General features: G+C 32.9%; 2 protein-coding genes across 5 annotated transcripts; one reads left to right on the forward strand and one right to left on the reverse strand.

The window, feature by feature from the left end:
* Positions 1-22555: 22555 nt before the first annotated feature.
* Positions 22556-89369, reverse strand: LOC118198527 (uncharacterized). 3 transcript variants are annotated; one of them, XM_035370223.2, is made up of 11 exons: positions 89140-89369; positions 68414-68526; positions 65536-65657; positions 63052-63233; positions 60260-60419; positions 53209-53323; positions 46404-46513; positions 46057-46307; positions 43973-44244; positions 33730-34253; positions 22556-26214 (listed from the first exon to the last, which is right to left on the reverse strand). In XM_035370223.2, exons 1-11 carry the CDS (start codon positions 89217-89219, stop codon positions 24370-24372), a joined length of 3774 nt encoding a protein of 1257 aa, XP_035226114.2. In that variant the 5' UTR covers positions 89220-89369; the 3' UTR covers positions 22556-24369. The 3 variants fall into 3 exon arrangements, with proteins under 3 accessions (XP_035226114.2, XP_035226113.2, XP_035226112.2); XM_035370222.2 differs by having other exon boundaries at positions 33730-34250; positions 63052-63236; XM_035370221.2 differs by having other exon boundaries at positions 63052-63236.
* Positions 89370-89572: 203 nt separating this feature from the next.
* On the forward strand, positions 89573-224452 carry Spt5 (Transcription elongation factor subunit Spt5). 2 transcript variants are annotated; one of them, XM_085827664.1, is made up of 28 exons: positions 89639-89659; positions 95556-95584; positions 127684-127747; positions 135518-135691; positions 138349-138572; positions 139578-139718; positions 142921-143020; positions 144879-145013; positions 152537-152653; positions 152805-152897; positions 153001-153065; positions 153153-153258; positions 153352-153433; positions 162388-162542; positions 170681-170836; positions 170928-171025; positions 181814-181883; positions 181967-182092; positions 191248-191385; positions 195038-195230; positions 198997-199102; positions 199231-199352; positions 205615-205723; positions 207535-207728; positions 213303-213428; positions 216117-216229; positions 222253-222348; positions 224120-224452. In XM_085827664.1, exons 3-28 carry the CDS (start codon positions 127694-127696, stop codon positions 224255-224257), a joined length of 3231 nt encoding a protein of 1076 aa, XP_085683790.1. In that variant the 5' UTR covers positions 89639-89659; positions 95556-95584; positions 127684-127693; the 3' UTR covers positions 224258-224452. The 2 variants fall into 2 exon arrangements, with proteins under 2 accessions (XP_085683789.1, XP_085683790.1); XM_085827663.1 differs by lacking the exon at positions 95556-95584 and having other exon boundaries at positions 89573-89659.
* Positions 224453-288358: the final 63906 nt, after the last annotated feature.

The following is a 288358-nucleotide window of genomic DNA, read 5'->3' on the forward strand; positions in this document are numbered from 1 at the left end:
TGTTCCCCTTTCCAACTCCTCACCATAATGCAAATCAGATAGTTTTTAAACTGAGATTCTGGCACTGAAAGATAGTGTTTTTGCCCTCCACTTGGATGTTGCATTAGTTTTTGCCAGCTCTGATAATTTGCAATTATTCATCTTTGCGTAATCGTTGCTAACATTTGAAATTGTTATGACGATATAGTTACTGAGCCAGCTTAGATTAAAACTGAATTGTGTAGTTTTTGACTACTAGTCCCCATTTTTAGTTTGAATTTGACTGTTCCTGTTTAATTGCATCACCACAAGCTGTAGTTGATTTTGTCAACATAGGAACGTGCCTGTATGTTCTAAGTTCTTTTTAAATAAAAGGTTTATTTAAACCTGTATGTGACTTTGTAGTTACTTTCAGACATAGCAGTAATTTGCTTCATGTCTGTAAGAGGTTTTGACTATTTAACTTTTACCAGATCAAGTAAAGGTACGTTCACTGTTAAGAGACTGCAAATTAGGAGATAAAGTACACAGAAACTAGTGGGAACATTGGTTTGTGTATTGAACATATTTTTAATTGCTAGGAAAGATGTTTAAAGAGAAAAAAATTAATATAAATTAAGCCAAAATGTCTTCAAATTTAAAAGATGCACAAATATTTTGTAATGTGTTGTTGCTACAAAACATAATGTGGCATTACCCTAATACCTTATAAGACTTAATGTTATGACATTCATTTAAAACTGACAATTTAAAATTACATGAATTTTAAATTGTGAAATGTTATTGTGATTTTAATAGTGCTTTTTCAACAAATGTTTTTAAAAAATAATTAAAATTTAATACAGTACAAAGTCTGTAATCCAGACTCATCAGGACTTCAGCGATTCCGGATTAGGGGTTTTTCCGGATTATTAATCATCTATTTAAATCTGGTGAGATGGCATGCAGAAATTATACAATTAACATTTTAAACTGTGAAATGTTATTAGATTGTGATTTTAATAGTGCTTTTTCAACAAATGTTTTTAAAAAATAATTAAAATTTAATACAGTACAAAGTCTGTAATCCAGACTCATCAGGATTTCAGCAATTCCGGATTAGAGGTTTTTCCGGATTATTAATCATCTATTTAAATCTGGTAAGATGGCATGCAGAAATTATACAATTAAAAATATGAAACCGTAATTTATGAAATAAAGAGCAATTATGATCTAAAGGGTATCAAATTTTACAAAAAGAAAAGCTTAATATTTATTTGTTTACTTCATTAAACATTTCTTTCAATGCGCGCATGCGTAAAGTTTGTGGTTTTGAGGTCCGGATTATAGATCGTTCCGGATAATGGACATCCAGATTACGGACTTTGTACTGTAGTGGTCATATAAATCTATAACGATTAAGGGTATTTAACTACCTAATTTAATTATTTGTAACTAATCGCTCACCTTTAAAAGTTATCTCTGCACATTAAAGCTAGTTATTGCCTTTCATTAATCCTTAACTGTGGTCAAAAGATAAGCACAGAAATGTAAAACTTACTCTTTGCACCTAGTGAGACTTAAAATAATACAAAAGAACTTATCACCTCTGGTGCATTATTGGCTTATTGGAATCTTAAAATACATTAACTAGGTTACAATGCCAGGAACTCTACATGAAGCTATAACACTAACTGCGTCAGACAGATGAAGCACAACTATCTTTCAAAACTTGTCAACCTCAAAACAACATCAGGCTTTCAGGTTTGCTCTGATTAACATATGTCTCTCTAGGCAAACAGCAGTACTGGCAACAGCTAGTCTTCTGTTGGGAATCATGCTGATTATGATTTTATTTCTCATTTTAACCTATGCCATTTGACATAAAATCTACCTGCTATTTACTAAACCTCTAGACTAAGTATGCGGCAAAATGAGACATAAAAGAAAAAATCAACATAAAGCTAACTGTTAGGTAAAACGTAAATAAAATGTCCCTAATTTTCTTTCAAACTATTACTTATTTCAAACTATGTCTATCTTATATGTGTAAAATATTTAATGCTACCTGAAAAATTTTATAAAGTGGATTTTATTCTCAAATTTGTTTTATAGTTATGTTTTTTAAATTATGCCATAAGAATGCATCCTACATACGGATCTATTTTTCCCTTAGAGGGTTATTACAAAAAAGGAGTTCAGACTTAAGTTGATTGAATTTTAATTGAATTTATTCAGCTGCCATTTGCTGATAGGTCCTTAATTTTTTTTCATGAATGGTCCTTAAAAGTACTTAATTTCCATGCGCAGAAATGTGTACGAACACTGTTTAAATTTGCATCATTGATTGACATACTCCATCACTTCCTGGAGCATGTTTTTAACAAACGCGAATAGTAATTTCTTTACCCATACTTCCAATTTTCATTAGCTTGATCGACACAAGTGATTCTAAACCTTTTTAAGGCAGCCGTATCAGTGGCATGTTTGTGCTTGATGTTTCAGAGGTAGTGTACGAACTGCACGAAATTTGATCGAAGGTCCCCCCCCCTCCCCGCTCTTATCTAATCCATGAACTGTGTGACATCTTCCTGTCCCCTCTTTCTAAGAACTTGAATTCCCAAGAAGATAGGATACAAAAAGTCAGTTATTGCCATTAATGGGACATTTTACTAAGACTGCAAGCCTCTATTTTCGTTTATCAATATTGTAAAAATTGAGCATACAAAACAAATACTAATTTAAAATCTGGCATGTGCTAAAGTAAAAATTAATTTCTTTTACACTCATTTTAAAGTTTTATGATGCTTAAAAGAATAATGAACCAGATCTTTTTTATTCTCTGTAAGAATTAAAAACTTTCCAAGTTGTAGATTTTAGGTCCTGATATTATAGATATATATCAGTTTTGAATAATAAAATTGATAGATTAATGACATACATAATCAATCTATCAAATATCGGATTTGTCCCGCAACTTAAATTTAAGTTTTTCCTTGTCTAGATAAATATTAAAAAATCTTCTTAAGAATGGTTTTAACTTTCAAATTTACTATTTTAGGTAAGCAGTTCTAATTTAATTAAAAAAATTCTCTTTATTATATCTAAAAATTGGATTTCTTAAGTGGTTCTAAATTCACACTAATATTATTGCCATACATGCTGTATTAAGCTTTCCATTTTTTGTCATGGAAGTTATTTTAAGGTTATTTAACTTTCTTACAAATTCCATACTTTAATACTAGAAACGTTTAAATATTTATTCTGTTCTCCATTTACTCTACCTGATGTACTTTGGCATACATTTAATTAATAAATTGATAATTATGAGCATCTGCAGAATTTTCATAATTAACAAAAAAAATCGAACTCCCTTATATTAATATCTTAGGATTTTCAGATCCCCTTTAATCCATTCCTTTTTCACATATTGTAGCACTGTATTCAAGTTTTCATGTATATAGAATTTATATATTTTGTGTTGTATTTATGCCAATTTATATTTAAATGATAATTTTTACAAATTTTTGCATCATAACTCTAGTTAACAGAAGAGATTTTTAACACCTTGGTAAAGCTTAAACTTCAGCATGCAGCTTATTTTCTAACCTAGTTTCAGGCTGAATTATTTGTAAAATTAATTATTTGAAATTATTTGTTAACAAAGATGGTCGCTAAATCATGCTAATAATATTTCTAACTGTTGTAATTTATAATGCAACAAGTTCATGTAATTTATAATATAATTCATTTATAATTTTTTCAGCAGTATTGAAATTAATAACATACTGATAATGTTATATATTTAGATTGCAATGATTTAGATTGCCATTGCCTTCTTCACTGATGCTTTCATGCTACATACGTAATATTTCATAATGGCATACAGATAAGTTTAACTCATTCACCAAACATGTAAATCTCTAATTCAGCCCACTTTGGTTCTTATCTGTGCTGTATCTTCTATTTTCCTTAATATATTGTTCGGCCTAATTTCAAAAGGTCTTATGATCAAGCGGAAACGTCACTAAACATCAGTAGTTCGACTCGAGTTTCTTATCCCAGAGATCTTTCTTTTTTTGTACTTATTTACTGTGTAAAAATGTATCGTGAAAATTTTAGTTCAGGAAATAAAAATACTTTTTTAATTTATTCTTTAAAAATATTGCAAAAATTTTCACCTTGGTATACCTTTTTACAAATCCCTCTAATGAGAAAAAATAAGGAAAGAAATTAACTCATTTTAGTGATTGATTCCTCGATGCAAATTATATGTAACTTTTTCCAAAAGCATAGAGTTTATATGGATATCAATAAATTAAGGATTATTTCTCCATCTAGTTTTCTTAGCATGTTTATTCCAGAATTTTCTTTTCACACTGTAGTGCTTAATGAGTTTTCTATAATCATTCAATTTCTCTAGCCATGGCAACTTTGCATACCTTCTGACAAGTAGCTATATTTTTAACCACTGAATTTTTAATTCCTGTTGACTATCAGTACATTATTCGCTTGTTTCACAAGTGCAAATAGTTATTTTATACGCAAATCTACGTAAAATAGCAATAAAACTTCAGTTATGCGGAGCTCCTGATCGATTGCTTGTTTTAGATTGAATGAAATTAAGCTTAATGTTACTGTTAATTAGCTTGTTATTAATTTAATTATACATTTCTAATTAATTATATGTTCAGAAATTTCCAAGTATATTACACAAACTTTTGCATTCCAATTTTTAGTTTTTGGTTAAAAAAATAAACTTTAATTTATTGAGAGGCCTGATTGATTATATTAATTTGCAGTACTGTTTATCTAATTCTTTTCTTCTAGATAAATTTTAGAAAAAACTTCTTAGCATAATAATTTAAATTTACTTACAATTTATATGTCAGTGTTTCAAATGCATAATAATGTTGTTATAATAGATTTCATGCTAAGCTTTTTTTTTTAATTTAACCATTAATTTCTGCAAGCATTTACATGATTACTTTAATTAACAAAAAATATTTCTAGCACACTTTGATATGGAATAATATTTGCACGCCAGTGAATTTTATTAAATTTTCCATCTTGACTATTATTGATGTAATTTATAAAAAATATAATTGGTATGCTTTATAATTATTTAATTTATGATACTATTATAATAAATGAAAGATGTTTGTAATGCTAATATGTATGTTTGCCAATACGTTTTATTTTCTTTGTTAGCTCTCGCATTTATTACTGTTATTCAAGTAATTAGCCTGCTTGCTAGATAATTTTTTCTTGTTCTAGTGATATGTAATTCTGTTTCTTTATTTTCCTCTTTTCTACAATTGGCTTTGAAAAGTTAAATTGTAACCTTGTAGGCAACAAGCGGAAGACATTTTGATTCACGCAGTTGGACTATAGCAGGACCCCGGGGGGGGGGGGATTTTCATTCGCGCAGTTGGAGTACACCCGTTTCAGAGCCAGTTTTTGAACATTTGGTTCAATATTTTTAGAGAGATGAAGGCGCAAGTCCCCTCTTTCCACGATTTGGAGTCGACTTCTCTTTCTTGTTATGAGATCAGTCACAGCACTGAATTCCCGATCGACAAGGTAGGAGGAAGGGAAGGCAATTCACCCCCTTACCTGTTTTGCCCGTATGCCGTACGGGCGTGGTTTTCATGCGTGTAATGCTTTCTTTGTCGCTTTCACTATTTTGGTCATATTTTTCCAATTTTTAATGTCAAATTAGTCGTATAGATGGCGGTAGTTGTCCACAAAATGTTAGTTTCCGAAGTGTATTCTGTTTGGTCTAAATGCGCGGGTTTTTCATAAGTTTTGCATTACACCACGAGTTTTTGTCTTTGAGAGTTTAGCTTTCAGTATATATTTTACACATTATTTGATAACTTCATTTATATACAAGTAGTGTAAACTATCTTTATCATAAAATAATGGATTATTCAGAATGTATGGAGTTAATTTCTTGTGATTCGGGAGCAGGATCTGAAATATCTGCAAATGAGTATGGAAGTAGTGGAAGTTTTCTAGATGACTGCGACTCTAGTGAGTCTGAGAGTAGTACAGATGGTCTCAGCCAAGCAAGGCAATTTTTTTTAATTAATCCTAATAATCCACCTGATCCACCTCCTAGATTTGCTTTAATTGGAAATCCAAAACTGAACTTCAGTGTTCATATAGCTAACGGTAAACTTCAGTTTTGTGAAGCTTTCATAGATGATTATTTGCTAAATGGTGTAATTAGTAGATATTCTAGAAGAAAAAAAAAAGGGGAACCGACATCGAAAGGTCAAATACAGGTACTTTTTTCTTTGATTATTCTTCAAGGTATAAAAAAGCCAGTAGTTTAGCAGTATTGGAGCAAGAGGCATTCTACATCTACACCGTTTTTTCCGAAAGTAATGTCATAATATCGTCGTTTCCAGTTAACTCATTGTCATTTTACACTTTTCACGTAATGAAAAATTTGACATATATTCTCATGAGTGCCCAAAATTAGTTTCTGGCCCGTGCTGAAGCATTTGAAAACTAAGTTCCAAGAAGTCGTTAACCCTGAACGAGATGTTACCATAGACGAAACTCTTATGTTATACATAGGAAGACTAAGTTGGAAACAATATATCCCCCTAAAACGATCGTGGTTTGGAATAAAAACGTACATGCTTTGTGAATCAAAGACTGAATATGTATGGTCTATGTTAATTTACACAGTAAAAGAAACTGTATTTGATGACAGTTACAAATATTTGAGCAAATCGTTGCAGGTTGTAATGACACTAATGCAACCACTTTTACATAAAGGATACTGTCTGGCAACAGATAACTTTTATTCATCGCCTGAAATAGCAAATGTCCTGATTAGTTGCTGCACAGATATTATGGAATATTAAAACTTCAGAGAAAGGAAGTTCCTAAAGCACTGTTAAATGAAAAATTTCAAAAATGTGAAATAGTCGCTTACCAGAGAGGAAAAGTGTGCATTATGAAATGGATGGACAAAAAAGCCATGTCTCTTATATGTACAGTGCATAATCCAGAAATGGTTCAAGTACTCACGTACAAGAATGATATAAAACGAAAGCTGAGGGTAGTTATGGAGTACAACACAATGGGTGGAGTAGATCGAATGGAATAGAACGTAAATACTTATCCTGTGATAAAAAAAGGGGAGAAGAAATACTATAAAAATATTTTTTCATCTTCTAGACATCAGTTTATTTGACGCTTATGTGTTGTACAAGTAGCATGGCAGTAAAGATACAAATTTATAGTTTTGATTAGATATTATCAACCGACTAATTGAAAGATATGCAGCAATAGAATAAAGAAAAGGTCGACCTGGAAATTTACCAACTCCACTAAGACTGACAGAGAGACATTTTTTAGGCCCTGCAAGACAGTGCTATGTGTGTTCACTGAAAAAAAAAAAAAAAAAAAGAAAAGAGGCTAGGTATTTTTGTCCCGACTGGGACGTTGGACTATGTCTCTCGCCCTGTTTCAAGATGTATCACACTAAATCAGATCTTTGAAAAACAGGGTAAGTAAATGTAGTTGTAGTATTTGTAATCGAAAATAATTATATAGTAATTGCAATCGGAAATAATTGCGTAGTAATTGTATTTTTTTATATGCACAACTGTAAATTTAACTTCTCTGTGAAGCAACCATGAGAGAGAGAGAACAAGCTGCTTCAAGGAAAAACATTATTATTTTGTTCTGTAAAAAAGTTGTTATCAATGCTTAAAATAATTAGAAATATTACTTTTAATAACATTTTCCGGCTTACAAATGTAAAATTAACAAAAATAAGCAATAAAAAAAATGTGACATTTTTTGGATCGAATTCGTGAAAAATAAAACTGTTAAGGAGTTAAACATTTTTTATGGTAGTTTGCAATGTTGGGTAGAGGCGACTGATGTTACTTTGAAGCCAAAATTCTGTGAGACAATAACCATTCTGGAAGCTGGCTTCTGTATCAACTCAGAATGTGTCATTAGTTGAACGATCAATTAGTTTCTCCTGAATTTGAACCTCTGCTTTCTCAATATTCATAAATATGTTCATTCATTGAGGGACTTCCAGGGAGTATGTACCCTGAAAACGCTCATAAAAGTCCTTGTCCAAAGATTGAAGGTGTTGACGTTAAACCTGTATTTCATCGAACGGGATTTCAATGCTCTTAATACAGATCCGACAAGATCGGAAACTGGCTGAATCCGTTGCGACGAAAATTTTGCTTCTACGAAGTGAGTTTTTTTAGGAATGCAGAGTAACAGATTTTGTTGTGATCAAATTGAGCTCTTCTCCTTAAAGCTTCAAATTACTTTCATTTAATTTTGCGAATAACTCGGTCATGTAAACAACATTAATCTTAAATTCAAGCAATCTGTCTTTCAGAGCTACATCCTTCTCTTCGAGGAACTCAAAAACGGAGTCGAAAAGATTCCAGAATATACTGAAGCAGGCGCCTTTGGAAAACCAGCGAACCTCGGTGTGTAAAAGCAAGCAATTGAATTCATCATTGTCTTTACACAGCTGCCTGAATAACAGATTGTTGAGAGCATTACTGCAAATTTTGTTCGCAACAGAGATGACATATTGTAGCGACTAATGCAGATAGTCGCTTAGGTTTTCTGCAACAAAGTGCTGCCTAAATCTGCAACTAATCGCGCAGTGAACAGCTATAATAATGGGGGGACCGGAAAGTAATGCCATTTCTGCACATGTCGACAACAACATGCTAAGGGCAGAAGTGGAAGCAATTATATGTCAAACACTTATAACCAACCTTGGTCGACCACCCAAGAACATTTAAAGCAGAATGGAAAAATAAGCAAAGCAGGTTTTGTGCCTCCATAATCTGTCCGAAAAGAACAAAGCCAACCTATCCATCACATGCAACGTATTGCTTCAACGGCACCATACAGAACCGTTTTTTGATCGTTTGATTAGTGGAGACAAAAAATAAGTCCTATATGATAATCCAAAACTCAAAACGTAGTTTTAATAGGGTTTACATTCCGAAAAGGCGCTTCTGGGTGTTTGATGGAGTATTCGCGGAATTGTTCATTTTGAATTGCTGAAACCTGGAAAAGCTGTTAATGTAGATCTTTATTGTGAACAGTTGGATCTAGTGAACCAAACTTAATCGAAAAATATCAATTGCCAACAGAAAAGGCGTCATTCTGCAACACGACAATGCAAGACCGCACTGTGCAAGACGAACGGTGGAAAAAATTAATGAATCGAGGTGGAAAGTACTGCCATACTCACCCACTATACTCGGCCGATATCGCAGCATTGGATTTCCATTTATTCGGATCCCTACAACATTTTCCTAGTGGCAAAAAATTTGAAAATTTGCATGATGGGCAAAATGTCCTCTCGAGATATTTTACTCAAAAACCAATTGATTTTGATCGGTCCGGGATTGAAAATCTGCACACTAATCACATGGTAAATTGTTGTTGAAAACGAGTGATTATATTATTGATTAAAAATAAAAACTTGTTAAAATTGTATTCGTTTGAATTTAATGTAAGAAAGTGACATTACTTTCCGGTCCCCCTATTACTTGGTACCTGTTCCTTCAACCGTTGATCGTGAGCTACCAGTAGCTCATGGTTACATTTTCTCTAGATCGTTAACGCTTCGGTTGGTTAACCTTGATTCCTACATTGAGCTGACGCTGACAACAAAAACTACTTATATCACCTGCACAACTGCCAATGTTTAACCTCATCTGATAGTTGATTCTATACGCATGAATGAGGTTGTTTACGTTATGTTTTTCGGGTGTATATTAGATATTTGCTAACTTTGATAGTCTGATTTACGCATTGGTACTAAGCTATGTTTGTTCTAACGATGGCGTGTTCTAGCAAAATGCAGAAAACTTATAACTTTCATTCCTAATGGGAAACCGATTACTTCTTTACCCAGGTAAGGGACAAAAGTGTGTGTTTATTATTCTGTGCAAGTTATCAGTTGAGAAGAAAAGGAGCATTGAACATCACTTCAAAACCGTTCACGCAGGGACTGATAAGGATTTTCCCCCTGAATTCTGCTCTAAGGAAAGAAAAGGTAAGGCAGCTAAATCCTAAACTTGATGCTCAACATTCAGCTTTTTTAAAATCATTTAACGAGAATAAAGCAGCAACTGAGGCATCATTTCGGGTTCAAATATTGTTGCACAGAATAGGAAATCATACGAAGACTGAAATAATCAAAACTGCAGTTTTAGAAGCTGCAAATGCATTATTTGATAGTTTAAAAAATAACTGAGATAATGCAATCAGCACAGCTTTCTGCAAATTACAGTAATGAAAAGAGTTGAGGTTCTGAGTTCTGACGTTACCTCACAACTTAAAACTGACTTTCATTGCTGCAGCTATTTCTTCCTGCAACTTTAGAAATCGATTGATTAAGTCGATACAGCTCAGTTGGCCGTTTTTGCAAGAATAGTTTTTGATAATTTCGAAATAGGAGTTACTAAAGATTATATTGGTAACAAGAAGCACTACAGGACAGGACATATTTTTAGCAATTTAAAGAGCTTACCAACTCTGAAAAAATTCATATAACTAAAGTTGTAGGCTTAGCAAACTGATGGAGCTCTTGCGATGGTAGGCAGAGAGAAGGGATTCATGAACTTGTGTCGTAAAGTCAACAGCTTTCCGAAATTTCAGTCTTACCATTGTGTAATACAAAGGAGTCACTGAGTGGAAAGTTTTTAAGCATGAGCAATATAATGAAAACAGTTATAAAAGTAGTGAACAAAATTAGAGGACATGCAATTCAGAGACGTTTGTTCAGAGTGCCGGCTGATGAACTAGATTTCCAGTATGCTGATCTACTACTTCATATGGAAGTTCATTTGTTGAGTAGACACAAATTTTATAACGTCTAAGAGTTTTATAACGTCTTCACGAGTTGTTTCCTATCTTAGTGGAATTTTTGAAAGAACAAGAGGAATCGTTCAGTGAACTAAAAGATCCGGTTTGATTGCAGGTTTCGCTTTTCTCGTAGACATTACCGAAAAGTTAAATGTCTTTAACTTGTAGTTTCAAGGTAAGAATAAAGCTATTTTTGGAACAATTTTAGATGTTCCTTTATTCTGAAAAAAGCTGGAACTGTGGAGAAAAATATCCAAGGTGAATACAAACACTTTGCCTGTTTGAAACAAACACGTGAAAAGCAAGGGTCTTCAACGCCTCCTTACGATACGTTGAAATTATTTCAGATTTGAAAGTGAATTCAACAAACGCTTCGAAGATTTCAAAAGAATTTCCATTTTTGCACAGAATGTCAAATCACTTTTATAGAGATTGATGCTAAAGAGTGCTCTACTTGTGTCATGGAACATTTTGATTTCCAAGAAGACTATACTGCAGTGGAGTTTGAACTGATTGATTTTCAAACTAATTTATCTGTAAAATCTCTTTCTTTAAGCTATGAAAATATTTGGTCTCTTATTTCTAAAGAAAAATACCCAATTTCGGTCAAGGTTTGTCTCAAAGCGAAGGCAATTTTCAGCTCTACATATCTGTATGGGATTTCTTTTTCCATTGTGAAATTTATTAAAAATAAGTGCAGAAAATGATGACTTACTGAAGAACACTTGGACAACTGTATTCGAATGGCAGCCACTACCTACTCTCCCGACATTAGAAAACTTATTGAGGGAAAAAGAAAAAAAAAAAAAAAAAGAGTTCCATCCTTCTCATTAAAGTTAATAGTTCTGATAAAAAATGTGTTATTACATTTGTTATTAATTACTAACTACACTTGAATTTCTTTCTTAGGTACAATTCAATTTCATTTTTTTGTTTTATAGAGTTTAATTAAATTCATTTCACATTTACTAGAAATGTAACTTATACTTTATAGGCAATAAACAAATGTAAGATTTTTTAAAAACTGTTGGTAATCTTTTGATTGGCAGCTCACAGTAAAATTTAAAAGCGGTACAGTACCTCAGAAGCGTCACATAATTGGCAACTACTGATCTAAACAATCACAAATGTTCATCCATTGTTTAGTGAATAATAGGTAAAGATTAAAAAAGTAGGCAAATGTGACTTCTTCCGCTAAAAGTGAAGTTAGAGAATAAGGCAGTCCAAAAAGTAAGAAAATTAATAAAATACCACTTTTAGCTTTTCTCAGTTTTTGATTCAAAGAAACATTTTGAGGAGGTGCATATTGCCCTTTGCATCCCCTCTGGTTACACCACTGAATTTAATGTAGATGCTAACAAAGGACTTGTCAGATTTGTGATAGAAATTAAATGGTCCGAGGAGCACGCGGTTTTTTAGCCCTTCAAATGCAACTTTCTTGACGTCAATGGTAGCTTCATTTTTTAATTAGTTGATTTGTTGTATATCTGAATTTTAAAGCGGAAATTATGCAACAACATGCTTTTTCGTCAATTCGTAATTTAATTTAAATTTATATATGCGTAATAATTTAACGCATTTCAAACTATCCATGATGTATTAATTGCCAAAGTAACATGTCCATAGTCAATGGCTATCAGCAGAATATGAAATATAAATACAAAGATCATTTATAAATTAATGAACTATAATTTTTTTTTAGGTCTGTTATATGCATTTTCTATTTGCAGTCCCATATAATTCTATTGTTTCTTAATAGTTGTTATCCAATTTATGCGAAAATTTGCTATTTCTTGTAAGATACTGTAATTTCTGAATTGCTTAGGTTTATTTTTCCTTTCTGAAGAATCCTCTTTCAGAGAGGATGTTCAAGAATTTGAATTCTAATGGATTCATATATGAACTGCAAAGGAGGCGCGGTAACATGTTCCATCTCGTACTTGCTCAGCAGATATTTCACATCTTCCCATAAACGTTCAAAAGGAACTGCCCATTACGAAGCAAGTCTGTGCATTTTTCTGCACAACTATCATAATAACTCGCAATAATATGCTGCAGTCCCAATTTTTCCACATGGAGTATCTTTCGTGATGATTAGTTGGTTAGCCTAAGTTGAAGTCATCATTCATATTACTTGCAATTGTATATGTTAATATTTTGAGATTTTGTGGAGGACTGACAGCGATTTCAATTCTGACTTGAAGTCTAATCCCAATTTCATAAATACCATTTACGCAGGACAAATATTTGACTTTTATCATCTAACTTTCCTTTCAGTAATGTTGCATATGACGCAATGAAGAACGCAGTGGACAATTATTACATATATTTTTTTTAAAAAGCTCCTGTTAAAATACGGTATATTAATGTTATCAGGTTCAATGTTCCGTCTTACTTTCTTCGGGAACATGCAAGGACCTGACTCGGAACAGAGAGCTTACTAAAGCTATGTTCAATAACTGTGGGAAGTAGACAGGATACACAAGAAGGGTATACAAAACCCTTTATTTTTCTCTATTTACAATAACTTCAGTTCTTCCCGGGTACTGAAAACTCTATCTACGTTTCCGAAAGCACAAGTTTAGTATGGCATTAAGCCATTGCAAGAATGTCATTCGGATGCCACGGACATTTAATTGTCTTACTCTTTTTTAATGAACGCTTCAGTCGGGTGTCATAATCTTTCCAAAAGTTTAAGTTAAAACGCTTATTTCCTAGGCTAGGATCGACGTTTGCCGGTTGCTTTCGAAATTTCATTTTTCTCAGGTCACTTATTCGACTTGCTTCCGTATTCTTGTTCTTGCCTTGGCTGTAGCCTTGGCGCATAGAATTGGCTCTGTTCCTCATACTGTCGTCTTCTGTCGTTTTCTGCCTCTCTTCTACTTTCTAATTGGATTGCGAGCTCGAATAATTTATCCAATGTAGTAGGATTTCTTAACTCTGTTACCGTGAAAGACCGAAATTGGAGAATGTCGACTTTCACCGGAGAATGTCAACATTCACCAAATACGTCGGTGAAATTTCGAATATTTCTTTACATTCTTGTACATTCGGACCCTCACCGGTGTATGTCGACAATCACAGATATTCTCTGGTGTAGGTCGAAAAGAGAGGAGTATATGTACACGCTGCCATTCCAAAAGGAAGTGTTCCACAAATAAATGTAGTTGTAAAAGCAAGGACCTCTTGTGCAGTTCAAAGTGTCATAATAGTTTAAGTTGTTGCAATAAATAAGATTTGAATCACATAATTTGGTAAGTTTATAACTTCTATTATTTTCCATTCTCATTTTGAATGTACTGTGTGTTTTAAGTTCTTATGTTCTTATTCTGAGTCTCAAGTGTGTTTTTTCGTGAATGAATTACGGAGAAGGAAATATGATATTCTTATATGTTCAACATTCACCATTAGTACATGGTGAATGTCGACATTCACCGGTGTAAGTCAGAAATAAGAGTATTTGGTAAATATTTCGGACATACACCAAGCGACTATGTGAACGTTGACATTCACCGGTGAAAGTCGACATTCTCCAGATTTCGGTGTTTCACCGTAACATATATACACTGGTTCCAAAAAGTCAGATGGAAATCGAATTAAAATGTTTTAAATCTTTTTTAACTATGAAAAAAAATATAAAGATGATTGTACAGAACAATGTTACAAAATGCATTTGCAATAAAAAAGAAAAAAAAAAAAAACTTACATTACTGACAGGAGAAGGTACTTACTTTAGTTTTAATGAGATATTTAACATTGCTTTACTTGATTAAAGCTTCAATATCCGGTTAAATCTGTGTTGGTGCAATTCGTAGTTTCCTTCAAATGTTTGTCTGTCAGCCGTGTTCTCGGTTTTGATTCTAGGATTTTCATTTTACAAAAAAGCTATTCACATATGTAGGTACTGCCAAAGATAGAAGGCATGAAGAGTGCATGTTTACGAATTCCTGGATACTTGTCTTCGGTCATATACTTCGAATAAAAATCAATTAATGTAAGATTTTCAAGAAACTTTCCCTGCATAATCGCGCTGTAAATCTATAAATTCTAATTGAAGTTGATTTGAAACAATAATGCATAAGATAAATTACATAAGAAAAAATGGAATTTTGGAAAAATTAGTCATTTTCAGAAAATGTTATCTCAAATATCATACATGTCAATAAAATGTTTTAAATATCAAGAATAAGAGAAATTTAAATATCAAGGATAAGAGAAATGTCAAGAATAAGAGAAGTTTTTTTACAACAAAAAGCTGACAAGGCAATTTTTCTTGAAATCAAAATTTCTTAAAATTCTTCATATTCAAATGTGGGGCCACCAGAATACTTTCAGCGGGCCACGGGTGGCCATCCTTAATAATAAAAGCATTCTTAATAATAAAATATCATAGCTCAAGAGAAACTAAAAGCAAAATTCAAATTGTACCCTACTTATTTTGCAGTTACTCCAAATCCTGTCGCCAGCGCCACTTAATTTGTTGTAACTTCCTGAAGAGAAGGAACACAGGAGATTCTGATAGTCATAAACTAAATATTTTATTTACTAACTTAGAAGCCTTACACAAGTTACTCACAAAAACATTTTTCTCTATATTATAACAGGTCGCGATGTTATAGATACATACAAAATAAAAACCCAATTCTAAAACCGATGACAAAGAATATCGAAATGCAACAGTTGCTGTGTTCATCTGTTCTATGTTTAAATATTTGTATTGTCTTACAATCCATGGATTCTTTATTGTGTCTATGGCTCTCTGAACAACAGATATCCGCCGCATCTGCTCTCATAAAAGCGGCGAGATTGTGGGCTTGAGCTTTGGAATCCGTTCCATTTGCCTTTGCCACTACTGACAACTGACTCTTGTACACTTACCAGGAGGCTTTTCCATCAAATGTGGACAGCTTTAGAGAGGGTCAGGACGACATATGTTCCAATTTAAAGGCGTTAAGATTGAGACCAGCTGTCATTATGAATTTCTTTAGCGACAGCAGCAGAAACTCTGTCATCGATTTGTTGCTAGACAGCAGAACTTTTCCTTGAATTATTCCTACTTTGTCTTCAACCGTGTTTGTTCTGCCTTCCATAACATCGAATTTGTTATGGCATTAATTTTCCTTTTCATTTGACCTGCTTCAATATTTTCTTCTCTTCTTTGAATGCCAACAGTGTCACCATCTATCACTCTTATCACTGACATTCAACCCCACTCCTGACATAAAAAAATGTTGCGTGCATAGGGGTTCGTAACAGATTGAATGCACACAGAATTGATAAAAGCTTGATCAAATTTATTTTACCAAAAGGAACACGGAGATATCTCAATACTCCGAACTCATGCTGAACTAAACAACTGAGAAACTGATACTCTCTCTGACCGTCGAGAAATCTCTAGTACATTCTGCTTCTCGAAATTACTGGAAGGCTTAGGAGGGCCGGATACAGTTATGGTTACGTGATGGGATCAATTACATTTATTCAATCACAATACCAAGTGCAGTTATACAAGGAACGGATTAAAATGTCGCCAACTCTCGCGACAAAAATTAATCGCCAAAACCATTGCCAGCTTGGCGATATCTCGCTAATCTAACGAGATAGCCATTTAATCAATGTTAATAGACTTGCCCCTGTATTCTTACTTTGTCGGCACAGCATCGTCTCTTTCCAAGCACATTATACAAAAAATGCTACAATTTCACTAAAAATTATTTAAATATATACAAAAATTCGTAACAGCATGACAAAATCAGCTATGCATTCAATGTTGGTAGTTTAAATTATTGATACTCATAAATCCAGTAACATTAACCCAAAATCTTTGTTTATTGTCCAGACTCCAATAAATTTTGTAACTGGTTACAAAAAAGGACACTATTAATATTTTTACTACATCATCACCTGAGGTTTGCGGCTACTTGTATGAAACAGCCTCCTTTCCGTAAACATAATTGCAATTACAATATTAAATTTTTATGCTTTATCTCATTAATAGAGAGAACTTTGATGAAGGACTGGCATCTATTTACGCATGAAATGTAATAGCCAAATTTTATTGACAAATATACGAAATGTCCAGGCGCGGTAAGATTGCTTCATTGCAAAGCAGTTTTAGGGTTGTCATAAAAGGCCAAGGGAATGTAGGGTTGCCACATTTGGCGAAAAAAATGGCAATATGCCATGGACGGATGCTGTACTCTAGTGCTTTGCCGTGAAGCTGTCTCCACAGTGATAGCCTGACAATCTGGAGGCTGTGTCGCTGATCGTGTCAGCGTGTTTATAGTAGATCTTCGACGACTGTAAAAGTGTTTTGGAGCTGTCCTGATTGATTAATATTGGTAAATAAAGTGTGTTTCTATACTTCATCAAGTGTCGTCGTTATTCACTCCAAATCTACAAACCCCTTACGAACGTGAAGGAAAAGTAAAACGCAACAAATGGTGTCAGAAGTGGGATTTGCGAGTGAATGCCAGTGACTCGCCTGCAGAGGAAAGCAATGACATAGGAAACGAAGACTTTGATAGAGTTCCTAGCCGAGATAAAAGCCGGATATGAAGAGATGAAGGCTGAAATGAAAGCCGGATATAATGAGATAAAAGCTGGATATAAAGAGATGACAGCTGAGATCAAAGCCGGACTGAAAGAGATGAAAGCCGGACTGAAAGAGAAGAAAACCCGACGAGAAGAAATAAGTATCGGCCAAGAAAAGGTGCGAGAGCAACTCCGACATGTAAAAGGGGAGCTTAGAGAAGAAACTAGAGCCATAAAAAACGATGTAGAAATAAAGGAAGTAGCTAATGAACTGCCTGAGAAAGATCAAGAAACGATGGATGAAACATCTAACGAGATTAAAGGAAAACAATGAAAACATGAAGAAATAAAAGATGGGAAAGAAGCTTTTGATTCACAAGTGCCTGAAGTGGAAGAAAGTGAAAATGCGACTGTTAAGTTCGTCAAAAATGATAGTGAGGTTACGAAGTCGCAGTTAGAAAGTATTGAACCATCTGAAAGTTCATGTGATGCAGAGATGAAGGAAGCTGATGTGCAGCTTAAGCAGTGTGTTCTAGTATTGCAAGAAAATTCACCCACCTCACAAACTGGGTGTATGTCTCATAGTGCAGGTTTTGCAGACAAGAACTTGGTTTTGATTCTAAACCAGGATACTTGCGTTTGTAAGGTATCAGGCTCCGTTCATGACTCTGATGCAGAATTTGAAGCTGGTTCCTAGGAAACGGAGGAAAATGTGCATGTACCAGCTGCTGAAAATACCGATGTGAACTGTACACATGATGCGAACAAACTTCAGAGTGATGAACAAACTGTTTCAGATCTTTCTGTGGATGGAAAGTTTCAAAGAACTGACTCTTCAGACTGTGATATGCAGAACAGAAATACATCTGAGTACTGCAGTGGAAAAGTATTTGACCTAGATATAACTTAATGAAAAGACCGAGACTCAAATTCATTCTTAACTTTAATTTGTATAATTTAAAATTGTTATGTGTTTAATTTGTGTATATAACTTGTACATAGTGTAAATATTTGTTACTTTAGTTATGTTATTTGTTTGCTTTTTTATGTTTTGTGTGTATCGAATTGGGTTTCTGACCAAGGGTTGTACTGCTTAGGACGTGCAGTCCTTGTGAGGGGGCAGTGTTACGAAATGTCCAGGCACGGTAAGATTGCTTCCCTGCAAAGCAGTTTAGGGTTGCCCCATTTGGCGACAAAATTGGCGATATACCATTGACGGATGGAGAACCTTCTGGAACGAATTCTTAGCAGTTTAGCCCAGAATGTTCTCGAACACCAGTCAAAAGCTATATAAACCCTGCTGGTACGTGGAGAGTTAGTATGGATTTGGTGTCTCGTCTAGCGAGTCAATTGAGTTGACAGCCGGGCAGCGAGTGCACCAAAAGAGTATCGTAGTGTATCGCGGTTAGTGCGTCGTCGAGAGAGCTTGTTGAGCTCCGGGAACGGCGAAGAATCGGGAGCGGAGCTCTGTGTGTCGTCGAGTGCATCGCAAGTTGTAGCATGGAAAGTCTCGAGAGTACATAGTGCCAAGAATGACCAAGCAGAGTCGAGAGCTGTACTCTAGCGCTTTGCCGTGAACCTGTGTCCACCGTGATAGCCTGATAACCGGGAGACTGTGTCGTTGATCGTGTCAGCGTGTTTATCTTAGATCTTCGACGACTGTAAAAGTGTTTTGGAGCTGTCCTGATTAATATTAGTAAATAAAGTGTGTTTCGATACTTCATCAAGTGTCGTTGTTATTCACTCCAAATCTACAAACCCCATACGAACGTGAAGGAAGAGAAAAACGCAACAACTGGTGTCAGAAAAAACGTAACAATATTATAAATTCCCTTCAATAATGAGAATGCTTGTTACTATCTAATTTGACAAATCAGGTCAGGTCTTGACTTCTCTCAAGTTGTTGTACATATAGTGTTCTACAACTTGATCGTTGCATAACTCTATAGGTACAACAATGATACAAGTTAAAGCAGTGGCGTAGCTAGGGTGGGGCAAGAGGGGACATCTGTCCCTGGGCGCAGCATCTAAGGGGGCGCCAAATTGATGCTACGAAATTTTCTAATGAAATATTTTCCATTCTTGGCACACAGAAAGGGGCGCAAATTCCTGAGTTGTCCCCGGGCGCTGGAAACCCTAGCTACGCCCCTGAGTTAAAGTAAAGCATTAGGTGTAATAAAATAATGGACATGAAATTAATCATATTCCAAATGGAAATTACAATAACTATGCTACATGTATATATGACAGTGTGAGAATCCAAATCTTGTTTTGTAATAATCAATACTTTTGTATGCAGAACTATTACTGGTAATCAAATATACATTTTATTCATTGGGTTAGCAAGAAAGTAATTTCGGTTTTTCGTGTGAAATAGAAGTCAATTTTTTCTACACAAAAAATTAACTTTAATCAGTCAAATATCTTCCATTGTGTTCAATGACCATTTGCCATCTTTCTGGTAACTTCATGATCCCGCACTCATAGAAAATAGTTCCATTCCTCATATGGTAAAGAAGTTTATCACCAAAAAAAAAAAAACTCAACCAGGTGCCAGTCGAGGTCATCATTATTGCTGAAATGTTTGCCATTTAAGATGTTTTGTAAATTTCGAAATAAATGACAATCCAATGGTGCAAAGTTGGGGTATGATCTCTCTTCCCAACCAAGTTCCACTAATGTCATAATGCAATGCTGAAAACATGCAAGACATCGCATTGTCATGTCGGAACATGATTTGTCAATTCTAACCTTTTCTCTTTGATTGCTTCCTCCAGTTTCATAAGTTGTTGGCAATAAACATCTCAGTTGATTGTTGGGTTGCATAGAAGCAGCTTAAAATACACAAAACCCTTGTAATCCCACCAAATTGACAGCATGAACTCTTCATAATATAGTTTAGCTTTCGATACGAATTTTACCGATTCACCATGCTTGGACCACAGTCATTTTCGATTGATGTTATAATAGATGAAACCATTTTCCATCATTGTGATAAATTGTACAAAAAAGTTTCGACTGCATTACATTTGAAATGGGTATTCAAAATACTGATTCGTTGTCTTACGTGAATTTTTTTTTCAATTTATGCAGAATCTAAATATCGAGCTTCTTAATGAGCTCAAGACATCCTATGTGACCTTTAACCTTTCTGTGATGTCTTGTACAATTATATGACCTATTTGATTAAATCATGGCTTTAATTTTATCATCATCTTCAGCTGGATGGCCAGAAAGTTGATCACTTTCATGTGAAAAGTTACGAAACAGAATTTTTTAAACCAATTCTGGCACATACAGGGTGATCAGCGAATAAGCCCTGATTTCAAAATTAAATACCTCTACAACAAAAATCGATAGAATTATGCGGTAAACTGTAGATTTATTAGTAAAACTGTAAAAATCGTGTACAAAAGTTTAGAAAATTTAGTTTCGAAAATCGTTAACAGATGGCGCTCTGCACTGAAAACTCTTTCCCTGAAAGGAGAGCCTTTGCAATCAAAATACAATTTTTTCAAAATGTTCACCATTCGAAACAATGAGGTGGCGTAAACGAATAATGAAATTTGACATCACGTCTTGCAATGTCTCGATGGAAAATGGAATCACATGCAACACCAATCAACGATTTAAGCTCATCTAGAGTAGCAGGATTATTTCGATAGACAGCGTCTTTCAAGGGTCCGATAATGCCTCTAGTGCATACCGCAGCCCATGCCATAACTTTAGGCGAATGCAGTGCTTTTTTTCACACAAATGAGGAGGATTTTCGGTACCCAAAATCTCTAGTTTTGTTTATTAACGATTCCATTCAAATGAAAATGTGCCTCATCTGTGAACCAGATGCAACTCACATCAAATCTGTCATTGTCAATCAGTGTTAGAATCTGATTCGCAAAGTCAACCCTTTGTTGAACAGCTTTCATGAGTATGGCCTGATGAAACAGCTGTAGGCTATTTTTAAATATTTTTTGTGTGCTCGTGTACTTCAAACCTGTCTCTGATACAATCCGTCGGATGCTTTTCCTACGATTTTGCTGAACAAATCCAGAAACTTTGGCAGCATTTTCAGGAGTGACTATAGTTTGCTTAGGAACAACATTTCCCTTTCGATCATCAGCCACGCTGCCAGTCCATTCGAATTTCGTGAAGAGCATGCGAATGGTTTTTGCATCACATCCAATTGGAAGATTGAATCGATTTTGAAAACTGTAACATGTTGCCGTAGGACTATATTCTAATCGGTGAAATTCCAGAACCAAAATACACGTTGTTCAATGGAATACATTATTTCACTTTCTACGTTAGCCTCTTTTCACTAGCCAAGTTTTGCTAATAAACGTACAGTTTATCGCATAATTCTATCAATCTTTGTTGTAGAGATATTTAATTTTGAAATCAGGGCTTATTTGCTGATCACTCTGTATATCCTATTAAACAACCACCACCATAAACTCCACATCTCTTTGTGAGCCTTAGTTGCATTCTTGCCTTTAGGAAAACAAAAAAGTAAAATTTGTCAAAAATCTTAACTGTAATCTAACAGTTATAAACAAACATAACGAAACTTGTTTCTATAGCAACCTAGAAGTGCGAGTTGCCAAATCTAATATATATATGATTTCCAGAATAATAACAAAACACGCATAATGCTATCTATTTGTTCGAACCAAAATTACTTTCTTTCCAACACAATATTAATTTTTATCTGAGGACATTTTGAAGGTTACTGTTGATTCAAATTTGTCTAGTCAATTTTTAAACATATATTTATATTAGTTTAATTTAGTTTTTTTATAAATAATTTACCTATTAATATAACAATATACAGTGCTTTATTTTACACTTAAAATCTCGAGGTGCCAGTAGGATAATGAAGAGTTTTCATTATACAACTGTAATCTGCCGACAGATGGCATTAGAAGAAAGCCACCATTAGAAGGGGCTGATTGACAAGCGTCAGTTAGAAAACAGCATGAGCGAATGCAATGCCAGTGTGTTTCATGATTTCCTTGCTGATGTACAGATGTATATAATTCCTTTAATAAACAAAATAATTCAACGAGCTATTCTGATGAGTCAAGCCACATAGAACATATCTAACATAACCGTAATGACAGGCTATAATCATATTTTATACCTAATTATAATATCAGAACTCAGTAATTCAAACACATTTTTGAAAACAAATAAAAAGTTACTTTTATTGACAAGTCAGTATGAAACCTATTCGGAAGTTACACATATACAAGAATATACACTTATCTTTGAGCATGTATAATCCAATTTCACAGTCACTTTAACTTCGAAAGAGAAGTTAAACTTATACAAATATAAACAATGCAAAATAAATAATGATACAAACAATCTTATTTGAATCCTCTGCAACACAAAAGAGTTGTAAAAGTTTTAGTTTTATGTAATAAGTAATTTTATGGAAATATAAAATATGGTTTATACTATATATATACATATAAATAATACTCCATAATATTTTCTTTATTTACATATATTGTTTATACGCAATACTATTGGACTTGTTATTGAATAAATAATTACTCTCATGCTTAAGTTTTTTTATCATTAATATTTTAATAAAGAAGCTAATCTGAAAGTCAAACAGTTTAATGTGGCCACTATGAGCAGTCAATACCCCAAATTAAAATTTAGCCAAACCCAATTCTTTACAAATTTTCACAATCCTGTTAAAAATTTTTTTTATCAGTTGTTATGTATTTGTATTATTAAACAAATATCTTGTTGATTAGATAATTATAATACAATAATCAGTACAAAAATAAACGTATAAAAGAATCTTTCATGGCATTGATTAGACAGATTATAAGTATCATAATATAGTCTGACTTCTAGACTTTTAAAAATACATTACTCTTTCATTACAGTAAACCCGAGTGTTAACTTTTAGAGAATTAATATTAATCTGATAAATATTATCTGAATATATTAGCAAATTAGCAATTGAAACATGTACATACATATATTTATATAAATACATATATAAAAAGAGAAAGATAAAACATAGATCAACATAATTTCACTAGTGTATATTAAAAAAATAAGTTATGAAGCACATAATAAGGATATTTTAAGAATTAGAAATCTGATATTTTTTCAAAATATCTATCTGAAACAAAATTTATGGAAATGATATATATATTTTAAATATTTTCTGAGTTCTGGAGATTAAAATGGACACTTTTATTTCACTTTAAAATAAAAATAATTCCTCATTTATTAAGGCTAAATATGAAAGAGAAACAATTCAAAACTCTATTTATTCTTTACCGCTATGTACTTTTTTAGTAATGTTTCTACTGCTCTTTTCCAATTACAGCAATTATACATTTACAGTTCATTTTAATGTTTAAATGATTTTCTTATTCCCTCTACCAGTGGGGAAAAAAAAAAAAAAAAAAAAAAAAAAAAAAGAGAGAGAGAGAGAGAGAGAAAGAAGGGGAAAAAAAAAAAAAGTACATCTTAATTATGCTTGACATATGCATACAACTAAATTTAAAATTTAGTTTAGAGTGACCAGATTTAATAACTTAAAAGCATAGAAGAAAGGGAAAAGTTAACATACATATACAGAAGCTACAGTAAGATACAGAATTGAATGTTGAGTATTGATACAGAAGCTATTAACAAATTGTAAGTGGTCAAGATCAAACATTGTTCACTGCCTATAAGAAAATTAATAAAAAATAAATAATGATTTATTCCCTACATTCATAGTATAGTCTTATATAAAAATCATTAAAATTCAGAAAACATTCTTCAACATGTATTTTCGATTTTTGGGAACAAAGTTTGGTGTATCACAAAAAGTTGTAGCTTTAAGCTGTAAATCTCCAAAAACATAAAGAAAGTTCTTAGACAGGCAACAATATAAAATATTTTGTTTTACCCATTATCAACCTATGTACATCTTTATACATGGTCATCGGTAACAGATTTGCATGGAATATATAATTAACAAAATGGTGATGCTGTAGGATCAATTGTTTTAAACATGTCTTTTAAGTTTACATCGATATTATCACCTTCGATGTTTGAATTATCACTCAAGAGATAGTCCGAAATTATTGTGTTCTCTGAAACTTCAGGAGCAGATGAGGATGTAAGTGATTCTGTATCTGTAATTGGTTTAACTGTCCTTTGATTAGGTCGCTGATTATAACTGTTATAATTCAAACTTTTATTAGAGTTTGTATCATCACAAGAATTGAGAGGGGAAGCATAGTCCATGCTACTTTTTCGATTACGATGTACAGTTTTCTTTTTCTCTTCACTTTTCTCAGGAAGTTTACACTTTTTTGGTATATTCTTTACTGTCTTCTGCTTGTCATCAGTTTCAGCTGCATTAACAGTTTCTTTACCCTCATTTTTTGTAAGGGATAAATCACCTGAGCTCTTTAATTCATTGATAGAATTTTTATCTGGAGGCCTTTCATTTTCTACTTTTCTACGCTCAACAATTACCTTGCTGTTAGAATCTGTAAAAGCTGCTCGAGGTCTTCGAGGGTCTAAAGGATGATGTAATTTTGCCATTCGAGGATCCGCTATAGCTTTTGGAAGATGACTTGCTGGTGTAGGTTTTCCTCTTTTAACGATAAGAGGAGAAACTAATGGTGGAACACTTTTGTCTCTATCTGACATCATTTTCTCAGATTTTACTGTTTCTTCTTTCTTAGATAATATGGATATAGTTTCAATTGGACTCTCGCTTATTTCTAGTCGAGGTGGATCAGGACTGTCTTCTGAGTCAGAATCAATCTCTTTTTTGATAACAACATCATACAAATTCTTTTCAAGAACAGGAGGTGTCCAGTTCTTTTCTAAAACAGGAGGAAGCCATTTCTTCTCAAAAACAGGATCTAATAGAGCATTTTCTAGTACAGGAGCAGTTTTGAATTCCTGTAATGGACTACTAGTTTCAACTATTGTAAGATGCGGGGGAGTGTCAGATCCAGAATTACTATGAGAATCCCGTCGGCGGATACGGGGATCTATTAACTTTCGCATATTAGGTGGTTGTGGTTTACAGTCTTGAGCATCTTCATTTGATGATTTTAGAGAGCTAGTTTCAAAAATATTTATATTCAAGGAATCTGGTTTCTCATACTTTAACAATGACTTAGGAATAGGAGGAACATCTTTTGGCTCAGATTTTATTGGATCCAATTCTTTAGTATTTTTTAAAGAGCTCTCATTACTTTGCGTAAGATTTAAATGCTTTCGAAGGCGGGGATCATCAAGTAGTTTGGGATTTGATTGACTAGCATGAATATATGGAGTATAATTAGGTGGTGTAGTATAGATGCCATGTAGTCTATAAGGTATGTTTTCTTTTGGAAGTTCACTTGTTACACTAGTTGTTTTAGAAAGAAGAGATTTCATATCCTGCACTGGTGTTGTATTGAGCAATAAATTATTCGTTTCTGAGGCAGTAGTCTTGGGAACATTAGCTGCATTATTGGAAGTATTGGAATTTGCTAATGTACGGGGATCACGATTTTTTAGACGAGGATCTTTAGGCACCACAGGCTCTTTTTTCACAGCTGGCACTGGTAGAGGTTGAGGATCTGGAAGCAGAGTGCGTCGTTTAGATTCAGAAGATACAGTGGACAAGGCTGGAATCAGTGGCTGAGATGATGGAACAGCTCCCATTAGGATATTTTGCCAAAAATTATCTTGAGGTGGTTTAGTATCAACTGCAGCTTTATTTCTTTCCAGAGTGTTTTTCTGTATTTTATTCAGCATCTCCATTAAATTAACAGTTGGCTTAGATTCTGTTTCTTTGGCTACAGGTGGTGGCTAAAAAAAGAAAAGAAAGTATATGATTTTATGAATTTCATTATAAAGCATATTTCAAATTATCTTACTGATAAGGGAAAAATTCTTAAATAATACTTACGATTGCAATAAAATGCACAAATGAAAATTCTTTGAAAATAGATAATTAAAAAAAATTCTAATAACTAATGCAGTGCAGCAATTTACAGAAAATATTCAAAAGAAAAATAATCTCCATTTGTACATGTGTCAAAATGTATACAAAAATTTAATTGTCTTTAATTACTTGTCAAACATATAAATCTCTTTCTTTCCATATTAGAAATAAAAAGTGCAAAACAATATATAATTTTTATATGGTGATAAAATTCATACTAAACTAAAGATTTTTTATATTAAAACAAAATTGTCTTACAATAAATATTCAATCCTGAGCTTTTACTTTTTTACATAAAATATTTAAAACATCTCATTTATTTAAATATAACACTAAAGAAATACTTTTTCAAAGTAAAACTAATACATTAAAAAAAAAAAAAAAAGGGAAAAGGAAACAGTAGTTTCAACATATATGCTTTAATTAATTAATTTTTTTTTGATATAAGAATTTCTAGATATAAATAAAACAAGTTTATAGTGAGATGTTATATAAAGAAGAGAGACTTCTCCATGTATTTGTTTTAGCAATTAGCAAATTTATTGCAATAGACAAATTTAAATTTATTTATTTTCATTCAACAAAATTGTTTCACCCGTCTTAAGGAAGCACTACAATCTTTAACTCTATTAAAAAGCAGATGCTATAATTTATTTTTGCAGCAGCAGCAATATTAACAATAGTTTACAAATGTAACAATATTTCATGTTCATAGAGCTTCAGACTAAGATCAGTCCTGTCAAGCAAAAATAGGTTGAATTTCCTGCTGAAAAAACATTTATTTGCTTTAACTTCTTAAAATCTATCAAGCACTGAAATTCCAATCAATTATACATTGATCACAATATGATAAAATATCAAATCACAGTTTCATATCATTATATCTCTAGTTTATATTTTGTCTCCGAAGTGATGATTATCTCTTTTATTTTCTAGTATAAAATATCAACAATAAATATTTAAAAAAAAAGCACAGTCCTCTTTTATATAACAGAATGTTTTGTCAGTATAACACTGATGGGAGTGACAATTATGTGTGAATTTGAATGCTAAGCCAATACATTAAATAACAGAAGTGACATTAGCTTCTGTAGTGCATACTAAAATAAAACACTGTTCTGTTATCAGGACTGGATTCACATATCGCCAAAAGATGACGACAATCTGGCGAAAAACCTGAAGCATAAAAATAATTGCCAAAATATTTATGATATGGTAAAGTTGAAGATAAATCCAAAGGAAACAATAATTCAAGAGAAATTGATGAGGAGGTATAATACGTTTTAATTTTTGCTGGCTGGTGATGGAATTCAAATCTGTTCAACTTACCAGAAATACTTCTTAAAATAATTTTTGTTCAATGAATTGATTTTTAAAACTGAATAGTTCATATTTGTTCAAAAAGTTATTGCAAAATTTTGGACAGATCAATGGGACTGAAGTGGAATAAAACACAAAAACTGCACGATACATAGCAATTAACACAATTCTTTTATTATGTGTTTTAGTTTACTTTTATTACTATTATCATCATTATGATTATTTAAATACTTTTAAATGCATAAAATATATGTATGAAAAATCATCAAAAGACCCAACAAGTAAATTTAAAAATAACTATTGGTTTTTATATTTAAAAAAGGTCATTAGCATAGCACTGACCTTTTTTAAATATAAAAACTTGTTGTTAAATTAATTGTTAAATTGATTCCCATTAATGCTTTTAATTTTTGGAGTACCACAGTTCTTTAGACCCATTTACAAAATACAGTCAAAAGTCGTTAATTCGGACACCCATAATCCGGACCTCAAAGCTACAAACTTTCTGCGCATGCGTCGCGTTCACGCATGCGCACAGGCGTTTACAAGAGCGTGTAAGACCATTACGGCTGCAAATATGTTTGTGCGCATGCGCGTTTAATGTGTAACGGAGTTATACGCTAAGCTAAAGTTATCTAATTCAGTTAATGTTGCAGATTGCGTTGTTCCTTAATCTTCGAAATGGATCCGGCTTATTATTTTTTGAAGACTGTTAGAGCAATTTTATAAAAGTAAGCTTGAACTTTCGATTATGTCAAATAGAATTTCCGATATATATTTACTACAAAGCGAAAGTATGTTTTGAAATCCGAAATCTGTTTATCAATTTCACGCTGCTCTGCGGCAGAGGGGGGGGGCAGAAACGTCATTATTAGATTATGATAGATTAAAAAGATTATGTTAAATAGAATTTCCGATATACATTTACTAATATGTAATTTGTATCTACAAAGCGAAAGTATGTTTTGAAATCCGAAATCTGTTTATCAATTTCAGGCCGCCGATTGGAAGTTGATCTGTCAGCACTATCCTTATCTTCAGGGCAGACGTTTTTATTTTATTTGGTTTATAATTCCATACTAAGTGTAGTATTTCATGTCTTTGATATGATTTAAATCAAGTTCCTCGTCATTATAATTCGCTTCCGATAGTGAAGAAAGTGACTCAGAGGTTATTGAAAACGAAAACATTTCGATTGACAAATTAGTCGGTATTCTCAACACAGCAATTATAGGACTTGAACAGTGGAACTTTGTAACTAAACAAGAAATTATGTCTGTTTAATAGAATTAAAGAGAAAGTATTATCACATGAAACGAAGCAACTTACATTGAAAGAAATGTTTAATAAAGTAAACAAATAAATATTAAGCTTTTTCTTTTTGTAAATTTTGATACCCTTTAGATCATAATTGTTCTTTATTTCATAAATTACGGTTTCATATTTTTAATTTTGTAATTTCTGCATGCCATCTTACCAGATTTAAACTGATGATCTATAATCCGGAATCGCCGAAGTCCCGACAAGTCCGGATTAACGACTTTTGACTGTAATATTTATCTAATTTATTTAATTATTTACTATATTCCTTCTTTTGGATTTTCTTTCAGTACCTTATTAATTACTAGATCATCTTCCCTTAAATACTACTTCTTTCTACCTCATTTGAATACATGCATGCTAGCTTATTAACATTTTGGCAAGAGCGTGGGTTGAAAATGAGAAACAAAGGAAAGTTCCTTTAAAACAAAAATCAACTGTTAGATAAATTAAATGAATCTCCACAATTTAAATAAAAATTTTAACAACTGATTCACACTGATGATTTTTTTCTGCAAAGTCTGGATTATAACTCTCTTTTTTTAACATGAACTAATAATTCTAATTACTCATATCGCTTACTGTATTCACTTAATAAAATTTTGCTTAACATGCATTAGTTGATGGATTAATGGATTAATTAGTTGTGTTAAATGAGATTTCCACGCCTAAAAATTAAATGCTCAAAATAAACAGTGAAAATTTGAAATAAAAGTCAATAAAATGACTACAGAATTTTTTTTTCCAAATTCCATATGCGCAAATGATTTGTGCATACGCAGGTGTTCATTTCCTACTAACATTTAACATGTTTTTTTACAGAATATTCTACACTTAGGAAACAGCAATATGTATTCACAGCAAAAGCAGATTTAACTCCACAGAACAGCTAACAATTTTTTACAGCATACATTCAGAAACATTATCTAGCATAGGAATTACATATTTCAAGAATTATTTATTATCATCATTATCTAGAAATATAAAATGTAAGTAAAGCAAAATTGTAAATACACACACGGGTGAAATGTGCTTTAACCCACACCCTTGTTATTACTTTAATACAACATATGTAGGTGAGTCTGGCAGAAGCCTTTGTGCGATTTTAAAAATCGCACCAAAAGTGTGGGTTAAAGACCATTTTCACCTACTTACACTGTAAGAATTATGTTAATTTTATTAACAGTTAAATTTTGAGTTAAACTTCCTTTCCTGTCGCTTCTTAATTTTAACTTACCACTTCCGGCCAGAACGTAGTTTTAGAATCATGTTTGGATGCAAAATGAGGAAGAGTGGGATTTAACTGCGAAGTTCTACTCTCTTAGTCAGAGAGATACCAGATATTCTGGTTAGCATGCGTCCGCCTTTTTAGGCTACTCTCTCTTAAGCTATTATTACACTCGGCCGTACTTTAGGCCTTTGATAGCTTCACAGTCAATTAGCAATAAGAGGCCAACTCTGCTAGAAGTTTAATAGCTTTGGCTATACCTCTTTAGTTAAGATTAGTTTAGTTTAATTCTTAGTTTCTTAAGTTAAGCCTAAATGTCGGCTTTATTGTACAAGTCCAAGACAGAGTTCTGTTAAATTTTAGTTGGAACAATAAAGGGTTATTACACCCTTCTTATTTGTTGTTTTCTACACCACGAACTCAAGCGATTATTCAACTTAGAAGTACACAGTACAGAATCTTTACAACACTAATCAGCCAAAACATTATAACTATCTCTATTATGAGAATGCATTTACCAGAATAATGTAGAAAGCAGAAGACAAAGTGGGAATATTGTTTAATGGCTGTTAGGAATATTGAAACATCATTTTACCAATTACGTGTGTGTGTGTGTAACGGAGAAGAAAGCTGATTTAAATGACTGATAAAAGCCAGATAATGCTCACTGATGGAAATCATCATGCATTTACAAGCTGCAATTAGCAACTATGAAAAATGGTGAAACCGTTTAGTCTATATTTTAGGATACCCCTTGGATTATTCCCAAGTTGTTGTTTCATTTATGGTAACTTGAGTAGTCTAATGTTATAGAAACCCTATTAGGACATGACTGGTTGTAATGCGTCACTGTGGTGATTTTAATTTCTCAGAGCTTTTTTCTGCATTAGATGTCACGTAGGAAGTACGTTGCTTATTTTGTGCTGTACACTGTAAAATGGCTGCCTGTGATGTGGTTAATCTGAAGTTTCTGTATGATTTTGAATGAAAGGGGGGAACATTAATTGACTGGGGTGTAAATGAAGATTTACTCTGTAATCATTATAAGTGTCCTGCTTGTATGAAAGAAATGCATATGGTCAAACGTAAAGATCGTTCAGATGGCTCTGAATGGGTTTGTCACATGAAAGGTTCAAATGCTCACTATATATAAAGCATTCTATTAGAAAGGGATCGTGTTTTCAGAAGAGTCATTTGAGTATTATTGAGATTTTGATTTTTAAGTGGATAATCGTTGTATGAAACTAATACTAAAATAATTAAGGCTGAATTTACCTTTGATTCTTATTTTTGTAGATTTATGTGGCGATGGCAGTATACAGATTTTAGTTCAGTTAAATGTAGGCATTTTTTTGGATGCTGTTAATGAATTCTGTGTGCCATGAAGGAACAGAAATTTTTAAATAAGTTGATATTTCCTTTTTGTACTGCACAGCTTAGATAACATGTATTTCAATTTTTATGTTATTTCCTTGTTTGGTTTAAAATGCTGTTTACTGACACTATACTTTTTTTTTTGTTAAAGTAGATTTAAGGGTGTTTCTTGGATTATCACTAAGTTGCTGCTTTAGTTATCACCAAGTTGTTGTTCCATTTACGGTAACCTGAGTAGTTGAATGCTGACATAATTGGTTGTGTGATTGCAGCGAATTTGAATGATGGAGAAAGGTTTGGAAAGGCTGGTTTGTGCATCAGATTTTGGATAACAAGTAAGTTGTTATTTTGTGGTTTACACGGTAAAATGGCTGAATGAGGTAAGATTAATTTGAAGTTTCTGTACGATTTGGAATGAAAGAGAAAAAAGCATTAATTGACTGGTGTGTAAATGAAAGTTTACTTAGTAGCTATTTATTATAAGTGTCCTGTTTGTAGGAAGGAAATGGGTATGGTCGAACGGTGGAGGATATTTTTGACTCTTATTTTGTGAATTTATGTGGCGACACCCAGTATACAGATTCTAGTTCAGATAATTTTAGAAAGTTCTTGGATGCTGTTAAGGAATTTTGTTTGACTGAAGATTTGGAAATTTGTAAAAAAGGTAAGTGGATATTTATTTCCTTTGTTTAGTGAATGAATTTCCTTTTTTATGTTATTTCATTGTTTGATTTAAAATGTAGTTTATTGCGATTACATATTTTTTGTTGGGTGCTATTAAATGAATATAGATCAATGTATACATGGACAAAGTCAAGGGAGTATGCAATGCCTAGTTTGTGCAATTCTCTGATGTTTTTTGAAGTGAAAATAGGTCGATGTGCACATGGACACCAAATTTGTGCAATTCTTTGATTTGTTATTTTAGATTTGTGTAGCAGTGATTTTTAGCACAAAAAGTGCCACTACAAAAAGCCAAAATAAAAGTCAAAGAATTGCGCAAACTCGGAGTACTACCAATTATCACCAAGGGGCACCCATAAATATATTTTTATCTTTTGTTTTAATTATGTTTTATTGCATTATGTTTTGAAGCCATTTTACTGGGGAGGGCATTGGACATAAACATCAATGGTGGCAGGAAATCACTAATTTTTGCCAAGAGGTACCTATAACTATATTTTTACTGTGAAACCATCTTTCTTCCATTTAGTACTAGTAGTAGATGTCACAGTGCTCGCAGAGCAGCGTGAAATTGATAAACAGATTTCGGAATGGTTAGAGAAACAAAGGATATGCCTTTATCCATTTTTTGCAGCAATTCAACTTTTTCTTTGATGGACATCAAAACATGCTTTCACTTTGTAGATCCTTTAGCAGCTCCAGAATCGGAAACTCTTTTTGACATAATCGAAAGTTCAAGCTTACTTTTTATAAAATTGCTCTAACAGTCTGCAAAAAATAATAAGCCGGATCCAATTAGAAGATTAAGGAACAATGCAATCTGCAACATTAACTGAAATAGATAATTAGATAATTTTAGCCTAGCTTATACAATCCATTATACATTAAACGCGCATGCATAAAGGTATTATGCGCATGCGTTTACGCATGTGCAGAAAGTTTGTAGCTTTGAGGTCCGGATTATAGATCATTCGGGATTAAAGACTTTGTACTGTATATGATAATCATAGCTCCCCAGTTACACAATTTCATGGCTTCTGTCTTCAGAAATGAACTTTTCTGGCAGATAAGTTACAGTTACTCTTCAATAAGTTACAGTAATTTGAGAAACACGTTGACGAATTCCATTTGATGTTCTGTTCCTCTTATTCACTGATCAGTAATCCTATTGAGCACATCTGAGATGTCATGGAGCACCAGCTTATAGCTTGTTAATCACCCTTTATAATCTATAGAATTGAGTAATTTGCTGGCAAATCCAGTAAAATATTCCTTCAGATGTTTACTGAAGATTTGGGAGCAACACAGAATTAAGAAGGTGGTCATAATGTTCTGTTGATGAAAGTAATAAGCAGAGATAAAAAATAAAAAGTAAAATTAAAATAAAAAAATAATTAAAAACAAATTTTTTTAGTTCCTATTTTCTTAAAATAATAATTAAAAAAAGACTTACAGTTTGGCGAAGTTTTTTCAGCACATCTGTTAAAGGCTGATCTGCATCATCATCATCATCTTCACTACTATACCATTTGGAATCAGTTTTGTCTGTTTCAGGCTTTTCTTCCTCCACTTCTGAATCTTCCTTCTTTATTTGAGATTCAGCAATATCAGCAGTAGAAGGACTACTAGAAATGTCAATATTTTCTGTGATCACAGCATTTTTCTTTTGATGCTGTTGGATACGCATGAAGAGTTCTCGTTGCTTCCTAGGTAAATGGCTTGGTATTACTATTGGAGGTGCAGGAGGATCGCTGGAAGAATTCGAAGTTGCTACAGCCGAGATCCCATCATCTCCAGTTTTAGAACTTTCTTGATTTGAAGTATCATTACTCTCATTATCTTTATTCTCGACAGCAGAAGGTACAATTGGACCAGGAGATAAAACAGGAGGACAATCAGTGGAAGACTCCATTTCGCTAAACTGTGTTGTCTCATCAAACTTTACATCACTTGTGAAATCCAGCTCTTGTTGATCTGCTTTGAAAAGAAACACAAAGCTAATTAAAACTAAAAACTATGATTTCAGATTTCTTATCTAAATGAAGCACTTCAAATTAACAACTCAAAGAATAATTTAGCATTTAAAATTTTAAAAAAGAACATGCAAAAAATCTTGAAAATATTTTGTTTTTCTTCTTAGAAATATCTATTGTCAACTTACAAAACTAAACCTTTGCTGCTGAATAAAACTTAAATTCACCTAAAAAAATATCTATTGAAAAAGCTTTAATGTTGGTTTTTTCATTTCAAAAGGAAAATATTAAAATATTACATTAGTGTTAGAAAAAAATTAAAAACCAAAAATAGGAGGATTTTTTCTTCCACTTTTATTTTATCTAATGGACAATAGTCCATTAAATAGTCCATTAGAAGAAATAAATGTTAAGAAATTTTGCCAGTGATACATTTTATTATGTGAGAAACATATTGTCTTTATCACACTTGTATAAAATAGTGCTTGTTGCAAAATGTTATACAGAAAACTATATAAAATAATTTTTATCATAAAATCATTCACCTGTCAGCATAAGAAAACAGTTCACTTTTGTAAAAAATATAGAAAAATCTTAGGCATTATTGATCCACTGAAGATAAATAAAAAAAAATCTTATGTATAATGAATTGCCAAGAACATTCTAAATTTTCTGATTTCTATTTGCAATAAATAAGACTATTCAGTTAACTGAAAACAAAATCAGCTTTACAGTATTAAAACAACCTAAAATTCTATACCATCAAAGTCAGTAACAAAAATAATAATAAAAATTTTTTTTTTGTTGTTGAAAACAAAACATAAATTGTGATTCAGACTGAAAATTTAGAAAAAAAAAAAAGTACTTCAATATCCAAGGTAGAAATTCCCATGTCTTATTTGTGAATCATGTATATAGATATATCTAGGGTGTTTCATAGATCATGGCATACTAAAAAATGAATTTCTTTATAGGAATGTACGGTCTAAAGTGACAGGTTAAAGCAGGAACGCAAAAAAATATAGTGAGAGAAAAATGTGTTTATGTACAAAATCAACGCAAAGTGCTTCTTTGTAGCAATACAGTATTCATAATAAATGTTCAAAATTGCGACCACCAGCAGTAATACATGCTTGGTAACGTCGCAGAAGGGATTGACGAACATTTTGAAAACCGACAGGTATTTCGTGCATGCTTGCAGTCGCAATGGATAGTTGTGCAACGAGGTCCTCCAGTGAGTCAACGGGAGTCTTGTAAATGATGCTTTTCAGATGGCCCCATTAAAAAAAAATCCAAGCTGGATAAATCTGGCGAATGAGGTGGCCATTGAACGGGTCCACCACAGCCAATCCGTCGGCCCAGAAAGCCAAGTAACCCCACCTGGTTATGGGCTGGTGCACCATCATGCTGGAACCACATGTGATCATGAACCACAGCCAGAACATCCTGCAACAATTCCCGTAGCACCTCTTGCAGAAAAATATGATAACATATGCCATTTGTGCGTGCAGGTAAGAGGTATGGGCCTATGAGGTAGTCGTTAACAACACCCGCCCACACATTCACGGAGAAGTGGCTTTGGAATGCATGTGGACGTGTGCCGTGTGGATTATGAGTTGACCACACGTGCACGTTGTGGCTATTGAAGATGCCGTCCTGTGACAAAGTTGCCTCGTTCGTGAAAAGCACATCCAATGGGAAATCTGCCTGCGCCGCACACTGCTGCAGGAACCAATGACAGAAATGAACTCGAAGAGGGTAATCTGTCTCTTGCAAGGCTTGGACTCTCTGCAAATGGTATGGGTGCAAATCATTTTCATGCAATACTCTCCAAACGGTGGAATGACTCAGCTGCAGACGATGTGCAATAGCTTTTGTACTTGTCTGAGGTGATTCATGCACAATGTTGAAGATGGATTCTTCAATACGAGGTTGTCATGCACTTCTTCCACTCCTAATGTCAGAGGTGGCTTCAAAATGACCTGTTTTCGCACAGAGACCGATGCAACCTCTCGAACATTGTGTGCTTCGGCATACGCCTGTTTGGAAACCGTTCCTGGTACAACCGCAGTGCGCTGCTCTGCCAATCCCATTAGCAGCGAGATGCATGTCAGCTTTTTCCTTGTGCGTAAACTCGCCCATCACTCTCGACAGCAGAGTTTCGAATCATCCTCTGATGCATCGGATCATGGTTTGTCTGGCTCACTACCACCCTCTACCACTGCAATGCCAGCCAATCACAGCTGTAGTTCCTAATACTGTTAGTATTCCCTTTTTTGAACATTTATTGTGAGTACTGTATTGCTGCAAAGAAGCACTTTACGTCGATTTTGTACATAAACACATTTTCCTCTTGTGTCATTTTTCTGCGTTCCTCTTAACCCGTCACTTTAGACCCTACATTCCTATATAAAAAATGCATGTTTTAGTACGCTTCCCCACATACATATTACCACAGTAAATATTACTGGGCAAAGCCTGAAGCAGCCGATAATTATACGCAGCAGGTGCTGGTAACCTGTTTCTACATCCTTTTTATGAATTGATATCAATTTTACCAAACATATGAACATCATAATTTATAATTTAATGCAAATATTGTATGAAATATTCATTCCAGTTTGTTAAATAAGGATAATCGATTCATTCTCATTATCTGCACTCTTCTCAAAAAGTATTCACAAAGCAAAAGTATACACTAAGTATAAAAAAAAAAAGTATATGCTATGTCACCAAAATACAGTACAGTCATAAGTCGTTAATTCGGACACCCATAATCCGGACCTCAAAGCTAAAAACTTTGTGCACATGCGCCGCATTGGCACATGCGCACAAGCGTTTTACGCGTGCGCGTAAGACCTTGACGACTGCACATATGTGTGTGCGCAAGTGCAGAATACGTTTCCGCCTGCGCGTTTAATGTATAACGGACGGTGTAAGCTAAAATTATCTAATTATCTATTTCAGTTAATGTTAATGATTGCGTTGTTCCTTAATCTTCAAATTGGATCCCGCTTATTATTTTTTGCAGACTGTAAGAGCAATTTTATAAAAGTAAACTTGAACTTTCGATTATGTCAAATAGAATTTCCGATGCTGGAACTTCCAAAGGATCTACAAAACGAAAGTATGTTTCGATGTCCATCAAACAAAAAGTGGAACTGCTGCAAAAAATGGATAAAGGCATACTGGTCTCAAAGTTATGCAAGGAATATAACATTGGAAAGTCAACTGTATATGACATAAGCAAAAAGGAAAAGGAACTTTTTGATTTTTTTGTGGATTCCGACACCCCACTTGCAATGAGTAACAGAAAAGGGTTCGTTATGCTAAAAGTGACGATCATGACAGAGTGATGATTGAATGGGTCAGACAGTGTCGCAGCGAGGGCGTGCCATTGATGGGTCCAATGGTAATGGCTCAAGCCAAAATATTTCATGAAGAAATGAACTTAAACGGAGAGTGCACATATTCGACAGGTTGGTTAACAAAATTTAAATATCGCCATGGTATAAGACAATTAAAAATTTCTGGTGAAAAATCTTCAGCTGATACTGAAGCTGCTGAACAATTTGCAGATGAATTCATTGAGTTCATTACTAGTGAACAATTATCTGCAGAACAAATTTACAATGCTGATGAAACTGGCCTTTTCTGGCAATATGTACCATGAAATACCTTGGCAACCTTTACAGAAAAGGCTGCAACTGGTGTCAAAGATTCCAAAGCGAGACTAACAATTTTAGCGTGCGCAAATGCTGCAGGAGCGCACAAGTGCAAACTTTTCGTAATCGGAAAACATGCACGACCTCAACCATTTAAAGGAGTAACGATTTCCCCCGTTATATATCGCGCAAATAAAAGAGCATGGATGACAGAAGTGTTGATGAATGATTGGTTTGAAAATCATTTTATACCCGAGGCTCGGAGACATTTGAATTCGGTTGGTTTACCTGATGACTCAAAAATAGTTCTGATTGTTGATAACTGTTCGGCGCATACTTCATTTAAAAGTTTTAGTGAAAAATATTGTATCCGTGTTATTCTTCCTTTCAAATTGTACGTCTATCATTCAGCCTATGGATATGGGAATAGCGCACGTGCTGAAATGCAAATATAAAGCAGCATTTTAAAAATCGATGTTAAATTTCTTGAACAGTGGCAAGACTATTCAAGAATTTTTGAAATTTTTTAGCATAAAATCTGCCATGTGGAGCATCGCAAGATCGTGGGAGGATGTGTCTCCAAGTACGTTAAAAAATGCTTGGCATTATTTATGGCCATCTACCATATTTCATGGTGAGGAGGATGAAGATGATAGCCGTGAATTTGAAGGTTTTCGGACATCGCAAACTAAAGGTGAAATTTTTCAGTTATTGGATTTTGTAAAGAAATGTGGAGAAGCGGTAATAAATGAAGATGATATAAGAGAAGTTTTTCACTGCGACGACAATGCCCCAATCATCAATCCATTAACGGACAGCGAAATCTGTAGTATGGTTCTAGATCCAGAAAATATCGCTTCCGATAGTGAAGAAAGTGACACAGACGTTATCGAAAACGAAACAATTTCGATTGACAAATTAGTCAATATTCTGGACACCGCAATTATAGGACTTGAACAGCGGAACTTTGTAACTGAACAAGAAATTATGTTTGTTTATAGAATTAAAAAGAAAGTATTATCACATAAAACGAAACAACTTAAACTGATAGAATTGTTTTACAGTTTCATATTTTTACTTTTAGAATTTCTGCATGCCATCTTACGAGATTTAAACTGATGATCTATAATCCGGAAAAATCGATAATCAGGAATCGCCGAAGTCCTGACGAGTCCGGATTAACGACTTTTGACTGTATTTTCTTGTGTCTTTCTAGAACCCTATCACTCTAGCTTTTAAGCACCACGTTCTTAAAATGTTTAAATAATCATGTAATTTTCATTTTCCTAAATGTGTTTTCAATATGAGCTTTCTGAAATTTTAAAATGGATTCATTCATGTAGTGATCATTTTCACCTTATTAATGAAAACAAACTCTCTACATGTGAAAGTCACGCCGTACGTTTCCCCTCTAGCTGTTAAAATTTATGCCAGCTTAATACAAGAACCGACACTTAAGAGCAAATGAAACATGAACCGATATTTAGGAGTCAGCTGCAAATTCAATTTCTCTAATTATTGATGGATGATTTGAAGCCTAAGGAGTAGATAGGACAATAAAAATGTCAAGTTACTGAGAAGTAGAAATGAAGATATCAGATATTGTAATGTTAATACGTATTGTTACTGGAATGTACATTTCCCTTAAATAAATAACATTATGATAGTTACTGGTAGTTTAGCCACAAATATTTTAAATTTGTGATGCTCTTATTTGTAGCTGCATCCTTTGGAAATAAAATTATTCACATAATTCTCCCCTCTCAATCTTCAGACAATGAAGTTAATAAAAAAGTGGAGGAGAATAATATGCAAGGAAATATGGTAGTAATATGACAGCCCAAATATGCATAGAGCAAATGTGCTTGCACATTTTCACCATCCAAATTTGATGATCATTTTCCCAATTCGTGTTTGTTTTTGCATTCAATTACCTTCTCTTTTTTTTTTTTTTTTTTTTTTCTTATGAATCATAATAGGACTGCATAAAGTGCTACATTTCTTCAAAAAAATGACAATTTACCCAAGGGGAAGGAGACTTCAGAATTAAAAAATCTTGCATTCCATGAAGTTGTACTTCTTATATAGTAGACTTTTATGCGAATAATAATGAGAAAAATTGGGAGCAAATGCAAGTAGAAAAGTAGTTTGAAGATAGCTGTATCATGTTTATGACAGTTATTCACTTCATTTGTTGTTGGACAAAAGAATCATCAGCGAAGTATAATAAGAAACTAGAATTAAGTGTGCTATATCAAATTTGTGCAATTTACTATTTTTTTTTTTTTTTTTAAAGTGAAAACAAGATTGTTGTGTATATGGGGAGAATAACAATAAAAATATATATACATATATATGAGGGTTTTTGAAAAAAGAAAATCCTTCATTTAGGATGTTTCTTGCTTTTTTAATTTTTAATTTTATTTTATTTATTGATTGCTTGGTACTTACATATTCATGCAAACACCTTAGCCCAATTTGGCAACTTTTTACATATGAAAAGGTAGAAATAATTTATCGGGTACAAATTAGCGGTTTTTGCAACTTGGGAAAAAATATATATATATATATATATATATATTGCAAGTTTGCAAATACTATTAACTTATGAAAAGGAAACATACTTACTTTAATACATAACATACTTTAATAATTTAAAATGCAAGTTTTAAAAATAAAACATTCTCCCCAAGTACAAAGCAATCTGCTTATATTTGGAAAAAAAATTATTTCAAAGAATTTCAAACTCTCTAGTAACATGAGCTATCTTCTTGCTTCCTTAAGAAATTTTGAATCAAAATTTTATATTCCTCAAAAAATTTTACTGCAGCTTCATTAGCAAACTGCACAAGCACATATTTTAAAATTAAGTTTAAGGCACAAAATATCATGATTTGTTTATAAAAGACATTGGAATACAACAAAAAGAATGCATGCAAAAATAATGGCGATGCTTGACTGAATTATCGTTATGAGCTTGGTTACCAGAGTTTGGCACATTCTGATAATTTGTCGAGCGGTAACACGGTAAGTAACAATTCCTGTTTAATGGAATTCTTAGTGCACACCACTTTTAAAATGGATTGGTGAAAAATAATTCTCAATGAGTTCACTTTTTTGGTGGTAGTGCAGTTATACAAAAAGTACCAACTTATTCACATATTTGATAAAATATACAGATAAGAATTTTTTGCGAAATTCCAAATATTAGCAAATTATTACATATTGAGGCTTTTACAACTGAATGCGGTTTAATTTAGAAATGACCAGTCATTTCGTAAAGCAATTTATTTTAGTCATACAAAAGCATGGGTGTTCAGATTTATCTTCTTATGCACAAAAATGCTAATTTTCCAAAATTGTTAAATACAATTAAATATACTTCTTTAGGGTTGTGCTAATGAATAAATAATGATTTATCAAAACTTTTTAAGAACTTTATTTAAAATTTAATCAATAAATATTAAAAATAAATTTGTGGATAAGTATAATAAGAATAAAACAAATTTACATTTCTTATAAAACTTCTCACTATTACATCATTTTATATGTTAATTCCCTAAAATACTTCTTGAACTACACAAATATTACACGTTGTCAGTATGGCGGCAGTGCTTGCAGCAAATTGAAGATCTCAAATAATAAAAATATTACTTAAAATTTTTGCTTAGTTTTGAAGCTTATTTAAAATAATGTGCATAAAGTGTTTTCAAAGTTATTCATAATAAAATCTTTTATAACTATTTAAGAGTTAAAAGATAATCACTAAACTCATGGTCACTTGCTACTCTTGTAAAGTAAATACACATTTGATTTGGATCAATTACATGTTCTTACATGAATTATAAAAAAAAGCAGTAGCAGACAATTTTTTTCTAATTTTTCCACTTATTAACCCTTTCAGGACAGGCGTCTCATATATGCATTCCCTAAGAACGTCTCCTAAAGCCGGGCGCCCCATCCACGCTTCAGTAAAGATCGCATTCAGAGGACGGGTGATGCGTATACGCATTTTAAGGTTGAACGTTTTTCTGAAGGCCACTAGACGGCATCCTGTGTCCATTACTTTTGAAATGAACACAGTTTTAGGTTCCTGACCTTGAGTTTGATATATTCTGCTTGACTTTTGTATTTTACTCATCAGCTGTTCCAGGTTGGGGGGGGGCGGAGGGAAAACGGAAACAGAGGTGGGCTCTTTAAATCGCTGCGTGCTAATGAAAACATTCTCGTATCTGATTTATATCCAATTCCTTTTTTTATTCTATTTTTTTCCTCTACTATGTACGGTTTTTTAGGGTTACTGTGCGGAGTTTTTTTTACGTTTTGCATTGCCTTCAGATATATTTCCGTTCCTTCGTTTTTTATTTAGGAAAGCCTCACCTCCAGTCTATTATGGTGGGAAGGCGCTATTTATCAGAGGAAGAATACCTTAGTATGGTTAGTGAACCATTTACTAACGCAAATGAGAATACCGATTCATTTTCTAAAGAGTTAAAAAGTGATACTTTTTCTAAGACTTACAAAGTGATACTTTTCTGTGCTTCCAGATTTACCACATTTGTTTTCATTTTAAATTTTGTTACTTCTTACTGTAAATAGTCTTTATTGTGTTCTTTTTATTAATTTTAAACTTTATTGATGGATTTTTATCAATTAAAACTTTGGAATAATTTGAATAGAGCTTCTGAAAATTATTTTAGAAGATAAGCAATTTTTTAAGTATATTTTCATGTAAAATAAAGAAAAAAATGTTTTAAGGGCTAATTTTAACATATATAAGAGCTCAAGTAATAATCTAAAATGATACCAAAAATTACGATGCTAGAAGCGAAACTTTTGTTTTTCTGACCTTTGTTATAAAATTAGGCTTAGCGATGCAAAACCTCCGTCCTGTATGGCAACTGCCTTCGATTCTCTTCCGTCCTGCACGAGCATCTTAAACAAAGGTGTGCCATTGCGAAAAGGTTAAGGTAAAATATTTAATTTTACTTCAGTGTTCCTTAATAAATTATTATTATATACTTTATTTTAATAGCTGAGAAAAACTGCTAGCATAAGAAAGGACGATTTTGTATAAAAAATAATAGAAACTCATGTTATTTTTTTAAAATGAGTTAAAAATTCCTTTGAATTTTTCCTTGTGTAAATAAATATCCTGAACATATCCATGCAAGACTACATCATATATGTGATAAGAAAGAATACATTTTAAAGAAAGTAATTTAATTTCAAAATTTTATTTGTATTTGAAACTGAAAATGAATTTCATAACAGTTTATTAAATTGATCACAGATTAATGTGATTACTAATCACTTGCAAAGTATTTGATGATGAAGTGAAATCCTTATCTACTTTAAAATAAATGAGACAAAAAATACTATCATTGTTTCCAAATATTTGATATTGAATTCCCATAGAGATTTTTGAATATCTAAAAGATGTAGATTATAATATTATTGTGATTTCATTATGATCAATATTCTTTTACCAAAGAAAGAATTCATTCTAACTTAACTTTTCTATAGTTAAAATATTTTCTGATGCGCTTTAAAATGGTTTTCCTATTAATAGAAAAAGAACAGGCGAATGATATTCTTGAGTATGGGGGGGGGGCAATTTCAGAAAGCTGTCTATTGAATTTTACAAATATGATGAAAGAATTCAGATAACTTAAAAATTGAAGGAGGATAAATTATACAACAATAAAACATAATTTTGGGAGAAGGGCCAATTGAATGAGAATATCTACATGGTTTGGAAGAATAAGTTATAAAAGCTAACTATATATATGTATAAAAAAAATTATAAATTAAACAATAAATGTGCATGGGAAGATGATGTTATTTATTTTGATGCATAACAAAACATTTAGCAGATTAAAAAGTGTCAATTGTAACCATATATCATATAATACAGAAATTTACATGCTTAGCTTAAATTTACATACCATTAGGTATTAGAGTCAAGACTTTTGTTAATATATGTGTATATGCAAAATATATCTCAAACATAGTAAGTTTATCAAGAAATTGCCATAGCAGATTATTCTTTTTGTACCTGGTACGTGAACAAGATTGTGGACATTTTTCCAGCTGAAGTCATTTGATGTATCTTGCTTAGCTGAAGAAACATCCATTTCTTCAGTATATTCTTCATCATACTGGTAAATCTTTGGAGATCCTTCAATAAACATTCCAGAATTGTTAGATTTAGGAAAGGCACTAGATTGAGGAAAACCTGATGGATGAGCTAATGGAGTGGAAGCTTCAGGTGCAGTTCTGCGCTTTTGTGGAGGAGTGCTTGGCAATGTTTCCTGGTAAAAATTTGGCCTAAAAATAAATAATACATGCATTTACTTGTATTTTTTAATAAATTAAGAATCCAGAATTAAACAAGTATGAGCACAGAGAACATAATACATAATATATATATATATATATATATATATTATATGTATATGTATGTGTGTGTGTAAAATTTCACTTTATCAAAAAACAATATATTAGTTTAAGAAATGAAAAATTATTTTATGAATTTAAGCTTACATTTAAAATGTATTAAAAATAAGTAGGTATCATGAACAGCATAAAGAATTTAAGAAAAAATACATGAATGCAGCTATTAATAATAAGAAAAACAGAAAAATATATTTCAAAACTTAAAATTCAAATGTCATTAGAAAAAGCTAACACAGCCATTTTTCAGCACACTGTTAAATAGCAGACGGTATTTCTTCAAATCACTTAAAGCAACACAAATATCCTTATATGATATGAGATTACCACAATTTTGGGGGGGGGGAGTGAGAATGAGGGGGAAAAGTAATATATGTCTTAAAAATTTGGGTACTTTTCTGTTATCAGGACTTGATTCAGACCTGTGTGCATGTATATATATCTGTGTATACATACATACTTTTCTGAATCCAATCCCCCCTCGATTACAGAAAAGTAGTAACTTCTGCTTATGAACTGCAATACCAGCTTAGCTTGTCACAACAATTCACATGCTAACTTTCTGAATGAGTTTAATAATCAATGCTGGATACCAACTTTGGTCATGGGATTTGCATTTTGTAGTTTAATAGCAATTGATTTTGTATCATGAAATCTGTTTATTAGTTGACAAATAATGTCCTTCACTGTTACAGAATAACTGGATACTTTTACAATCAAATCCCTGAACAAAAATGGAAATAGAGTACAGGCTAAATAACTCTTTGTTCTTGCCTGAGTATTATCTTAAGAGTGATCTTCAGTTATTTTCTATAATGCTGTGTTACCATCACAATTTTCATGTCAATATAATGCAAGAAATGAAAGCATTTCAAATAGAAAATATATATCAGAATACCAACTTTATATATGTATTAATCTGAAAGAACTCACATAATGATAAAACTGTTTCTTATTTTCAGATAACGAGAAAATTGTTGCAAACTCTTTTATATAATGACATAAGAAAATGTAAATATTATACTCCTTCTTAATTCAAACTTGCACAGTGCTCACAAATCCAGTAAGTCCCTATTCATTGCAGAAAAAAAGTAGAAGATATTTAATAAACAAAAGACATTTTTTCTTGGAGAAATTTTATCTCCTACAAGTTAAGCACAAGAAGTGAAATATTTGTTGAAATCAGCATTTTGCCATACATTAGCTTCCAGTATTAGTTAATGACATTCAGATTAGTAATAGATTAGTAATTCCAGTATTAGTAATTAGTATTTCTATAGTAAAACACCTCTAGAATATCAAGTCTCTTTCTAGCTTTTAAAAAAATACCTTAAAAATGCAGGGTCTTTATCCAAGATGGATTTATACTTGAGTTAATATGTCATATATATGCAAAGTATGAATAATAAAAATACCAATAATCCTTTGTCATCATCATCAGAATATGCTGAAAAAGACATCTATTTATGCATAGCAATTAAAAAACAACAATTCAAAAATTAAATGAAGGATACTTTGCTGTAATATAGTCTTATTGTGAATTTGCTTCTCTAAAATAATAGAATTTCCGTGTTTATAGATTAAACTTTCCAGAAAACATACCAATTTAGGTATGTATATATGTAAAAAAAAAAAAAAAAAAAAAAAAAAAAAAAATCATGTTAAATACATGCAGTATGCTCATACTTTGGACATTGTGGTGGTGATGAACTCTCTCTGTTTGGGCTAATACGTATTTCAAATCCGGGATGATTTTGCTGCTGTAATAGCTTCATTTCTTCCTGCCAACGCTTTGTTTCCTCAGCTTCTCTGATATGCCTGGGAGGAGAACCTAATAAGCAAGGGCGCTTTGGAGCAGAGCCCTTTGGTTCTGGGCTAGAGCTGACACGTCGTTTCCTACCTTCATGATCATCATCACCATGATGCAGCTTTAAGTACTGCCAGGAGAAAACAAATATAAAAAGATGACATTAAAAGTTATTGAATTTAACATAAATTCCAAAAATAGTATGAAGGGGAAAAATTATACTTACATCAGCCAAGATTCTCTTCATTTCATCAGTTAAGGGTGCATGGGAAAATCTGCAGTCTTCCTTTGCATAGCATTCTGATCCAGTATGATAAAATTTACAAGGAAATTCACATACATCTCAGTTAAGGCAAATACATTTAGGGAAAGGAAGAAACCACTATAAGTTTATATATTACTATATTTCCTTAAAAGTACACAATACACATGACACACATATTAAAAGGAGAAAAAATTAAATGACATTCAAATTAGTTCGGTTAAATATTATACTGTACACCACCTAAACGAGATAGTGTTTAGTGATGCTGATTTACCCAGGTCTGGGTAAATTCTGGAAAAGGCATGGGTGGTTTTAAATGTATAATGTTTAGCAGCATGGAGACACTCAAAATATACACACAGCTGAACGTCCTCTCCAGTGGTTCAGTGGTAAGTGGACCCATCTCCTGAAGTTGTTCTGTCAAATATATGATGCTCAAGGCTCATACCAGTAACGACACAATCTTGGATTCATTCCCATGGTGAAATTCGTGGGCTTCTTCTGATTAGATCAGACAAGTGAGATTGTTTACAACAAAAACATACCTACCTCATGTTTAAGAACGGAATTTTAATAGCATAAAGAGAATAAAGTGAATGAAATGTAATATACTGCAAGATGAAATATTTTTCTATGATTTTAGAAAATGTAATTGTATTTTATTTAGAAATTTTAATTTAGCCAAAAGCATAGACTTATAAACAAAAGTTACATTTTACTTTGGCAAACAATAATTCTTACACATAAATATTAATCTATACCAAGATATTTAGATATTAATTTCCCCCAAAAAATGATAGTAATTTACATAAGAGGATATTAAATTACCAAGTTTAAATTTCAAAATCTAATCTTATTTCGGTGTTTAATATAAAAAATAGATGTATTACATTTCTTAGATTAAAAAGGAATTAATTTAGACAAGCTTTCCTTATTTGATTAAAACAGCCTTTAATTTAATGATGATGGCAATTCTGCCATACACTAAAGGAACAACTTCATGCTATAAATGAAAACAACAGATTTAGTAATGTATGAAAAAGTCATATTCTGAATGTTCAAAAGAATGAATTATGGTTCGTGAAACAATAAAAGAGAAAAAATATATAATAATGTTATTTGCACTCTTAAACAAGTTAAACATTAAAATTTCATTTTCTGAAAAAGTTTCATCAACCCATAATTACAAATAACAGATGATTTGCTGAACCTATGTGACAACTTGCAGTAAATTATTCAATTTCTACTAAAATTGATCATTTAACACTTATAAAACAAATCCACACTTTCTTAATTGCAAAGCAATGTAAAATGGAATTTAGAATTTAATAAACATAGAAACGTAATAAAATTCAGTACAATAATAAAATAAACTTTAATAAAAATGGGTAGGTCCTCTACAATGCAAATCAGTTTAACAAATTAATGATGGCTGTGAGATGCTCAAATATAATTACACATAAAAGCCTCCATTGCCTGTAGAAGGTAACTGGCCTTGGCCTTTAGTATTGTAAAATTATCAAAGTTTGCATTTATAACTTATGGCCATGAAAAATTTCACGTTAGTTTGATATAGAACATATACAAAAATAAATATTTAAGATTTATAACTTGTATATTCAAGTTAGGTCTTTTAAATTTTGTAAATAAAACTCTACACTGCATTACAATAATAATACAGACCATATAATTTTGTGAATATAAAATTAAAAAATAAATAAACTTCATAATTATATCTGTTTAGAGAAAGCTTTTAAAACTTTTCAAATATAAAAATTTTGAATATGTCTATTAATTACATTACAAAATTTAAAATACCATAATAAAATTAATTTTATATTTGAAACATCAATTGAAATAATATTGCTAAAATTATGCTTTCTATTATTATCAACATTACAAATATACTTATTTTGCACAAACTGGAAGACCCCACAGCTTTCTCTTAATACAAACATTTCCATCTTACGGGCAAATCCCCATTAACGAATTAGTGTATACTCTCACTAATGGTTAAGGGTTGCCCAGGCAGTTACTTATAAAGGCCTCCATTACTTGTGTAAAGTCAACTGACCTTTTTGAACTGTGCCAACTATAACATCACATTTATAAACTACATGAATTACTCATATTTTTATAACTTATTACACTATTTTATATCAAAACATTCAATATTTTCTATAGTAATAAACAAAAACACTATTTGTTCATCATAGTCTATACTAATTTTTTTCAAAATTATTTCATTCATATAAAAATGCTTATCAACAATTCAAAATTTTCAACATAAGTTAAAAAATAAAATTATTTATCTTAATTATCCTTTCCTGAAAATAGTTTAAATATCTTAAAATTCATTATGTAATTTGAATACAATAATTATGGAAGGTTAAAATCTTTCAAACGATAAAAATATAATTAATTCTATACTAATGTTTTCAAAATTATTTCATTCATGTAAAAATTCTTATCAACATAAATTCAAGATCAATGATGAGCATACCTGCGTTTTTTTTGAAACCGAAACACAAATTCAAAAATATAATGTTCTTCTCTGAAAATAGTTTTGATTTATTAATGTATTTAATTTAATTCAATCTTTGATATATATTATATTAATAGCAATGATTTAAATTTCTGAAGCTGCAAAAACAGTTCTTGTAATACTCTTACTGAAAAGCATAACCATTTAATATATACTGAATAATATAAAATCATAATAAAAAATTATTATCAAATGTTTATCATGTCTCCTGCCATTAACCTTTTTGAAAAATGGAAAATAAATTGAAATTGCTATATTCAACAATTTTTAATTTTTCCACAGTACACTATTTTTATTCAATATAACTAATACTTGTCATTGACAAAAATGGGGGGGATGGCACTTCTTTTGTTAGTTTCCACCACATTCATAATGAGAAAAAGGGATTTTCACTACAGAGACTTATAATATAATGATGACTGATTATTCTCCTCAACAAACAATACCTTTATATATATATATATATATATATATATATATATATATATATATAATTAAGAAGCAAGGTAGTTAGTACAATACCGTTAAGACCAATTTGGTCTAAATAATTTTTTTGTGCAATATGCTGCAAAATTAAAGATATGAGAAATTGTAGAAAGCTCGCCAAAAAGTTACCAGGAGCTGCGGCTCCAAGAAAAGTTCAACACATTTTTTTAAAAACCAATGTCATTGACGTTCAGCTAGAAATTTCCCTTGAAAAGCCAGGTTGGACTTCGGGTTAATCTAATTTACCATTTCCTGCTTTATATTTTTATATTTTTATGTTTGTTTTATGTTTTAACTTGTTCTATCGATTGGTTTTCCTATGTTTTAACTTTACACTTGTCACATCGACAGGTATTTACTGTATTTTTTGCCGTTACTAGTTTCCAAAGATTAGTATTTTACTGTGTTTAATTTAACATGTAGCATAATTTTTCACCCTTCAATGACATTGTTTTTTTTAAAAAAATGTGTTGAACTTTTCTTGGAGCTCCTGGTAACTTTTTGGTGAGCTTTCTACAATTTCTCATATATATATATATATGTATATGTGATGTATCAGCTTTTGTCCAGAATAAATAGATCGTTGAAGAAATATAGATGTAGTCATAGCTTAAATTATCAGACAATAAGTTTAAAAAACAGGATACATTTATTATTGGTCAGGAGAAATAGCAGTTACAAAATCAGATATCCGGAGTAAATAAAAAGAATTACTAATAACTTTTTGTATGAAGTTTACTGTATCGTTGCATTAAAGAAAAGCCCCTGATATTCTTTTGCGAGTCCTTTTATTATAGCCTCTGGAAAGGCGGAGCTTCCAAGAAATGACGTCAGCCAATCCAGTTCGCTTTAAATATTTCCAGAACATTCTAAAACTGTACGTGTAGAAAAGGAGGGAAAAACAACTCGACTATGGGCCGTGGATTTAATTCCACATACTTTCAAATAAGAGACCATCGCCATTAAAAATGAAAAGAACATACAGTTAGAATTTTAAGTGTATTCTTGACTATGGAATTTTATTATTACATAGATATATATTAAAAGAAAATCAACTTATAGGAAAATTTATAGCTACCAATTACAAAATAAAATATATAGGGAATTTTTTATAAGAAAACCTATAGCTACTAATTACAAAATAAAAAAATGCAATAAAAAGTTTGCATTTCTGCAAAACAGAAAATTTTTTACTCTTAAAAAGGCATATTATCATTGCATGTTATAAGATGTGGTAACCCAAGATGGAGATAGCAGAATATGCGTTAGAGAGGTTTCAATTAAGAATAAGTTTTGGTTTGGTTTATTTAATTATGGCAAAGCACACTAGGGATATCTGCCTAAGGGGAGGGATACCTTTGTGGAGGACTTCCAAAGGGAAACTGACTCATATACACGTTACACATGGGAAAAACCACGAAAACGCCCATGCAGCCAGCCCTTTCGCGGATTCGAACCTTGGACCGAACTACCAGTGTTCAATGACTTTACCACTCGGCCGCTGGTGAGCTCTCAATTAAGAATAAGAAAAGTTTCAATTAGAATTTTTCCTCTGATAGTGAGTTTTACAAAAACATTTTTACTAAGCACACTAAAGTCAAATTTAAAATCAGGCAAAAAATTACCTTATGCTGGTTATAGTGAACAGATTTGAGAAAGACATGCATGGAATCTTCTGTAAATGCAGTTATTTTTCAGGTTACATCATTTGAATGGGAGAAGCATGGAATTAACATAAAGTTAAAAGACTCGAATAAATGTGGAAGGTTTCAAGGAAGCAGGATTTATCAAACGAAATTTTTTTTCAAAAAATAATTTTAACAGAACTACTGATAATAATGATTAGGCATGGAATATTTATTTATTTCCCCCCTTAATGAAAATCATGTTCTATAACATAAATTATAATACTGTGTTAATTTGGCCAGTATGAATTAAACCATACAAAGAGGGAGTACTACATATTTTCCACAATCAAAACTTGTAAGTAAGTAAAATTCAAGTAACAATCAAGTAGAATTGTTAAGAACTGAAGAAAGAATCTTATCATCGAAGAGAAAACAAATGAGCCGTAGATAACACTGAACTCTAATATGTGATGAAGTTGAAACTGTAGGTAATGATGAAGCTTTTTAAAAAAGTTTTATTTTTATTTTCATAAAGAACAACTCTACTGTTGTCATCTCACTTTCTTTTTCCAAAAGTTTTTTCGTTATCTTCATAAAGGACAATCTTCTAGTAAGAACTACCAACAATATCTCATTTGCTTTTCCAGTAAAACATTGTTTCTTCTGTTCAAATGTTTAACATTTAAGTTACTTTCTCACCCATTAATAATTTTCCTTCTTTAGTTATTAAAATTGTATTTCTGGTTTTAATTTTGGGGAAATTTATAACATTCCTTTTCACTATGATTTATCACAGCTAAATTAAGATAACGTTAATGTTTTCAATTAAAAAAGTCAATCATATATTAGAAAATTAAAAACAAGTCTTCCACAACTAACTATTGTTCATCTCTTAATCATTTTTAAAATTTATCCCCTAAAATGATCAAAAAGACTTCATTTAGTCCCTAAAATTGGTTTGCATCCTTCACTCAATTATACTAGTATACAGTTGGGTGAAGGTAGTTTAACAATATCAGAGTAGGAAGAGTTTAACAATATCAATTCCAACCCAAACCCTTTTTACAAGCCTTATCTCATAATTCCAAATCTTGATTTCTGTTTTGGTCAATTAAACACATTATATTATGATCCAAGCTTTTCTCCCTTTTTTTGTTATTTATTTATTTTACTTGCTTATTTAATGACTTATTTCCCAATCAAGAAATCTAAACATTAACTCCTTGGAAATGAATTCTATACCTAGCCAATATCTCAGTAAGCCAAAGAAAAGCACAAACAACAAATTCTACAAAACAACTGTATAATTTTTTTGGGGGCTGATTCTCTCTTTCTCTGTGTGTGTGGTGGGGGGGAAGAGTAAAAACATTACATTCAGAACACTATGTTCAAATAAATCTGACTCGAATAAAACATTTCTTTTGAAGTTTGCTGGTGATTAAAAACAGAACAGAGACTTCTTGAATAATTCATATACTACACCTCATTAATAATTTGAAAGCAAAGCACCTCTTTAAAAAATTATACAGTGTATAAGAATTTTCATTACAAATCTTTAAATTTATCAAAAGCAATGCAAAAGTTTTCCATTAATCAAAATTAAAACATATGTTAAACATCAAACCAGAGAAGCATTCTAATTAAAATATATTATTATTCATATTAATTACATTATGTATTATCTAAATCAGAAAATTCAATAAATTTACATATTCTGGAAATTAAACTTTAAATCTTTATTATTTAAAATTTTTACAAACAAAAAGTTTACCAGGCTTCAAAAAGTAAATATGATTACTGCACATCTATTAAAAACTTACTATTATTATTTTGTTTAAATCCAGAATTCAAGCAGTAAGATATTTAACATAATGATTATTATGACAATTTTTCAATCACTGAGGAATAAAAAGAAGTTAAACAATTTTTTTTTTCATTAGAGGCAAATGTTAGTATTTGTTTTTACATAAGAGATGCTTGCTTCACAACTGTGAACAAAAGCTTATTTTCCAGAACTATGGAAACACCTTCTGTACATTCAATGCATAATTTCATTTATTTTAAGGAAAATTGATTAAAAACAATTTATTCATACAAAAAAGGATATTATGCATGTATAAGCACTCTTTGCCTTTATTACAATGTCCATTCAGGTAAAATTTGCAGAGTTCTTTTTTCTTGTAAGATGCAGGAGATGCATGAGAAAATAAACAATCAGCTCCCTAAATTAGACAAATTAATTAAGCACACTATTACAGATGAAAAGCTTTTGTATGTAAGCAAATCTTTTGAAGAATTTAATGAAAATCACCTGAATAAAGTCTACGTTCTGAATCAATAGTAGACATACACACATCAAATTTAAAAAATGACAAAACATATATATTCCAAAACCAAGGCTAAGAAGTGAGCTTAGAAAGCTGTATGCAAGAATTGCGATTATATTTTCTGAATTTCTTACTTTTTTAAATTTTGGAAACTCCTGAACTAATAGTTAATTTATTTCTCAAGATTCTCTTTCAAAACTTCTTAAGGATTTTGAGAATTTGAGAATGGGAAAAATATCATGTATAATGAAAGCAGAAAATAATGGAATATTTAATTTAATATTTTAATTATATTGAAAAATTGATAGGAACTGTTTGACAATCACTAAGAGTTTTCAGAAAAACAATTTTCTATATATACAAGCAATCTACTGATTTAGCTTCTAAGCAGATGCTATGAATTTCAATGAAAAATTCAAGAAATGGAGATGTTCATCTTGTTTAGTGCTGATGTTAGTTTTATGGGTGTTGGGGGGGGGAGAGGCATTTTACACCATTTCAAAATTTAACATTATTTTCCCTGAAGCCTCTGAAGTATCAAACACAAAGATCTTGTGATTACAGTAAAACACAATGTGATATGTGTTTGTATGTATAAACACAACTAAACTTTAGCAAGCCAATAAAATGAAGACTTTTTTTAAAAATAATTAAAAATTCAAATTGCAGGTTTTTTTTTTTTTTTTTAAACTGCATTGTTACCATATAGTACAGTCAAAAGTCGTTAATCCGGACTCGTCGGGACTTCGGCGATTCCGAATTATAGATTATCAGTTTAAATCTGGTAAGATGGCAAGGCAGAAATTCTAAAATTAAAAATATGAAACCGTAATTTATGAAATAAAGAACAATTATGATCTAATGGGTATCAAAATTTACCAAAAAAAAAAAAAAGCTTAATATTTATTTGTTTATACTTTATTAAACATTTCTTTCAATGTAAGTTGTTTAAGTTGCTTCGTTTTATGTGATAATACTCTCTCTCTTTAATTCTATAAACAGATATAATTTCTTGTTCAGTTGCAAAGTTCCGCTGTTCAAGTCCTGTAATGGTTGTGTCGAGAATACCGACTAATTTGCCAATCGAAATTTTTTCATTTTCAATAACCTCTGTGTCACTTTCTTCACTATCGGAAGCAAATTATAATGACGAGAAATTAGATTTAAATTATATCAAAGACGGAATACATCAAGATGAAATGCTACATTTAGTAAGGAATTATAAGCTAAATAAAATTAAACATTTGCCCTGAAGATAAGGATAGTGCTGACAGATCAACTTGCAATTCATTGCCTGCCGTGGCGTTTCCCCACCCCCCGCCGCAGAACAGCGTGAAATTGATAAACAGATTTCGGAATGGTTAGAGAAACAAAGGATATGCCTTTATCCATTTTTTGCAGCAATTCCACTTTTTGTGTGATGGACATCGAAACATACTTTTGCTTTGTAGATCCTTTGGGAGCTCCAGCATCGGAAATTCTATTTGACATAATCGAAAGTACAAGCTTACTTTTATTAAATTGCTCTAACAGTCTGCAAAAAATAATAAGCCGGATCCACTTCGAAGATTAAGGAACAATGCAATCTGCAACATTAACTGAATTAGATAATTTTAGCTTAGCTTATACCGTCCGTCATACATTAGACAAGCATGCGTAAACGTATTTTGCGCATACGCACACGCATATTCGCAGCCGTAAAGGTCTTGTGCGCATGCGTCAACGCGACGCATGTGCAGAACGTTTGTAGCTTTGAGGGCCGGATTATAGGTGTCTGAATTAACGACTTTTGACTGTATTCAATATACATATTAACGAAGCAAGCCAAAAATTATTCCGTGAATTCATAATGAAAATTATTTTGGTACTTAAATTTCATTACATAAATACCCATCTACTGATACCAGAATGAAATCATATAACTCTAATGCAAAATTAAAAGGCATAAAAATTTTCTTTAAATCGTGTAGAGGTACTACATGTTCAAACAACAATACAAATATTATGTGGAAGTATTTATGTATACAATATTTACGATCTGATTTCTTTGAATACAGGATATAAATAACAAAATTATGTAGGATGCATCAAGCATCATCATCATACAAGTTCATGCAAACTTCAAGAACTCATAGTAAGAGAAGTAATGCTTGGAAAAAATTTCCATTTGCACAAATATGATCAAAAAGGTATTGGATTTTTTTTTTTTTTTTTTGTTGTATATGGGGGAGGGGAATTCTAAAAGCAACTGAAAGAACTAAAAATAACTGAAAGAAGGCACTCACACATCATACTCAAACGTTTTATGCAAATCAGGCAAACACAAACCAACAATGAAACAGATCACAATTTTATGACACTGCATTTATTTTAAAGTAAAAGATGTTCAACATAACCATCAGCACAAGGTTAATTAGGGAAGTGAGGCAGACACATCACTATGAGTTATAAGGTATTTCTCCCACTTCCCTAGCATGGTGTAACAGTAGCATGCTTGGCCGGTATTCCAGAGGTCTGTGGTCCGATTCCCGGCAAAGGCATTTGCTATTTTTCCGTTTTTCTGCTTCCAATTAACCTAATGACTTTACAAGTGGTGCTCGAACTAAAAAAGGGTTGTGGATGATGATTCTCCGCATCCAGGATTTTGGCGACTAGGTTCCCTAAAACTCTAGTTGCCCTTTACAAAGGGAAGTATATAAAGTATTTCTCCCACTTCCCTAGCGTGCCTTCGTGGTGTAACGGTAGCATGCTGGGACGGTATTCCAGAGGTCTGTGGTTCGATTCCCGGCGAAGGCGTTTGCTATTTTTCATCTTTTCTGCTTCCAATTAACCTAATGACCCTACAGCGTATTACAGTTGAGTGTAGCACATCGGCATTGATGCCACTGAAACTTGTGTCAAACATATTCTTTCAGTTCTACTAATGTGGCTGAGGAGCCCCACTTATAACTTTGACCTTATGACTAGTGTAAGTGGAAGTTTCAAACTTCAGCAAAGTTTCCAACAAGCAAGTCTTGACTTCCCATGAAACATGGGGCAGGGCACCCATCCTACATGAAGGTAGCAGATGTTCTTCCTGCAATCCAGGCACAACATGGTCATGTAAAAATTAACATACCATTCTTCAGTGACTGTAAAAGTTTTGCATTTGGACAGAGAAAGAGGCTCTTCAAAAATGAAAGGGCCCATAATGAAAGATGTAATGAAACCATACCAAACAATCACATGAGGACAAAGCAGTGGCTTGGTCAGGTAACCACGAGAGTGATATTGTCCAGATAATGATGCTTTGCGCATTGACATCACTGTATAGTGAAAAGTGGGCTTCATCCATCCATATGACATTCAGCAACCATTGCAGGTCACATTCTCTTTGCGCCAGTGTCCATGCAGCAAAGTTTTGTCTTTAACCTGTATCTACAGGTAATAACTAGTGAAGTGCCTGTATTTTATATGGATACAGATTAATGATTCCATGCAGAATATGTCAAATCGAAGATTCCTGTTACTCTTCCAGATTCATGAGCACTGCTACTCGGCTGCCAATTCTTTCATAACATTACCACATGGACACAGTCCGTGCTCAAGGATGGTCTGCCACTTTACAGAAGATCCTCCCAACATCCTGTTTTCACAAAACATCATATTAAATTCAGTATCCCATTCAATGAAATAGGGCTTTTTTGTACCTTCAGTCTTTTGTCCATGCAAAACTTTGACAATGCAATACTCATGGATTTACCACCCTTGTAGAAAAGTTTAACCACTAGTAATGATCTAGTAATGATAGCATGTTGCCGGCATCAAATGAGGAACCCATTTTCAGCCAGGTGTTTAATGTTAGCCTGATATGCATAAAACATTCAGTATGATGTGCGAGTGCATTCTTTTGGCTACTTTTGGAATAATTTTCTTTTTTATACGTGGATAAAAATCTGGTGTTTCTCTGATCATCTGGCAACAAAAATATTTTTCCAAGCAGTACTTCTTTTATTATGAATTCCTGAAGTTTGCCCCAATTTATAATGCAACCAGTATACATCCAATAACCCATAAAATATAATCTATATCCAATAAAAATGCAGATTTCTTTCTAAGATAAATTACAACTTTCTTCTGTATTTTTAGTAATTTTTAACATCACAAAACCATGAAAACAGTTGCTTGTCAGCATGATTAAACAAGCCCAGAAAAAGAAATACAAATTATATTTTACAAGGAAGCTTGAAAGCATCTCTATAACTGACTGATTTGCTTAGCAAGAAACAAAAGAAACAGGACAAAAAAATGTCTTTAAAACAATTGACTTACTGAATATTTTGATTCAAAGAAATTCTACATTTGGGGGGGGGTGGAAATAAATGTTATCAGAAGTTCAAATAAGTCTCCACCCCCCTTTTTTTAATCAGAAACTGGGCATTTACATTGGGGGGGGAAGGTTCTTTATGTTTTATTCAAAGTGCTGCCCCTTGCTAATCACTAACTACTTTTTCCCATCTTTCTGGCAGCATACAGATATGCTGTCCATGAAATGATTTAATTTTTGGTATCTTTATATGATATAAAGTGTTGCTCAGACATGCCATGTGTCATCAATCAAAACAAGTAGTAATCAGGAAAAGCAATGTAACTTCCCATTTGAGTGTTTCGAAGTAGGTTTTAACTAGTGCAGCGACATATGGATGAGAGTTATCATGCAGAAGGATAATTTTATCTGGAGCAGTAATGGGAGCACATTTCCTTGAATGCTTGGCTCTATCTCATCAATTGCATTCGGTTAAGAGTCCCAGTAATGATTTCATTCGGTTTGAACAATTCATAATACATGACACTCAGTTGATCCCACCATATACACGAGATTTTTCCCATGAATATTCGGCTTGGCTATCAATGTTGAAGCATAGCCAGGTGGTCCTCATGATTTCTTCTCCTTTGGGTTATTGTAGTGGATCCATTTTTCCTGACCAAGTGACTATACGATACAAAAAAACACTTTTGTTTATGCCTGGGCAAGCAGGATTTCACATGTAAAAAATCAGCATTTGAAGTTTCTCGGCTTATATGGAACCCAATTTCCTTGCTTTTGAATCATTCCTAATGATTTTAAATAATGTAAAATTGCTTGTTGAGTCACTCCTAATGTGAGTGCAAGTTCTACTTGCATCTGGCACGAATCTTCATCCAACAATGCTTTCAGTTCTGCGTCTTCATACACTTTCCTCCTCCTGCTACATTCTTAGTCTTTGATGTCAAATTCCTCATTGTTAAACTTTTGAAACCACTCATGACAACTTCTCTCACTTAAGGCAGCCTGAACATCTGCTTCTACGAACAATAAATGTGCCTCAGTTGTAAATTTCTTCAAATTAAAGAAGTAAATCAAAAGTTCTTGCTAATGACGCTCATTTGGCTCAAAATGATTTTTTCTCACCCCCCCCCAAAAAAAAGATGCTGATACAAAATCACTAATATTTCAAGATTATGTTGTTAGGAGATGTCCAACCTTACCACATGTTTTACATTAGATAATTTTAGCCATAATTTGTAGAGCTATTAGGATGTTTTGGAAGCAGAAGACGTGAAAATGAGCAATACCCTTGTTGAGAATTGAACCATGGAACTCTTGAATATGCGTCGAGCATGCTGACCACTACACTACGAAGGCATGCTAAGAAGGCAGGAGAAATACCTTATATATTCCCCCTTTTAAAAGGCTACGGAGATTAGGGAGCCCAATCGACAAATCCTGATGGTGAAGAATCATCATTCATCACCTTTTAGTTTGGGTGCCAGTGTAGAGTTATTAGGATATTTTTAAAGCGTAAAACGTGAAAAATGAGCAATGCCCTTGCTGGGAATGGAACCATGGACCTCTCGAATGTGCTAACCATTACACTACGAAGATGGGAGAAATACATTATAAACTTACTGGTGGCACCATGTTTCGTGAAACAGCGGAGACTTATTTGTACTCCCAATAAATTTCTTTGGTGGAAAAATATTCAGTTCAGTTTAATTAGAATTCTAAATTATCAAAGTTTACTGCAATTTACAAATTAGCAGACTGGTCAAATTTAATTTCATCCTCCAACAATCAAGACCTTATTATAATATTCTTCACACTTCTCTCCAATATCAAGCAATACATTCAGTTATACCTTGCAATACAATTCCTGATCATTTACTTTTAAATTCCATCAATTTACAGATCATGATCGAGAATTTTGTAATTTTATAGTTTATCTCTAAATCATTCAATATCATTCTGTTATTTTACTTTAAAAGAGTGATGTAAAATAAAGAAACAGAATAATATTGAAGTGATTGTAGCTCATGTTGCACAATTTGGTAGAGGAAAAGTTTTCCAATACAGGAAATCATAATTTATAGATGAGCAAGGGGACATTATTATTGAATCAGGATTTGTGAAATATATAAACAAAAAAATCTTAACAAAAACTCAAAATTTTCTTTTTATGACAGAATTCTTGAGCTGATTTACAACAGAAAATATAACCATACAAAAATAAAAATGTAAAATTAGCTGCAGTTTTTTTTATCAGAACATCTTATCAAAAAAGTGTTTTATACACAATGTAGTCAGCAATGCTGACTACGTGTTAAATGGTAAAACTTAGTTTCTCTGTCTCTGGCAGTTATAACAATTAACTAGTTTGGTGGGCAAATATATAAAAAAACTCACAAACTATAAAAGGATTAAAACTGAACTTTGAAAAAATAACATTAGTATGCACATAGGATTAAGGATGTAAGATAATTTTTTATTTATATCATTTAAAGCAACTGAGTTTTTAATTTCGATATCATTACCTTAGCACATTTTCCTTCCTTGAAAAATTTACATATTCTACCCTTGACACTCTCTTTTTTATATTTCATGACGCGCATGCCTTTTATATCCTTCCGCTTAATAGTTTTGCGACTTGTTTTTTTAGATTTCTTTGATGACCTTTTTTTCCTTTTTTCATCTCTATATACAAATAAAAATAAAAGTCATGTTTGAAGAAAGAACCACATACATCAACAAAATTAGCAATTTTCACAAAGCATCATCTTCATTTATGATAAGCATTAAATGTAATTCAGTTTCCTCTCAATATGAGACAGCCAAATGGAAATTAAAACTTGTTTCTTACAAATAAAATATTTCATAGCTTAAAAAGGCAAATTTATTTACAACAAAACTATAACATTAACATTTACTATAAAAAAGTTCAAAGGGAATACAAATTCATTTCTTATAATCAAAATTGTATTAAAACTAATTACCAAAAATTTAAGTGAGTAAACTGTAGGGAAGTACAATGACCAACAACACTGATTAATTTTATCTTTTGTTTAGCTGGCACAGCTCTGTATTTTGTTGGTATGTTATGCACACATATAAAATCTTTTTAGAAAATTTCTGTCTCAAGATAAATCAGAAGGGAGGGAAAAGAAAGCAATAAACATAAAATTCTAATGAATTAAACACATCTTATACAGGCTTTTTGAGCGAACACACATATGTATATTTTGCACTAACATATTTGATTGCAGAAGGATTGAAAATGCATACTTTCAAAATAATGTAAATTGCTTTTTAAGAAGTTTTGAATACATGCTAAGCAAAATAGCACAGAATTCCAGAAACTTCCTTTTTATATTAGAATAATGGAATCTGTATCTTGTTCTTTTCTGAATTCTTGTATTTAAGAAAAAAGCCAGTTCACTAAATGCTTTTAAATGAACCTAAATATTTGTCATGTCATAAATGATAAGGAGCATTCTTACAAACTTAAACTGATTACACATTTTATTATTCCTCAAAATAGTGATTCTACATTTTAATACTCCTCAATATACAACCTCAACCACTTTTTTCCTCTTTTGATTCAAAATTCTTACAGTGACAGTTGATGACATATCATTAATTTTGAAAGTCATTTAATAAACAGGCTATGTTAAACATCTATTTTCAGAAACAAATCAATAATATTTCTTAATATTATCTCTATAATGAATTATACACTTAGTTTAACAGTTTGCAATCTTTTTTCATTCTATTAGAGAAATACTTTTCGTCAAAGATAACAATGCACATAATGTTACACTTATTTGAAGATAATTTCAAATAATAATAAGAAGGAGGATAGGAATTCAGAAGGAGAATAAGTTTAAGTTTAGAGAATTAGAGGATCGGTAATATATTCAAAATGTAATTCAAGCAATTTTTGTTTTGGGATAGTCAGTTTACATTATGGTACATTGCCTTGGTTATGGAGCACATTTTTGCGCAATCTTCTTCTAAATGGTCTAACATGCTTATCTTACCAGTATCCCTTTTTTTTTTTAAGAAATCAAGCATGATACTTGCTTAATAAAAATGCATTATATGAGAAAATATTCATCATAAATTCTAAAAGCCTACAACATTTATATTAATATTGTATTTTGTCTAAAATTTAAATAGATTTAGTTAAGTGAAAAGGCATTTTATCTTCTATTTCTCCTTGGTTGAAATTCCTATAATTTTTCTATAGCAACATATCTCCATGGTAGTATAGGATGAAAAATTTTATGTTACAAATTATTAATAATTACATATAGCAATTTTCTTGGCCGACTTTGTGTTACAAAAATATCTGAGATAGCTCGCCTGTCCACACTGAAAAATTTTTTTGGTAGTACAGGAACTCACTCAACCAATCACTGTGAAGGAAGAATTCCGTTACACTGTCTACAATTGTGTAAACAAAACTTACGATGTTATCAAATAATCAAAATAATAGATGAAGATTTCCCTTTAATTGTTGCTTTAGCAACATCTGCAATTTTGATCTTTGCTGTTGGTGCAGAAGAAGAAAAAAGAGAAAAAAGAAAACGGGTTTGGACCAGACATTGGGTCAAAGGAAAAATTCATATGGTTAATAACCAAATAAAATCATCAGTTAATAACCAAAGAAAATTATGCAATATTGTATTAAATTGAGCTATAATTTGTTTGCATCTATTAACACAAAACTGGGTTTTTCTGCAAATTTTTACTTTCAACACGATAATATACCTACATAAAATAATTTTCACCATAAATAGAAAATATCTGAATATATAAAGTAACAGGGAAAATAAAACTTATCAAAATAAGGAAATTCCTTAATTTTTTATTTTTAAAATTTACATTACTCACGTCCCATAATACAACATTTTCTCTACAAATATCTATCAGTTGAAAAATTTGAGTTTCGCTCTAACGAAATAGCAGTACGTTTATTATTTATTCCAAAATGAGGAGAAAAGCATGTGATCGCTCAAAGCAATCTTATTGGCTAGAGACACTGATTTTATCATATGCTAGTGAGCAGGGAACACTGGGATCTGAAATCATGGAGAGAACATGACTGATTTTTGGCACATGCGCAGATTCTTAAAATTTCTGCTCTACAAGAAAGTTGGCTGGGAAAATCACTACATGTAAACCAGGCCTTATATGCAAATGCCAATACTTTCGGCCAAGGGAATAAAAGGCTTAACATTTAGAATGAGCAATCAGATACTTAATTCAATATTAAAAACAGTATGAAAAATTTTCAATTAAGAGTGTCAAGACACTTAATACATACTTCTTTTTATGATCAGGGGAACTAGGAGGAGTTCCTCTGTATGCTGCAAGTTCCATGCGATAATCAATTGGTTTTTCTTCAAATTTTGGCTTGTATTTTGAAGGAGAAGGATACCAACCATCTTCCTGATCTGAATTATCTAGAATCTGATCATGATCCATATATTTTGCAGCTAGTTTATTCTGCTGAAAATAAAAATTTAGGTATAGAAAGAATGAAAGAAAAAATCTACATGAAAAAATTCTTTTATTCAGTTACACTGTATTTAGTACCATTGGGAGGGAGCACTTTATATGTACATTTATTAATAAATAAAAATAGGTATTTTTCTGTTATCAGGACCAGATTCAGAAATGCATACATGGATGTATGTACATATATGTGCATACATATGCATACACATACATACATACTTGCCTATATGCATGCATATAATGAATGCATACATCCATACATACACACATATATGCAGACATGTCTGAATTTGGTTCCGATAACAGAAGAGTACCTAAAAATATTATATAAATTCTCTTGTTAAATTTATCACTGACTTAATGATACTAAAATTGCCTGACACTTAAGGTTTTTATAGCGAGGCATTGGTAAAATTCTTGATAACCTTTTTTTTTTAATAAACAATAGTAAACAGAAAAGATCATTAAACTAAACAAATCATACTCAACAGAAAACTTAAAACATTTTAATCATCATTATTTTTTAATAAAATTAAGAAAATATAATTTTATGGAAATAAATATGCATCTTCCCTATTAAAACTTTCATACAAGCAATGCAATTGCAATAAATTATTACTTTATATATCCATCTATAAAATTAATAAAAAATGAAATGAGAACTGTTAATGTTCAAAATGAAGAAACATAATGTGCCAAAATCTAAGAGAATAAGAGCTTAAATTGCTTCACAGAACATTTGCTAATACAAAATTTTTGCAGTCACCTAATGAAAGTGAAAAATTTTGTTTAAAAGCAGCTTATGTCACCGAGATTTATAATATACTTTGTCAAAATTATCGTTTGGATTTAACTGTTAAACAGCAGCTTTGTATGGAGGATAGGCTTTATCATAGATCTTTCCAAAATAAAATTTATGTTTATTGTGAGCCTTCAAGAGTTAATAGTTTTAAGGCTGTAGGTAGTATCAATTCCTAAATTTCCTTAATTAACCCTTCGACGGTTGCGAGATTAGGCAATTCTTTCTTCCCAAATATGTACGATATCTGTCAGTCATAAATTTGTAATGCGAGCAGTTTTCATTTGTGCCCATTGCCGTGTGTAGCTGGAATGCGAGCTGAGCTCATTGATGACCATCAAAAGGTTAATTAAGATTTAAAGATTGCAATAAAAGACCAGGCAGAAGCAATCCCTTTTCTAAATAATCAGTTTTCACCTCTAAAGAATTTTGCAGAAGTAAATTAAACAGTGCTTTAAGAAGTTAAAATTTTTGTTTACCTTTCCAATGAAATTTCTATGCTTCCCTTTGCAAATTTTATTTTGAATAATTTTAACTTTTCACTCCTGACAAATACACTACTGTGGTATATTTAGTCATTACACTGTTTATTAAACTACACAAAGCAATAATTTAATTTTCCCACATGTTATATATACTTTTTCAATTTTAGTCAGTCTATTTTTGAGAAATACAAGTTGTACCAAAAGGCACTAGACTTTTAAAAATTCATAAAAATGAGTGACTTGTTGTAAAAGGATGTGGTTTGCACCGAAATTCATGTTTTAAATATGTTTTTTTTTGGAGGCAGCAGGTACCCCCTCCCTCCCCCCAAAAAAGACCATCAGCACGTCATAGGTTTCTGTACTGGTTTATGTTCACAAAGACACTTCTGTGAAATTTCAAGGAAACTGGGGAATATGCCTATCAAGGAACAAAGATATACTAACACTGCCCAAACCCTGTGCAAACCCCGTGGCAGCACAGAATGAGAATCTAACAGTACAATTAGTGAGAGACATTGGCAATGCTTGGAATTAAGTGATATCCATAAAAGGGTAGAATTCACCATATGGGATTGGGAAAAAAACTGCCGACGATATCCCGTGGATTCTTTGGAAAGATATATGGAAATAGCAGTTGGTAAAATGTCATCTGAAGAGTAGGATGTTAAGTGCAAAGCTGTCTATTTGTTGCAAAATTTTATACAATTTTTACTAAAATTACTTACTGTTTATTATTGCAGAAAAAATTGAATTCATGGTATGAATTTTGGAGCAAACCATATCCTCATGCAACAAATAATTCATTTTTTTATGAAATTAAAAAAAAAAAAAAGTTTAGGGACTCTTGACACACTCTGTATTTTAAATTAGTTGTACAAAACTTACACTAGCATCTATACAGAGAGAGATTACATACTTACAAGATATATTTATTTCTAATAGATACCTTATTTTTTACAAATAAGACTGAATTAGAATAAAACTTAGATTTAGAAAAAATATTTACCAGTTTTCGAGGAGAAACTGGCTTAGAAGGTTTAGGTAGAGAAGTATCCAAATTTTTGGACTGACTAATTAGCTGCTCTATACTTTGTAGACAACTCTTATCCAGTGCTTCTTTTAACGAGCCTAAAAAGTATTATACATAATCTTAATTCAAATTTGTATTTTAAAACATTGTAAATATATACATAAATGATTTAGCAATTACTGTTAATTTTCTCAGGAATTAAAAATGTAATGATACTTAACATGTAATCAATAGTTTAAATACATGTAAAATAAAAAGAGAGAGAGAGTACATCAATTACTAATTACAGAAACTGATGTAAGTATATTACATGCAAACTAAATTTAGCTACAATTACACTGTAAAGAATTCAGTTTTTTAAATATATAATAATGAATGAATAATAATTCTTCAGATGAAACATGAAATCAGACATTCCAGTAATATTTCTGAAAGCTGCCATTTATAAAAACGCACATTTGTTTTTGATTAAAAGACAAAAATCAAATTTTTCTCTGTGTGATTAGGCATTAAATGAACAAAATTGTTAATACCCATAAAACATATTATAAATTTTTTACTTTATCTAGCATTCTTCCATTAATGTAATTTTTACTTTTTTAGAAATAAAAATTTTATTAAATGAAATTTATTACTGAAATAATGCCCGAGTTTTCAAAATTCTCGTTCTGTTTAGAAATTATGAGATCAAAATAAAAAATTTCATTGCCCTTAGAAATGAATGACATATTCATTTGTATTCAGTGGCATATTTAGAAAAATTAGAATTTTAAGATATTAGTAAAAAGTAACACCATAATTTAGAATGATTTACAAAAACAAAGAATTAAAAATACATAGACATTTCCACTGCTAGTTCTCATCTCATTTTAAATGAATGCATTTTTACTAAGCACATAAATTAATGAGTTATATAAAATAGATTGAATTGCCAGATGTTTATATAAAGCATGCATCAGTGACAATGATATGGAAAACAATGTTTTACTCTTCTATGTTTATATTCACAATAATACGTACATAATTATAAGGATTTATGTATTAAAGCAACCCACCTTGGGTCAACTTGATGATTTTTTCACAGATGAAAAAAAAAAGGATGGCATAAACAATCATTCAATTCGATTGCAAACATTTACTTATTATTCACATAAATATACTATGAAATATACGTTTCACATTGTAATTAGATATTTATCCTAAAAATCAATAAATTAATCTACTTACAAGCTAGTTTATATTTCTTTTGTTCTGATGGAAATGTAATTGTCATTGCTTTAATAACAGACTCAAAGCAATTGTTTCCTTTAGTGATTTCATGGCAAATTACTGTATTCCTGCAGAACATTGCCATAGTTTCTTCAATTTGTAGGAAATTCCACAAAAAATTGCATTTCAACTCGTCTGCATTTCAAAATCGAGTTTAAGATAAAAGATATCACAATTTGTCTATAAAAACTATTGAACTTGGAATACAACAAAAAGAATGCACACAAAGATGGTGATAGTTCTTGACTGAAGAAATGGAATGAGGATGATTGCCTAAAGAATTGTTATGTATATGATTACCAGAATTTGGCTCATTCTGAAAATTTATTGACTTGGCGTCTGAAAACTTATTGATAAGGTGACTGCACTAATACACAAATAAAAATTATAATATTATTTAAATTTAAGAAAATGGTTTACCTGTAAAATTCTGAAACTACAGACGGTAAAAAATTAATTTTATTAATTTTACTGAAATTTTATTAATAAACAAATTATGCTCAATGTTGTTTATATAAGAGTTTTGCGAACCCCTGTGTTAAGCTATATTACATATAACGGCTCACATGGTAAACAACGCATTTTTATTACCCCTCTGGTATTTTTCCTTTACCTCCTTTTTTTTCCTATTTATACATATATTTGTGGTCAGAATGCTTATTGCTTTTTAGCATCATCTCTCCTGTCCTCAAGTGCTCTTACATGGTACACTTTTTGGCTTAAGGAATACATGACCTTAGGCCTATGGAGTTTAATAAAAATTCGGAGCCACGCATTAAAAAACTTTAAAATTATTTTTTAAATGCTGAAATTAGGCAAAAAAGCAGTTTCAAATTGTATATTTTGAATAAAATGACTAGTTTCAAAGATGATCAGATGTAGCTCTCCCTTCTTCAGGAGCAAAAAACATTCTTGTCAATTCAAAGTTTTTTTTTAAATATTTAAAATTTCATATTTGCATCTTCTCTTCCAGTTTGATACTTTGTGATGGTTAACACATGTTTCAATGCAATAACTTAATATTCAGTGTACTAAATCTAGTCCCCCAGATAACAGAAAAGAACTATTTTGTGTCATAAATTATATAGTAGAAAAGTACCCTTTTTTATTGCAAATTATTTTGTAACAATAGCAAATTATAAATAAAATTCTTTTCCCACTATTTTCTTTCTTGCAAAAATTCATATATCAAAACAATTTGTTGCCTTAATGAACTAATCATAAATTTGAAGAAATACCAAATGGCTCTTCAATGCTCTTAACAAGTTAAATTTGTAAGCAGAGTTACTTCATTTGGTAAATTCCATTTAAACCTAATATTATTCTCCCCCAAATATCTTACACATCAAGTTATGTCAATTGGGTTATACCCATGTTCAAGTTATTTTTTGAAGACAACTTGAACATGGGTATAACCCACTTTCTGAATTCAACAAATTTAGCATCTAAAATACACTATTTTCTGACCAACCAGTGACATAAATTAAGTAAAATGAAATAATACTACTTAACCTATAATACAAACTATTATTATACAAAAATAATTGTTCATACGAGTAAGAATATTAATTGTACAAAATCTTACTGTTAGTAAAATCTTTCTTTTCTTCCTCTTCTTCTGCACCTGAATCCAGAATTTCTCCTTCTTCCAAATCCACATCTTCATCAGTACTTTGAGATGATTCATTGTCATCAGTGCTAAAAAAAAGGATTAGATCTTCATTGCCTTATTCTATACAATAAAATTTTTGCAAGACTGCTACTATATAATTTTAAACTCAAAAGCATGGGTTCTCAAATTTTTCAAATTTTGTACCACATAAATATGGAAAAAAAAATATGTACCACCATAAAAGCATTTCGCCATTAAAAATCAATACATCCTAAATGGAGTGTATATAATCAAAGAATAAAAAACATTAAACTTATATTATTTAATTATACAATAATTACAAATGAAACTTTAAATTTATATTATTTAATTATATTTACAAATGAAATTTCTATATTACAATAAAATATAAATAAGTATACTACTAGTATACTGGAGTGCTGCTACGATTCTTGGAAATCGTAACATCCAGAAATCGTTCGAATACAGATTAAAACAAAATGTTAAAAGGGGTGCAATTTTACATTCCTTTATTTACTTTTGTAAAACCTGTACCACTAAAAATACTGTAAAATACCAAAATATAGTGATAGTATAATGCACATGTACCACAGTTTAAGAAGCGGTGCTCAAAAGTGTATCAATTCAGATTCTTAAAATTTTTTTTGCAGCAGAAAATACAATACAATGAAGAAAGAATAGTTTCCCTTTAAAGGCACCAATAGTATTTCTGTAAATTAAATTCATTTTTTTATATACCTACAGTTTATTTAATAGAAACACAAAAGCATTCTTGCAATTGCATGCATTTGCTGAAATATTTCCTTAGCAAGTATGACAATATATGAAATTTTTGCCTTTAATTTTGAAGTACAACTACATAGTAAAAGCTCGAGTATGCAGCATTCAGCTCATTGGAGAACTTGAGTAACTCAGGTATGCAATAAGCAGCAGACAAATATGAATTTTAAGATTAAATTACCTTCAGTTTTCAAATCTACAGTAAAATCATTTATGATAATAAAATTTTAATAGCCATTTAAAATAACAAAAGTTTGATAAAAAATCAAATTTTATGAAGAACTAACTTTATTTTCTAAAACAGGCCATAGCAAAGGAATGGATAAGTTCAAATATTGATCAAAAAGAAAGATCAATGCAAAATGCAAGATAAAGCTACAATTTCTTATTCATCAAAAGTAGTGACTAAAACCAGAATCTCTTGAGTAATAAACAGAACCGCTTTATCCACAGCGACCCAAAAATTGAAATAAAAAACAATTTCCTCTATATCAGATAGAAACTCAAGAAAAGGGCCAAGTTTTTACAAATACTTTAAAACTATTGATGATACAAAACATGAAGAATAGGTAATTCATGAAAATTTCATATCAACCCATAGATGGTTTTCTATTTTAAGCAATGGATTGAAGTTTACAAGTTCATACTGTTGGTGAATTTGCCAACACAGATAAAGAGACTACTTATGTCATTTGTAAGTGTGTAAATTTATACAGGTAATTTCAAGGAAATAACAAATTTATCTTTCCTTTCAGTTCAGTATGATGCCACAGGTTTATCAATTATCACAATGTAATTTCTAAAGTAAAAAATTACTAAAACAGTATGAAACATTACTAAAATGGTAGCAAAAGTAAATAAAACAATAAATAATGAAAATTAAACAAACTTTAAAAATAAGCAATAAATAAACAAATGAAATGAAAGATAAATTATCTTGCATAAGATAAAAAAAAATGTAAATCAAAATTCTGACTCAAATTCGTAATATACCTTAATTTTTTGTTTTAATTTGGGTATTTCCCCTATCTGTTCTAAAAATTGCAATTGCTTGCAATAAATCTCTCTCAAATGCCTTATTTCAAAATTAACAGCTGCCATTATATGATTTTTACATAATGCTGGTGATGCAAATGGTTTTGCAAACTCAAACTCAACCAGCCAAATAAAATTTTAAAGATTTATTTATTGGTCAGCCAAAAGGTATTAAAATTGATACTATTTCTTTTCAAACTTAAATTTCTTCTTGAATACGTCACACTTCCTCCTTTCTTGTCCCCAGCTTCTCTTGACAATGAAACACTGATGAAGTAAAGCCCTATTGATCGATGAGCATCTACAATTTATTGTGAAGATAATTCAAGCTTACAGACTTTATTAGAATAGAAACACAATCAGTGTCAAGTTATAGTGAGAGATCAATTAAACATTTGGAATTATTTAAAATGAATGTCCGACAGAGAATTTAATATTTAAATTACAAAGTATAACCAACATAAATGTCTTGCAGTATCAAACTTTAGATTTCACACAGGAAAAGAAAGTATATATATATATAAATTACATTTCCCCCCCTTTGGGATATTACTATTATTGTTTACATATTTTTTGACAAACATTTAGTATGTAAAATTTTAAATTTAATTAAAGTATTTTTCATTTTGTTAATAAAAAAACTTAAAAAAAATACCTTTTACAGTAAAATGTCTTTAAAAAAAAGAAACTAAGTTTATTCTGTCTCAAAAATGAATCAATATACTACATAGAAAATAACCACATATTATAACAAAACAGATTATTATCTGTTAATGATTTTCAAAAATTAATAAAGAATTATAAACTATAAATGACAGTTTTGACTTTTATACCTAAGTATACATTTTATTTCAATACAAATGGCATGAACTTGCAAACGTCTCATTATTTAGTAACAAAAATTCAGGTCGAACAGGGTAGAATATTTTTTTAACTGAAGGTGATTAAAATTAGAATATTTTTTATTCTGAATGAAAATTTGTATATTTCTTGTTCTAACAGTTTTTGACAAGGTTATGAAAGTGTTTAGTAAGTACCCAAGCAGCACATGGTCATGTATATTTTAATACTAAAAGTTTTAATATCATACAAATTACATTGTACAAGTGTGCTAAGGGTTAAATACTTTACAGCTGAATATTAAACACACAACAAGTACAGCAACCTTTTTAAGCATGCTGATACCAGAGAGGAAACTTTTGTGCTTTCTTATCCTCCAATGTGGACAGCTCTTATCCAATCACAGATCGAGATACCTCTTGACTCTACCATGCTTCTGAATGAGTATTTTACTTTTTCCAGTTTGCATTTGCTCTTGCTTACATGTACTAATCATCTTTCTGCTTTTTCCATTGTCTATTGTTACGATGTCACTACTTCCAATCCATTGCATCAACTACCCAATCATCAGGTTATTACGGATTATATTACATAATGTATGTGTATATATATATATGTGTGTGTGTGTGTAAAATAAAAACATATAAACTTCTAATTTTAATTTGCCCCATATATTCTTCATTTTGAACTGGGTGCTTTCTTTTTATGTCCTAAAAATAGTAATTTTTTATAACATATCAATCTAAACTGGGTCATTTCAAAATTAATCTTATGTAATCTTAAGATATTATGTAACTGGAAATGCAGTTATCTTTTATCCAATTCCTGAATACGATTTCTATTCAGAAGCAAAACTTTCAATACTCTCCCACGATTCTGCTGAATGGGCAGTCATTCTGCTTTGCATGTTAATGTTGTCAGGACGCTGTCACTTACTTCTCTCTACCATGCTGAATAAGAAGTCATTCTTCTGCTTTGCAAGCTATGTGTCAGGATGTTGTTGCTTATCTTCCTCTATCTTTCACTGTATGTCTTAAGATGTAAATTTCAAAGAATGTTATGAAGATTGGGTACAGATTGCACTCATGATGATATGTAAATCTGAACATGCATATCAAGAACTTTAATAAAATTATGTGAATATATGGCTACATCTGGCTGCAGTGATATCCTTCTATCTATGCAGTAAAGCCTTTGAAAGTTATTACAATGAAATAAATCTCTCCAAACTCTTATTTCTACCTAATCTATTACACACACACACATATATATATATATATGTATGTGTGTAATAAGATGACTTAAAGAAAGCTGCAACGGATTGGCGATGGTTCTCTGCCTAAAATCTTTCGCATAAAGCCTGAATCATTTTCTATATAGTGCTTTCACCCAACACATTAGTGCACTGCTCATTGCTTTTGTGAGTTGTTCAATGACATGTCAATCATTCTTTTGAAGCGACTAAAAGTAGTTCTGTTATTTTAATGCACCTTCTTTTTCCTTTATTTACTGTCATGTTTAGATATTGATGCCTGAAATTGCAATCCTGTCCCAAGAGGAAACTGCACACAGCAGTGAAAGCGTCCAAAAAAAAGTTGTTGCTTTACTTAAGTAGGTTTATTGCTAGCATTCTACTTGTAATGAAGGAAGAAAAACTATTCCAAGAGAAATTCGTATACACCGGCATTTTGCTTGAGGAAAATAGATTTGGTCCTTTCTCAATGTGAAAGAATTATAACTTGGAAAAACCTTACTCAATTAGAAAGATGACACTAAAAAGAGAAACTTGTAGACAGACATGACCAAAATCAAACAATTTTTATTATTGGACACTAATTATTTAAATATATTCTTCTTCACATATCATAGGTGTAATATGCACCCCACAATTTTATATAGTGTATAACATTTTAGAACAACAGACAATAGCTAGCAGAGGTGAAGTGGCACATTAGTGATCGAAGTAGCATCTTCACCGCAAGAGAGCTGAAACAAAAGTGCGCAGTTTTCCAATATGGAGCTTGCCAAGAAAAGGTTTTACGTTAGAAAGGTTTCAGTCTTCAAAATTTTGAGTTCAAGTTTCAAATTAGCTACGTCATCAACGTTATGCAAGCCATGTGACAGATTCATCTAAAAATGACACAGTCTAGAAAAGTTATTAGTGCTACTGAATACAGAGAGGAAATACTCAAGTTAGAAATAAGGAATTAAGAAGCTATTGGTAAATTATATTGTAAAACTGATTTACAAATTTTTTATCTTGCATACATACCATTTAAGTATTTTCCCCAGAAATGGGGATAGGAGAAGGAAACAAAGGTATGAGACAACTTAGTCTGTTACAGGGGTTGAAAACCAGTTCATAAATAAATGGGATACTTCAAAGGAAAAATAGGTATTTTTTTCCCTTGAACAGGACACTGTGTTACATAAACTAGTTGGAACACAAAATGTCATGAAAATGAAAGGCACTCTTGTTAAAAGATAAAATTTAAATCTTAAAAGAATTTGATGAGAATAATGGTAAAGCAAAGAAATTGGATATTCCTACGACAAGACCTCAGTAATTGTTTATGGTAGATAAAAGATGAAGAAAAAGCAGAAATTTGTGAAAGTCCACTTCAAAGAAATTATGTGTTCAAGATGCAAGTTTTCTGAGGTTGGAAACATTTTGCTAATATTTTTCATTCAGCATCATGCATCCAATTTTCCAATGAACAGTTCCATGTTAATTGACAAGTCTAAAGAAATAGTCCTTTGACTGAATATGAAGAAAGCTTGCATTTCAAATGGAAGGCTGTATAAATTTAAATTGTGGCATGGAATCTCATGTCATATAATTAATGGAGATTCAAAAAGCATTCCTGTAAAATTTATCCACCAAAATAGATTTATATGAATCAAAAGATATTTTTAATTTTGATGAAACTGTTCTTTTCTTTAAATTTATGCCTGCAAGAACCCTAGCTTTCAAAGGTCACCAGTGTCACGGAGCTAAGAAAATAAAGAATGTCTTACTGTTTTACCTAGTATGGCTGATGGTATAGAAAAATTGACTCCTTTAGTTATAGGAAAGATACAGAAACCAAGATGCTTCAAACATGTTAAAACTCTGGCAGAAAGCATGGATGATACAGATATTTGTACAGAATGACTCAGGGAAATAGATAAAACTATGAATAAACAAAGCTGCAAAATTTTACTTTTCATTCATGTGTACATCAATGAGCATCATCAGTGTACACCAATGTGCATCAGTGTACAAGAATCTTAAAGGACAGATTTCTTGCAAAATGTGAATGTTGTTTTCTTCCTAGCAAGTTGCGCTAGTGTGGTACAACCTTTAGGTCTGGGTGTTGTGTCATTAAGAATTTGATAATGTTCTATAGGGAAAAATTGATTAAAATAGCCCTTTAAAATATAACTACAGGAAATACACAGAAAATTTTAAATATTCTTGAGGCTATGAATATGGTTTTACTTGCCTTGACTCAAGTAAAATGACAAATAATTACTATTGCTTCATTAAAGGGGGATTTTCAGAGTCAAACTGAGTGTTAATGCTGAAAAAGATGATGAAACTGTGATTGGATGAAGAAGATTGGAAACTACTGGAACCTGGAATCAGACATTGCAGATGAGGAATACAGAACTGTAATGCCAATGTAGAGACACCAGACTTATGCACAGTTAAGAATTGATTGAAAACATTTTACCAGATGAATATTTAAGTAGTAGGGCATTAAGAAATAATCTCACCTTCTTTTCAAAATGCTATCCACTGCATTTATACCTTCAGAAAATTCTTTGGGTGTAATAATACAGGCGAGAAAACATTTCAAGAACTGAATTCGATTCGCAGCGCTTTAAGATTCAGAATCAAAAGACACGTCAGACAATTGATTAGACTCAAAGTTTAAAAAAATGTTAAAATTTGCTTTAAAATGTTCTTGGGGGGGGGGGAAATTACTTATTCAAGATGGCAATCCAAATAAATAATAATCAAAAATGTTCTTGGAGGAAAAAAATTACTTATTCAAGATGGCAATCCAAATAAATAATAATCATTCTTTTGAATGACATCTTTTTAAAATTTTACATAACTGTAATGCCAATGTTGCATTCTTATGATTTTAAAAATATTAAATTTGTATTAATACGAGGGTTGGAACTTTAATAGTGGCAACTATTTATTTACAAGGAATACAAAAGTGATTCATGTCACCATGTTTTACAGTCCTTCAATATAGTCGCCAGCATTGTGTACAACCCGTTTCCAATGATGTGGAAGTCGCAGAACACCTGTAGCAGCACCAGTTTTGTTGATAGTTTGAATGGATTGGTCTACTGCCGCAAGAATCTCAGGAACAGTTTGGAAGCGAGTCCCACGAAGTGGTTCCTTCATCTTAGGAATTAAGTCATAGTCACAAGGGCTTAGATATGGGGAGTATGGTGCATTGTAAAGCACTTCCCAGCCCCATCGCTTGAACAAATCAGTCACAGCTTGCGCTGCATGCGGCCGAGCATTGTCATGCAAAATGAGAGGAGCGTTCTGCAGAAAGTGTCGCCGTTTTTTTCTCAAAGCTGGTCAGAGATTGTGCTCCAAAAATGAGCAGTAATACTGCGCCGTGATGGTCTGCTGTGGGGGAACAGTATGCGTTAGGATGACACCATCACAGACGTACACGAGAATCACCACAACTTTCATATTGCTGGGGTTCTGACGAAATTTTGAACGTCGTGGTGACCACATTTGTTTTATTGGCGTTTCAGTTCTAGCTGGTACGATCGGGCCCAAGTCCCAAGTCTCTAAAAAAGCATCTCCTTTGCGCTCATAGCACTCCAGGTGGGTTCGGGCAGTATCGTATCGTAGCCTATTCTGTGTTTCCGTCAATTGAAGTGGAACCCATCGTGAAGCAATTTTTCTCATGGACAGGCATTCCTTCAGAATGTGCAGCACAGTCGTATGTGCTAATCGTGTTTGTCCGGCCAGCTGACGAATCGTTTGCCAGCGATCACTGTCCATTAGTGCAGCAACAGCTTGCACGTCTGCATCGCTGACACTCGGACGACCTGGCCGCAGCACATCTGCCACGTTTTGGCGTTTTTCATTGAACGCTTTCACCCATCTTGCTACGGTTCTGTAAGGCAATGCAGATTCCCCGCAAGCCTCTTGAAGTCCTTGATGACACTGTTGTGCTGTACGACCTCTGGCACATTCAATTTTTATCCAACATCGTTGTTCTTGTTTTGAAAACATCCTGACAACACTTACTTTAGACCGCGAGCTAATACAAGGATCCGTTCTTCGTGTCACTCGTAGGCAGGACGAGTCTTTTTGCTGAGAGGTAAGGTAGGTATGTAGTTTACGTGTTGTATACGCGATATTCTTTGGTTTTCTTGCGTAGCGTTTTGTCAGCTGTGTTGCCACTATTAAAGTTCCAACCCTCGTATTATTTCAAAATATTAATTTTAAATTTGCTTGAATAGAAGTAATATTTTAAACAAATTGAATGTATGATGGTAAAATTTTGTTTCAAACTACTGCTTCCTTTTTTTTTTTTTTTTATATCATATGTGTAAGTTTTTCATTTTCTAGTTGCTTATAATCTGCTGAGTTTTGGATGGTGGTGTCTGGGTGCTAACTGAAGTTTGGATTGCAATTAACCATATAGATTTGAGGCTGTGTGCAATTCAACTATCCTTCTGGCTTCAGAATGACATGTTTCTAGTTCCTTTCCAATTCTCATTTTGGGCACAAGCAAGACTACGCTCTATGTAACACCCATTTCAGGCACTGCCATGTAACTGTGTAGGATTTTATACACAGTTTCATGGCAGTGCAGTATTCACTATTGTGGTCAATCCCGAACATCATGCACATTTCAGGTTATCACAGAAAAAGATCTTAGAATGACCAAATCACTGGCACTGAAAGCATTGCATTAAGTTTAAAACAGTCTAATACAATCAAGAAGTCCAGCCTTAATATTCTTAGGAAAATCAGGCAAGTTGAAAGTCAGGATTTCATGTTTCATGCCAATGAACTGACCTACCTTACATATCTTGATCCACAGACATTTTGACTGGCTAACTCAGAGATGAACTCATTTTCAGAAACAAACAGAAAGTCAACTTCCGAGATTATGCCACAACAAAAGTTCAGCGTTTTATGTGCTGAAACAGTTACATTAGGTCCAAGTTTAGGTATTTGAAGTAAAGAAGCAGATTATGTGGTCGAAATCATATCAACAAGCAAATCTCCACAACAGAGATGCTTTATATTTTTTGGCTCACCAATGCATGCCTGAATATGCTTGTTTATCAGAAAATTAGACAGCTTTTGCAGTTCATCAGAAGAGCTAGATATAACAAAGAAGCATGGGCAATTACTATATTCACTGGCATTTGCAGTGATGTGTATTCTCTTTACATTCAGCATTTGGGTTTTTGACAACACTTATTTCTGTGTTTTTAATCATTAATATTCGTAAAAAAATAAAATCTGGGTCCAACTGACCAACCCACCATGAAGTCCAACAAGGAGACACAGAGAATCCTGTGTTACCGCAGCCAGACATATGCGCAAACTGAAGCCCCACTGCTGGCTTTTGTGAAAGCTTATACCCAAGCTGCTGATACCTTGGTTGGGAGACCAGCCGGACTAACATTTAAGAGGAAAACAAAGTGCCTCCCATTTAGCTGAAGCAGAGGACAAAGCAGCACGTTGGAGACAGCACCATGCCCTTCAACTATCAGGACTCTCCTATCCAAAGACATGTCTCCATGCACGGCAAACACATGCATGGTTTTCTTGCCATTTAAAGCTTTAAAACAAAGATTGTTATAGCATGTCATAATGAGCAAAAGGAAAACCACAAAGGAGAGAGGCAGAATAAAATAATAGATAATAGGAGGAGAAAAAGAAAGGTGGATAAATCACTGGGGGTCCAGGATCATGAAACCTATTTCACCAAGATGATCCTTTGAAGGACTAAGTACCTCGGGATTGTCATGCCCGTACTCATGGAAAGTGAGCAAATAAGCTAATAAGCATAAGAGAAGAAACTGCTTGACCACTGAGCATCTCCAATCCATGACAAAGACATTTTCTACCAGTTTTTTCCCAAGGCCACACATTTTTTCAGAATTGAAACTCCGTCAAGTTATAGTAAGAAGTTTATGATTACCTGCCATACAAACATATGTATTTTTTCTGCATTTGTAGTAGAAAAATTTAATAAATACAAAATAATATTTTCTATTTATTAAATTTATCAGTCAATTATTTTTAATTAATTATTTCAACATATTAGAATTGTTTGAAATGTCAGTCTAAATATAAAATAATTATCAATATTTAAGACACAATAACACGCCGAATAAATACTAATTCAAAGTCAAACAACTAATTCAAGTCAAACAACAAAATCAGCGTTAATTTACAAAATTTTCACAGGACTAGTTTCGATGGTTTTACCGAACCATCATCTTCAGCTGCAAAACCGCAAATGAACAAGATAGGAAATAATGTTTCGATAAGATAAGAAAGCCTGGACAAGAATAAGCAAGTGGCGCCATCTGTTGGCGAAACCAGAACTAAAACATAATTTCTCTAAAAGCCGAAGGCAAATTTGGATTGGAATTAGGATCGTTAACTAGAACAGAAAGATTTTTATGAATGTGAAATGCCTCTAGAAAATCCAGTTCTCCAATGGAAGATGTTTTTTGAATAATTTTGGCAGCAGAAAAATTGAAAGTGTCATTTTCGGACCAACAATGTTGAGCAACAGAAGACTTCTGTGTTTCCTTTTTTCTAACATATGCCTCATGTTCTTGGACGCGAAATTTTTTTTTTTTTTTTAAGGCTCTCTTAGTTTGGCCAATGTAAATTAAACCGCACTGGCAAGGAATCCTATAAATACCCCAGGAATTCAGATCCGGAATGGGGTCCTTGAGTATAGAAGTTGGAATTTTATTGATGGGAGAGTAAAAAACCCGAAAGTTAAATTTCTGCAAAATATGTGCAACTTTATAGCTAATTGATGGAAAGAAGGGAATGACAACAGAATTTTTATAATCTCCTAAAATAAGAGTGTGGCTTTTAGTGTGTTGAGATGAGAATTTTTTAACTGCTTGATTAATAATGTTGGGTGAAAAGCCCCTGTCAATAGCTATTGCTTTTAAATAATTTAGTTCTTCATCAAGGGCTAGTTTGGAGGAGCAAACTTGAAGAGCACGGAAAACATAGGAATAAAATGAAGCTAACTTTTGTTTAGTCGGATGACATGATTTAAAGTGTGGTGGAAGGCAAACACCGATGAAGGTTTACGGTAAACTGTAGTACTGAAGTTGGATGTGTTACGTGTGACCAGAATGTCGAGAAACGGAAGAGAATTGCAAGTCTCAAGTTCAAAAGTGAACTGAATAGCAGGATCAATAGAATTCATTGTTGAAAGAACTCTATTTAAATCATCTTTATTACCTTCAAACAGGGTAAAAGTATCGTCTACGTAGCGGAACCATACCGGGAAGTTTCAAACAATTTTGATTCATAATAATGCATGTAGATATCAGCCAGGATGGGACTGAGGGGGCTTCCCATGGCTAATCCCTCAGTTTGCTTGTAATATTTATTTTGGAAAACAAAATGTGTTTGTTTCAAACAGAGTTGAGTGAGAGAAATTAGCTCATCAATTTCGATGCAAGAGAAATGAAATTCGCGAAGTCTGGTTTCTAGACATCTTAATGCACCCTCCACTGGGACATTGGTGAATAATGATTTTACACCAAAAGAAACCATGAGTAAATTACAAGGAGAAATGTTTTTAACCTTTTTTACAAACTCTATTGAATTTTTTATGGTGTAAATGTTATTGTCTAATAGAGTGGAAAATCTAGAAACTAAATATTTAGCTAATGGATACGAGGCAGTACCTAAATTTGATACAATAGGGCGGAAAGGAATACCACTTTTATGAATTTTGGGAAGAGCATATAATCTGGCACAATTCGCAACAGATGGGATAAGCGAATGTTTTAAGTTGCTTGAAATGATTTGCGAAGATTTGATCGCAGTTTTTATTTTGGATAAGTCCGAAGGTGAAGGATCTTTAGGGATCGGATTATATGGTCCTACGTAGACGATACTTTTACCCTGTTTGAAGGTAATAAAGATGATTTAAATAGAGTTCTTTCAACAATGAATTCTATTGATCCTGCTATTCAGTTCACTTTTGAACTTGAGACTTGCAATTCTCTTCCGTTTCTCGACATTCTGGTCACACGTAACACATCCAACTTCAGTACTACAGTTTACCGTAAACCTTCATCGGTTTGCCTTCCACCACACTTTAAATCATGTCATCCGACTAAACAAAAGTTAGCTTCATTTTATTCCTATGTTTTCCGTGCTCTTCAAGTTTGCTCCTCCAAACTAGCCCTTGATGAAGAACTAAATTATTTAAAAGCAATAGCTATTGACAGGGGCTTTTCACCCAACATTATTAATCAAGCAGTTAAAAAATTCTCATCTCAACACACTAAAAGCCACACTCTTATTTTAGGAGATTATAAAAATTCTGTTGTCATTCCCTTCTTTCCATCAATTAGCTATAAAGTTGCACATATTTTGCAGAAATTTAACTTTCGGGTTTTTTACTCTCCCATCAATAAAATTCCAACTTCTATACTCAAGGACCCCATTCCGGATCTGAATTCCTGGGGTATTTATAGGATTCCTTGCCAGTGCGGTTTAATTTACATTGGCCAAACTAAGAGAGCCTTAAAAAAAAAAAAAAAAAAAAAAATTTCGCGTCCAAGAACATGAGGCATATGTTAGAAAAAAGGAAACACAGAAGTCTTCTGTTGCTCAACATTGTTGGTCCGAAAATCACACTTTCAATTTTTCTGCTGCCAAAATTATTCAAAAAACATCTTCCATTGGAGAACTGGATTTTCTAGAGGCATTTCACATTCATAAAAATCTTTCTGTTCTAGTTAACGATCCTAATTCCAATCCAAATTTGCCTTCGGCTTTTAGAGAAATTATGTTTTAGTTCTGGTTTTGCCAACAGATGGCGCCACTTGCTTATTCTTGTCCAGGCTTTCTTATCTTATCGAAACATTATTTCCTATCTTGTTCATTTGCGGTTTTGCAGCTGAAGATGATGGTTCGGTAAAACCATCGAAACTAGTCCTGTGAAAATTTTGTAAATTAATGCTGATTTTTGTTGTTTGACTTCTGAATTAGTAATTATCAATATGTTTGCTTTACAAACATATTGATATTGATGATCAATATGTTTGATTTACAAACTGTTGATTCTTGATTTTGCAAAAACCAACAGAAATTTCTTGCAAGCTGCAAACTTTAGATTTCAAACAAAAAATAAATATAAATTTGAATTTTATTACTGTCTATGCATCCTTTCATACAAATTTATTATGTGAAATAAAACGTTCTTCTCTCCCAATTTGTTAAAAATATTTAATTTCATAAAAAAAAAAAAAAAAAGACCTCTCAGCTATTTTTATACTATTTGACAAGCAGCACGCAGTTTGAGGGCACAGGCCTATATTATCTTTAAATATGCATAAATAGGAAAAGCTTGTTCGGTTCTCTAATCCGACTCCGCGGCAGAATTCGAAAGCTAAAGAAATGACAATTTGAAACGCCAAATAACATTTGTAAAGCAAAGTTACTATGAGAAAAGTAGTAACAGCCAAGGAAGGTAGCAGCGTATTTTGGCATTGTCAAATCAAAAAAGGTTTCAATATCTATAAGGAACATTCACAATTAAAGCACGCGTAAACGAAAACCATGTAAAAAGCAGATTCTCACTACGCATGCGTGGGAATGTTGGCAAAATGCCAACCCGCTATACCTTGGCTATTAATATCTCTACCAAGTAGTTCTGCAATCTTGAACGGAAATGTCTACCAAAGCTGCTTGAAGAGAAGAGTGCGTACATACAGCTTTGTCTACGTCGTTACCGAAAAAATTCGAATTAAACACAATTCGCATTTGCGCGCCTGTTCCATCAGTTTGCATAATAATTCATTATTTCTTCTATCGAGTTTACACAATGAAAGCATTTGCGCGCCTGTTCCATCAGTTTGCATAATAATTCATTATTTCTTCTATCGAGTTTACACAATGAAAGTTATCAAACTAAATCAGAGGTATTTTTTTAATCTGACATACATTTGTGAGGTTATTGCAATATACAAAATAAAGAAATCTTAGCGCTTATACATTTAAAATAATACACAACTTGAAATATATCATAGTTATTTAAAAGGTCAAATCTGTTTTACTCTTCGATATTTAATTAACTTTCGTTTGTTTATTTCAAGAGGAGGAGTTTTTATTAAATACTTTTCACAGTGATTTTGGAAAATCAGAGTTGAATTTAAAGAGTGAGGATAATTATTAATACGGAAATAATTTTTTGACAAATTCTACGCTATTAGCTATAATTTATACATAATCTCATTCTATTTATTTTAATACATTAATAAAAACTTTACTGCAGAAAGTAAATTTATTCATTTAAATCGGCTTCCGAAAAAAAAAATTAATAAATATTCAGTGCTTTTAATCTAGTGTAGTAAATAGAAAGGATTTTCTCCTCACACTGCAAATTTCCAAAATCCTTCATTAAAATTAGGAATTTACTATTGTGTTTTCAACACTTCATCACATAGCACCATTAGGTACTTCTTTAAAATAGTGGACCTAAATTCAAAATATTTTTTTCGTATATACCGCAATGTCAAGCTGACAACCTTCATTTTTACAATGTGAATTACAACTTTGCTTTTCATAGCAATTAGAATAGGATTAATAAAGATCATTCCAGACTATTTGTAAATAGAAGAAACTGAAACTTCTTCCGCTCATCAAATCAGCTGTCCACGCGAATACAAGATCCACATTGCAATTGACTACTGGGGTCATAACTTTTAATATCTTGCAATATTTAGAAATTTTAATACTTCTTAAAAAAATTAAAAGCAAAAATGGGCATCGCCCTAAAAACTATCAATGTACACATTAAAAAAAAGGGGGGAGGGGAAAGGAAATCTGCTAGAAAAGCTTAAATAGAATATACGAAATTACTTTGGAGAAAATAGTCAAATTGTATGCATCTGAGAGTACAGCCTCTTGTGCTTATTCATGTTAGCCAGCGCCTGCTATTAGATTCAAATTCCAAGCGTTTTAAGAAAATGAAATTATAAATATTCTTTCATTGATATTCAGGGGAGGGAGGGATCATACAAGCCTCTCTCCTTGACACCAATAATAGCAAATAAAAATGAAAACAGCCCGTTGGAAACAGCTTTTTATTTTGCAGCTGGTTAAAGGCAAAGCAAATATGACAGCTTTAAGATGGTCTTTTTCATGGTCAACTTTTTACGGAAAATTCGCTCTACTAACCTAACACATGGTTACAATATGAAAATATAAAGCAGCCAACCCATTCGGTAGGAAAAACGAAGATTGAAGTATCAAAGCTCAGAGGTGTTATTCCCTCGGCCACTAAATATGGCAAAAAATGAAACAAAAACTTTTATCTCATCAACCACTTCAGTAACCTTGTAAAAAAAAAAAAAAAAAAACACCAGAATTTTCGAATTCTGTCTCATTTTAAGGCTGAATTTTGGTTTGTTGTCATTTCCAGGTTTTAACACCACAGAAATTTAAGAACACGATTAAATTTCCCATTTCAGTAAATTAAAATAATAATCTGAAATCACGTGTGATGCCAGAATGAAAAAAATAAATAAAGCAATATAAAGGTTGAATTCCAAAAAATTATATGTCATGCTAGCAATGTGAAGATGCACGGATCTTATTTTCCGATTTAATAGTATATTTTTAACAAAGGTCACATTTTCGATTATGTCGTCACCATTTCAGAATAGCTATTCAAAGAAAGCTTTTTCTGATAACACTGAGGATGGGAAAAAAAAAAAAAAAAAAAGCAAGGCCCAAGTATTTCGCGAACACCCTTAAATTAAAATGAACCTTGTCCAAAACCATCCCGAACTGTCTCAACGGCATTAAAGGTAACTTGCAATTCCAACGGTTCTTGAGGAAGTGACGGGAAAAGATGTGCTAGTTAGATGAGTTGTATAAATATTAAATAAGCAATAAAAATGTTTATTACAGTCTTATTTATTTGTGACTGTAATTTATTTTTTGGTTGGATGACTCAATTTTCCCCATCTCTAATTTTTTATGGATATTTTCCTTAATGTATATTAATTTTTCACAGAAACAGAAATTATATCAAAGTTCTGATGAAATCATTTTCGGGCAAAGAACATTAAAACGATATTCGAATAAATATGATAGTACATTAGAACAATCTTGGCAAACGCCGCTTTAAAAAGTATCAATCCACATTTGCACGAATGGAACAGAAATAGTATTTCCTTAAGCAGTAACCTTTAATGCAAAAAGATTAATTTACAGCGGGTGTCGATTACAACAGATCAATACACGCACGGGGAAAGAAAAAAATTACAGAAAGCGCATGAATTTTACGAAAATTTATTAGTTATTTAGTATAAGAAATCTAATACCAAACTAGTAAAGTGCTTGATAGACTAATTACGACACTGTTGGCAAGACTTATTTGTTTAAAGGCAATAGATCTCGCTAATAGTCAGGAAGTCTTAGAAGGATTTTACGTAAAACTAAGCCTCAGTTATACATGGGAAAAAAACAGAATGATAGGGGTTTGAAAGAGTAATTAAATTACTCTAAAATTATCTCACACAAACAAACTTCAGCAGGAAGACTTCATATTTTACACACATCCCCCCAACATACACACACACACACACACACACACACAAAAAAAAAAAAAAAAACATAAATTAAAATAGTAGAGGCACGGCGTTTTATTGATTTTTTTTTTTTTTTTTTTTTTTTATCTACCATGCAAAAGCACGCGAGGGTTTCTAAGGAGAGTGACGCCTTCTTAAGAAAAGTGCTTTCCTTTCCTTTTCCCACTATTGTCGTGTGTAGCTTGCAGATAGCAAGTTGTATACCGGCTGTCATGAATTAATAAGTACATTGCAGGAATAGCAAATGCGAAAAGTGCCTTAAGTTCATACTTCTTATATTAATAAATTATGTATGACTTTAGATATGCTGGTCACTTCAAAAGATTGATTAATAACGCTTTTGATTTAAACTGAAATTAATACAACAATTAAATATAGATAATTGATTTTAAACAAAAGGCGAGTTTCTGTTTGCTTTACGACCTGAAAACAAATCGAAAAAAAAAAAAAAATATTAATAATAATAATAAATTGGACATAAATGTATCTATATAAAATAAAGGAATCCATCACGTAGAATATTTCATATTTATTTACAGATAATTTAAATTTTAAAGTCTTGCTGATAATCTTTTATTCCTTTAAAACAATCTGCGGCTTCAAGGGAAAGGAAAACAGAATTCCTACCTTCTAATGCGACATTTTTATATATACATTTACCCCATTAAAGAAAATAATTCCTTTCCCCTTCTCGTCGCTTTCAACCATAACACTGTCTATTGGACTGTGATCTGGATTACAGCTGCGTTGCATCAAGCAACGAGAGAGCCTTTCTTTCAGTTCTAACGTACTATTTTCATAGTTCTTTCAGGAAATAAAAATATATTTCGCAGCGGAAGCTGCACTATTTGCAGTGGCGCTTTCTTTTTAGCTCGACATGCACTATTTTTCAGCTCACCATGTGCATGCGTTTTAAATTTATTGCATTATTTTTATAAATCTTTCCCACTACTTGTAAGGTATTATTTTCAAAATACATTTATAAAATCTGTATAGCTTCCCACATGATATACGCGGAATGGTCTAGAACTTAATATTCACTTTCACAATAAAAAGTTTAGAGATTAAATTAAAAAAATGTTTACATGAAAAATAGCTAAAAATTTTTGTTGAAGAAATATATTTTACCAAAAATTTAATCTCTGATAATAAAACGGTTTTTAAATAATAAAGGATAGCGACATCTTGTGTGAACTAAATGAATATGGGATGAAATTCTGCGATTAAATTTCCGCATAACTTGCTTGAAAAGTGTGAACGTAACAAATACTTTCATTAGAGTGAGGACTACCTATTTGGATGCCATAATGATGATTTCTTAACATGAACTAGCTCCTATTCTTGTCACACGAAAACACCTATGCATTCAATCCCGTTATCTGGATACGAACCGAATCGAACCATCCGTGTTCAGTGGTCTTACCCACTGGCGGACCGATGCCAAATTTGATACAGAAGCCAGTTGATTCGTATGCACACACACACACACAAAAAAAAAAAAAAAAAAAAAAAAAAAAAAAAAAAAACCATTAAATGATTCAATAAATACTGAAGAGGCAAAATAATTTACTAAAAAAAAAAAAAAAAAAAAAAAACTATGTGGGGTAACTTCGAGGGCTATTTTCTAAAAGCAAATCAGTTATATTTCTATCACAGGAGAGATAATTAATGAAAGCCATGTCGGGGATTGAAACGAAATGCGAATACCATTGTTAGTGATTTAACCTTTCGGTTGCTGGGGTAAAAACTGCAGTGAAAAACATCACTAAAATCAATTTGATATTTTAAAAATGGGCATTTAATTTCGGTGAAAATTGAATAACAATTTTTATGGTCGAAATGCTAACATTCGCCATAAATTATGCTAATCATTTTATACAGCCAATCATGCAGATGAAAACTGAAAATTTATTCAGGAGGGGCACGCACTATGAATTTTCTCTCTCATCTTCAGCTCTAAAGAAAAACTCAGTTATTTTACTGTAAATTAAATTAACAAAATCGACGGGGGCACTTTTTTTCGTTTCTTGAAGTAAAAATTATTAAAACATTTTCAATTTGAAAATTTATTTTGGCAGGCGATATAACTAAGAAATAATGATAGTGATAAAAAAATATTGTAACAGAAACAAGATGGAACATGTAGTTTTAAGCAATTATCTGAAATTATTTCTACATAATTAATAATAATTACGAATTTAAATTATAAAATGAAATATTTATCCACAGCATCTAAATCCCATCTGCCAGAATGTCGGTATAGGCAGTTATAAACTACAGAATTCTCAATTCAGAGTTAAACTCAAAAATACTTCATACCGTTGATTTTATCAGGAAAGCTGTTAACTTCAGTTGCCCTTCAGGATTTACTAGTTTTTTTTTTTTTTTTTTTTACGATATTACCCATCGTAGAAAAATTACGGCTATTTTAAAACTGAAATAAAGCTTCTGATAATCTAATTATTTACGTGAAAATTCGCGAAGTATCAGTAAGAAGTTATGTGAATAAATGCAAATTTTACGAATATTATTCAGGCAAAACAGATTTTTTAAGCATTGAAACTAAAAAACAAAACTCGCCTTTCGGGGAGGGGGAGGAGACTGATTTTTTAAATCAAGAAATATTATACAATAAGCTATTAAGTATGAATATTCGCAATATTAAACAAAATTTAATGATTATATATAGTAATGACACGATTACAACTTGAATATGTATTCAACTGAGTAAAATATGCATTTGTTTATCCATTTTCCACACTAGGTGGGAAAAAAAAAAAAAAAAAAAAAAAGGTGCGCCACCGATTAAATTTGATGAATTAACTTTCCACAAAAATTTTTTGCCAAGTCTGCGTCCTCACTAGCAGCAACATCTTCCAATGTACGAACACCTTTACTCAGAATTAAATACTACAATAAATTATTTAACGTTTTTATCTGAAGAATAACAGTTTGAATTGACATGTGGCGACAGTTTTTCTTACTAGAGAACAAAATGTTCGGGGCAGAGGATGAATGCACAGATGAGTATTATATCGAAATACTTTTTGCAAATGATCGTAATGATTGCCAAATTTGAAGTTATTAGCGAACATTTTCATTCAATTATTTTAGTATCGAAACTATAAAAATAGGAACAAATGGAAACGTACGGGCAAAACTAGTAAATTTATGTTATCCAAAATAATAATAATCACTAAGGGAAGAAGACCGCAAATGAACTCTTAGCATCATGTTCTCAGGTTACGCACACAGACCATATGGTAACGTAACCAAGGCCAAAGTGTTGCGCAACAGCCAACATTACAAAAACAACACTTTTTGAAATACAACTAATAACAATTCAAATTACTAATTACTTATGAATAAAAATTCAAAAAACATATAGATGGTTTGTTAATTTTTGTACAAGAAAACATGAAAAAAACTGCTCTGGAAGATAGCCAGAAACGTTCATAATATACTATAAATGTTTGATGAGGCATACACGCCTAAAAACATGGTTAAAACATAATGACTTCCGTCGCTAAAATTATACTAAGGGCAATTGTTTTACAAAACATCATCATTTACAACTACTTCAGTACATTAAAATAAGAACATAAAATTTAAATTGCTTGAATAATATACCGAAAAAATTCGATAAAATATAATTACATGTACAATATTTGGAGTTATGACCGCGATAAATGCAAAACATTTTTACTGTACTGTTACTTTCGTAACTACCAACGTACTTACTCCGACGACTTTCATGAAGTACTTTGTCGCCATGATCGATTCCTCTTTCACCAAAAATGGCTGACGATAATCATTCACAGTCAGCCATATTTAGATAAATATAATCGTTAATTCATCAATAAATAACTACTTATTTATATCCCCTTAAACAACGGGTAATTTCAACTTTCAAATTAATTAACAAATAAACTTATCCTGATTTTCGGAATACACATGCAAAAGTTATATTTTATAATGATACTTAGAAAAGACTTATTTAAAATACTACCAATTTCACGAACCATTTACATAAGCATTAGCAGCTTAGTCTCCTTCTTTTTTTTCTGTTTAATGTAAATTAAACCTCAACCCGCCCGATAAAAAAGAAATTACCAAGGTGATAGTTTAAATAAAGCTTGTTGGGATTTTGTTTGATACTCGACCTTTTTGTATCTCCGTCAATCTTTGTGTCTTTGTTTGCATCCCCTACCAAAGGTGGGGAAACCTCGCTCTGTAACGCCATTCCCCTGGGTCTAATGTAGTGGATTTAGATAACTAGAAGTTATGGCTAAATATAAAATTTTAAACCATGCCACATAGATCCAATTTCTTCGTACACAATTACACAAACTATAGAATGCGTCTTTCTCCAGCAATGGCGGTCCATAGAATACGCTTATGACGTCACCTTCGCTGACCTGGCGTATCTGCAATCGTAATCTTAGTCTTCTGATTGGTTCAAAAATTATGAGAAAAATATTATTTCTTTTAATCAATGAATTCTTATACAAATGTATATTTAAAACTTTTAAAAATATTTTCTAAACTATAATATTAACAAATTTTTTTTTATTTACGCTTGTAAATTTTTATAATAATTAGGACAGGCACGGGTAAAAAACATGGCGGCTGAATGTGCAGTAATTCAGTAGTGAAACGTTGTAACTGCAGCTGAAGCCGAAGGTAAGTTGATAAGAAATGTTTGAAATTTTGATTATTTACATTTGCTTATTTGTTCGTTATTAATTCCCTGCTTTTCGCAGACCAACAACACTGTGCAGTAAATATATATTGATAATTTATTATTGTAATTAATTTATTTATAAATTCAAAATTGTTTTATTCTAGTACTGACAGCGTAATGAATTCTGATTAGACTTCATTCAGAGTATTATTTTTTAAAAAACTTTATTGTATTTTAAAATTTAGATTGACTGAAATGAAAAGTTCTTTAAATATATCGTATTATTTTTGTATGTTTATTGAAAGCTGAAGAAAGAAATAAAATACGTTTTACAATTTATTTACCCCCTGAGAGCCAGTTTCCGGTGAAAGTCCTCGACAAAGGCATCCCTCCCTCGAGGCTTTGCCATAATCAAATAAACCGAACCATCTCCACTGATCGATTTGGAGCAGTAGCCAAAAAACTTTCATTTCGGTCTGAGGGTCTGAATGGAGTAATCACCAGAGTAGTCTGTTATGGGACACAATCTCTTTCCAAACTGATTGTAAAAATTATAATTGTTCACAGTTCTGAATGATTCAGGTCTAAAATATTAAATTTCAATTTAGTTGATTACTGTGTTAGTTTACAGCATGGTGTTAGTTCAAATGCTTGGGAGATATGCGTGCAGGTTCGTTATAAAACACATGGTACTCTTCCATTATTGGGACCAGGTATGTTTATGTTTACATACGAATGTAACGTGTATGCAGATACACATTTTCATTATAAGGGCACAGCCCTGATCCTCCTAGCCGGCATAAGCTGGATATGCACATGCATGCATATATTTCTGAATCTGGTCCTGATAACAGAAGAGTACCAAACACACTTGATTCTTTGTACAATTCACCAAAAACCAATTATGGCCAAAGAACATGCCTGTTATTTTTTCTTCAAGTGAAAAGTGTTTCATTCTGCTTCAATAATTTTGTCACCTCTGCCGAATTGAAACGTAGATCGAGCATTTAAATCTGTGGCAGAAACCTCATGCTTTTAACTGCTCCCGTCTACAGTTGTATACTAGTTCATCTTCAATTAGAATTCACAAAATTCCATAGATGTCATCTCTTGACATCTAAATTAGATGATCATTGTGTCTGTAAGAAAGGGTAATCTTTGGAATCACTTTTGCATTCTTAATCTTTTCATTACATGATTCTTTCCAGAATTGCCATTTTGTTGTTGAATTATTGATAAAATACAATTTCATCTTGGGATTCTTCAAGCATAATTTTTTATCGTGATTGATGCTTTTTCTTTGAAAAGTTTCTGTTGTGGACTTTTTATCCTTCCCCAATTAAGAAATTGTTAGATTTTTAGCATTATTAAAAAATTAAACCATTATATTAGTGGCGACTTAAAAATCTTGAACTGTCTAAATTTTTTTAATCTAACTTCATGTGCATTTAGAGAAATCTGAGTATGCACACAGTAAGCAATTAAATGAGTGCTTTTGCATATATATTTTCCTTGCAGTTTCACATGATCCCATTAATGGAATAGTACCGAATTTTCTTTAGGTTCTATCTCTTTGTCATGCTTAAAAGCATATTTTTGCTGTAAACTTTTCCAAAAGTTCCAAAGTTGTCTTATTTGCATGCTGAAATATTTAGACAGCAGCTGGAAAAAAGGAAAGGGGTGTTCATTTGTTAATGCAGCCAACTTAACACAATTTACAGGTGAAAATGTTGGGCGTAAATTGGTGGTTTCCTGTCTTTCCTAAAAACGATTCCCAAACTATCCATACTTATTGTAAGTTACCAAACATTATCAACATATTGAAACATAATTTAGCAATATAAAATACAAAGGTTGATCTTTACATTATGGTAACTTGGCGAAAATTTGGCGACCAACTCTCCTACAGCAACCCTCTATTTTTTTTTCCCCGCCGCCATTTTGTCTTCACGAAGTAAAGACATGTTTCTTTTCTTTTTATCTACTGAACATTTCTTCCAACAATCTACTAGCCGAATTACACTTATGCTAGAAATTTTATCAAACAAAACTGCTTAATCATGACAAATATTCACTGCAAAATTGGGAAAAAGTGCAATACCATACTCCTTACGCGTTTTTCAAAATAGCACATACACATAAACCATGTACACGCCGACTTATTTTTACTTAAAAAAACATCCCAGAATTGCACAAAAATGGCATTGCGCACACTCTTCACTATATCCATGTATACTCCTTTTTTCTCATAAATTAGAAAAATTTCACGAAAATACATGACACTTTTCTCAATCTTTAAACCCGGTAAAAAGAACATATATGAAATTACCTGATCGCGAAAAAGTATTTACCTTTTCCAAATATGAACATTTCCACATATAAAATAAATAAAATATCCAAAAACTTTTACCTCCAAATCATCTATTACATTATACACGTCACCAACGAATTCATACCGCAAGCATTACAAATACTCAGTATCAAATATTTAAATTATTTCCATGCACATTTACTTCAACTTAAATGTATACCAAATTCCTACAAACATAAAATTCACAAAATAACTATCATTTAATTAAAATATCACTAAACCATGTACACGCCGACTTATTTTTACTTAAAAAAACATCCCAGAATTGCACAAAAATGGCATTGCGCACACTCTTCACTATATCCATGTATACTCCTTTTTTCTCATAAATTAGAAAAATTTCACGAAAATACATGACAATTTTCTCAATCTTTAAACCCGGTAAAAAGAACATATATGAAATTACCTGATCGCGAAAAAGTATTTACCCTTTCCAAATATGAACATTTCCACATATAAAATAAATAAAATATCCAAAAACTTTTACCTCCAAATCATCTATTACATTATACACGTCACCAACGAATTCATACCGCAACCATTACAAATACTTAGTGTCAGATTTTTAAATTATTTCCATGCACGTTTACTTCAACTAAAACGTATACCAAATTCCTACAAATATAAAATTCACAAAATAACTATCATTTAATTAAAATATAATTAAATTCAAAAACACTACTTAAAATATAAATGAGCACATACATTAAATTAATAAAAATTACCTTCCAATCCTAATTACTTTAAACTAAATCATTGCTAATAACAATTTTCCCAATAATACCAAATTCCTTTACTTCCACCTTACATTTAGAACAATGCATAAAAATAATATCCTCAAATAATTAAAAATACTAACTTACCTAATCTTCTTCAGAATCTTGCTTACATGGTGGATACACTTTTATTATGGATTCAATAAAATTATTGAACGATTTTTTTTCCGAATTTTTCCTCCACACTTCCTCCGCTAAATAAAAAGCAAAATTCTCCTTATCACAATGCCTCGGAATGGCGCTTTTTATACCACTCCACGTGCCCTCTATTGTGTTGGTATGTGCACCTGTTTCCGGATCTTTAAAATAATATTTGTGGTTCACAGCAAGATGCTTAAAACCTTCATCTTCCAAACATTCATATGATTTCCAGCAATCTGAAATAATTATAGTACCCGGTAGAATATATTCCTTTATAAAATTCAATAAACAATCTTTACTTCTATCTCGCACAACCTTAAAAAAACATTTATTACTACCCCTTTCAATCCCACCAAACAACCATTTTCCTTCCACTCTCCTACCTCTCTGATACTTCCGCTTCCGAAACTTACTCTCATCAATTTCCACAATAACATTCATACCACCAAGCATACCCATATCATTTTTGCAAAATTCCACGCACACTTCCCTACAAAAAGAATTCCAATCAGCTGCAGTCCTACTGCTAATTTCTAAATCCGAAATCCAATAGTCAACTGGCAATCTATTCACCCAATAATAAGAAATCAGTAAAATCTCACCCATACTCAAACGACTTTCAGCAAACCACGTACCCTTCCTTACACTCCGTTTCACAAAATGTCCATTTTCACCAGATTTCTTGCACCGCCATTCAAACTTATCAGTAATATCCTTCCTTTCACACAATCTCATTTCATTCCCACATTTTGGACATTCATACTTATCCGCAATTAAACCTACACTCATGCACCATTCAACCAATTCTTTTGAATTATCACACAAGCGTATTAAAAATTTCGAATTCACTTTAGACAGCGCCATACAATCCCAAAATTATTCAACCCTACTTCACACAACACACAATGAAGCTTAATACAAAATAATATACAGCCACAGATATTTGTCCAAATTCCCCCTTTTTCCAATTAAAGAACCATAATTCGTCCATTAATATCACATGACATATCCCATGATCTCTCATTTTCCTCACACAAAATAATGCGTAATCGGAACTGAGTACTGCTCACATTATTACCAAAGTCCCAGGTAGTAACCTTTATCGCCTCCAAAATGTCGCCAAACTACCAGTTACCATATTGTGAAGATCAACCAATACAAATTTTAATTATTAATTAAAGATAACATGATGCATTAAAAATACTTATGTTCTCCAAATCTTCCAGAAATTTTTTACGCTATCCCTTTCTCCATGTACACATTAATTTATTTTCCCTTAAAAAGACATGAGAGAACTGCAAAGACTTGGCTTCGCACAAACTCCAGTAAAAACGACTACCTACCATTCACATCTTCTCATTGTTTCCTTCAGAGATTTTGCTTCAAAGTTGTGTATTTTTACTGCCAAATTCCACAAGCCCATATTTTAAAATTAGGGTAAATACCATGGTTTGTTTATAAAAACTGCTGAAATTTGGAATATAACAAAAGGAATGCTTCCAAAAATGATGATGTAGCTTGCCTGAAGGATTATGAATGGAAGTGACATGTGAAAAAAGAAACCTTCGAATTTCACTAAGGTAATGTCGCCAAACACAGATGGGGGGGGGAGAAGCGGATAAATTCTCATTTAACTAGCAGGATTATATCCGGCTGTTTTGAAGGAAGTGTTAATAGTAAATTAGGTTCAACTAATCGAGGTAATTTGGAAAGGAGGTGTTTGGTTTCTTTGGATGTGTTGTACGTTTTTCAGAATGTGCCAAACTTAACTCTTAAATAGCCATCTGCCTCTTAAATAACACTATGTTTCATACTGTTCCTGAAGATAGATGTCATCAGTTACTCAGATTGCAAGAATTAATGTAAAGAAAATGTTATATATATTATAAATCCGATGGTAAAGTCGAACAAACCTGACATTTGATTACTCAATGAATGCTTTTTTTAATAGTTAAAAATCTGCTCGTTAAGCAGAACATTATCTTTGAAACAATTTGGTGGCTTATTAATAGCTAGATTATAGTAATTTTTATCATCACTGTATGTTGTAACCAGTAGACTTTTATTTTAATAACTATTGTAATTACAGTACATATTTATGTATATGAATGTCCACGTTTTTCTGTTCTGTTCAAAGATTTGATATAGAATTCTAATTTTGCAATTTTCTTCTCTTTGTGACACTATTTCTTAGAACGTAAATGACAAATTTTTACCCCAAGGATGTTAACCCAGAAGGGTTATTACTCTCGAAACGGCATTTTGCATCGAATCACTGTTAATGGCTGTATTGCTTTTCAAGTTGTTGGGGGCCACCAAATATTATAGCCGTGTATTACGCTTAAAGAATTTAAATAATGAAGAATATGCACGAATGTATATATGTTTCTTGCATGGTAAAAAAACAATGATACCTACAGTTATCAAGTTTTGAATAACATAGTTCTCCACCTGAATATGGGCATCTGGAGGCCCGAATCATTAATTTTGAATCAGTTTTATTATCTGTTTCATATTTTTTAAACTTTAATGCATTTGCGATTAAGAAAATCAACGATTTCAAAGTGAGCAGTGGCACTGTACAGATTAAAATATTTTTATTTTCAGCTCGAGTCTGCTTTTTGGAAATTCTAAAGGTAAGCTATTTTTAAATATTTTTAGCGCAAAGGGGCATTAGCTCAAATGCTTTCAAAACATGCCTGTATGTGTAGATGAAAAAAAAAAAAAAAAGGGGGCACCCGTGAATGTAATGTAAAATCTGAAAGCTTTTAGATTTTTTTGTTGTTAATATAATTTTAAAATGTTTGAATATTTTATTTAATTTAAAATATTACGATAATGATATATCCGGAAACTGCCAATGCCAACACACACTGGCCATTGAATTTAGAAACCTTTGAATGCATGCTAGGGATGAAGTATGCAAATTTTTTTTTATGATGCGAGTTGCACGTGGTGAGAATGCTAGTATAAGTAAGGTTGTAAGAGTGCTTTTTGCAATGAATGAAGTAAAATGGGAAAACAATGGATCTTTCACCATTTGAAAAAGGGCTTATTGTTGGTACTCATTTATTGGGGACCTTGATTTCGAAGACGGCAGATCTCGAAAGCAGCCATATCAGAGACTTTCAGAAACTGGAATCCGAACCCACAGTCCTCCTCTGGAAGACGTAACTACTGTTCGAGTGCAGTTTTTCAAGGAAGTGATCAGTGTTGTCTCCGACGAATTGTGTGGCAGAACAGGGACTCTGTGCTTCAGCTGACACAGATTGTCAACCAAGGCTCTTCCTAACAGATTTCAGTTTGAACCATTTGCAGATGATAGGAAAGCATGATCAGGTGCGTGTGAGAAAACCACTCATTTCTGCATGGCATTTGCAAGAATTTGTTTGCAGTGCTGTCGGGAAAGAAGACACAGGGCACCTGAGGATTGGAAACGGAATGTAGTCGGATGAATCACTCTACACCTTATTTTGCAGTGATGGAAGACGCTGAATGTGGAAAGAACTCCGTGAATCCATCTTGCTTTACTCGCAATGTGCAAGGGTGTAGTGAGAGTATCATGATATGGGGCATGTTCTGTTGGCATGGAAGTGGTGCTCTGGTGTTCGAGGGCAAACAAACAGCCATGAGATATCTAGCTATACTGGCTGATCAATGTAATATTGCATGTAATGTAACTCTGCAGTGTTGAGATTTTACTCTGATTGTGACGGGTACTTCATGGATGATAATGCAACTATACATCGTTCCAGAAGTGCTCAAAATTGGTTTGCTGAACATCAGTCTGACTTCCATCACCTTCCCTGACCACCATATAGCTTAGATTTTAACCTCTTAGAAAATGTATGCAATGTGGTGGAAAGACTCATCCGACAGCACTCTCCTCTTCCATCTAATTTACAAGATCTAAAAAGCTGCATAGCCAATGCATGGTATTCTCTGGATGTAAATGCACTCCAGAAGCATATCAGTAGAATATTCTCGGAATCTGCTTAGGATGTCTCATTAATCACCGCGTGAAGCGGACAGCACGCAACGGCAGCGGTAGACCTTCATGCCCGAACAAATTAGAGCAGTTATTCTTGCAAAAGGGGGGGGGTCCAATAAAATAGTGATCTTCGGTTTCTAATTCATTGGCCAGTTTGTTTACTACCAGAAGAATTGGCAAGTTAGGTTAGGCTTCTTATTTTACACATGATGTAGCTATACAAATTAGTATTTCAAATTTACTTCAAAAATTGCTATTATGATCTGTTCCATATATATTCATATTTACATGGAAAACATACAAATTTCTAGGTATGATGTATGAATCAGAAAGTTAAGAAGATTTTTGGGTAAAAGTATACCGTATTTACGCGAATCTAATGCGCATTGTTTTTGGCCAAATGTAGTATTCAAAATTGGGGTGCGCATTAGATTCGAGTGCAAAGTTCGCCGATGACGTCAACCAAATTTCTCGACTACATTTACCGTTACATTTATCGTTGACACATTATTGCATAGAGGATACAAACTGCAGAGTATGTAGTCACGAAATGGAGGGCAAACAGAGAAGAATGTCATATGACGCTACTTTCAAACTTAAAGTAATTCTTTATGCTGAAAAAAATGGCAATAGAAAGGCAGGAAGAGAGTTCACCGTAGCTGAGAGCAATGTTCGCTTGTGGCGGCAACAGAAATTGGCACTGTTTGCAACTAAAGCTAGTAGAAAGAAATTCACTGGCCCTCCCAAAGGAAGATCTTTGTAGATCTTTGAAGATCTTTGATTGTAAAATCTTTCAAGAAATGCTGCATTTCAAATTCATTGAATGGCAGTGATGATGATGTGCTCTGGAACGCCGAGGATGACGATGATGAGGAAAGAAGAAATGAATCTGCTTCTGACGAAGAGAGCTGCGAGGATTCCAGTGATGAAAACATTAGTGAATAAAGACGTTTACTATTAAGCACTGATTGTAGAAACTGTTAGCTAGATAGAAATGTTACGATTTATTTCATGCTCATATTTTACGATAGGTACTGTATATACGGTACTAATAACAAAATACTATATACGGTGCTAATTAACAATGATTGTTTCACATGACAATAGCCCACTAATAGGTTAAATCTATGTTCTGCTACTTTATGTATAAATCCAATGTTGTATAAAATATGGTATCTAAATTTAAATAAAATTATCATACCATTAATTGATAGTTTATATACAAATCCATTGTTGTATAAAATAAGATTCAATAAATTCCTCATATCATTGATGCGCATTACATTCGCCAACAAACAATTTTTTTATTATTTAATGTTTTAAAATGGGGATGCGCATTAGATTCGATGGCGCATTAGATTCGCATAAATACGGTATTTTAGGGTACCCTTTGGCGAAACTTGGCGATTTTTGGCAGTACATGGATACTGAGTTTGTGCAATTCTTTGACTATTTTGGCTTGCATAATGGTGATTTTTGCGCCAAAAATCGCCACTACACGAAGCCAAAATAACAGCACAAAGAATTGCACAAACTCAGTATCCATGTACACATCAACCTATTTTCACTTTAAAAAAAATCTGAGAATTGCACAAAAATGGCATTGCGCACTCACTTGACTTTGTCCATGTACATGTTCACCTATTTTCCCTTAAAAAAAATCCAAGAATAGCACAAACTGTTGGCAGTGGCGATAAAGGCAAAGCATATTTTGCTTCCCTTCAATAAAGCTAAGACTAATCAAAATAAAATTCATGCTTTAATTCATAAATTAAAATAAAATAAGCTAACACTGTAGCCTTTACATTTAAAATCATTGAGTGAAAGAAAACTAGCATTATACTAACTCGTAATAAACAAGACATTCGCCGATACCGGCGTACATATAATACTCGGCCAACCCGTTGATCTTGAAGTCATCGGCCAATCACGGCAACCACATTAGCTTACAGCTGATTGACCTCCGATCAAAATTTGCATGAGGAAAACTTAAAGCCAACAAATGGCCCTCCTTTCCTCATGCAAAGACAAAAACAAAACTTACACAGAATTACAGAAGTTCATAGTTCAATTCTATTATACAAAAACACTTATTGTCTTTAAACACTGAAAACATCTAAACAAAGCTTTCTTAAATTAACAGCAGTCACCGCTTTTGTAAATAAGTCCGCAGTATTTAATTTATTGGTGATAAATTCAAGGTCAAACACTCCATCATTTACTAGTCTTTAAAGGATTCGAAAATAACTATGGATTTAATATGAAAAACATTGCAGATATTTCCAAAAAATTTAGAAGCAGTTATTCTTACAAAAACGATCGAGCTTATTTTTAAAACATAAAACTTAAACAGAGTTGAGTTGTAGCTGGTATTACTCAAACAACCTCCCACCTTGCAATTTGTAGGATACCTATAAATTGCAACAAAAGTTATAAATCAAGTCCATTGGGAATTTTAACACATCGACCAGCTCTAGTAACAAAATCTGGGATTTTGGGTGATGAATCACCATTTTCAATGGAATCTGAAGCATTAGCTGCAGGGCGTAGGGCTTTCATCCCTTCGATTCAACCCCTCGGAGCTCACTTTTGCGAGTACGGGTGTGGCAATCCCGAGGTACCCTAGCCCTTCAGGGGATCATCTTCTTGGTGAGACGGGTGTCATGATCCTGGAGCCCCAGTGATCTTTCCTCTTTTCCGTCTCCTCTCCTCTTGGCTGAAACTTTTTCCCTTCCCTTCTCCCTTGTGGTTTTTCTCTACGGAGTTTGGGGCTCGTCACGAGAGACTGGAACAGACCTTGTCTCTAGTTTTCGAGTGGCGAGAAAACTGCCCACGTGTTTGCCGTGCGTGGAGACCAGTGTCACTGGAAAGTAGGGTCCTGGTAGTTGAGGGGCGAGGTACTGTCCCCAACACACTGCTTTGGCCTCTGCTTCAGCTAAACGGGAGGCACCTTAGTCGTCCTCACGGGTGTCAATCGGCTGGTCACTAGTCCTTGTGTCAGTGGCTTGGGGTCAAGCTCTCGGGAGTACCTGCTTTCGGGAAAGCCGACTGTTGGGCTTCAGTTTACGTATAGGTCCGGCTAGCCTTAACACAGGAATCTGTGTTCCCTTGTTGGGTTCCGTGGTGGGCGGGGCCGTCGGAGCCGAATCTTATATTTTTCAATCATGGCTTCCTTATTTATTTTAAAAAAACCTGAATCAAACGACACGAATAAAAATATTGAACTCATTGACAAATCTGTGAGCAAGAAAATTCGTACCGATGCAAATGCCAAAGAAACTACTGAATGTCCTCGTTTTCTTGTTGTTACCAGTGCCTCTGAAGAATTTAAAAACATGTCTCCTTTAATGATAAACAAATACGTTCATTTCTGCATAGGTGAGCCAAGGAACATAAGGCGTCTCTGTTCGGGAGACCTGCTTATTGATACCTTTTTGGCCACCCAGTCTGCTTCACTTTTATGACAAACCAAACTTGGACAGGTCAGTGCACAAAACACTGCGTCAGCGCACAAAACACTTAATTTATGTAGAGGCGTGATCTTGGAAATCGACCTTCTGTGTGTTTTAGAAGAAGAGTTTTTCTCCGAGCTAGCTGATCAAAAGGTTTGTGCTGCCAAGTGGATCAAGATGTGTAAGGAAGGTCAGTTGATTGACACCAAACAAGTGATCCTGACCTTCAATTCGCCTGATCTGCTGAAGAATATTAAGGCTGGATATTTAAATTTCCCCATAAGACCTTATATTCCAAACCCCATGCGATGCTTCCGGTGCCAGCGTTTTGGCCATTCCAAAATGTCCTGTCGAAGGATCCTGATGTGCGCTCGATGCTCGTCAGTTGACCACGATAGCGATAATTGCACCGCTGCAGCACTGTGTATTAATTGCAAGGGCAACCGTCCAGTATTTTCCCGTTCCTGTCCAAAATGGAAATTAGAAAAGGAAGTTCAGACCATAAAAGTTCCTAGAAACATTTCATATGCCGAAGCCAGAAGACAAGTTCAAAGGACACAGCCTCAATCAAACAAATCATATGCCGGCGCCGTTAAATCAACACGCTCTATAGCCACTCAAACTTCCATAAGTACACAGACTCCACCAAATAAAACCCAGCAGCCTGCAAGCAAGAAAAAGGAAAATCCAACCCATATCATACAAAATAAAGAAACAACAATCTTGAGCAAACCAAAAACTGTGCCTCCAAAAATAGAAGTTGATCTGTAGGTGACATGAATTCTGAATCTCTAGATTCAGACGGTATGAAAGTGGAGGAGGGAATGGAAGTTCCTGAGCATCTACTTCCTCCCAAAACTAAAAAGGAACACAGAAAGAACAAACACCAGTCATAATGGTCATCCTCGTCTCATGGAACTGGCGCGTTTTCCACCGAAATTTGCTTGACATCAAAACTATGATCAATGCTTATCATCCTGTGTGCTTGGCAATACAAGAGACAAATCTGAAACCAGATCAACATGCAAAAGTTTGGAGGTTTTCTCTCATCAGGAAGGATAACCTTGCAGGTGAGCATGCCAGTGGAGGTGTATGTCTCCTCACCTCACTGGATTATCCCTCAAATTCCTTTCCTTTGACGACTTCTCTCCAAGTTGTCGCTGTACAAGTAAATTTTCATATTGTAATTTCAGTCGTTTCTCTTTATTTGCCTCGTAATGAGCACATTGATCAGCAAGATTTAAATGATCTTTTAGAGCAGCTGCCTGAGTCTTTCATCATAATAGGAGATTTTAATGGCTATAGCTCGCTCTGGGGTAGTAAAGATACAAATTGCCGAGGAAGACAAATTGAGCGAATGATCGAAGATCATAGCCTTTGTCTCCTGAATAATGGGCAGGATACTTACTTTCATGAACTTTCAAGGACATTTCACGCTCTCGACTTTGCCATCTGTTCACCATCTCTGTTGCCATTTTGCAATTTTAGTGTCGGAAGTAATCTCTACAACAGCGATCGTTATCCCATTTTTGTGTCTCTTGCACGAAGAGGAGCAAACCCCATGTCTAGTCTCCCTTGGTTTATACTAGATAGGGCAGACTGGGAACTCTTCTCTTCCATTGCAGAGCTCACAGATGAAATGGTAGAAGATGTGCATATCGATGATGCTGTTGATGCTGTTACTAATACTATTATTGAGGCAGCTATGCTTTCCATTCCTAAAACATCAGGAAAAATACTTAAATATTCGAAACCATGGTGGAATCGCGACTGTCATGAAGCACTGAAAAAACAGAAAAAAGCATGGGGTATTTTTCGTAGATATCCTACTCTGCGAAACCTCATAGCATTTAAAAGAGCCAAAGCAAATGCACGAAAAGTAAGAAGGCAGAGCCAAAGGAATTCTTGGATTTCATATGTGTCGTCAATAACATCCTCTACGCCTAGTAAGCGGGTTTGGGAAAGAGTTCGAAAAGCATGCGGAATATATAAAGACCACTCACTTTCCTTTTTGCAAAAAGATGGCCGATTGATTAGCTCCATAGAAGAAATTGCAAATACTATTGGTGAGACATTTGCTGCTGTTTCTTCCAGCAGAAACTATTCATCTGCATTTCTCTCTATCAAGCAGCACTCTGAAATAAATCCCATCGCATTCAACTCTTCCAAATCTGAGCCTTACAATAGAGCATTTACTATGCTGGAATTAAAGAGAGCTTTGTTGCAGACACATAGGTCTTCTCCGTGTTTTGATGGCATAAATTATGAAATGCTAAAGCATCTGTCCTATAAGTCACCGAATGCCCTTCTCATTCTTTACAATAGAGTGTGGAAGGAGCATACTTTTCCCAGTGCATAGAGGAGAGCTGTTGTAATTCCTATTGCTAAGCCAGGAAAAGATTCAAGGAATCCTTCCAACTATCGGCCAATTGCCCTTACGAGTTGCGTATGCAAGCTGTTCGAAAAAATGGTAAACAGCTGCCTAGTCTACTTCCTGGAAAAGAATAATATTATATCGCCTTATCAAAGTGGTTTTCGAAAGGGGAGAACAACCGTAGATAACATGCTCCTCTTGGAGACATCCATTCAAAAAGCATTTGTAAGAAGAAGCCACCTTGTCTCGGTATTCTTCGACATTGAGAAAGCTTATGATAAGGCATGGAGATATGTATACTTCGTGATCTTCATGAGAGTGGCTTGTGCAGCAACCTACCAATTTTCATTGAGAATTTCTTGAATACTAGAACTTTTCAAGTAAGAATTGGCTCTGTTTTGTCAGATGTTTTTGAACAACAAGAGGATGTGCCTCAAGGCTGTGTGCTTAGTGTAACCCTGTTTAGTTTAAAAATAAACTCTGTATTAAAAGAACTTCCTCCCACCATCTTGGGATCTCTATATGTCGATGATTTACAGATTAGCTGTCGAGGGGCAGACATGAGATACATAGAGAGGCAATTGCAGATGGCTCTGAATAAGATCCAAGAATGGTCAAACAAACAAGAATTTACTTTTTCCAAATAGAAAACTGTGTGTGTTCACTTTTGTAGGAAGCGAGGTTTGCATCCTGAGCCTGAGTTATATCTGAATGGTACAATTATTCCAGTTGCGTCTGAAGTAAAATTTTTAGGAGTAACGTTCGACCAAAAATTGACTTTCCTTTCTCATATTTTAAACCTGAGAAAGAAGTGCTTAAAAACACTAAATATTTTAAAAGTATTGGCGAACACCTCCTGGGGTGCAGAGTGTTGCTCCATGCTTCGCATTTACAGAGCGCGTGTCCTCTCTAGACTGGATTATGGCTCAGTGGTTTACGGATCTGCTCGGTCATCAGTATTGTTAAAACTGGATCCTGTTCACCATCAAGCTCTGCGGATTTGTTCAGGAGCTTTCATGACTTCTCCTGTCCAGAGCCTATATGTTGACTCTAACGAACCATCACTTTATCTGAGGCGTGAGCAATTGTCCCTTTTGCAATATTTTAATATGCTATCTCAACCTGAACATCCTAATAAGCTGTGCTTACTTGATAATGTGTGTACCACTTTATTTGAAGCACGTCCATCCTGCATTCCTACCTTTCCTTTAAGAGTTCGCCCTGTCATTGAGGAACATTCCATCTCTGATAATGCCCCCCCAAGCAGTACAGAATTTTGAAATTCCACCTTGGGAAAATTCACGGATTCAGCTTCTTCATGTTTTCAAACATCATGCAAAGGCAAGCACTAACGAGATCGTTTACAGACAACTCTTCGCTGAACACAAGCACATATATAGCAGTTATTATCCGATATATACAGATGGATCAAAGTCAAAAGATCATGTCGGGATGGCATTTGTATTTGAGGATTATATAGAGGGCAGATGCCTGCACCATGCTTTCTCAGTCCTAACATCTGAACTAACTGCAATATATTATGCTCTTTTGTACATCTCAAAGCTCTGCCACAAGTTCATAGTTTATACAGACTCGTATAGTGCTCTGAAGTCTTTGAAAGCTTTTCCCAACACTCAGAATCCTGTGGTAGTGGATGTTCTAAAAATTCATATAAACTTAACGATTCGAGGATATGAAGTCCTGTACTGCTGGATTCCTGGACATGTTGGAATAAAGGGAAATGAGCTTGCAGATATCGCAGCAAAATCTGCTGTTGAACTGTCCAGCCGCCTTATACCTTTTAGAGATATCTGCTGTGTCATCAAGGGAAAGGTCCGAAGAAAATGGCAGGAAATTTGGGACGTTCAGCATCACAACAAGTTGAGAAATGTCAAGTCTAGAATTGAGCACTGGGATTTTGCTTTAAATCATAAGGAGGAAGTTCTTTTGACTCAGAATTGGTCATACTAGAGTGACACATAAATATCTTCTTAAAACTGAAAATGAGCCTGTTTGTTTTAATTGTAATGTTTGTTTATCTGTTCGTCATATTTTAATTGAGTGTCCATGTTTTAATACGCTTCGCCAGAAATATTTTAATAGCTGTGACTTGCCTCTCGACCGTTTAATCAGAAAAGAGGTCAATTGTAATTTATTTTATTATTTAAAAGAGACTGGCTTTTATTACCAAATGTAATTTGGGTACTTTTCCGTTTTGCCGGCGCAAATCTCGCCAAGCAGACTTTATTGGTGACAACATACAGTACACACATAAAAAATATTAAAAAAATGTTAGTTCTAAGAATTCTTTTTTTGAAGGCGTAAACATTTTAATATCGCTTAAAATTTTATAAAAAGCCAATAAATAAAGACAATAAATTTGTAAAAAGACATTAATTTAAGAATTTACTATGCTTTCATGGTTCAACATCCTAATTCGCCGGTTCATATCACGTGACTCCAAGCGATCTCATCTCACGTAAACTACTCTACAAAAATCTAATGCTCTCCGTAATTATCTACATTAATTTCAAGTTAAATCTTAATTTGGAACACAAGTTTAAATGCAAGAAATATTTCAATGCGTACGAATAGCTTACTCAGAAATTATGTAAAACTGCAGAGCTTTACTTCACTAATGCATTCTCATTAGAATTGATGAATTTAACCCTTGACTTTTCTTTTCTATATTTTCGGCTTCGGGTAAGCGCTGTGATTGCATCCTAATTGACCTAATTACCGAAAATAGCTTTAGACATAAAACTGAACTATCTGATAAAAATTCTATGTAATTATATGCCAGTATTGAAAGAAACAATCAATCTGATAAGAAAAAGCTGCGACTTGTTTTGAAAATGAGGCGTAAAAGGTTACCAGCGAGAATATTCCGTTTGGCATCGGTTGTACCATTATTGGCGATTTTATCGCTTGCGCCGGCAAAACGGAAAAGTACCGTAATTTGTTTTGATGACTGTGTCTTGAATTTTAATGGTTGCTTTTAATTTGTTTTTATATGACTTCATCCTCTGGATTTGGTACATTTGTCTAGTTGTTTATTTATTGAATTTTAGTGTCATCAATTGTAATCATCCCATTTCGTGTTTGGCACGCTATAATCATCTTTGGTTTTTGCGCCATAATCTCTCACTCACTCACTCACCCTTCGATTCAAACTGATTTGTAAAAATGCTTTTTTGATGTCTGACATTACGCCAATTGCTTTTTTCCGAAACTGCATTATCAATTTGGGTACAAATTCTAATAAATTTGGCTCCTTTTCTAAACAATTATTGAAGGAATTTCCTTTGGAATCTTTCGTCGACGTATCAAAAACCGGACGAATTTTTGTTGTTGTTACACCAGTTTTTATCACAGGATGGTGTGGTAAATAGTGTCTCTTTTTCTTGTCTTTACCTACAATTTCAATAATTCCATCCCGAACACACTCATTAAACACATCATCGTATTCTCTTAAATGTCCAGATCATATGAGATTTTTGGTAGTTGACATTAACCGTTTAGTGGCTAATTCTTTATTCGTTTCTAATTCTGGACGTCCACTTTTCCATGGCAAACATACTTCATATCTTTTGTCTTCGTTTCTTTTAATAGTTTTACGGAAAAAATATACCGTTTCTTCATCGGTTACCTGCCTGGACTTTACTTGTGCAGGACATCTTATACTGATGACATCTAGGCTCCATAATTCCGTCAAATCTAAATTATTAGCATATGCAATACTCTTCAAAGATTTTGAGCAGTTTCTTTGTTTACCTTGAAGCGTCCATCCAAGTTTTGTTTTAATAGCTACCAAATTATTATCAATGGGCTCAATTCTCCCAGTCAATAATGTGCCAAGATAATCAGCTCCTTTTAATAAACCTATTTCAGGCACATATTCTCCTGTATCACTTAAGCATATATCAAGCTTTGTAATGTAATATTGTAGACATTGTGGGACTCTTGTTTAGTTTCACTGCCCCCAAAAAGTCCATGACTCAACATTTCTTGATCTACAGGTTTCAATACTAGTTTCTTCGCAATATCTTTTCGTATGAAAGATCTCTGAGCACCAGTATCAAATAATCCACGAACGATTCCGGACTTCTCACCATTGATGATTTTCACCAATACAGTTAACAATAACGTTGGAGAATTTTTTGGTGACAAAAGAACCTGTGCATCCGATTCAAATTGTTTGTCTTGTTCTGGTTGATTTATGGAGACATAATGCTATTGTGTTTCTTCTTGCATATAATACACTTTAAATAAGCTTTACAGATCTTAGAATTGTGTCCTGGTTTCATACAGACGAAACAAGCTCCCCTTTCCTTCAGCGTTTCCCTTTTCGCCTCCAATGACATCTCAGCATCCTTAAAACATTCTGAGGTATTATGAAATGACTTATTACCAAATAAACAATGTTTGTCATTTTTCTCAGCTCTTTGCTTTTCATTAGATACAATACAAGCTGCAGTAGGAATTTTTTCTTTCGTTTTAAATTTTTCAAATTGATCATTCGCAAACCCTGGTCGAGCAAGTTGTAATCGCTCTTCACTTTCGACTTCCAAACGAAGAAATTCTAATAAATTTCCTAACATGTTCATCTTGTCTTTATTTTCTACACGATTATGTGTGCATTCCCACTCCTTGATAAGAACTTCTGGCAGAGCTGATTTTACTAAAGGATATAAAACATTGCTCCATATTTTTCAGACGTTACCCCTAAAGTCTCTAATGCTTGCAGCTGAGTTTCCAATTTATCATAAAGAATCCGCAAAGTAAAAATTTCGCCACTTTTCGCTTGCGTTAAAACTAGATTTAAAAGTTCACGAACATAAATTTGAATAGTTCATCTTTAACAAAACGAGATTTCAGCTGTTCAATAGCATTATAATAGTTTTCGCCAAATGGTGGAAAACTTGCAACTAAATCTCTAGCCGATGAACCTTCGTTAGTTGCTAGTAAAAGATGCTGAAATTTGTCATCTGCATCAATGCTATCATCATCATGAATCTTTTTAAATTGTCCCCAGAATCCTAGCCAGTTTTTAATATTACCATCAAAACGTTTCAATTCTAACTTAGGAAGACGGAAATTTCGCTTGGTTTCATTTACTACACTGGAAATATCGCCCTTTCTTTCAGTGGTTGATAACATTAAATCAACTTTCGTTTTCATAGCAACCCACTGATTTCGATAGCTTTCCTTTAAATCCATATCATTAGGAAATTCATCTTCATTAAAATTTTCCATTTCTAGCCATTTTACTTTAACTTTTTCATCTAACTGAAATAATCTGTCAGCTTTATCGTTAAATATATGAAATACAGATATCAAATCAATCTTACTTACTGCTTCATCTTTTAGAACAGTGTCCACTTCTTTCAAAGAAGTTGTGAAATATCGCTGTAATTGTGTTCTTTCCCGTTTTAAATTATCCATAGTCCTGTTGCACGGACGGCAGTATTTTAAAGGATTCGAAAATAACTATGGATTTAATATGAAAAAACACTTTAATTGCAGATATTTCCAAAAAATTTAGAAGCAGTTATTCTTACAAAAACGATAAAGCTAATTTTTAAAACATAAAACTTAAACAGAGTTGAGTTGTAGCTGGTATTACTCAAACAAGTCTTCTAATAAAGTGATATTTTATATCTATGTGCTTAGTTCGCGATTTTCTATTGGCGATCTAGAAAAATCAATGGCAGACTTGTTATCACAAAATAGTTTACATTCTCTTAAATTAAACTAAAATTTCATCTTGTAAGACATTTTTCGTCCACATTAATTCTTTCGCTGCCTCCGATAAGGCGGTATACTCACTCCGCTTCCATGGTTGATAAATTTACACATTTTTGTTTAACAGTTTTCCAGATTACCTGTACTTTATCTAAATATAATATAAATCCTCCCATGGACACGAGGTCATCCCTATTGCTTGCATAATCAGCATTTGAATAACAATATAAATTTAGATGTTTAATCTTCGATAAGTTTAACATATATAATTTAGTACTATTGAGGTAACCAAGCAATTTCAACAATGCTTCCCAATGCCTAATTCCAGGATTCTCTTGAAATTGTGATAAGATATTCACTGCATATGTAATATCAGGCCTTGTCGTGTTAGCTACAAAAACTAAACATCCCGACAAATTTCTAAAGGGTAATGTATGCATTTCTGCACTTGTAGATGGACAATCTAATTTTGTAAGAATAGTGTCTTTAGCTATGGGAAGGAAAGTTATTGGTATCTGGAAATGTTTAAATTTTTCAAAAATTTCTTCGATATATTCTTGCTGATGTATAAAAACCCCATTCTCATTCTCTAAGAATTCAATTCCAAGTAACGTTTTAGTTCAAGATAAAAAAACTTACTCAGCTGTAAAATTACTTTATCTATACTATATTGATCTTTACTAAAAAATCAAAATATCATCTACATATAACAAGAGAATTACATTTGAACCCTTATAAACACAATTACACCATTGTATTTTTTTAAAATGTAGATTTTCTAAAGTACTTTCAAATGCACAAAACCATTCACGGCCGCTTTGATGTAGACCGTAAATGGCCTTGTGTAATAAACACACTTTATTTTTCTCTTCAATAAATCCCTCTGGTTGGGTCATATATATTTTCTCATTTAGGTTTGCATGTAAATATGCATTCTTTACATCTAACTGACAATTAGTCCATCCATATAAACATACCAGGATAGTGAAAAATATTCTTATGATTGAAAAATTTACTACAGGACTGTAAACGTCATCAAAATCTTCACCTCTTTTCTGCCTGAATCCCTGTGCTACTAAACGTGCTTTGTATTTAACCACTTGATTCTTTTCATTTCTTTTTAGCGTATAGAGCCATTTGTTTCGTATCATAGATTTATTTTCTGGCTTTTCGACTAATTCCCAAACCTTTCTTTTCTTCATTGTGTCAATTTCTTCTTTCATTGCAGCCCATTAGCGTCCGAGCGGGAACGTTGCTGAACACTGGTAATTTGGTTCAAGGTTCGAATCCCGCGAACGGGCTGACTGCATGGGTGTTTTTGTGGTTTTCCCCATGTGTAATGTGTATACGAGCCAGTTTCCCTTAAAAAGTCCTCCACAAAGGCATCCCTCCCTTAAGGCAGATAGCCCTCGAGTGCTTTGTCGTAATCTAATAAACTAAACTAAACTAAACTTCTTTCATTGCTTTATCCCATTCTTCGGCATTTACTGATTTTTGTGCTTCTTTAAAATTTTGTGGGATAACAATTTCTACAGAATTTGTCTCTTCAGACACGGAACTAGTCTCCTGTTCTACAAAATTAACTTTCTCTGAGTATTCGTTTTTTCCACTAAAATCAAACTTATTTTTTTCAAATTTAATATTTCTTGCCTCACAATACTTTTTAATATCATTATAGGATCTAAAATGGGTGTCTGTTCCCTCTACATAATAATACTATATGTCTGTACATGTACTGTCTGGCCTTTTAACTGCGTTTCTTTGCCAGTTTAAGTCTGATACTTCTTTCGGAGTAGATTTGTCATATGACAACTTTATTTTTTCTCTAGAAGTTTCTTGTTCTTCATCTGATTTTGCTAATAGCTCAGATTGCTCTAGCCTTTAAAACTTAGTTTTTGATTTCTGTTCCAGGATGCCATTTGCTGCATTCAGTTTTTCATCGAACTTCACATTACAGGTTTCTATTAATCTGCGTTCTTCTGGTAGCCATCTCCTATGACCCCTAGTTTCCTTCGCATATCCTACCATGATTCCTTCTTTGCATCTCATTTGTAATTTATTTCTAATCTGTTTTGGCATGCCAACATAGGCTTTACAACCAAATATTTTAAAATAAACAACACTGGGTTTTCTATTTAGGAACATTTCATAAGGGTTTCGGTTGCTTTTATGACATACTGTGTTCCACGTATGTACGAAACAACCAAGAGCTCCTGCCCACCATTCTTTTCCCATTTTACCATCATTAAGCATAGCTTTAACTGCGTCTAATGCCGTTCGGTTAAAACGTTCACACACATTGTTCTCTTCTGGGGTGTACGCGTTTGAACATTTTGATTAATTGGAAAATATTTGTAAGAGCTTGTGGTGTGTGTTGGTTAGGAAATACATTGCTTCTTTTGTAGGTTAGGTGGTAGAATGGCTAAATGTGGTAAGATTAATTTGCAGTTTCTGTACGATTTTGAACGAAAGGGGAAAAGAGCATTATTTCACTGGTGTGTAAATGAAGGTTTACTTAGTAGCCATTTTAAATGACCTGTTTGTATGAAGGAAATGTGTATGGTCGAACGGCGGACAATACTGGCATTACGGAGGATAGTTTTTACTCTTATTTTTGTGAATTTTTGCGGCAACGCCGATACATGGATTTAATTTAGATAATTTTAAGAAGTTTTTGCATGCTGTTAAGGAATTTTATTTGACTGAAGACAGATAAATTTATAAATAAGGTGAGTGGATATTTCCTTTGTGCAGTGCTAAGATGAATTTACTTTTTGTTATTTCATTGTTTGATTTAAAATGTAATTTATTGAGATTATATATGGTACTTTTCTGTTTTGCTGGCGCAAATCTCACCAAGCAGGCTTATTGGCGACAACACTCAGTATACATATAAAAAATGTTAACAAATGTTAGTTCTAAGAATTTTTTATTTTGAAGGCATAAACATTTTAATATCGTTTAAAATTTTGTAAAAGGACATTAATTTAAGAATTTACTGTGCTTTCATGGTACAAATCCTGATTCACCAATTCATATCATGTAATCCCTAGTGATCTCATCTCGCATAAACTATGCTACAAAAGTCCAATTCTCTCAGTAATTACCTGCATTAATTTCAAGTTAAATCTTAATATGGAATACAAGTTTAAGTGCAAGAATTATTTCAATTCGTACGAATAACTTACGCAGAAGTTATGTAAAACCACACTGCATTTTCATTAGAATTGATGAATTTCACCCTTGACTTTGCCTTTTCTGTATTTTCACCTTCGGGTGAGCGGTTTGATTGCATCCTAATTGACTTACCCACAAATGGCATTAGGGCATAAAATTGAACTATCTGGTAAAATTTCTATATGCCATTATTGAAAGACACAATCACTCTGATAAGAAATGGCTGCAACTTGTTTTGAAAATAAGACGTAAAATTTTACCAGCGAGGATATTCTGTTTGGCATCTGTTTACCATTTCTGGTGACATTATCGCCTGCGCCGGCAAAATGGAAAAGTACCTTATGTAGTTTTTTTGTTGGCTGCTCCTTTGACCTCTTGAGTTAAGTGAATATAGATCGATGTGTACATGGGCAAAGTGAAGGGAGTGTGAAATTCTCTGATGTTTTTTAAGTGAAAATAGGTCGATGTGTACATGGATACCGAGTTTGTGCAATTCTTTGGCTTTTGGCCGAGATAAACGAAAAGTAAAATGAAGGTATTTTCATTTAAATGTGGAATGAGTATCATAACATTTTAAACTATGGTTTTAAGGTTTAGTAGTTTTTACATTTAAACCTGCAGAAATTCTGTAGTAGGGGGAAAAGGTCAAAGATATCTATACTTTTAGAGGTTCGCTGTAGCAGTATAAAGTAACATTAAGTGTATAGAAGATTTGACAGTACCAAAAGCTTCATTCATTGTATTCAGGAGTTCATTATAGCAGGGGTAAACCGAACATATGCTGTATTTCTGTGTGCAGTTTTTCCCATGTTATATTCCCCCTTATTAATTTCTCGTGCCATATTTTTTCGGACCAGGTTCGGAAAATTTGCAAAACATTAGCACAGTTTTCCTCCTTTCTCAATGCATTCAGAGAACAAGCTACTGTTCCAGAAGAAAGGCTGCATCAGCGTAAATGCCGCACTTGAGTAAAATGGCGAGAAAAAAAATTACACAGAAATGTTGCATCAGCATAAACGCCGCAATAGATTCAATTGCATGTTAAATCATCGTGGGCCGTATAGATGCAAAATCTCAACCTATGTCCTGATATATGACATATCGGTTAAAAATGCATGAAATGAAACCATAACTCAAAAATAAATTAAAGGTAAGAAATGTTGAAAATATATTTACGTTCACGAATATACTTATATTTACCCACTAAAGAAGTCCATATTTGTAATACTTGGACTATATTATAAAAAATGTTGCAACAACAAAACATTAAATTTGGACGACAAAAGGAAATTTTAAATTTTACTTAAAAAAGAATTACAGCAAACTATACAGCATATGAAGCCATCAGAATCTGATTCTTCACTATCTGAATTAGAAAGATTTAGTAAATCCTGATCTAAGTCCAAGTCTTCCAGATTGTCACATTCATCCTTTTGGTTTACAGTTTCTTTATCTAAGGATATAATTTCAGCTTCTTTTAACCCTGCTATTATTGACAATGTTTTTACCAATTTCCACGTTCTTCCTACCCACTTTGTTAACTTCTTCATAAGATGCTCTACGCATTTGACCGCTTTTGGTATACGTATGCAATCCTCCACTCATCCAACACTCCCACCGCTTTCAGACTCCAGCTTTGAAGGATTTATTATTTATTTATTTGTAAGTTTTTTGTCATACCACCAGGAATTATCGTTATGGTCGTAGACAATTGACATCTGGTTTTCACTGACTCAAGTAAATGAGCATGCATGGAATCCATTATCAATAACCCTTTTGGTTGGAAAAAAAATCCCTTACGACACTGCTAAACTTTTTGTAGCCACTCGTGCATGATTGTTTTGCACATCCAGCCGTTCTCGTTTGCACAAATAATTACGTCATTAGGAAAATCTCCTTTCGGAATAGTTTTTCGTTTAAAAATGATCATCAGCTTTAGCTTGTCACTGTTTGTGGTGCAAGCTAACACACATGTAAATGACGTTCTTTCATGCCCCGTCATAAGCACAGATACGGTTTTTGCACCAGTTTCATGACCAGTTCTGTTTGCAGGAGAGTCAAAAGCTAACAACGTTTCATCCCTATTTATTATCTGTGAACGAAGAAGTTTTTTTTTGTCAATAATATCTGTCACATATTTTAGAAAAGATGCCTTTTTATCCTGCCAGTCCATTGGTAATTGTTGCCCGACTGTTGTTCTAGTACGCATATTTTTTTTTTTTTAATATAAATCTGCTACACCAGCAAGGCCTTCCTTTGAAATCATTTATGTTCATTTGTTTTGCTATAAATTTTGCTAGTAAGCAAATGTTTACAGTTGAAATTGCCATTCCCTTTCCTCGTTGCTCCTTTATCCAGTTTGCAAGGTCGTCTTCTAGATTTGGCCACCTTACAGTACCACTTCTTTTGGCTCGTTTCTGTTATGGCATATTTTTAAGTTCTTCTTTTTCAGTTCTCCGACATCGAATACGTCTCTCCACTTCACCGTAACCTCAGAAAGAAATGAGAAATGTACACATGAGTTATGCAACTAATAGCTTTGTGGCAGAAATTGATGGTATAAGATTGATATAAAAATCAAATAATGAAAAATCTCTCCACTTCAAACTCTCGAGCTGCTGCTCTATTTCCAATTTGTTCAGCATGTGAAATTACATTAAGCTTAAAACCAGCAGTATAGCTTCTGTGCCGTTTAGGTGCCATTTTCAAAAATTTTCCGCTCCCTTCTTACTTAAAAACTATCCAACAAGTACTTGTACCCAAACTGATGGAATCTGTATCTGGCAGAATGCTAAGAAAAATCTATTCATGCTGAAGGGGAAATACGTCAGAGTTCGTTATTGCGATGCAGGTGGAGTCATGACCGCCTTTGAAAAAAATTGCAGAATAGGCAGGGGTGGGGAGAGGATAGGTCCTGGAAGATTCATCGAATGGCAGAGGAGAGGGACTATTCAAAATGATGAGAATGCTGATTTGAAAGGGGGGAGAATGTTATTGTTCTGAGATCCCTTTTAGGGTGAATAAGGCATGTAGGTCCATTCAAAGGAAAGAATGTAAACAAAATAACGTTTGCAAAAAGCAACCGAGTGGTCTTTTGTGTGGGAACAGCACCAGTCTATGCACAATGACAAGGCCGTCCAAATTATATATAATGACAAAGTTATTCAAACTATGTACAATGACCATCATAGGAAATATTTTATTTTTAGTGTACCTAACCGCCACATGGGTAGTAACGGCGCATCCGCTGAAAATTTAAGTTTTATACACGTAAACGCCGCGGCATTTCTTCCGGAAATTACGGTACCTTAAATAAAAAAAGGGGGGATTTGTCAATATAGTGATTGTTTTCATCTTACTAACAAAGGTAAACCCTTGCAAACTACCTGTGAATGCAGTCTGAGAATTTCCCTTTTAACTGTTGAATTATGTGCCAGCCTAATGCAAGAACCGACCAACTGTTTATATGTAGTTTATCCATGACTGTGTTCCATTTTTTATATTCATAACTGTAACCACATCTTTCAAAAATGAAGTATTTTGCATAAGTTTCCCTCTCAATTTTCGGATAAAATTAGCAAAAAAAGGGTCACACGAGCATAAATTTTTTTTGGGGGGGGGGGCGAATGCATCTTGTTGCGTGTTGCTAGAACAGAATGATTGATATTACATCTTTTGCATAATGATCTCTAAGTTAAATATCCTTCATGTTTATAAATGGTGTTATTCAATAATGTTAATTATGATCTTGGAAATACCAGCCATTTTGTGATATGATCTTGGGTAGTAGCTGTGAGAAATTTCTCTATATTTCTCTGTGGTATTGATCTAGACTTATGTATATTAAGTAGTTTTTCAATTATATCCTTAGAAAAGAAAATGTGAAAATTAATAAAAATAGTGAATTATAATAAAATAGTTAAGTAAAATTAGTAAATGTCCATTTTTATGAAAAGATTCATAAAAATTCAAGAATTGTCTTTTGAATGGAAATAATTCATTAAAATTTATATTTGGACAAAATGAAAACCAGAGCCCTTTTATAGAAATACAGTATCGAAAGTAAAAATTGAAACAGTTATTAGTGCTAATTGTAAATTGACTTTTCATTAGAAACAAATCAATTTCCTATTAAATCACAATAATAATTAATAAAACTGAACATGTTTCATTGTCTTATTATGCAAGAACTAGTCATAAAAATCAAATCGTGGCGAAAAATAAAGTAACCCAAAATGTTGAAAAATATATCATAGTTTAAACCAAGAATAAAACTTAAAAGTTTAAATATTCCTGGACAAGAATACTATTCCATGACACATTCACTGTTTCTCATAATTAAAATAACTTGAGACAAAAGTTGCAAAAAGAATTATACTAATCATGCAAGATTTTATTTATATATGCACTCACTAAAGTGCCAAAACATTACGACCACGTATTTGGTAATGGGTTGTGCTACTTTTGGCCTGCAAAAAAGCTGCAACTTTCCTTGGCATGGATGCCACAATTCTTGGTAGATGACTGGAGACAGATTATAACCAAATATCTAAACAGCGGTTATGCAAAGTCAACATTTTCTGACATGGTGGTGTTTGAGCTCTGAGCTGATGCTGCGTGACATTCGAAATGTACTCTAGTGTAGTAAGATCCTGCGAATTAGTTGGCCTGGTCATTAATTGGACTTCATTCTTATGCTCCACGAACCATTCCCATACATTTCAAGCCTTGTGACATGGGGCATTGTCCTGCTGAAGGATTCCGTTTCCAGATGGGAAGATATATGCTGTGTAAGGATGTAACTGATCTACAGTTATGTTCAGATAGTCCGCAGCTTTTATAGTCTGTTCTACCACAACTAAGCACAACTACTAACCGCAAGTCGCCCATGAGAACACCCCCAAAGCGTAATATTGCCACCACCAGCCTGTGTATTATATGTTGTAGAGGGGGGTGGGCAACTGTTCGCCTAGAAAGACGGCATACTCTGACCATCAACATATGAATGAGCTTCAATGTAATGAATGAGAAATCATGATTCCTCCAACCAGGCAACTGTCTTCCGCTTATCCATGGTCCAATCTTGATTTTCCCAGTGCCACTGTAGGTTACTTACAACGCTTGGTCAGAGGCACACAAGGTAGGGCATCTGCTGTGCAATCCCATATCCAGTAGTGTCTGCTGAACTGTGTAGCATTTTCACTTGGACCTGTGTTGTATTGGGCTGTCAGCTGAGCCACTGTCTGGTGTCGATTTTGCTGTACCAAGAGGGGCATTCGCCTATGTCATTTTTACTTTCATGATGTGTGGATGTCCAACACCTTGGCATCTACTGCTGATTTTACATTCACTTATCTATTTTGCATGAATACTAATAAAGTATAGAATTCCAGAAATCTGCAAAGCTTGGGACCAGAGGTTGTGCAGATTTTAGGATTTTGCGGATTTCAGGACAGAAAAGAAAAATCAAAATATTCAGACAAAAAGTGCAAAATAAGGCAAATTAGATACATTTAATTAAATTATTATATACATTATTGCAATAATTTATTATATGCATTAAATTATTATTACGTATATAAATTGATTATATTATTCATTGTATTATATGTACACAGCATTGAGGTTTGCCGATTTCGCCTCATGCAAAGATTTCCAGTTTTGGATTCTGGTGCTAAAATAACTGTTGCTGTAAAATTTCAACAGCTTTTCTTTATTTTTCCGTATACACAATCGTGTCGCAATTCCATACCATTCTGCTATAAATCGAGGAGTAGCACCTGCTTTCATCTTCTGCAGAATTTGCAAGTTTTTGCGTTACCGTCGATGCAACTTGTTTACGTTTTTCAACATTGCATGCAGTAAAATCACGAGTGCATTTCTTATCTGTCATTGCATTAAAAAGGGCTGAAATTAAAAATATTCTTAATTTATCCACAAAATATCCGGATAAAGAAAGGCAGCACTCGACAATCTTGTGAAATGAAATAACAAACCTCAGAAAATACAACAACGTGAATCGTGAACTTGAACAAAGAGTTGAGTGAATCGTCTGCTTTTTTTACCTCGATGCAGATTAGAGGGAAAAAAACTTATTTATTTTATCTTATTTTTTTAACTTTTTTACATCAATAATTTGGTATTTCCATTTTGACTGATTATTATTCGGTAATTATGACGTCATTATTCGGTAAGTATTTTTTTCTTCAATATTTCATACTCAGTGTTGTGGTTTCCGGAACCTATAAACTGGATGTTTATATTCTGAGAGGCAATGCGGATTTCAGGAGTTGGCGGATTTTCGGTATTTGACTGTAATGGAAAATAATGAATAACCAATCATTCGTGCAGTTTCGAAGATACTTGTCCTGTTTTTGGCCCTGTACAATCTGCCCTGTACCATAGTCGTAACTTCGTCAAATAAACAAGACCTGCTCTAGGCTAAATATATACTTATACAGTCAAAAGTCGTTAATTCGGACACCCATAATCCGGAATGATCTATAATCCGGACCTCAAAGCTATAAACTTTCTGCGCATGCGTTGCGTTGGCGCATGCGCATAGGCGTTCACGCATGCGCGTAAGACCTTTGCAGCTGTGCATATGCGTGTGTGCACGCACATAATACGTTTACGCATGCGCGTTTAATGTATAATGGACAGTATAAGCTAAAATTATCTAATTATCTATTTCAATTAATGTTGCAGATTGCATTGTTCCTTAATCTTCGAATTGGATCCAGGTTATTATTTTTTGCAGACTGTTAGAGCAATTTTATAAAAGTAAGCTTGAACTTTTGATTATGTCAAATAGAATTTTCGATGCTGGAGCTCCCAAAGGATCTAGAAAGCGAATGTATGTTTCGATGTCCCTCAAAGAAAAAGTGGAATTGCTGCAAAAAATGGATAAAAGCATATCCTTTATTTCTCTAACCATTCCAAAATCTGTTTATCAATTTCATGTTGCTCTGCAGCAGGGGGGGGGGACGCCGCGGTGCGCAATGAATTGGAAGTTGATCTGTCAGATCTTCAGGGCAGATGTTTTTATTTTATTTGGCTTATAATTCCTTACTGAATGTAGTATTTCACCTCGATGTACTCCGTGTTTGATATGATTTAAATCAAATTCCTCATCATTATAATTCGCTTCCGATAGCGAAGAAAGTGACACAGAGGTTATTGAAAATGAAAAAATTTCGATTGACAAATTAGTCGGTATTCTCGACACAGTAATTATAGGACTTGAACAGCGGAACTTTGTAACTGAACAAGAAATTATGTCTGTTTATAGAATTAAAGAGAAAGTATTATCACATAAAATGAAGCAACTTAAACAACTTACATTGAAAGAAATGTTTAATAAAGTAAACAAATATTAAGCTCTTTTTTTTTTTTTTTTGTAAATTTTGATACCCTTTAGATAATAATTGTTCTTTATTTCATAAATTACGTTTTCATATTTTTAATTTTATTATTTCTGCATGCCATCTGACCAGATTTAAACTGATGATCGATAATCCGGAATACATTAAAGGCTGATCTTGATGAAAGTATGCTAGGTAACGTGCCGACCTCCCCGCCACGTTTTTCGTCCTAGAGCTAGCAATATTTTCTGTAATCATAAAAAAGTTTATATAAACTCTTAAAACTACAAGAAATATTAAAAAGAACTAAATACTAATTACAAAAAATGTTTTAAAGTACATATTTATGAGGACAATCTAGTATTTTGTAAGAGTGTTATAATGTTGATAACACTCGCCACGGTGAAGAGGTGCATTGCAAAACTCGCATTTGAAGCAAGTCAACTTTCTTTTTTTATGTGCCGCACAAATTTTGCAGTTAGGCATATAGCTTTTTGCGTTTATTTTCTATCTGAATTAATTTGTTCTTTTTGATGTCTAGCGAAAGACGTCCAGGCGGATCAGTTTTATATCGTGGAGTCCGTGCTGACAAGTTCTATGTACCAGGTTGTGGCTCTTCAGTGTCCATCAAATCGTCTGCATATATATCTTCATTTTCACGTGAAACCATATTGAAGGACTTCAAAATTTACTGCAAATAGAATTTGAACAACCGAGCAGCTTCAAACCACAAAACATACTAAATACAAATGTAAAGTGGCGCATGGATTACGCAATGTAGTTGCAATATGTACTAATACAACTCCCACCTTTAAGCTATAGTCGAGATAAATAGTATTACTATTGTTGGCAGAGGTGATGATAAAGACAAAGCATATTTTGTTTTCCTTAAATAAAACTAAAACTAATCTAAATAAAATTCATGCTTTATTCTGTAAATAAAATAAAATAAGCTAACACTGTAAGCTTTACATTTAAAATCATTTGATTGAAAGCAAACTAGCATTATGCTGACTCATAATAACACAAGAAAACAAGACATTTGCCGATACCGGCGTACATATATATAACTCGGCCAACCCGCCAATCTTGATGTCATCAGCCAATCAGCGGCAACCACGTTAGCTTGCTGCCAATTGACTTGCTTGCTGTCGATCAAAATTTGCATGTGGAAAACTAAAGCCAACAACTATGACTCCCGCCTTTAAACTACAGTCGAGATGAATTGTAGTACTACGACTCCCGCCTTTAAACTACAGTCGAGATAAATCGTAATACTATGACTCCAGCCTTTTAAGCTACAGTCGAGATAAATTGTAGTATTATGACTCCCACCTTTAATGTGTTAAGAAAGGAAAATTCAGATTTGCTGATTATGAGGTGCACCTGTCACCTCTTAAATTTAGCAGCTGCAAAAGGGGCAGCTTCTTTACCAATAAATGTGGACATTGTTGATATTTATTGTTATCTTGAAAGGAGTTCTAAAAGGAAGGAAAAATTGAAACAATTCCAACAGCTGCATAATACTGAAATGAGAAAAATTTTGAAACGTGTGTACACGCTGGCTGTCTTTAAAGAAATGCTTATCTAGAATCCTCGATCAATGGAACCCACTTTTTGCATTTTTTAAAGAAGTAAATGCTTCGAGAGTTAAGATAAAAGGCTCTATTGAAAGTTATAAAATACCTAAAGTAAATGGAGATGTAGTTACTACTTCCATTGGTAAAAATAGGTTTGAGAAAAATAAAATAATTTCTGCACCATTCAGCAATTCATTTGGCAGTTCTCAAAATAATACTGCAAAATATAAGCATAAAGCTGATACAAATCTCTCTCAAAGTAAAAAAATTGCTCAACACACGAAACATTTTCCGATTACTGTAAGTTTATCTTGTGAAGAATGAATATTTATGTTTTTTTCTTCAGACCTTAACAAAGCTTTTTGCTTTTTTTTAACAATTGATTTTGCCATCATTCGATGTTCTTAACACAATTCTACAAAGTAGAATTCCATTAATTCATGTTTTGCAATCAATGATTTATGATCTGTTTACATACATTTTATCAAAGTTTGTAAAACCAGTCTGTGTTTTGTTTGTAATTCTATATATGATGTGATTTATGGTGAAATAGAAAATCAGAAGAAAGATGAAGATTTGGTAATAGGAGCTGCAACTACAAAGGTAGTGGAAGAACTTTCTGAAGAAGACAAAAATAAGTTTCATCTTCAGGCTAGAAATTACTTCTCTCGAGTGTGTGATTACATACTACATAAATTTCCAGTCAACGATGAAGTGATTTTGCATGCTAAAGTTGCTGATGTTTCTGCTGCAGCAAATGCATCTTTTTCTGATATAAGGTACTTTTTGAACAGATTTCCTGTGTTACTTCATTTAGTCATGAAAGATGATGATATTGATGTTGCCACTGATAATATTGCAGTCACAATTTTGCAGTTTACGATTAGAAAACTTGGATGAAGGTATAAAATCAGCTAGGATTGACACCCAGTGGAGTTTAATTGGAAAACTGAAAGGTGCTGATGGAATTTTAAAATATAGTGAACTGTCTAGAATTATGTTGGCCATCTTGACAGTTCTCCATAGTAATGCAGAGTGTGAGAGGATTTTCAGTGTTGTTGCGAAAACGAGGACTAAATTTAGATCTAATATTAGAGATGACTCATTAGAAAAACTTTTATTAGCAAAAGCAGGCCTACGTGGCAAGTGCTAAGAACAAAATTTGAAGTTTCTTTCGTAACGAAAGCAAAATCTGCCACTGTTCATAACATTTGTACGATTTTTGTGTCTGTGTGTTTTCTTAAACGATGCAAGTAATAAAAATGTTTTTTATGTGTAAGGTATTTGTGTTGCTGTCGTTTAAGAATTATTAACTATTAATTCATTATTAAAAACTATATTTTTATCATTTAAAAAGTCTTTTTAACATTGTGAAAAATCTCCCGATTTTTTAGTGTCATAGGTCGACATGTATGCCGGTGCTTTCTTGGGTTACAGATCTTAAGCCAAACAATGCTGAGGGAAGGTGTTTTTCCCAATCCTTTCTATCCTCTGGTCCTAGAGCTCGTAGGAGCCGTTTGATCGTTCTCTGGAACCGTTCGATTGGATTCGATTGTGGGTGACTAATCGAATTATGAGTAACCTTAATCCCAAACCTGTCGAAAAATTGTGTAGTAAGTGCACTTATGAAAGACGTTCCGAGATCAGGTAATTTGTTTCGGAAAACCCATACGACTAAAAATCTTAATTGGGGCATCCGTCACAAAAACTGAACTTGCATCACTCACTGGAATAACGTATATAATATAATAATATTTAGACGACAAGCATATGGCTGTTATTAGGTAAAGTTTTCCCATTGAACTGACCAGTAGGGGGCCTACTGCATCATTGTTTAATTTAGAAAAAAAATTCTTAAATGATGGGTACTAGTTTCAGAGAGGCTTTCTTCCTTTCATTTGGTCTCCCAGCTCGTTGACATTTGTCACAGGAACGAATGTAATCTTCAATTTCCTTATAACAACAAAGGAAAAAAAAAAAAAAACCGTAAAAGCTTATCCTTTGATTTTGTAACCCCGAAATGAATCAAGTTCCTTCGTGGCATAATGCTTGGATTTTTTTCCAAAATTCTATCGGCACTACTAGCATTTTTTTCTCATTTCCATAATGATCTCTCTGAATTCGAAACAAAAGATCGTTCTCAATACAGTAGGTTTGTTTCAATGATTGATCTCAATTTCTTGAGCTGATAGAGTCATAAATCGCTTTTAACATTTCACACCTTTTCTGGGAGACACAAATGTTCTTCGGTCAGTCTTCATTAGAGCAGTTTCTACCCCGCTGTTCTCTGTTCGCGGTAGCAAATTCTCCGTTTTCATGGTATGGTCAAGGATAGGAGTGGCGGACCTGCTCACCCCATCTTCCCAAAAAGTCCCTTACCTCGAAACCCGATCCACTTCATGTGGGGTTTGACTTTTCTTTTGGGCCATAGAATGGGGAGAACATTCTATGGCCATCTCTATGGCATTTATGGAATTTGGAACTAGTGATTGCAATCTTCCTGCGGTTTGATTTTCCAGAATGTACACACCTCTGTCTTAATCCTCTCCAACGATTGCACTTTGTGTTTGGATGTGGCCAATTTCATTCATCTCAAGCTCTATACATGCTAATGGTAGACATTTCGCTTCCATATGCAAAGGGATTCTTGCCCATACTGTTTCTCCTGTAAATGTTTCCGAAGTGATATAATTACAACTCGCCAAATCGAGGCTCACTCCGTTGTTCCGCAATAATTTAATGGGATGACCATTTACACGTGCATCCATGACAAAGGGCGACAGCAATTTCTCTGCACTTTTAACCCTTTAACTGCCACAGGCCTTGCTCAGCCGATGCATTAACTGCCCGGGCATATATATACGCCCTTCCAAAATACTATCATTTGCTTTGTGCTGCTACCCGTAAAATTATTTACAAAGCTTTGGAATGCAACACCACAATGACCTTGACAAGGTAGGCAAAGGAGGATACTATTTCAGAGAAGTGTGGGGAGAAATTGGAGAGAGGGATGTGTCTAAAGCCGTGAAAGTAATGAAAGTAATGACTGCGCGGTATTGGCTAGTGTTGTTTGAGTAAAACATTTTTTTTTTATTCTGTGTCCTCCGTTTTCGTTTACTTTTTGCAGTAGGTTCTAGGAATAACAAAAGGTATAACGGATGTTTCAAACCCATTTATCTTTTTTGAATTATATTTTGATGAATTGCTTGTGCTTCGTATTGTTACTGAAACTAACCATTTTGTAGACGAGTATATGAACCAACACCTAGCAAATGAAAAATCAAGAACAAAATCGTGGCATTCAACCAGTTCAAAAGAAATATATGTTTTTTTATGCATACTGATTTCACAAGGTATAACACTGAAACCTGATTCTACACTTTACTGGCCTAAAAATGAATTGATCGAAACTCCATTTTAGGGATCTTTTTTATTATACTTATATCTTTTTATTATACTTTTACTCAAAACATTAAACTTTATGCATTCGTTTTTTCTTTTATTCTTTATTTTGTGAAAGTAAACAGTGTTTAAAAGTAAAACTTGCACTTATTTTTCCCCTAATACATCGCATAACTACGCATGCCTGTGTGAAAAACGATGGCACTGGGAAATGAATCTTGCACGTTTTCCATGGCAGTTAAATTGATATAAGTTGTTTTTTTCCAAATGCTTTGTTTGGCTGGTCTTCGTTTGTTCTGCATGAGACGAAACGTTTTTTTTTCTCGTCATCCCCCTTTTTATCTTTAGGATCAGTTAAATTCCTATCCTTCGGTCTTGATATCCCGGATGAGCTGATTTCTTCCGAATTCGTCCGATATCTTTGTAGTTATCGAACGTATCTGCCAACTCGGCTGCCGAAGTAACTTTTACCGAGTTGTCCAAGAAATGCTCCTTGACTTCGCTTCGAACGCAACATTTCATTTGATCGATAACCATCAAATCCTTCAGTTTCTCAAAATTCTTTATCTCCAAACCGCTTAACTATCCGTCTAAATAATTTTTTACAGCAAAACTCAAATCCCTCCATGTTTCTTCTGATCTTCGTTGATGCTAAATAAATTTAAGACTGAATTTTCAGGGCTCAATTTGAATCTTTTTTAAGAGTAAAGCCTTTACGTATATGTAATCGCAGGCTTTTTCTTCGCGTTCTTTAGATATAAGTTGTATGAAATCCATGGGCAATAGTGCTAACAAATAAGCTACCAAGTCGCTCTCCTCGATACCAAACTTTTTTGCTTGTTTCTCAAACATAGTCAGATGCAAACTAATATCCCCACTATCTGGATCAAATTTTTGTAGCTTCCGATGAAACTGCTTATTACTCAATCTTGAATTTTCCGGTACCACAGGCGACGATCTACCCATTGCCTAGATCCTTAGCCGTTCTAACTCAAATTGTCTTATCTCCCTAGCCAGCAATCCTCTCTCTCTTGTTCTCGAAGTCTCTCCTCCTCCAATCTATCATTTACTATTCCCTCAAAAACACCTGTAACGAACTCTTCGTAAACGTTGATTTTTTGAATCAGAGATTTTAGCTCCCCAAACTTTTGACTCATTGTAGCCTCCTCCCATACTTCTATTGCTAGGTTGTATAAGTCAATCTTTTTTCCTTTTCCCAAGAAAGCCATTTTAACCAAAGTCTTTGTGCTACACTCTATTTCTGTACTTAGAATTATCACACAGTAATCAAAAATACAGTGCTACTGAGATTATCATTTATATTAGCAACCATTAATGCACATTGTTTTTACAAACATCGTACTATGATCCAATTCTTAACATAATAAGAATTCAGTATACTCAGTATTACAATTTTAAAAATGCTTGAAATTTCCTTAATATTATTAAAATTTAATACACACTATGGATACATTTACAGCATTAATGAATTGAGTTTTAGTAAGTTTTTTTACCTGAGTACATATTAATAAAAAGAATAAGTAATTCAATCACACCTTCAATAACGATATGTACACAACCCAACATCAAGTAACAATCCAATTAAATAAATTTCAACTGTTCTTAATTTAGTAAATCTGTTTTCACAACTACTGTAGTGCTGATGTGTTTTCTAATACATTAAAAACCAATTTAAAATTATCAGTAATTTTTATACTGTTAAATAATAAAATCAATATACATTAATTCTAAACATAGTTAATTTTTGTTGGATCTTACATTACAAAATGTTAAAACATAACTAAAGAATAGAATAACAACAGTAAAAAGGCTTTCTGTATTTTCTACGCTACTGAATTTCTACCTTATTATTTCAACAATTATGCAATTTATTATGATTTACGTTTATGAACTAATACCATGACATACACATAAGTATGAGTTAAAAGGCATAGCAAGGAAGACAATGTATCAACTTTTCACAAAATTAACTACTTGGGATAGGTCATTGCCTTAGTTTAAAAATCAAGGTACTTAACCCCATTTGATGACTAGTTAGATGAAGATTCGCTGACACTATATGTATTCTATACGATCATCAGAATAGCAAGATTCTCACAAACACAGAATTTATGTGATCAACTTCTGCAGAACGTGCTGGCTCTTCCTTCACAACATGGAACTTTAACGTTATCTAAGGGACACAGAAACTCGTAAGAATAGTAGCGATACTCTAAACTTTATCACTTAGAATATAACCATGCAAATAGAACTGGAGTCAGTATGATTCTGACAACATAAAAATTAGGATTATTTTTGATGGGAAAAAAAATCGTCGTGTTGAACCCTTGAGATTCTCTAAAATATCACTTAGATGGTAATCTTGCAAAGAAAACTGAAATTGGTATGATTCCTACAACATAAAAATCAAGATGATTTTTGATGAGGAAAACTCGTTGTGCAGAACCATTGCGGTTCTGTAAAATATCACTTAGATGATAACCTTACGAAAATACTGGAATTGGTATGATTCCAACAACGAAAAAATCAGGATGGTTTTGGATGAAGAAAACTCATTGTGTACAATCTTGGCAGCTCTAAAATATCACTTAGATCAAGCAAAGAAACTGGAATCAAGATGATTCCTACATCATGAAAATCAGGATGATTTTGGTTCCGTCAACTTATGTAGATCAATAACAGAACTTGAGTCGATTTCTAAACTGCACAGGATCACAAGAGTGCTGTGAAAACTTCACTGAATCAGTATGATTCGGTCAGGACTGCAAACCTCATAGAATCAGGATGATTCTACTCAACTTTGTCGAATTCAAGCATCACTTCTTCGTTTGACTAATGGGCCTTTTAAAATCCCACCACTGCTGACACCATTTGTGCCATAGTCGTAACTTCCTCAAATAAACAAGACCTGCTCTATGCTAAATATTTAATTATATATACAACTATGTACAGATTACTTTTTAGAAAAACTTTAAAATACATTTTCACTACAGGAGAGCGTGCAAACCAGCGTTCTTTTTTTTCTCTTCCACATCTCAATCTCTACGTACTCCCACCTGCGACCAAGGGGAAAGTCCGTTCCCCTCTTCCTGCCAAGGCGAGAAGAGGGTTATCTATCTGCCCCTTCTTTTAAGGTGGGTGACCAAGTGTTCTGCAGAGAACGGAAACATTATAGCCCTCTATCAAATTTGCTTAGAGCAACAGCCTTTCCCATCACTCACTAAAATAAGTGCAAGAATGATTCCTTACCTTTTCTTGGAAGCAGTTAAATACCCTTTCCATTCAATCACATGCCCTTCACGTCATCCAGCCAAGTTTATTGCAAAATGTGGGGATGTCATAATGTTTTGGCTCATCAGCGAGTATCGATAGTTTGGTATATTCAACTTCTTATTGGAAGTACTACTTAACATAGCATCTTGCCATGCAAATTTAGATATTTGATTGATGTTTATTGTAATACATATTTTCAATAAAGTGATAAGAACTATAATGAAATAAAATTGATGAATTGATAAGTAAATATGAGCTTATTATGGGAAATCTTTATTTTTAATAATTTTAATGGCATTCAAATCTCTTGTGTATACGTTTTCATGTACCCTGTTAATTTTTTATTTGTGTTTTAGATTCTAAGACATGTCTGATAGTGAGGGAAGCAATTATTCTGCTAATGATAGTGAAGAAAGTGAGGTATGTAGATGATTTTATTTTCTCTCTTTTCAGATTCTCATTTTTACGTTTCAGTTCTGTTTTTAAAGCGTGTTGTTCTATTTGTGTTCTTTATAATACTGAAATTTTAAAAGTTGTATTCTAAATGCAGGAACTGCTAACAGTTCAAAACTATGAAAATTGTTTTCTCTCTCTCAAAAAAGTTCAGCTTATAACTTCTTTTTTTTGGGGGGGGGGAAGGCATGAAAGAAATTTTTTAGTTGTACGTTTTTCATACTGACTGTATGAAAGGACCCTATCTATATATCTTTATATCTTACATTCAATATGTTATTGTTTTAAAATGTAATGTCATTCTATAAAGAAGTTTTACATGACTGCTTGATTTAACAAGTGATAATTTTTTAAAAATAATTCTGTTCTTATCATTTTGTTAATTTATGGAAAATACATCATGCTGTTTATTTTTAAGGATTGGAAGCCCTTTTTTAAATTCTAAAGAATGTAGGAATAAAAATGGAATTGAAAAGAAAACATTTAATACGTACAAGTTTTATACAAACAGAGAGAAGTGGCACTTCGCTTCTTCTCGTGTGAAATATTTGAGATTTTGGATAACACAAAAGGGAATCGAAGTTGAACCAGAAAAAGTTTTCCCTATCCAGAGAATTCCACCTCCCAAAAAGGTCAAGGAACTCCAATACTTTCTTCAAACGTGTTCTTGGTTTAGACGATATATACAGTCAAAAGTCGTTAATTCGGACACCCATAACTAGAATGATCTATAATCCAGACCTCTAAGCTACAAACTTTCTGCGCACGCATAGACCTTTACGGCTGCGAATATGCGTGTGCGCATGCGCAAAATACGTTTACGAATGCGCATTTAATGTATAACGGATGGTATAAGCTAAGCTAAAATTATCTAATTCAGTTAATGTTGCAGATTGCGTTGTTCCTTAATCTTCGAATTGATCCGGCTTATTATTTTTTGCAGACTGTTAGAGCAATTTTATAAAAGTAAGCTTGAACTTTCAATTATGTCAAATAGAATTTCTGATATATATTTACTAATATGTAAAGGATCTACAAAGCGAAAGTATGTTTCGAAGTCCATTAAACAAAAAGTGGAATTGCTGCAAAAAATGGAGAAAGAATAATGGATTTGTTTATCTAACCATTCCGAAATCTGTTTATCAATTTCACGCTGCTCTGTGTGTGTGTGGTGGTGGGGGGGGGGGAACGCCGTCGTGCAATGAATTGGAAGCTGATCTGTCAGCACTATCCTTATCTTCAGGGCAGATGTTTTTATTTTATTTGCTTATAATTCCTTACTAAATGTAGTATTTCACCTCGATGTACTCCGTCTTTGATATGATTTAAATCATATCAAAGACTTCATTATAATTCGCTTCCGATAGCGAAAAAAGTGGCACAGAGGTTATTGAAAACAAAAAAATTTCGATTGAAAAATTAGTCGGTATTCTCGACACAGCAATTATAGGACTTGAACAGCGGAGCTTTGTAACTGAACAAGAAATTAGGTCTGTTTATAGGATTAAAGAGGAAGTATTATCACATAAAAAACGAAACAACCTAAACAACTTACATTGAAAGAAATGTTTAATAAAGTAAAAAAATAAATATTAAGCTTTTTTTTTTTTGTAAATTTTGATACCCTTTAGATCATAATTGTTCTTTATTTCATAAATTACGGTTTCATATTTTTAATTTTATAATTTCTGCATGCCATCTTACCAGAATTAAACTGATTATTGATAATCCGGAATCGCCGAAGTCCCAATGAGTCCGGATTAACGACTTTTGACTGTACAAAACTTTGCGGAAATATTGCGACCTCTTAGTGATTTGACAAAGAAGAAAGTCCAATGGGAGTGGGGTTTCAACCAGCAAAAAGCATTTGAAACTCTAAAAAACTGCCTCATACGACCTCCTGTGTTGAAGCAAGCAAATGGAACTCAACCCTATATTCTTCGAACAAATTCTAGCAATTTTGCTCTTGAAGCCGTTTTACTTTAAGTGAAAGGGTCAAAAGAGCACCCTATCGAATATGTCACCCGACCGCTTTCTCCGGCTGAGCGAAACTATCTGAGGACTAAACGAGAAGCCCTCGCTGTAGTCTGGGTCCTGAAGAAATTCCGTGGTTACATATATTGGGTATAATTTAAACTGCCTGTTTGGCTCCCAAAATGTAAGTTGGATTTTGATTATAAATTTATTTTTTAAATATAATTATGACACAGAAAGATATTGTTGTGATATATCCCCCCTTTTAACAATCACGCATTAAATTTTTAAAGTCATGTAACCAATCCTTTAACATAAACTTGTGAACTAATTGTGACAACAAGGGTGCCCTCTGGTGAGTAGCCAGAGAAGTCCTTCAGTAAAAGCTAGGTGTCTAACCTAATAGGTTGTACAGTCAAAAGTCGTTAATTCGGACACCCATAATCCGGAATGATCTATAATCCGGACCTCAAAGCTACAAACTTTCTGCGCATGCTTCGCGTTGACGCATGCGCGTAAGACCTTTACCGCTGCGAATTTGCGTGTGCGCGTGTGCAAAATACGTTTACGAATGCGCGTTTAATGTATAACGGACGGGATAAGCTAAGCTAAAATTATCTATTTCAGTTAATGTTGCAGATTGCGTTGTTCCTTAATCTTCGAGTTGGATCCGGATTATTATTTTTTGCAGACTGTTAGAGCAATTTTATAAAAGTAAGCTTGAACTTTCGATTATGTCAAATAGAATTTCCGATGTATATTTACTAATATGTAAAGGATATACAAAGCGAAAGTATCTTTCGGAGTCCATTAAACAAAAAATGGATAAAGGCATATTCTTTGTTTACTAAACTTAAACGTTTGTTTATCTAAACTTTGTTTATCTTTAACGCGGTGGTGGCGTGCAATGAATTGGAAGTTGATTTGTCAGCACTATCCTTATCTTAAGGGCAGATGTTTTTATTTTATTTGGCTTATAATTGCTTACTCAATGTAGTATTTCATCTCGATGTACTCCGTCTTTGATATGATTTAAATCAAATGCCTCGTCATTATAATTCGCTTCCCATAGCGAAGAAAGTGACATAGGTTATTGAAAACGAAAAAATTTCGATTGACAAATCAGTCGGTATTCTCGACACAGCAATTATAGGACTTGAACAGCGGAACTTTGTAACTGAACAAGAAATTATGTCTGTTTATAGAATTAAAGAGAATGTATTATCACATAAAAAACGAAGCAACTGATACAACTTACATTGAAAGAAATGTTTAATAAAGTAAACAAATAAATATTAAGCTTTTTTTTGTAAATTTTGATACCCTTTAGATCATAATTGTTCTTTATTTCGTAAATTACGATTTCATATTTTTACTTTTTTAATTTCTGCATGCCATTTTACCAGATTTAAACTGATGATCTGTAATCCGGAAAAATCGATAATCCGGAATCGCCGAAGTCCCGACGAGTCCGGATTAACGACTTTTGACTGTATTAAATTCTTGCTCTGAAATTTTCTTAAAGTTAAATGTAATGCCTGTGTGTAACTTAAACCTGTTAATAAATACTTGTTACACTATAAAGGACTCTTCTATGACCCTATCCAAAATGACCAACCTCATAAAGTGGCATCCACGAAGGTGAAGGACAACATCTATCGCCTCATCAAAGATCACAATTAAATGAATTATTGAGTCATTCAACTATCTTCCAACCAGGGGGAGAAGAAACATCTTTCATAGAACATTGAATTAAAACTGGAAACCATTCCCCAGTAGCTGTACCACCATACAGAATGAACCTTGCCAAGAAAGAAATCTTAAAGCAAGAAACTGACAAACTCTTATCTGAAGGAATAATTGAAGAATGTGAATTCCGTTATGCATTCCCAGTTGTTTAATTACCAAAACCAAATGGAACAGTGTGCCTCTGCATAGATTACCAGAAATTGAACGCAATTACAGTTTCGGATATGCATATATATATAAGTATCCACTTCCAAGAATGAATGACCTGTTACATGAGGCAAAACCTACTCCTTTCATATCGACCCTTGATTTTCATGCAGGTTATCACCAAATGAAGGTTCGTACTGACGATCAAGACAAGACAGCATTTGTGTGTCCCTTTGGAACATATCATTACTTAAGAATGCCCTTTGGTCTTCGGAATGCCCCAGCAACATTCCAGAGATTGATAGACCATTTTCGCAATGGACATCCTAACCCTCAGCTATCTGGACCACATAATCATTTTGTCGGAATCGTTCGATAAACACCTTTCCGATCTCAAAGCTGTTTTCGAAAGTCTTTTGCTCTTCAAACTGCACACAATCAGAGAGAAAGTGCCACTTCGCTTCTTCTCATGTGAAATATTTGAGATTTTGGATTACACAAAAAGGAATCGAAGTTGAACCAGAAAAAGTTTCCCCTATCCAGAGAATTCCACTTCCCAAAAGCGTCAAGGAACTCCAATCCTTCCTTCAAACGTGCTCTTGGGGTAGACGATATATACAAAACTTTGCAGAAATATTGCGACATCTTAGTGATTTGACAAAGAAGAAAGTGCAATGGGAGTGGGGTTTCAACCAGCAAAAAGCATTTGAAACTAAAAAACTGCCTCATACGACCTCCTGTGTTGAAGCAAGCAAATGGAACTCAACCCTATATTCTTCGAACAGATGCTCTTGGAGCCATTTTTCTTTAAGGGGAAGGGTCAAAAGAGCGCCCTTCTCCGGCTGAGAGAAACTATCCGAGGACTGAATGAGAAGCCCTCGCTGTAGTCTGGGTCCTGAAGAAATTCCGTGGTTACATCAAAGGATCAGAAGTAACTATAGCATTCGATCATCAACCTTTAAAGTGGCTTTTGAACCTCAAATCTCCAACCAGAAGAGTTTCTAGATAAGCGCTTGAAATTCAGTCTTTCAACCTGAAAGTACAATACATTCCTGGAAAGTCAAACCTTATCGCTGACATGCTGTCCTGTCCAAGCTCCGAACAGGAAGTTTCAAATATATGTATAGTGGACATGCCCACAAGAAGTCCAAAAGACATACATTAATCCCAAGTTAAAGATGAAAACTTAAAAAGGATTTTAGAAAGTTTCGAATCCACTCAGAAAACTTAAGAATGTGCCAGCTGGACTGAACGGGGATTCATAATGAATCAAGGTGTTCCCTATTGATGTGTCCCTGACTCTGATTCAGAAGAGGCCCAGTTAGTAAGTCCAACTGCTGAGCATGAATCCATCACGTGAAAGCACCATGATGAGCCAATGGCTGGACATTATGGAGAGGAAGGAACATTCCAACGAATTGCCAGGCACTGTTATTGGTCTGGTAGGAAAAAGTACATATCCGACTATGTGAAAAGCTGTCCTGAATGCAACTACTACAAGTCTACCAACCAAAAGCCAGCTTGACTGCTGAGAACCCCTTTCTCAGTGTTTTGAGATCATTGGACCACTGCAAAAAAGTGACACCTGAAAGCAATATATCTTCATTGTCGCTTTCCTCTTGCTCAAGCTACAGCATGCGACTGCACTATAACCCTCATCAAAGAAGTATTCATGTGCCCTGGTATACCACGAAGAATCATCAGCGATAACGGAACCCAGTTTATCAGTGCCGTTATGCAACAAGTTTGCTGCACATTAAGTATCAATCCAAACTTGATACCAGTTTACTTTCCTCAATCAAATCCTGTGGAACGGAAAAATAGAGACTTAAAACCTCGTCTTGCAAACCTTGTAGGAGATGTGCATCGCATTTGGCATTCAAAGCTTCCAGTTATTCGCTTCGCTATGAATACGCCCATCTGTGACAGTACAGGCCATATACCACCAGTATTCCTAATGTTTGGAAAAGAACTGAGGACTGTTGATGACGACATTCATGATTTCAAAGCTGTGGTCGAAAATGATAACTTTGTTCCTGAAATCACTCCTTATCTTAAACGATTTGCAACTATTACAAAGGACATACGAGGGCATATTGAAATAAAGCAAGATTAACATAAAAAGTGGTATAATAAAGGAAAGCGACAAGTGTTTTATGCACCAGGTGATAAAGTATGGGTCAATTTACATCCCGTTAGCGAACCAAAAAATAAAAAGACTTCAAATTTCATACCAAAGCTTGACAGTTCATATTTTGTAACGATACAGAAATCACCTACTTCCTATGTCATTTCAAGCCTTCATAAACCATCCGAACCGTTACGGACATACCATATATCTGCACTAAGACCTTTCAAAGACTCGTCCACTTCTCCCATTCTTCCGCTCAGAAAGACAGGTAGACCGCCAAAAGTTACTTTGCATTCCTAAACTAATCAAGAACTTATGGTTCAAGCATTGCTTCAAAGACAGGTCCCTTTGCCAAGGAAACCCCCCCCCCCCTCCCCCCCAAAAAACCTGAGATTATGGACAATATTACAAAAGGCTCCCAAATTTTCTATCTCCTTGCCGGGATATCAGCGGATCCAGAGGGGTATTTGTAAGCAATCCTTCAACATAAACTGTTGGTGTGTGTGATTATGGCAAAGCCTCAAGGGCTATCTGCCTAAGGGGAGGAATGCCTTTGTGGAGGACTTTCTAAGGGAAACTGGCTTGTATACACGTTACACATGGGGAAAACAACGAAAACGCCCATGCAGCCAGCCCGTTCACGGGATTCGAACCTCGGATCGAACTACCAGTGTTCAGCGACTTTACCGCTCGGCCGCTGGTGGGCCATAAACTGTTGGACTAACTGGTGACAACAAGGGTGCCCTCTGGTGAGTAGCCAGAGAAGTACTTCAGTAAAAGCCAAGTGTCTAACCTGATAGGTTGTATCAAATCCTTGCTCTCGAAATGTCCATGTGTAACTTAAAAGTGTTAATAAATACTTGTTACACTATAAAGGAGACTTCTATGTCCCTATCCAAAACGAACCCCCTTAATTAGTTTTATTATGTAAAAGTATGGTTTAGTATTTTAGTTGAGTACAAATATAATGAATAAAGAGAAAATATAAATAAATAATACACAAGTAAATAAAAGCTCAAAAATATAATAAAAATCTTAATTTTACTTTAGAAATTATAATCAATGCTTGAATGTAATCAGGAGCTTTATATTATCAAAGATTTAAGAATTGCCCAAAATGTACGTATCAACAAAACAGCCACCATAATCATCTTTTAGATGGCTTTAAAATGAGGACTTATCTTTTAGTTGATAAAGAACTTGCTTGATATGCTTCTTATGAAGAGATACCTTTTAGTTACCTTTTTAACCCTCCGACCGGTCGGGGTTTTAGTTTAGAAAGCACAAATTTCCCAAAACTACCAAGAGAAAAATTTATTTTCTTGATTAAATTAAAAATTCTCCTGGTATTTTATACCTGGATTTGTTTGCTATTAATATATTGCCTTAATTTCTTTTACAAATTTTAATATGTGCATATATATGCCCTCACAGATATCACAAAAGTATTCTAGGCCGTATACATACGTCCTTACCGGTTAAAATGCATTAGCAGTTGAATTTGAAATCACTGTTAAATTGAGTGAAAATGAATATTACTTAGAAGAATTATATTTATTTTTTAACCAAAACACCTTATAGTTTAATTTAGTATACAAAATCCTGATATGTGATAAAGATCTTCCATTAATTAATTGCTGCTTTTATTAGTCTTTTCAAAGTATATTTAATTTTGCATATATATTACAATTATTGTATATTATTAAGCTTAGATATGTGTTTATTTTAAATTGCAGGTTGAACAGGAAGATGCTAAGAGCGAAGCAGGATCAGATGCTGAAAGTGAAGCTGGAAGTCATGGGGCTGCTGAGGATGAAGCTGAAGAAGTGACAGAAGCTGAAGCAGCAGCAGAAGAACCACAAGATGAAGAGGAACCTGATGGTGAAGATCTTGATGAAGAAGATGAAGAGGCGAGTACTTCATTAGATTCTGTGAATCCTGAGAAAAGCATATATGTTAACTAGCTTTTTTGTAATGCTGAAAAGGCATAAAATCTTCTGGTACTTGGGATGCAAAATTTTTTTATGATGCGTAAGAGCAAAAAACAGGAAAATGCAATATAATGAGCCCTAGTTAAACTATTTAGGAAGCTAGATTGCCTTGTTTGGCTAGGAATCTTAATTTATGATTAACATGCTCAAATCTTTGTGTATAATATGAAATATGTTTCTAGACTGTTGCATTTCTTCAGAAATATGCTGTTTTGCTTAACAGTAGAGAATGTGGAAGTTTACATTCATGGAGTTTTACTTCTTAAATGATTAAATTTTATGGACTGAAATTTGTGCACCTCTCTCTCTCTCTCTCTCTTTTTTTTTTTTTTTTTTTTTTTTGAAAGCAGAGAGCTGTAAAAATGAGAGAACAACAGTGTGTGAAGTGCCAAATTTATGCATTTAAAAAATGTTTTAAGGAAAAACAGATCACTGTTCGTGCGGAGAAAACACTGCCTTTCACACAAAAAATACATAAAATTCCTTGAAAAATAAGTTTTATTATGGATGCTTCTTGCTTTTTAAAAAATTTGATTGATTTATTGCACTTTAGTAGATTTTTTAAAATGGTTGTTGCCTTTTGCGTATTAATCAGCAACAACTTGCTGACTTTCTGGTATGTATGCAAACTAACCAAAAAGTACACTATGCAAAAACAAGGGGAGCAGTTTTATATCTCTTGTTCTGGGCCAGTTGATGAAATTCAACTTGCATTTTTCAGCTCTCGAAAGTGGGAGTTTGTACATATATTAGATTTATATATAGCATTGTTTTAATATAGGTATTTTGACAGAAAATCTGACTTTTTATGAAATAACATACCAATTGTTTTCCATAGTTCCATTCCACGACTCAAATTACGCCAAACTACCGAGTTTTGTAAAAATCGCACGAGTATTTTTTAAAAAATTACCTCGCAAAATTTTTAGCTCCTCAATGTTAATTGAGTTTAGTATATATTTATTATCTCTTTTTTTAGTACACATATTTGATTCTTCCTTCCACGTTTCGAAATTCAGATTCATTTCAAATAAAATTCACCCATTTTTTATGATTTATTTTTAAAATTTGTATTTTGAAATAATTTTTATAAATTTTTTAAAAAAATTTTGAATTATAATCTATAACATTTTTACCATCATTTTAAAGTAGACGTATTTCTAAGCATACCTGCAAAAAATTACAATTTTTAATTCAAAATTTCCGAATATGTACGTAAATTTATATATTGGCCTGTTTTGAAATTTGGTGTATTTGTTGAAAGCGATAAAACATCAGATGTGATTTAGACACTTTGCTATAATTATTTGAAAGTAAGAATGAAGTGCCTTTTTTTCTGCTTCGGCGTAATGGAAAGGAAAGGAAAATTGGTTGCCGTATATTAAGAAGTTCGCCGAGTGAATTATTCTGGCACAAACTGGAAAAATTGTCCCAAGATAAATTTTTGAATTTCTCCGTAAATTTCGCACCAAATTTTACAAAATTTAATATCTAGGCATAATCGGAGTCGTAGAATTGAAATAGGGAAAAAAAGAGGTATGTTATTTCAGAAAAAGTCTGATTTTGTGTCGAAATATCTATGATAGAACAATGCTATATATAAATCTAATATATATCCTAAGTCCCGTTTTAGAGACATAATAAAAACAATTTGGATTTTGTCAATTGGCCCAGTAGAATGGAAGTGTCCTTTCTTTTTTAACCGCTTGCCTGATTATCCCGAGTTATCTTGGGTTTGTGTTTACTGCAGTTAATTATTATCGCAAGAAAACTCGGGCGATGCAGAATTTGTCAGTATGATTTGTTTTATCATTGTTTTACTCAGCCTGGAGGAAATGAATTAAAATATTCAGCTTTGATTAGCAATTTGCCAAGTTTTGTTGGTTTCACGGTTCTTATGGCAGGACTGGTCACATATTTTCCTTATTGTATAGTATACGTCGTCGGCTTCTGGATACTGTGTAAAGAAGGATAGTTGCATTAAAAAAAGTAAAATAAAGACAATGATTTTTCAGATAGTGATTATGAATAGGTGGATATTGAAAATAGTCCATATTTTGTTCCTGGTACTGAAAAAAAATCAAAATCCAATGAGTCAGTATACTCTCTGCTCTCATAAAAGAGATTCGAAAGGTAAGCCAGTAAGAAAAGAGACCAGATACCAGTATACAGAATGTCGGGTGTCACTTTGTGTTGTCCCTTATTTCAAAAACTATCATGCAAAGACTAATATTTAACTTTTTTCATTTACCTGATATAACGCGGGATAGTAAACTAATATTAAAAATAAATGCTTTTACACCTTTAAAAATTCAACTTAAAAACCTGCATATTTTGTTTGTTTCGTTTCCTTGTATTTAATAATAAAATTTAAAAATGTGATTTTTTTCAAAAAAAATTTGTAAGGGAAGTGGTTAAAATTTTTTTTAAAGCCTGAATTTGGGTTAATTACAATGTTTTTACATTTCCCTTTGAATTTAAATTAACTAGGTCTGCTAAAGTTACTATTGAATTAAAAATATTATTGAGAAGCTTTGATTCAAAATTTTGAACTATAATACATTAATATTGTCTAGGATGATGAAGAAGATGAAGATGAAGATGATGACAGAGGAAAAAGGAAGCGTAAAAAACCTCGTTTTGGAGGCTTCATTTTGGATGAAGCTGAAGTTGATGATGAAGTGGAAGAAGAAGAAGAGTGGGAAGAAGGAGCTGAAGATATTATAGATCGTACTCGGCCAAATGAAGAAAACACTTCAAGAGATATTGACAGCCACCGGAGGCTGCAAATGATGTGGACGTAAGTTATTTTAGAATAATAGTTTTGAATTTATTTATTATAATTTTATTTATTACCATGTACCTTGATCAGGAGGGGGGGGGAACTGAAGAGGATGGTATTGGGTATGGTTAATAGAAAATATGCCCAAATCCTATAAATACAAAGGTCGATTTAAGATGTATATTGTGCTATAGGCCACAAAATATATTTTCCTGAAGTAGTGTTCTTGAAATAATAAACATGGGCTTTTCTAGTAGTTAGTTGCATTTTTTCAACAACTTTAAGAGATCATTGCTTACAATTTTAGTTTTGTGTTAGAGTGTATTACGTGAAAATTTAATAAATATTTGTCTGTAAAACCTCACTGTGATTCTATGCTGCATATACCTTTTTATAGCATTCTTAGATAAATACTTAATTTTTATTAAATAAAACAATTACCAAAAGTTTTTTTTTTTTTTTTTTTTTTTAATTCTGTGCAATTGCTGTTTTATTGAAGTTTTTTCTGAAGTACCTGATTTTAGGTATTCTTTGCTATAATAATATTTTGATAAGTCTTTACAAATATTGACTTCAGAATGTTAATAACTGACTGATTAGTAAATTGACTGATTGCATCAATTAAAAAAAAAATTGAGAATTAAGATATGAATTATATATAAAAAAGATACTCCAAAAGAAGTAAGTAAATTTTAATTAAAATTGACTTTTGCCATAATTACTGAAATAAGTACTCTTTATTTGAGTACAACTTTATTTTAGTAAGTAGAGTAATTAATAATAATTAATACAGTAGTTTAGTATAGGTTGGATGTATTTATTTTTCTTGCAATGTTTTTAATGCACCTCATGAGCTGAATTTCTTTCTGCTCATTGCAGTTTCAATGGATGTTCAATTATAATTTGGCCAATTTACTTGCAGAATTTTCATTATATTAATTTCATGTGTACTGAATTTTTAACTGTTTTTGTTAAACTGCAAATTTAAACAAACATATTATTTAATTGCCCTTTGAATTTTAGATCTCAAAAAGAAGATGAAATTGAAGATTATTATAGACGAAAATATGCTGAATCCTCAGCTGTTGAAAAAGGCTATGGGGATGGAGGAGATCATGAATTGCCAGATGAAATTGCTCAGCAAACTCTTTTGCCTAGTGTAAAGTAAGTAAAATTTTCTTGGCATTTGCTTGTTTTTATTGTATATTATAGAAAAGTTGTATTCCACTTAAGCTCATAAATGTAAAGATGTTCATAAATGTAAAGATATTTTTAAGAAATTATGTAATAACATAAATTTTAAATATTATAGCTCATTATTGGGCAAGATAGCAGAAAGGAATTTTTGTGGATTTTGTAATATTTAATTTTGAAAAATTTTTAGTAATCCTGTACCAAAAAATATTTTTAAAAGTTAAATTGGTATTTCATTGTTTAATATTAAATTTTTGTGGAATTGGAGAAAATCTCAAATTACCATTCCCTTAATATTTAATATTGTTCATTTTAGAAACATGTCTTAGTTGATAATTTTTATTTTATACCAGTTTTGGTTAAAGAAACATATTTATTAAACATTTATCATTAAAGCAGTTTTATTCATATGAATATTTAAGAAAAGGTATTTATTTCATGATCAGTATAAAATTCCAACTGTACCTTAACCAACTATAACCTTACACTTTATATTAATCTCCATTCCATAATAAATTTTGAGTGAAATATATCTAAAAATATGTAATGGGTATTACAAAGTACTGTTAACATTATTTAAAACAACTATGTTCTTGGAGAACATTTTGAATTACATCTTCATGTGACAGTTCTGTCATCTAAAACAGCATATCAAATCTTGAAATTGATAGTATTTTTAAGCAACATATAAAGAATTTATTATAAAAGGTGTACGTATGACATGCGATATGGAACTGTATATTTTCATGAAAATATGGTTATTTATTACTTATTTTTATAAATTTATGTTTGAATTTTGTTGGAATATTTCTCCGAAATATTTTTTAACATCAATACAGATTGTTTCAGGTATTTATTAAAGAAACACATAACAGGTCTATTTATCATCTGAAATATTAGTATTGTTTTTTAAATAGCATTTTAATGAAACAAATAAAGTAGCATATTTTATATTTTAATCAAGAAAGGAAATCAAAAGTAGAATTGTTGTTAAATCTTTAAACACATACACATAAACCATGTACACGCCGACTTATTTTTACTTAAAAAAACATCCCAGAATTGCACAAAAATGGCATTGCGCACACTCTTCACTATATCTATGTACACTGCTTTTTTCTCATAAATTAGAAAAATTTCACGAAAATACATGACAATTTTCTCAATCTTAAAACCGGTAAAAAGAACATATATGAAATTACCTGATCGCGAAAAGGTATTTACCCTTTCCAAATATGAACATTTCCACATATAAAATAAATAAAATATCCAAAAACTTTTACCTCTAAATCATCTATTACATTATACACGTCACCAACGAATTCATACCGCAAGCATTACAAATACTTAGTATCAAATATTTAAATTATTTCCATGCACGTTTACTTCAACTTAAACGTGTACCAAATTCCTACAAATATAAAATTCGCAAAATAACTATCATTTAATTAAAATATCACTAAACCATGTACACGTCGACTTATTTTTACTTAAAAAAAATCCCAGAATTGCACAAAAATGGCATTGCGCACACTCTTCACTATATCCATGTACACTGCTTTTTTCTCATAAATTAGAAAAATTTCACGAAAATACATGACAATTTTCTCAATCTTTAAACCCGTTAAAAAGAACATATATGAAATTACCTTATCGCAAAAAAGTATTTACCCTTTCCAAATATGAACATTTCCACATATAAAATAAATAAAATATCCAAAAACTTTTACCTCTAAATCATCTATTACATTATACACGTCACCAACGAATTCATACTGCAAGCATTACAAATACTTAGTGTCAAATATTTAAATTATTTCCATGCACGTTTACTTCAACTAAAACGTATACCAAATTCCTACAAACATAAAATTCACAAAATAACTATCATTTAATTAAAATATAATTAAATTCAAAAACACTATTTAAAATATAAATGAGCACATACATTAAATTAATACATACATAAATACCCATTTCGAATTCACTTTAGTTACGGCCATGGGATCCAAAAATTCACGAACACTGTTTCACACAACACAGAATAAAGCCAAATACAAAATTTCCAGATTTTTTCCTGATTTCCCCCTTTTTCCGATTAAAGAACCGTAATTCGTCCATTAATATCATATGACATATCCCATGATCTCTCATTTCCCTCACACAAAATAATGCGTAATTGGAACTGAGTACTGCTCACATTATTACCAAAGTGCCAGGTAGTAACCTTTATAGCCTCCAAAATGTCTCCAAACTACCAGTTACCATATTGTAAAGATCAACCTCAATATCTGTTTATAGAATTAAAGAGAAAGTATTATCACATAAAAAACGAAGCAACTTAAACAACTTACATTGAAAGAAATGTTTAATAAAGTAAACAAATAAATATTAAGCTTTTATTTCATAAATTACAGTTTCATATTTTTTATTTTATTATTTCTGCATGCCATCTTACCAGATTTAAACTGATGAACTATAATTCGGAATCGCCAGAATCCCGACGAGTCCGGATCAATTTTTGACTGTAGTTTGTTCTAAATTAAATATGTGATGGATTTTAAATTTACTTATTTTAATTTATTTTACATTATTACCCCCCACTTGTTGTAGTGTGCAACTAGATTGGCTTTGAACTGCTTTTACTTTGTATTTATGTGTAGACACACATGCATGCATGCATATATATAACGTAATAATTGGGAACTGAAACTACCATTGTAAACCCAAACTTTTCTCTTTGCGTGCTTCCATCTTTCATAACTACGCACTTCAGCTTCTGTCTGTGCTGTGCTTGGACCCAATTTTGCTATGCTACTTCCTATTGCAATATTGTCAATAATGTAAATGTTCTTGAGCAGGCACGATTAGGGTGCCGAGTGATCTGTGGCCAAATAATGTCAGTTGGAAATAAAAATGGAATTAAACTCACCTCCACTGCCAAGTTTTTAATTACGAAGTCAACACATTAGCTTACGACGCAATCAGAATACTTCCTCTTCAATATAGCATAACTACGCATCAACAGTGCTGTCTTTTCCTTGCTTTTATTATGGCACATATATACACTCACACATGCATACATACATACATACATACAAATATACATGTTTATTTATTTAGAAATTATAACTTCATATTACTCTTCTAATGGTATGTGTAACTATTTTAGGGATCCTAATTTATGGATGGTGAAATGTCGCATTGGCGAAGAGAAAGCAACTTCTCTGTTGCTTATGAGAAAATTCATTGCTTATCAATATACAGAGGAGGTAATACTTTGAAAAATTTTCCAACTGTTTATTTATTGCTTCATTTTTTGCACTGTTACTTATTGCTTCATCTATTTACCATGATTTAAAGAATTTTGTTATAAACTGTAGATTTAGTCAAAAGATTCCTGCTATATTTGATTGCCAACCTTTTTCAACCAATGTAACTTTTTAATGATGTAAGATCGTTTGGTAAAATAAATGTTGTGATGCTGACTGCATATTATCATGTAACAAATGAATTTATTCCACAGGAATAAAAATCTAATTTTTGAATTTAGAAATGTCTGCAAGTCATTTTTCACAGTACATTGCTGTCTTGAAAATATTTATCTTTTAGGAAGTTATTGAAAGAAGGAAAGCATTTTTAATTTAGAAGAAATCAGGAATGAATGAAGATGAATCACTCGCATGAATACTAAAATTTGCACAATTTTGCAAATATATGGCACAAAATTAAAAGTAGCACAGAATCTTTCTGGGTAGCTTATGATTCATATAATCATTGGTTATTAAAGTCATTTTGCTCAAATTTAAATTTCAACTAAATTCAAACAAGTTATAAAATTTATTTTCTGTGGATAATCAAGCATGAATTTTGTTGGGGAAAATGATACTTAAAGCTATTTTTAAACCCTTGCAGAAAGTAGCCTTCGAATGACTAAAAGCATTCTTCTTCACTGTACACAGTTTAGAAGATAACTGATTTATAAAGTTTTGCTTTGACACATGTTATATGTATCTTTATTTGCAGATGGGTGTATTTCTTCAAAAATCAAACATTGTGATTCTCTAAAGACCAACTGTTGATGTTTCTAAACTTGTAGTGATGTTGCTAATAGATGGTTAGATCTCCTTTTGTTTTGAATACAGGCCATTAACCTACAGGATAGTTTCTTCACCAGGTTTGGGTAAACTTAATGCAGTTTCCAGAATGTTATAAGAATATTCTGTTTTCTTCTTATAATTTCTGTACATCTGATAATCATGATGCTGATTGACTATGTTTATCAAGCATGATGGAGAATTAAGCATTAGCAGGTATGAAAAGTGATATTTCAGCAGTTGTTTAACTATGAAAAAACTGCCATTCATTCTCAGGCAGTTAAACCAATCACTGGTGTGTGTTTTTAAACGAGATGGAAATTATTTGTGATATTTTGCTAACATTTTCTGATAATTTGAATTTAGAGCATACTGAAAACTTTTATCAGCCGTGATTTTTTAAAATTATTTTTTCCTTGAGTAATGGTTTGAATTTTATGTTTCTATGGCTTTTTCTCAGCTGTAATATTGCCAACTGTAAGTAGGGACACTCAATGTGCAGAAATTTCTCCAACTGAGTGATCAGACTCCTATCTTTATTATAATGGAAAGCATTTCTATGGCATAAATTGCTTTCCTATCATCAACATCTTTATTATGTCATTCACTGTATCCATACTATTTAAGTGATCTTGTTTGGAGCTAATGGGTACCTATTTACTTTCATCTGTGTAGTTTATATGTGGGAAAAAATTTTAAATAGTAAGTAATTTTCTACATATAACTCTGTGGCAATTTAATAAAAATTAAAATTCATATTAATAGATGTATAGATAATAGATAAAATGTATGAAATCTGAAAGATTTTGGAGGATTTATATATATATATATATATATATATATATATTCCAATAATTCAAAATCTAATGCCAAAATAACATTTTCACAGATGTTAATTTTGAAAGAACTTCAATAAAATTTAAGTGAATTTGTGATTGATATTGGGAAATGTAAGTTATGCTTTGAATTTTAAATGTTTTTTTTGATTGACTTTAAAAAACATATTTCTAAGTGAGCTTACTTTTTCATTCAGCCTCTGCAAATCAAAAGTGTTGTGGCTCCCGAAGGAGTGAAAGGTTATATCTACATTGAAGCTTATAAACAAACACATGTAAAACAAGCAATCCAAGGTGTTGGAAATTTGAGAATGGGCCAGTATCAGCAAATGGTAATAATTATGAGTAACTGTATTTAATGTAATCTTTAGAAAGTGTTGCTTCAGATTTTAAAAGCGTTATAGTTTTATTTTTCATTATTTATTTTCTATCTCATCAGCAGTATATTATCAACTGTTTGATTAAATCTAAGTAGATGGCAGATACTATTGTTATTTCTAAGTTACTGCTAAAGCTATGAATTATATATAGAGAATTATTTTTTCATTTGGTTACTTGTTGTTTGCTGTATTAAAGCTTAAATACTCACCTTTTAATGTTTACTGTAAGAACATAAACGAGGTTTTTTATTATATCTTATTTTTGGTAGCTTAAGTATGCACTCTACATCAGATGATAGGTACTTAATGTTGTCTTTTCAGAATAAATATGAATGAACACAAATAAAGAAACCTAGTCCCCAAAAAAAAAAAAAAAAAAAAAAAAAAAAAAAAAAAACCTTAATTTCATTTTATTGGGTTTCTTACCTAAAAGCAGATTTTGTTTCTTGAAGGAAAGTGATGTTCCAAAATCTCTTGAAAGGTATGAAAATTTTCTTGAGACAAATCTAAGTTTAAGGCTGAATTTTACTGAATTTTAAATTAACATCTGTCATTGTAATAATTCTATTAAGAAAGTGAGACTGTCAGAATGTTAAATAAAAAATATTAATTTATGACAAGTGTAACTACAAGTGACTACACGATATAAAAATATGCAACTTTAACATTATATTTATGATATATCGCAACTTTCTTGAATAGCAAAATGTGCAGCTGTACCTTAATCTTGCTTACGGTTTCATTTTTATGAATACTAATGAAATTATTAGAATTGATTTAAATAGTATTTTATAGTGTTCTATGAGACAGTCTTAGTTATCTTTTTTAAAAATAGAGCAGTATTTTAAAAAAATGAATAGAATTTTTTTTTTTTTCAAAAAGTAAATGGTATAAAATTATTTAAGAGTGATAATTGTTATAAAAATTGTCTTTTTAAAGATATTCAATGATTGAGAATTCTTCAATGGAATGCCAATGGATTTTTCTCAAGAAAAACAAGAACAAACACAGTTCCAGACTATCTTACGGTCGTGTGACATTGATGTTTTTATGATAGTGGTATATATATTATTTAAGTAAATATGACTTCCCTGCATTTTATTTGAAACTATTACCTAAAATTAGGTGTAATGCTATGGTCTTTTAGTTGCCATTTTAACTTCTAAGTTTGAAATTATTAGTGACCTTTCATCCAATAGTTGAGCTGAGATGGTTCGAGTCGATGATTGTAGTTATCAGAAGCATTTAAAAATTTTTAACTGTTATAGTTCACCTGACAATTCTAGGTTAAATTGTGATAACATTCAATTTTCTAATAAAACAGTTTTATATGGAGATTTCAGTGCACATAGTTTACATTGGAACTATGGAGACACAAACAGTGCAGGAAGAGCTGTGGAGGACCTCTTGGATTTCAGTACTCTTGAATTGATTTATAGAAATTCTGACACTCCTACTTAACCTGCACTATAAAACCCTGATATAACATTGGCTTCAAGTGACTTAGTGGATGAGGCGAACTGACAAATAATTTATGATCCTGGTTCTGGCCATCGCATTATTCTTACTTCATTCCGAGTTAACGGGAAAACCTCTGAACAATAGCACTATTTTAAGAAAAGGTGGAATTTTAAGCAGGTCAGCTTTAAGTTTTACTGGCACGAATTCAAATTTCTTTTTAGTTAGACCAACAAAGTATAGAAAAGAAAATCTAGATTCCTCCTTGTCGTATATTTTTGCAAGATCATTTCATCAGTGGTTAAATGTTGGATCCCTATAGGTAAACAATACAACTTTAAACCTTTTTGGGTTCGTAAACTTATGTTGTTTAAAGGAACAATCAGTTCAGGCCCATGGTAAGGCTGAAAATTCTAAAAACGAGGAAGATGTCAGAAATTGGAGAAAAGAGTATTGCAGCTATTCATAAAGAAATCAATTTAGTATTGCAGTTCTTCATTAAGAAACCAATTTAGTATAGTGCAGAGTGCTAATATTTTTATAAATAGTACCGATTATCATAAAGACAGTAAGGTTTTTAAATTTGTAAATAAATTGAAATGTGATGACCCCCCTTTCCCCAAGGGTGCCAATCGTTTTTAAAGAAAAGGCTTTAAAACTTGACAAGGATATTTCTAATGCTTTTATGAATTTTTATGCATCTAATCAGCACCTGAGTGGTAAACTTATGAGAGATCAAAAGTTGAAGAAATTGATCGGGGATTCCCATAGTACTATAGGAACTGGACAAGAGGTTTTTAATAGAGACTGATTTTTTTGGAATTTGAAGAAGCTTTTGATTTCCTAAAGATAGAAAACGTCCTAGCCCAGATAATATACATCCAGCGTTTATTAAACATCTAGGATATAATGTTCAAATGATCCTTCAATTTTTTTTTTTTTTTTTTTTATCGTAGTTCGAACTCCTGTGTATCCACTGTGTGGTAAACAAGCTATATCCAGGTTACATCATTCCACTGTCCAGCAGGCCTTTTATTTTAATCAAACCATTGAAGATTCTTTAGACAAACATTTGTCTGTCTTGACAACACTTATAGATTTTGAATAAGTTTATGATAAAGTACAGAGACTATTTACTCTTCAAAAATTACAGAACTTGGGAATAAATGGTAAGATGTTTTTATGGATTCAGAATTTTTTATCACAGAGTTTTTCTGCCATTATATATGGTTGTGACATTTCTAGATTTAAACAGACTGAAACTGGCCTCCCATAGGAAACAGTCATCAGCCTATTTTTTTAATGCTTTTATTAATGATTTACTGAACACTCTGGCACTGTCGGTGGATTCTGCTATTTTTGCTGACATCTGGAGTAGTGCTTTTAAAAAAGAAGCGGGATGGTTTAAATGAGACTCTTAATGCTCTGAAAGAACTGTAATATTGGTGCCTGAAAAATGGTATGAGAGTAAATCAGGATAAGAGCACTTGCCAGTTTCTTACATTGAACACACAAGTTTTTACCTTGAAGTTGACATATGAGAGTGCAGGTTTCTATGTAATGATTGATTAAATATTTGGGTTTTGATCCACGCTTGAATTGGAGGAAACCTGCAGAACATTTGAAGAATAAAGCCATAAAACATCTGTGTGGCTCAAGGTGGAGCTGTGACAGAGATACACTGATGACTACTACCAAATTATATGTTCAACCAATTAATTATTGGTTATTGTAGCGAGATCCTCATCAGGTTGGTATAGAATGTGGCCCAGATCCTCAAAATCTCCAAAACCAAGCATTATGCAGAATTACTGGAGCAGTGAGATCTATTCTTACAATGCAGCTTTTAACAGGTTTGGAACCTATTCATGATTTTATTACAAGAAAAGGGATCATATTATACCAGAATCGTATTATACCAGGAGAATTTCGAGAAATCTTAAAACAAATTGAATTTATCCACGCTGCTCAGAGATAATATGTTGTTTTTAAAATGAGCCAAAATTATCTAGTTTTACCTCCTTGTGTTATGGACTTTTTGAATTTGCATATAAATCTTGAATCTCTTATACAAAGAATTGTTGAAAATGAAATGAGAGGTTCACAATTAAGATCTATCACAGTGGAAACTATTGGAGTTCACTATCCTCAAAATGAGTGGATGTGGATGCGTGTCTACATTAATGACTTTATGTTATAGAGAGAGCGTGCGCTGCTGGAGCAGATATCCATAGTGAGCTTTTTAGTTTCTACTTACCAGTGGGCCCTCTTTCTACTGCCTTCGATGAAGAAATCAAAGCAATTGCTGTGGCTATTTAACAACCGTCGATTCATAGACACTGTTTTGTAAAAGCAGTCATATTGTCAGAATCCAAAAGTGTGCTTCAAACTCTTCTGAATAATCAAAATAGTTCCAAAAAATTCTTAGATTGGACGTCTTTGCTTAAGGCACTGTCACACAGAATTTCTTTCCAGTTCATTCTAGCCCACTGTGGAACCATGGAAAATGGAAAAGCTGATACATTGGCTAAAAAAGGAACTCTGATAAAGCACTGCATTAATCGACCTCTTTCTTTTTATATGACAAAATTGTCTGTTAACTTGACTCTTAAAAAAATTCATGAATAGGATATGATTTAACATGTTATGGATAAGAGATGGAGGATTCTGGGAAAGAGAGAAATATTCCCAGTTTTCTAAGAAAGTGGTGGCTCTATTTAGACATCTGACTGGGCAAGGTTGTCTGCAAGAGCGTTTCTACAGAATTGGAGTGGTGGATTCCCCAAAGTGTTTTGTGTGATTCCAATCAGCCTGATTTTTTAACATTTAAATAGTTGTGTTACACTGCCTCAGTATGAGGACAGTGTTAAAAAGTATCAGAGAGCCCATGAACTAATGGCTTAGGTGCTAATGTTTGGCATTTGTAAAATAAAAATAAAATAATTGTTTAACCCTTTCAGGGCAGTATATAAAAGAATTTAAAGCATAGTAAAAATTTGCACGAATTATAACTTAATGAATCCAAGAACACAAAATTGAGACTGAAAAGTCTAGAGTGAAATCCTGAATTTTGACTATGTATATATTTTATATCGTTGCCCATCTAAGATATATATTTTTTTCCACGTAGCTGCCACTTCTTAATTTTTTTTAAAAAATCTAATTTTGCATACTTTTGATGTGTGTCTATAGAAATGGTTGCTTGAATATAGTTATGTAAATCTGAGGTCAAAAAGCTCTAAAATTTCTCTAGAAATTAAACACTTTAGAAATAAAATTAAAATTTATGTTTTTAGTCACTTTGATGATGCCACCCAGTTGAACATACTTATGTAAAATAATGCAAAAAGCTTCTGAAAGTGATTAAAATTCAATATTGTTATTTTGTGAAAAAATTTAGCAAATATAATGCAGCATGTGTATATCGTGTCATGTATCTGAAATAGCATAATGTTACAAGGCTATGTAAACTCAAGCTGAAAAATAAAAAGTTGAAAAATGAAACACTATGGTTGAGCCTAATAATTAAAGTTACAATTTTGAAGTTATTACATTTATGATTTAGATAATACATAAAAAGAACATGCTTCCTGCTGTGATACCAAGAACTGCCCTCTCGCATAATTTTGATTATTGGGCGCTTAAAGCCCCATTTTCAATATTTTTGTAAATATAGATTGTAATAAATCATTTTACTCCTGAAGAAAAGCCATTAAACAATTTTATTTTTGGATATCGATTTTCAAGCACTTAGGCTCCCTAGAGACCCCTTTTTAACTTTTCAGTTGAGGAAGTAGTAATACATAATTTTACTCCAGAAGAATATCTCCTCAATAGAGGTAAAGTACTAACACACCTCGAAGCCCTTATTTTCCAGTTGTCAGGCCTGTGAAAACGATGGAAATTTTTTTCACTTCCAAAGATAAATATTTTGTGACTAAAACTAGTCTTAGAAATATTTTCAGCTCTTTTGCCAACTGTGGAGATTTATTTCAAAAACTGCCTATTTGTGTCCTTACCCAGGAGAAAAATGTCTGTTCCTTAGTCTCTTATCTGAAATTGACTAAGACAATCACCCAAAGTATGAAAGCATGCTTTCAAATTAGTAGTTTTTTTATTCCACAAGACTGACCTAAAGTGCATGTCGTTTTCCTTTTGTTTGTAAGTCAGCTTCCCTTTGTGTGATTTTATTAAAATCCTGCTGTGGAAATAGCCTGAGCAAATTAACCATAAATTACCTCTTTACATTTTTCCTGCATTCCAGGCTTTTGGAAAGCATGAAGCGATTTGTGTCTTTCAGGGTTAACATGCCACATTTAACCCCTACAGTTGTGTAACGTTTTGAGGCCAGACAACAATTTTGAAATCCATGAGTTTTCTGGGGAAAAGGGTGAAGTGGTGAAATTAAAATTTTATCTAAACAGAGACAAACGAAAACTCGACTGGAGTAAGCAGAGTATAAAAAGAAATTAAAATACTTATATTCATTCCTAGCACAGGGGCATTAAACTCCCTATAGCCCCATTAACATAATATTTAATCGTAAATAACTTGTAAATTAATCGTAAACAACTTGTAGATTAATCGTAAGCAACTGTATCATTTTACATCATAAACAATTATAAATAAATTCTGTCAGCTTACAGAGTAGAGAAGAAACCTGATGCCAGGGTACCTTCAGTATGGGTGCTGGTATGTTTTATATACCTGCCTTAAAGTCATATAAATAATCTTCTATCAGGTTTGATTCAAATGCATTAAATATATAAGGTTCAGTATGTTTATGTCATATATTTGAAGATTTTGAATTTTCCTCTCTTCCAAAAGACGTGAAATCTTCAAATATGATACCTTTGTACAAGGTATATTAATTTCATAATCGCAAAATATTGAATAAGCACGGCCATTTGGAATTGAAAAGAAACCCTAGAAACTCAAGATTACAGGTTTTGGTTTATCAAAATTAGCATTTCTTAATAGGTTAAAAAATCAACAAACTTCTGGTGTATGATACCAGTGCCATTTAACACGTTGAGCGCCACGCGAATGTTTTAGGCTATCCCGTTCATGCCACGCACTTCGCTCAAAAGCGCTGGTATTGTAGGGCCAGTGATTCGTATCGTGGTAGAAGATAGCAACAAGTTGTGAAAAAGAAGACATTTTGTCGAACAAAAATGCAAGAATATCTAGAAAACGACAACATAAACTCCGAAGAAAACCGGAAAAAGCCTCTGAAGTACGAAAATATTGTAAATTATGTTATGATAAAAATGCAATAGAAGCTGGTAGAGTAATGGCCAGAAAAAAGAATAAAAGAGTGTTGTCAAATTTTGTAATAGCTGTAATGGAGAACCGTTTTTATATTTACCGTGTTTCAATGAAATCCAATGAATCAAAATTAAGTAAATTTTAAATAAATTTTGTGTAATTTCATTAAACAGTGTAAATTTTATAGTTATATATCATGTTACACGCTGTGAGCCAGCGGCGATCGATGCGGCCTAAACGAAAGGGTCTACTGTGAGTTGCAAATGGCTGACGAGACCTAAACGGAAAGTTTAGTGCAGCCACGGATGTCTGATGCGGCCTAAACGGAAATTCTAGTGTCAGCCACAGATGGCTCATGCGGCCTAAACGGAAAATCTAGTGTCAGCCACGTATGGCTCACGCGGCCTAAACCTAAAATCTGGTATCAGTCACAAATGGCTGACATGGCACTCAACGTGTTTAAGGGTTAATCAAACAGTTATGAAGCATACTGTCAGTCTTTCTGCTGCATATTATTTGCTTAATTGTACTGTCTGTTATTATTAAATAACTGCTTAGAATGTAATTTACAGTTATTTTTGATTTAATTATTAAATCATTAAAATTTTATTTATATGATTTATTTTATAATTTTAGACATTGCATATCCAGTAAAACATTATAAACTGTGCTATAAATATCTTTAGAATATAATGATTTTTAGAGAATTATATATTTTAAACTTTATCATTTGCTGTATTTTCCATTAGATGGTTCCCATAAAAGAAATGACAGATGTTTTACGTGTCACCAAAGAACAAGTTCAATTGAAGGAAAAGCAGTGGGTGAGATTAAAGAGAGGGTTATATAAAGATGATCTGGCACAAGTAAATAAAATTTTTATTAGATTAAACAATTTACAAAATGCTTCTCAATCAAATGATATGCTTATAAATAAGATATTTATTATTATTGCTTGTCTCATTTTATGAATTAAAAATGCCTATTTTTCTTATGTATGTATATAATATTTTGTAGGTAGATATGTTGAATCCTGCTCAAAATCACGTTCTTTTGAAATTGATTCCAAGAATAGATTATTCCAAAAAGAGAGGAGCATTAAGATCTACCGTGAGTATTATTTTATGTTTTTTAATTTCAAGTGTTGGATAATTTATCACTGAAATATAATTATGTTTTAGTAATAGTCCATTGCATTGTTTTAATTTTCTAGGAACAAGAAAAAAGAAAAAAAGGTAGAAAGCCTCCACCTAAATTATTTGATGTTGATGCAGTAAGGTTAGCTTTATTTTTTGTATATTTATTTAAAATTTGGGTCAACAAAGTAAATTGATCTGTTAAACACTTTTGTATATTTTTTAATAGAGCTTTGGGTGGTGAAATTTCAACTGATGGTGATTATTTAATTTTTGAAGGAAACCGATACAGTCGCAAAGGCTTTCTTTTTAAAAGTTTCGCAAAATCGGCATTGGTAAGTTTGGTTAACATAAGAATGTGTGCCATACTGAAAGAATTTCTTGTTTTCATGTTTAATTTTAACTGTTTTTCTTACTCCACTAATTAGATTATAGATGGAGTAAAGCCAACACTCTCAGAACTTGAAAAATTTGCTGAGAAAAATGATACTGCTGGAATGGAAATTGAATGTATCCTTTACAATTATGTCTTTCAAATTTTAAGTTTTCCAAACTGTTGACCATTATCTCATTAAAATGTTAATAATGATGCCGTAATTTTGTCTCCATTTAACAGCTTTTCAGGACCAATTCATAGTTTACCTGTTGGTGTGTCACCTTTACAATATGTTGTTTCTTACGGAGGAATTCTCACAAATATAAATAAATATGCTGAATTCTGTGCAAGAAAGCATAGCACTGTTAATCGTCAATGGAAAAAAATTTCCTCCATAAAAGAATTATGGGCATTCATTACAGTCCTTCTCATAATGCGTGTTGTAAAATTACCAAGAATAAGTGATTATTGGTCAAATAACACAATGCTTGGAAATAAAATGTTGCAGAAAATGATAAGCAGAAAGAGATTTATGGAAATCAAGCATTATTTTCATTTGTCTGATAGGGAAACTGAAGTTAAAAATAGCAAAGAGAACTTTACATATGCACAAAAATTAGAGCCTGTCATTTTATATGTCAGAAACAAATTTCAGCAACATTTTGCACCTTATGAAGTATCAATTGACGAAGCACTAATTAAATTTAAAGGTAGATTAGGGATTGTGCAATATATGCCTATGAAATCAGCTAAGTGTGGATGAAAGATATGGATGATCTGCACATCTTGCTTAGGATATACTTACAACTTTGAACTTTATTGTGGTAAAAAAGATCAGATACCGAGGTCAGAAAAGGGTTTAGGATATGACGTAGTTATGCACTTAATAAAAGCACTTAAAAACAAAGGCCATGAAATCTATTTTGACAGAATTTTCACCAGCATAGACTTGATGTCTGAGTTATATAAATCTGGACAATTATCATGTGGAACTGTGATGACAAATCGGAAAAACGGGCCCGAGAACATCAAGCAAGTGAAGCTGGGAAATCAATACGACAGCGTAGTTATGCAATGCAAAAGCCTGCCAAATTTACTTTATTCATCCTGGCTTGATAAAAAATTGATACATATAATTTCCACAAACTGTAAAAAATGAACCATGTTTTACTACAAGTAGAAAAGGTTCCGAAAAAAGTATAGTACCATGTCCACTCGCATTTGTCAAGTGCAATAAGAATATGGGAGGTGTAGATCTAGCAGATCAGCATTGAAAATATTACTCAGCTTCTAGAAAAATCCTCGAAATGGTGAATGTATATATTTTGGTTTCTTTTAGACACAGCAGTGAATAATGCTTTTATAGTTCATAGAGTCATTAACTATCCAATCCTAAAGTGACCAAAGCAGCTATATGACTTCAAATTAGAACTGATTGAAGAATCCGCACCACAAAATCTGTTTCGAAAATGAACCTCAGGCATATTTTTGCCTAGTGCATTTCTTGATCACAAGCGTCGGAAAATTAATGGGTGAAAACGCACTAGTGTTCGACGTAAAGAATTAGGAAAAAAAAAAAACTTGGAGAGGTATATTGAAAGTTCTTGGGAGTGTGATATATGCAGAATGTTCTTGTGCAAAACATGCTTTTAGGCTTTGAATTTCAGTTGCTAAAATATAAAAAAAGACTCTTTTCAGGGCCACAAAAGGTCCTTTTCAGGGCCATACAATTTCAGGTATAGTTCTCTTACCAAGACCGGATTCAGAAATGTATATTTGTATGCATGAAGGTATGCATGTATGTATGTGTGTGTTCATGTATGCATGTATATGCTGTAAATAGGAATGTACGTGTGTATATACATAGACACATTTATGCATATACATACACAAATGCATATTTATGCACTCGTATATTTCTGATCCGGTTCCGATTACAGAACAGTACCCAATTTCAAAAAAGTGAAATCGTTATTGCAACATCATGAAAACATGTATAAATGTGGAATGAACAGCAATATGTATATAAATACAGACACATTTATGTATGCACATATCTAGCTACAAATTTATATGATTGATAATATGCATATGCATATTTACCTATAAAATATGAAGAAATAATAATATACATATATAACTAAGTTAATGAAAACATGGAAACACAATGACATTTATAAACACACTTTGAAACTCATACAATAAAAAAAATCATAAAAAATCTATAAACTAAGGTTTATTCCTCACAAAGATGGTATTAAACAACTGATCAACAAATAAAAAAGACCTTTATTATTTTTGGAAAGGAAAAAACAAAATAAACTAAAATGAAAAAAGTAATGGAACACATTAACTAAAAAATAGCAACTTAACGTGAAAAGAAAGAAAGCATATGAAGTGAAATATTAATCCTCTATTCAATAAAAGAAATAAGAAATTCCTGTAAAAATGAAATTTTAAAAAAGAAAATTATTTATTTATATTATATTCATCACGGGGTGTTAAAGTAGCCTATTGTAATGGCTTCACTTTTGAATAAGGCACCATTAAAAAAAAAAAAAGAAACATTTATTAAAATTAACGTTCAAAGAATAATAGTAAACTCGGAGCAGTACCTCTCTCCTACAACATAGCCAAATCTACCACCTTCCTCCTCTGAGGCTAGCATGCAACTGTCGTCTCTCTCACTTGCTGGGCTCTGGCAGGCAGCTGATTGGCTCACCGTAGCCAGATACATGACACCCCCCCTCGGTAAGATTGTTCTATGCCAAAGCGAAGCTAAATCCGAAAACTGAACCAGCAAATGAGTTCACAAACTTAAATTGTATACTCCACAAACCAATGCATAATAGTTAATACACTTATTAATATTTGAATCCTTTCACATTGAAATCAAAAATTAAGCACTTAAATGACATACTTTGAAATGAGTACAATAAACATTCATCTCACAACAGATGGCTTGATACAATACCAGGGTTCTGTAATAAAACATATATGCAATACTATTTCAAAACACAATATTATAATGCAACATTAAATGGGAACCAGTAATTTGTTTTTCAAAACAGATGGAAAGTCTGACGAGTCCGGATCGACGTCGCCGAAGTCCCGACGAGTTCGGATTAACGACTTTTGACTGTATTATAATGCAAAATTAACCTTTTGAAGACAGGATGATGGCCATTATAGTGGCCATAGAGTCCTCTCTTTGAAAAGACTGGGTTGTCCACTTTATTGGCCATGTCGTTTTCCCCCATTTTCCAGGCCGAAAAGTGGAGTGAAATGTCAAATTTGACATCCCTGGGGTTTTTTAACCACTTATCTCTTTCAAAGGTCTTCCTTTTGTGACGTAGATGCACCCCTCTGAGAATACATTAAACTACACACAAGAATCTTTGTTGCAAATAAAAGGTGATTTCTTAAAGGGGTAAAGGATTTGGTTAAAGATCTCCCTTTCTTTGGTAGCTTTTACTGCTACCAAAGCCCCGGCTTCAAAAGGTTAAATGGAAACCAGTAATCTGTTTTTCAAAACAAATGGAAAGTAGCTCTCGTACAATTCCGGAACAAAAGAAAAATGACTAATGCAAAGTTTTAAACATATTAGTTCATACTTAGTTCACAACTATTTCATTCATCAACTAGTCTTGAAAGACTATCTGCATTTTTTAATAGTGTACCAAGGCAACGAGAAATATGAACATTATAATCCTGAAGTGCCATTGCCCATCTCTGTAATTTGGCTGAATGCGGTGCCGACTTATGCAAATATAATAATGGATTAGGGTCTGTGATCAGCTCGATATCCGATCTAAACACCCAACACTCGAACTTTTTTAATGACCACACAATGGCATAAGCCTCGTGTTCAATAGTTGACCAGTTCTGCCGAGTTTTTGGAAGTTTTTGACTGGCAAAGTTAATAGGATGCAACTGCCTTTGCTGTCTTGTGACAAGCAAGCACCAACATTATATGAACTAGCATAACACTGTATGGTGTAAGGTTTTTCTGGTTCTGGAGTATACAGTTTTGGTGCTTCGCACAGTCTACATTTCAGGTTTTGAATTGTTGATTCCTCAACAGCAGTCCATGGAATTATCTCAGGAATTTTCTTTTTCGTAAGCTCTGTCAATGGGCGAGCTATTTCTGCATAATTCTTTATGTAATCACGATAATAGTTGAATAAGCCTAATGCACTTTTTAGAGCAGTCTTTGTTTTAGGACTTTTTATAAATTCAATGGCTAGTAATTTTTCAGGATCAGGTTGATGTCTTCCAGCTCTTATTATATGGTCTAAATACGTTATCTCCGAACGTGCAAAAACACATTTCTTTACGTTTACCATAAATCTGAGATCACTTAATGTAGTTAGCACAGCATCTAAATGTTTGAGATGCGAATTCCAATCTGCTGCAAAGATAGCAATATCATCAATACAAGCTTTGCAAAAATCACTATGTTTTCTTAAGGCATCATTCATCACTCACTGAAAAGTAGAAGCTGCATTTTTTAATCCGAAAGGCATCACCTTCCAACGGTATCGGGAACGATGTGGCTTGAATGATGTTAAATCACGACTTTCTTCTTCAAAAGGTATTTCCCAGTAACCTTTCAAAACATCTGAACAGGTGATAATATTCGCGTGTCCAATTTTATTGATTAGATCAGTCATATTCTCCACTGGAAAATCAACAAGCTTGGTTACTTGATTCAACAATCTGAAATCAATACATAAATGCATACTTCCGTCTTTCTGGGCAACACATACGACTGGGTATGCTATTTCAGCTTCACTTGGTTTAATAAGACCCAAGCTGTCTAATTCCTCGAACTAATTATCTACTCGAGGTTTCAAAGATTCTGGGATCTTATAGATATATGGTTTTTTTCTTTCAGCTCCAGGTACCAACCAAATTCTATGTTCATCAATGCTGGCTATTTGGATCTCACCAGAAAATAATGCGATGTGCTTGAGCAACAGCTCGTGTAATTCCTTTTGATTGCTTCCCTCTAAATGACTAATATCCACCTCGATCTCTCTTCTAGTTGCTGCGCAATCCACTTTATTTGGAGTTGGATGAATTTCCCCAAACTCAGAATCATCTTCAAATATCACTCCCACATTTTGTGCTAGAACATAAAATTTTCTTATTTTGTTTACATGAACATGCCGCATACTCCCATCAGGTAATTTAACCTTATAAGAATGGGTATTTACTCTTTTAACAATTTCACCTGGACCTGTCCAGGTGAAATATATAGCATGTTGCTATATATATATATAGCATGTTGCTAGAGTCTGGTATAAGTAAATATACTAGATCACCATTTTTAAATTCTTTAATACATTTGCGACAGTTAAAATAATATGCGCAAGCTTCTTTTTTTTCCACGGCACCTTCCTCCTCTGAGGCTAACATGCAACTGGTCTCTCTCACTTGCTGGGCTCTGGCAGACAGCTGATTGTCTCACCGTAGCCAGATACATGACAACCCCCCTCGGTAAGATTGTGCTATGCATACCTGCCAACTTTTACGAATTTTTCATAATTTTTACGAAAATGCGTTTGTCTTTACAATTTTACGATCGTAATCCATTTTTTACGATTTTTTTTTCTTTTTTCAAGTGTTTTTAGTGATTTTTGTCGAAATTTTAGAATTTTTCGCCAATTGCATCGTGTTTTACCGCCAACTACCGACTACTTCGAATCCAGTAACCTGCGGTTTCTCCCAACTCGCCGCTTAACCAGGCAATCCAATGCGCTGAACTTGTTTCTCTCACTCTTTTCTTTGTGGGCGCCAGATTATTTTTTTCGCGTTCGCTTCAGCAGCAAGGGAATTACTCAGCGAGCGTGGATTGTCGCATCCTGTTTTGTTTTTTTGTTTGCACATGCTACAAATTTTCTTAATACGTCATTATTACGAAATGAGTTCAAAAAAACCGTATTCTCAATATTTTCGGCCTGCCTACAAAGCCGAATTTCCAACAATTAAAGAATCCTTAAAAGGAAATAACTATGCATTTTGCAACGTGAGTGTGTGTGACTTCATAATAAGTCACGGTAGAAGAAGCGACATTGTGAAGCATGTTAAGTCTAAAAAGTTAGAAGTTAATGCTTCGGCTTTGACAACGTCAAAGAAAGTGGATGATTTTTTTTTCAATTTCGGCTACGAATTCGGATGCCGATGTCATTTTGGCAGAGTGTTTGTTTACTGCATTCCTCATCGAACACAACGTGCCGCTAAGCGCTGCCGATCACGCCGGTCAACTTTTCAGACGGATGTTTCCCGACTCCAAGATTGCTCAAAAATATGCTTGTGCTCGCACGAAAACATCTTCTATTGTGAACGAAATTGCTTGCGATGCACAAAGTAAAACGATAGCTGCACTCCAGAATTCAGCATTTTCGGTGTCAATCGATGGCAGCAACGACAGCGATCGGAAGCTTTACCCCATCGTTGTCACATATTTCTGTGATCTTTCTAATGAAATGAAAACTCATCTTTTGCGTCTTCCATTGTTAAATGGAGACGCTACGGGGGAAAATATTGCCTCCTTGGTAATTAATGAGTTGAAACAACTTAACATCCCAATATCAAACTGCATTTCATTTCATTGGTGCAGATAATGCTCATGTCATGGTGGGTGACAAAAAGGGTGTAGCCTCTTTCCTCAAAAAAGAACAAAATGAATTAATTGTTATTGGATGCCCATGCCACTTAATTAATATGGCAGCAGAAAAAGCTGCAGCTGTAATTTCACACAGTAATGCTGAGTGCGAGAGAGTCTTCAGTGTTGTGAAGAAAAACAAAACTATGTTTTGTTCTTCAATTTTACCAAAACCTCTAGAAAACATTTTAATTGCTAAATGTTATGAGGAAACTAATTGTTATGACAGGAAATTTTCTAAAGAATTTTTGGCTAAAGCCAAAAAATGCACTCTAAATTCATTGCAATAATTTTTTTTGTGTAACATTAAGTTCTTGTTTTATGTTTCCTAATAAATTTTTTAGTTACTACTTAATTGAGATTTACTAATGCAAGTACAATTTTCTTTTTTCTATTTGTACAAATTGTTATTTTTTTAATATCAAAGAATGATATTAATTCTTCGTGTTCTTCCGAATTTTGGAGAAATCTTCTGAATTTGGGGGAGATATCTTCTGAATTTTTATCTTTAGAGGTTGGCAGGTATGGCTATGCCAAAGCGAAGCAGAATCTGAAAACTGAACCAGCAAATCAGTTCACAAACTTAAATTGTATACTCCACAAACCAATGCTTAATAGTTAATACACTTATTAATATTTGAATCCTCTCACATTGAAATCAAAAATTAAGCACTTAAATGACGTACTTTGAAATAAGTACAATAAACATTCATCTCACAACAGATGGCTTGATACAATACCAGGGTTCTGTAATAAAACATATATGCAATACTATTTCAAAACACAATATTATAATGCAACATTAAATGGAAACCAGTAATTTGTTTTTCAAAACAGATGGAAAGTCTGACGAGTCCGGATCGACGTCGCCGAAGTCCCGACGAGTTCGGATTAACGACTTTTGACTGTATTATAATGCAAAATTAACCTTTTGAAGACAGGATGATGGCCATTATAGTGGCCATAGAGTCCTCTCTTTGAAAAGACTGGGTTGTCCACTTTATTGGCCATGTCGTTTTCCCCCATTTTCCAGGCCGAAAAGTGGAGTGAAATGTCAAATTTGACGTCGCTGGGGTTTTAACCACTTATCTCTTTCAAAGGTCTTCCTTTTGTTACATAGATGCACCCCTCTGAGAATACATTAAACTACACACAAGAATCTTTGTTGCAAATAGGAGGTGATTTCTTAAAGGGGTAAAGGATTTGGTTCAAGATCTCCCTTTCTTTGGTAGCTTTTACTGCTACCAAAGCCCCGGCTTCAAAAGGTTAAATGGAAACCAGTAATCTGTTTTTCAAAACAAATGGAAAGTAGCTCTCGTACAATTCCGGAACAAAAGAAAAATAACTAATGCAAAGTTTTAAACATATTAGTTCATACTTAGTTCACACCTATTTCATTCACCAATTAGTCTTGAAAGACTATCTGCATTTTTTAATTGTGCACCAGGGCAATGAGAAATATGAATATTATAATCCTGAAGTGCCATTGCCCATCTCTGTAATTTGGCTGAATGCGGTGCCGACTTATGCAAATATAATAATGGATTATGGTCTGTGATCAGCTCGATATCCGATCTAAACACCCAACATTCGAACTTTTTTAAATGATGGCTAGTTTTTTTTTTTTTTTTCTTTTGAATGGGAGGAAATATTAGGAGAGTGTTTTTTTATCCATCTATGGTAAGATATGCTGCTTTCACTTTAGTATCTCATCTGAGCTTTGCTAGTGTAAATTTGCAGGATCTGAAGATTTCCCCAGCCTCAGTTTAAGGAAATTCTCTAACATTGAATTTTGGGGAATCGAATCTAATGGAAGAAAGTTTTCTCCTCAGTCAGTTCATTTATATGTTAATACTACCTGTCTATAAAATAAAATTAAAAAAAAAAAAAAAAAGAAAGAAAGAAAGAAATGTAAAAAGTATGTATGCATTTCAAAAATGACAGTTTAATATTTTCAGTGATCCAAATGAGTATTTTTGTTGAGCAATAGGTAGACCTAATGGTGAGATTAAAGAAATTCTAGAACTGGCTTGCTGCTTAAATAAGCAATAAAATTAGCTACGAAGTAGTAATAAATTGCCTAAATAAATATTGTGATTAAATTTTAACGTCTAGTTTATCAAACTATAAATATTTTGAGCTCCAGCTCTGTCAGACAAGTGTGAATCGACTGAATTTTGCCACTGAGTGGGTTACACTTAAACTTCTATGAAAGTATTATATTTGCAATTAATTGGATGATTTAGTTTTTTTGTTTCATGTTTGCGTGGAATTTTAAATATGGTGTAGAGAATTTAGTTTTATACTTGATATATTATATGTATTCAGTTTTTTCAATCTATTTACAATATATTGCTAATGGTACAAAAATATGTAATTATTTAATAAATATTATTTGTGAGCCTTAACTTAACACAGTGAGTGAAGGTACTGGGCAAGATGATGCGAGTCACAACTTTTCTCCTGGTGATAATGTCGAAGTATGCGAAGGAGAATTAATACATCTGCAAGGCCGAGTAATTGCAGTTGATGGTAATAAAGTTACTATGCTGCCTTCTCACGAAGATCTAAAGGTAATGACAATATTGTATAGTTTTGAAAATATTTTATTATTAGCAGGTTACTTTATTGTGATTATTCTAGTTAGTTTTAATAATGTGCAGTTACAGTAAAAGTCCAGAAATCCGCAAAGCTTGGGACCAGAGGTTGTGCAGATTTTAGGATTTTGCAGATTTCAAGACAGAAAAGATAAAGCACAATATTTGGACTAAAAGTGCAAAATAAATAAGGCATATTAGATACATTTAATTAAATTATTACATACATTATTGCAATAATTTATTATATGCATTAAATTATTATTACATATATAAATTGATTATATTATTCATTGTATTATAATGACCATTGAGGTTTGCCGATTTTGCCTCGTGCGAAGATTTCCGGTTTCAGATTCCGGTGTTCAGGGCTTAATTTCTAAGATTAGAAGTGCCGGAGCCCTATGGAAGACCGTCAGCAGAGAGGAATAAGAGTAAACAAATAAATAAAATGACTATTAAACTCATTAATAATTTTAAAATTAAATAGTTAATTATTATCAAATTAATTAATAGATATTTAATCAATGTTTATAAATTGTTATTTAATCAATAATTATGATATAATTAATTATAATTTAATTGATGATTATTAGATAATTAATTATTATTTATTGAAATAATTACAGATTGAAGTAATTAACTGATTAAAATTAAATAAAATGTAAAGAGATAAACTGAAATTTAATACGAGATTTTTAATATAATTTTATTGTTAAAATGAAGTTTTCGAGATAAAATTTCTACTGAAATTGTTATTTAATTACATAAAAGAAGTACCGCAGCCTTCTTATTCAGAGCTCCGGTGTCCGGCCCAATTTAAGTTCTGATCATAGGGAGGGGGAAGTTCTTTTATCATTGCAAAAATTAAATATACTTAAAGTATAGCTGATGAAAATTCCAGGGCGAAACAGAGTGAGTGGAATGAGGGAACAAAAAAATGAGGGAAATCTTGGTGAGAGAGAGAACGTTTATATAATTATAGCCATCAGGCAGATGGGTGTCAGGGGTAAATGAGTCCTGAATCAGACTCCTAAATGTAAAGTTGCTGGTTACGCTTTTCCCCCATTAGTGGATACTATGGGAAGATGATGTATAAGATGTGCATGAGCAGTTTATCTCAGTATTTCACTTTTATTGTATTCGCTGTCACTTAACGCACATTTAAGAACACAAATTTTCCTTCCTGTGAGAATAACTAACTAACGAAAACGGACAGTTCCGTGTTTTTGTATTATTGAAAAAACGTGCCAAAAATGAGTAGCCATGTCTTCCAACCCCCAATGCCTCAGGGAACAAGGGTCCATGCAATCCTGACAACAATGGGTAATGGCTGTCATTAATGTGGGGAGAAATCTTCTTGATGTTTTGGGATAAAGGCCTTACACTGACTCTAAAGAAACAAATTTATTACCAGTTACTAAGTGGATGCATATATAAAGGGATTTAAGAATTTCCATTTTAGAGCAGTTATTGAATAAAAAATAGAATTTTTTACAAAATGAACATTTATCTATAAGAGCATTAATGAATAAAAAATAATAAATGAAAAAAAAATAATAATAAATAAAAATAAATGCAAACATAAAAATCTGAAAATGCAAATCTTTCAGATTTTACATTACGCCCAAAGGGGCATTTTAATGGTTTGTGGGTTACCTTTATTTTTAAATATCATGTTCTTCGCACTTAAACTATAAAACTTCAGTTAAACAGCAATACTGCAAAATAAATTTTAAATGAGCATATCTTTAGAATTTCCGATACACAGTCTCGCATGTTGGAGATAATTTTTTTATATTATTATTTTCATACAGTGTTGCCTTTGCTCGCTATGAAATCGTTGAGTTTCTTAATAAAAAATTCATTGAAGTTTTACGAAATATGAAACAGATAATAAAACAAATTCCAAATCTCGGCTTCGATATGCCCACATTCGGGTGGAAATGTACGTTATTCAAATTTGGATGGGTCTAGGTCGTTGTTTTATCACAATGCGAGAAACATACATATATTTATGCAGATCATTCATTATTTAATTTCAAGGCAGATAGCCCTCGAGTGCTTTGCCGTAATCTAATAAACTAAAACCATTATTTAATTTCTTTAAATATAATACAGGGCTGTAATATTTGGTAGCAACAGTTTGAAAAGTGAACTGACATAGTATTCAACGCAAAAAGCCAAAATGAAGTTAATAGACCTTCTCGGCTAACGCCCTTTGTTCTAAAAATAATATATTGTGTAATTTAATGGGAATACGAGATTAAATAATTCTCTTTAAAAAATTCTTCTACAAATTTATATTGCAAATAAAAAAACGTGAGGCTCTCTTGATAAATTTATAAATCTTATACGTCTGACAATGCGATTCAATTATTTGATTTCGTAATTTAAGAACCTATGATTCTTTTTATAAAACCGTACAGGAATTTAGCAAAGAGGCTATTAAGTAATCTCTTATTACCAATAATCTATGCGATAAATTATTATTATTATTACTTTTGGTTCAGTCTTTTACTTCCAAGTATTGTTTTACCTCAAATAATCGAAAAGATATATAAATTTAAAACAAAATTCTCCCTAAAATCAGAAATTAGGTTATGAATTTCATGCAAATTTTATTTCAAAAGCTAGTATACGCTCTGTAAAATGATGCAAACTTAAAAATTTTGAGATTTTTAGTTTATTCTTTAAATGGAAATATGCACAAAAAATTTCTTCAACATTAAATTTTAAAAACTCTAAATCGAATTATTATCATCCGTAAACGGTGTTTGTACAAAATTTGAATTCAATAGCTTTTCGAGAAGTAGTTCAAAAATCGACGACGAGCTTTTGATTAAACACCATGAACAAACTGAATACAATTTTTAGAACAGCTCTATTTTTAAGCACTTTGGAAAGATCGGTAAGTTGTTGATATAGCATAACCATTGTTTTTATAACATTCTTGGCATTATGAAACGTGTAAGTGACATTCATAAGCGATTCCCGACAGTTCTGGTCATTTGTCAAAGTGGCTGCTTTTGAAAATATTGTGAAGCTCATTCGATGTGCTCCACTATCTATGATACTCATTATCGATATTTAATTATGTTTTATTTCTATGCAAAAATACTGGTAAAATAAATCTTATACGTCTGACAATGCGATTCAATTATTTGATTTCGTAATTTAAGAACCTATGATTCTTATAAAACTGTACAGGAATTTAGCAAAGAGGCTATTAAGTAAGAGGTTAAATATTTAATTATTTGAGTTATATAACTACTTATACTGTCTCAAGAAATTTTAAGTCATTTTGTAAAAATAATCTTTTCTTTAAAATTCCTTTTCCTCCCTACACCCTAGGCTTCATGACTTTATTACTATTCTGATGAATGGAAGGTTTGTAGAGACATTACATTTTTTTTTTTTTTAACAGCAAGAGATATGAAAAATGAGCAATGCCCTACTCGGGACACGAACCACAGACTTATTGAATGCGCGCCGAGCGTACTGACACCACGAAGGCATGCTAAAAGGGCGGGAGAAAATACCGTATATACTTCCCCTTTTAAAGGGCGACTGGGGATTAGGTAACCGAATCGCCAAATCCCTGTGGCAGAGAATCATCATCCACCACCTTTTTTGGTTTGGGCACCACTATAGAAACATTAGGTTATTTCGAAGCAGGACATGTGAAATAGGAGCAATGCCTTCGCCGGGACTCGAATACATGCCGAGCGTGCTGACCATTACACCACGAAGGTATGCTAAGAAGGCCGGGAAAAATACCTTATAGGTTATGAAAACCAAAAGTTGAGTAGGCAGTTACAAATCTAACTAATAAATGCTCTACAAATACAACTTTAAATATTTTAGCAGAATTTTTTGGAAACGTATTTATAGAGATTGTTGCGCTTCTTGCACATGCCAAAATTGCATTTTAATCGAAATATAGTTTCTTTTTTCGTATGTTGTATCTGGGCATTATTTTTACCAGATAGAAAACCAAACAAATGGTTTTTTTTCCCTCCCCCCCCGGTGGGGAGGGTAAACAAAAAGAAATAAAATTTAGATTCTATTTGAATAATTTTAATAGTAGTAAATTAAGTAATTAAAAATGTATTTCTTTACAAGGATGTGAAAGGTTCTTTATTCGTGTAAATAAGACAATTATCTGGTAAAAAGAACTAAACGATATTCCTTTAATTTGACCTCTAAGACAAATAAGACGGGAAAGAACACCCTGCGGAGAAGCTGTATTCAGTATTCAAAATTTATTTAAGATATGTTGTCAGCTTTTAGTAGGGCTATTGCATAAACAATTAATATATTCCGAAAACAGTACTGCCACGGCCGGAAAGTGCAGAAATGACGCTGTTTAAAAGTGTTTAAAATGTCCATACATATAACTTAAAATGTAAAACTGTTTTAAGTTTGTATCATTTCACGATTTCTGTTTCATTTGGAATAATATTTCATAAATGAATGGCATTTGCTCGACCTAAGCCATATTTAATGAACCAAAGAGCCATAGTTTGGTAAAACCATATCATAATGAAAACATTCGGATATGTAGCCTAGTAATTATAAATTGCCTTTTTCTCTACAGAAGTATGATTAACATACTAATATCCTTATTACAACATATCAGTTTGTAATGTCCTGAAAAGTTTTATCAATACGTTATTTTTCAATTCATATACAAATCATAAATTCAATAGCTAGATTCCATTTTCATATAAATAGATGCATAAAGCATAAAATGAAACCACTGATCTCGTTGTTTATCTTTCTTCAAAACTTAATTCCTCTAAATATAATTTGTTAAAGGTAAACAATATTCTGCTAAGTTATATTAGGATATATAAAAGAGTACAATTGAAAAACTCATTTAATCATATACAATCAAAACATTTTATATATAATTCTGGAAAAAGAAATAGAAATTTGGTGGCATATTTCATTAATAACAATGAACTGAATTAGTAAAACATTTTTACTATCCCGTTCATGTAAACTACACTGAAAAAGTTACATAGTTTTAGTTTAAATACTTAAAGTAAAAAATAATTTCTAGATAATAAAATACTATCAATTATATGATTAAAAATAAGACAAAGGGACAGGTATTCAGTATTTATTTTTGTTTATTTATTTAATTACAAATGTTTGGCTTTTGGTATTTAAGCCACTAGCCTTTTCATATTATCACTTCTATTATTCCACGAAATTATTTTGAGGTCCTAATACAATTTGTATATGGTAATCTCAAGGTTAAATAAAACTGTAAGGTTGTAAATAATGGAAAATTTTAAATGAAAATTGGCAAACAGAAATTTATTTAAATTGACAATAACCATTTTTATATTCTATGTCATTTCAGTACCCTAATTTTAATCGTTCCTTGAGATACTGTAATGTCATGATGTAATTTGTAAGTTGGAGTTCCACAATATCAAACTTAGTCACGTGCGAGCAGAAATATTAGAAAAGTTTTAAAAAAGTTAAAATTCATTTAACTGTGAGAATCAAAAAGGATTCTATATTTTATTACATATATTAAATCTGTAAAATGCGGAAAAGCGAGAAAATCCTGTCTTTGAACCCTAAAAAATAGTTCTTTCTAGGCTAGCGTAAGAAGGCATCAAATTCACTTAAATTTCTGTTTGATTTAGAAATGCATTCTCTCAGGTCAATAAAATTTTAATTTAAAACTCCATATTGCTAGAAAATGGACAGTAGCTAAACTTACTGAAATTTTTTAGAAAACCGCCAAAATTCTGAAAAATGTTCACTAGGAAAATCATTGTTTGATCAATCCTATGATCAAAAGATCAATCATTACGAGGATTAGTTTGATTTCTGAAAAACAAAATTCAGTTCTAAATATAAATATGTATAATAAATTTTGGAAACATTCTTGAGGAATATTGTATTAGAATATTGTATTATTATTCCAAATATATATAGACTTAAAATGTCAAGAAAACATGTTCGGTGAAAAAGGGGTTAACATTTAATTTCCCAAAATAAACTGGTCTACCAGTAACCAAACAGAGAAATAAAACTAAATAGTGAAAAAGTAAACACATAAAACATGTCGAATAATCAAGAATTCACAAGAATGCAAGCTATAATGCATCAGAAAGTTTCGAGATTCAAAAACTAACAAGTAGTGAACAAGTTGACATTCATTAGTGGGGACGTCATTTTATGACCTCTCCATCACTCCAAAGGGGAGGCGAACATAACGCTTTAGGCAATGGCCCATCTTAGAGCATTTCCTGAAAGGTGAAGCAGATGTTTTTGGAGGGATTTGTTAGACAACAATACAGCCGTTTTCGAAGCATTTTGTTCTGAAGGACCGGCTCTTCAATGGGTTAAATTGGGGTTCAGTTTTATAAAAAGAAGTACCGAAGCTTATCTTATTTAGGGCTCCGGCTAAAATTGTAATTTATCTTAATTGAGAAGTACCGGAGCCGGGCCCCGGTGCAATTTAAGCACTGTAGAATCACTGTTGCTGTAAAATTTCAACAGCTTTTCTTTATATTTCAGCATCATACACAATCGTGTCACAATTCTATACCATTCTGCTATAAATTGAAGAGTAGCACCTGCCTCCATCTTTTGCAGAATTTACACTTTTTTGCGTTACCATTAATGCATGTTATGTTTTTCAACATTGCAAGCAGGAAAATCATGAGTGTGTTTCTGCCATTGTATTAAAAAGGGCTGAAATTTAAAATATTCTTAATTTATCCACAATATATCAGGATATAAAAAAAAGGCAGCACTAAACAGTCTCGTGAAATAACAAAGCTCAGAAAATACAACAACCTGAATAGTGAAATTGAAGAGTTGAGTGAATCGTCTACTTTTTTACCTCTATGCAAAGATTAGAGGGAGAAAATTTTTATCTTATGTTTTTAAACTTATTTATGTCAGTAATTTGGTATTTCCGTTATGATTCATTATTATTCGGTAATTATGACGACATTATTCGGTAAGTATTTTTTCTTCGATATTTCGTACTCAATGTTCTGGTTTCCGGATCCTACAAACTGAATGTTTATATTTTGAGAGGCAACGCAGATTTTCGGTATTTGACTGTACTTGTAAAAATTGCAGCACCAAGAATGATGTTGTATTCCTTTGAAATTTATATCACTGATTATTCAAGTTACTTGATGTAAATATAATGTTTCCAGTGGAAAATTATGAAAATTTCCTATGAAACTTTGAGCCTTGTGAAGCCATTTCGAATGTTAGTAATATCTTCTGTAAAATTTGGCACGAAATCAAATAGTTTTCTAATATGATCAATCTCTCTGATAAGTTTCTGATGAACCTCTGGGTCTATTCCGGCCCAGAAGTAATCGGTGATAATTAGGTGGTATAGTTTTGAAATTAGGTGGGCCAAAGAAGTGTCTTAATATCTATGGATTGTTCTTTAAACTATTTGGTAATGTTCTAGGAATTATAATACAGTGTATAGTTTATGGGTAAGTCTCTTCAGTGTTGCTCTACATAAAAAAAATAAGTCTACATAATCTCTATTTTTTGCCAATAAGGGGCAATGGCAAATGCATCAGGGGATTTATTTCTTCCCGTCATTATTTAAGAATATCACCTCTGTTTTCCAGAACCCTTCTAGTAAGAGCTTCTACCAAGAACAGTGGTATTTTGATTAGATTTCCATCCCTACTTTTGATTTTTCTCAGTATAAAAGTGTAAATAATTTTTAAATAAAATTAGCTAAAGAACATAAAATTTAGAATATCTAATTAAAATATTTTAACATCAGAGAATAACAAACTAAGCTTTGTGTGTTATGCCAGAATTCTCCTTGTTTAAGCAGTTCTTTGTTTTGGATCTGAAATACTATTAACAATATGTATATATAATTAATTTTCTAAATTAAAAAAATTGTCCTAAATAAATGTGTAACTAGTATCCTATTTGAGACACTGTGTGTCAGAAACATATTACATAATTACATATTGCATGGTGCTATTTTAAATAATACCTTTGATTTTATTTATTTAAAAATGTCTTTCATTTCTTTTTATGTAGTATATTTCTTTAGATTTGCATTTAAAACATACTTTTTTCTCTAAGCATAGGATCCATTGGAATTTCCTGCACATGAATTGCGGAAGTACTTTAAGATGGGTGATCATGTGAAAGTGATTTCTGGGACATATGAAGGTGATACTGGGCTAATTGTACAAGTTGAAAACAATATTGTCCTACTCTTTTCGGATTTGACTATGCATGAGGTTCATATTTGAAAATAACTTAGTGTATTTCATTTTTATATTGGCATTATATATCTCAGCTTTGACTGATTGCATATTTGAATTTTTTTAGCTTAAAGTAAGACCTCAAGATTTACAGTTATGTACAGACATGGCTACAGGAGTTGATTCTCTTGGACAGTTTCAGTGGGGTGATTTAGTGCTTTTAGAGTGCGTATTGTATTATAAAAATATGTTGTTTTATGCATGTGTGGGCAAGTTTTTACGTTTTATATTACATGCATAAGTAATTTTAGAAATGTTTATTGTAATTATAACTTTTCTTCTTGACTTGTTACATTATAACCATTTTCAATTTATTGCATTGCTATATATATTTTGCTGAAGCAAGCTATACTGTTTTTTTTATAAATTTAATAATTTTTTGTTTGACTTACAAGTTTAATGTTCAGATAAAATAATTCTTTAAATAAAAAAAAATGAAAGAATAATAAATGACAAATGGAAATAATGAGCTTAATTGTATTTAAAATATGGGAATTCTTTACTCTTTTTAAGTTAAAAGTAAATCTTGATGAATTTTCAAATATATAAGTATATACAATAGAAGGCTGGAAATTAACCAAACTGATGTCTGCCAGTGCCTATATGCAGATTGGATGTCAAGAGTGAAATTCAGATGGCTTGCAAAATTTTTTAAAATGGGCTTTATCATTCAGTATTGGAGCTAGCTACCTTATTCTGTTGTAACATATTCATAACTGTTTCCGAATATAATTGATGCTGGTCTATTATCGGGATCAGATTCAGAAACGTATGCATGCATATATGGGTGGACGCGTTCATGTTTGCATATGTACTATATGTAAGTATGAATATATGTATGTGTATGCCCATATATGCACATACTTACATATGTGTATACATTCATACATTTTTCTGAATCCGATAACAGAACAAACAGTATAGAATGATATACCAAGATTTGCCAAATAACAAAAGATATCCCTGTCCTATTTTCATTCAGGAAGACTACAGAAATTGGAATTTTGATATTTTTCTGTTAGAGCAGCCGAAATGTATCAGGGTTTGTATGGTTCTTAAGAGTCCTTAAAAGTCCTTTGATTTTTTGGAATCAATGTTCGGTGATTAAAATTCCTTAATTTTGGCCAAAATCAGCAGAAGGTCCTTAATTTTAATCGTATAAAATTTCTGTCTGTTTTTACGACTGCCATTTTGAGTGTGAATTAGCATTTTGGAGGAATATTTTTGTCGATTCACTGACATATATGCTATCTTTTTAATTCCGAGATCTGAGAATTTTTCAAAACATCATAACCTTGATAAATTTCATTAAAATAATGGTAATATATTGAAATTATATTTAAAAAATAACATTAAAATAAAACATTTTTATTTTTTTGCTGTCATGGAATTTTACTTTGGAAGCTTAGTATGCAATATTTTGAATCTGAAAAATAAACAAGTTATAGTGCTATAAAACAAAATTTACAAAACAGCTTTTAGCAAAAGCAAAAGTAGCTATTAATTAAAAATGTCTTCTTTTTAATTTTTTGTCTCCAAAATATTTCTGGCTTTTGCTGTGATAGAATTGGTAGGGATAATTTTTGTTTAGGATTTTAGACATTGCAGCTTGGAAAGTTTAGAAGGATTTGAAGGCAAGATTTATAGACACACGATTGTAGAAGATTCCAGAAATATGTTACAAAATGAAAAATGTCTCCATTGTATCAACATGTAATGCATATATTTTACAGAAAGTTTGTGATGAATTTCTTATTTTTTGGAGAACATCTGGAAGAATAATAATAACATAATATTTGAATGTTTTACTTTTAATACTAGAATCTTTTTTTTTTAACATGTTTATCTTCCCTTTATTTTCTCTAATTTTTTACTAGACACAAGCATGGAAAATATCAGAAACGCATCTAATCTTATCACATGGGCAGGGATTATAGAAAGGGATTTTTTTATTAATAAAGAAATTGAAACTTACAATTTAAAAATTAATCTAATATGTCTTAATGCATCATATACATAGCTGGCACTAAGCGTTTTCCCACCTGATGCAATCTCTAATCCTAAATTCCTAAATTCTGCTGTTTAGTGCCTTTCTAAATCCTGCTTCCAATGCCTGCTCTAAATTTTGAAAGTTTTGCCATTTCTAGATTTTGTTGTTCGGTGTATCACTAAATTCTAAACATTTGGCCACACCAACTCTATAAGCGGCCTTTACTGTATATATTTCATATTTCTTCTGAATGTTCATATTACGAAAGAAATAAAATTAGCCACTTTTTCTATGCATTCTAAATGCATGTAGTGTTTTTTAGAATAACATAAATCTTTAATTAAATCTACAATGGAAAGGAAACATGTTGAAGAAAGAAACTGAATACACACAAAAAATTGTTCTTTAAAGATATGTGCAGTTATTATTCTGTAAATTACCCAATTGTTTATGATTTCAACCTTTATTATAATTTCCCATTTCTATTTTCTCATATGATAGAGTTACTGAGCCAGATTAAATTAAATTGTATGATATTTACCACTAGTTCACATTTTTAGTGACTGTTCTTTTTTAATTACGTTACCAAGAGCTGCAATTGATTTTGTTAGCATCAGAACATGTCTTTATGTTCTAAGTTCTTTTTTAATAAGAAGCTTTTTTAAATCTTTGTCTGATATTGTAACTTTATCGATAATTTACTTCACGTCCATCAGCGGGTTTTGGACTATTTAACTTTTACCAAATAAAGTAAACCCTTATTGGTACATTGTGGAGAGGTTGACAAGTTAAGAGATAAAGCACACAGAAACTAGTAAGAGCACTGGTTTGCATATTGAGACAAATCTCTACTTGTTAGAAAAGATGCTTAAAGAGAAGGAAATCAAAATAAAGTAGCTAAAATGTTTGGGAAGGCTTCAAATCAAAATGATGGATAAATATTTTGTTGGCGGTTGCTACAAAACATAAATGTTTTGTAGCTTTTAATTTGTAATTATCCTAATATTGTTTAAGAATCAATGTCATAAATTACATGTATTTTAAACTGTGAAATTTTATTAGATTGTGATTTTTATAGGGCTTTTTTAACGAATATTGTTAGAAAATAAAATTTGATAGTGGCCATGTAAATCCATGATGACAAAGGTTATCTAACCACCTAATTTAATTATTTATAACTAACTGCTTACCCTTAAAAATTATCTCTTCATATAAAAGCATTATTGCCTTTCATTAATACTCACTGTGGTCACTAGATAAAATACAAAAATGTAGAAATTTAAATAAATCTTATTCTTTGCATCAAGTGAGACTTAAAATAATACTAAACAACTTATCACCTCTGATGCTTTAAATGCTTATAGAAAACCTAAAATATAAAGTGAACTGTTAGTAAAACGTAAATATTACTTATCTTCTTTCAATTATGTTCAACTCTAGGTGTAAAATATTTAATGGTACTTGATAAATTGCATAAAGTTTATTTTATTCTCAGACTTATTAATTAATTCACGTTTAGTAATAATGCGTTCTACTTAGGAATCTATTTTATTTTTAGGATGGTATTACAAAAGTGAAATTCAGGCATGTTTAATATTTTAAATTCAATTTATTCAGTTCCCATTTCCTCATAGGTCCTTCATTTTTTTATTAATGGTCCTTGAAAGTCCTTAAAAGTACTTAATTACTGTGTGCAGAAATGTGTTCGCCCTGTATATGTTAGCATACTGATAACAGCATTTGTGCTCTGCAGACTGTGCCAAACATTATGCTGTACTGTGTTTTGATTCAGACCCATAATTTTCTGCCAAATTTTGGAAAAGGGATATAAATAGATTTTATGATTTGGTAACTGCCAATTGATAGCTCTGTTTGTCATTTAATTCTTTCGGGAAAAGAAGTGTGAAAAATTTTGTTCAAAATAATCACAAAATTATATTTTAATGCTAATGCAAGATCAAAGTGGCACTAGAACTATCAATCATGCTAAAAGAAGAATGAATTGTAAATTCACTGATTCATTGAAAGGATTAAATTCATGAAACACTAGTATATTTCTCAAATAGTTATAAACAATTATTTTCTAGAATTGTATAGTGATCTGAAATGTATTATTATTTTAGACCACATTTAATATTTATTTCATAAAACTGCTGCACTTTAACTGAAAAATACAGTTACAACTAGACGTAAAAATAGTATTTTTTTTTTTTGTATACGAGAGCAGCAAGTTCTAAGTAAATTCACAATTTTCGTGTGAGTGAGAAGCAAACATAAAATCAGCGAATGTGAAGATATGAATTTAGAGCAGCAAAACTTTAGGACTGGTCAGGAGGTAATGATTTTGATTGATTGTGGGGATAGGATCTAAATTAAAATGTCTAAATTTTTAAAACAAACTATTTGCGCATCAGTGGTTTGAAGATTCAGTGGTAATCCAACTTTGTCGAAAGTGTGGTGGTTCAGTAAACATAATATTACATCAACTATCGATTGATTTAATTAAATATAATAATATCTCAAGCTCAGAAATCTCACATCATCACTGCATCACATTTTCTTTCAACTATCTGAACACACCCAATGGCGCCCTCTAGCGTTACACGAGTCTTACCATTCTGCCCGCTTAAACTCCCATGGAGTTCACATTTCACTTTTCAGATATTCAAATAAAATTTAATGTCAATAAAATTACATTAAACTAAATATTAAATTGGTAAATTATTAAAATATATAAAATAAAAGTTTTTCAAATTCATATCATTCAGTCTTTAAATAGTAGGGGAATGACTTTGCTGATGACTGTAGATGTCTTAACTTCAACTACTGTGACCAGACCATCAGTACCAGGATACACTTGTTGGATGCGACCCAATGGGCAATGCAAAGGATTGGGGTTGGAGTCCTTTAGCAGTACCAGTTGACCAATCTGTATGTTCGGCTGCGAAATGCTCCATTTAGCAGGATTCTGTAGTTGATTTAGATACTGTGAATGCCACCGGTTCCAAAATTTAGCTTGGAGTCTCTGAACTAGTTCCCACCTGGAATGAAAAGAAAGAGAATCTGAAGCAGTATGTGATTCAGGATAACATAGCATTTCCTGTAAAAAAGTATCCCGGAGTTAAAGGCTGTAAGTCCTTCAGATCGGAAGAAAGCGGTGATAATGGGCGGGAATTCAGAACTGCTTCTATCTGAGTAACTAAAGTAGTTAACTCCTCAAAATTCATGATAGCTGATTTTGCTACCCTTAACAAAATCCATTTCGCTGATTTTATGTTGGCTTCCCACAGTCCGCCAAAGTGAGAAGAAGCTGGTGGGATAAATTTCCATTGGATGCCTTCTTCTGCACTAAACCCTTGAACTAGGTGAGATTTGCAAATTTCATTATATGTGTTAAGAATATTTCTCGCACCTTTGAAAGCCGTGGCGTTGTTGCTCCAGATGACGGCTGGTTTGGATCTTCTGGCAATAAATTGTCATAAACAGGCTAGAAAATCTTCTGTTGTTAAGTCAGAAAAGACTTCTAAGTGCACTGCCTTAGTGCAAAAACAGATGAATAGTGCAATATAAGACTTCACCTTTGACCTTTTCAAATTAAGTTTCGTGATTGTAGGTCCTGCAAAATCTAATCCGACCTTCTTGAAAGGTCTAGAAGGTACGACTCTGTCCCTAGGTAGATTACCCATCATCTGGCTTACTGTTTGATTCTTTGTTTTAAAGCAAGTGATGCACTTATAATTTACTCTTCTAACTCGATCTTGATCAGATGGTATCTAATATAACTGTCTTATTAAAGGTAATGTAGTCTGTACACCAGAATGCAAGGATTTTCTATGATAATATTTAATAACTAAATTAGTGAAATGATGAGCCTTTGGCAAGAGTATCTGATGTTTCTGAAATTCAGAATACTGCAGTCTTCCTCCTACTCTCAGTACCTCATTTTTGTCAAGAAATACGTTCAAAGATGATATTTTACTATTTTTTGGAATAGATTGTCCGTTTTTTAAGTACTATTGTCCGTTTTTTTAGTACTTTATTTCCCTTTGAAATTCAGTTGACTGTACGAGTTTTACTAAAACTTCAGTAGCATGTCTTAATTCAGAAGTACATATGAAGTCTGTTCTTAACTGTTCACTTTACAGTTATTTATAAATCTCAAACCTAAAGCAGTTATCCTAATTAATTTACTGAATGAGGAGTATCTTACGATCAAATAGTTTTCAGTTTGGTTATTTTCAACAGTTGTATTTACAACAACTGACTTCTTAAACTTATCGAAATCTATTATGGTTTCTTCCATTGAATCTAAGGATGATGGCCATGCTGTATTATTCATTGTCAACTAACAGGGTCCATGCCACCAGAGGGTGATTAGTCTTGAGCTCGCTTAAGGATAAACCCCTAGAAATCAAATCAGCAGGATTATTCTTTCCTATACAATGATGCCATTCCTTTGAGTTGCTGTATTTTTGTATTCCTTTTATTCTATTCTTCACGAACACCTTATGTCTATTTGGATCACCTTTGATCTAGTAATAAGCTATTGAGGAATCTGTCCAAAAATATCGAGTAAGTGGAAAACTTGGTGCATAAAAATTTTATTGCTCAATTTTGAAGACAAAAGTACAGCTATGAGCTCTAATCTAGGAATCAAAAGGGTTCTTAACGGAGCTACCCTGCCCTTTGATGCTATAAACCTAGAAATGATATTTTCACCGTTTAATTCTATGCGTAAGTACGCAACAGTACCATAAGCTTTCTTAGATGTATCTGAAAAACAGTGTAATTGAATTGTGATTGCATGACTGGGCAAAGAATTTTGAAAATAGTATTGGGGAATAATTATTTCCTTTACATCTTGGATCTCATCACACCATTTATTCCAAGCTATTTCTAACTGTTTGGGCAATTTTTCTTCCCAGTCTAATCCTAAACACCAAATTTCTTGTATCAAGTACTTAGCTCTAATAGTATATGGTCCTATAAAACCTATTGGATGGAAAAGTCGACCTACCGCTTGTAGAAAGTGTCTTTTTGTGTTAGTTCTTTTTAAAAGAAATGATTCCAGATTTCTGCTATCGAAATAAAACGTGTCAGTTTGTTCAACCTAACCAATTCCCAATACTTTGAATCCTGAGTTTCCAGGGTGATTCTTGACCCTGATCTACATTGAAGTTTATATTCTTTAATTTTTTACTTAACTCAGGAGAATTGGTTCTTTCGAAGGTTTCCGCTTTCGAAGGTCCATGCTTGCCTCTTTTAGAATGTCTACACTCTCTTTACAAGTCTTTAGAGCCTGTTGAACAGTGACTTGCCCACAAATAAAATCGTCAACATACAATGATTCATTAAGATGTTTAGAAGTCAGAGGAAATATATCTACATACCTTTTCAAGTGATGTTTGATTGTAGCTGCAAGGAGGAACGGGCTAGATCTCACCCCAAATAACACCTTTGTCATTCGAAAAATTTTCAATTTCTAGTTTTCATAAGGAGTTCCTAGATCTTCTTCCCAAAAGAATCTAGTGTAGTTTCGTTCAGTTTCATTTATTTCGATCTGGAGAAAGGCCATCTTTATATCTGCAACAAATGCTATCGGATTCAATCAAAGGAAGAAATGTGATCAAAGGAAGAAATAGGTTAGGCATAAAATTAAGTTCCGTGTATAAGCAATCATTCAAAGATAAACGACATTTCGCATGCGCCGAAGCATCAAAAACAATGTGTAATTTACCTGTAGTCTTATCTATGTATTACAGCTCGATGAGGTAGATAAAATGTATTTTGGTGTAAATTTACTAAATGGACTGGGACAGGTTCAATAATATTCTCCAAAAGATAATTCTTTAGAACAGTGTTATATTCACAAAATAAGGAAGGGTCATTTTTAAAAGATGCTCTCAATCTCAAAAATCTTTTCATTGCTATCTGCTCGTTATTTTCTAATATCTTCATATTTGGTTTCCAGGGCAATTTCACTTTGTATCGCTTATTTTGATATGTAATTCCGGATTCAAATTCCTCATTATATCTTTCTCAATGGTTTCTATGTCAGCTACTTCTCCCTTGATACACAAATTTTCTAAATCCCAAAATTCCTTGAGTTGATCTGAAGTATTGGATTTATTTACCGTAACACTCATTGCAAACGTTTCATTCAAGTTCGTGTTTTAGCCTTGCAAACACCAACCAAATATTGCTTCAACTGCAACGAGGGTTTTGTTTAGGCGTGTAATTCAACCAGTGACAATATCATAATAGTAATCTGCACCTATTAGTGTTGATATTTCTTTATTGTTAAATTCATAACAGTCCGCAAGTTGTACATTTTTTAAACGTCTAAATTGTTTCTCAATATTTTTATCGGGAGTCGGTAAATGTGTGCTCGAAATATGATCTGTCTCCAGTGCTTCAATATCTATGCATAAATTTGGATCATCTCTATTCTGTAATTTAAGTTTATAACTACATTAAATGATTTTGTTTCCATTTCCTTAGCACCAAATGTGCAAATGGAAAAACTTTCCTGTCCAACAACTGGAAAGTTAAACCTTTTGGAAATAGCTGACAAAACAAAGGAATGGTGTGAATCATTGTCCAGGAAAATTCTAGCAATTTCCTGCTCTTTTCCATTATCAATTAAGGCTGAACCCCCCCCCCCCCCCCAATATTTTTTCTTTCATTTCTTCTGAAGCTTCTATATCTTCAGATATTGTCTCAGCGCTCAAAAGGTTTTCAATTTCATCATTTAAAGAATTTAAGTCAGTTTCTTTTCTGATTAATTGTTCCGAAATTGCTTCGAACTTGCCAACTGTTTCATTTTTGTTGTTGATAGCAACTTTATTCTGTTAATTAATTTTGTCAACATCGAACGCACTAAATTAAGAATATTTTAAATTTCAGCCCTTTTTAATACAATTGCAGATAAGAAACACACTCATGATTTTACTGCTTGCAATGTTGAAAAATGCAAACACGTTATATTGACGGTAATGCAAAAGATGGAGACAGGTGCATTTTATAGCAGAATCGTATGGAATTGCAATACGATTGTATATGATATACAGAAAAATGAAGAAAAGCTGTTGAAATTTTACAGCAACAGTGATTCTAACATCGGAATCCGAAACCGGAAATCTTTGCATGAGGCAAAATAGGCAAACCTCGATGCTGTATATATATATAATACAATGAATAATTGAATAATATAATCCATTTATATATGTAATAATAATTTAACACTGCATATAATAAGTTATTGCAATAATGTATATAATAATTTAATTAAATGTATCTAATATGCCTTATTTATTTTGCACTTTTAGTCTGAATATTAGAATTTATCTTTTCTGTCCTGAAATCTGCACAACTTCTGGTCTCAAGCTTTGCGGATTTTTGGACTTTTACTGTACTTATAAATCTCACTAAACTAAAACACTAATAAGTCTAATGAACTGTTATCACCATTTGTCTAAAGCGTTTTTCACTGTTTCTTCTTTTTTAAGAAGTAAATGCATATTTCATTATAAAAAGTGGTCTTTGTATTTTGAATAAAAAAATAGTGAATTCTGAATTAAAATCTATTAAAAAACGACTGCAAACATTTATTATCATTATTGAATTCTATCAATTATAAAAAATTGCACTTTGCCATTCCATTGTGTATTGTATGTTATGTTACATATTACATTATATTTGGAAGTAGCAAATATATTACACTAAATTATGAAAAGTTTACTGGGCATCCCAAGTGCTAGTGCCGTTCTCTGAGGAAATGGCAGTGAACAGTCGGTAATATTGACAGTATTGCTAAATTCCAAATCTTTTACGGTTATTTAGAAGTATTTTTGAGTGCATTTTATATGCTGCTTTTTATAAATGTATCAAAAGGGTGTTATTGTTTTCACTTCCAGTTTTTCTCAACTATAAATGAAGATCAGTTATGAAATGTTTTGCATCTTTTCTGTTTTAAAACTTATGCTTTTTATCCATTTTATTAAGTATCTAAGAAAGGTATTATTATTCCCATTTAATGCTTTTTTTTTCTGTGTGTTCGTTCCAAATAAAAATCAGAAGTTGGCAGGGCCTAGTATATTTATCTTCCATATTACAAAAGTATATTGTTCATCAACACAACAAAATTAATTTTGTAAAAGTAATTTTCTGTATTTCTTAGTAACATTTTGATACATCTGTATTTTATGCTTTTCGAATTTTCTAACTACTGTTTACAAACAGTAGTTAGAAAATTTTCAGTCAACGTGGTAGTGTTGATTGAAAAAATCCTAACTGTAGTTATCAGGTACACTATGATCTATATAAAAAATAGGATATAATCATAATGATGAAATTATGTAGAATTGCAATGTTAATTGCAATCCATTTTATATATTTCTTTAATTTTATTCAATTTTTTTTTTTTTTTTTTTTTTTTTTTTTTTTACTGTTTTGATATTTAAGTATTACAGTAAATTAAGAGTGATAATCATAATAAAATGAAACGTTAATAGTTCTTTAATATAATTAGTAATCTATATTATCTTCTTTATGGGATTAAAATGAAATAAAAAAGTTTAAAAAAATTTTGAAATTTATATTACTTTTATATAGGTATTTTGTTTACAAAAATTAGCCACTTCTCCTCCCCTTTTTTAAGTAAGCCTGATCTAACACAGTACTCAAGAAATCTTTCATTATTGCGAATAGCATAGTTAGTGGTGTTTGTAACTTAATATTGTTATAACACTTTATTTATTTATTTAGTTGCCAAAAATGATTATTTATTTTTCATTATCTTGGGGGAGGGGTCTTAAATGGCTGTGCCTGATTCTGATAAACTTTTGCTATTCTATATAATGTTTTATTCATGTATTATATTCTGTTTAACAAAAGTAAGTTATTAAAGTGGGATAATTTTTCTAAAAATATGTTATTTATAAAGATTGTTCTTTCCTTTTTAGTGCTCAGACTGTTGGTGTGATAGTTCGATTAGAAAAAGAAAATTTTCATATTCTTAATATGCATGGAAATGTAAGTTATTTTCTGAAGAAAATAATTCTAAATTTTTCTTTTAATGGATTATGTTTTGAATGCTTTTAAATATTTATGTTAAGGTTGTAAAAGTAAAACATCAAAGTGTTACAAGGCGGAAAGATACTAGGAGAGCTGTTTCATTGGATTCCGAACAAAATCAGATTCAGGTTCGAGATGTAGTGAAGGTTATTGATGGACCCCATTCAGTAAGTTCAGAGCCTTTTAAGGATGTTATTACATTTTCAGATTGTGATAATATTTTTTTTTTAATTTTTTTATGAAGTTTTAAACTTGATTACCTTATTGTAAATCAATAATTTATTTTTGAAACATCCTCACATACACTCTTGGATGTACAAAAGTAGTCATTTTTTTAATTGTGGATTCAAATCTGTTGAGAATGTTTATATACAAAACATTATTTTATGTGCAAAACACAGAAATAAGATTCAAATATTTCGTGGCTTTTGCTCAAATTGCAATCAGAGGAAGTAATTTCTTGAAATTTCAAACCACTTTTAAGTTTTTATGAATTAAATTTGAATAGACTACACAATCTGAGCATGGTAGAATGAATGCCTTTAACATTAAATTTTTTATTAAACTTTATTATATTTCTTAATTCCTAATTTTGTTAAGTTTTAATAAACACATTCTATTTCTCCCATTGATTTTGCTGACTTGTGATTATTGAAAATGTTCAATAAATAAATTTTACCCTAATATTTATAAAATGTAAAATATTTAATGCAGTCTTCAAAATTTTGTTGTAACGTTGGTAATGGAACACCAATGATTTCAGTTATCACCTTAGCAGTGTCTATCCGGCATTATCATTTCTCTTATTTAAGTCAGTAAGGCTTATCTACAGTTCCTCCACAGACACACACACAAAACAAAAAAACAAAAACTGTTTTTTCCCAGATATGTTTCCAGTTGGATATAGTCTTGTTGAACATATATATCCAACTGGATATAATGATAGTTGGAGTAACCCAGTTGGTCTTTACTTTCTTGGATATTATTTATAGTTGTTGAAAACTTTATTTTGTATTTTTAGGAGTATGATCTTCTGATGTATTAGAAAGCAAATTACTTCCTAATTCTGGTAAAATCTCCATAAAAAAATTATATGTAACAGGAGACTACATTATATCTATCAATCTTTACATAAAAAATTGTATATATAAAGGCTGAGTGATAGATATAATGTAATTTCAGTGTACAAAATGTTTACTACCGAATAAAATATTGAAAATAATATCAGGAATGGAACATATTATTTCTCCTAAATAAGACATATATATATTTTTCAACTTTAAAAAGGAAAATAAAAAGTATCATGATTGGCACCATTTGCTCGAAACAAAAACTTATGCAAGGTGAAAATGCTTTGCATACTTTGACACTTATTATAACATTTGGTACAGATCATTAGCACGTGCATCTTAAATTATAATATAGCTTACTTTGCTGATTCAGGGAAATACTTCGAACAAGCATGTAAAGTGTCTTGTTGTCACATTCATCCTTAGAGAATTAGCATTAAATTTTGCCAAAATCTTGGTAATATTTGCATAGAGGCTTTTGCTGAGTTGTAGAAGATGTATGAGGAAGAGGTGGGTTTATGAATGATTTAAATATTTCCAAAATGATAGGGAAGTAGTTAAATTTAAGAACTGTCCCAAAAAAGTAAAAAAAAACATGAAAATTTTGCATAATCAGCTGTTTTGGAAAATTGAATCACCACAGGTATGCAATATATTCTTGATTCTACTAAGAATCGTAATAGCTTTTTGAAAATGGTTGTAATAAATGACAGATGACAATTTATGGCTATGATCCTGAAACTAACACTCAAGTCTTCACAGTCCTGAGTCCCTTCAAGACCCAAAAAACCTGGAATGCGAAGAAACGTTTGGATGTATTCTCTAGCTATGAGAGCATTATTCATTGTGAATATGCCTCACCTAGCCAGACAGTAACCATTGAGTACTAGTATGACGTGTTGTGGCATTTGAGGGATGCTGTTTGGTAAAAAATGCTAGAAAATTGTATGCATCTGATATGTGACATTTCTACTCTGGCAACATACTTGTTTATCCCAACTTAGGCAGCACTCTTTGGTCTAACATAATTTTTTTTTATGTTGTACAATCATTGTATTCTTCAGATCTCACCCTCTGTTAGTTTTCTTCCTTCCAAAAATCTCATATCACATAAAAGGGAGGAGATTTGAAGACTTTAAGAGGTCCAGGCATGCTTTAACCCATTTTCGACATAGGCTGTCAATCTCCAAACCGCTGTCTTGGGATGGCATGCTAACAGGATGTACTGTCTTGTGGGGTGGGCAATTTGCTGTGCTAAGCCTAACTTTGGGAAATATTCGCACAACTTAAATTTGTCTTCCAATTGTTCCAATTTTTAATATATTATGAGGAGCATTCAGGTAATTAAATTTGAAAACTCAGTATATTTTACTTAAAATTTTTATGAAATAATCAGTTCTAAAGTAATATAATTTTTTTAATGAAATCTTTTAAACATTTTCTTTTTAGTAAATGCATTATTTGTCATTTTGCAGTAAAATAAAAAAATAGTAATCAGTCATCTAGGCTAACCATTTAATATAACTATACTTGCCAAAAAATCACTTGATTGTTGAAATTCTACTTTTAAGTAATTAATTTTATTTTAATGTTATTTGTATCATTTAATGGTGCTTCTTTCCTCTAAATTTATTTATCATAAGCGAATACTTTCCAATTTCAAGCAGTTTTCTCTCGCATAATCCTGAAACTAATTCTAGCAGTGTGATGACATATTATCACAAAATTTAATGTATATATTTTTTGCTTATGTGTGGTGTTAAATAAATATAGAAGACCTGGATTTATTTTAAAATATCATTAAATAGATTTCTTCTTTCGTTAAGCTGCAAAATGTTGGGGGTTGGCGGAAAGACATTTTTTATTCTACGAGGGTTGGAACTTTAATAGTGGCAACTATTTATTTACAAGGAATACAAAAGTGATTCATGTCACCATGTTTTACAGTCCTTCAACATAGTCGCCAGCATTGTGTACAACCCGTTTCCAATGATGTGGAAGTCGCAGAATACCTGTAGCAGCGCCTGTGTTGTTGATAGTTTAAATGGACCGGTCTACTGCCGCAAGAATCTCGGGAACAGTTTGGAAGCGAGTGCCACAAAGTGGTTCCTTCATCTTAGGAATTAAGTCATAGTCACAAGGGCTTAGATCTGGGGAGTATGGTGGATTGTAAAGCACTTCCCAGCCCCATCGCTTGAACAAATCAGTCACAGCTTGCGTTGCATGCGGCCGAGCATTGTCATGCAAAATGAGAGGAATGTTCTGCATAAAGTGTCGCCGTTTTTTTTCTCAAAGCTGGTCGGAGATTGTGCTTCTAAAATGAGCAGTAATACTGCGCAGTGACGGTCTGCTGTGGGGGAACGGTATGTGTTAGTATGACACCATCACAGTCGTACACGAGAATCACCATAACTTTCACATTGCTGGGGTTCTGATGAAATTTCGAACGTCGTGGTGACCCGTGATGACACCATTCGTTTGATTGGCGTTTCAGTTCTGGCTGGTACGATCGGGCCCAAGTCTCATCCAGCATAATGATACGGCATAAAAAAGCATCTCCTACGCGCTCATAGCGCTCCAGGTGGGTTCGGGCAGCATTGTATCGTAGCCATTTCTGCATTTCGGTCATTTGATGTGGAACCCATCATGAAGCAATTTTTCTCATGGACAGCTGTTTCTTCAGAATGTGCAGCACAGTAATATGGGCTAATCCTATTTGTCCGGCGAGCTGACGAATTGTTTGGCGGCGATCACTGTCCATTAGTGCGGCAACAGCTTGTACGTCTGCATCGTTGACACTCGGACGACCTGGCCGCAGCAGGTCTGCCACTTTTTTGGCGTCCTTCATTGAATGCTTTCACCCATCTTGCTACGGTTCTGTAAGGCAATGCAGATTCCCCGCAAGCCTCTTGAAGTCCTTGATGACACTGTTGTGCTGTACGACCTCTGGCACATTAAATTTTTATTCAACATCGTTGTTCTTGTTTTGAAAACATCCTGACAATACTTACTTTAGACCGCGAGCTAATGCAAGGATCCGTTCTTCGTGTCACTCCACATGCGCGTAACGTAGGCAGGGACGAGTCTTTTTACTGAGAGGTAAGGTAGGTATGTAGTTCACGTGTGGTATACGCAATATTCTTTGGTTTTGTTGCGTAGGGTTTTTTTAGCTGTGTTGCCACTATTAAAGTTCCAATCCTCGTATATTGGGCAGATTCTAATCTAAATCTTCAGTGGAGAAAGCAACTCCTACTATAGTTATAATAGTAATGCTTTGGGGATCACATATATAATCATATGTAATCAGAAGTCATATGTAATGGGTAATTTTTTTTTTGTTTTGTTTTGTTTTCAAGCGGTACTATAATTAATCTACCTCTCAGCATAGCCAACACGCACTATGCGGATAGACTGGAATTTTCTGAAAACACACCTGGAAAAGTCGGCGAATTTCGTTCTCCTGTTTGAGTGGTAACCCTGATTGAAAGAGTGATAAGGGTACCACAACAAAAAAGCTCATGACAAAATATCCTAAATTAAAGGCTTCTGAATTGTATCTTGTGAACAGTTTTTAAATTTCTTAGTGTCTAAATATGTGCTGGCAACGTTAAAAGAGGATCACAATATATCTAAGTCAGCAATTACATTTTGCATGCAAATACATTATAAAAAATACGCACATTTAAATTTGATGGTTTACACATATTTCCACGCGCTAGCTGGTAGGTGTATCTTTTTAAAATATGTAATACAACGTTTGTCAAGAAAGAAATACGTGCTATAGTAATAATTCGACATACAAGTTACCACAGCATACAAAATTTTGGTATCTTTTAAATTTATAATTGTTTTGTAATTTAGAGGATATTTACATGTTTGACACAAACAAGTGGAGCAATAATCTTAAAATTATGAATGTCATTAACACTGATTTCATTATTTTTGCTAGTCTCTAAATGTCTTCCTTGTATGGAATATTAACTTTTTTCCTGCATTTCATTTAAACTTATTGAACTGAATTCAGTTTGGTTCGTCAATAGCGCATAAACCACTATAGAATAAATTCACTCTTTAAAATTCACTATATTTATTTGCCATAGCCAAACTCTGGCGCTAGGTTTACTTAACAGCTTTACATCTCATTCATTTTATAACTCAGATTGCACAAAAATTATATCATCTGAAGAATTATCTAATCGTTGCCACATGTTTTATTCAGATACTATAATAAATTTAGAATGATGTTTAAAAGGAATAAAACAAATAAAAAAGAAACTGTTTTTCACAGACTATTCAGCTGCCCTTACCTAATGCGCATGTTCTACTTGTAAATGTTCTCCTCTGTCTGAAACGGACAGGCGACAATATTTGCTGCCTATAGGAAATGCTTATTTCGTCTAATTCAGTTCTCACTTCACGGCAAGGCAAACATGCATAAAAAATGGATATATTTTCATTAAAAATTGAAAGATATAGAAAAACGTGAAGTACAGTTAAAACATTTAAAAACCGTTTTTACAATTAAAATTACAGTTTCTAAGCAAAAACAAGCTATTCGGTCAGCAGGCAAAATGGCAGATTTTTCGATGCACAAAACTGAAAATTTGCAGCTGATTTAATTTGTTGTGGACACTATGCTGAGTCAATATACGAGGTAATTTAATAACTTAAATGATAATTCCAGAATGGATTAAACTTAATTTAATTCATTCAATTCCATAAGTTTAAATGAAATGCGCAAAAGATGCATATAATTTAATATTTGGTACAATGATGTCATGTGTTGTACACATCAGATTTTTTTAACAGCATCATCCTACAACTATTTTCGTTTCTACTGTCACAGTCTACATAAAGTTATACAAAAGAAAGGATTATATCTGATTTGTAGAGGTTACACAGGATTGGATTCTCAACTTCTGGACTTTCTACCAACAAGCAAAAGATCAACTAAGCATAATTTTTAAATTTTATAGTTTGATTCAATTATTAGATTACTGAAAAGCTCAAGGAAATTAAGCTGTTCTGTATACATATTTATTTTTACTCTTGTACATAAACTTGTGTACAAGAGTAAAAATAAAATATGTATACACAAGTTACACATGAACTTGTGTAAATAAATATATTTACATAAATTATTTGGTTACGGTAATTTTGTATGTTGATATTCAACATTATTTAGCGGAAATTTGTGATAAAATCAGTTTTTCATATTCATAACTACAACTAAGTAGTTAACAGGTAAATAATAGGCTAACAGCATTATCTCTCCTGAAACAAAGCCCCCTCCCCTCCGGCCAAGTTGAGAACCTCTGCCTCATACTGCCTAAAAACACTAGTCACTTCCAAAAGTGGTAGTCTTATGAAGGTAATCGCCGTTACAATATTAAAAAAGCCACTGTAGGCATAGAAACTGATTTAATTTGTTGCAGATGCTATGCTGACTAAATATATAGGATAATTCAATAACTTAAATGATAATTCAAGAATGGATATAAGTATGATTTAAATTCGCAATAAAAAAAGAAGGCATTATTTTTGTTGTTGTGAAGCTTAGTTGCTCTGGTTTGGCAGCAAATCCACTATTCTGCTAAGTTTCAAATGTAAACAAATATGACTGCTATGGTAAAAATAATTAGGCTTAGCTGTACTTACCGACTTTTAAATTGTTGATAATTCTACAAATATTGCATGCAGATTTACTTAAGTCATAGAAACCTTAACTGGAAGATAAGAACAACATAATTCAATAATTTTTAAAGCAAAAAAATATGCAATTTATCAACATACAAGAATAAAAAACTGAGCTTACCGTGTCAAGTAACATAGTGTTTATATATATAACTAGAAGTACATATATATATATATATATATATATGTATATGTACTTCTGGTGTAGCCAAATGCGACTAAACATGGAGGTGCACATCTACATGTTTAGTAGTCCTGTATACAAAATTTCTGCATTCTGAGGCTTCTCATTTTTCAGTTATGCGAGATACGTACGTACACTATGAAAAAATCTCTTTTGAACCCATTTTAAACCAGTTTTATAATTTGTTTGGCGAAATAGAGTCCTTTATTCTGTCCATACGTACAGATGTCGTGCAAAAACGTCGTTAAATTGCATTTGATAGCGGTCAAAATGGATATTTTCGTTGAAATATGGTGCCTGGAAGTTTTCTTGATTACAATACTTCTCTTCCTTTGTACAGGAAAGTAAAAATGTATAAAATGTAGAAAATATTTTTATTTATTTTTAGGTACTAAAACTGGATGAGAATTTTGTTGAATTATATAGAATGTATTCACATGGAAAGTGTTTAGAACTAAAACTAGAAATAAGATATTTATAGTTAGTTGTATTTAGGCTATTTTATCAGAGCTGTTTTGTCGTGCCATAGGAGAGGAGTTACTATAATAACAATATACATGAACAATTCTTTGAAAGATGTATATATACTTAAAAATTTATGTTCATTTGTTTATTTTTGAAGAGGATAGAAAAAGATTTCTTATAGTAAGAGAAATGAATTAAAAAAAGAATGATTTGTAAGATATATAATAGCAAAATATTTATTGTAATCATAAAAGTATGGTCTGTTGAGTTTCATTAATGTTATTTTTGCCAAATTTAAGTAATTTATATTTTGAAATAGGTGATAATATTGAAGTTGCCGAGTGCTGAATTGCTGTGTATTTTGATATTAATTTATAAATACAAGTGCAAAATATTTTATGAAACTGAATTTACATGTGTACTTAACAAATTTTGATTAGTTTGTTATTTCATTTATATCTGAGCACTTTAAATATCAATTACATTCATGTTAAAAAATTAAGGATAATGCAAAATCAGGCAAAGGAAGAGGTATAAGCAAAACAAATTTGACTTATTTGTAAAGCTTATTTATTAAACAAAAGGTTAAGAGCAAAAAAGATGCTATATGTTTGATATTATTAAAAAATTAGCGATTTATTTCTCCCTGGAGCAAATTACAAAAAAAAAAAAAAAAAAAACTATTTACAACAAACCAATATTGCATGGTTGGTATGATTGTTAATATATTGTATGTCTCCCACACCATGCAATACAATCGGTACAACGCCTAGGCATGCTGAGTATCAAATTATCGATCGGATCTTGGGGGGGATATTACACCACTGAAAAATCAATGCTCTTCGAAGTTCCGGTAGACATGTAGGAGGATGTTGACGGGCTGCAACTCGTCGGCCAAGCATGTCCCACACGTGCTCTACTGGATTAAAGACCGGTAAGAATGCTGGCCAGTCCATACGGGTGATATACTCCGATTGAAGGCATTCGCTTACAATGTTTGCACGGTGAGGACAGGCGTTGTCATCCATAAACACAAATTGTGCACCCATGGCACCCCGAAACAAATGTGCATGTTGTTCCAGAATGACGTCCCGATAGATTTGGCTTGTCATGGTTCCAGTTTGAACATGTAGGTCAGTTCTGGAACCCAGAATAATTCCACCCCAAACGAGCACACCTCGCCACCGTAACGGTGTCGTTCAATGATGTTTTCTTGGTGGTAACGGGTACCTGGAGCTCTCCATATGAAAGTCCGGCAAGAATCAGACTGCAAGCTAAACCTGGACTCGTCAGAAAACATAACACAAACCCACTGTTGTGGTGTCCACAATGCATGCTCTGTACTCCAGGCTAACCGCAGGTGACAGTGAGTTGCAGTAAGTAGAATGCATCTGACAGGTCTACGAGCATATAGACCAATCTGCCCTAAGCGTCTGTACACGGTCTGCCTTGAAATTATCTTACCAGTGGCTGAAGAGAGCTGACGAGACAGGTCTTGAGGCTGTGCTTCGCCTGTTTCTTTTGGCAGTAACTGCCAAATACCGGTGTTGTGGTATTTGGCATTGGTAGTTTTGATTCATTCATAATATAAAAAAGTATGTTGAAATCGCATACATTATGCATGTGATGCAATGTTAGAGTTTTTCAATTATTATTTTAATCAATCAAATTTTATAATTAAGACTATAAATTTTCGATCTTGGGAGAGAGGAAATGAAAGGTGAACAAGTAGTCTTTGAATTTTTAATGTACTATGCAATTTTTTTTTTTTTTTTTTTTTTTTTATATACAGTGCATTATCTAGCAATTTAGCCAAGCAGTGCATTTTAAAATCAACAGCTCGGATAAAACTTTGAAATCTATGAAAAGTGTTCTATGAAATGAAAATGTAATATTTTTATCCCTCCAGGGACGACAAGGTGAAATTAAACATCTCTATCGTAGTTTTGCATTTTTACATTCAAGAATGATGATGGAAAATGGTGGAATATTTGTTTGCAAAACAAGGCATTTAGTCTTGGCTGGAGCTGGAAGTGGACATGGCAGAGTAAGTTATAGAAGTTTCAGTTTCCTAAATATTAATTTTTTAAGGTAAACCATCTCATAACAGATGGATGCTTAAAACTTTTTATCATAAAGTATACTTTCCATTTCTTTGCTCTACAGGTCATTGATTTTAAGTATAATGTCTTTTTAGATTTTAACTGTGATTGAGATTTTTCATGGTATAGGCTGAAACATCAAAATATTTCATTTTAAATTAGTTAAAATTTTGCAAAAGTATCCAAGATTTATTAGATTGTGATTTTAATAGCACTTTTTTAACAAATATTGTTAAAAAATAAATACAATTTCATAGTGGCCTTGTAAATCCATAATGACTAAGGTTATCTAACTACCTAATTTAATTATTTATAACTAACTGCTTACCCTTAAAAATTATCTCTGCATATTAAAGCGAGTTATTTCTTTTCATTAATCCTTACCATGGTCACCATGCTGATTATGATTTTGTTTCTCATTTTAACCTGTGCCGCTTGACATAAAATGTATTTACTATTTAATAAACTTCTAGACTGAGCAAGTGTGTGACAAAGCATGTAGCTAACTATTAGTAAAATGCAAATAAAATGTCGTTTATCTTCTTTCAACTATTATAAGTGTAAAATATTAATGCTACTTGATAAATTTCATAAATTTTATTCTCAGTTATTAATATTTATGTTAAGTATGTATTATAATAATGCATCCTATTTACAGATCTATTTTATTTTTAGTATGGTATTACAAAAGTGAAGTTCAGGCATAGATAATATTTTTAATTGAATTTATTCTGTTCCCATTTGCTCATAGGTCTTTAATTGTTTCATTAATTGTCCTTGAAAGTCCTTAAATTCTGTGTGCAGAAATGTGTATGAACTCTGTATATAACTTTCAATGATTTTTATTTTAAGATATGGTTAGTTTGTTTAGTTGAACTTGTAAAAATGACAAAGCATTTCGAGACCTAGATATTTCATACCAGATTTTTAAACTCTGAGAGAAATATAAGCAGAAAGAAAGAATGGTTTTGAAAAATTGCCAAAAATCATTGAAGATTTGAAATAAACTTTATAGATAATTATCTGATCTATTTAATAGTGCAGCAATTGAAATTTTACTTATTCAATTGTTAAATGAAATACATATTATAAAAGCCTTTAAGAATTTCCTTCATTCTTGACTAACAGAAATACAAATAGAATTTTGAAAAAGTTGCTATGCACCAAATGTTCCATCTTTGCTCAATTGTATATAATTTATTATTGTAAGTACATCACATGTCTGATTATTTTTAGAGCTTCAGTTAAAGATTTAGAAGCAAAGGTTTTTTGTAGAATGTTATTTTTTTATGGAATGGCAATATTCTTAGAAATTAAGATAGAAATTATCATGTTAACTTCTTTGCAGTTCATAATGGCTATGATGGTTTATCATATGAACAAATAACAGATGGTCAGTCACTTAGTACAAAGTATTTTTAGGATTACAAAAGAAAACTTCATTCAAGCAGGCATGGCTCCATTGGACTGCAGAGAGAAAAATATGAACAAAGTTTACTTTACAGGGGCTATTATCTAGCGTCAATACTTTTTTATGCATGCACAAAATAGCTGTTGAGCCAATGTTAGAGGTTGAAGTCACGTTTTTCAAGAATTTCAAGAGTTCTATGAAATGTTTTTTGCCTGCTGTATTGACATAAATCAAATCAGTGTTCCGTACAAGTAGATTAATTAATTTATTACTTAATTTTGAATAATAAAATCTACAAATATCCAACTTTAAATTATTGTGAAAAGTTGTTTTCAAAGAATTGTAGCAATCTTGAGAGCCACTTAAAGCTCATAAATTTGAAAGCATCGGAATTCGCAAATTAGAAACCTGCTGAATGGGAGTTCTTTTGTACTAATGGTAGAGAATTCAACTTGCATGAAGCAGAGCCAGAGTCGAATCCCAAGGACATGCAAATCTCATCTGTTGCTACACTTCCTTGTTGGTTCTACTAGATGGTGACACGAGCAAGCAACCACATATCCGAAGCCACCTAGGTCTTTCTCACCATGTGATCGTTACATTGGCGACCTGAAGAACTACAAACACTTCCCTTCACTGAAAACAAATGATGAAATATATCACTCCTGCCAAGTTGCTCCTTCATACATATTCCACTTTAACTTGATGGTGACACAAGTGCCAACAGAATAGAACCTCTTAACAATGCTGTGTCAGTCATCAGCTGATCAACTGAGGATGCTCACACACTGGAGCTGAAGCCACCGCCCATCACTGCAGTTATCAATCAATTACATCAACCCACTGGGCTTGCATCCATACCTACAGACTAGCCTTCTCTTTATATCCCATCCGAGTGGAGTGTGTAGCAATCTTGACAGCCGCTCAGTGCTCGCAAATTTAAGATTCTGAGTTTTTAAACCTAGCAAACTGGAGCTCTTTCTCACTAATTGTAGAGAATTCAACTCACATGAAACAGTCCTTGTATCAAATCCCAAGGTCATTATCATCTTCAAGGGCATGTGAATCTTTTGTGCTGCTGCACTGCTGTTTGGTGTTAATAGATAGCGACATGAGCAAGCAAGTACACATCCGAAGCCACTGAGGTCTTTCGCACCATGCAGTTGCTACATTGGCAGTCAGGAGAACTACAAATACTTCCCTCCACTGAGGACAAATAACAAATTACATCATACACACCAGTGTGCTCTTTCACACAAATTCCACCTCACCTTAATGGTGAAACAAGTCCCAACAGACCAGGGCCTCTCAACCACACTCCACCAGGCATCAACAGATCCAAATGAGTACGTCCACACACTAGAGCTGCAGCCACAGTCTTATCAGTGCAATGATGAATCACATCAACCCACTGGGCTCGCATCGCTGCCCGCAGACTGGGTTTCTTCCTCATATTGCATTAGAAATGCATGTGTATCAATCTCGAGAGCCACTCAACACCCACAAATTGAAAGAATTCGAAATCTTGAACCTAATGCATGGGAGCTCTTTTGCACGAGTGGTAGAGAATTCGACTTGCATCAAACAGACACAGGATCGAATCCCAAGTTCATTATCATTTCAAAGACTTGCAAAACTTGTCTGCTGCTGCACTTCTGATTGGTGCTAATAGATGGCGACATTGAGCAAGCAACTGCATATCTGAAGCCACCAAGGTCTCATGCACTACGCGATCTCTACAGAATTAATCTTGTAAGTTTTTGCTTTTGTACCATATTTCTCAATTTACTATACACATGATTTGGTGATGAGAATTTATCCCTCCAGGATTTAGTAGCACAGTAGTCAAACTGATTTACGATACATCTGTGGAAACTTTCCTTCTTTAAACACATTCTGTTGAGTTAATAGAAAGAAAGTTATGGTAATTCTTTCAGGATGGTATGGTATTGTGATTCTAGAGCTTGACTCATGGGAGTATTTAAAGATGTTTCTTACATGCAAAATATTTTAAACTTGATTAATATTCAGTTCTGATAAATTATTTTTGGTTCTCAGAATTAGTTAGAATTATGTGGAATTCAATTTTATATTTTTGTAAATTATATGTTATTAAGTATAATTTTACCTAATTTTTAAAAATTTTCATGTAATAGAAAATAATATATATGCTTTTATTATTATAGCCTCTAGCAGAACTAAACATGCGCTCACCATTTCATCCGTCATCACCTCGTATAAATAGCCCTATGCATCCATCTGGTGGAGGTGGTAGAACACCAGGTGGTTTTGGTGGAGGTGGAATGGGACGAGGAAGAGGAAGGCGAGATAGTGAATTAATAGGTCAGACTATAAAAATTACCCATGGACCTTATAAAGGTAGATTTCTGAGCCAAATCTTTTCTGTGGTCATTAAATTAATTCTGCAAATTAAATTAATGCAGCAATTAGTACAAAATAATTGTCTATGTCAATGCTTTATATTTGGAAGTTGTCTTTTTTAAATGTCTCGAAAATAACATCTTAATTATTTATAAATGAAACTATTGTACTCTAAGATGTTTCAATTTGTAAAAGTTGGAATTTATCATGCATTTCTTTGTAAAAACTAGCTGGGGATTTAAAATCTCAAAATTAATCTCTAACTAGAATTGTTAATAACCAATTTAAATTATTTCCATGAAGTGCTTTTGTCATTCTGGACAGCAGAAATATTGTCATTTAGTTCCTAAAACAGGTAAAAATATGAAAGTGGATCTGTGCAATCAGTTATGCATTAATTATATATTTATAGAGAATATTATATATTTATAGTCAACAAATTTTTAAATAAATCCATAGTAGAATGCTTTAAAATAAATGTTGTGTATCATTTGTGTGAAATTTAATGATTTGCTTTCAGTGAGTACATGTATTATTATTATTATTTAATATTGAATATCTTTATTGTGTAATTGCTAGTAGAAATGCTGTCTTCTCTATTCATAAATTCCTGTACTATTACATTTTCCTAATGTTCCTTTTTCAGATTGTCTTATTCTATTACAAATATATTTAGTTTTGAAATTCTGGAAGTTTTTAAAAATAAGCATTTTGCTTGTTATAATGATTGAAGATTATATGGATGGGATTTAATAAGTACTATTTGCTTTAAACTTTGATTAAAGTTATATATGACTGGAGTAATGGATTTCTATAAGCAAGATAAATTTTTTTATGAAAGTGGATCAGATGCAACTTGACTAGTATCAAGACCAAATGCAACGTGATACTTGTTATGTGTCTTCCACTCTTGGGCTTATCTGATCTAACCGAGACATCTGGCATAGCCAACACTGCCCTTAAATCAGTTTTTGTTTTTTCAATAATGGAGCAAACTGATAAATTTTGCATCATGCATAGGGAAGGCAGTTGACAATCAAACCATCTCCGTTAACTCGCATAAGCCCCAATGTGGAGTTGCCCTTTATGAACACAGTTATTTGATAAGCTTAAATATATTCGTTCTTTTTCTTATGTCTGCTTCAAAAACTTGTTAGTGTGTTCTGCTGATTTTTCACAAGCTTCACAATGTTAAGTGTGTAATGTGAAAAATTGTGAATATGTTTTTGCTATTTTACCTCTAGCTGATTGATTACAGGCATTTCTCCTATAATATGATAGATAAATACTATGATACATGAACCTGTATTATACAAAACTAACAATCAACACAAAATAGAGGTATGTGTTCTGAAAATTTTTAAAGTCAAAATATTTTTTAATGATTCTCACTATTGCCTCGTTTAGATTTTCTGCAATGAGCTGACTTTTTTCTTTTTAACAAACATTTCAAAATTTGTATTTTTGTCTCCAAAAAATTTTGTTTTAAAAGTTTTCTTACTTTCAGACATTTAGGACTGAAATGTAATTTTGCAACAATTTCTCTTAAAAACAACAAAGCTAATTAGTAACACATACCCAACACTTTTTAGAAAAGTTTTCTCTAAATTCACAGTTATGTTATTTATACTGTCTCTCAATTGAATACTTGTATCACAAGATGTATACTGTGTAAATGATGTACATAGCACAATTTCAAAAAGAATGTGAATGTTAGAAAATGTGGGTATTTCCAAAATTCATTTTATCTTAGTATAAATAAATATCTTGTTATTTTATATTACAAGTGATGGCATAATAATAACTAAATTCTGTAAATGTTTAGGATAAAAGTCATGCTATCAAAATATGTGCATGTATGAAGCGTTATGAGAGTTAATGCAAAATCTTTGTGGTGGAGTGAAACCATGTTATACAAGGGTTTCTGCAACTTTTTTACCATGTAAGAGCAAAAATTGTGATGGAAGAGGGATGGATGCCTATTCTAGAATGTTACATTGTAACTATGATTATCATGCTTAGTGCATAAATTATATACTTCCATTTTTTCTTTTCTCCTTTTATTTATTTTTTCTAATAAATTTTCTGCAGCATTTCTTTGTGATATATATTTTTTATGGGCGATTTAATAGGTTTGAGCCAGAATTAAAAAAATTGTGGCAAGGCACAATAATGTATTGCACTTTTAATATTTCAATTATAAACTTATATAATTCACAAACTATAAAAATGTGTGGCATAGTATGCTAAGAAAAAGTTTAATATGCATTTTTTATGCTACTATTAATTGAAAGTTCAATAAAATGCAAATTAAATACAAGAAAAACATATTGTAATGTGAAACCTCACACTTATTCTGCGATTTAATTGTACTCTGGTACATACGACATTATGGCTGAATTCATGCAGTCAGTCATTCAGATGTTCGATTGTTATACTGAATCTAAACTTTGATTTTAACATGTTCATTATTGAAAAAAACACTTTCTCCAAAGTAAATTGATGCAAAGCAGGAGTTTTAACATTTAAAAAGTTTCTTTTAAGAGTTGATATTTTTTCTAGTCTAAAAGTAACCAAAAATCGTTTTGTGATATTTTAGTTTCCAATTGTAGATTAGACTGAAAATCAATTATTTCCATTCCTGGAACAGTAGACTGTATATATGTGCAGTCTGTTGCGATATGTAGAAAATATTAGTGTCAACAAATGTTTGTAATGTATGAAGCAGTGGGCTGAATTTGACAAAAACCATGATTTTAAAATTATTTTTAACCTTTTTGATGTAGTTTTCCAAATTTGTAAAGTAGCAAAAGTTACATTACTTTATTAGCCGTGAGGATGGGAAAGTGGTTAGTGACTCTGACTGCCATACCAAAGACCATGGGTGCGAATACCGGATATGGATGTATTTGTCCATTCCCTCATAGGAGGCAATGTGGCTCACCTGTGAGATGCCTTCATAATAAAATGACCACTGCATTTGGCCTTAGTAGTGGCCATTGTCTGTGGATGGCTTGGGCCTGCCATTGAAGGGGGGGGATCCTTTGTTTGAGGTATGCAAAAATTTTGTTTTGATTTAAAATTTGTCCGCTGCACCTTCAAGTTTATAACGTAAAATGGGGACTTTTTCATCTGCTGTTTTGGTACTTTACTTAATAAGACTGAGAAGGGACTAGATGTGCAGCTATGAGCCACATCATGTTTGCAAGCTACTGGTTGGACATCCCTCATCTGAATTATAATGCCTTGTAGAAATTAATAAAAATATTTTTGTTTTGTCATTTTTATTATGTCTTAAACAGATTTTTTTCCCCAAATTGTTAAAGATTGTGCTACTTATGCTGTAAATCTGTTGCAGATATTTATGGATATTTTAAAATTCATATCTTAAGATTGCATTCTAAGAATTTCCATTCTACATGCAAAGATTGGCAGAATTTATTGTATGCTGTTGTGTAGTAAATTAATTAGCTTTATGTTGACGTTTTTGCAAGTAATTATCTTTTTATTTGAGGTATAACAAAAGTATTTGGCTGATAATGTTGTCACATATATATCACATTTATGATTTTAGTCATTCTAAAGCAAGTGTTTTGACTGGCATTCTCTATACATTATAATGCTATGCTCAAAATTTGTATATGGTTAGAATAGTAAGTTTCTCTGAGATAAAATTCTTATAATATTTATTACTGAGATTTCATCTGGTACTATTGTTATTGAGAATCATCATAAAGCATTAATTTTCTGTTTTCCTGGCAAGGCCATATTGGAATTGTGAAAGATGCAACTGAAGCTACAGCTCGAGTTGAACTGCACTCAAAGTGCCAGACTATTTCTGTCGATAGGACAAGATTGGCTGTTGTTGGGTATTGTATATTTAACACATTAGTATAATTTTGTTGTTCATAAAGACAATATTATTAATCGTACTTTTATATTTAACTTTATAGAGGTATATATTGAGGTAAATTTTAATTTTTGAATTATTTTTTAGGGGTCCAAGCAAGGGCAATCTTTCAAGTTACAGCCGAACACCAATTTATGGTAGCCAGACTCCAGTATATCTTGGTGGTTCACGCACTCCAATGTATGGGTCACAGACTCCACAGTATGAAGGTGAAGTATATATCTAAATATTCGCTAATCTACTAAGTAGCATTAGAAGAAAACGCTGTTTGTAAAAAATTGCATTGAAAAATTCTGTATATTTTGAGCATTATCTTTTCCTCCCCTAACTTGTAGATAAATTTTAAAATAAAAATTAACCTGTATAGATTTCGAGATTATTAGATGATTTATATATGATAAGAAATCAATTAATGTAATTTTTTTTCTTTTGAAACCTTCTTATCAAGAATTGCTGTTTTTTTTTGGAGGGGGGTCGTATAATGCCTAATGCTTTAAAGGAATTAAATTCATTTTAGGAAAGGAATATAAATTTATATTTTTCTTTCAGTTATTTTCAGACAAGTTATTTTTTTTAAAAAGATCCATGTCTTTATCATAAAAAACTGTGATAATATTATAAATATTACTTTTGTAGTTACTGATGTTAAGGAATATTCTTTGATATTGCCAAGAGATGGTGTTAGGAGTCCATATATTGCCTTATTTAACCCTTCCTCTTCTGAACACACAACTTTAAAAATATTCTTCTTGTTGAAGGTAGAATTCGATTTAGATTCTTTTACGGAATAATTCAGTTCTTGCTTTTTGAGCCTTAATATTTTATTCGGGCATTTTAGCCTACATTGTGTATATGTAAATATTAAGTTTAATTGAAATTTACATAAAACCCTCCAGGCCATGCATCTCATTTTTGATTATGAGTGATTCGAATTTGATCTAGAACCTTTCGTTTTCACTGAGCATTAAATTAACTACTAATATTAAAATAGTAGCATAATCAGTCTGAACTCCTCCTGCTTTTTTTTGGGGGGGGGATGATATAAATATAAAAATTCTTAATAACTGTTTTGTAATTCTAATACTTTATTTACTTGTATATTATCGCTATTTTTCTCTAAATTTTATTTCTTGAAAATCAAGAAAGGAAAATTGTGCAGTGTTTACTAGTTCTGTAAGTGGGGGTAAAGGAAAACTTAGACTATTAAAAAAGGATGTATGAATTAGACACACTAATATTTGCAGTTATTGTTTCAATATTATTTTTGTTACTCTGATATTTAACTCTACATTATATTTTGTGACTAAACCATTAGATTATGGGCAAAAGCAAAATTTCTTTGTGCACTTAATTTGAATCTAGACATTTATGTTTATGGCAAAGGACTATAAAATTAATTTTGAAAGGATTTAAACAAAAAGAAAGTTATAGCTTGCATTTTATGTACTCATAATAACCTACTGTAACATGACTTGCGGGGAAAGAGAACAAGGAGATAGTCAGCTATTGCAGTTACAATTAAGCTTGGGAAATGCTGAATTCGTGACAGTTTAGCATATACAATTTGAACTTATTGTAGAAAAGCCAAATGAATGGAAGAAATTTCCAGTCAGAAAGAAAATTTATTTCAGACATAAAAACTAATGTATTTCGTAGGCCAAACTTGCACAAGTTATTATAGTATTAAATTTACGAAACAGACCGTTCTTTACATAAATAGATGCAAATTATGAATATAGCATATTAAAGCTTAAGTCTTGTACTGCAGTTTTTGTATCATCGTTGTTCCTTGTTCAAATCACGCCTTTTCTGATGCCAGGACTCTTAACTTAAAAACTAATTTATTGCATGCTGTTGTATAAAAGACAGACTCCAAATGCTATTTTTTTTCTCCAAAATGCAGTGAAAAACAGAATTTAATATACATCTTTACCAGAATTAACTTGACTGATTGAAAATTGATTTACGTAAATGCATGTTTTCTTATGATCATATTGTGACATCATGCTTATGGGACTAAATCATGCTATTTGGTGACAATGTATGTGTGCTTATTATATAATGAGCTGTATAATTTTGTTACAAATCCATCATTTAATTATTTTTTAAAATTCTAGAATACTGTGGTTGCTTGAGCTTTCTGGTTAATTAAATATCGAATGATCTTTTACTGTACTGTATTACCAAGAAAGAGGAGGAGAGATTTCTACTTTTGTTTTAAATATAATGATGTAATCTTCCATCATTTTGAACCTTTTAGAATTTAATCTCCAGCGATGATGTATGTATAAGTGTTTCCATTTTTTTTATTTCTTTATTTCAATGGGAGGTGAGGACAAATGATCTTGTCTAGGATTTTGAAGAGTTGGATGAATGGCCTTAACATCCTGAGTGGCATGGCTGCCTTTATCTGGTCATGAGGTTTTTGTTCTCTCTTGTTATGTATTAGTTTATAATTTTAGTTATTTTGCTTTCTTATTTTCTTTAATAAGGTAAATATCATCTTAATGAATGGAAGTTTATGAAAACAGAAACTAAAATAAGTAATTGTGCAAATTTGTGGTATTAAATGTGGTTTCAATACAGGTCTTTATGAGCAGATCCCAAATCCCATGCCACTCATAGGGTTAAAGATACACATGCAGAGAATAGTAGTATGGGGAATTCTAGGAACTTGTCATTTTTGGCATTATCTCTTCCAGAGAGTAAGCTTAAAGATTATGCAAATAAATATGAACTCTCTAAATTAAGCTTTCACAATGTTCAGAGAAAAGTTATCTAAGGAAGGAAAATGAAATAAATCAGTAAATCAGGGGTGTTTGTGCTCCGGGGATTTTGAACTTCGATACCCGGAAATTCCGGGGATCGTCGTTCAAAAGGAAGTAGGAATAATAATGAATTATTTATTTTGATCTGGGTAATTTTGTTTGCTTTGAAAGCAGAAAACGCAAGGTCAGTGGTAAACACTTTTCCTTTCTTTCTCCAAAGGCAGTGATAATGCGTGAAAAGGGGGAAAAAACTTCTTTTTTGTTCTTTCCTTATTGCGAGTTATGACTCATTCCCCCGGTTCTCGGACATTCTCTTCTGGATTCTTTTCGGCAAGTAGACACGGCAGAAAAAAAAGGGCGAGACTTCGTTCGACTAGATGTGCGATCACGTGACTCTGGGTTCAAAGGTCTTATCTCTCCTGGCGTGGCTCCAATAAGTAGAGCAGGGGGATTTTTCGCTGTATTAGCTATTTGTCATTGATCGCTTCTCAACTTTTTTTTCTCCGCTGTGTAAAATTTTCGTTTCAGTTATTGATGCACGTGTAAATTTTTCGTTTCGTTTATTGAAATATTTTTTTATTTATGTACGCAAGAGAATTTCACTATGAAATTTCTTGATATAAATAGTGATATTATACAATTAGAAGAAGGTGTCCGGAATGCATTTAGGTGGAATTGGATTGAATGGAGAGATGGTAATGGGGATACCATCGGCACATGGTGCAAGAAAATAAATGTTGCTGGACAAGCATATTGTGTTTTTTGTAACTCACTGCTGAAGTATGGTGGGGAAGGATTCAAGGCTTTCACAAATCATTCTAAAACTGTGACGCACATAAAATATTCAAAGTGCATTAGACATTCAATGACTCTAAGTAATTATGCTAATTCAAAAAATACTGATGACTTACTGGAAACTGATGCTCGGCCATTGGATATAGTGACAAGAAATGCACGCCAAGAGGTATTAATAACTTCGTTTATCGCCGAGAATTCTCTTTCTTTGAGTGAAGCTCCCAATTTAATTGAACTCTGCAAGCAGTTGAGCCGCGATCAGACAGCACTAAACTCGTTGGAAATGTCCAGGACTACTGCATGTTATAAGATGAAATATGGGCTCGCAAAAACTATTAAGGAAAATATCATTAAAACTTTAAAGGAGACTCCATTTTCTCTAAATTTCGATGAAAGTACTAGCAATGCTCAAGAAAGTATACTGGCAATATTGGTGCAGTTTTATGACAACAATCAAAATGAAGTTGTAGTTCATCATTTTGCATCTCTAAAGATGGAATCTTGCAATTAAGAAGCTGTTTTTAAAGCAGTTTTTAATACTATTAAAGATAATAATATTTCATGGGCAAACTTAATTAGTGTATTAATGGACTCATGTATCACCATGCGTGGGAAAAAAAATGGGTGTTGAAACCAGACTACGATCAAACAAAGCACTCCACTTATTAGATATTGATGGTGACACATGTCACACAGCTAATAACTGTGCAAAAAAATTTGCTTCATGTTTTGATAGATACTTAGAAGATTTGTTTGATGACATCTATTTTGATATGAAAAGCTGCAGTAAAAGAGAAAATTTTTTCAAAATCTGTGAATCCCTTGCCATTAAAAAACTTAAGCCCTTGAAGAGACCAGACTATAGGTGGGTGTACATTTTATGTGTTTTAGAAAGAATCAAAGATCTGTGGGATGCTCTTATTGCATTTTATTTTCACTACTTGGATAAAACTGATAAAGGGGATTATTTTTCTTATGTTGAAACTGTATACAATAAAAGAAATATTTCTGCAGCTCAGAAAAAAATTGTTGAAGGGGTGTATTCTTGCTTGCATTCCCAACAACTCACAAAGGATGCTTTAGCTTGGAAAAAAAGAAAACTAAATGGGTTATTTGTTATGCAAAACAAAACTTTATTGCATATGGCATTATATTCAGCAGTATTACCAGAGTTCAACACATATATTAAATTATTTGAAAAAAAAAATAATAAACAATGCTTCATTTAATACATTCCAGTATTTATAAATTGATGGCAAAATTTTTCTCTTTTTTTTATGAAGCCAGAAAATATAGAGTGCACATCTTATAATGATTTATTAAATGTTGATGTCACAAATCCAGAATTCCATCTACCTAGCAAAGTAATATTTACTGGTGCAGAAGCTTCCACTCTCCTGAAGAAATTATCAAAAAATCATCCAATAGCAAAAGAATTCCAAATTTCTCTGATGAAAGCTTATACTAATACAGCACAGCATATGAAACAGAAATTACCCCTTAAAAATTCATATCTAATTAGTTTTACAGCATTAGATCCAGAGCTAAGAGATAAAACCAGTACAGTATTAGCTTTTGAAAAAATATCATCTTTTATGTCCCATATTTTTAGTGATAAAGAAAAGTCAGAAGCTGAAATAAGGTTATACCAGAGTGATATTGATATCACCAAAGAAATGCTCTACACATCTGATGAAAGTGGAAATCAAGTCAAGTGTACAATTGATAAATATTCGTCTAAAGTTTTTAATTTAAAAGATGATTTCACAAATGATTATAAGTATCCTACATTGGCTAAATTGGTCAAAGCCTGCCTTAGCTGCTTCCATGGCCCATTAGTGTAAAGTGCATTCAACTTAATGGATACACTTGTCACTGACTGTAGAACCTCTCTTAAGATTGATTCCCTAGATGCAGTGCAGACTATTAAATATGATTTAATGGCTTCTAAAGAAACCTCGTGAAAAATATGGCTAAAAAAAATCTAATGACTAATCCAATTCAGAAAGATCTCTTACTGAATATGAACAGAAGTTGGAAAACATATCAAGAGGACTTAAAAACATGTATTTCAGATGAGTCACTTATAAAAGTCTCTGAAAAACCTTCTACATTAGCAGAAAAGCAAACTGCTTCTACCTCTGCATGTGCAGTTCTCGAGGAAATTTCTTCAACTGTAAATGAGGAAAATAAAAGTCAACCTTCCTGCAATTATGAAGTTCACCACAAAAGAAAGACAAGCCCACAAACATCAGAAAATAAAAAAAGCAGCAGAAATTAGATAATTTTTTTTAAAGAATTAATTCAGGTAATTTAAGATATTTACATAAAATGTAGTAGTTTATATGTTTGAAAATTTATGGTTATTAATTTTGCAAAAAATATAATTCATTGAACTTTTATAATTAGGTCATTCAATACTTCATAATTGTAATTTTTCATTTCTCTCCCCCTTCTTCTTGAAACTCCAAAATGTCGATAGTAAGTCCGTAAAAGTTTCAGGGGATTTTTTGAGGTCCCACAAACACCCCTGGTAAATGTAATACTTCAACTAAATTTAATCAGTGCATTGAAACTATATAGTAAAGTGTGTATGAGAAAATTAACATTGGTTTCATATTAATGCAATTATTTTATATTGTTAGTGGTATTAAAAATGTAAAATACTCGTATTTATTCTAAATAAGTCACAGTACTGTGATGATTTTTAAAATTAGTTTATTCTAAATAAGTCACAGTACTGTGATAATTTTTAAAAATTAGTTTACTTTTGAAACATTAAAGCATATATTGAAATGTTTTGTACTTGCAGAAAATCTTTATCGCTGCAATATTGCCTAGTGTGATTTAAATGTTTTTGTGTGCCTAATTTTAAGTTTCCTTTTTCTCCCCCTTTTTTTGCTTGTAGCTGGTAGTCGTACTCCTCATTATGGAAGCCAGACACCTTTACATGAAGGGAATAGAACTCCTAGTCATGGTGGTGCATGGGATCCATCAAATGCTAATACTCCTGCTCGGTATGTTGCAATATTCAGTGTAACATGTGTATATGGTTTTTAGGAATATTTACCCTCGCTTCTAAATATGATGCTGTTTATTATTATTATTTTTTTTTCCCTGTCCAGTTGTTAATATTGCAATTGCTTGTTACACACATCAGCTATTTTTTTTACTGTATGCTTATAAATACATCAAATAAAATAAATGAATAGACTGAATTGAAAATCTAAATTAAAAAAAATAATTAAAAAAAACTGAATTGAATATTTATTAAAAGGAATGAAATAATTGAAAATTTATCATTTTTTTTTTTACTGCTTATCCTCTAAAATTTGTGCTGCTGCTGAGAGAGAATTATACTTACTTCACATTTAGACTAAATTCGTATAAATAAAGTTCTAAAAGTTGATTTATCATATTATTGCTTGCTATCCCTCACTTTTAATACATTTATTAAAAGAATAAAATCTGATGTTTTGTTCAAAAGCTGGAGATAATAATACATTTTATTTAACTTTAAATGAAATAGTTTAAAATATTCAGCCTAAATTATTTATTGCGGCAAAGCAAGTAAGTTAAATTTGAAATTTAAGGTAGATGTTTATAGAGAAATTAGGTATTCTTTGGAAGCAGACAAGATGAAAAATTAGCAAATGCCTTCAGCAGGAATCGAACCGCGTACCTTTGGAATACTGGCTCAGCGTGCAGAAGCACTACACCACGAAGGCACGCTACAAAGGCGGAAGAAATACCATATATGCTCCCCCCTTTAAAGGGCAACTTTTTTTAGGAGGGCCCAATCGCCAAATCCTGGGTAGAGAGAAATCATCATCCACCACCCTCTTAGTTCGGGTGCCACTGTAGAGACATTAGGTATTTTTGGAAGCAGGTAAGATGAAAAATTATTAAACGCCTTCACCAGGAATCAAACAGCGGACCTCTGGAATACCAACCCAGTGTGCAGAACCACTACACCACGAAGGCACGCTAGGAATGCGGGAGGAATACTGTATATGCTTACTTATATACACAGGTCAAATTTTAGAACCATACAAAGTATTTCGAAAATTCTGTGAAAATAAATAAAATTCTTTGAATGAATCTTGAAAATGACCTGAATTAATTTTTATGAAGAATTTGTGGACCTCCTGTGGCATGACATATTTATGTATCTCCATTCATTTCCTTTAATTCATTTAAGAAATTGCTATTGCTGTTTCATTAAAGTAACTGTTTTGAAATTGTGTATTTATTTTTTAACTCTTAACCAATAAATTTTTTAATAATTTGGGTTGTGTACATGTATAAACAATACTTTTATATTATTTATTATACATATAAGTAATTTTGTCAGTAATTTTTGTAATATTTTATCAAGTTTACTTTGTATGTTGTTGAGTGTTGATTTCACATTTGAAATGTAAACATACTAATTTTAATTAACTTCAAGCCTTAAAAATATAAGCAAATTTTTATTTCCTATTGAACAAAAATTAGAGAATGAATTTTAAAGAATACATGATCATTGTTCTGTATTTAGATATGTAAACTTAGCTGTTTTAATGAATATATTGTTTTGATTTACTAAAATTGAATACTTAAGAGCTGTGAATTAATTACAATTTTGGCAGTTGCAAGTAAATTGTTAGAATTTTTAATTTTATTGAGATACTTCCAAATAAATCATAACTCAAATTTGGGGGAAATCTGCAGAGGGAATTTAATACATATTCTATATGTAAGAAGTTGGTTCTGTTGTATTAATTAAACATCATTAGTTTTACAAACATATTTTATTATGTTTCATATTTTACAATTAAATATTTAGGGGTACTGGAGACTTTGAGGATTATCCATTTGATGAACCATCTCCTTCTCCTGCTTACAATGCAGCAACACCAGGCTATCAGGAGACAACACAAGGCCCTTTCACACCACAGACTCCTGGAAGTGCTGTGATGTACAATTCTGACCATACATATTCTCCCTATCAACAAACACCGTCACCATCTGGTTATCCAGGTAAACTAATTCTGTATAAAGGGAAAGGTATTCTTTATCTAAAATGCAAAATAGTTGCTCTCCCTGAAACAACACGTCATCCAAAGTTGTCTAAATTTTATATATTGTCCTTTCTTTTTGGTTGACGTTAAGCATTTATGCATAGGAATGAGCAGCTGCCAAGACCACTTGGTAATACATAGAAAAATGGTAATTGGCTTCAAAAATTCCCATTTTTCAGTAAATAATATGTGATTAATAAATTCAAATGTCTAATAAAAATATTTTTTTTAAAAAAAAGATGAAAGAAAATCTGAAAGGTTTCAGATTTTAAATTATGTCCAAAGAGGCATTTTTTAAAAATATTGCGTGTTACCTTTATTGATTAAATATCATGTTCTTCGCTCTTAAACCATAAAATTTAGTTCCAGAGCAATATCGCAAAATAATATAAAATTGAGCATATCTTTAGAATTTCTGAAATGCGGTCTCGTGCGCTGGAGATAAAAATATTTTTTCTGTTAACGTTGCCATGGCTCGCTTTGAAATACTTGAGTTTGCTAATCAAAAATTTATTAAAGTTTTACAAAATATGAAATCGATCATAAAACAAATTCCAAATTTGGGCTTCCAGATGCCCGTATTCGCAGTAGGATTACGCCATTCAAAATTCGAGGGCTTCTTGGCTTCTTTGTTTTATCACAATGCAAAAAATATACACACATTAATGCAGATTCTTGATTATTAAATTTCTTTAAATATAATACAGGGCGATAATATTTGGTGGCAAATAGTTTGAAAAGTGAAACAGACATTCAGTGATTCAACGCAAAACAAAAACAATAGTCCCTCTAGGAAAAAAGCCCCTTTGCACTAAAAATGCTTCCCCTTTTTTGGCAATTTATTCTTAATCTGTAAAAACTGCAGTATCAATTACCGCATAATTTTCTTCATAAATTTTTCTCATAGGAATAATTTATCTTTTTTATCCTTTGGTAAACTGTTAGCTGCATTCATTATTGGGATCAGTTTTCTTCTGTAATATGCTTACAAAGTTTCAAGTATTGCAGTAATTTTGTATTACTGTTCAGATGTTCATTTGGTGCTTTTTATTAAATAGGCCACCGCAAGTAAATTTTAGAATCAAATATTAGTTCTTTCCGATTCCTAACCATATTTAACTCACTGTTGCACAATATGATGAAAGGTAGTTCTTCATCCCAATAGTATATGAAGTGCAGAAGTAAGAAAAGTGATCTTGGAACCATAAAACTGACTTTTGGCACAAAGACCCCCTCCTTCCTGTAGTTTTTCAGTATGCAAAATTCTGTGCTGTTGGAAAAATTTTTAAAAAAAGTACTTTTTCTGTTGTTTAGAAATTAATTAACGTTAATATTCTATAGAGGGAAAAGTAATGAAGGAGCAATATCGCATGATTAAAATGAATATGAAAATGTATGTTAATAAATCTTAAAAAAAATTGCTGTTCTTCCCTGAGCTGAATATAAATTAAGGATGGTAAACATTTTAGAAAAGAAAAATATTGAATCGATAATGGAAGCAATTTTGTAATCAAAACAATATGAAAATTAAATGCATTGTACATTAAAATCCATCAATTAATTTACCCATTCTGGTGACTAATCTTCTGATTTGGGCGACTGAGCAAGGTGGCTGCTTTAATAACAAAGTACAAATTTCATACATGCACTTAAACACAGTTCTCTTTGCTTTAAGTTGTTCTCCCATTCCTCATAAGTCTATTTTTAATAAGTGTTCCATTATCTATTTCATTACTGTTCAGTTTGATGCAGTCGGTACATTTGACGGAATATAATTTATTGAAGGCAAGTTACTGTTCAGGTTTCGCAATGTTATTAATGATTTCAGCAGAATGTGTTTTAATCAGAGTTTGGGCAAAATGTAATTGCAATTACATTGTAATACATAATTTAATTAAAATTACATAAGTACAAAAGTAACTAATTGCTGTTACATAGCTTAGTAGAATCGGGATTGTAATTAAAAATGACAGTATATCCAAAACAATTCACCATTTTGGATAGCAGGTTGCTAAATAATACAGAGCAGCAATCGCATATAAGAAAATTATTAGTATGTTCCATTTGGAATCATCTTACTTAATTTTTGCATGTACTTGCAGCTTGAAATAGCAACATAGATTAGTTAGTCCTTTGTTAAATATTGCACATATTTTCAGAAAATATTTAAAGTGGGGATATATTTACAAGAACTAATTTGGGCTTTTTCATGTAGAACTAAACGGGGGGGGGGGTGTAATGTAGGCCTCCTCGTTGTGCACCCTAGATGATGCTAAATCTGCTACCACTTTTCCGCTTTCTCTTGTCTTCTTTTTGATGGTGACTTCAAAACGTAATACAAAATATCTTTTTAAGGACATTCAACAATTGAGAATTGTTGGAAAGCTGATTGAATTTCTCAGGAAAAACCAACACAACACCAGACTACCTTAGTGTCACATGACATTGATGTTTTTATTATAGTCAATATGTTTGAAATCATTAGTGACCTTCCATCTGATAGTAGAGCTGAGATGGTCCAAATGGATGTCTGGATTTATCAGAACCATTTTAAACTATTATAGCCCACCAGGCAGTTCTCAGTTAAATTTTGATAACATTCAGTTTTATAATAAAACAATTTTATGTGAAGATTTGAATGCACGTAGTTTATGCTGAAATTGTGGAGTCTCGAACAGTGCAGAAAGAGCTGTGGGAAGACCTTGGATTTCAATACTCTCGAACTGATCTACAGAAATTCTGACATTCCTATGTTACCAACCTTGATTTTAACTTTGGCATCAGGCGATTTAGCAGATTAGGTGAACAGAGAAATAATTTATGATCCTGGCTCTGGCTATTGCATTATTCTTACTTCATTCCGAGTTAAGGAGAAAACCTTTAAACAATAGTATTATTTTAAGAACAGGTAGAATTTTAGTAAGGCCAATTGGAAGGCTTACCGGGATGAATTAGAGGTTCTTTTTAGTACACCAATACACTATAGAAAAAGATCTGATATGTACACCACATGACTTCCTTGCACGGAATATTAAATTATACGCATTTTTTCTTGCATTTCATTTAAACTTATTAGATTGAATTAAACCTACTTCGCCGACACCGCATAAACTACAATAGAATAAATGCATTCTTTAAAATTCACTTTGTTTACCATAGCGACACTCTGGCACTAGATTCACTTAACAGTATTATATTTTGTTCATATTATAACTCAGAATGCACAAAATTTATATAATTTAAAGAATTATCTAATCGTTGCCACATGTTCTATTCAAATACTATAATAAAGCTAGAACGATGTATAAAAGAAATTAAGCAAACAAAGCAAAAAAGAAACAGTTTTTCACAGATGATTGAGTATTTCTCATTCAATTAATTCAGTTCTCACTTCGCGACAAGGCAAAAATACATAAAAACTCAAAATATTTGTATTAAAAATTACGAAGTAAATCTTAAACACTGAGAAAAAATTCCAGACAGGATTAAACATGATTTAATTCACAATAATAAATGAAGGCGTTATCTTTGTTGTTGCAAAGTTAAGTTTCTCTAGATTGGCAACAAATCCACTATTCTGCTGTTTCAAACGTAAACAAGCAATGGCCGCCATAAAAAAAATTATTAAGCTTAGCGGCACTTAAACAACTTTAAAATTGTTGATAATTCTAAAGATATTGCATACAGATTTACTAAAGGCATGAAAACCTTAACAGGAAGAGAAGAACAACATAATTCAATCATTTTTAAAGCAAAAAATGTACAATTTACAAACATATAAGAGTAAAGAAACTGAGATCACTGAGCCGGGTAACAGAGTGGATATATATTTATATATGTTTGGTTCGGCCGATTGCAACCAAAATACGAGGTGCACATTTACATGTTATAGCAGTCCCCTATACAAAATTTCAATGTTTTGAGGCAACTCGTTTTTGTGTTATGCGAGATACGTACACATGCGTTCGTACAGACGCCACGAAAAGTTCTCTGCAGAATTCATTTTAAAGCAGATTTATAATTTTTTTCGAGGAAAAGAGTCTTTTACTCTGTCCTTATTTACAGATATCATGCAAAAACATCGTTAAATTGCCTTCTAGAGAGGTCAAAATGGATATTTTCGTTAAAATATGCTGCCTGAAAATTTTCGCGTTTACAATACTTCCTTTTTACTTCGTACAAGGAAATAAAAAATGTAGATTCTTCCTTGTCTTATTTTTGCAAGACCATTTATTTCAGCAGTGGCTAAATGTTGGATACATAAAGGTCAACAATACAATTACAAACCCTTTTGAAATGAGCAACTTACTCTTAAAGACTGTGCTAAGGTTTTTGAATTTGTAAATAAATTGAAACTTGATGACCCCTTTTCCCAAGAGGTACTAATCATTTTTAAAGGTAAGGTTTTAAAATTTTACACGGATATTATTAAAACTTTTATGAATTTTTATGCTTCTAATCAGTGTTTGTGTGGTCAATTTAAGAGAGATCAGTAGCTGATGAAGAAATTGATCAAGGATTCCTATAGGACTTTGGGATTTGGACAAGAGATTTTTAATAGAGACTTTGACATTTTGGAACTAGAAGAAGCTATTGATTTCTTAAAGATAGGAAAAAGTCCAGGCCCAGATAATATGCATCCAGAGTTTATTAAACATCTAGGATACAATGCTCAAATGTTCCTTCTATCTATTTTTAATCATAGTTATAACTCTTATGTATCCACTATGTGGAAAAAAATCATTATTATCTCTATTTTGAAAACGGATATACCTGCAGATAATATTAAAAGGTATCAACGATTGAGACAAATAGTCCCAGTTGACAATGCGATTGGGACATATTGTCCAAGGAGATTTTCAGGAAACAGGAAAAGTTAAAAACTTTAAACTCAAATTACAGTTTTAGTATGCCGGCATTAAATTAAATTACTTTTCATAGTTAAATTTTAATCATGGAAAAACTGGGTCGAGAGGGTTAAAGATAAATTAAAATCTTATGTTTTGCTAAATGACAATGTTCTGAGAAACTACTGTACTCTAGGGCACAGGAATGTTTAATTAATATCTTCTATTTTGCACATTAACTGCACTTCCGGAGGTAATCCTATGTTAATTTCATCTAACAGTTTCAGAGGCACGATTGTGTTTGCAGATTTTGTTTTTCCAAAAACAATATTTTATATCATAAGGGAAAAAAAGTGATATAAGTAAAAATTGATCATTTATGTATTAAAAAAATTCCACCATAATTTTTTAGAATTTATCTTTGTTTTCCTCAATTAAAATTTAGTTTTTAGTTTAGTTGAAATTTTCAAGCCAGCCCAACTGAAGTTGGACTGTGTGAAGTATAGTTCTATATATATGTGTATGAAATTAATTGCAAATTGTTGATTATTAATATGCAAATAAAAACTTAATGTTAAGCTGCTGTCTTCGTTTTCATATGAGTACTCAATGCATCTCTCTCTTTTATAATGAAACTCTATCTATATTAACATTAGTTGCTATATTATAAAGTTTTTATTTTTCAGCTGGTACGCCAAGTCCTTCTGCATATGCTGCAACACCTAGTCCATCTGGCTATGCTGGAACACCATCACCTAGTGGTTATGGTTATAGTCCAATGACTCCAGGAGCTCCATCTACACCTGGGGCAGGTATAAAAACATTTTCCTCGTACACACAAGTGTTTACATCTATATATTGTTGTGTTTCTATGAATTTGTAGATTTGGAGTGATTGATGAGAATACTTAGTGAATAATGGAAATTCAATTTTATTCGTCAGTATTATTCAGGACTGTTCCAAAAATATGTTAGTCATTGAAAAACTACAACAAATGTTCTGAAACAATCAGCAACACAGCATTCACACGAGCAGTCTATAACTGTAAAGACAGCTTCACAGCAAAACACTAAATACAGCTCCCAAATTGGTCAATCCCTTCTGAAGCTCAACATGCTCAAGATACTCTTCACAATAAAACTCACGATTCACTCAATGATGCCAGGGCTGTAGAGTCAGAATTGGAGTTGAATAGATTTTGGGGTAAAAGGAGTTGGAGCTGGAGTCACTAAAAACATGTCGACTTCAGTTTTTATTGGACAGATTCAATTTAAAATGAGATTAAAGTGAATTGAAAAAAAAAAAAAAAAAAATTAATGACAAACTGAGTTATTATTTTTATTTATGGATTATATGCATTAATAAATAGTTATTTTCTGTTTTATTTACATATTAATAAATAAATATTAAAGATAAGGATGGATGTGATAAATAATTTGCTATGCCATCAATTTTTTTCTGTAGCATCTATTACTTTTTTATGTTAAAAAAATAAACTGTAACCAATGTGTGTATGTTAACATATATATGAGGGAGTCAGAGTCGTTCATTTTCCCTACCAACACCGCAGCCCTGTTCAATACACTAGACTACTATTCCACAGACGGGCAGGGCCAAACTGGTAAGAATTCATTCCAGAATGTTCTCCATCTGCCTGTGGCATGTCACCAAATGGGCAATTCCGTGCCAAATTTAGCAACCCTGCCTTCCCTTGTCATTTTATGGCAACCCTAAACCATCCTTGCAGAAAACTACTTACTGCAGCTGGGCATTTCATAACAATATATATGTAAACTTTGTTTTAATATAGTTTAGAGTTTTTTTCCCCAAAGTAAATATGTGAAGTTCATAATTTAATGCGTCAAATGGATTCTTCAAAAAGATAAAAATATAGAATATTAAAACCTGAACAATTAAGGAATGTTAAATTCACATTTGGTTCCACTTGACTTTTTGAGCAAAATTAATATAATAAAAACAAAAGGGGTAAAAACAATTAAAATATATAAGTTGTGAAATTTCAAATTATGATACTTAAGTTGTGCAGTATGCTGCGAAATGAATAGAATAAACAAAATATAATAATTAAATCATGAAAAGGGGTAACTTTTTAGCAGGAAGTACTCAAATCAAAAAGCAAAAAACAATTCAATAAAATTAGTAAAACATCATGTTAATATTATTTCCTGTTAGAAAGTTGCTCCCATTTCTTTAATTCACTGTCTTTCGATTGTAAGATATAAAAAATGTGAAGAAAATTTATGACCAAATTAGACTTAATTGGCCCTTTAAATTCTTAATTAAATTGCACACATTCCCTCTTCAAGGCTACTTATTGCATCATGTTTCATCATGCTTTACCTGCAGTAACTGCAGTGTAAAGTCTTTTTGCCTAGTCACTATCCAAAAGTAGAAGAACTTCCATGCCTGTAAATAGTACTGCAACTAAATATGCTAACTCCCACTTTGCCTTTTTGTCAGCTATGCGTTGCCTAGACTCTGCTAGCTGTTTTCCTTTGTGTGAGTTGTAATTGCATATCTAAAATATTGCGCACATTTAGCACCCCTTAGTCTTTAAGCAATTAAGTAGGTAGGTGCTAAGAAATTATTTTAAATAAAATAAAATTTCAAGTAAAATATGCAGCAATTTTTTTGGAGGGGGGCCTGACAGTAAAGATGCAGTCCCTAATCAAGCTTTCCTAATATTAAGTTATCTGCAGCAAAATAAATTATCACATATACTACACATATAACTGACAATTTGCTCTGTTTCCCTATATATATTGTTATGAATTTTGGATATATGTAAACAATTTTAATGAAATTATATGTAAAATTGTAGTATCTTTTATAATGTTATGTGGAAGCTTTCAAGAGAGCGAAGTTTCGCTGACAAAATAAAGTTACACAGCCAAGTTAATTTAACATTGAGGTAAATGGCTATCTCGTGAATGCCGAGATGGCAGTGGTTTTGGCAGCTAACTTTTGTTGGTGAAAATCACCAGACTGGCGAGAAACTGCCAAATGTCATCAAACCTGGCGACATTTTGGTCCAGTCACTGTATAACCATAATTAGTCTAATTCCTGTATGTAACTGTATCTGGCTCTATAGGAAAGTTCAGAGTATTGAAAGATCTTTATGCCAGCTTCACTTTTTAAATGCATTTTGCATTTCACATTAATTAATGTTCTTTGTAGTTTGAAGTGTAACTACTGATTGTGCTATGTCATACTAAGAAGAGCTGTGTGAGTATTGGTAAAGTATTTCTTTTGAGAAAATAAATTTTATTAAGCAATGATTGGTTCTGTATGCTTTTGATCCATTACGAACCCATATGCAGGCAACAATATATATATCAAAGAAGTAAAATTGTCTAATAATCTTGTGTTTTCTGTTTAGTGATTTTTGCAAATTTTTTTATGTGAACTTATTTTTCTCTTTTTAAATTTATTTGTTACCTTAACTTCCTCCTGTAGCGTAATTTTGACTATGTTATAGGCTTAGATCATTCATCGGTAGAATGGCAAACAACAGACATTGAAGTCATTATTAGAGATACACATGAGGATGATGGGCTTAGCGGACAAACTGGCATTATAAGAGGCATCTCTGTAAGTATTTAATGAAAATTTTAATGTTCTGCAAATGCATTCATAATCCAGAAAACATTTAATGCTATCTTGGCTTTCCCCTCTATTCGGCAACTTAATTCATATGTGAGTGCTTGGCTTTGCTATTTAGTAACACGTTCCAAATTATGTATTAATATCTTTATAAGTAAGAAATAGTATAGTAGGCTAGTAGAAATGATTTTGAGCACTGTTTGCTGAATGCTACAAAATGTATATTAATTTTGTAATTCAGTTAGGTTCTTGAATGACAATGAACTTATTTGATTATTCTTATAAATTAGCCAATATTTAATTCCTACCTAAAAATATTTTTTCCTTTTGATCGAGAGCTGGATGTTTTTTAAAATATTCACTGCAGAAAATTTCATTTTATAAACTTTTAATCCTCTGAGTGGCATTTTTTTTTTTACCGACTGATGAAGGAAGACTTTATTTAAAATCATTTGTTAGCTAAATCTGCATAGTAACTTAGTTTGTTTTCACAAGCTTTTATTCATTAACATAATATTTACTTTAATAAAGAAAGTAAAGTATTTTAAATCGTAAGTTAATATATAGCAAGTGACAAAAAAGTCTTATGACTGGATAAAGGCAGTCATGCCACTGGAGGTTAACACAAAAGATTTTCTGTATGTTTTTATTATTAATTGGCCGTTTTTCTCTGTGTGTAATCTGTTTTAAAATTCTGTATCTTTATTTTGTTTTTAAATATTTAGGATTGTCTGTTTGTACTTGTCTAACAAAAATGCAAAGTACATGTATGAAATGCATTTTCCATTTTCCCCAAAAGTTTAGTTTAATTGTTGAGGCCAGCACCAGAGAACGAAGCTCAGCCACAGGACTGAACCCCCTGAATTGGAATGCCGCCACCGGCCCTCGCATTTTCAGCATTTAAGCCTACTTTTACAAAAAAATTCATATAAAATCAGCATTTTAATATTTTGTTATACTTCAATTTTTGTTATTATGTATGTAGTTTACTAATTATTAATATGTATTAATTAATATAAATAATATCATGTAGATACATTTATAGAAATAAAGGGAATATGTGAAATGCTAAAATTATAACTATAAGCATAAAAATAAAATTGCATATATGAAATGTAAAAGAAAATTAAGCAATAATTATTAGCCCAAAGGGGCTTTGTCTCTGAAGGACTATTTTTTGAACTATCGTTTGCGATTTTGTGTTGAATCACTAAAAATGTCCGTTTCACTTTTCAAACTGTTGCCACCAAATGTTAGAGTCCTGCATTATATTTGAAGAAATTAAATAATGAAAAATCTGCATGAATGTATGTATATTTCTCGCATTATGATAAAACAACGGTACATAGAGCCGTCGAATTTTGAATGACGTAATCCTCTTACAAATATGGGCATGTGGAAGACCAAATTTAGAATTTGTTTTATTATCAATTTCATATTTTGTAAAACTTCAACGAATTTTTGATTAACAAACTGAAGGATTTCAAAGCTAGCAATGGCAATGTTGTACAGAAAAACATTTTTATCTCCAGTGCGCGAAACTGTGTATCAGAAATTCTAAAGATATGTTCATTTTAAAATTATTTTGCGACATTCCTATTGAATTGAATTTTATGGTTCAAGTGCAAAGAACATGATATTTAATAATAAATAAAGGTAACACACAAAATGTTAAAAAAAATGCCCCTTTGGACGTAATATAAAATCTGAAACCTGCAGATTTTTTTTCTGTAAGTAATTAAATTAAAATTTAATAATTCTGCTGTGTGTGGAATAATTCAGAATGAGAATCGACTTACAGGAGACAGTGGCGGCTTTTTTCGGAGCATATGCCGAGCAAGTAAGATGCATAACGCATCAGGAAAGCTGATATCTTTCCCCATATGTAATAATGCTGTAACGTTACTTATTAATTAACCAAGAAAGTCTATGTTAAGTTTTAAAATTAATGTAAAAAAGGACAACTGGTCTGAGCTTTTCCATCACGGAAGTTCGGCGATGTTACACCCGCTATAGTCAGCTAGATGTGTTTTCCCACACTCTCTTTACAATAGAAAAAAAAAGAAGGGGGGAAAACTCTTGAGCGGCATGCAATTCCCCACATTCTGATAACTAAAAATGCAAAGATAAAAACGAAGACACCCAAAAAAGGAAAAAAAAAAAAAAAAAAAAAAAAAAAAAAACAGGAATTCTTAATGAAATAAACAAATATGCCGTTATCCCTTTAACTTAACTCTTTCGCATCGAAAATGCCTAAGACGCCCGGCCATTCAGGCATCGGCAGGTCGCCCGACAGCCTCGTTCGTCTTCTGCTTGATGCTTTCCCCCATCCCGGAGTATATGCTTCATTGGTTTCGCGAACTGTTAAATGACATGTCAATCATTTCTTTTGAAGCGACTGAAGTAGCTCTTTTATTTGAATGCAGGTGGGCTCCTCTTTGTTTAGCCTCAACGCTCCCAGGGTAGGTGACTCGAGTCTAGATCGCTCGTTTTACTCCTCTCTCACGTTGTGAAAACGTCTTGCTCTTATTTTGTAGTTTCATCTCAAAATGATCAGAAGACGTAAGATATTAACGCAAGAAGAAATAAATGCAATATTATTTGAAGAAACAGACGAATCTGATAACGCTGAATCTGATGAAGATGATGGACATTCAGAACATATGTTGATAGATAATGAAGATGATGGGCATTCAAAACATATGTTGATAGATAACGGAGAGGATGAAATCGAATGCAATTATAATTTAGAACACGACGAAAATTTGGGCTCTTCATATGGTACCTTCGAATCTGACTGGAGAAATGACATAAATAACGAGGACATAAAATTTGAACATTTTTCTTCGTCACCTGGACCGTCTCATGATTTGCCAACTGGATCATCTGCTTTAGATTATTTAAAATTACTTCTACCTGATGAATACTGCGAAGTAATTAGACAGAATACAAATAAATACGCAGAGTTTTGTGCAAAAAAACGTGGTATTGAAGATAAAAGCTGGCAGCCTATACTCTCCGTAAATGAGATTTGGGCTTTTATAACTGTTTTTTTCATAATGAGCATTATGCGTTTGCCTAGAATAAATGATTATTGGTCTCAGAATCCTATACTCGGCAATGAAGTGATAAAGAAATTAATGTGCAGAGATTGATTTTTAAAAATTAAACATTATTTTCATATCTCTGGTAGAGAGAAAGAAGTAAAAGGAAATGATGAAAACTTTCAGTTTTTGCAAAAATTAGAGCCTGTTATTTCTAAGATAAAAGGGCGGTTTTCAAATTGTTTTAAGCCGTATAAACATCTTTCGGTTGATGAAGCTATGGTAAAATTCACAGGGCATTTAGGAATTGTGCAGTATATGCCTTTAAAACCAGATAAGCGCGGGCTTAAAATTTGGATGTTATGCACATCTCATTTGGGTTACACTGTAAATTTTGAATTGTATGCTGGAAAACAAGATGAAATTGTGAGGTCAGGCAAAGGATTGGGATACGATGTTGTTACACATTTGATAAAACCCTTAACAAGCAAGGGACATGAACTCTATTTTGACCGATTTTTTACCAGCGTTCAGCTGATGGTTGATTTATTGAAATACAAATTTTATTCTTGCGGAACTGTTATGCCGAACAGAAAGCACTTGCCACCTGAAATTAAAACATTAAAATTGAAAATCCCAAATGAAAGTCAGACTTTTCAAAATGAAAAATTTCCGAATTTGTTGTGCACGTTTTGGGTAGATAAAAAGCAAATTTTTATGCTATCAACTAATACAAAAAATGAACTGTGTCATGTGAACAGAAGAAAAGGAGCAGACAAAATTGAAGTTCTTTGGCCGCGTTCATTCACAGTATATAATACGCACATGGGAGGAGTAGATTTGGCAGATCAGAGACGTAAATATTATACAGTTGCCAGAAAAATCATCCAAATGGTGGTTGTATATATTTTGGTTCCTTCTGGATATTACCATCAATAATGCCTATATAATTCAGCATACGACAAATTATCCTCAACAAAAATGGTTAAAAACTTTGTATGATTTCAAGCTGGAACTTGTACAAGAATTAGCAAATGTGTATTCATATAGAAAGCGCACTTCAGCATTATTTGAACCCACTACTAGTCATTTTCATAAACGAAGAAAAATTGAAGGGTGTAAAAGAACGTGCGTTAAATGTCGAAAGCAAAGAAATAAAACATCAGCAAACAATTCTATTCAAAGCACATGGGAATGCGAAATCTGCAAGATGTGCCTTTGTAAAGGCTGCTTTGATGAATAGACATTCCAGTTTCTCTTGCTATATAAAAAAGACCCTTTTCAGGGCCAGCAAATAATGTAAAAGGAAAGTTTTTGTTTGCTATCTAAACTTAAAGAGAAATCATATGATTTCATATGAAAATAACATAAAATGTAAAAAGAAATGAATTTTTCTACCTTTGCGCATTATTTAAATATTCCTTCATACGAAAAATAAGTTTAATGAATTATTTAACTGTTCTTTCTTTAATCTCTTTTTGTATCCTACACTTGAAATTTCAAGAAAGTATGAGGGTTATTTTATTTTTAATAATCATAAGTGTTCCTGATAATGCATAACTAAAATTATAATGTTAAAACCATTTAAAATGTCTTGGATAAAGTATATATTTCTTCTGAAACATGAGTTTTAAAACCATCAAATATATACAGCTAATAATTATTTTTCAATATAAGAGTAAAGGTTTACTTTCCTTCTAAGATTATATTAATTCATAAACAATTGATTGAAATCTGTATAAATTTATTAAAGGCATGTTAATAAATGCTTATTGCTAATCCTGTAAATGGATGCAAATTATATGAAGGGATTTCAGTAATAAGAGAAGAGAGAGAGGGTTTCTATAGCTCTTATTTTGAAATAAATTTCTACTCAGTAGCATTAACTTGCTGAATGAAAGTGTTTTTGTATTTACTAGCACAAAACTGCGGAAATATTAGAAATAATTTTCATGCTGGATGGCTGTAAAATGTAACTGGTAATATTCAAGCTCTGTCAAACCACCATTTATCAACTAAACTATTTCCCCTAAATATTTTTCTTCCTGCAGTGACAATAGATAAAAAGGTACCAGACTTTTCTATTTTTTATAAAAATTATTCGTAAGTTCTTTTATATAAGAATCAAGGAAAACATTATTAAATAAAATAAATTAAATCAATGTACACACACTGCCTTTACGTATTTTTGTTTATTTAAAGAATCACTGCGCTTTAATTTATACAATGAAAAATCTTACTGACCCCATAAATATACATAATTGTTTCCTCTAAATCTACACTATCGCATCTTAAAACAGGTTATTTTAAGCAATATAAAGTACTCAAATCATTAAAAATATTGAGGAGAAATATAGAAAGCTACTGATGCTCCCATTTGCAATCCTGTCCTAAGGGAAAACTGCACACAATGGGTGAAACGACCGGAAACCCCTTCAAGAGATAGTAATCAATTCACTTAAGTAGGTTATTGTTAACGCTGTAGCAGCCTACTATACAGGAGGGGAGGAAAACCATTTCAGAAAAAACTCGTGTACATGGGCGTTCTCGATGTTTCAAGAAACCAGATTTGGCCTTCTCTCGATGCAAAAGAGTAAAAGAGCTGATTCCCAATTAGTTTACACTAACGTTTTTATCAAAACCAGAAGCACAGAACAGAAACTGATGCTCATACATGAAGGTCAAAATCCACATGACTTAATTGATGTACAAACTGTTACCATTTAGCACCATCTACTGGTATTTAAAAATTCAAATAAAGCGTTCTGTTTTCAAGTTACATATACATGACACTGGGCTGGTAAGAGTGGAATCATTGCGTCGCATATACGTGACGCTGGTCCTGAACAGGTTAAACTGTTTTGTTTTGAAGTGACTGAGGAATAGTATGTTGTCTTCTGTCAAAGTCTATGAAATTCTAATGCATGATATATATTTACTTGATAAGCTTTCTTTCATTTTACGTAGGCTGGTATGTGCTCAGTATTTTTGCCAAAAGAAGATCGTGTTGTTAACATACTTGGAGAGCATTTAGAACCTGTTGTTCCTCAACCAGGAGATAATGTAAGTTTCATGTTTTAATATGCATGTTTTATATTCCAGAATAATTAAGTGCTTTAAAAGTTTGTTAATTTTCCCATGCTTCTATCATATTTTAATGCATTACTTGCATGCAATTTTTAGATTGCACAGATGTTTAAAATTTAGAAAAAATAACTTAAAAAGGAAGGAAAACTCATCTTCCTTTTTAAAAAAAATTCTAAAAAGTGCACGAATCCCCTTATGGAAAGTACAGTCAAAAGTCGATAATCCGGACTCGTCGGGACTTCGGCGATTCCGGATTATCGATTTTTGCGGATTATAGATCATCAGTTTAAATCTGGTAAGATGGCATGCAGAAATTACAAAATTGAAAATATGAAACCGTAATTTATGAAATAAAGAACAATTATGATCTAAAGGGTATCAAAATTTACAAAAAGAAAAAGCTTAATATTTATTTGTTTACTTTATTAAACATTTCCTTCAATGTAAGTTGCTTCGTTTCATGTGATAATACTTTCTTTTTAATTCTATTAAACAGACATAATTTCTTGTTTAGTTACAAAGTTCCGCTGTTCAAGTCCTATAATTGCTGTGTTGAGAATACTGACTAATTTGTCAATCCAAATGTTTTCGTTTTCAATAACCTCTGGGTCACTTTCTTCACTAGGAAGGGAATTCTAACCAGGGAAGCGAATTATAATGACCAGGAACTTGATTTAAATCATATCAAAGACTCAAGATGAAATACTACACTTAGTACCGAATTATAAACCAAATAAAATAAAAACATCTGCCCTGAAGATAAGGATAGTGCTGACAGATCAATTTCCAATCAGTGGTGTGAAATTGATAAACAGATTTCGGATTTCAAAACATACTTTCGCTTTGTAGATACAAATTACATATTAGTAAATATATATATTGGAAATTCTATTTGACATAATCTTTCTAATCTATCATAATCTAATAATGAGGTTTCTGCCCCCCCCATCTGCTGCAGAGCAGCTTGAAATTGATAAACAGATTTCGGATTTCAAAGCATACTTTCACTTTGAAGTAAATATATATCAGAAATTCTATTTGACATAATCGAAAGTTCAAGCTTACTTTTATAAAATTGCTCTAACAGTCTGCAAAAAATAATAAGCCGGATCCAATTCGAAGATTAAGGAACAACGCAATCTGCAACATTAACTGAATTAGATAACTTTAGCTTAGCGCATAACTCCGTGCGCACAAACATATTTGCAGCCGTAAGGGTCTTATGCGCTCTCGTAAACGCCTGTGCGCATGCGTGAACGCGACGCATGTGCAGAAAGTTTGTAGCTTTGAGGTCCGAATTAACGACTTTTGACTGTATTAAATATTTAGTTTCTAACTGAATTATTTTTATTTGTGTGCACTAATGTTCTGTAACTATTAATTTTAGGTAAATATTTCTTTTGTATGTGTAAATTTTTGTGTAAACATTATGTATCATATACAATATTTTGATAGACTGAATATTATTTATTTGTTACACTGTATTCTTCTTGTTTTTTGTATGCATGTATTGTTTATTTAATCATTACATGTGCATTATTGGGTGATACTGTGAATATTTTTATTAAATAACATTTTATTATGGAAATAATAAAATCTTGATAATAATTGCATTATTTATAAGTAGCTATAATTTAATAAGATTTTCATTTAATATTTAGAATAATTTTGTTCTAAAGTATAGAATTTTAACAAGTATTTTGTTAAATCATGTGTTGAGTAAAATTAAGTTTTTTTTCTTCTTCAGGTAAAAGTTATCATTGGTGAAGAACGGGAAGCAACTGGCCGGCTGCTGAGCATAGATGGATGTGATGGTGTGGTTAAATTTGGAAATAATGAATTTAAAATGCTTCAGTTGACATTTTTATGTAAAATGAAGTCTTAGGACTCTTTTAATGTATATAATTAGTTCCATGTTTTTAATTACATTCCTGTACAGTTTATTCATCAGTTCATTTCGGAGTTCTTCATTAGCAAATATGCACTACATCATCATATGAAAGAATTAAGAATTTTTCTATTAAATGAATATCATGTAAAAATTTACAATGTGTTCATTAAAATTTATTTTAAAAAAATCTATTTGCAATCATTTCTTACCAATTCTGATTTTTTTCACACATTGTATACAGTGAAAAGATTTCAGTTTGTGATGAGTTTCGTAGCACATTACATAAATACTGTTAAATTTAAAATATTACTTCTGTCATTAACTATATATCTGAATTTTTATTTAATTTGAAATTAGGATTATCTCTTAAGAACAGGATTATACTGTCCATTTAAGAATAAAAAATAAAATATTACTTGCTGATTTCAACCATAATTTTTTTAAAATTTTAATGGTAAAATGTGTTTTTAATAGCACATGTCAATAAAAGAATGCAGTCCTTGATAAAAGATTTATTTAAAAAACGGAAGTCAGTTTTCCTCTTCGTGTAAAGTTACTCTCTTAAAAATATATGTTTGGATAGTAGGTACTAAAAAAAATATCTTAGTTAAAAAAGTTAGCTAAAAAGGATGTGTATCCAAGATTTTGTTAAGAATATTAAACTAATATTTAAGTGATTAGCGGTATTTGAACTGATCATTTGAATGGAAAGAAAATTTATATGACAATATAGGTGTAACTCCTAAATCACCATTGTTTGACACAATGTGACATCAACTGGAATACATATTCACAGACTTCCACTTCACTGTGGATATTTAGCAGGTTTAGAATATTAATATTTAAAATTATAATATATTTATAAATAAATTTTTATTACATGTTTGTAAATATTAAAAATTATCTTTCGAGTTTATATGTGCTACAATTTTTCTTTGAGATTTCATCTGAAAGTGGTGAGCTTAATAATTTCAAAGAATATCTACAAAAAGAAAATGCATTGTTGTAAAATGTATTTATAACTTCATATATGCTGGAAATGAAAACAATATATTTTCTGCAGAAGTTATCCCTGGTATTTTATTAATTTTTATTGTATCAAAATCAGCTGGCAGATTGCCTAGCATAAATTCTTCCAAAATGTGTCGGAGAAGTGTGAGAGTTACTGTTATATAAATGTTCTCGAATGAACATTTAGAAAGAAATTTATACGTCCACCAGTGGCTGAATGGTAAAGACGTTGAACACTGGTAGTTCGGTCCAAGGTTTGAATCCTGTGAATGGGCTGGCTGCATGGTCGTTTTCGTGGTTTCCCCATGTGTAACATGTATATGAGCAGTTCCCTTAGACAGTCAGTCCTCCACGAAGGCATCCCTCCTTTTAGGCAAATAGCCCTCGTGTGCTTTGCCATAATTGAATAATCCAGTCAAAGAAATTAAAGTGTATTTTAATATGCAATGAAACAACTATCTTCTGACATATTTGTTGATTCAGCTCTGCAAAAGTAATACAACAAAAAATTTACTATTGTGTTAAGTTTTTACAAGAAATTTTATTGTGAAATACTTCATTGTTATGCCTACCTATTTCACTTACTTGGACATAAATTGTAAATGCTTAGGTGTTATTCTTTTATTCAAATTCATATTTTTTATAAAGATCATTATTAATTATAATTTTGCAACATAGCAATAAACAAAAAAATATTAGATAAAAATTCTGATGCAGATAAGCAGATTAATAGTAGGAAAAAAAATTTAGATATCTACCTGATTTTTGTGTATCAGGAAAAGGTGGTATAGGAATTAAGGAAAATTTCTTTTTCTGGTCTCTCATGTAACCAATCAAAATGCTTGTATCTTCGATCAACTACTATATTATAAAACTGAAGAAAGAACAATATAAAATAATTTTATAAAAACAAATATTCTTTTATTTACATCTGTATAAATCAAAATATTAAAGAACCTGTTTCTATCTAAAATAAAAGAGAAACACTGATATCAGATCATTTATGAGAACTAATTTTGATAGCAAGATGGAAATAAATCTATATGAAAGAAAACATATAGTTACAAATTTGGAATGCCGTATTTGACGGTATATATGACTCGCTTTTTTCCTAAATTTGGTCTCAAAAAAGTTACCTGCGTCTTATACGTGTAGGACACAGGTTAACTTTCAATACTGAATGCTATTTTTAGCCCGGATAAAGGTCTAGACACACATAACTTTTTCTACATCTGCCATAATTATTTTGCGCATGCGCGAAATATCTGTCGCCAAAAAGCTCGAAGCTGATGTCGCAGTTCGAACAGGTTCGACGGTCACATTACGTCTATGGAGCCTTAAAAGGTGATAGATGAGAGGAAATCTGGGATAAGTGTTTCAACTAAAATGATAATCAATGAGGCCAAAGAATTTGCAGAAAAACATGGGAATCAGAACTTTTCAGGGTCTGAGGGCTGGTGCTACAGGTTCATGAAAAGGCAAGGCTTATGAATAAACACAAAAACAACTATTGCACAGAAAATGCCAGCAGATTATGAAGGAAAAAATGCTGACATTTCCTAGGTTTGTTATAAATGCACGCAAGAAAACTTCTTTTGAGCTCGGTCAAATAGGAAATATGGTTGAAATTCCACTCACATTTGATGTACCATCCAACAAGACTGTGAGTATTAAACGATCTAAATCAATAACCATAAAAACCACAGGTCATTAAAAAACCCGATATACAGTAGTTCTAACATGTTGTGCTGATGGCACAAAACTACCGCCGTTTTTCATATTCAAAAGAAAAACTTCCAACGGGTGTAATTGTTCATGTTCATCCGAAAGACTGGATGGACGAAGCTGGAATGAAACTATTACAGAACGTATGGATGAGGCGACCTGGTGGACTCTTTAAGAAAACCCTCTCTTTTGGTTTTGAATCTGTTTAATGCCCATAGAACTGAAACCATAAAGAATAAAGCGAGAGAATTAAAATCCCAGATAGCTGTCATTCCTGGTGGACTGACTAGCCAATTGCAGCCTTTAGATGTATCAGTGAATAAGCCATTTAAGGAAAAAGTGCGAGAACGATGGAATAAGTGGATAGGAAAGCCACATCACACCCTCAGGTAGAATGAAGCGGCTCTCTATTTCGCAATTGTGCGAGTGGGTAAAAAGATCTTGGGAGGACATAGAGGTTGAAATAAGTCCTTTAAGAAGTGCAGAATCAATAATGCTCTTGACGGAATAGAAGACGATGCATTATTCGAAGAAGGTGATACTAGCAATGACGAAAACAGTAGTGATGACGATATTCTCGTTTTCAATGATGATGATAGTGAAAAGGATTTTTATGGTTTTGAAAGTGATTAAAGTCTAATTTCATGATAGGCAACATTTTCCTTGAATCTACGTTTTTTGTTGTTTCTGCTTTATTTTGTAGTATTATGTTTGATTGCTTGCCATTCATTTGTTTATTCATTATGGAAATTTACATATCATATTCAAAATAGCTTGCTGTTTGTTAATTATATAATAAAAATATGGTAATTGCATTCAATGATTGTTTATTTGGCTTTTACGAAACGTGAGAACTAAAAGAAACCACATGTTAAGTTATTGTGGTAGCGCTGACTATTGAAACTTTTTTCCCTTGTGTGTGGCCTTCTAAATAAGGGTGCGTCTTATATGCCATCAGATATGGTATACGTAAATAATTTTAGTGAAATTATGTGTAAAATTGTATATTCTTTCGTATAATATAACATGAAAAGTGTTAAGAGGAAGAAACTTTGACAGAAAGCAAAATGACACGAGCAAATCTATTTAACACAGAGTGAACGCATATTTTACAAAACTGGTGATGGTTTTGGCAACTAATTTTTGTCTGTAAATTTGGCAAATAATCGCCAAAAGTCGCTTAAACTACATGGCATTTTGGTCCAGTCCCTGTGTAACTATAATTGGTATTGTAATTGAATAACCATAATTGATCCCTATATATAACTGTAACCATATCCAACTCTCATGTGCCTTCCAGTAATTTCTTTTGGTAAAATAATTTTATCAAGCCATTATCGGTTTTGTGTGCATTCAATCCATACGCATACAACAATAAAACCTGGATTAACTGAACTTCACTTAAACAATGGAGGAAAATAACATTGAACCTAATTGTAAAAACTTCAGTTTTGTTTTAAACCAGCATTTTGATTGCCATATTATGGAGAGGTGAATATATGTTGCATAGTGTTAACAACTGAAATAATGTATTAAAAATTGTTACTATATGCATTAAAAACTGAATTATAAAATCTAAATAATGGTGAGGGAGAGAGACAGAAATAAATAAAACCACCTTTATACCATGGATGTTGAAAACATTCCATAATAGAATTTCTGAAAGTGAAACTTGCAATTAAATAAAGAGGGAAACAAATAAGTATACTGGGAGACTGAATGAACATACTGCCAACTACCAAGCAAGCTAGAAATCAAAGAGAAAAATTTGAATATTTAAAGCCTCGGGGGGGGGGGGAATTGGGTTGGAAACAATCTTCTTGACTCTGAAAAAAGGAACTTATTTTATTGACTCCTATAAGAAAAAAAAAAAAAAAGAAAAAGAAAAAAATTATACATTAATATAAAATTATTTCTATGAAATGTTTTTGAATTACATATTTCAGAACGAAAATTGAGCTACTCTAAGCAACTGTTTGCTAATAATTAGAGTGTTTAGTTTGGTTTATTTGAATATGCAAAAGCTACCTGCCTGAGGGGAGGGATGCCTTCATGGAGAACTTTCTAAGCAAGACAGCCTCATATTCATGTTACACCAAGAGAAAACCAATGGAGGCAGCCAATTGAATGATGCTGTTAAATTACATTCAGCAAGTTGCACTACTAAATGTGAGCAAGAAATAAAAGTATTTTTTTTCAACGTCAAGGAAGTCATAGAGCCCAGAAGGAGCATTTCTTATTGTTGCTTCTTACTAAAAGTATTAATTTTCAGTATTTCTGAAAACATTATACATGAATCTCCTCATCTAGAAATAGTACATAATAGGAAAAAATTAATACAGATATTAAAGAAGGTCGTTCGCGCTTTATGAAAACTATTTTGATAATTAATTTTATGCATAAAGCATGAATTTTTTGCAGCAGTAGGATTCTGTCTGATTGGCTTGATTCTTCACTTTGGTTCTAGTTCAAATTTTTTAAACTTTTTCTTAGCACTGTGATGTCAATTTTATCTCACTCCTCTTTCCAAAGTGGTTTTCCAAAGTCCGTTCAGTGTTCTTGGATGCTAATTTCCAACAGCTAATTTTAACAAACAGAAAGGTGCAAAAGTATGCCAGAGAAGCATCGGATGATTTTCCAGGTATTTTCAGTACATGGAGTACATTTTATACCTGTTTCTGATTTCTTTCTAAATGAGGGTCAGTGGCCTAAGTCGTGCGACTATAGAGTACATTTTTTACTGTAGTATTATGGAGTACATTTTATACTTGTTTCTTATTTCTTTCTAAATGAGGGTCAGTGGACTTAGTCGTGCGACTATTTTGTCACCTCATTTTCATCAATCAAGCAATAAAATAGATCTTTTTTTTTTTTTTTTCATTACAGTCATTTAAATATACCAATACGTCATTGAGTGTTATCTTCAATTTCCATTTATCAGCAGCTACGTCTTTTTGATATAATTTGTTTTTTCTTTTCACAGTATGCTTTTGCAAAAACAGATGAACATTGGGTTTTTAACGTCTGTTTTGACTTCAGATTTTTATTGAAGATTTTGCTTACAATGCCAGAAGACATTCCCGCTTCTGATGCAATGAATTTTTTGAATTAACAGATTTAAATTCAGGATAAGAGACTTCACTAATTTACCTGCATTCAAACAGACTTAGAATGCAGTTTTGCAGCCAATTTTTGCTAGCAGCTAGACGCTTTTCCCCATTCAAATTTAATACATTAAAAATTCCAATACATTTCCGTATCGGAACTGTAAAAAATCGACAAACTATTGTTGACGCCAATGATGGCAAAAATAATTATGGTAACCGTAATGCAAAGTAGGAAGGATAATAGTAAATAACTATTGAAGGCTATTGTTTTCATTTAGATGAAAGGTTAATTTCATATTGCATTCCATAAAAAAAGTAAATAAAAACGGCCAATCATAACTGAAATTAAAAGAGACATAATTTTTTTTATCTCCTCCAACATTGCAAAGATTTCTTTTTTTTTTTTTTTTTTTTTTTCTCTTTTCGTTGATGTAAACGTCTCTACATAAATTCAGGCAAGTAAGAATGGAGGTGCTGACAAGCAGTGCATTAATGGCGTTTACTACTCCATTTAAACACTGCTGTGTAGTCTGTGTTTGATATTCACTTTTCGGGTCAAAGAAATTATATTTGTGCTTGACGGTAAAATGTTGAAAGCTGCCATCTTGCTATTCATCTGACTGGCATGTTTTCCAACTATCAGTATAAACAATGCTTCCTTCTGCTATATTTTCCTTTATAATATTCAATAAAGTTTTCTCCGATCGATTTGAAACAGGAATTAAAAAACATTCATTTGCTTTTATGCACAGTCCGCTGAAAATCCATTGCTGCAAAAGAACATGCCCAATGTCGTTCTTTCTTCGAAAGAGTAGTGTTTCATCTACTTCAAACATTCCCCGATTTTCAACGTAGGCCAAGCAATTAAAGGTATGGCACACACTTTACGCATGTTTCGGTTCTAGCTTACATTTGTATTTTAGTTCATTCTCAGATGGATTTCACAAAATTCAATAAATGTCATCTGTCACCAAAAATAGATGAACCTAACGGCTGTCAAAAATGGGTTTTCGATCATCCGAACCGATTTCATGTTTTTAATCCTTTCTGCTCATTATAGATTATTTTCTATGGATTGTGCTGTTGGGCTATCGGTAAAACAAAATTTCATCTCCTGATTCTTCGAGCATAATTTTGTGTCATACATTTTGCCTGTTCTTTGAACAAATTCTATTGCAGACTTTTTATTCTTTGTTCTCAAATTATTAGATTCATAGCATTCATTCAAAAATTAAACTGGTATTCCAGACTTAAAAATCTAGAACGATCTAAATTAATGTGGAGTCTAAATTTATGTGCATTTAAAAAAATCAAAATTTACGGGCAGTTCGGGATTTAGTGAGCACGTTTGCGTATTAATTTTCTCTTCATTTTTGTAGAATCCCTATAAAGGAATGATACCAAAATACACTTTTTTCAAAAATAATAATAATAATAATAATAATAATAATAATAATAATAATCTGATCATCTCGAAATTTTGTGTGCAAATTCCCTTCATACCAAGTATGCAAACGATTAAGCACAAACGAGCATTAACTTCGGCCAAAGCATGCATTTCTTCTGTGCAAATAGCATGATATGAAACAGGTAACAAATGCGGATGGTTTATTTCCCAGGGTTCCATCCTTCCTCTATTTGATTTATGCAAAGTTAAAACTACTCCAATACCAATATTGCCGGCTATGCTGTTGATACTGCCATCATCACCTGTTCGAGAAGGCTAAATCATGTTCTTGAAAGGATGCAGGATAAGATTCCGGAGATTGAGGAAATGGAAGCTAGAAATCAACCCAGAAAAATCCCAAACCTTAGTTATTAGAAATTATAAAGTTCAAGATAAACTGGACTATGACTCCCTTCGGAAAGCAAGTCCTGCTTGTACCTTCGGCTAAGTACTTAATAGTTTGGTTCACTAGATCATTCACTTGGTCTAGACATATTAACAGTGTACGTAGAAAGTCATACGGTATCAGGAGTCCTGAGTCACTTGAGTCAGGATTCAATCTTGGCCGTAAGCTACGCCTTCACAAGACTATCTGTAGATTGTTTTAAAATAAATTGCAAAAATTCAAAAGGACTATCCTTTCAATTTCCCAAGAAATAATGAAAATAAACTCTGAAATCCTTCTTAATGAGGAATTTTTCCTTTCGTAATTTTTATTCAAACGTTCAAGGGAATAAAAAAGTATAAGAAAATTATGTAGCTGTTGAAACCTCGTGGTAATTTCTTTAAATATTTTACCCCGAGTAAAAACTATTTTGTTTCCTGAATTTAATTCATTATGCAATTGTAATGTCACTATTTTCTCCACATGACAAAGCCCTATAAAATAATGATTCAGGCGAAAAATGTCGCCCAAAACAGGCCACCCCCTCTATCTAAGCAACTGATTAAGCAATAAGAAGTTCAAAATTCTTCATAATGTATTTCAAATGCTTCTTTGTACTAAAAAACTATTTTTTTTTTTTTTTTAGAATTATACAGATTTATTAGAACTATAAATATTTTTATTTATTAACTATATTTATTAAAACTATATATAATTTTAAGAAATATTATTACATTTCCTATTTTCATTTTATTTCATTTTTAATGATATTTTGGAAAGTTATGCTCTATTAGGAAGCATTCCAAACAAAATATTTTAGAAATATGAAAAAGTATTAAAATAATAAAAATTAAATTTGATGAAAATAAATCTGAAAGGGATCAGACTTCAAGGACCACCCAAAAGAGCTCTTAGGATATTATGTGAGTATGCACTTGGAATGCATATAACATGGAACGTTATATATCTAATTAAAAAAATGTAAAATAATGTAATATTATAAAAATATTTAATGTTTTTAATATATCACTAATGAAATGAATTTTTTTAAAACCAATCAGATTTAAAAAAAAAATATTCTTAAGTATAATATTATTAAGTAATATACTGCATCTACTGCTTTTATATAGTTTAGCTTGTTAATTAATAACTGCCAGAATAAATATGAGAGAACAATATCTTATGTTTTTCCAAACGGCAACAGGCTCAAATGAAAAGTGAAACTGCATTCAAGTGACACAATGCATAATCATGTTTTAAAATTGTAATGACCTTTTGGGCTAAAAATATGGATGGGCTAAAATTACTATTGTTAATAAAATTTTATTTTTATTTCTGTGCTCCAGAAAAATCTGGCTTACAAAGCATGTTACAGTATAACATAAAAATCAACTTATGTTAAGAATCACTGCTGAAATGCTATCTTACACCAGCATAAAATACATACACGTTTACCCTCTGAATCTTCTGCGAGATTTCTCTTGTCTTAAACCAACTATTACATCAAATGCCAATTCAGTAGACAACGTGCTGCAGGTATGGGAAAAAAAAAACAAGTTCTGCTTTGTTTTGCTCAATTTATCTGCAAAATGAGATGGAAAGGTTGGAAAGATGTGGGGTATACTTTTACTTAACTACGTTAAAAAATCACATTGCCTAGTGCAGTCAAACTGTCTTTCTACTGTAACACTGATATAAATTATCTTAAGATAACTATCATCTTTTCATAATTTCTTATGCTTTACGTTACTGCCAGTAGTACATATATATTTGAAATTACAAATATATTTGAAAAACATGTTTTGAATAAGGAACATATTCATGTTTTTGTGTTTTAAAATTTTAAATACCAGTTTTAACTGATGAAACTATAGGAACTATGAAATAAATTTTTTGCATGTTCTTCAGGGGCACATACAGTGGCTCATTATTTGTTTCAATGTTTTCATTCTTTAATTTTATTTCCAAATATCAGTTACTAATTATTAGCAATATTAATTATTCTTTCACATATACTATTGTTCATCTATTTTAAAAACTGCTTGTTTTGAAAAAAAAAAAAAATATTCTAAGTGTTTTCGGTTAAAAAAATATTCAAGAAATTTTGAAAATGAACTCGTATAAGTATTTGGACACTGAAAAATGAACTGTTGATATTTAAAAAACAAACACAATAAAGGAATGACATATCCAATACTTACAATACATACAATGATTAGATATCCTTTAGCTAAAATTACACCAAAAAGTTCCTACCTTAAAAAAGTGTAGATTAATCGATATGATATGGTTGAAAAATAGTATAACAGATTGGAACACGTTCTTAACACAACTTCCAGGAAAATCAGGAAGGCAAAACAAAATAATTTTTTTAAATCCTACACTCGACTTTGTCATTTGTCGACGAGCAACCCAATAAAATGATGAGTTGTCTGTAATGAGTTATAACGTTGCGCGCCTCCAACTTGCACGCAATCAAGAGGTGACTGTGAAAACTTGTATAAAAGATAAGCCTTGTGAAGGGTTTAAGTCCCTTTTTATTCAACGTAATAAATTACAATTGCGTCCTCTTGACGCTTACAGATTGTGCCTACTTGGCAGTCAAATAAAAATAATAACCTGAAAAGAAAGTAAAGACAAGATTCTAACTACGAGGCTCTCTAAAATAACTAACTCACCGTGTTTTACAATACCGCTGCTAATTCAGCAGACTTGAAACTCACTGGAACAATTTCCACTAATTCCCGCCAAGCACATAGGCCGCAACGCGGGGTTCTTCAATTCTCGCTAACTACCTCCGCGCTCGCTAAGTAAGAATCTCACATACCGAACTTGTTTCCTCTCTATTTAAATCAGAATACTTCCGCTGATAATTTGAATGCTTGCGCGTTCTACTCAAATTTACATATTCTGGCATTGGCAGTTCCAGGGGAAAGTAAGGCTTGACAGGAAAGATAGTTTAAACTTAAAATAAATGTTAGTTAAAATAAATATAAACCCTACATTTGCCGCTGCCAGAATTTGGAAAACTTGGAAGCAGGTCCTACAAACGACCTGTTGTAAGTTTATCTAATTCTGAACTAACTGGCGAAAGCCTCGTTTACACACACAAAAAAAAAAAAAAAATCTTATGTAACAATTATATACTAAAATTCTTTTGCTCGTTACAAAGCTTTCTTCTTACAGCAACTTTTCCTGGACTTCATCAATCAATCTTGGTCTTTCCTTCCAGCATCTGGAAGGAATAAGTATCAGTATCTTTCTACATACATTATAATTTACACTTTCTTGACACAATAAATTTTTTGTTTTTAACGATTCGTTTTTCTTAGTTATTGCTTACTTCACATTCATTCAATTTTTCAAGCATTAATTTAACTTTACCCTGGCTCTCCACCGTGTGTGGTGTCAAACGGGAATATTCGTGTTTTAGTCTTACAACACTTCCCCTAACCACCATGATTTGTTAGAATTCAACGACCAAATAGACACACCTTACTCGACATTCTACAACTCAATGAGCTACTTTAATAGTCTTAAAAATTCAAATGTAGGTGGAGAACCCTACAAAACACATTCATTCTAACTTCCCCCTCATTCATCTTTAAACATGCAGGCTTTCGCTCTAAAGCATGACTTTATCTACAATTTACTACTTAAATTTTGACTTCATTGCTTTTAAGCATTCACTTTTAGCATCTACAATTTTATGCTTCTAGACTAAATTCTACTTTTACATAACATTCAAGAATTTACATACATTTACAAAAGTTTAATACATATGCCTTTTACAATTTACCATAAAATGAATAAGAGAAAATAAATTTTTACTTTACTCATTCTTCGCCAAGCTGGCGGCACTGAAAGTAAAATTCTTATTAATACAAGAATACGAAGTTATTTTTATCTTCGGCCAAATTTTGGCTTTAACAAAACAGAACTAGTCTTTCGACCAACAGAAAATGCTTGTTTTTAGCTTTTACACTTAAAGAAAATAATACTTTTGCCTTAGCTAAATAAAGTAAAACAAAACTAAGTCTCAACCGAGACATATTGACTTTCGTCAAAACATAGAACTTCGTACTTATGCATAACATTTCGGAACAAAAGAGAAAAAAAAAATTATAGAAGGTTTTAACTTATCTTTGAGTTTTCGATGCTTGAAACTCCGTCATCCGTTTTTGACAAAATTGATCCCAAGTTAGAGGTGTCATGGATGTCAATCTTCTCCTTATTGATCTCCGCGTGTCGTCCCCGTTGATCTTTCTTTTGCGTCCTCTACATGCTGGCCTCTTGACGGAGTAATCGTCTGGTTGTTGGCCTTTGCGTTTCTGCCTGGGATGGCTGGTCTTGACGTCCTCCGGTCTGGAGTCCTTGAATTTCTTCTGTTCCTCGTACTTCTGTGCCTCCTGTTGGCGTTTCAGTTTCCGGAACGGCGGCCTTGCTGGCACCTGACTCTGTGGCCGTGTGCGCGTTCTCCTTGATGTGTAATTTCTCCTGCCATCCTTTGTAGGTGGTGTTTTCGTCTTTACCACGGTTTCTTTACCCGGTTCATCTGTATTTTTGTTTTTCTTAAACGCCGGAGTTTGAAACTCATTTTTTCTTTTTGATACCGACGTCCGGGTTGTAGAAGTGCTAGGTCTCTCTTCAGTTCTCCGTTTCTTGGGTGGTGGAATAGTTGTTGCAGTCTCTGGCCCTTCTATTTCGTTTAGACTTGAGTCCTGCACGAAACTTTTAAGGATTTCAAAATCATTTGGATTATAGTATTTTTTCACCTGGTCGGGACTTGCTTTACAGATTTCCCCTCTCTCGTTTTTAAGATATAAGACTACTCCTTTGATTTCCTGAATTACATAGGGGCCTTCAAACTTTGGAGCTAACTTTGCCATAAAATTGTCTGGGGCACTTGATAAAGAAAATTTCCGTTTCAATACTTTATCCCCAACTTTAAAATCTGCTTCACGGCGTTTTCTATCATAATAAATTTTCTGCCTATTTCTTGCCGTATCCGAGGTTTTAAGCGCCTGATCAATTAGCTTTTGCACGTCCTTTTGTCTAAATTCCTGCTCTCTTTGTTGCACAAAGAATAATTTATCTAAAGGCGTAATTAACTTTCTGCCTAAAAATAATTCTGCTGGAGTTTTTCCCGTAGTATCATGATGTGCCGTTCTTAAAGCATAAGCTAATTCATTTATGTAGCCATCCCAGCGCTTGTGATGTGTGCTAACGTAACTGCGAATTATTTTTACAATGTTTTTATTAACTCTTTCTGCTATGTTAGCCTGTGGTCTATACGGAACCATTTTGATATGGCGTATGCCAAGTCCATTGCATATGTTTTCAAATATTTGACTAATGAATTGTTTTCCGTTATCGCTAATGACTTTTATCGGTGCACCGTATTTTAAAATGTATCTGTGTAAGAATGCATCTGCGACTGTTTTGGCTGACGCGCGTTTAAGAGGAACAATTTCTATCCATTTTGAAAAATGATCTACTATTACTAAAAGAAAACGATTTTTATTTAACTCGCTCTGGGGAAAGGGACCAAGGAGATCTATTCCTAAAATTTCATTCGGAAATGTAGCGCGAATGCTATTTAAGTACCCGGCCGGGCTATAATTAATATCATTTATTAACTGACATTGATTGCAGGACCTGGCATACGCCGTTACTATTTTGTATAATTGCGGGAAATATACCGCCTCGCGTACCCTTTTTATAGTCTTTCTGACCCCGAGGTGGCCCGCTGTTTTTTTTTCGTGCAACTCCCTCAAAATGCTTAATCGAAGCGAGGCTGGGATGACTGGCTTATACTCAAGATTTTCGTTTGTTGTTTTCGTATAGAATAATAAATTATGTATTATTTCATAGTTTTTTGCTCTATTTCTTATCGCATCGATATCTGTGTGCTCAAAGCTTTCGGGGTCTTTCAAATAAGCATAGATATTTCCAAATTCAGGATCAGCTTTCAGTTCAGTAATAACCGTATCTCTAGAATCTAAAATGTTTGAAGTCAACACAGCGCATTTAAGTTCATTTCCTTCGTCGTCCAGTTTTATACGAGAAAGTGCGTCAGCTACATTGTTTTCCTTACCCGGTTTATATTTTATTGTGATATTATATTCTTGGAGTTTTAAAGCCCATCTTATTAACCTGGGCGTTAGGTTTTTTCCCGAGTAAAGTCTACCAACAGCCGCATGATCCGAAAAGACTGTTACTGGCGATTTGCCGAAATAAACTCGAAATTTGTGTACAGCCATTAATACGGCTAATGTTTCTCTTTCTGTAGCTGTATAATTCCTTTGTGTCTGATTCAATGTTTTACTAAAAAATGCCAGCGGATGGTTATTTTGCATAAGATCGCACCCACCGCATAGTCTGACGCATCTGCTGCAATTTCCAGGTTTTCGTCCCCCTCAGGGAATTTTAAAACAGGGGCATTAATAAGCGCTTCTTTTAATCTTTCAAAAGCTGTGTTAGCTTCCGCTGTCCACGTAAATTTACTCTTTTTTCTTTTGATTACTAAGAGTGGTTCAACAATATTAGCGAAATCTTTTATGAAAGATCGATAGTAAGAACATAATCCAAGGAAAGACGAAAGTTTCTTGGCGGTGTTGGGCGGTGGGAAATTCTTAATAGCTTTTATTTTTGAATCTTGCGTTTCTATACCCTTTTGCGAAATTTTATAACCGAGATATTTAAGTTCTTTAGTTGCGAACTTGCATTTTGAGGCTTTAATTGTAAGACCGGCCTCTTTTAATAATTTAAAAACTTGTTCGAGGTCATTAATGTGCTGTTCCAACGTACTATTCGTTATAATTATATCATCTAGATAAATTAAAGTTGATTTTCCTAGGACAGGCTTTAGAACAATGTCCATAGCTCTCTGGAATGTTGATGGGGCCCCACACAACCCAAAGGGCATGCGTAAAAATGCATAAGTGCCCGATTTTGTTATAAACGCGGTTTTGTGTATATCTTCGGGTCTCATAGCTATTTGATAGTAGCCAGACGTTAAGTCCAAAGTAGACATATATCTTGTCGATTTGATCTGTCTAATGATCTCGTCTATAACCGGCAAAGGGTAAACTGGAAATTTAGAAATGCTATTTAGGTTTCTGTAATCGATAGCAAACCTCCAAGCCCTTTTATCCGAAGGAGGAAACTCGTTCTTTTTCCTACATAATACGACTGGACTCGCGTACTCACTATTGATGGGCGTTATTATTTTATTCTTTAACATCTCCTGAATATGTTCTTCGATGATTAAGTCTTTTTGTTTATCATAGCGATACGGTTTAGTCCTACAAGGTTTTTCGGCATTTAATTGAATCTTGTGAGTCACGATTTGACAGTTTCCTGGTTTTTCTGAAAACAAATGAGAAAAATTACTCACCACTTGCTGTATTGCTTTACTTTCCTGGTCATTCAAATGGCTAAGGTCCAATTCAGGTGTCTCCACAGGTTCCACCACCCTCTGGTCCATCTCCAGCACCACGGAACTATCTTGAAAATTTAATTTGGCCCTCGCGACCCTTAAAAAGTCCATACCTAAAATAAGAGTGTTGCAGGTGTTTCACCACAAAAATTAATACTTTGAGATTTTCCTCTTTTACCTGTACGTTTAATGATACTTTCCCGATGCAGTGACATGTTTTTCCTTGCACCGCTATAATTTCCATATTTCTGGTTTTAAAGAGTCGTATCCTATAAAAATTCTTTTTGAAGAACTTTTCACTCATGAAATTTCCTTCTGCTCCTGTATCGATGAGGGCTTCTACTGGTACATCGCCAACCAGGACTTGTATAATTGGTAGCTGTGAGTTTTTTACGATGACTGTATTTAAATGTCTATTTGAGGGTATTTTTAAAACTTCCGGGGTCTGGACCCTCCCTTTCACAGGCCCCTCTAGTCGTTTAAAGCTTTCCTTTCAATCTGTGTCTTCTGGGTACGCGGATGCTTATTTTCAAATTTTCTTTTTGGGCCTTGACCTTCGAGTTTCGATGCGTTAGCTTGATAGTTCTTTTCCCCATATGAGCGATTTCCACTTCTGGTTTCCTCCTTCCTTCGGGTACTTTGAGAATATGTTTCCCCTCTCGCTTTTTCCGCTATTCTGCGATTTTGAAACTTCACCGCCAATTCGAAAAGTTCCTGCAATGTGCTTGGGTTTCTAATTTCAAAGTAGTCTTGGACAGCGGGTAACAATCTTGGTAATATTATTTCAATTATCTCCGCATCGGGTTTTTTCCCATACAGCATATCCGTTAGCTTGATTTTTCGTAAAATAAAGTCCGTCAAATCTGCTGTATCCCGTTGATAGAAACTATATAGCTCGGCTTCCAGCCGTGCGCGTTCTTTCACTATGGGGAAGGCCTTTACTAACGATTTTTTGAAATTTTCAAATGTATACGTCGGGCTTCCAAATTCACCTAGAAGAAATTTGCCTATATTTTTCCACATAGCGCAGCCTGTCCTCTTAGTGCTGATGTGGCGATGGCAACTTTTTGTCTTTCAGGCACAGGGTAGAGCTGAAAGTGGTTTTCTATACCTTCTAAAAATACGGACACCGAATTTTTTCCGTAGAAATAGACGTTTGGCTTGATTGATGCTCTCAAAGTCTGGACCAGGTATCCAAATCCTTCTAACTGCGTTGTCATTTCTTGGTGTTGTCCAGCGGCTTCCATCCAGTTTTCGGCCATTTCAGTTCGATAAGTGTTCGGGCGCCAATATAACGTTGCGCGCCTCCAACTTGCACGCAACCAAGAGGTGACTGTGAAAACTTGTATAAAAGATAAGCCTTGTGAAGGGTTTAAGTCCCTTTTTATTCAACGTAATAAATTACAATTGCGTCCTCTTGACGCTTACAGACTGTGCCTACTTGGCAGTCAAATAAAAATAATAACCTGAAAAGAAAGTAAAGACAAGATTCTAACTACGAGGCTCTCTAAAATAACTAACTCACCGTGTTTTACAATACCGCTGCTAATTCAGCAGACTTGAAGCTCACTGGAACAATTTCCACTAATTCCCGCCAAGCACATAGGCCGCAACGCGGGGTTCTTCAATTCTCGCTAACTACCTCCGCGCTCGCTAAGTAAGAATCTCACATACCGAACTTGTTTCCTCTCTATTTAAATCAGAATACTTCCGCTGATAATTTGAATGCTTGCGCGTTCTACTCAAATTTACATATTCTGGCATTGGCAGTTCCAGGGGAAAGTAAGGCTTGACAGGAAAGATAGTTTAAACTTAAAATAAATGTTAGTTAAAATAAATATAAACCCTACAGAGTTTTAAAATAATACTGTAATTCTTGAGGTGGTCGTCATCCATATCACCCTCATGACACAGAGGCTAAAAAGTTGAATCCTTAACTGCAATCCGATGAAAATGTTGCTTTAAATAATCATGTCCATAATGAAATGAAGGCAAGCAAAACAGCGTGAAGTAAGGAAGCGAGGATTTTATTTCTTTTGTTGAGCACTATAATCCACTGCTGCATGAACATGTAAGGATATTCTGCTATTTTTCATTTTATTATATATAATTCTTTTAATATAATATTATGCAAAGGCAAAAAGGAATCAGTTTGGGCCATAAGGGCAAGTCTGCCTGCCTGCTCAGGCAAAAACAAAATGACAACAAAAGGCTTTTTACAAAGCAGGTCAAATAATGAATTTTGTTAAATAAAGCTGTGTCAGTTTTTCCACAGGAATGACTAACAGAAATTTGGTAGCAACTCGACCTACTTTCACAGTCAATCGGATAGTGTGGAAGTACTGCAGTTTGTTTCAGTGAAAAAATTTCAACAGCCACAGAATATAATAAACACTATTCAAATATTTATTTACTCTTTTATTTTAGCCTCAGGTTCTTAACATACCATTTGAACTAAACCTACATCCATGAACTAGCAAGTCTGCTCTAGGAACAGGATTTAAAACCCTACTCCACAGAACATCCCAGCTGTTTTTTTTTTTTTTTTTTTTCCTTGAAATAACAAACCAAATACTATGAAGTAGCATTTTTCTGTGATAAGAGATAATATATCATCAAAACAGCAATATAAATAACTTATATTTTTCCTATTATGTGATTTGCATTTCACGATTTGAGCTCAATTTAATTGCAAAACAAGTATTACATGATTATGCTTCATAATACAGAACTTCCAGTATCGAAGCCTGAATTTAATACCCAAATTTTTTTTCTCCAGTGTAAATAGAACAACTACACTGACGATTTTAAAAAATACTATTCATTCTTCTATTAATTTAAGAATGTATAAAAATGGAAAATGAAAAATTTATTGGAATACTGAAGACTTAACTCACTTCAATACAGAATTTATCTTCTTTTAATCTGTAACATTATTTCAAAAATATAGTTTCATTTTTTAAAGATACGAACTATTCTTAAGAAAGATCTGTTAAATGATGTTGAATTTTAACAATGGCCCTTACATTTTTCAGTCAGTTGTACACTTCTGTTAGACACAAAAATGTTTTATTCCATACCAAGTTAACATTTATGTAAGGCCTAAGCTCTTGATTATTAAAAAGGTAACTTGGTGTATATTACCTTGAATAATCAATGTTGTATCATACACAAAAATAGAAATTTATTAATTTTTAAAACTATGCTTAGCATAAAGAATATAAAATTTTCTCAGTATCTTGCACAGGAGATCACATACCCTGGAAAATTCCTAAACAAATTTGATGTAATTGAATAACATTATCACAGATTAAACGTAAACTTCAAAAATTTACACCAAAATATACTGAGGAGTCACTGTCACTTATTAAATTACTAGTTAATAATTTAAACTATTTACCATATTCAGACTTTTAACATCCTAAAATGTAACCAACTAATAGAAAGATCATCTCTCACAAAATCAAATTAAAACTCACTTCAAAATGCAGAGTTCAAATTATTGATTTATTTGTAATTCAATTCTGATGTAAAATATATTAGTATTTAATTGGACATTCTAAATTATGTTCGTTGGCTAATTTCATTTTTAAATTTTTTCACTTTTATACTGTGAAAATAACTACCGTAATTTCCGGAAGAAACGCCGCGGCGTTTAACGTGTTTAAAACTTAAATTTTCAGCGGGTGCGGCGTTTCTACCCATGTGGCGTTTAGGTGCACTAAAAATAAAATACAGTGTCTCACAAAAGTGATGGGACACTTGTTCTTTACAAAAGGAAACTGTAATAAAATAAATTAAAAATCATGTAAACATTTTTTGTGGGTGTGTTTCATACTTTAATTTAGTAACAATTATTACATAACATACATTTTCTCAAAATATTAAAATATTAATTTAATAAAAATACAATTGTTTAGAACGGAGCAAAAAATGGCTCACATAAGTGAGGGGACACCATTAGATACTACTACATACTACAATAAAAATAATTTTTGGGGTTTTTATTTTACTCAAAAGCAATTGGCAATAATTTATAAAATCATCTGCAGTATTTCTCTCCAGTTTGTTTTGGAAGTTTTGTGTTTTTTAGCTCTGTGCAGCCATAAATGCTAAACGAAAAGAAACTTTGCCTGAAATTCGAAAATTAGTTATTAATTTGCATATTGAACGTGGAAAACCTATTAGAGAAACTGCTGAAACAGTTAACATGAGTCATTCAACAGTTTTCAATATCATTAAACGATATAAAAAAAATCATATGATTCAGGATAAAAGAAGACCTGGCCGACCATCAAAGCTATCCAATGGAATAAAGCGAATTATTGTTCAAAATATTAAAAAAAATCCAAGAATGAGTGCTCCTAAAGTTGCTGCTGATTTACAAGCATTATATGGAGTAATTGTTAATCCTGAGACTTTTAGAAGAGTAATTCTGTAGGGTTTATATTTATTTTAACTAACATTTATTTTAAGTTTAAACTATCTTCCCTGAAATTGCCAATGCCAGAGTATGTAAATTTTAGTAGAACGCGCAAAGTATTCAAAATTGTCAGCGGAAGTAATCTGAGTTAAATAGAAGGGAAACGAGTTCGAAAGAGTGCTTTCTTGCTTCACGAGCGTGGAGGTGGCTAGTTAGAAATTGAAGAACCACGCGTTTCGGCCTGTGTGCTTGCCTCGGTAGATAGCTAAATCTTTCAACGTAATATTCAGAAGTTTGCTGAATTGTCAGCGGTATCTTAGAACGCGGTTAGGTTAGTTACGTTTTAGAGAGCCTCGTAGGTAGTCACTTGTTATTACTCATTTTTTAGTTTCTTATTTTTATTTTACCGCCGTGTCGGCGTAGTTTGTGAGCGTTAAGAGCACGCATCTGTAATTTCTAAAGTTGAATAAAAAGGGATTTAAACCCTTCTCAAGACTTTGTATACTTTCCAGTTCATAGCAGTCACCACTATTGTTGCGTGCAGGTTGGAAGCGCGCAACATTACATTGTCGAACTGAAATGGCCGAAAATTGGATGGAAGCTGCTGGACAACAACAAGAAATGGCAAGCCAATTGGAAGGATTTGGATACCTGGTCCAGACGATGAGAGCGTCAATCAAGCCAAACGACAATTTCGACGGAAAAAATTCGGTGGCGATATTTCTAGAAGGCCTCGAAAACCACTTCCAGCTCTACCCTGTGACTGAAAGACAAAACGTTGCCATCGCCACATCTGCACTAAGACGACAGGCCTCGCTATGGTGGAAGAATATAGGCAAATTTTTATTAGGGGAATTCGGAGGCCAGACATATACATTTGAAAATTTCAAAAAATCGTTATTAAAGGCCTTCCCCATAGTGAAAGACCGAGCAAGGCTAGAAGCCGAACTATATAGTTTTTATCAAGGGTATATAAAAGAGTTGACGGACTTTATTCTGCGAAAAATTAAGCTGACGGATATGCTGTATAAGAAGAAACCCGACGCGGAGATTATTGAAATAATCTTACCAAGATTGCTACCTGCTGTTCAAGATTACTTCGAAATTAGAAACCCAAGCACATTGCAGGAGCTCTTCGAATTGGCGGTCAAGTTCCAAAATCGCAGAATAGCGGAAAAAGCTAGAGGGGCATCGTATTCTCAAAGTATGCGAAGGCAATCTTCAAATGAGCAGACCAGAAATGCAAACCGCTCTTATGGGGGAAAGAGCTATCAAGCTAATTCATCGAAGCTTGAAGGTCAAGGCCCAAAAAGGAAATTTGAAAACAACCGTCCGCGAACCCAGAAGGCAGAAGTTGAAAGGAAAGCTTTAAACGAGTAGAGGGGGCCTGTGAAAGCGAGGGTCCAGACCCCGGAAGTTTTGAAAAAACCCTCAAGAAGATACTTAAATACGGTCATCGTAAAAAACTCACAATTTCCAATTATACAAGTCTTGGTTGGCGATGTACCAGTAGAAGCCCTCATCGATACAGGAGCAGAAGGTAATTTTTTTGAGTGATATTTTTTTTAATAAGAATTTTAATAGGTTTCGATTATTTAAAAATAAAAACACAGAAATCATAGCAGCGCAAGGACAAACTTGTCATTGTATTGGAAAACTATCTTTAAAAATACAGGTTCAAAACGAAAGCCTTAAAGTATTAATTTTTGTAGTAAAAAACTTGCAAAGTCCACTTATTTTAGGAATGGAGTTTTAAAAGCCGCGAAGGCCAAACTGAATTTTCAGGAAAGTTCTATCGTGCTGGAGATGGATCGGAGGGTGGTGGAACCAGTGGAACAACCGCAAGTCGACCTTAGCCATTTGAAGGACCATGAAAGTCAAGCCATCCAGCAAGTGGTGAGTACTTTTTCAAACTTGTTTCCAGAACGGCCTGGTAGTTGTCAAATAGTTACGCATGAGATACAGTTAACTGCCGACAAACCTTGTAGGACTAAACCTCATCGCTATGATAAATAGAAAGAGCAAATCATAGAAGAACATATTCAGGAAATGTTAAAGAACCAAATAATAACGCCCATAAATAGTGAGTACGCGAGTCCAGTCGTACTATGTAGGAAAAAGAACGAGTTTCCTCCTTCGGATAAAAGGGCTTGGAGGTTTGCTATCGATTACAGAAAACTTAATAGTGTTACTAAATTTCCAGTTTACCCTTTGCCGGTTATAGAGGAAATTATTAGAAAGATTAAATCTACAAGACACATGACTACGTTGGACTTAACGTCTGGCTACTATCAAATAGCTATGAGACCCGAAGACATACATAAAACCGCGTTTATAACAAAATCGGGCACTTTTGCATTTTTACGCATGCCCTTTAGGTTGTGTGGGGTCCCGTCAACATTCCAGAAAGCTATGGACATTGTTCTAAAGCCTGTCCTAGCAAAATCGATTTTAATCTATCTAGACGATATAATTATAACGAGTAGTACGTTGGAACAACATATTAAAGACCTAGAAGAAGTTGTTAAATTATTAAAAGAGGCCGGTCTTACAACTAGCGCCTGAAAATGCAAGTTCGCAACTGAAGAACTTAAATATCTGGGTTATAAAATTTCGCAAAAGGGTATAGAAACTCAAGATTCAAAAATAAAAGCCATCAAGAATTTCCCACCTCCCAACACCGCCAAGAAACTTTCTTCTTTCCTTGGGTTATGTTCTTATTATCGGTCATTCATAAAAGATTTTGCTAATATTGTTGAACCCTTGTTAGTAATTAAAAGAAAGAAAAGTAAATTCACGTGGACAGCAGAAGCAAATACCGCATTTGAAAGGTTAAAAGAAGCACTTATCAATGCCCCTGTTTTGAAATTCCCGAAAGGGGACGAAAACCTGAAAATTGCAGCAGATGCGTCGGACTATGCCGTAGGTGCGGTTCTCATGCAGAATGGCCATCCTTTGGCATTTTTTAGTAAAACTTTAAACTCTACGCAAAGGAATTATACAGCTACGGAGAGAGAAACATTAGCCGTATTAATGGCTGTACACAAATTTCGAGTTTATTTCGGCAAAGCGCCAGTAACAGTCTTTTCGGATCATGCGGTTGTTGGTAGACTTTACTCGGGGAAAACCCTAACGCCCAGGTTAATAAGATGGGCTTTAAAACTTCAAGAATATAATCTCATAATTAAATATAAACCGGGTAAGGAAAACAATGTAGCTAACGCACTTTCTCGTATAAAACTGGACGATGAAGGAAATGAACTCAAATGCGCTGTGTTGACTTCAAAAATTTTAGATTCTAGGGAAACAATTATTGCTGAATTGAAAGCTGATCCTGAATTTGGAAGTATCTATGCATATTTGAAAGACCCCGAAAGCTTTGAGCACACAGATATCGATGCGATAAGAAATAGAGCAGAAAACTATGAAATAATAAATAATTTATTATTTTATACGAAAACAACAAACGAAAATCTCGAGTACAAACCAGTCATCCCAGCCTCGCTTCGATTAAGCATTTTGAAGGAATTACACGACGCGAAAACAGTGGGTCATTTAGGGGTCAGAAAGACTTTAAAAAGGGTACGCGAGGCGGTATATTTCCCACAATTATACAAAATAGTAACTGCGTATGTCAGGTCCTGCAATCAATGTCAGTTAATAAATGATATTAATTACAGCCCGGCCGGGTACTTAAATAGCATTCGCGCTACATTCCCGAATGAAATCTTAGGCATAGATCTTCTTGGTCTTTTCCCCCAGAGTGAGTTAAATAAAAATCGTTTTCTTTTAGTAATTGTAGATCATTTTTCAAAATGGACAGAAATTGTTCTACTTAAACGCGCGTCAGCCAAAACAGTCGCAGATGCATTCTTACACAGATACATTTTAAAATATGGTGCACCGATAAAAGTGATTAGCGATAACGGTAAACAATTCGTTGGCCAAATATTTGAAAATATTTGCACTGGACTTGGCATACGCCATATCAAAATGGTTTCATATAGACCACAGGCAAACATAGCAATATAATTTTTAATCTGTAAAAACTGCCACATAATTTTCTTCTTCATAAATGTTTTCATAGGAATAATTTATCTTGTTTATCGTTTAGTAAATTGTTAGCTGCATTTATTATTGGGATAAGTTTCCTTCTATAATATGCTGGTACAAAATTTCAAGTATTGCAGTAATTTTGTATAACTGTTCAGATATTAATTTGGTGCTTTTTGTTAAACATTCCACCGCAAGTAAATTTTAGAATCAAATATTAGTTCTTTCCGATTTCCAATCTTATTTAACTCTCTATTGCACAATTTGATGAAAGATAGTTCTTCATCCCAATAGTATATGAAGTGCAAAACAGTAAGAAAAGGGATGTTGGAGACAGACTTTGGGCACAAAGAATCCCGCCCCCTCCCCATTCTTTTTCACTATGCAAAATTCCCGCCTGAGCTGATTATAAATTAAAGATGGTAAACATTTTAGAAAAGAAAAATATTGAATCGATAATGGGGACAATTTTGTAATCAAAACAGTATGAAAATTAAATGCATTGGACATTAAAATCCATCAATTAAATTTACCCATTCCGGTGACTAATCTTCTGATTTGGGCGACTGAGCAACGTGGCTACTTTTATAACAAAGTACAAATTTCATACATGCATTTAAACACAGTTCTCTTTAAGTTGTTCTCCCTTTCCTCATAAGTCCAGAGTTAACAACTCTCCCGATTTTCGACCGCTCTCCTGCCAACCCGATTTACAATATATTTCTCCCGACTTTTTCTTATTCTTAAAATTTCTCACGATTTTTATGGAACTTGGCTTAATACTTTCTTATATAAACAAAAACAAAATAATAATAATAATAATAATAATTAAAAAAAAGATTTTGGACGTCTGAAAGCAATTGAATTTTCTCTAGATTATATTTAAAACAATACCTTGCAAATCAGATAACTTCTGCTTTGTGAGTGAGAGAATATACGTATCCAGAAACATCATTCTCCAGTTCTCCAATGGGTATCGAGCTCCACTGCGTGTCATCTGGCATATATTAGCCAATGAGGACAAAGCAAGCTGTTATTTGGATGTTCTTTAGTTATTTCGTTCATTTTGTTCTGAGTTGTGTGAGTACACATGCCTTCGAGAAATAGTTTTAGAAATTATAATCTTTTGTTATGTCTGCGAGAAAGGTGAAATACTCATGTACGTTTCAAAAATCGTACACAGTTGACTTTCATTTTATTATTTCCTCAAGGAAATGTAATAAATTTGAGATGTGTACCGCCTGTCGTTACGATTTTTCGATTTTGCATGGTGGAAGGGCGGATGTTCTCAAACATGTGTGTACACAAAAACACAAGGGCAACATGAGTTGTTTTAGGAAAAAAAAAAAAAAAAAAAAAAAAAAAAAAAAAAAAAAAGGAAAATTAAATTTTTTTTTTGAAAACAGAGGACTAAAAAGTTATTAATGCAGAATGTTTGTTCTCTGCCTTTTTACTTGAACACAACCTGCCACTGAATGCATAGGATCGCACTGCAGCTTTATTTAGAAAAATGTTTCTCGATCGTGAAATCGCTAAGAAATACTCAAGCGTAAGAACCAAAACAGGTGCAATTGTTAAAGAAATGGGTTTGAAAAATAAATCTTCAGTTATTGATTGCATTAAAACAACTTCGTTCTGCCTCTCTACGGATGGAAGCAATAATACTGATTCAAAACTGTATCCAATTGTTGCTTCTTTTTTTAATCCAGAGTCTTCAGAAATTGAGTGCAGTTTATTTTCTGTTCCCACTTTAGAAGGACATTTGACAGGCTTTAATATAGCACAGCTAATTATTAAAACTTGATAATGCACCAGTATTGGTAGGCTTGCAGGCATCTTAGGAAAGGAAAATTCAGATTTGCAGATTATGAGGTGCACCTGTCACCTCTTAGATTTAGCAGCTGAAAAAGGGGTAGCTTCTTTACCAATAAATGTGGATGAACACATTGTTGATATTTATTATTATCTTGAAAGGAGTTCTAAAAGGAAGGAAAAATTGAAACAGTTCAAAAGCTGCATAACAGCAGTTTACAATTAGAAAACTTGAATGAATTTATAAAATCAGCTGGGATTGACACCCAGTGGAGTTTAATTGGAAAACTGAAATGTGCTGATGGAATTTTAAAATATAGTGAACTGTCTAGAATTATGTTGGCCATTTTGACAGTTCCCCATAGTAATGCGGAGTGTGAGAGGATTTTCAGTGTTGTTGCAAAAACGAGGACTAAATTTAGATCTAATATTAGAGATGATTCATTAGAAAAACTTTTATTAGTGAAAGCAGGCCTACATGGCAATTGCTATGAACAAAATTATGAAGTTTCTTTCTTAAAGAAAGCAAAATCTGCCACTGTTTATAACATTTGTACGAAAACTGATTAAAGTGTCTTTTTTATTTTTTTATTTTCTTAAACGATGCAAGTAATAAAAATGTTTTTTATCTGTAAGGTATTTTTGTGTTGCTTGCATTTAAGAATTAGTTACTATTTAAAGTTAATTCATTATTAAAAACTATATTTTTATCATTTAAAAAGTCTTTTTAACATTGAGAAAAATCTCCTGATTTTTGAGTGTCAAAGGTTGGCAAGTATGTAAAGTCTATTGTTAATACGTGTTCCATTATCTGTTTCATTACTGTTCAGTTTGATGCATGGAATATAATTTATTGAAGGCAAGTTACTGTTCAGGTTTCTCAATGTTATTAATGATTTCAGCAGAATGTGTTTTAATTAGAGTTTGGGCAAAATGTAATTGCAATTACATTGTAATACATAATTTAATTACAATGTAATCATAATTGTAATTATAGTAGGTAATTACAATTACATAAGTACAAAAGTAACTAATTTCTGTTACATAGCTTAGTAGAATTGGGATTGTAATTAAAAGTGACAGTATATCCAAAACGAATCACCTTTTTGGATAGCAAGTTGCTAAATAATGCAAAGCAGTATTCGCATATAAGAAAATTATTAGTATGTTCCATTTGGAATCACCTTATTTAATTTTTGCATGTACTTGCAGCTTGTAATAGCAACATAGATTAGTTAGTACTTCGTTAAATATTACACATATTTTAAGTAAATTTGTAAAAGAAAATATTTAAAGTGGGATGTATTTACAAGAACTAAATGGGGGGTGTAATGTAGCAGGCCTCCTCGTTGTGCACCTTGTATAATGCTAAATTTGCTACCACTTTTCCGCTCTCTCTTGTCTTCTTTTTGATGGTGACTTCAAAACGTAATACAAAATTTCTTTTTAAGGACATTCAACAATTGAGAATTGTTGGAAAGCCGATTGAATTTCTCAGGGAAAACGAACACGACTCCAGACTACCTTAGTGTCACATGACATTGATGTTTTTATAATAGTCGATATGTTTGAAATCATTAGTGACCTTCCGTCCGATAGTACAGCTGAGATGGTCCAAATGGATGTTTGGATTTATCAGAACCATTTTTAACTGTTATAGCCCACTAGGCAGTTCTCAGTTAAATTTTGATAACATTCAGTTTTATAATAAAGCAATTTTATGTGAAGATTTAAATGCACATAGTTTTTGCTGGAATTGTGGAGACTCGAACAGCGCAGGAAGAGCTGTGGGAAGACCTTGGATTTCAATACCCTCGAACTGATCTACAGAAATTCTGACATTCCTACTTACGTCCAATATAATGGAAGTATTACCAACCTTGATTTAACTTCAGCATCAGGCGACTTAGCAGATGAGGTGAACAGAGAAATAATTTATGATCCTGGCTCTGGCTATTACATTATTCTTTCTTCATTCCGAGTTGAGGAGAAAACCCCTAAACAATAGTATTGTTTTAAGAACAGGTGGAATTTTAGTAAGACCAATTTGAAGGCTTACTGGGTTGAATTAGAGGTTTTTTTTAGTAGATCAACACACTATAGAAAAGAAAAATGTAGGTTCTTCCTTGTCGTATTTTTGCAAGACCATTTATTTCAACAGTGGCTAAATTTTGGATACATAAAGGTCAACAATACAACTACAAACCCTTTTGAAATGAGCAACTTACTCTTAAAGACTGTGCTAAGGTTTTTAAATTTGTAAATAAATTGAAACTTGATGACCCCTTTTCCCAAGAGGTACTAATCATTTTAAAAGTAAAGGTTTTAAAATTTTACAAGAATATTTCTAAAACTTTTATGAATTTTTATGCTTCTAATCAGTGTGTGGCCAACTTAAGAGAGAACAATAGCTGACGAAGAAATTGATCAAGGATTCCTATAGAACTTTGGGATTTGGACAAGAGATTTTTAATGGAGACTTTGACATTTTGGAACTAGAAGAAGCTATTGATTTCTTAAAGATAGGAAAAAGTCGAGGCCCAGATAGTATGCATCCAGAGTTTATTAAACATCTAGGATACAATGCTCAAATGTTCCTTCTATCTATTTTTAATCATAGTTATAACTCTTATGTATCCACTATGTGGGAAAAAAGTCATTATTATCTGTATTTTGAAAAAGGATAAACCTGCAGATAATATTAAAAGCTATCGACGTTTGGGAGAAATAGTCCCAGTTGACAATACGATTGAGATATATTGTCCCAGGAGATTTTCAGGAAACAGGAAACGTTAAAAACTTTAAACTCATATTACACTCATATTACAGTTTTAGTATGTCAGCATTAAATTAAACTACTTTTCATAGTTAAATTTTAATCATGGAAAAATTGGGTCGAGAGAGTTAAAGATAAATTAAAGATCTTATGTTTTGCTAAATGACAGTATTCTGAGAAACTACTATACTCTAGGGCACATGAATGTTTAATTAATATCTTATATTTTGCGCATTGACTGCACTTCCGGAGGTAATCCTATGCTAATTTCATCTATCAGTTTCAGAGGCACGATTGTGTGTGCAGATTTTGTTTTTCCAAAAACAATATGTTATATCATAAGAAAAAAAAGTAATATCATAAGTAAAAATGGATCATTTATGTATTAAAAAAATTCCACCATAAATTTTTAGAATTTATCTTTATTTTCCTCAATTAAAATTTAGTTTTCAGTTTAGTTGAAATTTTCAAGCCAGCCCAACTGAAGTTGGACTGTGTGAAGTATTGTTATATATATTTGTATGAAATTGATTGTAAATGGTTGATTATTAATATGCAAATAAAAACTCAATGTTAAGCTGCTGTCTTCATTTTCATATGAGTAGTCAATGCGTCTCTCTCTTTTATATTGAAACTCTATGTTAATATTAGTTACCATATTCTGAAGTTTTTATTTTTCAGCTGGTACGCCAAGTCCTTCTGAATATGCTGCAACACCTAGTCCATCAGGCTATGCTGGAACATCATCACCTAGTGGTTATGGTTATAGTCCAATGACTCCAAGAGCTCCATCTACACCTGGGGCAGGTATAAAAATACTTTCCTCGTACGCACAAGTGTTTACATCTATTATGTAGAGTAACATAATAATCAAAGATGTTTAAATTGTTGTGTTTCTATGAATTTGTAGATTTGGAGTGATTGATGAGAACACTTGGTGAAGAATAGAAATTCAATTTTATTCGTCACTATTACTCAGGACTGTTCCAAAAACACGTTACAGTCGTTGAAAAACTACAACAAATATTCTGAAACAATCAGCAACACAGCATTCACACGATCAGTCTATAACTGTAAAGACAGCTTCACAGCAAAACACTAAATACAGCTCCCGAATCGGTCGATCGCTTTCGAAGCTCAACATGCTCAAAATACTCTTCACAATAAAACTCACTATACACTCAATAATGCACTGACGATATCACGGCTGTAGAGTCAGAATTGGAGTTGGGTAGATTTTTGGGTAAAAGGAGCTGGATTCACTAAAAACACGTCGACTCCAGTTTTTATTGGACAGTTTCAATTTAAAATAAAATTAAATTGAAAAACAAATTAATGACAAACTGAGTTATTATTTTTATTTATGAACTATATGCATTAATAAATAGTTATTTTCTGTTACATATTAATAACATTAAATATTTACATATTAATCAATAAATATTAAAGATGAGGATGGATGTGATAAATAATTTGCTATGCCATCAATTTTTTATGTAGCATCCATTACTTTTTTTATATTAAAAAAACAGTAACCAATGTGTATATGTTTACATATATATGAGGGAATCAGAGTCGTTCATTTTCCCTACCAACTCCACAGCCCTGTTCGATACATTAGACTGCTATTCTACAGACAGGCAGGACCAAACTGGTAAGAATTCATTCCAGAATGCTCTTCATCCGTCTATGACATGTCACCAAATGGGCAATTCCGTGCCAAATTTAGCAACCCTGCCTTCCCTTGCCATTTTCTAGCAACCGTAAACCATCCTTGTGGAAAACTATCTTACTGCAGCTGGGCATTTCATAACAATATATATGTAAACTTTGTAAATTAGAAGAAATAAATTATACCATCGTGGAATGTTTCTCTAAATTGAATTTTAAAAAGAGAAACTATTAATTTTATAATTAATGCAATTTTAATTCAAAAATGTTTTAATATATTTTGATTTTTTTTGAAAATATTTTCAAAGTAAATATGCGAAGTTCATATTTTAATGCGTCGAATGGATTCTTCAAAGGGATAAAAATATAAGCATTAAAACCTGAACAAATAAGGAATGTTAAATTCGCATTTGGTTCCACTTGACTTTTTGAGCAAAATTAATATAATAAAAACAAAAGGGGTAAATACAATTAATATAAATAAGTTGCGAAATTTCAAATTATGATACTAAAGTTGTGTGCAGTATGCTGCAAAATGAATAGAATAAACAAAATATAATAATTAAATCATGAAAAGGGACAACTTTTTAGCAAGAAGTACTCAAAACAAAAAACAATTCAATAAAATTAGTAAAACATCATGTTAATATTATTTCCTGTTGGAAAGTTGCCCCCATTTCTTTAATTTACTGTCTTTCGATTGTAAGATATAAAAAATGTGAAGAAAATTTATGACCAAATTAGACTTAATTGGTCCTTTAAATTCTTAATTAAATTGCACACATTCCCTCTTCAAGGCTCCTTATTGCACCATGTTTCATCATGCTTTACCTGCAGTAACCGCAGTGTAAAGTCTTTTTGCCTAGTCACTATCCAAAACTAAAAGAACTTCCATGCCTGTAAATAGTACTGCAACTAAATATGCTACCTCCCACTTCGCGTTTTTGCCGGCTATGCGTTGCCTAGACTCTGCTAGCTGTTTTCCTTTGTGCGAGTTGTAATTGCATATCTAAAATATTGGGCACATTTAACACCCCTTAGTCTTCTAGCAATTAAGTAGGTAAGTGCTAAGAAATTATTTTAAATAAAATAAAATTTCAAGTAAAATATGCAGCAATTTTTTGGAGGGGGGCCTGACAGTAAAGATGCAGTCCCTAATCAAGCTTTCCTAATATTAAGTTATATACAGCAAAATAAGTTATCACATATACTACACATATAACTGACAATTTGCTATGTTTCCCTATATATATTGTTACGAATTTTGGATATATGTAAACAATTTTAATCAAATTATATGTAAAATTGCAGTATCTTTTATAATGTTATGTGGAAGCCCTCAAAAGAGCGAAGTTCCGCCGACAAAATAAAGTTGCAGGGTCAAGTTAATTTAACATTTAGGTAAATGGCTATCACGTGAATGCCAAGATGGCAGTGGTTTTGGCAGCTAATTTGTGTTGGCGAAAAATCACCAGACTGACGAGAAACTACCAAATGTCACGAAACCTGGCGACATTTTGGTGCAGTCCCTGTATAACTGTAATTGGTCTAATTCTTGTATGTAAATGTAACTGTATCAGGCCATATAGGAAACTTTGACTGGCAATTTAAAGAAACTGTTTGTACTGGAAATTTCTCAACTAATGGGGGAACAGAAAAAAAACATCAGTTTTCAGTTCATATCAGAGTTTATTTCAGAGTATTGAGAGATCTTTATGCAAACTTCCCTTTTTAAATGCATTTTGCTTTGCACTGTAATTAATGTTCTTTGTAGTTTGAAGTGTAACTACTGATTGTGCTCTGTCATACTGAGAAGAGCTGTGTGAGTATTAGTAAAGTGTTTCTTTTGAGAAAATAAATTTTACTAAGCAATGATTGGTTCTGTATGCTTTGGATCCATTACGAACCCATACGCACGCAACAATATATATATCAAAGAAGTAAAATTGTCTAATAATCTTGTGTTTTCTGTTTAGTGATTTATGCAAATTTTTTTATGTGGACTTATTTTTTTTTCTTTTTAAATTTATTTGTTACCTTAACTTCCTCCTGTAATGTAATTTTGACTATGTTATAGGCTTAGATCATTCATCAGTAGAATGGCAAACAACAGACATTGAAGTCATTATTAGAGATACACATGAGGATGATGGGCTTAGCGGACAAACTGGCATTATAAGAGGCATCTCTGTAAGTATTTAGTGAAAATTTTAATGTTGCATAAACATTGTCAAATATGATTAGTGTTCTGAAAATGCATTAATTATCCAGAAAATATTTAATGCTATCTTGGCTTTGTCCTCTATTCGGCAACTTAATTTATATGTGAGTGCTTGGTTTTGCTATTTAGTAACACATTCTAAATTATGTATTAGTATCTTTATATGTAAGGCTAGTAGAAAGGATTTTGAGCACTCTTTGCTGAAAATTATATTAAAAAAATGGTACAAAATGTATACAGTACAAAGTCTTTAATCCGGACTCGTCGGGACTTCGGTGATTCCGGATTGGGGGTTTTTCCGGATTATAGATCCTCAATTTAAATCTGGTAAGATGGTATGCAGAAATTATACAATTAAAAATATGAAACCGTAATTTATGAAATAAAGAGCAATTATTATCTAAAGGGTATTAAAATTTACAAAAAAATTAATATTTATTTATTTACTTTATTAAAAATTTTTTTCAACACGCACATGCGTAAAGCATACAATACGCATAGTCGAAATTAGAAAATTGCAACCAGAAAACTATTTGATGTGTATTCGTGATGTTTATAATGACATGGAAATTGATTTAAGTCTTATCGGAGTACATCGAGATTAAACACTAAATTTAGTAAGGGATTATAAGCCGAATGAAATAAAAACATCTGCCCCAAAGATAAGGATAGTGCTGACAGATCAACTTCCAGTTCATTGCGCGCTGCGACATACCCCCCCCCCCCTGCAGAGCAGCGTGAAATTGATAAACAGATTTCGGAATAGTTAGAGAAACAAATCACCTCTCTGTCACTTTCTTCATGCCTTTATCCATTTTTTGCAGCAATTCCACTTTTTGTTTAACGGACATCAAAACATGCTTTCGCTTTGTAGATTCTTTGGCAGCTCCAGAATTGGAAACTCATTTTGACATAATCGAAAGTTCAAGCTTACGTTTATAAAATTGCTATAACAATCTGTAAAATAATAATAAGCCGAATCCAATTAGAAGATTAAGGAACAACGCAATCTGCAACATTAACTGAAATAGATAATTTTAGCCTAGCTTATACCGTCCGTTATACATTAAACGCGTAAACGTATTAAGCGCGTGCATAACGGTATGTGTATGTGTAAATGCACCAGAAGCACATGAGCAGAAAGTTTGCAGCTTTAAGGTCTGGATTTTAGATTATTCCGCATTATGGACGTCCAGAAGATCATGTTGTTAACATACTTGGAGAACATTTAGAACCAGTTGTTCCTCAACCAGGACATAATGTAAGTTTCATATTTTAATATGCATGCTTTATATTACAGAATAATTAAGTGCTTTAAAAGTTTGTTAATTTTCCCACAATTTTGTCATATTTTAATGCATTACTTGCCTGCAATTTTTAGATTGCACAGATGTTTAAAATTTAGAAAAGTAACTTAAAAAGGAAGGAAAACTCATCTTCTTCTTTTAAAAAAAATTATAAAAAGTGCACGAATCCCCTTATGGAAAGTATTAAATATTTAGTTTCTAACTGAATTATTTTTATTTGTGTGTACTAATTAATGTTCTGTAACTATTAATTTTGTGTAAATATTTCTTTTGTATGTGTAAATTTTTGTGTAAACATTATGTATCTTATACAGTATTTGGATAGACTGAATATTATTATTTATTTGTTATACTTTATTCTTCTTATTTGTAGTATGCATGCATTGTTTATTAAATGATTGCATGTGCATTATTGGGTGATACAGTGACTATTTTTATAAATAAATAACGTTTTATTATGGAAAAAAGAAAATCTTAATAATAATTGCATTATTTTTAAGTAATTTAATAAGATTTACATGTAATATTTAGAATAATTTTGTACTAAAGTATAGAATTTTAACAAGTATTTTGTTAAATCATGTGTTGTGTAAAATTAAGTTTTTTTCTTCTTCAGGTAAAGGTTATCATTGGTGAAGAACGGGAAGAAACTGGCCGGCTGTTGAGCATAGATGGATGTGATGGTGTGGTTAAATCTGGAAATAATAAATTTAAATTGAGTTGAAATTTTTGTGAAAATGAAGTCTTAGGACTCTTTTAATGTATATAATTAGTACCATGTTCTTAGGTACATTCCTGTACAGTTTATTCATCAGTTCATTTCCGAGTTCTTCATTAGCAAATATGCGCTACAGCATCATATGAAAAAATTAAGAACTTTTGTATTAAATGAATATCATGGAAAAATTTACATTGTGTTCAATAAAATTTACGAGGGTTGGAACTTTAATAGTGGCAACACAGCTGAAAAAACGCTACGCAACAAAACCAAAGAATATCGCGTATACCACACATGAACTACATACCTACCTTACCTCTCAGAAAAAGACTCGTCCTGCCTACGTCACGCGCATGCGGAGTGACGCGAGGAACAAATCCTTGTATTAGCTCGCGGTCTAAAGTAAGTGTTATCAGGATGTTTTCAAAACAAGAACAACGATGTTGAATAAAAATTGAATGTGCCAGAAGTCGTACAGCCCGACAGTGTCATCAAGGGCTTCAAGAGGCTTGCGGGGAATCTGTATTGCCTTACAAAACCGTATCAAGATGCCAGCCAGAACTGAAACGCCAATCAAACGAAAGGCGTCATCACGGGTCACCACGACGTTCGAAATTTCGTCAGAACCCCAGCAATGTGAAAGTTATGGTGATTCTCGTGTACGACTGTGATGGTGTCATCCTAACGCATACCATTTTCCCACAGCAGACCGTCACTGCGCAGTATTACTGCACATTTTTGGAGCACAATCTCCGACCAGCTTTGAGAAAAAAACGGCGACACTTTCTGCAGAACGCTCCTCTCATTTTGCATGACAATGCTCGGCCGCATGCAGCGCAAGCTGTGACTGATTTGTTCAAGCGATGGGGCTCGGAAGTGCTTTACCATCCACCATACTCCCCAGATCTAAGCCCTTGTGACTATGACTTAATTCCTAAGATAAAAGAACCACTTCGTGGCACTCGCTTCCAAACTGTTGCTGAGATTCTTGCGGCAGTAGACCGGTCCATTTAAACTATCAACAAAACAGGTGCTGCTACAGGTATTCTGCGACTTCCACATCGTTGGAAACGGGTTTTACACAATGCTGGCGACTATATTGAAGGACTGTAAAACATGGTGACATGAATCACTTTTGAATTCCTTGTAAATAAATAGTTGCCACTATTAAAGTTCCAACCCTCGTATTTAAAAAAATCTATTTGCAATCATTTCTTACAAATTCTGATTTTTTTCACACATTGTATACAGTGAAAATATCTTCAGGCATTTTAAGATTTCAGTTTGTGATGAGTTTTGTAGCACATTACATAAATACTGTTAAATTTAAAATATTACTTCTGTCATTAAATATATATCTCAAACTGCATTTTTTTTTTAAATTTTAAAATAGGATTATCTCTTAAGAACGGGATTATACTTTCCATTTAAGAATAAAAATAAAATATTACTTGCTGATTTCAACCATAATTTTTTTAAAATTTTAATGTCCAAAAAATATTTTTAATAGCATATGTCAATAAAAGAATGCAGTTCTTGATAAAAGATTTATTTAAAAAACAGAAGTCAGTTTTCCTCTTCATGTAAATTTACTCTGGTAAAATGATATATTTTGTTAGTAGGTACTAAAAAAAAAAGTCTAATTTTTTTAGTTAAAAAGAATGTGTACCCAGGGTTTTGTTAAGAATATTAAACTAATATTTAAGTTATTAGCGGAATTTGAACTGATCATTTGAATGGAAAGAAAATTTACATGACTATATAGGTGTAACTCCTAAATCACCATTGTTTGACACAATGTGACATCAACTGGAATACATATTTCACAGACTTTCAGTTCACTGTGGATATTTAGCAGGTTTAGAAATTTAAAATTATAATATATTTAAAAATAAATTAATATTTATTACATGTTTGTAAATATTAAAAAAAGTCTTTCGAGTTTATATGTGCTACAATTTTTCTTTGAGATTTCATCTGGAAGTGGTGAGCTTAATAGTTTCAAAGAATATCCACAAAAAGAAAATGCATTGTTGCAAAATGTATTCATAACTACATATTTGCTGGAAAGGAAAACGATCTATTTTCTGCAGTAGTTAACCCTGTTATTTATTAATTTTTATTGTATCAAAAGCAACTGGCAGATTACCTAGCATAAATTCTTCCAAAATGTGTCAGAGAAGTATGAACGTTACTTTTATACAAATGTTGGCATATGAACATTTTCAAAGAAATTAAAAGTGTATTTTAATATGCAACAAAACAATTCTATCTTCTGACATATTTGTTGATTCAGTTCTGCAAAAGTAATACAACAAAAAATTTACTATCGTGTTAAGTTTTTACAAGAAATGTTATTGTGAAATACGTCATTGTTATGCCTACCACACACTTGACATAAATTGTAAATGCTTAGGTGTTATTCTTTTATTTAAATTCATATTTTTTTATAAAGATCAATATTATTAATTATGATTTTGCAATATAGCAATAAACAAAAAAATAGTCCAAAAAATTTGGAAGCAATGCATTCAGACCAATTTAAATGTATACAAAATGCAGTACAATGTCCGTAATCCGGTCTCGTGGGCGATTCCGGATTCGTGGGGTTTTTCCGGATTATAGATAATCAATTTAAATCTGGTAAGATGACATGCAGAAATTATACAATTTAAAATATGAAACCGTAATTTATGAAATAAAGAGCAATTATGATTTAAAGGGTATCAAAATTTACAAAAAAAAAAAAAAAAAAAAAAAAAAGTTTAATATTTATTAAACATTTCTTTCAATGTAAGTTATTTAAGTTGCTTCGTTTTTCGTGCTAATACTTTCTCTTTAACTCTATAAACAGACATAATTTCTTGTTCGGTTACAAAGTTCCACTGTTCAAGTCCTGTAATTGCTGTGTCGAGAATACCGACTGACTTGCCAATCGAAATATTTTCGTTTTCAATAACCTCTCTGTCACTTTCTTCACTATCGGAAGCGCGCATGGGTAAACGCTTTATGCGCATGCGTAGCGGACGCGTGCTTTAAACGCGCATGAGTAAGTTTGGGGCTTTGAGGTCCGGATTGCATTATTATGAAAAGCCAAATTAAATTATTAAATTATATATTTAAAGTTGTATAGGGGTGCAAAGAAAAACCTGTACGCATGCGCTTGACCCCCTCCCCCAAGGAATAGGCCTGACTGTGCAACACGCGTGATACCCTGATTCAAGGTATGCGAGATGGGGGTATGACTCTTAACAGCGATATGGGTAAGATGTCTGCTGTTTCCGGCATCCGTGGAGATGTCGAGATCTCGCATTTCGTTCTGAGTGGACCTAATGGACTCGTATGCAATTTCTCAATATAAGACGCCTGTAACAGCTTTAAATATTGTTGCTAAAATCTTGTACAATTTAAATAGACGAACATTAATGTATATGTTTTAACGGCAAAGTTTGAAACGCAGGCTCGAGAGCCACATTATCGGCTCTCGCACGAAGAATGTAATTATTTTATTTTAAATAAGTTAGAATACGTTTTTCAGTTTCTTGTTTGTATATCGCCAATTTGAGTGTTAAATAAAAATTATTGCTGTGTTCCATCAATGAATTTTCCTTCAAATTGCGAAAGAAGTATCGCAGTCTTAATTATTTTGGTGGCACCGGCCGAGATCGAATAACAGTGCATATTTTTATTAGGTCATCACTGAACGTAATATATATTAGTGACAAAAGATTATTACTTCCTGTTAATATGTGTAAGGTATTTCTCTCGCCTTCCTAGCGTGCCTTCGTGGTGTAGTGGTCAGCACAATGAGCCGGTATTTCAGAGGTCCGTGGTTCGATTGCCGGCGAAGGCGTTTGCTAATTTTTCATCTCTCCTGCTTTTCCAATTTATCCTAATGCTCTACAATTGAATTATCTTATGTTATTAGTTCATCACTGAACGTAATATTACTAATACCAGGTTATTACTTCCTGTTAATATTGAATTGTCTTATTTTATTACCGTATTGGATATTATTTTTAATATTTATTTTAGTTGTCAAACTATAGACATATGCAGTGTATCCATTGCTATATGTTGTTATTTTCATTTTAGTCACAATTCATGTGGTAGAGAGTATGAATTTCATGTAATTTAAATATTTCGTTTTTGAGGTTTTGTGTATTTAAGAGTGCATTTAATTCCGTGATTCCTGAGAGAATTAATTAATTACAGTAATTAAATTGAGAGAACAGAGTGTTCATAAATTTTAAAAATAGAAACAATGTCATACTTAGGAAGAGCTCGTAAGGAAGATTTGAAAAATCTCGCTGTTGAAATTCATGTGACTGCAGATTTAAAAATAGTCGATTTAAAACACAAAATTGTTGAAAGCACAGATTATGATGAAGTGTTTGTCAAAGGAGTCTTAGACACAATAATACAAGAACGAAAAGAGAGGGAGGAAAGGGAAAGAAACGAACGTACGGAGGCAGGAAGAAGCAGAGGAGCTGAGAAGGAAAGAACAGTAGGAATTAGATTAAGACTTGAACCAGAGATAAAGTCTCAAACTACCGGACAGGTCCGGCCGAAAACGGAGCTGCGTCACCTTATGCAGAAATTCGATGACAAGAAAGGAGATATCAGTTTATATTTGCTACTGTTTGAGAGGCAAGCAGAATGGGCTCAAATTGATAAAGCAGAATTTGTATCTCAGTTAGACTACTTCCTTACGAAGTAAAACAATTAATAGCTAGAGAACTCTCCCATAAAAATTAAGATTATGAACACGTGAAGAATTTATTGTTAAGACTGTTTAAACTAAGCCCGGAAAAGTTAAGGTAGAAATTCAAAAGAGTACTGAATCCACAAGGGTGGATTTCAGCTATGAAATAGAAAATTATTACAAAGAATAGGTAACCGGCCTAGGAGTTGAAACTTTTGGTCAGTTGCTAGACTTGATAGTGATTGACCAACTTAAACGTCGAGTCCCTCCTGAAATTGAAGATCATTTTCCTGACAAGTGGGTAGAGATGATTTCATTCAAGAAATTAGCTGAAAAACTTAATGCCTACCTGAAAATGCTGAAAACATCCGCGGAAACTTTCAAAAAAGGTCTATAGTGCATTGGCAGAAAGAAAAATATGATGCGCAAAGTAAAGTGAATACATATAATAAAAATAAAACTTAAAATAAATGGTCATCAGGATTTAATTCGCAAAGCTGGTTCCCTCGACCTAGAAGTCCACGTCCGGATGATAAATATGAAAAACGAAAGATGCCACAATGTTATCAATGTGGATCTTATCAATATTTAAGACTTCAATATTTGAAACTTAAGAATAGTACTGAATCTTCTGCTAATCTATCAGAATTAGTGCAAAATCTGAGGATTAATTTCTATTGCCTTATACTACTATAGGATACGTAAATGGTAATAAAATTTCTATATTAAGATATTCAAGTGCTAGTATTGATACAGTTTGTCGCAAATACATTACGCTGGAAATGCTGACAGGTGAAAATATGTGGGTGCGACAGCTATAAGATTTGAATCCAACCTGTTTACCATAGGCTGAGATCGAACTAAATTGCGATCTCGGGCGAGTAATAACTAAGGCTGCCATTATTAGAAGTGAACTCGACAGAGGAAGGTATTGATTAGGTAATCGAACTTTTGCGCTGTTGAATGAACAAAGAAACGAACCTGATAGTCATCCTCACCAGGTTAATGCCGTCCTTACTAGCTCTCAAACGGAAAGAGAAAAAGCTAAACGCGATGAAGAGGAGATCTTGGAACCGATGAAGGAAGAAAATGAAGCATTCAGAGATGCCCTTGGAGAAGAAGTTAAATTACCAGAATTAAATACGGAAGATGAAGCTCTCATGAAATTAATAAACATTGACTTAAACGAAGTTGTATGACTTCAGCATACTGATAAAGAACTATCTAAAATCCTTCAAAAAGTTAAAGTAGGTACATGCAAAATGAGAACTATAGTCTGACAGGAAAAGACCTTTTAGTTAAAAAAACGACAAATAAAATGAGCTTTGAAAAACAGCTTGTAGTTTATACTTGAAAAACTTAAGTCGTCGATTATGAAGATGTGCCACGAAGGAATTTCAAGTCATTTGAGTGTCAAAAAAGACCAAAGACAGGTTGGCCAGAGAATTTTATTGGATGAGTTGTTACAAAGAAACCTTAGATTTTGTAATAGCTTTATGCTTGTCATCGCGCTTGGAAAGGAAACGACAAAAAGAAGGCTAAAATGACGTTAGCACCATTCATTTCCGAAACATTCACTAAAATAAATGTTGGTGCTGTTGGTCTGCTACCTAATTCAAAGACTGAAAAAAAAAATATTATTACGGCGTCGTCCGAATTCCCAGTTGCTATTGAGGTGACAAACATTTCCTTGCCTTCTCTTAAAGTGAATGATAAAGCTGAGTTCAAAAACTTTTGAATATTACAGAACTTTTCCCTTTGGAAAAAGTCTCTCCGTTGGGAAAGAGGTTGTAAGAGCTTTAAATATTGTTGCTAAAATCTTGTACAATTTAAATAGACAAACGTTAATGTATATGTTTTAACGGCAAAAGTTTGAAGCGCAGTGTGATGCTTCTTTGGCGAAATGAAGCAACTCCAATGATGGAACATAGCAATAACTTTTATTTAACACTAAAAAAATGGCGACATACAAACAAGAAGAGAAAACATATTCTAACATTTAAAAATAAATTACATTCTTTGTGCGAGAGTCGCACGTGGCACTCGAGTCTGGTTTCAAATATTGCCATTCACAAATACCTTAATGTTCATCTATTTAAGTTATTTAAACTACAAGATTTTAATATTATTTAAATCTGTTACAACCTCTCCCCCAACGGAGAGACTTTTACCGAAGGGAAAAGTTCTGTAAATTTCGAAAGTTTATAAGCTCGGCTTGCTCAATTGCTTAAAGAGAAAAGATAACTTCTCTCATAAGTTTCCAAATTTTCAGGCCGAAAATTTTAAATTTAAAACAAATATTTTACACCACATTTAAATAGGAAGAAAATGGACAGTGTTCAAATTAGTCTTCTTTTTTTTTTTCTTGACGGCGCCTAGATCTCTTCCATGGTGGACCAGTTCCTCGGCTATAATTCACAGCAAAGCCTTTCCTCAGTTCATCTGTGCCTTTCGGATAATATTCATTTGTCATTTGCTTTCGACAATTGTTTTCTTCGTCTATTAGTAACGGCTTTGATATTAAATCGAAAGCCGAAAGATAATGATAACGCTGCATTGTAAAATGATTCTCAATATTAATTTCTTTATCGTTTTTCAAATTTTCGTGAACATCTTCCACGTTTAATTATGGTGATTTAACTTCTTCTTCAAATACATCTCTGGATGCTTTATTTTCTTCCTTCATCGGTTCAAAGATCTGCTCTTCAGCTATTTTTCTTTTCCTTTGAGCTCTGGTAGAAACGGCATTAAAATGGTATCACTAAGTTTACGTTCAAGTGATAAACTAATAAAATAAGGCAGTTCAGTGTTAACAGGAAGTAATAACCTGATATCACTAATACTATTACGTTCAGTGATGAACTAATAAAATAAGGCAATTCAATATTAACAGGAAGTAATAACCTTGTATCACTAATATTATGTTCAGTGATGAACAAATTAAATAAGACAATTCAATATCAACAGGAAGTTACGTTCAGTGATGAACTAATAAAATAAGGCAATTTAATATCAACAGGAAGTAATAATCTGGTATCACTAATATTGCGTTCAGTGATGAACTAATAACATAAAGCAATTCTATATAAACATTAAGTAATAATCTGGTATCACTAATATTATGTTCAGTGATGAACTTATGGTGATTTCCTGTTATGTTTTTACCACCAATCCTCGAATTCCATATCACAGATTATGTTCTTACTGCATTAATATAAATATTAACAAGACATAGTGCACAATAAAAATTAAGCTTTATTTAGGAACATCGCGCATACTCCCCGACAGCCTGCCTGTTTCGCTCTGCTCGCTACTCGTAAGAAATTTTTCCTCTAGGGTTGCCACACTTATCGGAGGGCGCAAGGCGCGCTCCTTATCGCCATCACCACAGAGTTTCCCCCCAGTTCCTTTAATGGCTATTCAAAGGAACGACATAGGTTATGAAATTATCTCAGAGTATCCGAACTGTCGGGTATTTTTACATGATTACAAAATTAGAATATAAAATTAGAAAAGATCAAAATGAAATTCAATATATAACAAGGTATTGACACATATAATAAACATGAAATAACAAGAAATATGTTAAGATATGAATTTAAAAAAAAATGTTTGAAATTGTTATGTAAGAAGCAAGTTTCTTAGGGAAGTGAACATGTCTTCCCGATCTGGTGACAGTTTGTGTCTTAGAGAGTTCGTTTGCAGATTTATTCTGCTGAACTGTCTTTAAGTCTTTATTTGTTTTCAGTTCAGGCAAATTAGAGTCCGAAAGCAAATAGGCTGGTTTCACACGGTCTATAGACACAGTAGATTTCAGACCGTTAACATCAATTGTGAAAGTTTTGTCCGTTCTAGAAAGAACTTTATGCGGACCTGTATATGGTTGGCACAGAGGTGGCTTTACTCGATCGACACGTAAGTATACATGCGTACACGACTTTAAGGTAGCACTTACGTAACATTTTTCTTGGCAATGTGCAGATGTTGCTATTGGATTCAATTGTTGCATTCTATGCCTAAGATTCTTGATAAATTGTGTGTCATACGGAGATATCTTAGATGACGTTATCATATCACTAGGCAGCTTGAGAATTGTGCCGTACACCAGTTCAGCACAAGATGACTGTAGACTGTAGTAGGCTGTACGAATACCAAGCATAACAACCGGTAGTGTTTCAGTCCAGTTATTGGTCTCGTGAGCCTTGAGAGAAGATTTTAAATGTCGATGAAATCGTTCAACAATGCCGTTTGACATTGGATGATAGGCTGTTGTTGTGATTCTGTTCGTACCCAAAATGCGCGTGAATTCTGCAAAAAGTGCGGATCTCATTTGAGAACCTTGGTCTGTTGTTATGATCGATGGGCAGCCAAAACGAGATATCCAACAGTTGAAGATGGCTCTGCAAATGGTTTCCGTTTTCATATCCGGGATGGGAATGGCTTCAGGCCATCTGGAGAATCTATCTATTAGAGTCAAAAGGTACACATTGCCTTCTGATGGAGGTAACGGTCCGACGATATCCATATGGATTTCTGAAAAACGTGCATCAGGAAGAGAGAATGTGCCCAGTGGTGCTTTAGTATGCCTAGTAATTTTCGATTTTTGGCAAGATTCACAGGATTTCACCCAATTTTTGATATGACGTTTCATATCGGGCCATACATAACGAGAACAAATAAGCTTCGTAGTAGCTGCAATTCCTGGATGTGACAGATTATGCAGATGATTAAAGATGAGTCTACGAAAGGAATTCGGAACAAATGGACGAGGAATGTCTGTTGATATGTCACAAAGAATATTACCATCAGAATATTGGCACGGTTTAAATTCCAGTTTCAAAGATGATGTGTTGTTTTTGAGAAGGTCTTGTACCTCCGGATCATGCCGTTGAGCTTCCGAAAATTTTTTAAAATCCAAAAATGGAGATTTTGTTATGGAATCAATTTCGATTCTTGAAAGAGCGTCAGCAACGACGTTTTTTGAACCTTGCACATGCCTAATATCAGTAGAGTACTGAGAAATAAAATCTAAATGTCGCAATTGTCGAGGTGAACATTTATGAGGGTTCTGTTTAAAAGCGTATATTAACGGTTTTTGATCCGTATAAATTATAAAATTTCTGCCCTCTAACATGTGTCGGAATTTCTTAATTGCAGAATAAATTGAAAATAATTCCCTATCGTACGCGGACCATTTCTGTTGACTTTTATTGAGTTTCATAGAGAAAAATGCTATAGGTTCCCATGTTTGTTGAGACAACTGCATAAGTGTGCCGCCTATTGCGACGTCTGAGGCATCTGCCCAGATGCTTAGCTGGGCTCCGGGAATAGGGTGTCTCAAAAGGGTAGCCTGAGCAATGGCATTTTTGGCAGCAATAAAGGCTTGTTCAGCATTCTCGTTCCAATTTAATTGTGGGGATGAATCCTGAACACGAGAACGAGATTTCTTTTTATTAATATAGCCTTCTAACAATTTTATTAAAGGAGAAAGAATATGTGCTGCTTTAGGTATGAAACATCTATAAAAGTTAAACATGCCTAAAAATCGGCGAAGCTGAGTGAGAGTGGTAGGTTGAGGAAAATCTAAAATACATTTGACTTTGTCAGGAAGAGGTTCAATTCCGTTTTCACTAAGGTGAAAACCTAAGAAATCAATAGATGTTTGACCAAAGGTGCATTTTGAAACATTTATGCAAAGTCCATATTCCTGAAGTTTGGAAAATAAAGCTTTCAAATGCCTGCAATGTTCCTCAGAATCTTTAGAGGCTATGAGCAAGTCATCGACAAAAGCGTAAACACCTTCTAAATCCCGCGTGACTTCATCTATAAAACGTTGAAAAGTCGCGGATGCATTGCATAAGCCGAATTGCATACGGATACTTTCGAATAAGCCGAATGGTGTGCATATGGCGGTTTTGTGGATGTCGGCTGGGTTAATTGGTATTTGATGGTATGCCTTAATCAGGTCGACATGACTAAAAATTTTAGTACCGTGCAATGCAGCAGTAAAATCGGCTAAGCATGGAATAGGGTATTTGTCTTTTTGTTTGAGCGTTCAATGCTCGATAATCTCCTACAGGTCTCCATTCCAGACTTCCCTTTTTTGGAACCATGTGAAGTGGGGATGCATAATTGCTGCTCGAAGGTCTCAAATGCCCCAATTGCATCATAGTTTGAAATTCTTGTTTTGCTATTTTTAAGCGATCTGGAGCTAACCGACGAGGTTTTTCAACCACAGGTGGACCTTTAGTTATGATATAATGAACGGTGTTATGTTTAACAGGTTGGTTAGGATCTGGTAATCTAGTAACTGAAGGAAATTCTTTTAAAATTTTGTGATATGGTGTATCACTAAATACAGTTTTTACTGAATAAATGCTTGCATTTTTCACGCAACCGACGGTTTTAAAATGCGTTTTTAAATCTTTGAGACATTTGTTTCTGAGATCAGGCACCAATTCAAAGAAATGGAGAAAATCTGCTTCAAGAATGGGTGTACTAACATTTGCTATAAGAAAAGTCCATGTAAACTGTCGTCTTAATTTGAAATCCAAAGAAAGTGTTTTTTGACCATAAACATGAATAGTAGAAGAATTAGCACCGAAAAGTGTTTGTTGGGACGAATTCTGTTTTTGAGAATTATTTGCTGGAAGTAAGGACACGTCAGAGCCGGTATCGACCAAGAATGAAAGGTTTGTTCTACGGTCACGAACGAACAGGCGACGTGAAACTTGAGGCAAAGAATAAGTCGCCTCTATTCTTTGCTGGTTTCGTTTCCCTGCCATGAACAAGGTTTTGTACATTTGTCATCTCTACACTTTTTCCCAAAACGTCTATGATACCAGCAAACAGAATAATCTCTCCTTTTGGAATTGCTTCTTTCCTTATTGCGATCTCCGCGATTTGGCGAGCGACCACGAGAAAGAGAAATGCGATCAATACGTTTGTTTAATTTTTCTATTTGTTTAAATAATTTATCCTCAAGAGACTGATCGACTGTGCGAGAAACGGCACAAGTCCCTGGGGTTGGATTTACTTCTAAAATTCTGTCGGCAATTTCTGCAGCTTTATCTACAGTTAAATTGGACACCGCTGCCAAAATAGACTGAACAATCGAAGGCAAACGTTGAAGGAATAATTCTAACATTAAGTTATCAGGAACATTTAAAGATTCTGCTCGACGTTTCATATTTCTAAGCAAATCGGAAGGTTTTCGAGAACCTAATTCTTCTCCAGATAATAACTGGCGAATTTCTTGCTGAGAAGATTCTCCTGAACGATTTATTAACTCAGTTTTGAGCTTTGTATATGGATCAATAGGGTCTGGTTTCATAAGTAAATCCCGTACTAGTGATGCGATATCTGGAGGAAGATGAGAAACTACATAATTATATTTAGTAATGGATTCTGTGATAGGTTTGGGGGTGGCGAGAGCAAAGGTACTTTCACACATAATAAACCATAAAGAGGGGTCTGATCGGTTATAAACCGGAATTTGGACGGCATAAACATCAGACATTGTGCAAGGTTTTTAAGCCAAAATAAAAGCAAAAATTTAACTAAAGAAAATGAAATTAAATGATAAGTAGAAAACAGAATTATAAAATGATCTATAATTACTACTCATCTGTGATTCGGAGGATGAAAACCGATGTAATCCATTACTTCTGGTTTGGAGATCTTGAGTGATGGCTTGTAGTCAAAACCGAAAGTGCTTGAGAACTGTTCATACGATTTAACACAGTCCGGGTTACCATTATGGTGATTTCCTGTTATGTTTTTACCACCAATCCTCGAATTCCATATCACAGATTATGTTCTTACTGCATTAATATAAATATTAACAAGACATAGTGCACAATAAAAATTAAGCTTTATTTAGGAACATTGCGCATACTCCCCGACAGCCTGCCTGTTTCGCTCTGCTCGCTACTCGTAAGAAATTTTTCCTCTAGGGTTGCCACACTTATCGGAGGGCGCAAGGCGCGCTCCTTATCGCCATCACCACAAACTAATAAAATAAAAATACGCACGATTATTCGATCTCGGTCAGTGCCTCCAAAATAATTAAGACTGTGATGCTTCTTTGGCGAAATGAAGCAACTCCAATGATGGAACACAGCAATAATATTTATTTAACACTTAAAAAACGCGACATACAAAACAAGAAGAAAAAAGAATACTAACATTTAAAAATAAATTACATTCTTCGTGCGAGAGTCGCACGGGGCACTCGAGTCTGGTTTCAAATATTGCCATTCACAAATACCTTAATGTTCATCTATTTAAGTTATTTAAACTACAAGATTTTAATATTATTTAAATCTGTTACAGCAGGCTCGAGAGCCGCATTTGGCTCTCGCACGAAGAATGTAATTATTTTATTTTAAATAAGATAGAATACGTTTTCCTGTTTCTTGTCTGTATGTCGTCATTTTGAGTGTTAAATAAAAATTATTGCAGGAATTTCATTGATGGAACACATCAATGTATTTTCCTTCAAATTGCGAATCACACGCCGAATCTCAAGCAACACGAAGCAATATGTGTGTGGTTTAATAATCCGTAATCCCGGTTCTGCTTTATCTTCGATCGAATCCTGTGAAGCGCTGGTATGAGCTCGTCCTCCTTATAAGAGACATAATATGACCTCCAAAACAAATTACAATGAGTAAATGGGATTTCGGAATGAAAACTCAGCATTTCAATCTGCCCTTTTTATACTGCTTCGAGATGTCATTATTCTTGCCTGCAATCTGCGCATATCATGAAGTGCTAATTATTTGAACATCTCCTGCATATTCTTTCATAGAAATTCTAGATTTCTTTTTTGCTTCAAGGTAAAGATTTAATGGATAGTAGTAGATCGAGTATGCATATAAGTTTCGAGGAAAAAATTGCGTGTATTATTTGGAAACTGCTGAATATTAGAAGATGAAGTAATAGATCTTCAAACACCATTTTTATTAATTAGATTTCGTATGTTGTGCGATTTTGTATTCCGATCCTTAAAGTGGACTCCGTTTTCCCTTTGCTTTTTGATTTTCTGCGCTAGTTAAGTACTTTCACAACAATGGGGATCTTTGAAACCATGGCAGATTCTTCACAGATGCATTAAGCGTTTTTGTTTACCTTAATTTTTGAATGAAAATAGCCTTATCAGAGCTAGACGGATCACATTTTATATAAAAATGACACTGCGGGGAAAAAAAAAACTGAAAGGTAGATTTTAAATTACGTCCAAAGGGGCATTTTTTTAACGTTTTGTGTGTTACCTTTATTAAATATCATGTTCTTTGCACTTAAACCATAAAATTCAGTTTCAGTTCAATAGAAATGTCAGATAATAATTTTAAAATAAGCATATCTTTAGAATTTCCGATACACAGCTCCGCGCGCTGGAGATAAAAAACTTTTTTTTCCCTCCCATAGAGTGTTGCCATTGCTCGCTTTGAAATCCTTGATTTTGGTTAGCAAAAATACGTTAAAGTTTTACAAAATATGAAATCCATAATAAAACAAATTCCAAATTTCAAATTTGGTCTTCCACATGCCCATATTCGTAGGAGGATTACGTCATTCAAAATTCGATGGCTCTATGTACCGTTGTTTTATCACAATGCGAGAAATACACATAGATTTATGTAGATTTTTCATTATTTAATTTCTTCAAATATAATGCAGTACTCTAATATTTGGTGGCAACAGTTTCAAAAGTGAAACGGATATATATATATATATATAAAGATAGTTTTTTATTTTCCGTTCTACTGAACCGATTGACGATATTCAGTTTCCTTTTTTCATGTCTCAAAACGCGACCAACTTAGGATACGTATTATTAGATTTATATATCACACTGTTCTAAAATATGTATTTTGACATAAAATCGAACTTTTTCTGAAATGACGTGCCAATTGTTTTTTTCCATATTTCGATTCTACGACTCAAATTATGCCAAACTGCCAAGTTTTGTAAAAATTGCCCTAGTAGTTTGTAGAGACATTAGGTATTTTTTTTGGAAGCAGGGGAACTGATAAAAGAGCAACGCCTTCGCCGGGAATCGAACTACGGACCTCTGAAATACGCTCCCAGCGTGCAGACCACTACACCACGAAGGCGTGCCAAGAAGGTGGGAGAAATGCCTGTAACAACTTTAAATAATATTAAAATCTTGTAGTTTAAATAATTTAAATAGATGAACATTAAGGTATTTGTGAATGGCAATATTTGAAACCAGACTCGAGTGCCCCGTGCGACTCTCGCACGAAGAATGTAATTTATTTTTAAATGTTAGTATTCTTTTTTCTTCTTGTTTTGTATGTCGCGTTTTTTAAGTGTTAAATAAAAATTATTGCTGTGTTCCATCATTGGAGTTGCTTCATTTCGCCAAAGAAGCATCACAGTCTTAATTATTTTGGAGGCACTGACCGAGATCAAATAATCGTGCGTATTTTTATTTCATTTGTTCATCACTGAACATAATATTAGTGATACCAGATTATTACTTCCTGTTAATATTGAATTGCTTTATTTTATTAGTTCATCACTGAACGCAATATTAGCGATACCAGAATATTACTTTCTGTTAATATTGAATTGCTTTATTTTATTACTTCATCACTGAACGCAATATTAGCGATACCAGAATATTACTTTCTGTTAATATTGTTGCGTGCGTACGGGTTCGTTATGAAATGAATGCACAAGTCCGATGAAAAATGAACAAAAATTTATTATTATCACAAAAAAATGCTTAAATTTTCTCAAATTATCATGCAGTATCACAATATCTCACAGTAGTTATCTTTTAACTACTCAAATGTACAATAGAACGTAATTCAAAACAGCTAAAGAACGCTAATCCGCGAATTCGCTATAATCAACTACGGCAGTTTTCTAAACAACAACAAACTAAGCAACTACTACAAACTGAGATGTTTTCCTCCTTTTATAAGATTTTAAAATCACGCGTAGAATTTTCCAGTACTTTCTCGAAATCAAAAAGAGATATTTATTTATTTAACGCACGCGCTCTTGTATTTTTAATTTTTCCGGCTTAGCTTTCTTTTAATATTCGTCACGCGCTGCACTGCGCGAGAAATAAAACCATTTAATTTATAATTGAACTAACATTAGCTTTTTAAATACCAAATTCGTAACACTGCCCCCTTCCCAAAGACTGCACGTCCCGGGCAGTACAATCCCTGGACAGGAAGCTAAACTTACAACTGTGGCATAAATGCAACTGAGGCATAAACATTACATTACAATATCAAACAATATAAACAATAAATGCAATAACTAACTTAAACAAATCAAATGCTATCAAATACTAAATACAAAACAAATACTAAATAAAAATCAAATACTAAATACAAATCAAATACTAAATGCAAATCAAATACTAAATACAAATCAAATCAAATACACATTTAAAAACAAAAAGGACCATGGTCTGATACTATTTACAATTATTTACATTATGTACTATGGCCATAGTAATGAGCTAACCTGTCGTAATGAACGACTTTAGGTTTAGAGTTCGAAGACTTACGAATCCGAACCATGACGTCATTCAGCCTTTTTAGGACTGTATACAGGCCATCCCAAGGTGACTGTAATTTCGGACAAAGTCCTTCCCGTCGAGTCGGATTCCACAACCACACCTTGTCTCCTTCGTGGAACTGATGTTCAGTAGCTCTTGTGTCGTAGCGGGTCTTCATCTTCTCCGTCGCCAAGTTGACTCGCTCTCGTGCAAAGTTGTGCATCACTTCAAACCGGGCCTGGAGATCTTGAATATATTCCTCAGACGATGAAGGAGCATCCGGAGGGCGGCCAAACAATAGATCACAAGGCAGACGAAGGTCTCGACCGAAGAGCATCTGGGCTAGAGAAGAGCTGGTAGTCTTGCGTTTCTTTTCGACCCTAGTATGATTTCGGCAGCTTCCCAAGCTGGATCTTTCGGACAAGGCGTCGGCATTTCCAGGCGAGGATCCTTCTTGAGGATGGATAGTCATGCCATCAGATGCTGAAAGCAGTTTGTTGTTTTTCAAGTCTAAGGAAAAATTGTATTTCCTTAAAAAGTCCAATCCGAGTATGCATGGATCTGTGATATCCGCCACATATGCCGTGTGATGGTAGGCGGCACTTCCAAACGTGATGCTTACGTTTAACTTCCCAGTTATATCGATCTTATCTCCAGATGCAGTCTGAAGGGTAACACAGGATGGCGTCCAAATAAGTTTATCTTTATACTGTTCAGCTAAATCTTTCCTAATGATGGTAACATTAGCTCCTGTGTCAATGATCATATTGCAAGGAACTCCATCGATATTCCCATTAATGGACAGTCCGTTACTGTTGCCACTCACTGTATAAATTTTAAGCGCTTTAAAACAAGGTTTTTCATTATCTGGCAACCTCCGTTCCTCGATATGGTCACTAATTTGTTTACTGCGTCGTTGCTGGGAAATGGTCTTATTTTCCGTACCTCGGGGTGTTTTGCAGTTTCTTCGTATGTGGCCTTCAACTCCGCAGTTCCAGAACTTTAGAACTAGTTTCTTTTCACTTCTGTTCGGTCTCAAGCCACTGACTTGTCTGGTAAAATCATCTGCTTTATATTCCGTACCCTAGGGCGTTCTGCAATTCCGTTTTAGGTGACCTTCACTACCACATCTCCAACACCTTACAGCCACTTTCTTCTCGCTCCTACTCCGTATCAAAGCGTCGACTTGTCTGGCTAAATCATCTAAACGAGCCATCAGTTGATCCACTGGCTCATGGACTCGCACAGCTCTAACTGGGTAGCGATCTCTACTAGTTGCTTGCTGGGCTGCCTCGAACTTCATGGCGTACAACAGAGCGCTTTTTATGTCCTTTACATCTGCCATTCGAAGAGCTTTCTGTATTTCAGGATCCCGGATGCCGTCGATGAAATATTGCAGCGACAGGATTTCTCTTGTTTCTGTCGGGCACTCCGAAAAGGCGTGATGTGACAGCCTTTCAACATCCGTGGCGAGTTCCTGAAGTGTTTCGGTGGGCTTCTGCTGACGGGATTTTAGTTGAAGCCTGCTGTAGTCTTTCAAACACTTTTCACCAAAGCGCAGCTCCAATGCGCCGGATAGAGCTTCAAAGTCTAGTCTCTGGTTTTCGGGAAGCGTCTGCAGGATATCCGCTGCGTCTGCTCTCAGAGAAGCGACGAGAGAACAGGCCTTAGCTTGGGAATCCCATCCATTCGCATCCGCAAAGATAGAAAACTGGGTCTTATACACTTCCCAGGATGTCTTCCCATCATATGTGGATAGCTTCAGAGATGGACGAGCAGGCATCGGTAAAAATTTGAAACCTTCAGAATTGTTTCCTACCGTCGCTATGCACTTCTTTAGGCTGTCAACTTCTTTGGCGACGGCAGCAGAAACCCTATCATCAATTTGTTGTTCGACGGCAGAAACTCTCTCTTCTATATGTTCTTTTACAGAAGAAATTCTTTCTTCTACTTGTTCTTTTACCGAAGAAACTCTTTCTTCTATTTGTCCAACTTTAGTTTCAACCGCGTCTATTCTGCCTTCCATAGCCTCAAATTTATTTTCTATTACGCAGGTAATTTCTCTTTTCATTTCGTCCTGACCTGCTTTAATCTCATTTTTAAGAGATTTCATCTCTTCCTTAACGGATTCCTGGCCCAATTTCATTTGTTCCTGTGCCGTTTTCATTTCTTCCTTGAGGGATTCCTGGCCCAATTTCATTTCTTCTTTAACGGACCTTTGACCAGCATCCATTTTCTCTTTAATTTCTTCTTTAAAAGATGTTTGGCCAGCTTCCATCTTTTCTTGGAAAGCAGCAAAAGCAGTAATGAGCTGCCTCAATTGTTCTTCCATCCCTCTTGTTATTGGCATTCAAATCCCACCGCTGCCACCAAAAATTGTTGCGTGCGTACGGGTTCGTTATGAAATGAATGCACAAGTCCGAAGAAAAATGAACAAAAATTTATTATTATCACAACAAAAATGCTTAAATTTTCTAAAATTATCATGCAGTATCACAATATCTCACAGTAGTTATCTTTTAACTACTCAAATGTACAATAGAACGTAATTCAAAACAGCTAAAGAACGTTAATTCGCGAATTCGCTATAATCAACAACGGCAGTTTTCTAAACAACAACAAACTAAGCAACTACTACAAACTGAGATGTTTTCCTCCTTTTATAAGATTTTAAAATCACGCGCTAGAATTTTCCAGTACTTTCTCGAAATCAAAAAGAGATATTTATTTATTTAACGCACGCGCTCTTGTATTTTTAATTTTTCCGGCTTAGCTTTCTTTTAATATTCGTCACGCGCTGCACTGCGCGAGAAATAAAACCATTTAATGTATAATTGAACTAACATTAGCTTTTTAAATACCAAATTCGTAACAATATTGAATTGCTTTATTTTATTAGTTCATCACTGAACGCAATATTAGTGATACCAGGTTATTACTTCCAGTTGATATTGAATTGCCTTATTTTATTAGTTCATCACTGAACGTAATATTAGTGATACCAGATTATTACTTCCTGTTGATATTGAATTGTATTATTTTATTAGTTCATCACTGAACATAATATTAGTGATACCAGGTTATTACTTCCTGTTAATATTGAATTGCCTTATTTTATTAGTTCATCACTGAACGTAATATTAGTGATAGCAGGTTATTACTTCCTGTTAACACTGAACTGCCTTACTTTATTAGTTTATCACTTGAAGGTAATCTTAGTGATACCATTTTAATGAAGTTTCTACTAGAGCTCAAAGGAAAAATAAAATAGTTGAAGAGAAGATCTTAGAACCGATGAAGGAAGAAAATAAAGCATCCAAAGATATCTTTGAAGAAGAAGTTAAATCACCGGAATTAAACGTGGAAGATTTTTACGAAAATTTGAAAAACGATAAAGAAATTAATATTGAGAATCATTTTGCAATGCAACGTTATCATCATCTTTCGGCTTTCGATTTAATATCAATGCCGCTACTAATAGACGAAGAAAACAAATGTTGAAAGCAAATGACAAATGAATATTATCCGAAAGGCACAGATGAACTGAAGAAAGGCTTTGCTGTGAAATATAGCCGAGGAACTGGTCCGCCATGGAAGAGATCTAGGCGCCGTCAAGAAAAAAAAAAAAAAAAAAAAAAAAAAAAAGGAAGACTAATTTGAACACTGTCCCTTTTCTTCCTATTTAACTGTGGTGTAAAAATATTTGCTTAAAACTTAAAATTTTCTGTCTGAAAATTTGGAAACTTATGAGAGAATTTATCTTTTCTCTTTAAGCAATTGAGCAAGCCGAGTTTATAGACTTTCGAATTTTACAGAACTTTTCCCTTCGGCAAAAGTCTCTCCGTTGGGGGAGAGGTTGTAACAACTTTAAATAACATTAAAATCTTGTAGTTTAAATAATTTAAATAGATGAACATTAAGGTATTTGTGAAAGGCAATATTTGAAACCAGACTCGAGTGCCCCGTGCGACTCTCGCACGAAGAATGTAATTTATTTTTAAATGTTAGTATTCTTTTTTCTTCTTGTTTTGTATGTCGCGTTTTTTGAGTGTTAAAAAATATTATTGCTGTGTTCCATCATTGAAGTTGCTTCATATCACCAAAGAAGCATCACATGCCTTATAAGTTTTTAAAACTTGAGCTCTCAATGTTTTTAGATTCAGAATGTTACTTGAATATGGTATTATTAATATTTCTTTTGTTCTTAATTAAGCTTATTTGATTATTCTTTTCACATTTCGAAATTTAGCTTCATTCCAAATAAAATTCGTCCATTTTTTTATGATTTATTTTTAAAATTTGTATTTTTAAATAATGTTTATAAATTTATAGAAAAATTATTTTAATTATAACTTATAAAATATTTACCATCATCTAAAAGTAAATTTGTTTCTAAGCATACCTGCAAAAAATTAGACGTTTTTATTCAAAATTTCCTAAGATATACGCGAATTTACATTTTTGCGCGTTTTCAAGTTTGAACATTTGTTATAGGCGATAATAACGCCAAATGTGGTTTACGCAGTTTGTTAAAATTATTTGAAAGTATGAAGGATAACCATTTTTCTGTTCATGTAGAGTGAAAAAAAGGAGAGGAAACAGTCGACTCCGGTTCATGGTCCGATTACACGAACATGTCCTATGTTGTAAGACGGAACGTGCTATACGTAGCAAACAGTAAATGTGCATGTAAATGATGTACTAAAATGTAATTATTACTTTTATTGTGCGGTACAAACGTATGAAGAACATATATGTACAAACAAGAACCACAGTCGAACTTTTTCATGGGGAAATTTAATTTAGAAACAAATTCTAAGAAACGATCTCCACTATACTCAGCATGTTTGGCACAATAAAAACAAGTTCTTAACAAGTTACAGTTAGCATGTGAAGAACTTATCCAATGCGGTCTGACGCATTCTCTTGACGGATTGCATGTGAACGAAATCGCCGCAAACATGTAACGCAGCAATGGGACTGCTTTCATCTCCGTCCTGCATGAAATACCGACGCAAAGTTTCAATGCATTTCCTCGCATCCTGTTTTTGCCACTTGCACCAACTTATTAGCGGCATCATTATCATCACTTTTTTGGTCTTCCGATGCTGTCGTGTTGTAGAGATATTAGGTTATTTGGAAGCAGGCAAGATGAAAAATGAGCAATCGCCTTCGCCGGGAATCGAACCACGGACCTCTGGAATACCGACCTAGCGTACAGAACCACTACACCACGAAATCACGCTAGGAAAGTGGGAGAAATACCTTATATATTCCCTTTTTAAAGGGCGACTGGGGTTTTCAGAGGATCCAATCGCCAAATCCTGGGCGTGGAGAGTCATCATCCACAACTCTTTTAGTTCGGGCGCCACTGGAGAGACCTTAGGAATTTTTTTTTGGAAGCAGGCAATATGAAAAATTAACAACCGCGTTCGCCGGGAATCGAACCACGGACCTCTGGAATACCGGCCCAGCGTGCGGAAGCACTACACCACGAAGGCACGCTAGAAAAGAGGGAGAAATGCCTTATAGTGTGTTTTGCTGCAACTCAAGCAACGAATGCAGCGTCGTAATCTTCACTTTTATCATAGCATTGAAGCTCTTTGTCGATGGATAAAAATTCTTCGCAATTTTGTACCCGTTGAAGTTCCACATGCCCGTTATCACTTTCACTTTCATCGAGCATGTCCACATCCATCTCCAAAACGAAGTGCTTAAAGCCAGAGTGAGAAAAACAGTTCTGAATTGTCTCACTGCTTACTTTTCGGCAAATGTCGGCCACAAATGTAACTGCTTGTAAGATGTTGACATTTGCTCTGACTTCGCTGGCTTTTGACAATGAGGTCAGTTTTTTTCCATTGCTTCAAGGATGTAATTAACCAAACTTGCACGATAAAAGGTCTTCAAATTTTTAATGATGCACATGTCCATTGGTTGGATCAAAGCCGTGATCCTGGGAGGTAGAAATTCCAGTTGATGTTCTTTAAGCAATCTAAATAAGGATGAGCTGCACAATTGTCAAGAAGAAGCAGCACTTTTCTCGACTGGCGATGTAGCTCTCTGTCCCAATCCTTCAGCCATTCTTTAAAAATTCTTTAAAAAGTTCAGAGGTCATCCGCGCATTTCTATTCGCACGATACACAACTGGTAAATTGTCCATCCTAAGTATTTTAAAGCAGCCACGCTTAGTGCTTTTTCCTATAATCAACAGCTTCCTCCTGTCCGTTCCTGACATGTTTGAGCAGCACAAGACAGTTGCGCGATCCATCCCTTTTTTGGAACCAGAGAGTGCAACATGTTTGTAACTTAACGAACCGTCCGGTGTAGCACGATAATACAGCCCAGTTTCATCAGCATTGTAGATGTCATCTGCTGAAACATTTTCAAGAAGCTCAGGCAGTTTTGTTGATTTCCATTCTTCAGCATCTGCACTGTCAACACTTTCTTTCTCGCCATGTGCTTTCTTGAATTTTATGTCTAGATTTCCATCAAGACAACCAACCGTCCGTAGCTTTAAAGTCATCGTGGCCCAGCTTTTTAGTGAGTTTTCTACTTTAACATTGGGCCTCTTACTCGCACAGCTCGTCCAGTAACAATGGCAAATCATTCATTAAAGGCCAAATCGACGTCTGGATCCTTGCCTTCACGCTTCCGTTTTTTGGAAGTTCCTCCTCGTCCTTCACATTTTATCCATTCTTCTCGCAGCTCATTCTCTTGTTTTATCAAGCGCGAAATTGTAGTCTTTGCCAATCCGGTAATTTACACCAACCGACGCTGACTAGTGTTTCGTGGTTGTTGCTTGATCTTATCCAGAAAACCAATTTTTTCAACTAACATCAAGTCCCGTCGTGGCATTTTGGCAGGGGAGACAATACACGTCCACAGACTAAAGTGGTCTGAAGAAACCTTGGTGTTTCTGGGGTCAAGAGGGAGATAAATTGCTCACCATTCAAAGCTTTGGCACTAAAATGATCCCAAAAGGGTGGTCAAATGATAGCTTTCTCGTGTAAACTTTAATCATGATTGACAGACGGGAATTACTTTCAGTTGGAGCCGGACACTCTATTGTTCATTTCCTCGAAAATCGAAGACGCAGTGGGACCAATAACCTCGCTGGCGGCTACTGGTGGCTCTGCTTTAAGAAAGGCCAAAGAAAATGGTGCGCGTTTTCACCTCCCACTAATTTTGCTCTTGTCATGCACTTTAAGGAATTCCTGACCTTTAATTAAGCATTCTCCTGGGAAGCGCAGTTACAGATCCTCTCATATGTCGTGGACCACCTGTACATCCGCTGTACGCAGCCATCTTGTGGCTTCTGTTTCTTATTCGCTCTAACGTTTTTTGGTCCTAATAAACGGAATTTTGGTCCAAATAAGCGAATAATATTAGGCTTTTGTACATAGGATTTGTTTCGGTTCTTTAGGATTCGGTCCGAAAAAGCGGCTGGTCCGATTATCCGTTGGTCCAATTAAACCGGATTCGACTGCATAGGTTGTGATAAATTCAGAAGTTCGCTAAGTGAATTATTTTTGGCTCAAACTGAAAAAAATGAGCCAAGAAAAATTTTTTAATTTCTCCGTAAATTTCGCACCAAATTCTATAAAATTTGAATTTTGTCAATCGGCTCTGTAGAACGGGAGATATAGAACTGACCCTTTTTTTTCCGCAGTGTAAATGAGATCATTTAAATGCTTTTTCTATAAATGACTTAATGACTCCATAAACAATATTTAATTAATACACAGCATTAGTGAATTAAACTAAATCATGGATTTTATGAGAAAGTCAGGAGATGTCAGTAAATTCGTTATTAATATTTGTTTCTAATTATGAATATTCCGATGAAATGAGTGAGTCAGACAAAGGCTTATAAATAATATTCTGTCAAGTTTCACCTTGAATTACACAACACGAATCGTGACATGCAGCGACAAAAACGAATTGGATAACAATAATGTTTTAAGAATGAAATGTGCGTTTACTTAGCTGAATTTAGTTAGACACTATAATGTTTCAGCATATTAACAATTTCCGCTGATGGTTGTATGAGAACTTTACGTGATTCAGGGGAAGCGATAAGTAACTACAAATGTAATTAAAAACAAAATCGGGGGTACTAATAATGATAAATGTTTAAATTAAAATTATCAAGAAGAAAAAAAAAAAAAAAAAAAAAAAAAAAACAAGTGAATTTAATATTATCATTCTTATACAATATTTGCTTTGTATGCTATCACGTTTTATAGTTCCTTAAAATTCTGTTAATTTCTATTTTTGTGGGCACTTCCCAGTTTCAGTTTTAATGATAGCTGAATTTTTTAAAAATTATTTTTAATGCGATTTAGTAAAATTTCATAATTTATATATTTACGTGTTTTCATATGGTTAAGTCTGTTGAAGGACAAAATAGTTATAAAAAGAAAATCATCGTCTCAGAATTACAGAAAATTTTTCTTTACAATGAACGCAACAAAGAAGTACACATGATGGTATCCATTTTACTTCCTTGTGCGAAGTAAAGCAAGTATTGTAATTCGAAAAAATTTCCGATATCATATTTCAACGGAAATATCCATTTTAACCGTTCCTGAATCCATCTGGACAATATTTTCCCATAACCTCTGTATGTACGGATAAAATAAAGGACGCTATTCCGAAAAAGATTTCAAAATGGATTCAAAGTTGATTCAAAAGAGATTTTTTTTTTCGTGATGTCTGCACTTACGTACCTACGTATGTTTGTATCTCGCGTAACTGAAAAATTATTAGCTGTAGAACGTTAAAATTTTGTATACGGGACCGTTGTAACATCTAGTTGTGCACTTCCTTTTTGATTGCAATCGAAAACACGAAATGTACGTATATATATATATATACTTAGTAGTCTTAAAACTCTTTAACCGGCGTTTATTTTCGGAATCGTTGCTGGTAGTCATATACTTCCAATTACAGAAGTGTTTCAAATGACGAAACTATGTCAAATCTGGCTATGTCAAATAATAAAAAAAAAAACAATTATTGACAAATAACGAAATCAAACTGCACATATAATAACAGCTTATATATGTATTTAATCTGAAAATAAATATCTACCAAGGTTTAATATCAGTTTATTGTTGTTCTAAAACAACATTTAATAAGCCAAGTCATGTAGTGAAGTCAAGGAATTCATGTGGTGTAAGTTTCCATTTGATTTAAAAATTCGATCTCATTTCTCTTTAAATCACGGGACTGATCAAAAGGAAAGCGTACATCATACGTTTTAAAATCCATAATTGTTAACAGCTGCATGAAAAAATTAAAAAAAAAAAAAAAAAAAGGAACAATTTTTGAAAAATCACCAAAATTCGGTAAATAAAAATCAGTTTTTTTTTTTTTTTTACATCGTCTTGGAAGATTAGCTTACGTTGACCAATAAATATAGGCATATGACAAAAATTTAATGCTAACCACCCCCGAAAAAAAAAAAGCATTCCTTATTGAATTCTGAAAAAACTTTCTGTGAAATATTGTATTATCGTCATAAGTACGCATGCCTAAAAATTAAAAAAAAATCTTGTGATAGTAGAAGAGAGTAAAATACACTCTGTCACAAAAAATATATGGACCCAGAAGGAAATGAACTACTATCATGAAATTTGACATGTGTGTAGTTTATGAGCAGTGGCGGATAGGGCCGGCGGCCAGATGCCTTGTGGGCCGGAGCGATTTCGGGCCTATCAAGAAACTCGAACGATCGAATCGACACAGATGACACGGCGAGACAGCACTGTGCGATATGCGATCCGCGCATCCATGTTAGGAAGACATGAATGCGCGGATTGCATATCGCACTCAAACTCACGTGAGATATGGTAGCTGTAGGCTGTAGGGTACGGGTAGAGTAGAGTCTAGTCGACAGTCGTAAAGTAGATTTATCAAAGTGTAGTACAGTCTGATTCTAATTTAATTGTGAAATTGTAAATATTGCATTATAACTGTTATAAGGTATTTCTCCCACTTTCTTGGCACGCCTTCATGGTGTGGTGGTCTGCACGCTGGGTGCGTATTCTAAAGGTCTGCGGTTCGATTCTCGGCGAAGGTGTTGCTAATTTTTTAATCTCTCTTGCTTCCCAAAAACCCTAATGTCTCTACACTGTAATTAAAAAGAAGACTCTTTAGCGAATTTTACTCTGTCACTGAATAATATAAGTTGATGACCAAAACTATTTTAAGTTGAATTTTTTTACATTGCTTTTTAAGGTACGTAGAATGGATAAACGAAAAATCAAAAGAGGTGCATAGAAACTTCGAGAAAAGGAGCAAAAACTAATGAAGAATTCTGAAAAATATTGCTAAAAAATCACGGATTATCAAAACCAGCACCTTCTTCCATGACAGTTACAGCGCAAACACATGAAGCCAATTCGGTGCTGCTAACAACGGACATAGACGATATAGAAATTATTATCGTAGCAAAAACAAGTGCATCATCATGCTTTTTATACTTGTAGGCTTTTTATTTTGCTCCACCGACAGCATCTAAACTTCGACAGGGTTTTATTAGAAAATATCTCTGCCAACCTTCAGCTGCAAAACATTTGCCTTTTCTTCCTCATCTAGTGTTTTATCATCCTGACGGAGGTAATAGAAGGAGGTTTGAGTTTCTGTAAAGAGACAAACGGATTATTCTGCTTCATTTGTTTACTTTATTCCGAAAGCTTTAGCGGAAGTACTTTTGTTAATGGAGGAATGAGAGATTTTCTTCCAGTGGCAGATTGTGAACAGTTACAGTGTAACACAGTCCGTTAATCTATACAAGACCAGATGTGGTGGTGTCTTTATTATGGAGGCCCCTAATAGGTAGGCCACCATCGCCTCCTATGAAGGAACGTACATTTACAACCATGCCTTCCCCGGGATTCGAACCTAGGCCCTTCGTATCGCAGTCAGGCTTCCCTAACCACTATACCGTCTGAGCGGCCGAGAAGTGAGAGATTGACGCCAAGCAATGCAACGCCATGAATGAACATGAAGATTATTCCAAAAAAATTGCAGTAGAACGACACATAGATAGAAACGTCGACTATTCGTCCCCCCCCCCCCAAAAAAAAAAGAACGAAAGCGAGTGCTGGAAGTAATTATTGATGTTCAGTTTATCGGGGAAAAAGGGGAATTGTTTTCTGAAGTCACAGAAATGAAAATGCGAAAATGCGCGAAGCTTGATAAATGTTAATGCTGATCATGGAAATTTCCTGGAAACGATATTATTACTTTCAAAATACGAGCCTATTCTTCAGAGGCATATAAATGTTATAACGAAACATACTGATTGTCAACGTAGAGGGAGTAGCGTAACATTGTTATCTAAAATGACAATAGATAATATCATAAGTAGCATCAAGAATGTCATGAGACGATTAATGTTACATGAGATTCGAGAAACGAATTTTTACTCATTTCAAATAGATACTACTAATGACATAAATCAAATGGACCGATATTCAGTTGTTATTAGGTATCTTTACACAAAAAACATATATGAAAGAGTGATAGGTATTTAATCTTGTACAGATTCCACTTGACTCGGTATGTACAATATGATCAACATCTTTTAGAAAGATTGGACATTTGTCAGAAAATGTATCGGCAATTCTACAGATAATGCGCAGTGCTTACAATGGTTTTATTAAATGGTTGAGGGGAAAAGCACCTCACCAAATTCATGTTTGGTGTTACTTCCGTGCTCTAAATTAAGTATTGGTCGATTCTAAGAATAGCGTTTTAGAACTAACTTCTCATTTTTCCCCTAATAAATGAGTGTGGAAAATTCTCTAAAGAATCCTCTCAAAGAATGGATATGTGCAGAGAAATCGATAAAACTAAGTCCAGAAAGTTAAACCTCATCGGTGAAACTAGTTGGAGTTTGAAATACTACGCCCTAAAACAAAATTTTGACACGTTCGATTGCAAAGATAATTGTTTATAGGTAGAATTATTACTTGCACTCAAAAGTATTGCTTCCAATGATATACAAAATGCACAGATAAGACAGAAAATCTATTCTGGAGAAAATAGCAACTTTTAGAATAATTCTGGCTGCTCACATATATTTAAAAATATTTAAATATACTGAGCCAGTAACGAAATATTTGCAGACTAAAGGATTAGATTACATCCTAGCATATTATACGGTTAGAGAGGCTACGAGCTCTTTAAAGCCATTTCTAGAAACTTTGATTTAATAATTAACACATCAAAATCGTTTACAACCGTTTGAATAATAAACTAGAAAGGCTGTGGAGTGATATAATTATAGAAAAGAACTACCTGCTGGAAGATGCTCAAAAGTGAAGCAAATGGACGACGAAGAATCGTCCAACTATAATTTCAATTACCCTATCAAACAATTCGAAGTTACTATCCTTAATTTCTAATGAATAACACCATTTCATAAATGGAAAAGTAGGTTTAAAGGCCATAAGAAGTTGTGTGAAGACATATCTCTTCTCGATCCCCAAAACGTTTCGAAGCCATTGTCGCTGAAATCTTTCGACTATTTATCTACATTATTAGAGGACTATATAGGTGTAACAACTGATAATCTTAAGGATGAATATCAGGACCTAGTAAGAAAATGGGAAATACTAAAAAATTCAATTGAATATCATTATTTTGAATCTGATAACGAGTGAGAAGGAAAGAGTTCTTTATCTATTAATGAGCATTCATCCAAAGCTAAATGCAATTTTTGCACAAATATCGTCTTGTGTGTATATAAATTACTCTTGAAATATAATTTATAGAGTATCGTGTACGCCAATGTCTTTTTTGCTTTTGAGTTTGTACTCACCCTTTCTGTAATGGAAGTTGAATGTGAAAGAGCCTTTTTCAAAATTAAAAATTGTAAAAAGTAGGTTAAGGAGTACTATGAAGCAAGCTAATTTGGAGTCATTGCTAATGATGAACACAAGAGAAGGATATTTTGGCTAAAGCAAAAATTCAAGATATAATGGAGGAAATATTTGCCCGACGCCTTGGAATTAGAAAATATTTCAATGTTTTTCTTATATAATTATTTAGTCACTGTTATTTGTTGTTTGTAGTTTATTTGCATATATATATATAAAAGTAGCAAGACAACATGAATTAGAGAGACCTTAATGGTCAAGAATTTTGCGCATTGAGCTGCAAACAATATATATATATGAATAAAGTGTTACTCTTCTGAAAAAGTATATTTTTAGAAAATCATTTTGTACGATGATGATAATGATGATGACGATAATTTATTTGTGTAATGACAATTCATATGGAGGCCTTAGGGACCGGTATATGTTTCCTGCCAGGGACAATTTCTTTGACCAATCCGCCACTGTGTATGAAAAGATAAACAATTAAGAATTCAGAACAAAATATAGTTTTATTAAGAAGCTATGGCATGAAAAAGATTACAAATCAGTAAGTAGTATACAAGCAGCTCTGGCAGTTATACAAGCCGAAACACGGCGTGGCATCGAATCAAGTATGTCCTTATGACCCCCTGCGGAAGATTATACCATAATCCTTGCAATTGGGCAGTTAATTCACCAAACCAATATTCTGAGACGGCTGCAGTTGTCTTCCGAGCATATCCCAAACGTACTCTATTGACAAGAAATCTGGTGACCTAGCAGACCATGGAGCTAGATCCCATCGTTGAGAGAGTCGCATAGTATGTGGACGAGCATTGTCTTGCTCATAAAGCGCACCTAGGCGACTTGATA

Source organism: Stegodyphus dumicola, chromosome 12, assembly GCF_044657685.1.
Source record: "Stegodyphus dumicola isolate Sdum_Otavi_A_Nest chromosome 12, ASM4465768v1".
In the NCBI taxonomy this organism is placed as follows: domain Eukaryota; kingdom Metazoa; phylum Arthropoda; class Arachnida; order Araneae; family Eresidae; genus Stegodyphus; species Stegodyphus dumicola.

Coding starts and splice junctions, on each gene's coding strand:
- LOC118198527 (XM_035370221.2), bottom strand. CDS start 89,219: ATGGCGTTACAGAGCGAGGTTTCCCCACCTTTGGTAGGGGATGCAAAC. Junction 65,658..68,413: donor AAAGAAAGATTTTACTAACA/GTAAGATTTTGT, acceptor AATACTTTTTAG/GCTCGTTAAAAGAAGCACTG. Junction 34,254..43,972: donor CAATCTTGTTCACGTACCAG/GTACAAAAAGAA, acceptor TTCTTTTCAAAG/CAGATCAACAAGAGCTGGAT.
- Spt5 (XM_085827663.1), top strand. CDS start 127,694: ATGTCTGATAGTGAGGGAAGCAATTATTCTGCTAATGATAGTGAAGAA. Junction 152,898..153,000: donor GAGGAGCATTAAGATCTACC/GTGAGTATTATT, acceptor TTAATTTTCTAG/GAACAAGAAAAAAGAAAAAA. Junction 205,724..207,534: donor AATGCTAATACTCCTGCTCG/GTATGTTGCAAT, acceptor TTAAATATTTAG/GGGTACTGGAGACTTTGAGG.